The sequence below is a fragment of the Poeciliopsis prolifica genome, unplaced genomic scaffold, assembly GCF_027474105.1.
Source record: "Poeciliopsis prolifica strain line A6 unplaced genomic scaffold, Auburn_PproV2 SCAFFOLD072, whole genome shotgun sequence".
Classification (NCBI taxonomy): domain Eukaryota; kingdom Metazoa; phylum Chordata; class Actinopteri; order Cyprinodontiformes; family Poeciliidae; genus Poeciliopsis; species Poeciliopsis prolifica.
The window spans coordinates 1,509,814-1,760,774 of NW_026562447.1; the positions used below are offsets into that span (position 1 = coordinate 1,509,814).

Sequence of the window (250,961 nt, forward strand, 5' to 3'; positions counted from 1 at the left end):
ACAAGTCTGAACTGGAAGTGGTTGGCACCATCTTGGTAAGCAAGTGCATGGGATGCAGAGTTGAAATGAAAATATACGGGCACTCTTGACCAATGTGTGAGACTGACACATTCAAAGATACATGAACAAAATGGCTGCTTCCGGGATCAAACCGTATGAGACGAAGAAGAAAAACAAGTCAGACGACATGAACAAGCTGCCTCTGAAACACTGCGGAGGAGCTTCACAGCCTGAAATCCATGGACTCAGACAATCAATATTTAAATGGACTTGGAAAAAACTCGTGTGTGAATAACAAGGTTCTGCTGACTGGCAGATTAAGTACATCTAGTATCTTACACCCAACTTAACTAGCAAATAAAAGCTACATTAGTTAAGCTAAACTGAAGTGCATGAAAACTCTGCATTGAATTAAAGTTTTGACAACAGCTAAATATGTACTTTTTCAATACATTTGTATTATTGGTATTGCAATAATAAAGCCTTTACAAACCTTTAAAATTCTGTTATTCCAGTTTATACTCACCAATCTGTGGACAGTCGCTGGCTGCCACAGGTGACACATGAAAGCTGTCATACTGGCTGATGGGTTGATTTTTCTCATGGAGAAAAAAATTCAACAACAATGGGGGAGTCTTTCTTTTCATGCTTTTCTTTTTTTACCCCCTCTTGTGGAATAGAAAAGACGAAGAGCACCAGGCGCTTTTGCCACCTACACAAAGTCATCTTTCCTCAATACAACATTTTGAAAAGAATTGCACCACGTTGCACACAACCTATGACCATCAGGCAAAAGCAGGAGAAGGATTACATGGCTGCTTTAACTTTAACACTGATCCATCAAAGCAATGCTTTTTTAAAAGGCAGGAATTATCTTTCTTAAAGAGTGTTTGCCAGATGGAGGCAGACACTTGTACACAGAGCGGTAAATCTGTGCAACTGAATGCATTGATCAGTGAGATTTAAATTCCCAACCTTCTGTTTAGTGTTTATAGGCTGCGTCATCCTCATTTAGACAACCGGGCGACGTTTCAGCTGCATGAAAGGAAGCACAGAGGAGGATAACAATAAATGTTTTATAGCATTTAACAAATGATTCGAGGTACTTTGACACAATGCAGGAGCAAAAATAAAAACAGCCAAATCTCTGCACTGCTTCAAACTGAGTAATAGACGTTACACACAAGCTGCAGAATAAAACAACAAATCACAGGAAGAAGAGGGATCCTCTGTCAACTACTGCGGCCAAAACACATTGAAAACCAGTCATCCAAGAAAAGCAAAACTCGTCTCATCACGCCGTCAGCTTACCTGAAATATTACGATGGAGTATTAGGGCCATGCAAAGAAATAAAAATAAATACAATTATGAGAATTTTACAAGAAGTCCTAAAATTACTGGAATAAAGTGATGACGTCATGAGAATAAAGTCATGAAATCATGGGAATAACTTTGTCCAAAAGTAAAGTTAATACAAAAATAAAGTAATAATGTTACAACTTACCGTAATTCTTAAAATATTATGACATTTTTTTCATAATTTTATTTTTATACATTTTATTAGTGTTGTATAATACTCTCCCAGATGGACTGCTGTCCTCTGCTAAGGTTTCTAAAAAAAATAACACAAAAAGCTTTTTCATGACTTTGTCATTCAAAAATGCATCTTAATATATTGGAAACTATCCATAAATGAGCTCCTCAAGCAGGCCTACCCTTATTGCAATAATTTAATGTTAAAATATTAAAATAATGTACTCCTATGTGTCTTTGCAGCTGAAGTGGAGAATGTGTTGTTTGCATCTCTGCATGAACAGAATACCACCTTTTTTATGTTTCCAAGATTTAAAAAAAACAGAAACCATCACAGTCACCTCTATCATACTTTGGTGAACTCAGCAAGGCGTCCTGCTAATCAAGACTTTTCCAACAAATCGGAGGTGTCACAAAGAGCAGAAGTGATTGTGTCAATTAAACAAAATCTAAATCTTCACGAAGGTTCTTTCTTTCCCCCATGTTCAGTCAAAATCACATGTATAAAAAATTTTTTATAAGATGAATTTCTAAATTAAAATGAATGAAACACTCCTTCAAAACTCGAGTTATCATCTCACTCTGCTGATGATAGAAGAAAATATATAATATGTGAAGAAAACAGTCTATTTTCCAACAAAGCACCTTTAAGGTAAGTTTTCGTAAACTAAAGCTTTAATTGGAGGACAGAGTGAGACATCGTTTAGGAGTCAAACTTTTAATCACAATTTAAATCTTGGCTATCTAACAAGTTGGCAAATGGTCTTTAAAGACATTAGAGGAGAGATTAAAAGCCAATAAGTGGACAAGTGCATTTGAAAAAGAAAATAAATATTAATGAATTCCCGTTTTAAGATATTACGAAGAGGTTTTCCAGCTTTATTCGTGTTACCTAATAGCATTCTCTATAAGTCGTGATGGAAACATGTCTGACTTAAGTTCTGACCTTTTAAGGACCATTACTTTTATATAAGGTGCTTTATCTTAATGTCAGAAATGCATTTTGTAATCACATTTCTTAAATAAAATATCAAAAAGGAATTTGCTGTTTTCAGGCTTTTCTCCAGACGCTCCAGCTTCCTGCCACAGTTTAAAATCATGACTGTAAACATAATAATATAGATACTCTATATATACTCTTAGAAAGACATCAAGCCTTATAAATATATATATTAGTCTTATAATGCTGGATCTCAGAGGTGCTAACAACATTCATTTATTTAGAGTTAACCCCTTTGAGCTTTTTTGAGCTATAAATCAGTCTGCTGCCAAGTTTTTCTAGAGGTTAAATACATAATTAAATTCTTGATTAATATGTTGTTGCTATGTTGTTGTACTGTGTTTTAAGATTTTGTTCAGAGTGCCTTTTCTAACCTTAAACCCTCACCCCAGCAAAGGTCTCTGCACGGCCCTGTTTATGTGAGTTTATTGGTTTGGAAAAAGTCTAACCCATTCAAAAAATAGATCTGTAATTTAATTTAGTTTCATAAAGAGGAATCAGAAGAAATTACGATGTGGATGTTTCACTATAAAGCTTGCATGAGTTGTGACAAGCTATGCATCTGAAATGACTGAAAAAACAAATCTGAACAACAGCCAACACCCATAATCGTGCTCCGTGTGCCCCAATCCTGCACAAACACACCCGTCGATTCCCAATTCTCTCACATGGAGGAGAGCAGATGCTGTGACCTTTTGCTGTTGGTCCCATCAGAGTGAAAAACAGAGCTGAGTGGAGGGAACGTCAGGCTGCAAATGGGCCTTTGGATTCTCATTGGGATTCAGGGAGCCAAACCCTTGTTTCTTTCTCTATATGTGAGCCCAAAACAAACGCACAGACCCGCTTCTCTGCGCCTCTCTCTGCATATTGATGCCATTATCCACAGCGCCATCTTGTGGGTATTTCAAACTCTCTCTCTCTGTCTAAATTGTTTTTTTTTTGGTCATTTTGGTCACTCTGCATCTTATATCTCCTTCTAAAACATCATATGTATTAGGAGACAGATGAAGATTTTAGTGTTTTTAGAGCAACACACCCTCACCGTCCTTCCCGCAGATCCACACACACACACACACACACACGCACACACACACACACACACACACACCCATCCAGCTCATGTAGATTAAAAACCCAATCCAATCCGATGTGTGCGTGCTCTGGCATGAAAACCGCTTCCCTGGGGTGTGAAAGTGGTGCAAACCCTCCGCCTGTGTTCTGATGCTGCCATCTGGATCACAGTGGGAAGCACCGGCTTTAAAAAACAGCTCCAGTAGACTCTTCTCATCAGCCGTTTGCACCTTTTATCCAGAAGGGATCAAGGCAAAGGATTTCAGCCAAACCATGTCCTGTTAATTAAGATTCGGAATTTTTTATTTTTTTTTTGCAACACTGCTAAATCCACTTTTCTTTCATATTCAGACACATTTGCAACCTTTCTCTGTTCATCTCAGGTTCTGTAGGTTCATTTCATAATGCACTCAGGTTCATGAATTTATTCTCTCAAGAGAGAAAATCACGTTGGTGGTTAACGTCGGTTCAGCAGTTTCTGTCCCTAAACATTAAAATAAAAACATAAATTACAATAAATAACTCTAAAGCTACAGAACTATCATACTTAAGTAATTTAGCATTATTTATCGAATGTTTATGTTCTGACGAAGTAAAAAAAATATTTTATTTGTCTCTTTAAGTCAAATCACTCGTTTCACTGGCACATTATTTCACTTATAACGAAAAGTTTCTCGATGACTTTTGACATAAATGTCTGATATTTGCACATGAAGGCAAGGAGCAATGCTGTTATCAATTTAAGGAATTATTGACTTAAACCATTTTCATACATTTTGCTGAAAAATAGCTCGTAAGTTAGTTTTGTCTTATAGAATACTAAGTTATTTGCGCAAGAAATTAGGTTAAAACAACGCTTGGCAAGAGTTCTGTTTTTACAGTGTAGAAATTCCTTTTTTACAAATATTTATCAATAATCAAGTGTGAATAGGCAATTAATAAGACCCAATATATTTGTAGCCAATGTATTATTTTCAGAAAAGACGCTAAAAACAAATTTCCAACTAATATAAACTAAGATGGATTACCATCAGTCCAAATGTATTTTTGAATCTGTAATGCTTTTCATTTCATCACAGTCCTGCACAGGTTTGCCACAGACCTCTTCTCATGCTTATTCCAGATGTATTGACCAGCTGGACTCTGTCAGTTTGCCATGGAGACAAGCAATCAGGAGGGCGATGGAGCACCGGTGACCTCAGATGTCAACTTTCTCCAGAAGTATGCAGCCGCAGAATACTGATAACGGCTCTGCAGCTCCATGATGGAGCCCAAAAAATCTGCACTCCACCTTCAGGTGTCCTCAAGATGGAAAGGACAGCGAGAAGTCCAGGAATAAGTTGGGGGTTTTTCTACATAAATGTTTGTTACCTGCACAGGAGAGCAAGAAACTGCTTAGCAGAACAATGCAATTCAGAAATAAAATGTAAATGGCGTAAACATTTTAAAATGGCATTGATTTTTCTTTTTTTTTTTGGTTTATGTCAAATAACTTCAGTTTGTTTATTTCCAACCTAAAGTAGGATTGTTAAAATTTAAGACTTTCATTTAAGTTGTTTGTAATTTCTTTTTTTTCTCAACAAATCTAAAAAAAGTTTGAAATAGAACAAAATGTAAATTATACTTCGCCTATCAAGTGTCATTCTCTGTAGAAGCCACTTCACACTGCAAAAACACAAAAATAATAAATCATTTTGTTTTTTCTCTAATGCAAATATCTTAGCACACTTGAAATAAGAGAAAATAAGATTACAAGTAACTTCTCAGAAAGATATATTAGCTAATTTAAGTCAATAAGTTAGTATTGATGAAGTACTAGTTCCACTAATGACAATCTTTCTTTATATATATATACTCTAATGGAACTAGTAATTTTTCATCAATATTAGGAAATTATTAACTTAAAATATGCTCCTGTATCTTTTGGAAAGATTTCTTATAAATTAGTTTTGTCTTATTTCAAGTGTACTAAGATACTTTCTCAAGACAAAATTTTGTTTCTGCAGTGTATAGATGAACATTTGTAACCATTCTAGCTGAAAACATCACTTTTCAAGTTTAAAGTTTTATAGTGGAGGAAACTAAAACTGTGAACTCCCTGATGAACAGGCTTCCTTCTCTGGGTTTGTTTGGCAGGAGGTCATGAATGTTGGGTTGACCCACCATCAATGGGAGCAGGAGTCAACTGAGATTCACAAAAGTCACAACAAAACATGTTAAATAATAAAAGAGGGAAGTTGCAGCTTCTCCCAGTATAAAGTAACTATTTCTTTGCTTTTGTGGCCTGTCTAATTTTAACTTTTATTCTTGTATTATTGCTACATGGCTATAGTCAAATATTTAAGTTTTTGCCTTTCATGTATTATATTTTTTCATCTACATAATAAAAGTTTTAACAAGTTTGCAAGCCAACACACCAGCACTAAAAAATGCCAAAAACGAATCAATGAAAATTGAACATTGTTTTTTTTTTTTTTACTTTGCATGTAGGTAAAGCATGATATCACTCAACGTTGAGACATGTTATACCACACAAACCAGATGTACATTTAGGTATTTAAAATGCAAAATGGCTAAACTGGAACAATTATGCGTAGTTCTGGCCGCTAGGTGGCGACAGAGCGACAGCAACATTAAATTGCATCTACAGGTGTTAGTGGGATAATTAAAGCAGTTTGGCTTGGTGGAAAACAACTTAATAAAAACTAGACAAGAACTGGCTGTATAAATTTAAATTGATTCTTAATTTTAATTCTAATTCATGCTTACAACTTCACTTAAAAGTGTTAGGTTCGCGTTCAAAAACAGTTACTGCAGTTTCACAAGGAAAAATATCAAAACATATGAAGTGGTGTTTGATTCAAAGACATCACTCGTTTCTTTTAAATTATATTTTTTTGTTTGTTTTATTAATCAATCTGTGTAAACATACAAAAATTACTCAAGAACAAAAGCAGAAAATTAATTGTTGACTGTCCCGTTTTTGCTGCTAATATACAAACTTCTGCAGATTCACCAAAGGATTAAACAACATGCTGTTGCTGGGGGGAAATCTGCATTCCTCTTTGTGACATTTAATGACAAGGTCCACCAGAAAAAAATTGAATCAGTCATCATTAAAGCTGAGAGAAAAGCTCAGCAGCGTTGTCAACATTTACCGGTTCCTTTGGTGGCTCTTTCGGGCCCTAAAAAACCCAAAACATGTGTGTTATTATCAGAGTCATAGACGTATCTAAAGCATTAAACGTTTTCGTCCTCTACCTGTGTTTGTTTCTTTGTTGGTGGTGCAACACCTTTGGAAATGCTCTTCACATCCCTCTGCACCTCCGTAAATATCTGGTTTAGGTTTTCCACCTTCTCATTTTTCATTGCGTTGATCTGTCCAAACACAACAGCAGCAGGTGTAAACGCCACACTGAACTGGATATATTTAAGATATATGAGGGGACGGATAATGCATGTGCATAATTTAAGGGGGGGAGGGTAAAATCTCACATTTTTTAGCGATGTTGTGACAGGTTTTGCTTTGTTCTTCATCTTCAGATGCCTGTTTGCTACTTGGAAGACACTCTTCTGTTTTTTTCCTTTCTGCTTATTCTTCGCCATGTTACCTGAAGGAAATGGAAAAACAGCAACAGAGAAATATTTAAGACCAAACAGACTATTTCAGAACAAAACTAGTCTCAGTGTGGATAACACATCCTAAAAATTTATTCTCACAGTTTATGTTGTATACACTTGTTTAAAATATGAAAATAGCACATTTAGGTATCTAGATATCATATTATGGCTGATTTCTTGTATTGTTAATTAAGCTATTAGCTTGTTGCTTTAAAACACTAAAATAGGTGTTTAGGTTCTTTCATGGAGTTTTAATAGTTTATAAATGCGATTCTAAAACAATAAACCTTTCACGCAATGTGCTCTTTAGCTAAAATCAAACTCGTTGTTGTCAGCTGTTCACTTTCCACGTTGTAAACAAGTAAACAAATGCGTCGTCACAACGTACATTTTAGCCAAACAGGCTAACAGCCATAGAGAAGCTAAAGGAGCCAAAACTGAAAATCAGAAAATAGAAACACAAAATAAAACTTTACATACCTTTTTCATATGAGGAGCAATGTTTCGGAATTCATGTGCCACAAACGTGCCCTGCCGGTTACGTCACTTGCGTGCGACGACGCGATAAAATGACTGGTACTGTGAAACCCGTCAATGCGGGTGCCATCTTGGTCAGGTGGGTTAAATGGAAGCTTTAATCTAACTTTCATTATATTATATTATATTATATTATATTATATTATATTATATTATATTATATTATATTATATTATATTATATTATATTATATTATATTATATTATGCAATATTAGGCAACAGCAACTCCCGACCCCACGAGGGACAACGGTGAACAAATAATGGATGGATGGATATTATAGCAAACAATATATATTATATTACATGACATGACATTATATTATATCAGAAAAGTGTAAAACACCTTTAGGTTGTAAAACAGTAATGCAAACTTTTAATATCTCAGAGCTCTGTTTCCTTGTAGCTAAGTATGGTCAAATAATCTAGTGTCTGTACATACAAATGCATCCAAAAAGACTTACAGCAGTTGAAAAAAAAAGGAATAAAATCCACTCCATCATTTTAAGATTGCTATTTATAACAACTATTAAAGCAATACTTTGTGTTGGTTTACTACATTAAAAACCCTGTGAAATACATACAATTTTGCTGTTTTGGTCTACTAAAACTCTTGCAGTTCTGCTTTACACCACCAGATGGTGCCATTATACAAATAATTAACCCTTCCCTCCAGTTTGCACGATCTTCACGCAGCACGGCGATGAAACCTCATTATGTCATGCTGCACTGAGCAGTAGTTGCCACTGGGCTGCAAATAATAATCTACAAGGTCTGTGGAAATTCTCAATGAGACTGAATTAATAATTATCTGAAATTATTTCATTGAGATGTCACATTTATTATGTACTTAGTGTTATAAATATATAGAGGTAAAGATGCATGTTTTGATGAGCTCGTGTAATAAATTGTGACTTTATTATTAACTGAAGGTATTAACAGGCTGGGATTGATTATAGATTGCCACAAAAAAATAAGCCATAAACAATCTTCTTCCTTTATAGCATAATTTTTATTTTAGCTTTTGTAATTTGACAATTGCTGGTATAATTGACGTCCGATTTCACCTTGTGCCGCCACCCTGTTCTGCGTCACGTCATTGCGTAAGACTCAGCAAAATCCGTTAGATGAAAACCAAAAGCGCATCAATCTGCATATTTCTCCAGCCTGAATGAGGAATTTGGAGCCTTGGATTGATACGGAGAGTCAATTCAACGCGTCAAACTCCTCCCGCGGTCACTGTACTCGGACATCATGTGGTCACCACCAGCCTGGCAGACGCGCCGCGCACAGGCTATATAAGCTCGGCAGCTGTCAGGTGGAGGACACTGGCAGCTCTGCACTGCATTGCTCTGTTCTGCGCTGGGAGATTACACAGACTCTGCAGAAAAACACATTAGCAATGTCTCACGCTTGGGGATACGGAGCGGATACCGGTGAGGCGCTGTTTGGATGATGCACTTATTAAATTAATATTAGAACCAGTCATAGGAACGGGAAGGGTGCTGAATAAATTAAAGCATAATGCGCATCCTCTGATCTCTGCAGAGATTTTTGTGTCAACAGAATATGACTAATGCGTCTTGGGGAATTTTACGCACAGATTCCTTCCTCAAAATGCATTTTATGCACACAAAGCCTCCTAAAATTAACCTAATTAATTTTGTTTACTATGCGCATGACATCCAGGACCCGACAAATGGGCTGACAGCTTCCCAATCGCGAACGGACCCCGCCAGTCTCCCATCGACATCGTTCCGGGTGAAGCATCGTACGACCCGGCGCTGAAGCCGCTCGTCCTGAAGTACGACCCGTCCACCTGCCTGGAGATCCTCAACAACGGCCATTCCTTCCAAGTGACCTTCCTAGACGACATCGACAGCTCAAGTTAGTGTGTGAATACTGCGTGGATTCTTAAGGGCTATAAATATTCCCCCAGTTAAGATTTCCACGTTCCAGGCTAATTCATGTTAATTTAACTCAACAAAATAATCTTAAGACAAGCAGGTGCAATTTGCATCCAGTTATATAGAAATATATCAAATCAATCCGATGCAAAATGGTCATATTGGCTGCAGATTACGCTGTGCTGTAAGTTTAAGCAAACGGATTTATAATTATTTGTACGTTGATTTTAGACTTTGACCTGAAATGACAAAAAACATTTAGACTTTAATCAAACTACTTTACTACCACCTAGATTATTTATTTTTGTAAAACTAATATTAAAATCGTAATTTGTAAGCCAAACTAAAATCAATTCTGTAAATTAAAATAACATGTCAGAAATTAAGAAAAACTTCAAGTATCACACTTACTCATAACCTTTCTTTCTCTATCTGTATATAGTTGGTATTTATATTTTACTTTCTGTTTATTGTCTTTGAAGCTTCCTGGCCGTAGAGCTTCTCTTACAAATAAGTGAAACAGAAATTATACATTGGAGTTACATGGTTAAGATTAAGAACAAATGATTTCATGATTTTCAGGAGTTCCACCAATTTTGAACAGATTTGACTGGCTAGTTTACAATCCCATAAATATATTTTAAATTAAACCTTGTTGCTTCCATTGAATTGTAAATGAAAAGAAAAGTACAAAAGCATGCAGATCCTGGAAAAGAAAGCCCCTGGTAACCGTTTCCCATGGCAACTTTTAAGCTAGCAGCGAGGTCAATTGTGAAAAAGTTGGGGGTTGGTGGTTTTTCTGCAAGAGGAACACAATCTATGGCTGCTTTGTTTTCTTGGTTTGCAATTTTTCTGAATTAATCTACACATTTAATTGAGATTAGAGTGTAATTTCTGTGTCGTTAACTTGGATTGCTCATCTTCTTCATACTTCTTCCACATGAAGCCTCCATTTGTCTGCAGGATGTGATTATGCATCATATGCACCCTGTGGAAAACATGAAAAATGTCGACTACCTCTATTTGTTTCTTTAACAAAGAGTCACTGCTAAATGTTTTGACCATCTTGATTATTTCCACTGCTTTGTGGTCAGTAAATAGATTATGCAACTTGAGTTGACTCTTAAACAACAGGAACTGAGTCTGTTTCATCAAGAAGGAAGTTTGTATCTCGTCTTATTTAGGTTGTTCTTTATAATCTTTGTTTAAGGATGTATTTCCTTTGCAGTGTGCAACATTCAAACCCTCACTGTGGCTGACTCATGCTGAGTGTAGGCTGAGTTGACGGAGGAGTATTTCCTTTTTTGTCCTCTCTGCAGCTCTGAAAGACGGACCCGTCATATTTAACCACAGACTGAAGCAGTTTCATTTTCACTGGGGGGCTTCGGACGACCATGGGTCTGAACATACTGTGGCCGGGACCAAATACCCAGCTGAAGTAAGAATGCTCTGATATAAAAACATCACATTATGACAGATAAAAGTCAGAATATAAAGGGTGCAGTTCAGGATTCTGTCAAAAACATACCTGGAGAGTTGCTTTGATTCTTTCATGCATGTTTGCAAAATCCTGTAAAGGTGCAGCACATAACTTTTATTTAAAAATAAATGTCACCATGTTGTGACAATATAATGTGTGACAGATAATCTGTGAAAAGATGGAGCTCCTCCACTTCTGTTCCCAACCAAAACCAACCAATCAGAGGCAGGAGGCGGGTCTTATCGCTGTCCATTCTCCTCATGTACTTGCTTCTGCGTGTGCTAATGGCAGAGAAACAGCTGACTGTTCAGGAAAGCATGTTAGCATTCACAATAAGCTATAGTAAAGAGCAGTGATCCAGTAAAGTGATCCGGTGTGTTTAGGAAAGGACTGTTCGTAGTATTTAGATAGAAATGCTCTGTTTTCCAAGACAACTAATGAGATTAACTGTCATTTCCATAAACTCTGGTGCACAGAAACAGCTTAACAGTCGTTATTTAATGTTCTTAAATAAAAACATTGTTGTACTAATTGACTTCCAGCTCCATCTGGTGCACTGGAACACTAAATATGCAAACTTTGGTGAAGCCGCCAGTCAACCTGATGGGCTTGCTGTAGTTGGAGTCTTCCTACAGGTAAACATTAACGGTTGGAGTCATTCAGTGTAACTTCGACACCTCAGAAAAATATACACTGGTATGCTATTATTTTCTGTCTTTCAGATTGGGGAAGAAAATCCTAATCTCCAGAAACTTATTGATGCATTTGACTCAATCAAGACCAAAGTATGTATCTGTAGAACCACTCTTGTTCATCTTCTGAATCAATTAATTCATGAACTTTTTTGTCATGTACGTCAGGGCACCCAATGTTCCTTCGCTGACTTCAACCCTGAGACGTTGCTGCCCGGTTCCCTAGACTACTGGACGTACGAGGGCTCTCTCACCACACCTCCTCTGCTGGAAAGCGTCACTTGGATCGTCTGCAAAGAGCCAATCAGCGTCAGCTCTGAGCAGGTATTTCTAATTAAAGAGCCCATTCTTCCCTGGCTCTGTGAGCAAACCTTCTCCTTTTGTCTGTTGTCCGAATCAAGGGCCTAATTGTTGGAGTTGCTGGCATTCCTGAACCTAAAAGAACAAAACTCTTGTAGGGGGAAGAAATGCAATACAGCGCGTCCCATTTTAGTCTCAAATGAGAAAGATGTGGCACTGCCAAGAGTTCAAATGAGAGTTCACACCGGCGTTACGGCTCACCACAATGTGCGAGTGAATGTGTGGAGAGTCAGCAGGAAATAGTCAACCCACACATGAAAGTCTGAAACTGAAGGGACTTTGATGTATTTAGGGCATGATTCTGCAGCTTTTTCAGTAAATATAATTTGTGTTTATCCAAAAACACCAAACACAGCAGACATTTGACTCAGATTAGTTTGTAGCTCAAGTCTCTTAGCCATGTGAAAACTAACACTGCATGCACAAGTTGCATTTCCTGGAGTAAAGACGCAAAAGGTGCAGCCTAACCTTTCGACTCAGTGCCCTTTCAGACTTGGCCCAACGTTTACAAGCTATCACCTGATTACAAGGGATTGAAACTATCACCTAAATTATTCGCTCAAAGCTGTTTAAAAAAAAAAAAAAAAATTACTTGCTATGTGTGCTCCATCATGTAGCGGAAGCTTTGTGAAAGAGTGTGTAAATTATTCACTCATTATCCATCGTTAATGGAAAATCCGGCAAATAGGTCATCTGACACAATCATGTTGCAACTGTTTTGTTAGATTATTGCTGCTGGGTCAGATTAAATTTAAAAAAGCATTTCTTTTGATTACTTTGGAAAGTTAACTTAAGGTTCTAATGTATTTTTTATTACAAACTCAATTATATACTAATTAGGGGTGGAGGAAGCTAGGGAGCTAGCAGCTATCCTGGATTTAGCAGGTTAGCTGTTAGCTATTGATTTAAAGTATTTTTGATTACAAAAATCAATGGAAAATGTAACATTTATGTGCTAATCAGTGGCTTATGAAGCATATGTTGTCTGATAAATCAATGTTATTTTTGTTTATTTTTATTTTTTGGTCCATTTTATGAATAATTTAAAAGGTTTGAGATTTACATGCTCAAGATTTAAGATCAGCTAAACTGAACATGACATAAAAAAAATCAAAGAAAACATATGATTATTTTAAGCTTTTCCTTTTGCTCAAAAAACATTATGTAACTGCTGCAAATGACCTTTTTAGGTTTTTTTACTGCAGATTTGATGAGCTATCAGTCCTCTAATTTGGGAAAGTAGATTTGCAGCTGATTTAAATGACAGTAATCTGCTGCAGTGAACTGTGTGCATTGTCTCTGGGATTAAATCAGTGTTGTGAGTAAATCACAGGTCTTCTTCTCCTGTTTCACAGATGGCCAAGTTTCGCGGCCTCCTCTTCTCTGGTGAGGGCGAGGCTGAATGCTGCATGGTGGACAACTACCGCCCTCCGCAGCCACTCAAAGGTCGCACCGTCCGTGCTTCCTTCGAGTAATTCCCATCCCCCTCTGCTGCCCCCTTACCTTCCTTCCCCCTTTCAGAAATACCTTTCTTTGCTGCAAACCATAGGAAGAAGACATATCTCTCTCCGTCCAGCTCTAAAACTTAAACTCTTACATTTTATTTCTGGATCCAAGAAGCACAGCCTGTTAAAGTTTATTTTGAAAGGGGCAGCATTATGTATTTTCAGGACACATGGTGCCATAAAATGCTGCCAAGAAAAGAAATTTGACTTTGCAATTTAGCACCTTGGAATTTGGCCTCCGTCTCTTTAAGAAGCGCCTGCTTTTTGGAAAGTCCGCCTTCAGGAAGTCATCGCAACACAGTTTTTTCCATTAAGCCTAAATTGCAACATTTTTACCAGCATTTCACAGAGAAATAGTTTGAATTATGAACTCAGCAAAACACGCATTTGCTAATTTCTGCTGACGTTAGTCTCTGGTCAGTTCCCCCAAGCGTTTCTGCACCCAAAATGGCTGCCTTTGGAGATAAAATACTTTTCAAATATGCATGAAATAATCAAACTAACGCTCCAGTTATGTTTTTGATGAGGGATTAGCATTATAACACGATGTAAAGCTCGAAAGTTTTACACAACGCTGCCTCTTTAACGTCAAACTTGTCGTGTTGGCTTAAACATTTTCACCAGAGTGGTGCTCTGCAGAAATCACAGGCTGCATAGCTCCAGTTAATGGGGGAGTATAACACCATATCGCCATGTGTGAGTTACAAGGTGCCAAAATTGGACACACAGACATGAGGACACTCCTGCTGCCAATCTAGCTGTAATCTCTGACTGCCTGCCAGCCTCTGCAACGCAGCAGCTTACTGAACCGCTGCAGCTGCCTCCACTGCAAGTGATTGACTTAGAAAATTCCCCTCTGGCTCACACTCCAACACACATACGCACACGCGTGCAGTCCCATGCAGACATGCAGCCTGACGGCATTGACCTCTTTATTGATTCAAATTGTACATAAGGGCTGACAGCTCCATGACAATAGCTTGTAACTTTTATTTTTACAGTCTATTTTCTTTATTTTTATGATGAATTGACTTTTAAATCCTGACAGCTCTTTTAATAATTCTTAAATAATGCATTGTGACAAAAATCACCTTCTTTTTTTGCTGAAATCCTGATAATGATAGCAATGAGGAGCAAACTGACACAGTTGAGTATAGATGCACTGTAGCCCTGTGGCCATACAGCATAGCAGCTAGCATTAAACGCCAATGAAGAAACAGGAAACATGAGAGGAATCTGCCAAAACAGAAGAACTTCCTGTCAGTTCTTAACCGGACAATGATTAACAAAACGCCCTTCAGGACGTCTGGGTGTAGCATTTCTTACTCCAGTGAGATTTGAATGAAACGTGTAATAGAAATGTGAATCAGTAATGCGGCTGTTCCAGGTGTGTCAAATTATATTTTGGGTGTAGACATTTAATAGTTGAATAAATACATTTTATGATTAATTTGTGTCCACTTTCTTTTTTTGCGTCCATGCTTGTTTTGTGCTTTATTTTTGAATAGTTTACAGTAATATATTGGTGAAATGTATTTATCAAAATTCAGATTTTGCACATTTTTATGCTTCCATTTGAGTTTATACTTCTTTAAAAAAAACTTCTTGTTATTTTTTATTTTTTTGAAGGTAAGCAGGAATCTAAGGTAACAAGTCAAGCAACTAAAGTTAAACTCCAGCAAGTTCGCACAGCTGGTTACAGCTAAACAGCTGCGTATACCTTTGTATACGGTGTAAAATGGCAGATGGAAAAGAGAAGTGTTCAGTTCTTTACCATTCAGAAACCTCATTCTACATTCTTGTCAGTTGTGGAGGAGGCTCCACTCCTGCTTTTCAAAGTTGTGTAAGTGCACATCTGTTTGCCCTCCTTTTCACCGGCAAGCAATTTATTTGAATTTAAAATGACGAGCGGCCCTAAATCGTTTCATTCTGAAAGGAGAACTGATCAGATTAACATCTCATCTAAAATTCTAAGAGGGATTTTATGCAAACAAAATGGAATGGACATGTTTTGTATTTATCCAAACCTGTTCAAGGAAGCATAATTGGTCACATTTAAAGTCATCTAAATGACGAAATTCTTGCATGAAATCCAGTTAGTCACTTTAATCAATAATATTGTCTATTTACTGCAATGTATTCGCTTTGTGTGTTTAAGAAAACCAGGATCACTCATATACACAATTTGCCTTGCAAACACAGACAGAATCACTCTAGTCATTAGAATCAAGTTTCTCGTTTGAATGATTTTTGTAACTCATTAAATGAATTCCTGCTCTTGAGTTTAATACCCAGCAATATAGGGTCTAAAAAGTGAATGTTTTGTCTATTATACTGGTGGAGTAGAGTTAGCACTGATCAGACATTGATAGTTAAAATGCAGCGTGAACTGCTGGTTTTTGGTAACATCTCCATGTCAGTTTCCTGCAGATATCAATTAGCAGTTACACTTCACATTCTGTGGAAATGTGAGCAGACAACTTCTCTCTTCTTTCTTTTTATGGCACTTTTTGTGTCTCTTTACAGAAAAAGCTGGCCTTACTCGACCGAGTTCAAAGCAGAGCTGCACAGTGACACAAATAAAACGTGTCATCCTGAAAGGTCAATATAAATAACTAGTATCGAGTGGTGACGCCTCAATCTCATTAACACAGTTGAGTCGATACAGAGCTCTATAAAAACATAAAAGGAGAGAGGAACATTTGCTTGGGGCCAGATGTCATTAGTGGTGGTGCAATGCACAAAGTTCAATAAACGCCAACAATGAGATGAGACATTCAGCGACCCTTACCTCACTGACTTTTAGTGAAAAGCATTTAAACCGGTCAAGCGAATCAAATGTCCTGCTACAAATGTGTTTGTTAGGTTTTTTTTCCTGCTCTGTTTTGTTTTTAATGCTAGACTTCATAACAATGATGAGGGTAGAGGTGACATTTGCTCACATTTTGTCACGCTACAACAACTAAACGTACAGCTCTGGAAAAACCATTGAAAACTTCATGATTATTCCACCAAATATTGACTTCTGAACTCTTCCTGAGTTAAAACATTAGTGTTGTTTCTAAATGAATGGTTTCTTGTTTTCGTTGCATTATTTGAGGTCTGAAAGAACTGCATCTTTTCTTGTTATTTTGACCATTTCTCAGTTTCTGCAAGCACAAAATTTTTGTTTGTAATTCTGAAATGGTTTTTAACGTGTTTCACAATTACAATTCTGAAAAACCAAAGTCAATACATTTTTTGCAAATACAGCTGATCTTAGTTTGACTGAAATTAACTTTAGTGTGGTTTAAATGTACATGTGAACGCCACAGATCGGTTTATTTTTAGTTTATTAGTTAAACTTATCTGTATTTTACACTGTTGTTGACTAGCAAAGGCGTTCAAAGCCATTAAATCCTCCAAAATAAATGTTGTATTAAACAGAATATGAATACCTTGTTTTTCTCTTTTAGACATGAGTATAAGTATAACTGTTACCTTTTGGTTTTGTAATATTTCTTAACCCATATTCATTAAGGCCCTCCCATAATCTTGCTAAAATGTCTTTACTGATCCAACATTTTACTTAGAACATGCTCATCTGAAATCATCCCCGTATTATTTAAGAAAATAGCAGAAAATCAGAATAAATATACTACAATTTTGTTTAAAAACCATGAGAGATTATGGTACCACAATAAACATTTATTTTATTTAAGCCTTTATACACAATAATAAATCAAAATGGTGCTGCAAAAGGGTAAATGATTTCTTTTCCTTTCAGGTTTTAACAGAATTACAGTTACCTTTTTGTTTTCACTGCTGCAGCTTTTGAAACAATCTCACTGATGCATCTGATATGAAATGAGAGACACGTTCATTTCATTTCTGCTTCATCTGCTTCATTTCATCTGCTTCATTTCAGCAGAAAAACATTTCGAAGCATTCGGTCGCCACAAGTTCAAAGAGAGTCCAGGAAACTTTCCACGCGTCACAAAGCGTTAGTCAAATCGAAAAAAGAATGGCACCGGTGTAAATATTTCAGTGGCAAATTTCCTGTGTTGTTTCCTTCTTTCAATCTTTATCACAACTTACTGTGAACTTGAACTTCTAAAGATGTGTCACTTCAACAAGCTTTAAAATATCTTGCTTCAATTCTGACAGCAGTTGGATTTTTCTTCTACAACGTGTCTGAATCAGGAACTGAAAGCTTTAGGATTCTTCATCTTTTCCTCTGGATTCTTCATCTTTTCCTCTGGCAATATAATGCATGAAGGAAAATCTGATTTAAACAGAAACTTCACTTTTTAAGAGATACACAAGCAGACATTTTTCTACAGAAGACCATGAAGGAGTATTGTAGTATTTTAGTGTTTTTTTTTTTAAGTTAAGAAGACAAAGATAGAATGTTTCATTTCTGAATTTATCTGAATTCATCAGATTTTCGTTTTTCTGCATCCTTTTTAAAAGACCCAAGAATCAAATTTTAAAGTGTTCACATCATCCATTATTATCCCTTGGACTCTTTTAATCCCTCCAAGAAAAAGTAACACCAACAGAGGTGAAGATCAACCCCAAAACTAAAGCAATATACTTATTTAAAACCATTTTAAATACATGGACCAAACAGGAAGCTCCCATTTGTGACATGAGAGAGTAGAAATGAAAAGATATAATTTTTCATTTGTGCCTCAGACAAGTTTTACTTGCTTTCTGCATGATTGTGATCAGAGTTTCTGTCATTTTCTGCCTTCTGATTGTTTAGGGAACAGCAGGGAGGTTACCCAGGGCGGCAGTAATTTAGGAGCGGCTACCGAAAAGCAGAATAAAACAATGCAGGGTTTTTTGAAGTATTTCACAAATGAAATATTGAGAAACTCAAGTCAAAGTTTCTCAATTCAGTCTAGGTCTGAAGGTTGCAAATAAAGGCCAAATGTGTGGAGTTTAACGATAAAAATGTCTGTGACTTTTAAATTTAGTATTAGTATTTTTTTGTTCTAAAAGTGACTATTTAAACCAACAGCTGTGTTTTTAGACTGCGGAAGAAAGCCGGAGCACCTGCAGAAAACACATTCAGGCATGTGGAGCGCTTGCAAACTTCTTGCAGAAAATACTCAACTCTGAGTATAAAAGTGACTCAACCTCGTGACCTTTGTACTCGTTCTCTTTTGCAGTAAATCATGTCTTGAAGAAAATGCAACTGAAGTGACACTGCATCATTTCCTTTTCTGTTTCTCCTTTTTATTCATTTCTGTCACTGTAAATGGTTGCAGATAGAGATGCAGAAACCCCAAACTGATAGTGACAGGTGAACGCAGCGCAGCTCCAAGTTTAACAGGATCATGGGAAAATTCCTGCAGGGTCAGAGTCAGGACCGCAGCTCTGCAGCAACCTACAGCGCTGTGAATCTGCAAGCTCAGCGGCTGTTTCTCTACTCATCAGCTCCCTGTCAGACTGCAGACAGCGACTCTACGCTCAGTAATCTATATTATTACTGAGTAATCTCAGTAATAATTTGTATTTTATTTACAAAATAAATTTCAATACGGCCAAAGTGGTTGCCAAAATTTTACCGTATTAAAATTCTGAGATATTTTCAACCTCAATGGCATTTTTTGGTGAAATAATTATATATATATATATTTTTTTTCAGTAATGCTTTGGTAGGTTTGATGCTCCTTTTTTGGATGATAGTTTGAACAGAGTTCAGGAAGATATTCAAAGTATAAATACTATTACAAAACTTCTCAAAGTATCCATCAATTATATCAACTAAACCACAAGCCCAATAAATCTTTACAAACCGTTTCTGTCTTCTTATTATAACCCATTATGCAAATATTACAGTGTATTCCTCCCCCAGGTTAAATAAAGAAACAATAAACAATACATGAAGTGACTCAGGAACAACTCTGGGGAACTGATCCAGGAAAGGAGTTTTTTCTGCTGCTCAAGGTCAACTGAGCAGATCAGAGGTCACATTATTCATTCACAAAGTTCAAATTAAAGCCACAGTCCTGCAGAAAGTGGAAAGAACAGGATTTAACCCCTTACTTTTAAAAATATTACATTCAAACTGACACACTGAGATGACTACTAAACAGTTACGATTAACTGTTTTCTTGAACAAATTACATTTTAGAGTTGATTTTAAAGCATTATAAATGAAACATTAATCGATGTTTGGATGTATAATGATAGTGCTTAAAAATTGTTGGCTGTGTGTTTGTATTTTTTTGTGAATTCATGACGTAATAAACTCCGAACAGAGACAAACATTAGGAGTAAAAATTACTGTCACGCTCTTTTCTTTCTTCCTGCTCTTCATTTTAAGCTCCAGGTCAGAATCTAAACTTGATATTCAGTTTGCCAACAAATCATTTTGATTCTTGTTTATATCTTCTGACCTAACGTGTTTGAGTTTGCACAGACAAACACTGATAAATGCGGGCTGGGTGAGCTTCGCTCAGTCTGGTTGTAACATTATCTGGGTCACCTACACCGAACCTCACCCCTCCTCCTCCAACTCCGACAGCCATCTTCATAAAACCTACAACATCCAATCCAATAAAGCTGCTTTACTATCAATTCATGTTCTCATTTCTCTATTTGATTGATCCTTTTTCAATTAACTTACATAGTTTTCTCACAGATCCAAACTCTTACCAGATATTTGATATGTTTTTCTTTATTTCTTCCTGTTTTTCTATTTTCTAATTACTTTCCTCCTCCACTTTCTTTCTTTCTTTCTGCTTCTTCATGTAATCAAATTAATAGAAGAATGGGCCGTGTTTCTGTTCGCAGTCCTGTCCGCTCTCAGTGGTATGCTGGTTAGCGTTACCCAGAGGAGTTGGGTTTCCTGTTGGGGCGACAGCAGGTCACGCCTCTCGCGTTACAACCTGTTAGCCAGAGCTTTGACCGACGGTCCAAACAGAATGTGGTCAGAACCACTTAATGTTTTTTTTAGTTCTGTGGTTCACAAAAAACACAACCTCTGGCTAGAAACACTGGGAAAACTCAATGCTGCAAAATATATAAAGAAACATCAACTTTTTGAATCATTTTTAGTCAGTATTCAATAATCATTACATCCATCTCACGCAGTGGGGTCACAGATTTCAAGTTCTAATTATTTTTATAATTTTTTCTAATTAGAATCACAAAAACAATTTTATTTTTGAAATTTTTACTTGCTAATTAAACAAATTGAGCATATAATATTTTAATGAAATACACAACGCAGTCAGATGTCTGTAGCTATCTGTAGATTGAAAATAAAAATGGTAAACAATGTGCTAAATTTTTCAGCTTTTTCTACATTTTTTGCAGTTTTTTTAGCTACAAAAACAGTCAGTGGCTCATTCTCATTTTTTTTTCAGGTTTATTAAATGCCCTTATGCAAGCCTCCATTTTAATAAAAACCACTACCTGTTTCTGGCCCTGGCCACTAATAAATTAAATTAATGTTGACATTATTAAATTAAAATACCTTGTGTTGCAAACTGCATTTTTCATTTTTACATTTTGATGTGATTTTTAACAGCTAAAATTGGTTTTAAATGCTGATTTGCATCAACTAACCAATTTCAGCCTGGTCCTGAATTGTGATCAAGGGCCGCCCAAAAATGTTCCAGAGGCCACAAATGGCCCCCGTACCGCGCTTTGAACACCCATAAATGCTGCCTCATAACTTCTGATTTTAAATCGCTATTAGTTCTGTGGAATAAAATGTTATTATCAGATTATATATTATCACTTTATTACCAGTTAATAAAATTTTTTCATCACAATCGCCTCTTCTGCTTACAGGAAAACATGAAATATTTTATTTTATTCCCAGTTCTTCCACAATTTTTCATTTTTTGCTTCCTGAATTAATCATATAATGAAGGTCAGAAACAATATTTAGATATATTTTATTTAAAAAAGAGAAATTGAATAACAGAATAACATTTACGAGCCCTTTACATTTGGCGCCGTTTAGAGGAAGTACCCTCCAACAGTCAGATCAAGTGTTTGATAGCTGTAAGTTTAAATAACCTCAGTAAGGAAATGAGCGACGGTGCAAAGAGTGATGAGCAGATAAAGTGCAACAGCCTCAAGAAGACAAGAAAAACAGCAGCAACATTCGCTCCGTTTTGTCGAAACTGTGGCTGTGAACTCATGGAGCACAAAACGTTTGTTTACAGGAGGATGAAAGTCAAGTCAGGATGAATGACAATATCTAGTTACATTTACTCTGTTAGATCTAGTGGAGTAACTTTTTGGAAAAAATTTAATTTTAGGAATATTTTCACTACGCCGGTTTTTTTACTTCAGTAATTCTAATATTAAACTTTAAGCTCAAATGTGCCAAACATTTTTGAGATTTCATTGCGTCATTCGAAGTTACAAGACGAGGCTTTTGAGGAAGTTGGGTGGTTTTCAGACATGTGGGTAAAGTGGGTTTGAGATGAAGTTCTTGTTAAATGAAATTTGAACTGATTCCCACAGGCTGTACTGATGGCTAAAGGGGAAATGTGCAATTTTATTTCCACTTGTTACACAAAAAATGCTAAAAATCTTCACATGCAAACTCAGAATGAAAATGAAAGTTTTTGAAATTTTGCATTTGCAAGATTGAACCCATTCCTTTCTCTTCTAGAAGGCATTGTTGTCCAGTAACGCTGCCATTTTTAGGAGAACAGCTGTCCAGATTTGATTTGCTGATGGATTTACTGAGTCACAGCAGAACATTCTGGGACAACCAAGCAATTTGTCATTTCCTCTGTGTGGTAGTGAGTGTTAATGTTTCACCTGTCTGTCCACAGTAGAGCCTAAAAAAAGTTAATAAGTAAAAACGAAACTTTTTTACAGGCCAAATTTGACAGGTTATCGGAATGAAAACATTCACAGATGAGGCGCTGTAAATTTCAAAGCAATAAGCTCAGACAGATACAACGCATCCAGAATTACCATTCATATATTCCTTTGTCTTTATTGTTTTCTTCTTCTCATGCAGTTTTCATGTATTTATTTACCATGTAGAAGCTGAACCTGTGGAAAAGTCAGCAGTATTCTTAGCTCATAACCAGGAAGGTTAAACTGGGCAGTGGAACATAATTCATCCTGTGTCATCAAGCGACACTCAGTTATGTAAACACTGTCGGTGTGATTACAGCTTGTTACTTTCCTCTGTTCACACATTTGAAGCACGCATCAGAACCACAATGAAAAAGAAACAGAGCTTTAATCATCTTGCAGATAGATCTTAAAATTCAGTGGAATTATAAATAAACTGATATTAATCCTCCTGAACTCAAAAACACAGTTGATGTAGATTTAGATCTGGTATTTGTGGAAACGTGGCGACAATAAACAGATATTTTCAGGAAACATTTGATCCTTTCAGTAGTTTGCTACAGGCAAAATACATGCTGGAGAATAGAAATGTGTGGTGGACAACTAACAATGCAGATCACCTTATTTTATTTCTTCAGCAGGTCATGGAAGCTGGTCAGAGTTGAAAAAGTTCACCAAAGAGGGCGGAGTCAAGATGGATTGTGTGGCGTGGTCAAGCGAGGGGATGAGTGGCTGGGATTCATAAGTGGTGTGGTCAGCTAACTTAGCACTCTGTCGCTATATTTACACCTTTTAAGAAATATAGAAGATATTTTATGACTTATTGATGAAAATTCAGCTGCAGTACTCACCTTTCAACCCATAGAGGGCAGCACTGAGATGGTTTTAGGTTTTCATGAACACAAACAATAGCGCTCTTGAAGCCCAATTTATACCGCATATCTGCAAATAAGTAGGTTTTTTATGAATGCTGAAGTTTGTGGTTTTTGTCATTGTTTTTGTCAGATTAAAATAGAGCCAATAGTTTGTTCTGTTGGTGCTTGGAATACAGATTTCTTTCCACACTTCCCACAGATCCCATTCAGTCAGATGTATAGCTCAAAGATTTAGAAACTTGATGCTCACAAGAGTTTTAGAGACCTTTTGTCTCCATGAATTCACCTTGAAGACACGGCTTTCCCATCTCCCAGGGAATGTTGAACATAATCGAGTTTGTAGGAAAGAAACAAATACCAAACTATGACCGGAGGATGGAGACTGGGAGTGAAAAAATGCCAGGAAACTGAGTTATGCAAGAGTCAATCTGTGCGCTTTGATGGCCTGCTCTGATCTGTTTGCTGATAATACTGATTATAGTTAATTATCAGGAAGCTGTTTGGGCTGCATGTTGTTTCCCATTATGGCTCCACATGTGAGAACCTGCCATCAGTCTGCTTTACTGACCTGGATTCATTATTTTCTCTCTATTTAATTTTAGACGCCATACTGAGTTCCTGAAGGACATTTCAAAGATAAGCCAAACTTTACAGATACATTTTACTGGAGACTAATTGACTAATGACTTTTCTCTGAGCCGTGTCACTGATTTGACACCAAACATCATCTTCATTTGCTTCAAAGACAGATGTAGGTTGTATATGTTGGTAAACCAAACAGAAAGTACTTAACTCGTTTGAAGTTAAAACAGAAAGAGTAAGAGGCCAGACATTCACCGTCATCCTGCTGGTACATGGCAGAAGTAACAAGCAGGACAGGTTTACTTGTCCTGCTTGTTCACAATTTACATTTTACACATTTTTGAGCTCCAGGATGTTTCGTCAGCTGGTTTTACTGCTGTATGCGCTACACAGTGACTGCTGGAAGTGTTAGTGGTGGACTGACCATCCAGAAACCACTTTTCAAAGATTAACGTTTGTATAGTTGCGCATCTGTTTGCAGCCATTTTCCCATGAGAGTTTAAATGTTGAATTTGGGGGCGTGGCCAGCAGCAGACTATCTGGAGTTAAAGAGACAAGCTGGAAGGAGTTGGAAATAGGCAGAACTGAGCAGAATAAAGTCTCATCATCTAGGAATGAGTTTGAACATAAAAGATAATTTAAATGTAGCCCACAGACCTGCTCAACTTCAAACTTTTTGAACACAAATCATGTTTGTGTTAAAATATAGGCAAATTTTTTTATAATTTACCTTCAATGAAACAGACTTTTGTGACTTTTTAAAGAAGCTGTTGTTTCTTTACATTTTCTGACCTTCTTGCAATTTTCTTTTTAATTTTTAACCTAAGTATACAGCAAAATTTGCTCTTCAATAACAATATTTCAGGAAAAGAAAAAGAAATCTACTGAAATCTAAAATAATTAAAATATGTCAGTTTTCTTATTGTCAGTAATTATGCATGCACTTTCAGTAAATAAGGGTCAACTTGTCAACATGCAGCCGACGAGCTTAAAGGGTGTTTGGCAAGCTAGTATTTTGGGTCACAACAAAGCTTTGCAGATTTGCTGAGTTCATGCTGGATTTTTTTTATTCTGCTGAGGCCAGCAAGATTTAAAGGAATGAAAGAATGAACAAAGGTCCGTACTAATCAAAAATGTAATAGGATTTAATTGTGTTAATTCAATGCTGATTAAAGGATTTGCTATAGATTACGTCCAAAACAAAACCTCCTTCAGTTCTGGGCATTTTAAAGCCGCTGCAGTCGGTCGGAGCTGCTGCCTCCTGGATATCTGTCCCTGAAAGACAGATCTCATTATCTTAATATCGCTCGCCACGGCTGTAATCCAAAGGGTCAGAGTAAACACACTGACAAGCTATCAGATTGCAACTTAACTGATTGGTAAAAATATCTGCAGCAGACACAGTCGTTGAGATCTTAATTTTTTCCTCTAAATAACGATTTAACCCAAACAGATTTGCACGTTTTAATCAGTTAACAATCCCTACTAAATCATGTTTGTGTTAAATGTGTGAATACAGTTTGTAGCTCATGCAATACTGAGTTTTAACTGTAATGAAAGTGGATATGCCAGGTGGGAGATCAGTCTGTAATTGGTGCATGTGAACTCTTGAGAAATGTAAACATCTGGGGGACTTTTATTTGTATTTCTTTCGTGTTGTGTGCGAGACACATTCCTGGGTGATATTTTCTTTAATTAAACTGTGCATGACATCAAGTTATTGCAAAGGTTGTTTTTTTTAATTGGTTTCTTAATTTTATTCTTTAAATTGTTCAAAGTGGGATTTAAACAGTGGTTAGTGGTTGAAGCGTGTACTGAAACAAATACATGTACTTTGGTGACATTCTGGTAACAATAACTGCATTTCCAATTTAAATGTGGACAGAACTTCATCAACATTTTTTTTAAAATACTTGAATTGGTGTTTTGACTCCGACATCCAAAAACACAAGAGCTGAGATGGGTGGAGTCGGTGTTTGAACCAACAACAGATCAGTTTCAGAACAAATCCTTTCTGATATGCATGTCTCTGATTTTAAATAACAATGGTTAATTGTTTGAACGTCTCGCTAGAAATGTAGTTTGACTCATCCAATGATAAATAAGTTCAGTTCAGTTTATTATACAGAAACTTCTAGACTTTCTAAAATTAATCCTGACTTAGTGACTGACAGGGGAAAATTAACAGCACCTCTATAATAGCTCTTTATGTGTTCAGTGAAAGCAAAACATTAAAATATCTCTTCCCTTGTTCTTTTTTTTCATGGATTCAGATTTCATAACTTGTCTTAAAACCTGCCGCAAAATAGTTTCTCACATGCATTATACAATACTTCATGCATTCATGTCAGACAGCTTTCTTATTCTCACGCTCACAGAAAGCAGTCAATGCTGCACCAGAATGAGTAACTGGCAGACGTGGTAAAGCACTAAACTACGTGAAGAAAAGATAGACATTTATGTAACTGATGAGGTCACCGCAGCAGTAAAAGTTTAGTATTTGATCCAAAACAGGAAGCCACACTTTGTGGAAAGAAAGCACTGCAAAGGAGGAAATCAACTCTAATTTTTGATACTATAACATAAAGTCTTATACAAGGGATGCAGTTTGACTTTTTTTTTAATTTCTCTAATTAACCTCTAGTTAAATAAATTTCATGACTTGGTTTTCAGAGATTACTTTAATGCAATTTGGAATAAGGTTGCAAAGTAACAAAATATGTAAAAAGTGGTGTGAAAACTAGTTTTTGATGTCAAATATATTTGATTAATCAAGTTCTCTTAAATTGTGCTTACAAAAATCACACAAGTTAGTAGTTAAATTAACAGAAATTTTTTTTTTGAGGCAACAAGTTTACAAAATTTTTATTAAAGTTTACTTTTCAAAACAATATTTTTAATTAGGTAGGGATAGATTTAAAGTGTTGAAAAAGCTTAGAGAGTTTAAGTTAAGACTAAAGTTAAGCACAAAATTTCATTATTTTCTTCTGTCTTGAGTCGCCAAAGATATCTCTCAAAGAAATCTTCCCAGGAATCTGAAATCAGTCCAATAACCTGGAGGGGGAATGGAAAAAGCTGAATCCAACAGCTGCTGGTTGGGTTCAGTGTCCACACATCAGATGCCAATTCTCCTTAAAAGACAACGTAGGACAACACAGGCTCAAAAAGTGAGGCACGAATCTGTGTTGTCGGTAATCTGTCTATAAAAAGCCAGGAACGCCTGCAGCAACACTTCCATCTGTTTACGATATCTGTTATCTGGAAGCAGGATATGAAAATTGTGTTCAAGAGTTTCCCCCTTTCATACAAGATCCAAGCATCTTTTCACTCGTGTGCATAAAACTTTCAGTTTTATGCACACGAGTGAAAAGATGCTTTCTTTGTCAAGCTGAGACTAAAAATATTCTGTGCGTTTGGATGGAGAAAATGTCATAAAACTTTAATTATGGAGACATTGAACCAAACATTGCCTCCTAAATGGATCCAAACTGGTAAACAGACCAGAATAGTAACTGTCCATGTCTGGATCTTATACTCTGCTGCATCTGGAAACTAAAAAAAAAAAAAAAAAAAAAAAAAAAGGGTATTTGGCATTAATCCCAGCTTGAATCAAGTCGGGCCTTCATTTAGATGCACATGAACCCTGCAGCTCTCTCTCTCAGAGCTGGACAGGGTAGTATGGTTTCTCTTTATTCTTTCATTCTGGCCCTTTGTGGCTCATTTATGTTTACTGAATAGCAAAAGGAACTTTACTCTCCGTTTTAACATTGTGCCAGTCAGCAGTGACCCTACAGGGCCAAAAGATTTCACACCCAGAGCCTTCAGGACTCCAGGAATGCAGAAACCAGCGGGGCTCTGAATGAGGTGATTTTTCAGAACTATCACAATTTTTATATTTTGCACAACTGCAATGGAAATACATTTTGTTATCAATCAGATGTTACTTCTGGCAGAAATGACAAAGAAGACGGCATGTTTTTTAATGACATATTGTGAGGAGAAACAAATTCACGTGATTTTAACTGTTTCAAATTTAAATATTCATCCCAAATGAAATTAATAATAAGTTTTCTTTGAAACTTATTATTTAAATTTAATTCAATTAAATATGGTTTTTCTATTACAGTTCTTATTTAAATTTGATGGAAATTTTTATTTTATTTTTTTACATTAGAGGAATATCAACAGTTTTGTGCCTGTTTGTAATGGAAACAAAGCTAATTAAATAAAAATATAAAACATGAAATAAGTTTTACACAAATATTCCCCCATTCAAGACAGTTTTTAATATTTTCCTCCTTCAGCTGCGATCACAGCATGAAATCTGTGTGGAAAAACCTCAATCAGTTTCATCTGCATGATGTCGTTTTCCTCCATTCTTCCAAGTTCTGTCAGCTGTCAAGCATAGCAAAAAATCAATCAGATTAAGCTCCGGGCTTTGACTGGACCATGTCTGCTAAACATATCATCTAGTCTGATAGCAAAAAGGGTTGATTTTGGTCTTATCAGATCACTTCACCATGGACTCTCACCAAAGTCTAGTCGAGCCATGGTGATAGTTTTGTTCAACAGCGTCTTTCTCATCACCACTAGAATGGGAGGTTTTGCTCTTATCAGAGAGCCGAGTGTTTCGGCTCCTGAGTGTTTTAATTTAATTTCACTGTAGCCTCATACTGGAGCTTAATGTGGAAAATCTGAATGTTTTGCATGTGAACGAATCCTTTTGAATTCCGTGTTTTCCAGGAAACTTTATATTTGCCTAATTTTATGTGATTTGATTACGACAGCAGGCTTTCTTACTTTACCATATCATTTATATCAAATTATTAGTTTTTATTTAACACAAAAACAAATTAACACTGCGAAGAAATCTACTGAACAGAATTTATATAATTGTGGCAGTATGCCCTGGAGGTTTTGAACGCACCACACAAGTGCTGGCATTTAATTGGTTGTGGCGCTGTTTGTATATAAGGGGCCCTCCCTCACCTGGTCAACATGTGTTTCCGGTTTAGACCTCTGTTGCTGTGCAGCGCCAATAGCACACTCAGGTGTGCACGTTGATCGCTCCTTCTTCTGGTAAGAGGCCGCTCCTATACTTGCTGTTTGTTAGCCTAGCCTTCGCTTAGCTTTAACTGTACACCTAGGTGGCCTGTGTAAATTGCCTGATCCTCCTCCCAGCCAGAGGCACTACACATAGAGCTTGTGGTAAGTGAAAAGCTCATTACCTGCATGCTTTTAGATTTGAGGTTTAACACTTATGTTTGCTATAGACGCTGCTGTTTGTCCTTGGCCGGCTGTTTGCCTGTTGCCCTGTGGTTCCTGGTTGATGTCAGCTGTTATTTTGGTTGTCCGTCGGCAGTCCATTTGTCGCTCTGGTTGCTGGCTCTCTGCCAGCCGTCGTGGTCAGCGTGAACCTGACTCCTGCCCTTTGTCCAGCTTGGCTGGTTCGGACTGGCGACCAGCTTGGACGGACTCTGCTGCCGCTCTTGAGTGGCGTCTGTGGCGTGGCATCCCAGGACGAATTCTTAATTGACAATTGCTGCTGATTGTTGACTGAACGACAATTATGAAATGACTCATGTAATTTGAATGTCTTTTATCTTGACAGGAAAGGCCAGTTCGTGGTGTTGGTGGTGGACTTTCCGGGTGGTGGTACTCTTTTGATTTGCTGCACAATTTTCTTTAGTTTTGTTGTTTTGTTTGCTGTGTTTCTTTTATTTAGGTCACTACCCTGAACTGCACTGCCACCCTTGACTTGAGCCGTCACTGTTATTTATTTAATGTGAATGGTTTTAACTTGGTGTATTTTATTGATTAGCATGAACTGATGTAATAAATAAAATTATTGAAATTAGTGAGATTGTCTCAAGCCTCATATGTAGCGGCCTGTGTGCCTTGAAGATAACTTTTTGGGGATAAATTATTACAATTTTGTCTTAAAAATAGTTCTATTGAACCACAACGGTCCCACCACATAATTATGATATTTTTAAACTTGAACCAGATGCTGCTTTGTTTTTACTGAAGAAATGAACAGTTCCTCAGATTCTGACTGTCATGTCTCCCTCTCAATTTTCACATAATGGTATGATCCTATATCCTCACATGTGATTGGCTACAAGGCTGCCAATTAAAAAGTTCTGCAGTGAGTGGGGTGGAGCCCTTGAGAGTGAGAGTTGAGCAGCAAAAAGGAATTTGCTCTCATCAGGTTGCATATTTTGAAATGTTTTTTTGACTGTTTTCCTTTCTCAGCCCTTTTACAAAAATATGTAACTTCTTAATGTTTAACTGAACCCATTACTTCTTCCATTTGTAAACTGCAATCTGTCCTCAGTTGTTTAAACAGTTTGAATAATGTTTTTTCTTCTTCTCCCAATATACTGCTTAGTTTTTATCAACTTTTTCAGGGTTACTCATCCATGAGAGAAATATTTGTTCAGGTGTTGCAAAAAAATTGCAAGGAGACCACAAGAACACTCAAGAGTCTAGTTAGCAATCCCAAGAGCAACTCTCTAAGGTTTCCTCAGCCCTTATTTTCAAGTCTGACGAACCTACACTTTTCACTTCTACTCTGTTTTCCTAAGTATATGTGAAAACTTACTTGTCAGATTTTAACAAATTTTAATTTGGCCTCATATGCTCATCACTAACAAATTAAAACGATGTGTTGGTAAATATTATTTGCACAGTCACAATTTGCTTTTCATATTATTTTTTTCCTTTTTTTGTTACTCAAAGTTTAAATGTGGTGGATTTTTTTTACATTAAAGATTAAAGAGACTTTATGTGATCAGTGTTGTAATTATAGTATTTTAAGCTCAAGGATATTTTCTGGAAAGATTTAAAGATTAAAAAAGTGAACTTAGGAATGGAGAAGTGAATTTATGGTAAAAACACTGAAATGCTGTTCAGCCTGAAAGCGCTTTTAATCTGTCTGATCACTCGAGATATCTAGTTTACATACAAATTGGGATTATGTGATATCTTATATAATGTAATCCCTGAAAGAAAAACATAGAAAATCAAATCTAGGCCCTGGAGAATTTGTTGAAATGCCTTTTAGCCGACAGAATCTGAATCAAAATACCTCTTTATTAGAGATGACACTCAGACATCTTACTCCAGATAGATTAGTATTAATATACTGATATATTTTAGATTTTAGCGATAATGTCCTAAATCTAAAAACCAATTAGACACCACAGATTTGCATTTTTTCTTCCAACACCAAAGATGTTAGATTACATAAAGAAGCAGCGTCCCCAATCCAAGAGTATCATCAGGACTCGGGTATTTTTGGACACTGCCAGCCCGAGAGGCATATTGAGTCATGGAAGAGGGTGGATGAGGTCAGAGTGATTTGTTTTTCTAAGAACAAGCTGTATGATTTTTTTTTTTTCCCCTATTGTACAATCATCTCCATCTCAAAATGCACTCGGTCTTGGCTCTGTGCTCCACACAACATGCCCTCAGGAAAACTAACAGCGTGATGTGTTTGAGCAGCAATTAGCTGGTAGCTTTTAAAAATGCTGTAGCTGAGTTAGCAAACAGAGACACATGCATCACTAGAGCATAAACATCATTAACCACCAATCTCTATAAATGCTTTTGCAAGCTTCTTATGCAAGGCATCACATTTTGTCACCTATAATTTTGCATGGAAACGTAAAACAAAATGCCAGTGAAAGTGTTTGGTTGTTCTGCTCTGCCCAGAAACAACTCCAACCTTGTGGTTGATTATATTTGTACAAGCGCCGGTTCATTAGCATGACGTGGAAAACCTGATGAACCAATTATGTCTCATGAGAAATTAAGCACTTCCTTCAAAACAACAGCATGTCTGATGGCTTCATTTGTTGAACTAAAGAAAAAAATCCCTTATTTTACCTCTAAAGCTGAGGTGCAATTTCAGATGTGACTCATTTAAATTGGTCTCAACTGCAACAAACTACTGTATTCATCCCAAGCTGTTTATTTGCTAAATCAACAACTATTTTAACTTGAAATAAAAACGCTTATGTCCATTTAGGTCAGGGGTGCTCAAACTTTTTGAGACCAAGATCTACTCTTTCTCTCACCAGCCGGCTGAGATCTACCTCATGGCATGAAGACATACAAATTATAAATTAAACCCTATTGACTAATTTTCTATAAATATACATCAGTTATATCAGAAATGATAAAGTGATAGAAAACCTAATGCAGTTTCTTCGTCAGTGAGATTCTGACACTGGGAGCAGGTTACTGGTTTCTCAGTCAGAAGCTGGTTGCAAACCTGAGGCCAGCAGGTGTCAGTCGGTTATGGTATATAAAAAATTTGGTTTGATGACGTCAATATGCGAAACTGCAGACTGATGGGAGGAACCAAAGAGCTCTGCAGAGGTAAAGGCAAATCTTCTGAATTTGGGATATAATTAATGTAATTTGACATAATTATTGTGGTAGAAGCAGTGGCGGAGCTACTTTTTTTTCAAGGGGTGGCCAAAGAGTGAGCAAGGCTTTATCAGAGGGGTCCATATACAAAAGGACCGTTCCATGGAACGAAAGGAAAAAATATTTGTTTCCTTTCATTCAAAATTAATTAATATAACGAGTTAGGTTATAATTCAAAGCTTTCATATGACATAGCCTACTTACATTTCAGTCATTATAAAACTTAATGGTTTTTCACATATTCTTACCACAAATTTCAAGCAAGAGCTGGGAGATATAAAACATTAGAGGGCAGCATGTGCACTAAAAAATGTTAAAAGAATCTGTCTAAAACACGATCTATCAGCACTAGCATGGCTAATATAATAAACGAGGCACTATGCAGTGGTGCACAACCTTTTTTTTCTTTTTAGAAATGTATGAGAAGTGCCGCCTCTCATTAGGAAGGTAACAGCGGTTACGGCTGAGCAGTAAAATGTAAATACCTGCAAAACTCCTGGAAGGTGTAACTCTAAAGCCGCGGATGTGTTTTGGATCAAGCAGGACCCACAGTTTAACCAATGAACAGCGTCGGGCATCGGGCTGCCTTCAGGGACAGTCGGAAATTAAAGTTTTCCTGGCAAATCTTTGCTGATCTCATAAGTATTATATTTTAAAATTACCATTTCCAGTGGGGTGGCAGTAGGGGTGGCAAGGGCTCTGTTGGGGGTGGTAAGTGCCACCCCGGTCACCCCTCTGGCTCCGCCACTGAGCCATTTGTTTGTTAAAACTTGATCAAATATATGTGTCCTATTTGATGTTGGTTGCAACGTTTATTGCAAACGAACGAGGTAATTAGTCCAAGTTTGTCATTTATTGAACGTTCAGAAACTCCAGCGGCTGTGATGAACCACAGCGAAGGGAAACAAAGTAGAATAACCCGAACAGGTGATCAACTCAGAAGCTCTCGCACCTTTTTACTCTCTTTCTCTCTTTATCGTTAAGCACACCTGTTGCCGTGGCAACCGGCTGCGCCCCGCAAGCCGAGCAAAGATTACGTTAAAAACATTCAGTCCGTTACGATATCAGGTTTTCAGGCTTTATTATTATTTAATGAAGCTACAAACGTTTTGGATCTTAGTGAATATTTTTGATAAGGCCGTCAGAAGAGGAAGTGCTGCTCTCAGCGTCCTGGAGGTCTTCAGTTTGTCACCTGCTGCAGAGATCGACTCAAAACCTCCCCGCGATCGACCGGTAGATCGCGATTGATGTATTGAGCACCCCTGGTCTAGGACCATGTCTTAGTGATAGTTTCTTGACAATCAATAAAAATAAAATTAAAAAAAGAAGACAAAAAGATAAGCAAAAAAGGTAAAACCACCGTAGTATATAAAGAGTGAGAAAGCTCCAAATAAGCACAAATAACTCAGACCCATGGGAACCGCAACGCATGTATTTACGCAGTGCGCCAACCGAGCACTCACCCATCAAGCCGCTCGAACTCCTAAAGTACCTCAAAGTCGATCTTCCGTGTTTAACTTTAAAACTCCAGCTGTCACTCTGGATAAAGAGGGTGCTTTGGACAATTCCGCCTGCAGGTCTTGAACTCAGACCCATCGGAACCGCAACGCATGTCTTTACGCAGTGCGCCAACCGAGCACTCACCCATCAAGCCGCTCGAACTCCTAAAAGTACCTCAAAGTCGGTCTTCCGTGTTTAACTTTAAAACTCCAGCTGTCACTCTGGATAAAGAGGGTGCTTTGGACAATTCCGCCTGCAGGTCTTGAACTCAGACCCATCGGAACCGCAACGCATGTCTTTACGCAGTGCGCCAACCGAGCACTCACCCATCAAGCCGCTCGAACTCCTAAAGTTCCTCAACGTCGGTCTTCCGTGTTTAACTTTAAAACTCCAGCTGTCACTCTGGATAAAGAGGGTGCTTCAGACCATTCCGCCTGAAGGTCTTGAACTCAGACCCATCGAAACCGCAACGCATGTCTTTACGCAGTGCGCCAACTGAGCACTCACCCATCAAACCGCTCGAACTCCTAAAAGTACCTCAAAGTCGATCTTCCGTGTTTAACTTCAAAACTCCAGCTGTCACTCTGGATAAAGAGGGTGCTTCCGTCCGTTCCGCACCCGGGTCTTGAACTCAGACCCATCGGAACCGCAACACATGTCTTTACGCAGTGCGCCAACCGAGCACTCACACATCAAGCCGCTCGAACTCCTAAAAGTACCTCAAAGTCGGTCTTCCGTGTTTAACTTTAAAACTCCAGCTGTCACTCTGGATAAAGAGGGTGCTTCAGACCATTCCGCCTGAAGGTCTTGAACTCAGACCCATCGGAACCACAACGCATGTCTTTACGCAGTGCGCCAACCGAGCACTCACCAATCAAACTGCTCGAACTCCTAAAAGTACCTCAAAGTCGGTCTTCCGTGTTTAACTTCAAAACTCCATCTATCACTCTGGATAAAGAGGGTGCTTCGGACCATTCCGCCTGCAGGTCTTGAACTCAGACCCATCGGAACCGCAACGCATGTCTTTACGCAGTGCACCAACCGAGCACTCACCCATCAAGCCGCTCGAACTCCTAAAAGTACCTCAAAGTCGATCTTCCGTGTTTAACTTCAAAACTCCAGCTATCACTCTGGATAAAGGGGATGCTTGGGACCGTTCCTCACCCGGGTCTTGAACTCAGACCCATCGGAACCGCAACGCATGTCTTTACGCAGTGCACCAACCGAGCACTCACCCATCAAGCCGCTCGAACTCCTAAAAGTACCTCAAAGTCGATCTTCCGTGTTTAACTTCAAAACTCCAGCTATCTGGATAAAGAGGGTACTTCGGACCGTTCCTCACCCGGGTCTTGAACTCAGACCCATCGGAACCGCAACGCATGTCTTTACTCAGTGCGCCAACCGAACACTCACCCATCAAGCTGCTCGAACTCCTAAAAGTACCTCAAAGTCGGTCTTCCGTGTTTAACTTCAAAACTCCAGCTGTCACTCTGGATAAAGAGGGTGCTTCGGACCATTCCGCCTGCAGGTCTTGAACTCAGACCCATCAGAACCGCAACGCATGTCTTTACGCAGTGCGCCAACCGAGCACTCACCCATCAAGCCGCTCGAACTCCTAAAAGTACCTCAAAGTCGGTCTTCCGTGTTTAACTTTAAAACTCCAGCTGTCACTCTGGATAAAGAGGGTGCTTTGGACAATTCCGCCTGCAGGTCTTGAACTCAGACCCATTGGAACCGCAACGCATGTCTTTACGCAGTGCGCCAACCGAGCACTCACCCATCAAGCCGCTCGAACTCCTAAAAGTTCCTCAAAGTCGGTCTTCCGTGTTTAACTTTAAAACTCCAGCTGTCACTCTGGATAAAGAGGGTGCTTCAGACCATTCCGCCTGAAGGTCTTGAACTCAGACCCATCGAAACCGCAACGCATGTCTTTACGCAGTGCACCAACCGAGCACTCACCCATCAAACCGCTCGAACTCCTAAAAGTACCTCAAAGTCGATCTTCCGTGTTTAACTTCAAAACTCCAGCTGTCACTCTGGATAAAGGGTTGCTTGGGACCGTTCCTCACCCGGGTCTTGAACTCAGACCCATCGGAACCGCAACGCATGTCTTTACGCAGTGCACCAACCGAGCACTCACCCATCAAGCCGCTCGAACTCCTAAAAGTACCTCAAAGTCGATCTTCCGTGTTTAACTTCAAAACTCCAGCTGTCATTCTGGATAAAGAGGGTGCTTCCGTCCGTTCCGCACCCGGGTCTTGAAGTCAGACCCATCGGAACCGCAACACATGTCTTTACGCAGTGCGCCAACCGAGCACTCACACATCAAGCCGCTCGAACTCCTAAAAGTACCTCAAAGTCGGTCTTCCGTGTTTAACTTTAAAACTCCAGCTGTCACTCTGGATAAAGAGGGTGCTTCAGACCATTCCGCCTGAAGGTCTTGAACTCAGACCCATCGGAACCACAACGCATGTCTTTACGCAGTGCGCCAACCGAGCACTCACCAATCAAACTGCTCGAACTCCTAAAAGTACCTCAAAGTCGGTCTTCCGTGTTTAACTTCAAAACTCCATCTATCACTCTGGATAAAGAGGGTGCTTCGGACCATTCCGCCTGCAGGTCTTGAACTCAGACCCATCGGAACCGCAACGCATGTCTTTACGCAGTGCACCAACCGAGCACTCACCCATCAAGCCGCTCGAACTCCTAAAAGTACCTCAAAGTCGATCTTCCGTGTTTAACTTCAAAACTCCAGCTGTCACTCTGGATAAAGAGGGTGCTTCCGTCCGTTCAGCACCCGGGTCTTGAAGTCAGACCCATCGGAACCGCAACACATGTCTTTACGCAGTGCGCCAACCGAGCACTCACACATCAAGCCGCTCGAACTCCTAAAAGTACCTCAAAGTCGGTCTTCCGTGTTTAACTTTAAAACTCCAGCTGTCACTCTGGATAAAGAGGGTGCTTCAGACCATTCCGCCTGAAGGTCTTGAACTCAGACCCATCGGAACCACAACGCATGTCTTTACGCAGTGCGCCAACCGAGCACTCACCAATCAAACTGCTCGAACTCCTAAAAGTACCTCAAAGTCGGTCTTCCGTGTTTAACTTCAAAACTCCATCTATCACTCTGGATAAAGAGGGTGCTTCGGACCATTCCGCCTGCAGGTCTTGAACTCAGACCCATCGGAACCGCAACGCATGTCTTTACGCAGTGCACCAACCGAGCACTCACCCATCAAGCCGCTCGAACTCCTAAAAGTACCTCAAAGTCGATCTTCCGTGTTTAACTTCAAAACTCCAGCTATCACTCTGGATAAAGGGGATGCTAGAGACCGTTCCTCACCCGGGTCTTGAACTCAGACCCATCGGAACCGCAACGCATGTCTTTACGCAGTGCACCAACCGAGCACTCACCCATCAAGCCGCTCGAACTCCTAAAAGTACCTCAAAGTCGATCTTCCGTGTTTAACTTCAAAACTCCAGCTATCTGGATAAAGAGGGTACTTCGGACCGTTCCTCACCCGGGTCTTGAACTCAGACCCATCGGAACCGCAACGCATGTCTTTACTCAGTGCGCCAACCGAACACTCACCCATCAAGCTGCTCGAACTCCTAAAAGTACCTCAAAGTGGTCTTCCGTGTTTAACTTCAAAACTCCAGCTGTCACTCTGGATAAAGAGGGTGCTTCGGACCATTCCGCCTGCAGGTCTTGACTCAGACCCATCAGAACCGCAACGCATGTCTTTACGCAGTGCGCCAACCGAGCACTCACCCATCAAGCCGCTCGAACTCCTAAAAGTACCTCAAAGTCGGTCTTCCGTGTTTAACTTTAAAACTCCAGCTGTCACTCTGGATAAAGAGGGTGCTTTGGACAATTCCGCCTGCAGGTCTTGAACTCAGACCCATTGGAACCGCAACGCATGTCTTTACGCAGTGCGCCAACCGAGCACTCACCATCAAGCCGCTCGAACTCCTAAAAGTTCCTCAAAGTCGGTCTTCCGTGTTTAACTTTAAAACTCCAGCTGTCACTCTGGATAAAGAAGGTGCTTCAGACCATTCCGCCTGAAGGTCTTGAACTCAGACCCATCGAAACCGCAACGCATGTCTTTACGCAGTGCACCAACCGAGCACTCACCCATCAAACCGCTCGAACTCCTAAAAGTACCTCAAAGTCGATCTTCCGTGTTTAACTTCAAAACTCCAGCTGTCACTCTGGATAAAGAGGGTGCTTCCGTCCGTTCCGCACCCGGGTCTTGAAGTCAGACCCATCGGAACCGCAACACATGTCTTTACGCAGTGCGCCAACCGAGCACTCACACATCAAGCGGCTCGAACTCCTAAAAGTACCTCAAAGTCGGTCTTCCGTGTTTAACTTTAAAACTCCAGCTGTCACTCTGGATAAAGAGGGTGCTTCAGACCATTCCGCCTGAAGGTCTTGAACTCAGACCCATCGGAACCACAACGCATGTCTTTACGCAGTGCGCCAACCGAGCACTCACCAATCAAACTGCTCGAACTCCTAAAAGTACCTCAAAGTCGGTCTTCCGTGTTTAACTTCAAAACTCCATCTATCACTCTGGATAAAGAGGGTGCTTCGGACCATTCCGCCTGCAGGTCTTGAACTCAGACCCATCGGAACCGTAACGCATGTCTTTACGCAGTGCACCAACCGAGCACTCACCCATCAAGCCGCTCGAACTCCTAAAAGTACCTCAAAGTCGATCTTCCGTGTTTAACTTCAAAACTCCAGCTATCACTCTGGATAAAGGGGGTGCTTGGGACCGTTCCTCACCCGGGTCTTGAACTCAGACCCATCGGAACCGCAACGCATGTCTTTACGCAGTGCACCAACCGAGCACTCACCCATCAAGCCGCTCGAACTCCTAAAAGTACCTCAAAGTCGATCTTCCGTGTTTAACTTCAAAACTCCAGCTGTCACTCTGGATAAAGAGGGTGCTTCCGTCCGTTCCGCACCCGGGTCTTGAAGTCAGACCCATCGGAACCGCAACACATGTCTTTACGCAGTGCGCCAACCGAGCACTCACACATCAAGCCGCTCGAACTCCTAAAAGTACCTCAAAGTCGGTCTTCCGTGTTTAACTTTAAAACTCCAGCTGTCACTCTGGATAAAGAGGGTGCTTCAGACCATTCCGCCTGAAGGTCTTGAACTCAGACCCATCGGAACCACAACGCATGTCTTTACGCAGTGCGCCAACCGAGCACTCACCAATCAAACTGCTCGAACTCCTAAAAGTACCTCAAAGTCGGTCTTCCGTGTTTAACTTCAAAACTCCATCTATCACTCTGGATAAAGAGGGTGCTTCGGACCATTCCGCCTGCAGGTCTTGAACTCAGACCCATCGGAACCGCAACGCATGTCTTTACGCAGTGCACCAACCGAGCACTCACCCATCAAGCCGCTCGAACTCCTAAAAGTACCTCAAAGTCGATCTTCCGTGTTTAACTTCAAAACTCCAGCTATTACTCTGGATAAAGGGGATGCTTGGGACCGTTCCTCACCCGGTCTTGAACTCAGACCCATCGGAACCGCAACGCATGTCTTTACGCAGTGCACCAACCGAGCACTCACCCATCAAGCCGCTCGAACTCCTAAAAGTACCTCAAAGTCGATCTTCCGTGTTTAACTTCAAAACTCCAGCTGTCACTCTGGATAAAGAGGGTGCTTCCGTCCGTTCCGCACCCGGGTCTTGAAGTCAGACCCATCGGAACCGCCACATGTCTTTACGCAGTGCGCCAACCGAGCACTCACACATCAAGCCGCTCGAACTCCTAAAAGTACCTCAAAGTCGGTCTTCCGTGTTTAACTTTAAAACTCCAGCTGTCACTCTGGATAAAGAGGGTGCTTCAGACCATTCCGCCTGAAGGTCTTGAACTCAGACCCATCGGAACCACAACGCATGTCTTTACGCAGTGCGCCAACCGAGCACTCACCAATCAAACTGCTCGAACTCCTAAAAGTACCTCAAAGTCGATCTTCCGTGTTTAACTTCAAAACTCCAGCTATCACTCTGGATAAAGAGGGGGCTTCGGACCATTCCGCCTGCAGGTCTTGAACTCAGACCCATCGGAACCGCAACGCATGTCTTTACGCAGTGCACCAACCGAGCACTCACCCATCAAGCCGCTCGAACTCCTAAAAGTACCTCAAAGTCGATCTTCCGTGTTTAACTTCAAAACTCCAGCTATCACTCTGGATAAAGGGGGTGCTTGGGACCGTTCCTCACCCGGGTCTTGAAGTCAGACCCATCGGAACCGCAACACATGTCTTTACGCAGTGCGCCAACCGAGCACTCACACATCAAGCGGCTCGAACTCCTAAAAGTACTCAAAGTCGGTCTTCCGTGTTTAACTTTAAAACTCCAGCTGTCACTCTGGATAAAGGGTGCTTCAGACCATTCCGCCTGAAGGTCTTGAACTCAGACCCATCGGAACCACAACGCATGTCTTTACGCAGTGCGCCAACCGAGCACTCACCAATCAAACTGCTCGAACTCCTAAAAGTACCTCAAAGTCGGTTCCGTGTTTAACTTCAAAACTCCATCTATCACTCTGGATAAAGAGGGTGCTTCGGACCATTCCGCCTGCAGGTCTTGAACTCAGACCCATCGGAACCGTAACGCATGTCTTTACGCAGTGCACCAACCGAGCACTCACCCATCAAGCTCGAACTCCTAAAAGTACCTCAAAGTCGATCTTCCGTGTTTAACTTCAAAACTCCAGCTATCACTCTGGATAAAGGGGGTGCTTGGGACCGTTCCTCACCCGGGTCTTGAACTCAGACCCATCGGAACCGCAACGCATGTCTTTACGCAGTGCACCAACCGAGCACTCACCCATCAAGCCGCTCGAACTCCTAAAAGTACCTCAAAGTCGATCTTCCGTGTTTAACTTCAAAACTCCAGCTCAGAGGGCCTCAGGCCTCAGTCCCTCAGAGGGCCTCTCAGGGCCTGAGAGTCCCTCAGAGGGCCTCTCAGGGCCTGAGAGTCCCTCAGAGGGCCTCTCAGGGCCTGAGAGTCCCTCAGAGGGCCTCTCAGGGCCTGAGAGTCCCTCAGAGGGCCTCTCAGGGCCTGAGAGTCCCTCAGAGGGCCTCTCAGGGCCTGAGAGTCCCTCAGAGGGCCTCTCAGGGCCTGAGAGTCCCTCAGAGGGCCTCTCAGGGCCTGAGAGTCCCTCAGAGGGCCTCTCAGGGCCTGAGAGTCCCTCAGAGGGCCTCTCAGGGCCTGAGAGTCCCTCAGAGGGCCTCTCAGGGCCTGAGAGTCCCTCAGAGGGCCTCTCAGGGCCTGAGAGTCCCTCAGAGGGCCTCTCAGGGCCTGAGAGTCCCTCAGAGGGCCTCTCAGGCCTGAGAGTCCCTCAGAGGGCCTCTCAGGGCCTGAGAGTCCCTCAGAGGGCCTCTCAGGGCCTGAGAGTCCCTCAGAGGGCCTCTCAGGGCCTGAGAGTCCCTCAGAGGGCCTCTCAGGGCCTGAGAGTCCCTCAGAGGGCCTCTCAGGGCCTGAGAGTCCCTCAGAGGGCCTCTCAGGGCCTGAGAGTCCCTCAGAGGGCCTCTCAGGGCCTGAGAGTCCCTCAGAGGGCCTCTCAGGGCCTGAGAGTCCCTCAGAGGGCCTCTCAGGGCCTGAGAGTCCCTCAGAGGGCCTCTCAGGGCCTGAGAGTCCCTCAGAGGGCCTCTCAGGGCCTGAGAGTCCCTCAGAGGGCCTCTCAGGGCCTGAGAGTCCCTCAGAGGGCCTCAGGGCCTGAGAGTCCCTCAGAGGGCCTCTCAGGGCCTGAGAGTCCCTCAGAGGGCCTCTCAGGGCCTGAGAGTCCCTCAGAGGGCCTCTCAGGGCCTGAGAGTCCCTCAGAGGGCCTCTCAGGGCCTGAGAGTCCTCAGAGGGCCTCTCAGGCCCTGAGAGTCCCTCAGAGGGCCTCTCAGGGCCTGAGAGTCCCTCAGAGGGCCTCTCAGGGCCTGAGAGTCCCTCAGAGGGCCTCTCAGGGCCTGAGAGTCCCTCAGAGGGCCTCTCAGGGCCTGAGAGTCCCTCAGAGGGCCTCTCAGGGCCTGAGAGTCCCTCAGAGGGCCTCTCAGGGCCTGAGAGTCCCTCAGAGGGCCTCTCAGGGCCTGAGAGTCCCTCAGAGGGCCTCTCAGGGCCTGAGAGTCCCTCAGAGGGCCTCTCAGGGCCTGAGAGTCCCTCAGAGGGCCTCTCAGGGCCTGAGAGTCCCTCAGAGGGCCTCTCAGGGCCTGAGAGTCCTCAGAGGGCCTCTCAGGGCCTGAGAGTCCCTCAGAGGGCCTCTCAGGGCCTGAGAGTCCCTCAGAGGGCCTCTCAGGGCCTGAGAGTCCCTCAGAGGGCCTCTCAGGGCCTGAGAGTCCCTCAGAGGGCCTCAGGGCCTGAGAGTCCCTCAGAGGGCCTCTCAGGGCCTGAGAGTCCCTCAGAGGGCCTCTCAGGGCCTGAGAGTCCCTCAGAGGGCCTCTCAGGGCCTGAGAGTCCCTCAGAGGGCCTCTCAGGGCCTGAGAGTCCTCAGAGGGCCTCTCAGGGCCTGAGAGTCCCTCAGAGGGCCTCTCAGGGCCTGAGAGTCCCTCAGAGGGCCTCTCAGGGCCTGAGAGTCCCTCAGAGGGCCTCTCAGCCTGAGAGTCCCTCAGAGGGCCTCTCAGGGCCTGAGAGTCCCTCAGAGGGCCTCAGGGCCTGAGAGTCCCTCAGAGGGCCTCTCAGGCCTGAGAGTCCCTCAGAGGGCCTCTCAGGGCCTGAGAGTCCCTCAGAGGGCCTCTCAGGGCCTGAGAGTCCCTCAGAGGGCCTCTCAGGGCCTGAGAGTCCCTCAGAGGGCCTCTCAGGGCCTGAGAGTCCCTCAGAGGGCCTCTCAGGGCCTGAGAGTCCTCAGAGGGCCTCTCAGGGCCTGAGAGTCCCTCAGAGGGCCTCTCAGGGCCTGAGAGTCCCTCAGAGGGCCTCTCAGGGCCTGAGAGTCCCTCAGAGGGCCTCTCAGGGCCTGAGAGTCCCTCAGAGTTGTTTTTTTTTGGTTGCTCTTATGGACTGCGTAAACTGAGCACCTTTCCATTCGAAGTTCTACAAGTACCAAGGACCATCGGAACAGTTAGTCTTCCATGTTAAACTTTAAAAGTCCAGCTGTCTCTCTGGATAAGGAGTGTGCTTCAGACAGTTCCGCACACGTGTCTTGAACTCTCACTTTAGACCCAGTGAGAGTTTAACGTTGTCCATTGTTGCTCCCATGGACTGAGAACTTTAACTTCCTTCTCTTTCCAACATTTACAATAGTACATTCTGGATGCAGTGTATGGTGCAGACCATTCCATAAGCAGATCTTGAACTCCCTCCACTTTCCACCTCTCTGAGTAAAGCCTCCCTAACATGTGCGGAATAAAGCACATGTTAGAGAGTTGGCTCCCTCACTGACACTCTGCATACAGACTATGCTTCGCAGTGTTCCGCCTGCAGGTCTTGAACAGACCCACCGGAACCGCAACGCATGTCTTTACGCAGTGCGCCAGCCGAGCACTGACACATCAAGCCGCTCGAACTCCTAAAAGTACCTCAAAGTCGGTCTTCCGTGTTTAACTTCAAAACTCCAGCTGTCACTCTGGATAAAGAGGGTGCTTCCGTCCGTTCCGCACCCGGGTCTTGAAGTCAGACCCATCGGAACCGCAACACATGTCTTTACGCAGCGCCAACCGAGCACTCACACATCAAGCCGCTCGAACTCCTAAAAGTACCTCAAAGTCGGTCTTCCGTGTTTAACTTTAAAACTCCAGCTGTCACTCTGGATAAAGAGGGTGCTTCAGACCATTCCGCCTGAAGGTCTTGAACTCAGACCCATCGGAACCACAACGCATATCTTTACGCAGTGCGCCAACCGAGCACTCACCAATCAAACTGCTCGAACCTAAAGTACCTCAAAGTCGGTCTTCCGTGTTTAACTTCAAAACTCCAGCTATCACTCTGGATAAAGAGGGTGCTTCCGACCATTCCGCCTGCAGGTCTTGAACTCAGACCCATCGGAACCGCAACGCATGTCTTTACGCAGTGCACCAACCGAGCACTCACCCATCAAGCCGCCTCGAACTCCTAAAAGTACCTCAAAGTCGATCTTCCGTGTTTAACTTCAAAACTCCAGCTATCACTCTGGATAAATGGGGTGCTTGGGACCGTTCCTCACCCGGGTCTTGAACTCAGACCATCGGAACCGCAACGCATGTCTTTACGCAGTGCACCAACCGAGCACTCACCCATCAAGCCGCTCGAACTCCTAAAAGTACCTCAAAGTCGATCTTCCGTGTTTAACTTCAAAACTCCAGCTATCTGGATAAAGAGGGTACTTCGGACCGTTCCTCACCCGGGTCTTGAACTCAGACCCATCGGAACCGCAACGCATGTCTTTACGCACTGCACCAACCGAGCACTCACCCATCAAGCCGCTCGAACTCCTAAAAGTACCTCAAAGTCGATCTTCCGTGTTTAACTTCACAACTCCAGCTGTCACTCTGGATAAAGAGGGTGCTTGGGACCGTTCCTCACCCGGGTCTTGAACTCAGACCCATCGGTACCGCAACGCATGTCTTTACGCAGTGCACCAACCGAGCACTCACCCATCAAGCCGCTCGAACTCCTAAAAGTACCTCAAAGTCGATCTTTCGTGTTTAACTTCAAAACTCCAGCTATCTGGATAAAGAGGGTACTTCGGACCGTTCCTCACCCGGGTCTTGAACTCAGACCCATCGGAACCGCAACGCATGTCTTTACGCACTGCGCCAACCGAGCACTCACCCATCAAGCTGCTCGAACTCCTAAAAGTACCTCAAAGTCGGTCTTCCGTGTTTAACTTCAAAACTCCAGCTGTCACTCTGGATAAAGAGGGTGCTTGGGACCGTTCCTCACCCGGGTCTTGAACTCAGACCCATCGGAACCACAACGCATGTCTTTACGCAGTGCACCAACCGAGCACTCACCCATCAAGCCGCTCGAACTCCTAAAAGTACCTCAAAGTCGATCTTCCGTGTTTAACTTCAAAACTCCAGCTATTACTCTGGATAAATGGGGTGCTTGGGACCGTTCCTCACCCGGGTCTTGAACTCAGACCCATCGGAACCGCAACGCATGTCTTTACGCAGTGCACCAACCGAGCACTCACCCATCAAGCCGCTCGAACTCCTAAAAGTACCTCAAAGTCGATCTTCCGTGTTTAACTTCAAAACTCCAGCTATCTGGATAAAGAGGGTACTTCGGACCGTTCCTCACCCGGGTCTTGAACTCAGACCCATCGGAACCGCAACGCATGTCTTTACGCACTGCGCCAACCGAGCACTCACCCATCAAGCTGCTCGAACTCCTAAAAGTACCTCAAAGTCGGTCTTCCGTGTTTAAATTCAAAACTCCAGCTGTCACTCTGGATAAAGAGGGTGCTTGGGACCGTTCCTCACCCGGGTCTTGAACTCAGACCCATCGGAACCGCAACGCATGTCTTTACGCAGTGCACCAACCGAGCACTCACCCATCAAGCCGCTCGAACTCCTAAAAGTACCTCAAAGTCGATCTTCCGTGTTTAACTTCAAAACTCCAGCTATCTGGATAAAGAGGGTACTTCGGACCGTTCCTCACCCGGGTCTTGAACTCAGACCCATCGGAACCGCAACGCATGTCTTTACGCAGTGCGCCAACCGAGCACTCACCCATCAAGCTGCTCGAACTCCTAAAAGTACCTCAAAGTCGATCTTCCGTGTTTAACTTCAAAACTCCAGCTATTACTCTGGATAAATGGGGTGCTTGGGACCGTTCCTCACCCGGGTCTTGAACTCAGACCCATCGGAACCGCAACGCATGTCTTTACGCAGTGCACCAACCGAGCACTCACCCATCAAGCCGCTCGAACTCCTAAAAGTACCTCAAAGTCGATCTTCCGTGTTTAACTTCAAAAACTCCAGCTATTACTCTGGATAAATGGGGTGCTTGGGACCGTTCCTCACCCGGGTCTTGAACTCAGACCCATCGGAACCGCAACGCATGTCTTTACGCAGTGCACCAACCGAGCACTCACCCATCAAGCCGCTCGAACTCCTAAAAGTACCTCAAAGTCGATCTTCCGTGTTTAACTTCAAAACTCCAGCTATCTGGATAAAGAGGGTACTTCGGACCGTTCCTCACCCGGGTCTTGAACTCAGACCCATCGGAACCGCAACGCATGTCTTTACGCACTGCGCCAACCGAGCACTCACCCATCAAGCTGCTCGAACTCCTAAAAGTACCTCAAAGTCGGTCTTCCGTGTTTAACTTCAAAACTCTGTCACTCTGGATAAAGAGGGTGCTTGGGACCGTTCCTCACCCGGGTCTTGAACTCAGACCCATCGGAACCGCAACGCATGTCTTTACGCAGTGCACCAACCGAGCACTCACCCATCAAGCCGCTCGAACTCCTAAAAGTACCTCAAAGTCGATCTTCCGTGTTTAACTTCAAAACTCCAGCTATCTGGATAAAGAGGGTACTTCGGACCGTTCCTCACCCGGGTCTTGAACTCAGACCCATCGGAACCGCAACGCATGTCTTTACGCAGTGCGCCAACCGAGCACTCACCCATCAAGCTGCTCGAACTCCTAAAAGTACCTCAAAGTCGGTCTTCCGTGTTTAACTTCAAAACTCCAGCTGTCACTCTGGATAAAGAGGGTGCTTGGGACCGTTCCTCACCCGGGTCTTGAACTCAGACCCATCGGAACCGCAACGCATGTCTTTACGCAGTGCACCAACCGAGCACTCACCCATCAAGCCGCTCGAACTCCTAAAAGTACCTCAAAGTCGATCTTCCGTGTTTAACTTCAAAACTCCAGCTATCTGGATAAAGAGGGTACTTCGGACCGTTCCTCACCCGGGTCTTGAACTCAGACCAATCGGAACCGCAATGCATGTCTTTACGCAGTGCACCAACCGAGCACTCACCCATCAAGCCGCTCGAACTCCTAAAAGTACCTCAAAGTCGATCTTCCGTGTTTAACTTCAAAACTCCAGCTATCACTCTAGATAAAGAGGGTGCTTCGGACCGTTCCTCACCCGGGTCTTGAACTCAGACCCATCGGAACCGCAACGCATGTATTTACGCAGTGCGCCAACCGAGCACTCACCCATCAAGCAGCTCGAACTCCTAAAAGTACCTCAAAGTCGGTCTTCCGTGTTTAACTTTAAAACTCCAGCTGTCACTCTGGATAAAGAGGGTGCTTTGGACAATTCCGCCTGCAGGTCTTGAATTCAGACCCATCGGAACCGCAACGCATGTATTTACGCAGTGCGCCAACCGAGCACTCACCCATCAAGCCGCTCGAACTCCTAAAAGTACCTCAAAGTCGGTCTTCCGTGTTTTACTTTAAAACTCCAGGTGTCACTCTGCATAAAGAGGGTGCTTTGGACAATTCCGCCTGCAGGTCTTGAACTCAGACCCATCGGAACCGCAACGCATGTCTTTACGCAGTGCGCCAACCGAGCACTCACACATCAAGCCGCTCGAACTCCTAAAAGTACCTCAAAGTCGATCTTCCGTGTTTAACTTCAAAACTCCAGCTGTCACTCTGGATAAAAAGGGTGCTTCCGTCCGTTCCGCACCCGGGTCTTGAAGTCAGACCCATCGGAACCGCAACACATGTCTTTACGCAGTGCGCCAACCGAGCACTCACACATCAAGCCGCTCGAAACTCCTAAAAGTACCTCAAAGTCGGTCTTCCGTGTTTAACTTTAAAACTCCAGCTGTCACTCTGGATAAAGAGGGTGCTTCAGACCATTCCGCCTGAAGGTCTTGAACTCAGACCCATCGGAACCACAACGCATGTCTTTACGCAGTGCGCCAACCGAGCACTCACCAATCAAACTGCTCGAACTCCTAAAAGTACCTCAAAGTCGGTCTTCCATGTTTAACTTCAAAACTCCATCTATCACTCTGGATAAAGAGGGTGCTTCGGACCATTCCGCCTGCAGGTCTTGAACTCAGACCCATCGGAACCGCAACGCATGTCTTTACGCAGTGCACCAACCGAGCACTCACCCATCAAGCCGCTCGAACTCCTAAAAGTACCTCAAAGTCGATCTTCCGTGTTTAACTTCAAAACTCCAGCTATCACTCTGGATAAAGGGGGTGCTTGGGACCGTTCCTCACCCGGGTCTTGAACTCAGACCCATCGGAACCGCAACGCATGTCTTTACGCAGTGCACCAACCGAGCACTCACCCATCAAGCCGCTCGAACTCCTAAAAGTACCTCAAAGTCGATCTTCCGTGATTAACTTCAAAACTCCAGCTATCTGGATAAAGAGGGTACTTCGGACCGTTCCTCACCCGGGTCTTGAACTCAGACCCATCGGAACCGCAACGCATGTCTTTACGCAGTGCGCCACCGAGCACTCACCCATCAAGCTGCTCGAACTCCTAAAAGTACCTCAAAGTCGGTCTTCCGTGTTTAACTTCAAAACTCCAGCTGTCACTCTGGATAAAGAGGGTGCTTCGGACCATTCCGCCTGCAGGTCTTGAACTCAGACCCATCGGAACCGCAACGCATGTCTTTACGCAGTGCACCAACCGAGCACTCACCCATCAAGCCGCTCGAACTCCTAAAAGTACCTCAAAGTCGATCTTCCGTGTTTAACTTCAAAACTCCAGCTATCACTCTAGATAAAGAGGGTGCTTCGGACCGTTCCTCACCCGGGTCTTGAACTCAGACCCATCGGAACCGCAACGCATGTCTTTACGCAGTGCGCCAACCGAGCACTCACCCATCAAGCAGCTCGAACTCCTAAAAGTACCTCAAAGTCGGTCTTCCGTGTTTGAGTCCCTCAGAGGGCCTCTCAGGGCCTGAGAGTCCCTCAGAGGGCCTCTCAGGGCCTGAGAGTCCCTCAGAGGGCCTCTCAGGGCGAGAGAGTCCCTCAGAGGGCCTCTCAGGGCCTGAGAGTCCCTCAGGCCCTGAGAGGCACTCTGAGTGACTCTCCTGAGAGGCACTCTGAGTGACTCTCCTGAGAGGCACTCTGAGTGACTCTCCTGAGAGGCACTCTGAGTGACTCTCCTGAGAGGCACTCTGAGTGACTCTCCTGAGAGGCACTCTGAGTGACTCTCCTGAGAGGCACTCTGAGTGACTCTCCTGAGAGGCACTCTGAGTGACTCTCCTGAGAGGCACTCTGAGTGACTCTCCTGAGAGGCACTCTGAGTGACTCTCCTGAGAGGCACTCTGAGTGACTCTCCTGAGAGGCACTCTGAGTGACTCTCCTGAGAGGCACTCTGAGTGACTCTCCTGAGAGGCACTCTGAGTGACTCTCCTGAGAGGCACTCTGAGTGACTCTCCTGAGAGGCACTCTGAGTGACTCTCCTGAGAGGCACTCTGAGTGACTCTCCTGAGAGGCACTCTGAGTGACTCTCCTGAGAGGCACTCTGAGTGACTCTCCTGAGAGGCACTCTGAGTGACTCTCCTGAGAGGCACTCTGAGTGACTCTCCTGAGAGGCACTCTGAGTGACTCTCCTGAGAGGCACTCTGAGTGACTCTCCTGAGAGGCACTCTGAGTGACTCTCCTGAGAGGCACTCTGAGTGACTCTCCTGAGAGGCACTCTGAGTGACTCTCCTGAGAGGCACTCTGAGTGACTCTCCTGAGAGGCACTCTGAGTGACTCTCCTGAGAGGCACTCTGAGTGACTCTCCTGAGAGGCACTCTGAGTGACTCCCCTGTCGTGGTCCCTGGGAAAGGAGGGCGAGTGCATTTCCCTCCTTTAGAGGGAGGAATCAATTCCCCTATCCTAGCCGGCCAGTGCCTCCACCGAGGGCTCCTCGTTTCTATGGTCCCCAGCCCCGTTCTTATGCCTCAGTTGTGCGTGGTAATTATCCATGCAGGGGCAGGAGAGGTTTTTCTCCTTCAAATAGAGAGACTGATGTTAGGCGGGAACCTGCTGACCCTCAATTTGGGGCTTTGGTGCGCAAACTACATACAATCATAAAAACGGTTCATCATCTTCAAAATGTGACCCCTGAACCCGATAAGCCGGAACCACGCATGATTTCTGGAATGGTTGAGACCCTAGCTGGAATGATTAAACCAGCTTTACCGACCCGTCAAACCATGGATTTGATCGTAGGAAATGCTAAAAATTGGGGTCAGGTGACTTACGAGATCTTAATACAGCACTATGAGGAAACCTTGGAACACTTTTGGATGACTTACCGGCTCTTTTGGTCCCACAGTGGAAGGAGGCTTTTGAGGTGGCAGTTCGATGGGCAAAAAGGAATTTGTCCAGAATAAAACGGGATGAAATAGATCATGCTGAGGCCTTAATCTTGGCGAGAGTAGGCCCAACGGAACCTACCCGCCAGGAGCGCACACGCCAGACCACCACGGCAATCCAGACGAGTGGTTCAGGCCGTGAAAAGAGGACACGTGAGGTGGGGACCTCGATGACTCGACCCTCACAACAACGGATGGTCAATTTTGAATCGGAAAGGCCCTCCGTAGGTCCCACACAGCGGCAAGGAAGGTCCATTGCCACCATGACTGGTGATCAACATGACATGATGGTTGAGGAAGAAAGGGCAGGACCTTCGAGACCACTTGAACGCAGATCACCTAGACGACAAAGGTCACAGATTCCTTCTGTTCAGGAGAACCGAGAAAGGGATCAAGATAGTGATGAAATATCCCAAGATGGGAGGTTTTCACCTGCTAGCCCAGAGTATCCAGAACTACAGGTCCTGTTTGATGAGATGCAGCAGGAGGAGGAGGAAAGAGAGGAGGAACAAGAGTATCTTAGAGAGCACTCGGTGCAGCATCAGGTTGAAACAGATGGGGAGGTCTTTGAGGACTCCCGTGAATTGTTCTCTGCACCGGATCCTCCTCGATATACAGTCACAAAACATCCCCACACTCAACGCAAATGCATCGAGTGGAATCTAGTGGTGAGGAAGAAATGGTTGATCATGGGTGACTCAAATCTGTGCAAAATTCCATCCTTTTTCTGCAGAGACTTACAAGTTGATAGTTATCCAGGGGCCCATTTTCGACACGCACAGGCTCTGATTGAGAAATCCACTCCTGTGCAGGGCCTGGTGGTGGAAAAAATAATCCTGTCGTTTGGGATTAACAGTCGAGCAAATAAGTCCAGAGAAACTACAGTAAAAAACCTGCAAGGGGCTCTTAGAGCCGCAAAAAGAAAGTTCCCATATTCTCAAATCTGGATTCCATTAGTGAATTACTCACCTGAACTCCCAGAGGATGAAAAGGAGAAACTGCAGATTCTAAATGAGCACATAAGGAGGAACATGCCGTTCATTCCACCCTTGCCTTGCGACCAGTTTGAGACTGAAATAGATGATATACATTGGACAGATGACACAGGGAGGAGGATGTTTGGCCACTGGTTGAAGATGTTAAACTCCATGTCCCCCTGAACCTGCAACCAGAGGGGGTGGAGGGAAGTTTCTCCTTCCACACAAAGGAGGTGGTAGTTTTAGCAAAAAACTGTACATTATCCAAAACACAACATGATTTGCTAAGCAGAGGCTTATCATTTATTCCAACTCTGGACATAGGAAGAGGACAAAAGACGCAACTTGAATTTGATTTACAAACCTATCATCGGAAAATTAAATTGGCAGCCTATTATAGGAATTCAGGAAATAGGAGATTGATACCTTTTTCAGGACCGTCCATTTGGGTACCTCCAATGGATTTATTACCAGAGGAAGTAAAAACTCTAATTGAGGAAGACAAGAACATTCTTAAGAAAAATTATAGACCAAAACAAGAAAGACAAAACCTTACACAATTAGAGGTTAAAGCCCTTAGGGAATTACAAAGCATGAAACATATTGTAATAAAGCCAGCTGATAAGGGCTCGGCCATTGTTATTATGAGTAGGGAACAATATAAATTTGAAGTTGAACGACAATTGAATGATGTTAAATATTACAAAAAATTGGACCACCCATTGTTCAGAGAAACAATTCCAATGGTGATTGAAATTGTAAACAAACTAAAAAAGGAGAAATATATAAACGAAAAACAAAGACAGTATCTAATAGGAAATAAGGAACCTAGGGAACGAAGGTTCTACATATTACCCAAAATTCACAAAAATGAAAATGAATGGACGGTTCCGTTTGAGATTCCCCCCGGGAGACCAATTGTGTCAGATTGCTCTAGTGAAACATACTTCACAGCGGAGTATCTCGACTTCTTTTTAAATCCCTTGGCTACTAAACATCCTTCCTATGTTTTGAGGTACTTTTAGGAGTTCGAGCGGCTTGATGGGTGAGTGCTCGGTTGGCGCACTGCGTAAAGACATGAGTTGTGGTTCCGATGGGTCTGAGTTCAAGACCTGCAGGCGGAACACTGCGAAGCATAGTCTGTATGCAGAGTGTCAGTGAGGGAGCCAACTCTGTAACATGTGCTTTATTCAGCACATGTCAGGGAGGCTTTACTCAGAGAGGTGGAAAGTGGAGGGAGTTCAAGATCTGCTTATGGAATGATCTGCACCATACACTGCATCCAGAATGTACTAATGTACATGTTGGAAAGAGCAGGAAGTTAAAGTTCTCAGTCCATGAGAGCAACAATGGACAACGTTAGACTCTCACTGGGTCTAAAGCAGTGCTTCTCAAATAGTGGGGCGGGCCCCCTCTGGGGGGCGCGTTGCGATACTTGGGGGGGCGTGTGATCCTGGGGAACAGGCTTTTTTTTTGGCCGTACTAGTAGAAAGTGTAATTGCGCACAGTAGGCGGCAGTGGCGATCTCATTGTTACTTCTGTCACGTTTGCGACAGTGCAACATTTTACGACTTACAAGACAACAGGTTTGCCTTGGTTAGCAGTGTTAAGTCAACAAAAAGCTCCGACTGCGTTCTGTCTATGGCCTCCGTTATTCAACAACCCCCAACTTGAAAATGTTTTTCACAGGGATAAAAAGAAAAGCAGAGAGAGACAAAGATAATGAGACAACAGAAAGTCAACCGAAAGTTAAGAAGAGGAAATACGACGAAGCGTATTTAGCGCTTGGCTTCACTGTGACTACAGTTGGAGAAGAGGAAAGACCGCTGTGTTTGCTGTGTCTAAAAATGCTCGCAGCGGACAGCATGAAGCCAAATAAATGAGCGCGTCACTTAAATACGTTACATCCCAATCACGCCGATAAGCCGCTAGAGTTTTTTCAGCGAAAACGTGCTGAATATTGCCAACAGTCATCCCGCTTTGTGAAGGCTACTTCAGTAAACCATCGAGCGCTGCTAGCATCATATAAGGTGGCGTACCAAATTACGCAGTGCAAAAAGCCCCACACCATAGCAGAGGAGCTGATACTGCCTGCAGCAGTAGACATGGATTTATTTATTTTTAATTTCAGGCATTGATGCACTTAAAATCTTTTCTGTTGCAGACTTAAAATACGATTTAATAAAGTTATTCTTTGTAAGTTAGACCATATGTCTTTCTTTTTTTCTTTAATGTTAATGAAAAAATGTTATGCAGAGATGGATAGTCACGGTGGGGAGTGGGGGGCGCGAATAGTTTTCTTCTTGCTAGGGGGGGCGTAACGGAAAATAATTGAGAAGCACTGGTCTAAAGTGAGAGTTCAAGACACGTGTGCGGAACTGTCCGAAGCACACTCTTTATCCAGAGAGACAGCTGGAGTTTTAAAGTTTAACATGGAAGACTAACTGTTCCGATGGTCCTTGGGGTACTTGTAGAACTTCGAATGGAAAGGTGCTCAGTTTACGCAGTCCATAAGAGCAACCAAAAAAAAACAACTCTGAGTGACTCTCAGGCCCTGAGAGGCGCTCTGAGTGACTCTCAGGCCCTGAGAGGCGCTCTGAGTGACTCTCAGGCCCTGAGAGGCGCTCTGAGTGACTCTCAGGCCCTGAGAGGCGCTCAGAGTGATTCTCAGGCCCTGAGAGGCGCTCTGAGTGACATAAATATATATGTATATATATTATATATATATATATATATATATAGAGAGAGAGAGAGAGAGAGAGAGAGAGAGAAATAGAGAGAGCAAGAGTACATAAATGGATAGAGTGATATCAATATAAAGATATATATAGATATCTATCTATCTGATATTCTGTGCTCAACAGTGTGTGTGTATATATATATATATATATATATATATATATATATATATATATGTGTGTAAGTAAATATATATATACATGGATTTTTTTTTACAATTTGTATAGGTTTAAAATTCTAAAAGGCTGTTTTTGTTCCACGTTGTTTACATATTTTATTCCAATTCTCCCTTTAATTAATAATTGCTTTGAATTAGAAATAAAAATATTACATTGGATGACCATGAGCACTGACGTGGCTGATTGTGGGAGAAGCCGGAGCATCCGGAGAGAACCCACACCTACACGGGGAGACATTCCCCCCTGCAGCTCTTGCTTTTTAATATTAAAATTTCCAATTAACAAAAGCAGTCGCTATTTTTCAGTGGATGATCATGAGCACTGATGTGGCTCATCGTGGGGGAAGCCGGAGCACCCGGAGAGAACCCACACCTACACGGGGAGACATTCCCCCGTGCAGTTCTTGCTTTTTAATATTAAAATTTCCAATTCACAAAAACAGTCGCTGTTTTTACAATTACCGCCAATCAGTAAACCCACATGTTTGCCCCAACCCCCTTTTAAATGTAAAATTTTGTTGATAAGTTGATCTATTCTGGATAGTCTTTACATCTATCTTTGAATTTGCGCAGACATGATGGAGTTAGCGCCTTCTTGATTCTCCTCCACAGAGAAATCTTTTTCCTTGGGGTCTCTTTTTGTTCGTGGATGTTGTTTTTCTCAGCTGCCTCTTCTGCTGCTTCAATCTCTAATTCCTCAGTTGATGTTGGGATATCAGCTTCAATTAATGGTCTATCTGTCTGGGGTGGGGAGGTTCTCTGGTTTTCCTCACTCTCCCCTTCTGTGGACCCTGCAGCAACCACACCAGTTACGCTCTCTGTAACTTTGCCATCACTGTTTTCTTCAGAAACATCAACTTTCATGAAGGTCTGAAGCTCACGGGCTGCCTTTCTTCCTGCCTTTCGTTTGATTTTACGTCGCACGTACTATGATAGTTTTCTCCTTTCTTCCTGGTCCCCAGTTGGTTTGGTTGTGGGGACCGTGTCTTCCTCAGTGATCTCCTGTACTGTGTCTCTACCTGTTTCAATCATATCAACGCAAGTACTGATGTTGGCTTCCTGATCCCCAAGTGTTTCTAATGGAGGAACTGCTTGATCTTCAGTGTTTTCTAGAAAAACTTCAAATTTCTTGGGGGTCTGACGCTCCCGGGCTGCCTTTCTTTTTATTTTCCGTTGAGCGTTCTTTGATAATTTTCTCCGTTCTTGCTTGTCTCCAGTTGGTTGGGTTGTTTGGACTGTTTCTTCTGCAGTTATTTCTTGTACTGCATCTCTCTCCGTTTCAATAATATGAATGCTAGTTTTAATTTTGGCTTCCTGATCCTCAACTGTTTTTGGGCGTTCTTGTGCATTTGTTTGTGTTTGAACAGAAATCATGGAATACTTTCTTCGTCTTTCCTCTGATAGTATTTTCCTTGTCCGTTCTTCCTTTTGTTTAAGTTCCACATTTAGTTTCTCATTTAAGTCAAACATTTCATCCAGCAGTTTTATTAAGTACTTTTGTACTTCATAATGTTCTATTTCAAGGTCCCTGAACTTGGCAAGACATGCACACTTTTCTTGATTTGTCAGCTTTTCAGAAGAGTTGGGCATATGCTGAATTTCATTTAAACAGTCTCCTTGTCTGTCTAAAGAAATCACCGTATTGTCAGTAGAGCTTTCCTCTTTCAAGGTAGCTGCCTCGTCCAGTTCTTGTGCCGGCATTAAAACATTTTGGGATTCAATGTTCCGAGCAAGAAAGCTTACATCAACACAAGGCTCTGAGTTGGGGAGGATTTTCCAAAAGGACTTCTTTCCGCTACTGGGCAAAGCTGCCTGTTGTTCCCTTTTTTGGTCCACTTCCTTCTGTGACTTTGAGACGTTTTTCTTTTCGGCGACCTGTTGTGTCGTTGAAATCACAGGTTCAGCTTCGGAAATCTCCTTCTTTGAGGAATCTACCAGCTCACCTTCTTCTTCCGGCAGAGAACTGTCCTGCTTTGCGACATTTTCAGCGGCAGACTTAAAGGACTGTTCATTTTCAACCAGTGAAGCGTCTTGCTGTTCGATGTTTTCAGCAGAAAGTGCAAGCTCCTTGGCTCCGTGCAGCTCCCACCAGACAGCAAATGACACCTTCTTCTTCCTGCGCTTGAGTGGCTTGGGTGGCTGTAATTCCCTTTCCACAATGTTGCCGGATGCAACCTCTTCGATTCTGGGCTGGTCGGACTGCATTGTATCTTTTGCTATTTTCAATTCTCTAGGAACTCGGTAAAAATTCAAGTTAAGTTTGATGTCAATTTCCAAACAACGTTGAAAATCTCACTGTGAACTGCTAACTAAACTCTCACGACAAACGTATCAACAACGGCTGCTAACAGGTTGTGACGCCAGTAGATCGATGTGAGGAGTTTTATAATCGCTGGTGATGTCAGAATTCTGCCTTTGGAGTCACATTGTGATGTCATAGTTTCAGAAAGCGTCAGTACGCTCTTAGACTGTCACTGGTTGCCATTGTTACCAGTGACTTGTGGTCAGGTGAGGCAGGTGAGGGAGAGCGTCACCTTTCATAATGGAAAAATATAATGATAAAATAATTTATATTGCTATTTTCACCCTGTGGCTTGTTCATCCACTACGACAATGACTGGTTTCGCCCTTACCATTTTGGTAAGGGCGAATATATATATATATGTAACCCATGTTATTTTAGCGAACATGAGTTATCGCCTGTAATACAACATATTGCCAATAGGTGGCAGTAAATGGCTTCAAAGTAGTCTAAAGCTACAGTGATATGCTACAGAATATGAGCGAGAGTAATTAGAAGAAGAAGAAGCAAAAAAACGGTTGTGGTCACTTTTTTTTTTTTTTTCAAAACTTTATTTATGCTTTATCGTGAGGTACAATGCGAAGGCAGTACAATAGTTACACAGTTAACAATGTACCTTTAAGCTACCAACCTAATAGGGCTAGAACAAACCCAAACATACCCAAATATATACAGACATGAAATACATTAAGTGGATCAAGTCAGAGTAAATGGAAACAGATACATTAATAATAAAATAAAAAAAAAAAAAAACAAACAAACAAACAAACAAAAAACAAACAAACAAAAAACAAACACTGGTGCCAGGGGATACTACAGTCAGTATATCAGTCAAACTAGAGAAGGAAAACAGAAGAAAAAGAGACATAGGTAAAAATGATAAACATCAGCTACATACGTACCACCTCATCATTCAGGGACATTAGGGAAATTAATCTTTGTAAGGGTTCTTAACAGGGGGCTCCAAAAATCTCGTAGAATAGAAGTATTCAAATTAGAGATGTACAAAAGAAGATCGTCCGCATATAAAGAGACCTTGGTTTCTATACCATACCTCTCAATACCTTTAATATGTGTATTACATCTAAGCGCAATTGCGAGGGGTTCAATTGCCAAAGTAAATAGTAAAGGGCTCAGAGCAGCCTTGGTGCGTGGAGCGGCTGAGCCGAAAGTAGCCAGATTGAGTATTATTTGTCCTAATGGATGCATATGGGTCAGCATAGAGTAGCTTAATCCAAGACAGAAAGTTCTTCCCAAAGCCAAATTTCTTAATAGAGTAAAATAAATATGGCCACTCAACTCTGTCAAAGGCCTTTTCAGCATCTAAAGATATCACAACTTCTTGAGTGCTGATAGAGGGTGGGTTGTAAATTACATTAAAGAGCCGTCTTACGTTGGAAAAGGAATTCCTATCCTGTACAAAGCCGGTCTGATCCATCCCAACCACAGAGGGAAGAATCGCTTCTAGTCTTAATGCTATTGTTTTTGCCAGTATTTTAAAGTCAACATTAAGTAAACTTATTGGACGATAAGAAGAACATTGTAGAGGATCTTTGCCCTTTTTAGCAATCAGAGTAATAACCGCCTGATTAAGGGTCTGAGGTAGATGCCCAGAGGATAACGATTCATTGTACACTTCTGAAAGTAGTGGAGAAAGCTTGTCCCAAAATATTTATAAAACTCACAAGGGTACCCATCGGGGCCTGGACATTTACCCCCTGCAGGGCCTTAACAGCCTTAGTGAGTTCAGAGATGACAATAGGCCTCTCAAGATTATCAGCTACATCCTGATCAATGGTAGGAATTTCCAAGTTGTTAAAAAAGTTGTCAAAATCGGTTACAGAAGGAGAACATTCTGAGGAGTATAATGACCTATAAAATCCTTGAAGGTCAGATTAATTTCCATTGTGTTAGTCGTGACGCCCTGGGTAGTTTGAATCTGAGAGATGTGGCGAGAGGCTGACACTCGTCGAGTTTGGTGAGCCAGGAGTTTATCAGCCTTATCTCCGTGTTCGTAAAACTGGGCACCAGATCGAAGTAGCAGCTCAGTAGTGTGTTGTGTCATGACACATCAAGCTGAGCTTGCAACATAAGGCGATCCTTGTACAAAGCGGGAGAAGGTGATACTGCATATAAGTTATCAATTTGAGAAATGTGACGTGTCAGAGTAGTAATCCTCTCTCTGCGCAACTTGTTTTCATACTTTACATAGCAGATAATTTCCCCTCTGATGAAGGCTTTAAGCGTTTCCCAGAGTAGTGAAGCCGACACTTCAGGACCTCTATTATTTTCCACAAAAAAATCTATTTGTCGCGCTACAAAGGATACAAACTTCTCAATTGATAACAAACGGGTGTTTAACTTCCACGGTGGCCGTTCAATGGGGTGAGAACCAAATCTAATATTTATAGAAACTGGGGCATGATCTGACAGAACAATAGCATCATACTTGCACCCAGTGAGAGAGGACAGCAATCTTATCAATCAAGAAAAAATCAATCCGTGTGAAGGTATGGTGGATGGAAAAAAACGAGTAAACCCTCTGGGAAGGGTGAAGAAAGCGCCAGGCATCATAAACATTAAATTCGGACATAAGGGAATTAATCATTTTGGATGAGCGCGAAGGTATGGTTATGTTTGTGGACGAGCGATCCAACTGAGGATCAAGCCAGCAGTTAAAATCACCTCCCAATATTAAGTGATAAGTGATAAGGTCTGGAAGTGACTGAAAAACATGTTTAAAAAAGTACTCATTGTCATAGTTGGGGGCATATATATTGGCCAATGCCACTGGGATATTGCAAATGGTGCCAGTGATAATAACGTATCTACCAGAAGAATCAGATATGGTTTGAGAGTGTACAAAAGGGACCGATTTACTGATAAGAATAGCTACTCTGGATTTATTGTTAAAGGAGGAATGATAAATTTGACTAATCCAGCTGCGCCTCAGCTTCAAGTGGTCCACGTTCTTAAGATGTGTCTCCTGAAGGAAAGCTATTTGTGCCCCCAGTCGTTGCATATGATGTAGTACCTTACTACGCTTTACAGGATTGTTGAGCCCCTGCAGTTAAAACTGGTGAAGCGGATCTCACGTCCTGCCGCTGTAGCTGGTGTCAAGTGAGGATCAGCCATAGGTCAGAGTGAAACAAAAAAAGTAAGCAAAGATCATCCTGGTCACCTGAAAAAAAAGAGAACGTACACAAACAAAAAGAACAAAGTAACATACACAGACCCAAAACCTGAAACCCTCCATAACCCCCCCCATTCGCCGAAGCCTCCCCCCAAACGGGATGCGCGAAACCCCACAGAAAAAATACAACAAACATCTAGCCCACTAGAGACTAAAAGAGGAAAGTAGTCTTAACTGCTGACATACTCTCCTGGGAATGTGATGTAAATATAATATGTAAAGAATGCACCATTTATAGAACAGTTGGTTTAGAAAAACATGAAATATGTTATAAAACATGAAGAACTAATGTGCAATCGGACACCCAAAGCCCCATTGGCTTGTGGTAGTAAGAACCAAAAGAGAAAATAGAATACAATAAAATAAAAAATAAATTTCCAAATTAGGAATTACATCCACAGTGTATTCACGGAGGTCTTAAAAGGAACTGTTGAGATCAATACTGTATTAACTAGTAATTGTATTGTACAGAATATTACATTTCTCAAACAAAATGTTAACCCATCACTGGGCAGCAGAACCTCCCGAATTAAACTGTTGTCGGATCAACCACATTTTTAATGTTTTTCTCAACAAAGTCTGCAGCAAGTGCTGGGTCTTCGAACTTGTGAGTTTGCCCATCGGGAAGAGAGATCCGTAGTGCTGCGGGGAAAAGAAGCCCGAACTTGACTCCAGGGCAAGAGTGTAGTTCCTTCTTCACCTTTGCAAATGATGCGCGTTTTTTAGCAACCGAGTTGGAATAATCGGGGAAAATGAACACACGCTTTCCTCCATGGAATAAGGGAGACGACTCACGGGCCTTTCGTAGAATCTCATTCCGTTCTTGAAACAAGGCGACACGGACAACGAACGGGCGCGGTGGCTCCCCCTCCGCTGGCTTGGCCCGCAAAGTGCGATGAGCCCGGTCAAGGCCAGGCTTAGCATCAAGGCCGAGCAGATCCTGAAGTAACGTTGACACAAACTTCGTTGGCTGTTGTCCTTCGGATCCCTCTGGTACACCCACAAGACGGATATTATTTAATCTGGAGCGGCCCTCCAAGTCTTCACATTTCTTGGACAGCGTGTCCACCAATATATTCAAAGAATTAACCGAGGCCTCTAGGGTGGTTAGCCTCCCGTCCTGATCGTTAGCAGCCCGCTCCAAGTCATGTATAGCAGACCCAAACGAGGCAATTTTCGCTTCTAGCGGTGTCACGGCGGCTGAGATCTCCCTCTTAACGACACTCGAAACAATGTTCTCAAACCTGCTGATGAGATCAGTGCGTGAGTCGTTCAGCATCTCCTGCATCTTGGTTAGCAGAATGCTATTAGCATCTGGTCCAGCAGGAGCCTCGGGGTCAGCCTTGCGAGTAGTCTTGTCGGTTTTTCCCATGTTTAGCTGCGATATTTACAGGCTGCACTTCAAATATATATCTTCATCCACTATTAATCCAGTTTGTTCAGGAAAAAATGTGTAAGGAGGTGCAAAAATGTACATTAAATCACATATCCCATCAGAGCACCCGCGAAACACGTCCTACATAGTCGGTGCTTCCGGTCTTCCCCTCAGTATTATATTTTTTAACATATCTCGTTGTGGTCACTTTATTGATAAAAATCTGTTTTCTTTTGAATATTTTTCAAGAATTAGTTTCATCTGTGTTTAATTTTTGATTCCTGTATCGGGATCCGGGAGAAGTTGTTTTGTAAAGATTTAATTTCTTTCTTTTTCTTGCTGCGAACCTCCGGTTGTTGTTTTTTTGTGTTGGGAAACAAACATGAAGAATCCACAAGATCGGATTCACATTGTGTCCACTACGATGCCAAAGAAGGACCTTCTTCTGTTCCACTAGATCGGTGGGATTGCACATATTCACACTACCCGGGTAGCTACAACATAACATTCAGATCTGAAAACTGAACTGAAACAAAGGAAAAGGAACCCTTGAACTTGACTGATTTGACTTAGGACTCCCAGAGGAAAACATTGACTATTTTGTTCTGTTGGTGTTATTGCCAAAAATGTGTAATAAATATGTGTTTTGTTCAACCCTTTGTTTCACTTGCTCCTCCTGAGATGAATCATGCATGGGCACACATGAACATCAACCCATTCCTTCCTCATACTCACATACTTTTGCTCAGCCAGATTTATTGTAAATTTCACACACTATTTTAACACTACAAAGACCACAGGCCAGGCATTTTCAACAATGAACACTGAACTTTTTCATGCAAACAAACTCTGTTTTTACTAAATGAACAAACAATAATAGAACAATTTACAATACATTTTTCCTTTAATTATGTGCATTACATGTGTTATTTAATGGGACTTTTGGCATTCCTTGTATTGAACAATCCTGTTCAGATCTGACTTGTACTCCGTTGTTGTCACTCGAAGCAATTCTTTGACATGGATGTCGGTCAGAACAGACCGATGCTTCGATTTCACATGTTTCAGGGTAGAAAACACAGACTTGCTGACATATGTTGACCCAAACATTGACAGTATCTTAAGTGCAGCTCGTTTGACATCGGGATATTTTTCCATTGGCATGTTTCCAGAACTCAATGGTCCCTTCCTTTAACCGTCTATGGCATTGTGTTCCCCTCAGGCAACAAACCACTATTTTGGCCCACACACTGCCCCTTTAAATTTTTTTAAGTAAAACATCACATTAAAAGTGATGATATGTCTGTGACCAATGAAATTTGAGCTGGGCGTGGCTTTGACCTTTGTCTTGGGGTGAAACAATCCTTTTTTTGGACCCCAGCTGACTTGGACACACCGCTAGCAGAAGGTAAGATAAATTTCACCTTTTTACATGTTTAAATTTAAATAATTTTGTATAAATAATATGTGCGATGTGCATGAATAAGTGAAAAAGCATATTTCATTGAGTAAAGACACCTTTAGTCTTCATTTTTTACTAAAATGGCAGTTTTTCATTCGTTGCCTCAGGGCAACATTGTGCAGTTAGACCACTTTTGTGTGAACTATAACATGCTCATGGATGGAGATGTGTAGGGATGTGTAGTTATCAACATAATCAATTTTTTCCTGTACTATCTACTGTTACTCACAGGAAATGGATGCACAAAGATTTTATGGGCGTAAGGAACATGATCAAGCGGTTAGGCTCATTCCTTCTGACAGTGAGGACAGTGAGCTAGAGGAGAGTGACAGTGAGGAAGAGTTGACTCCAAAATCAGGTTTGAGGGAGAGTTAGGAGATTAGGGTTCAGTCAGTAGAGTAGCATACTGTATGGAATGAGCATGTGTGTGCGTTTGTACATCAGTGAGTGAAGAGAGGTATATATGACCTATTCTTTTATGCTTACTGGTTTCTTTTGAAAACAGATGACCTGCCTGATGACAATGAGTTTATGGATGAAGAGGAAAATGAAGATGATGAAGTATCACAGGAAGCTGTTCCACGGTTACCCCATTGGAGAACACCCCACAGTGCCAATATCACTGATTACCCAGAATGGCAGGCCAGTCTTCCAAAATCATCCATCCATTATCTGGTCACCCTTCTCCCTATCTGGGTCGGGAGGTGCTGGTGCCCATCTCCAGCTGCGTTTCAGGCGAGAGGTGGGGTGTTAGAATAATTATGTTTTGTTATCATTCTTACATTGGTAGCTATAATAGATTTAATATTCACATCCCTGAGAAAAGCTCTCATACTTGTTAGACTTTGGAGCTGCAGCTGTGTACAGACCTTGAAGCTGCAGCCACTTGTATCTTCGGGATACTCCTATCTGCCTCCCTCCACATTCCTTTTCTACTATCTACTTTGTAATAAAAGAGAAAGCCCTAACAAAGGGTCTTCAGAGCGCTCGGTGAACGGCTGGAAGCAGCGGTTTGCTGGGTTCTCTCCTTTTGCAAAAGCTTTCATAAAATTCACTTGCGTTGTCTGTTTGTTCTTTTATCTAGATTCACAAATACCTATCATTTTGGTGCCGTGACCCGGATCTCTAAGAGCCGTCACTGACAGGCAGAAAGGACACGCTGAAAACCGTGCACGGCCAGAGTCAATAGGACCTGGAAAGAAAGACCCGGGAATTGAATTCTTCGCCAGGCCAGCGACCTAGGTCCGACTTTGTCTGCCGGTGGCGGGTTGACGAGATCCGACCGAACAGAACGGGCCGACAGAAAGCGTAAGTGAAACAATTGATATTGCAGTTGATGTTTATCAGCTAAATTCTAGGTTGGAGTCCTTGTCAAATAGAATCTTGATTAAATTACCATAAATTCTAGGTTGGAGTCCTTGTCAAATAATATTTTGACTAAAGTACCATAAATTCTAGGTTGGAGTCCTTGTCAAATAGTATTTTGACTAAAGTACTATAAATTCTAGGTTGGAGAGTCCTTGTCAAATAATATCTTGACTAAAGTACCAAAGGTTTAAAGGCCCAGTTGATGCCTATCAGCTAAAAAGGTTGGAGTCCATGTCAAATAACATTCTGACTAAAGTCCCAGAGGGTGTAGAATCCCTGTTGTCTCAACTAAAATCTACGAGAGAGGTGTTTTTAGAGCCCCTCTTTTAATGAGGACTTCCCATAAGGAAGGATCCTGGCTCACAGCCAGGGGAAATAAAATATGACACAAAAACGGGAGAAACGCGATGACCAGACATTTGTTTTTCTACCGTCTGCTGACGAAGGCTCGAAGCACTGATAGGAAATTGTTAGTTGCTGCGATTTTTATTGCTGTGTCATTGTTAGTTGCTGCGATTTTTATTGCTGTGTCATTGTTTGTTGCTGCGATCGTTATTGCTGTGTCATTGCTGCCGTGCTGTGTGTGTGTGTGTGTATGTGTGTGTGCATACGAGAGCGAGTGGTGCTCATCTCTCTCTGTGAGTAAAACTTTCTGTCCTCGGAATTAGAATCCTAAGTGAAGAACCGGACTGAGGCTAGTCTCAGTCTAGAAGCCTGTTCTTCAGGGGACACTAAGCGCTGACCTCCAGCACTTACTTGAGAGAGAGCACAAAATATCAAGTCATTTCTAAAGCTAAATTGCAGAGTACTTAAATAATGGGAAATAAAAATTCTTGTAATTCCTCACTTGTTGAGGATCCCACAGGGGATGAAAAGTACATGCTGTCCAGATTTCCTGGTAGCACAGTACACATGTCAAAATGGAAGAAGAAATATAAGATAGATGGGAAATTAAAAATTGAACAATGGCAAACTTTAGTGGGAATATTAGAAAAAGCATATCTGAAAAACAAGGAAGGAGGAGAGAAAGAAAGGAGGAAGAACTAAAATGTGCTAAGCAATGGTTAGATGCAACTAAAGAAAGGAGAGAACAAATTAGAAAAAACAAAGACAAAGGGAGTAAATGTGAGGAAGCCACTACTTTGTTTGTAAAGCCGGAAGATAACGAGCCCATACTAGGTGCAATGCAGGCCCCTCCTCCGCGCACACAGGCAGCGCTCCCCTTGGCTCCTCCAACTCTCACTCCTGCAAAATCACCACCAGGTGAGCTGACCACAGATCCACTGTCGGTTCTCACTCCAAATACACTTTATCCATCCCTTCCTGTCTACTCACCGTAGCTATATGAGAAGGAAGGCGCAGGTCCCAGTAATCAGGGACATTCATATAATCTCAGGCAGTAAAAACAGCCAAAAGTTTTGAACAGTTTTGACGGTACAGAACAATATCCAATGATCCAGGTCCCAAACCCAAATCCTAGAGATGGACAGTCACCACACATTTATGTTTTTAGACCCTGGACTTTAGAAGAGGCCAGGAAGGCTGTGGAAGGAATAACACATGTTGCAGAGAACCCCGATAAGTGGATAGAAGACATGGCTGGATTAATTCACCCATACAGACTAAATGGGGTAGATGTAGGAGAAGCAGCCATGTCCTCATTAGGGAAAAATTGGGCAAAAGTAAGGGGAAATTATACAGAGAAAGCAACAGATGACAACAATTTTTTTCCCCTTTCTTTTCAATGTATTGATTACTTGGTAGAACAATTACAAAGAAAATGACACCAACTTTGGTGCTGTGATCCTTTGGCTGTATGTTTGGGGGGTCAGCGATCAGAGTTTTGGTACCGACCTGGACATTATCCAGCCTCATATCTCACTTAGGCTTAAAATGAGAAGAGGGCTGCTCACTGACTTCACACCTCAGCATTAGGATCAACAAACTTAAAGTAATTCATTGATCTCTGATGTTTTCTCAGACTAAGTTAACTTAAACTTAAATTAACTTACATTCTACATTAAACTAACATGGCAAAGGATAAAAGAGACTATGGGTTTAACATGTTTCATTTTTATATGTGTTCGAATAAGTAAATGACTCATAACTTTTAAATAAAATGTTGGGTAATAAGTGGCTAAAATTATATAATCTAAAGAGCAGCCCAAGAGATATAGATATGAAATATATATCTATATATATAGATATATATTTAAAATAAAAAACAACAAAAAGAAAGACAAACTCTAATTGACTCCTATTTGCTTCTTTCTTTTTCCTCTGTCTGAGCCTCGCTGAGGTGCGTCTGACCTCTGACCTCAACTCAAACCTGTCTTACCATGGCAGAGATGATGTCCCTCCCCCCTCACCAGCTAATGACAGTGATAAAGAAGACAAAGAAGAGACTGCTGATCCTAATTTTCTGACACCAGGAACTGTCATTGAGCAAACTACTACATGGAGTCCTGCTGGACATTTGGTCTGAAACTACATTCCTGTGTTTGGGTGCAACTGAACTCTTACAACCTCCGCTGGTCTACTCCCTGACATCAGCCTGGAGAAGGAAGGATAATGTGCTTCAGAGACAACAAACTGAACTGTTTGACCCTTGTTTCATTTGTGGACAGCATGGACATTGAGTGAGGGACAGTCTGGGCAACTCAAAGATCCAATACAGAACCAGTTGACAGAAAACTGCAGAGAGAGAGGAGGAGAGGACCACGCTGCAGCGACGCCAGCAGCAGGAGGAGGAGGGAGAAGTGAGCTCATCCAAGATAAGTGTTATACACATACACAACTGTTATACACTGCTACTGCAATGAAGACTTGCTTGCTTTATAACCCTGTTCACATATTATCTAGCCAGAAAATAAAGTCTTAACAGCTTTTGATGATAGACACATTCTCTCAGTTTGTCCCTTTTAACTCTGAGTCCTGAACAGCAGGGCCACTGCTAAGGATCCTCTTAGGGTCCATGAGCCACAGATTGGGAAACCGTGAAGGGAAAACTGCAATCGCTAAAAGATCAGCAAAGAACTAATGGAAATTATGCCACTAAATTACACCAGCTAAAAATGATCAAAGATTCTAAGCTAATAATTATTTACAAAAGTTTTCTTTTTCTTTTTTTTTTAGGACTATCTTGATAATACATGCTAGAGTGGATTTAAAATCAAATATCTCTGAATGTTAAAATAAATAAATAAGAAATAAATGAAATAATATTCATTTGAACAGTTATGAATCTACATTTTATTGAAATTGGTGAAGTGTTTCAGCAGCAGGAAATTCAGTTGTGGCTGGTTTCCAACACGTCTGAGATAGCTCTTAAAATGTATACATTACTTAAAAGAAGATTCTGACAACTAAAGATAAATATTAACACATTGAAATGTTGTTGACAAATAAAAAAAATTCTTGAAGCTTCAGAAAATTGTATAACCATTTGAGCAAAGGAAAACAATGAAAGCAGACTATAATTTTGTGGCTGAAATCTGATTCATTTTCATGTTTCTGTTTGTCACATTACGTTGATGGAAATGAGTGTGATTATGGGAACAAACAGATTGCAAGAGTAACTGATCAAATTATCATTTAAATCATAAAAATTACATTGTCAACTGGTCTGAAATGCAAGGTTAAATTAAATTGTTATATTTTATCTAACTAGTTACTCCAAATTGATGTTTTTGAATAAACATAATGTTTTCTAGATAATGCTTAAAACCTTTAATCCAAGGTTGATTGATTGATGATCATTAAATTCATAAAGGAATATTGAATTAGAGGATTTGATTTTGGCTTAATTTCAGAATGGTAATTTTCATGTAAAAGGGTAATAACATTGTTCTGCAGCAGAGCCAACTCTGGGTTGTGCCTTCTGTCAGGAGTAAAACAAAAGTGCTTCATCTTGATGAATTTGATAACATCCATATGTACGATCTTTAACAAAATGCCTCTTTGCTAACAGCTATCCTTCAAGCAATATAACTGTTAGCTAAAACTAGCAGGGTGCAAAATGAATGATGAGGAAATTTTTCAAGTCAATAACAAACCAGTTCTCCCAAAGACTTTATCTAAAGCAGCCACAATTGTGGCACATGGGCGATGCCATGTGTCAACAGGGGGAATAGTGGGGATTATACTACAGTATTTCACAACATATGGACTAAATTCTTATCTAAAAATTTTTGTTCTGCATACTTTGTGTTAGACACAATCCACAAGGGAACACAAGGCCAAAAAGAGGAACTTTCCCAAAACCTTCTTATCCATTTCAAACAATGCAAACAAATATTGTTTGGTAATTATTGATGCTTTTTCTAAATGGGTTGAAATAGTTCTAGCAAAGCATCCAGATGCTTTGACAGTAGCTAAAGCTTATGTAAAACTATTATTCCAATACCACAAACCATTTATACTGAAAATTAGATTAAAGAAAATGTATGGAACACCGTGGTTAAAATGTTTAGATTTGGTAAAGTTGTACATGAGAATTACACCCACACAAGAAGGATTAACACCATTTGAAATAATTCATAGAAGACCATACAGATTACCAATATTTTCTCCAGATTTGCAACATGCAGATGAGGAGAAACTGGCAGATTACATGATCAGGACTCTGAAACAGACGGAGGTGTCAAATGCAAATTTACTGCCCTCTGACTCTCCTCTCCCGCAGGAAACCACTCCCACCAAGCCAGGAGACTGGGTGTTTATCAAAGTCATAAAGAGGAAGAGCTGGGCCAGCCCACGGTGGGAGGGACTATTCTAAGTGCTGATAACAACTCCAACTGCTGTAAAGATTGCTGAACGACCCAGCTGGATTCATCTCAGTCGCTGTAAGTTGCAGAGAGTGTTGGAAGCCTAGGTGGGAGCAGGTGGGAGTCCACCTTCACAGGGGTTTGGCTTTTAGGGTCACTCGTCTCAACGGTGGTGAAGAAATCATCAATCCCCTGTTCTATAGAGTCCTAGGTAACTTCTGACATCTCTGTAATCTGAGCAGCAATGGGATTCTCACAGGCCAGGTGGAATCTCTGCTGCGCTGTGACTGCAGCATGTTTTTTGTTCTGGAGTGGAAGCTGCCTCAGCCTCCACAAGATAAGGAGAGAAGCACAAACACTCTTCCCCCAGTCTCATCCACATGACTACAGCACTAACCTGTGGTGGCAACTAATGAACAGGACTGCTCATGAGGTGAACGAGGTGAACTGCTGTGTGTGCACAGCTGCCCTACGCCACACACAACTCAGGCCTTCGACCAGGTAACATCACTGATGACAAACAGATGTGTCTCTATGGCCTGAGCACACACCCACGGTACAGCATCCCCATACCAAAGGGATGCAGATGGTGCAAAAAGGACTATTCTTTTTCACTTCGGACAGGAGCTGCCGCTAAAGGACTTTTTGGAGCTATGAACTGTTCACTTGCTGCTGATGTTCTTCCATTTCCACAAACTGTGATGAAAATACCAGAGACCATTTCCTTGGCAGGAGCCAAACCAGGATCTCTCAGGAGCTGCATTTACAACAATGGACCTACAACACTAGGAATGCTCCCATGGAACCTGTGTAACACAGTTTACACCTTCTGCGAAACAACACCGGAATACATCGACTGCATCGCCTGCAGAGGTCAGGAGCCAACCCCAGAACACAGCATCTGGAACGACAATCCAAACTGTCACAATTTGCTTCAGGAAAGGAGGTTCGACGTTCGACATCACTCAGCAGACGAGAGGACGACAGGAGAAAGCTCGTTGCAGCGCCATAGTGCCAGGAGACTATGGTTCACGGGTGATGGCTGACTGGTACTTCCTGTGTGGAGATGGAGCTTACATGTTTTTGAAAACTGTGTTGTGTTGGCTTTTCTCACAACCTCTCAAGGAAGCGTCTGCAAGATCATAGGTTCAACATGAGATGAAAGAGGAACTGTTGGAACTATTCATGATGCCCTGCATGATTTGGAAGAGCTTAAGAACTATGTGGACAGTGCAACTCAGGGCTCACAAACTTTTGACTTTCTTTCTTGGCTGACCTCCAGACTCTGGTGGCAGCTTTTGGTTAACATTGGAACACCCATCTTGACTGGACTGATCCTATTCTGTCTGTTCACAACCTGCATCATTTCATGTTTTCAAAGCATGCTGTTAAAGACATTTAACACTGCTCTGCTCAGCTATCAGTTGGTCAGGGTAATCTCTGACACAGATGAGGACTACATGTTGCTCCAGAAGAAAGAAGATGACTGGAAAACAAGTACATATGATGATGTCTTGTAAATTAATAAACAGATTCAATCATTTGCTTGATGACTCCTACACTGAAAATGTGAAAACAAATGGTGTTAGTGATGATAACTGCGCTTGATTTTCTGCTGTTTGTTAGTTTCTGGGTTGTTGTTTTTTTCTGTGTTCTCATTCTTACATTCAACATTATTATTTTATTAACAAAACATTATATGCATTTGGTTTTTAATGTTTCTTTTATATTTCTTTTTTCTATCCTTCTTATATATTATGTATTCTACAACTCTTGTATAACATGTGTCATCCATTCTTTTTCTTTTTATACTATTTTTTGCATAGTTATTACGTAAGAATTATAAACACGGGGGAATGTTAGAATAATTATGTTTTGTTATCATTCTTACATTGGTAGCTATAATAGATTTAATATTCACATCCCTGAGAAAAGCTCTCATACTTGTTAGACTTTGGAGCTGCAGCTGTGTACAGACCTTGAAGCTGCAGCCACTTGTATCTTCGGGATACTCCTATCTGCCTCCCTCCACATTCCTTTTCTACTATCTACTTTGTATAAAAGAGAAAGCCCTAACAAAGGGTCTTCAGAGCGCTCGGTGAACGGCTGGAAGCAGCGGTTTGCTGGGTTCTCTCCTTTTGCAAAAGCTTTCATAAAATTCACTTGCGTTGTCTGTTTGTTCTTTTATCTAGATTCACAAATACCTATCATGGGGTACACCCTGGACAGGTCACCAGTCTGTCGCAGGGCAACACAGAGACAACAAGACAAACAACCATGCACACACACACTCACACCTAGTTGAATTTGGAAAGACCAATTAACCTGACAGTCATGTTTTTGGACTGTGGGAGGAAGCCGGAGAACCCGGAGAGAACCCACGCATGCACAGGGAGAACATGCAAACTTCGATCAGAAAGACCCCAGGCCAGGATCGAACCCAGGACCTTCTTGCTGCAAGGCAACACTGCTACCAACTGTGCCACTGTGCAATCCCTTCCAAAAAATAAGATCATATCATTTCCCCCTACAAATACTTCAAGATGTTTTTTTCTTCTGAAGACATTGGAATAGTTGTAGAGCAGTCAAATTTATATGCAATTCAGTGTGACACCTGAACCTTGCTAAAAAAGAACTGGAACAATTTATGGGTATAGCAGTATACATGTCATTGTTTGGATTGCACAGTGGCACAGTTGGTAGCACTGTTGCCTTGCAGCAAGAAGGTCCTGGGTTCGATTCCCGGCCCGGGGTCTTTCTGCACGGAATTTGCATGTTCTCCCTGTGCATGCGTGGGTTCTCTCCGGGTACTCCAGCTTCCTTCCACAGTCCAAAAACATGACTGTCAGGTTAATTGGTCTTTCCAAATTCTCCTTAGGTGTGTGTGTGCATGGTTGTTTGTCCTGTTTGTCTCTCTGTGTTGCCCTGCGACAGACTGGCGACCTGTCCAGGTGACCCCGCCTCTTGCCCGGAACGTAGCTGGAGATGGGCACCAGCACCTCCCGACCCCGTTAGGGAGAAGGGTGCTCAGAAAATGGATGGATGGATGTGTGGATTACCAGGCACCTGCATGCAGCTTATCTCTAATGCACTAATTGATAAACCATTTGTGGCTGTTTGTTGAAAGGAAACTTGTTGAAATTGTTGTTGTTGATTTCTGCATCCATCATTGAATCTTTCACATCTATGCCACGGGTTCTGTCTTTTAATGGCATGATATCAAGGAGTTCGTCTTTGATCGAACAATCGTTTGACAGACCGTACAAATATTGCCAACTGAGCCTTGTCTTGTATGTCACAACTCTCATCCAATGCAACACTAAAATACTCACAAGCGTGAAGATCAGAGTGCAAGTGTGACTGAATAGCCATGTTAATGTCTGATATTCTGTGCTCAACAGTGTGGCGGGACAGTTGGACGTCTGATACCATTCGTTTTAGTTTATCGTTTTCAGGAGACAAGATTTCAACAACGTCACAGAGGCATTTTTTAATGAACTCTCCCCTTCATTGTATGGCTTTTTGGACCGTGCAATGTTCCAAGCCAGTTCATATGATGCAAGCGTTACAGTCTGAGTGCTTTGTAAATTTTTGGGAAAACTTTGCCTGCTTTTCTATCTGATTTTTCAAGGTAACCAACTTGTGCTTGCGAAGTTCAGTCCCTTTTGGAAAAGCTGAAGTGGTGCTGAAGGTTTAAAGCCTTAAAATGCAACAAGGACACCTGACATATAAGGCAGAATGGCTTTCCACTACGTTCAACAAAAAATATAAATCATCCCCTCCGTCAAAAACGTCCTGTGTTCATCTTCATATTTTCGTTTTCCTGTGCATTTTTTCCCTACCATTTTGAGCGCGAAAGGTTTACTCAAATGATTTTACTCTTACTGAAAAACTGCGCACATGCGCATTTGACGAAAATACCGTGTTGAACTCAAGCGAAGCGAAACTTGGATATCATAACGCCTTCACAGTATGTATCAAATGTTACTGGATGTTACGCTACTTAGAGATTTAGATTATGATTTCCCGTTGTCCGCGAATGCACCAGGATGGATGAGAGAGCGAGGGGACGGGTGAGTGAAAGTGAGGGGTGAGCGGAGGTTTGTGTGAGAGCAGAACGACTGGAAAGAGTAAGGCTGCAAGAGAAGCAAGGACTGTTTTTTGTTTGTGTTGTTTTGGCGTGGTTACCACCAACAGTAATGGCGTGCTGCTGTTGTCAAGAGAGCTTCGTTCAAACAACTTTTCAGCATTATGGAGAAGGAGGATACAGCGGCAACGCGATAAAAACACCGGGAAGAGTTTGTTGTGGTCTGTTGCCAAACAACATGGCGCCGAGCGACGTAAACGTCACACGCAGTGGCGTCAGATCCAAAGCTCTGTACATGACAGTTCATTTGACTACTTCTCGTCATTATTGCACGTCTGGCAAAATGCGACTATATGAACGTAAGAGCCGCATGGCTCTTACGTTCACACACACACACACACACACACACACACACACACACACACACACACACACACACACACACACACATATATATATATATATATATATATATATATATATATATATATATATATATATATATATATATATATATATATACATATATATACATATATAGAGAGAGAGAGAAAGAGAGAAATAGAGAGAGCAAGAGTACATAAATGGATAGAGTGATATCAATATAAAGATATATATAGATATCTATCTGATATTCTGTGCTCAACAGTGTTTGTATATATATACATGGATTTTTTTTTTACAATTTGTATAGGTTTAAAATTCTAAAAGGCTGTTTTTGTTCCACGTTGTTTACATTTTATTTTATTCCAAATCTCCCTTTAATTAATAAGTGTGGTTGTCTTAACTTCTTCTTCGAATTAGAAATAAAAATATTACATTGGATGACCATGAGCACTGACGTGGCTAATTGTGGGAGAAGCCGGAGCATCCGGAGAGAACCCACACTACACGGGAGACATTCCCCCCGTGTAGTTCTTGCTTTTTAATATTAAAATTTCCAATTCACAAAAACAGTCGCTATTTTTCAGTGGATGATCATGAGCACTGATGTGGCTCATCGTGGGGGAAGCCGGAGCACCCGGAGAGAACCCACACCCACACGGGGAGACATTCCCCCGTGCAGTTCTTGCTTTTTAATATTAAAATTTCCAATTCACAAAAACAGTCGCTGTTTTTACAATTACCGCCAATCAGTAAACCCACATGTTTGCCCCAACCCCCTTTTAATGTAAAATTTTGTTGATAACTTGATCTATTCTGGATAGTCTTTACATCTATCTTTGAATTTGCGCAGACATGATGGAGTTAGCGCCTTCTTGATTCTCCTCCACAGAGAAATCTTTTTCCTTGGGGTCTCTTTTTGTTCGTGGATGTTGTTTTTCTCAGCTGCCTCTTCTGCTGCTTCAATCTCTAATTCCTCAGTTGATGTTGGGATATCAGCTTCATTTAATGGTCTATCTGTCTGGGGTGGGGAGGTTCTCTGGTTTTCCTCACTCTCCCCTTTTGTGGACCCTGCAGCAACCACACCAGTTACGCTCTCTGTAACTTTGCCATCACTGTTTTCTTCAGAAACGTCAACTTTCTTGAAGGTCTGAAGCTCACGGGCTGCCTTTCTTCCTGCCTTTCGTTTGATTTTACGTCTCCGTTTTCTCCGTTCTTCCTGGTCCCCAGTTGGTTGGGTTGTGGGGACCGTTTCTAAAGGAGCAATTGGATCTTTAGTGTTGTTTTCAGAAACTTCAATTTTTTTGAGGGTCTGACGCTCCCGGGCTGCCTTTCTTGCTGCCTTTCTTTTGATTTTCCGTTGAGCGTTCTTTGATGGTTTGCTCTCTTCTTCCTTGTCTCCAGTTGGTTGGGTTGTGGGGACCGTTTCTTCCACAGTGATCTCCTGTACTGCTTCCTGATCCTCAACTGTTTTTGGGCGTTCTTGTGCATCTGTTTGTGTTTGAACAGTAACCATGGAAAACTTTCTTCGTCTTTCCTCTGATAGTATTTTCTGTGTCAGTTCTTCCTGTTGTGTCAGTTTCGCATTTAGTTTTTGATTCAAGTCAAACATTTCATCCAGCAGTTTCATTAAGTACTTTTGTACTTCATTATGCTCCATTTCAAAGTCCTTGAACTTGGCTAGACACCCACACTTTTGTTGACTTGTTGGCTTTTCAGAAGCGTTGGGCATATTCTCAATTGTCTCCTGCACTCCAGCGATGGACTGTTCTTCACTGGCCAGTGAATCGTTCTTCTGTTCATCATTTTCTGCAGAACTCTCTTTGTCAACAGGGACGTGTTCCTCTGACCAGGATTTAAATGGAACCTGGTTCTTCTCTTTGGACTCGCTCTCGGGTGGCTGACTGTCCCCGTTTTGGTCCACTGTCTCCAGTGCTTTGGCAATCGTTTCATTTTCAACCAGTGAAGCGTCTTGCTGTTCGATGTTTTCAGCAGAAAGTGCAAGCTCCTTGGCTCCGTGCAGCTCCCACCAGACAGCAAATGACACCTTCTTCTTCCTGCGCTTGAGTGGCTTGGGTGGCTGTAATTCCCTTTCCACAATGTTGCCGGATGCAACCTCTTCGATTCTGGGCTGGTCAGACTGCATCATATCTTTTGCTATTTTCAATTCTCTCGAAATTCGGTAAAGATTCAAGTTAAGTTTGATGATCCAAATGAAATGTGCACCAAACAACGTTGAAAATCTCACTGTAAACTCTCACGACAAACGTATCAACAACGGCTGCTAACAGGTTGTGACGCCAGTAGATCGATGTGAGGAGTTTTATAATCGCTGGTGATGTCAGAATTCTGCCTTTGGAGTCACATTGTGACGTCATAGTTTCAGAAAGTGTCAGTACGCTCTTAGACTGTCACTGGTTGCCATAGTTACCAGTGACTTGTGGTCAGGTGAGGCAGGTGAGGGAGAGCGTCACCTTTCATAATGGAAAAATATAATGATAAAATAATTTATATTGCTATTTTCACCCTGTGGCTTATACTGTTATATATATATATGTATATATATATATATATATATATATATATATATATATATATATATATATATATATATATATATATATATATATATATATATATATATATATATATATATATATATTAGGTTAACCAATTTTGGTTATTTTTTCTTCAAGGAAGGCGTGAAAAGAAAATGATCAAAAATATCATATGTAGACGAAGTGCTGTTGTCCGGAGACCTATCTCTTTCGTCTTCTGTACCAGGCAATAACTTGTCCCACAATTTTTTCATTCCAGTAGTGACGATGTACCCAAGGCCAAAACCGAGGGGAAAACATAAGCCGAGTAAAATTTCTGCCATACTGGAAATCCTTCCGAAAAAACAGTGGTAAGGTCCGAAGAGTTGGTTGGATATAAACTGGTGTTTTGAAACAGAAGCATTCATAACCGGAGGTGTTCTTTGATCTAGAATCACATGTCATAGATGATGAGGTCATAGTTCTGGGGAATGTTTTGTTTCTGCTCATTGCTATGGAAACGATCAGATCAGTTCTGCATGACCCAAACTATTAACCCTTTGCAACAGCATCACTCATTCATTTGAGGTGCCATGATGTTGTGGACATTCAATTAATGAGTCACCTCAAAGTTCTTTGATGGTTGTAAAACAGCTATGATTCTGGGGAAGAAAGTGTAGGAAATGTTTTATGGGTTGCTTTTAGCCCGAAACTATATGGGGCAAACCTTGGGGCAACCCGAGTCACTAAAACCAACCTGGTTCAGTAACAAGTGCAAGTTGTAATTAGTGATAAACAAGGCCTGTCGCGATAAACAATAAATCAATGAAGCAAGTTATGAAAACCTTGTTGATCAGAAAGCAGACACATGGAAGTCTGCTTAAGCAGAGATTATAGCCAGTCTGAAGTTTGAACAAATTTGGAGTTTGAACAATTTGTTTAAGCCATGCAGGGATTTTACAGCACACGACTGCAATGATTGCTAAAATCAAGAAATGGTAGCACATTTTGTTGGATCACAAACTATCCCAGAAGTTTTTGTGATAAATAATAACAATATTGTTGTTTTGAGACAGCAATGCAAAGACACATTCTGAAATGTCAATTGAAATTTAAAGTCTAATGAACATTTAACTGTGGAACTGGAAGATATTTCAAATATCCAAAACAACAGAAACATTAAACAAATGGTTTTATGAAGTCTCTGTAAAGACAATTAACCTTCAAGAAAAGACCTTGTTGAGACCAAAACCTGAAGACTTTTGTCGTCCAGTTTTGATAGAAAGAGAGAGAGAAAAGAAAAAACAGATAAATCATGGAAATGATTGAGCCTCTTTTCATTTGCAATTCATTGACTTATTTAATGGTAAATCTGGATGGAGGTGTTCAGAAACCAGGCTAGTCTTTCTCGACACCAGCTTAAACAGAGTTTACTTCAGTTCTGGACAGGGTAATTGCAGGTGTAACCCACATAAAGTGAAGAAATAGAGATTGGGTTGGGGGGTGGTCTGCCTGGCCAATGGGAAGTTTGGTTTCCATGAATGTTTAGACCAATCAGAGAGTGGAATGCCACAGAGGCTCCACCTTCTTTCCCGTGTTGGCAGCGTTGATTGTGAGCGGGAGATCTGACCCTGATGAGACAGCTGAGACAGAATCATTTTGTTATTGTTTCCTGGAAATTTTGGACACTGCTTTTCGGACCGTTTTCTTTTATTTGACATTACAACAAACTGCTGTGCAGGAAAATTCTCCTCATATGAATGATGTTGAGTGAGACCTGAATTGGGATTTAATTTGATTGATTTATTGTTTAAAAAGATTAGAGTGCAGATTACCAGGCTGCACCAAATAGATTTAAAATTGATGTTTAGCACTTGGCCAAGTATTGTTGTTTTTATTTTATGTATTTTATTGTGTGTAATTTTATTTTCTTAATTGTGTGTCTTGTCCAATTGTGAGTTTATGGTTTATGTTACTAAAGCTAATTGTGTTTGTGTGTTATTTAAACACCCATCGTGCTCCGACAGCCGAACCTGTTGGCCCATCTATCGAAACATATTGGACCCTTCTTTACTGTGTTACACCAGCAGATTTAAGAATGGACGACAATGTGGAGATACCAGTGGAGATATAATAAATCTCTACAAAGGCAAGAATTTCGATGGAAAAATCTGGTAAGATTTTTTCACACCTGCCCAGAAATGCCACTATGATGGAAATCCTTCTGCAGGTTGGAGAAAATGTAGAAATCAAGACGCAAACCATCATTACGTCTTCTGGGACTTCCCAATTATAAAAGATGACTGGAAATAAATAAAAGATATTTTTCATGATGTAGATGCCTGATTCACTTTGGGACCAAAACTAAAATATTTGTTACATTTTCAGCTTCTGTTCCCTTTCTCTCTGCTCTGAGTCAAACCAACCAAACCCTTTGATCAACCTGTTCCCCTCCTCACCTGCGGGGGCGCTGCACCAAGAATCACTGAAGGAAACAACACAAAAACCTCTGAAGAAGAACAACTTCCTTCTTCACCAAATGGAAACAAAAGTGAAATAACGTCAGATTTTAGCGCTTGGAGGGCTTCTCTTATGTCTTTGGTAAAAAACCAGGAGTCATTTCTCCGTCTAGCTGGACCAAAAAATAACTTTAGTGCAAAGCTCAAACAAGTCTTTGCATTCTCAGGCCGTCCTAAGTTTACCAAACCAGATAATTACAATTTGATTAAGTAAACTCAGACCTTAGCATTTAAATACATTTTGAATATCCATGAATAAAACCACTCAGTGAGGCATTTTATCAGAAGTCATGCTGTCCAGCGTTCTGCATTAAAACTAAATACACAGCTGTAAATGTCAAATCCTGTGAGTTGCTTCCCATTTGCTAAACTGTTGGAGGAAGATCACAAATCATTCAAGTCGATTATGTTATGTTTAGCAAACCTTATAAACCCGTTTACGGCCAGAGATAGACCTGGGAACGTCTGGAAGACAAACGTTTGTCCCACTGTGGGAAACAAGATCATTATAGTCATTACAGTTAACTAAAGCTAACAAAAACTGAAATTGAAACAGCATTTTAATTGGAAACTAAAGCTAACTGAAACTAACTTGTGCATTTATAAAACTAATTAAATTATACAAACAGCTTTCGTTTTCTTGCATCTCTTCATTAGCCTTTCAAATTGATTTGAAAATCATCAATTCGATAATACCCTAATTTTTGATGTTCCATAGAAAACAAGATGAAAAATCTGAATGATGGATGCAAGGAAATGGTAATAAAATAAAACAATTATTCCAGGAAAACATTTTTATCTTATTTCTGAAGGGTCCTGCAGAGTTTCTGGCCGACTGGGATCAGATCAGGTTGTCCTTTATTACTTTCCATCCTCCCTAGAAACCACTTAGAGTTTCAGCACTGTAAAATTAAAAGGATTTATAAATCATTTCTCTCTAATATCCATAAAGAAAAATATAAAAATCATGCTTGCAATACGATGATTAAAAATACACCAAGACAAGTATGAGTTTTCTGTACATGATGCATGTTATATGCCTCATCCTGTAACAAATTTCATGCAGAAATCGGAGGCGTCTGTTTTGCTCCACTCTCTAAGGTCTCCTCTGACTGCTTGAAAAGTCTATAAATAGATCGGTTCGCCTGTTTCCTGCAGGACACTGCAGAGCCGCAGGGAGTGTCTGCTCACCTTCAAAGGGAAACCCAACCTAGATTCACCATTTGTCCCACTTTCATCCTGAAGGGCCGCTTTGAATCCGCTTATCACATTGATGTTAAAAGGACACAGTGGATCCCATTCGTCTGGTCCAGTTTGGAGTAACAAGGTGACACTGAGCTGATGTCCTTTCACTCTTTCATCACGATGAAATGGTGAGGATCAATCTGTGGAGGGCGAAAATCCTGAAGGTCCTGCAGCTTTTAGTTCAGACCAGAGGCATCAAATTCGTTTTCATTTTGGGAAAAATGGAGATCATAAAGTTCATCAAAGGGTAACTTGATGAAACCAGAGTTTGGTTGTAACAAGTTCCGTTTACTTCAGTAAATGTAGGGAGTATTTTCACTATACCATAGTTTTTACTTTCACTCTTATTTGAGTAACATTTCTGGATTTTCTACCCACTGAATAAAAAACAAACATGTTTTAAGAGAAAATTTAAGCAAAGGTAAACACCTGCAGCTTTTCTTAAAGTGTCATAAGTTTTCTATTGAAAGTAAAAATTTTCTTTTGCCTGATTTTGTTATTTTTTGTTACTTAAATGAATTACCGTCATTATGGTGTTTAAAATGCCAAAATTTCAACATAACTTTATATTTTGGTCCATCTCATGATGTAATTTTTAAATATTAAATGACTGATAATTTGACCATTTACTTGGCACTTGAGTAACTTTTTACCAAATACTTTTTTATTTTTAATTTCTTGGACGGATACTTTGAATAAAAATATGTTGAAGTAGTGCTACTTCTACTTGAATGCAATGTTTGGGTATTCTACTCACCTCTAGATAAAACACAGTAAACTGTTAAAATATTAATAAGCATCTCTTTCTAGGTTCAATAATATCATTGTTCATCTGTTCACATTGATCAGTCCCTCCAGAATTTTGGAATAGTTTTTGTGATTTTTTGCAATCAAAATCATTTGGTGAGGCTAATTTAGAAATAATCAACCATCAAATTAAACATCATTGTCTCCAAAAAAGAAGAAAAATTTAACATTTAAGAGTAAAACTTTGCAGTTTTCTTCAAACCCAAACTTTAATTGCACTAGTCTTAAATAAAATTATTTAAATTATGATCAGAACGCCACTCTGGACTTTAGTTGACTGTGGGGGTAAAAAGCTGTCAACAGCCAACAACATCAGGTGAAATCAGCTTTCTGCTCTCTGTCTAACGACTCTGCAGTGAATATTGATCAGCTCCTGTATCCCTGAAACCACAATGCACATTAAAACTAGCTAGCTTTACTGCACTACATTTAAACCTGGATGCTCTTACTATTTTAACATATAATTATATAAATTGAGTTTTAATTGAAGAATTAAAGCAGCTGCTATCCTGCAGCTTTTATTTGCATTTCTTCTCCAACACGCTCGAGTCAAGCGGCTGAATTTCCTAATCAGTGCATCATTCAGCTCTGTAGACGCCTGGAGCGGCCCTTTTATTGATTCATGTTGGAGAAGGAATGCATCTAAAAGAGAGTACCTGTTTATGATTGGACCTGGCTATTCTTGATTTAAAACTGAAAATGTAACTTTTACAAAAATATGTTCTTTTTTCTCATGTCAGACTGATAATCTGTGAAAAAGATCAGTCAGAAGAAATGTAACACTTCCAGTCGAAAACAACCAAGGCAGGTGTTAGCGCTGTCAATCACTTGTGTATGCCTTTCTGATGTGCTAGTGGAGGAGAAACAACTCACTGTTCCAGGAAAACTGTTTATCCACTGTAATTGATGGGTATGCTAACTAGCGTTAGCACTCTATGGTGTAACAGTGGTAGCACAGCAGAGAGAAGAGGACAAGGGTGAACACAAGAGTGATTGACAGCACTAAGACTCGCCTCCTGGCTCTGATTTTTATTTGATGAAATATTTGCTGTCTAACTGTCTGTGAATGTTTATTTTGATTGTGATTCTTACTTGGATTTCTGTGTTGCAGCTCTGGCTGTAAGTTCAGGGTCGTTGTTCTGGTGGAAGATAAAACTCCACTTCAGTTTCAAGTGTTTTGTGGCCTTCAACGGGTTTTATTCCAGGATTACCCTGTATTTAGTTTCATCCATCTTCACATCAGCTGCTGCCAGCTGCTCTGTCCCTGCTAAAGATAAGCATCGTCCAGCGTGTTGATGACGCTGTCAGGACGCTGCACTGCAAAAACACAAAACCTGACCAACTATTTTTGTTGGTCCCACTTTCATCCTGGGACCAAGATATTAATATTTCTATTAATATCTTAACACAAGTATTTTAATTCTTTAACATTGATAAAAAAAAACATTAGTTCCACTCATATCTTGTTATAAGTTACCTGCCAGGATTTTGCGATTTATTTGTAATTTTTTGCAATTAAAATCACAGATTTTGTGGCGTTAATTTTGAAATATTTGTAAGGAATTTTGAAGTATTTTTACTTATGTATGATAGTATTAAATGTGACTTTTTATTACTTGCCATATCAATCACAAACTATGGTTTGTGATTCACTTGACATCACGTGAAGGGGAAAAAAAGTGGGAATTAGGATCAATCGGTCCAAAACTCAAGATTTTGGACCATTTTTGCACAGAATTATATATTGGCAAAAAAAATTTGAGGGATTTGTTGATTTTGTGTGAAACGCAAAAAAATTAGAAATTGCTGAATGTTATTTGGCGTCTGGAGTCTAGAGTGTCTCATAAAACCACAGAGTGGACACATTCGGCCCCTGGACCTCATGTTTGACACGTGATTTAGATTCTGTTCATTTGAAGAAAACCACTTTCTTAACCCTGACAGTTCAACTTTATTTATTGTATGTTTTCCAGATTTTTTTTTAATCAAATATTGAACAATGTTCTGTTATTTTTGAGAAGTAAAATAAAAAAGCATCAAATATTGAAAAGTAAATAAAAACAGAATTCAAAGTGATTTAAAATAAGTGTAGAGCACTTCAGAACAAGATACAAACTTAATGTCAAAATAAAAAAGTTAAGGCAAATTATGTTTATATTCTCCTTTGACAAGTTATATAGATATTTTTTTTTCAATTCTCAAAAGACTTAGAAACTTTTAAGCAACCTCCAAGTTTGATTTCCCCTGAGAAAATAAAAATGATGAGAAAAAACTGCATGTTTGAGCAATCAAAGGGAAGTGGAGCGGCTAAACGTTGCAACATGTTTCGGTCGGCAGCGCCATGGAGAGATGGAGAACTCTGTCATCTGCTGTACAACAAGGCCGCTTTTTTAAAAAAGGGACTGTAATTACGGATGTATGGAGAGATTGTATCAGCAAAGCCAGACAGTTTAAGCAAATGAATAGCAGCGTTCATGTGTTATGTAACCACTCAAAGAAGTGAGGGAGGCGGTGGAGGGGGGAAAAAAGAAACAAAAACATTAGAAAAGATGTCTGTCTGTCTGTCTCCACTGGAGGTGGTGACAAGAGATGTGGACACTTGGAGATGCTTATCATCCCCCAGAGCTTCAGATAATTTCAGGTTTTGTAGATGAGAGTCCAGACTGCTGGCCGCCTGTGTGAGTGTGTCTGGGTTGGTAGAAAGAAAGTGACCTTGGACAGATAATGTTGTAATGTAAACATTTGGGTGGTTCCTGTTCCAGCTTTGCTTCTGATCTGTTTAAGAAACATTGATACAAACTTATCTCACTTTCTTCTTTCTTTTTTTTTTTAAAGCTGCTCTAAAAATATTTCTGTTTGCATAAAATCAAAGAATATCTCTTCCTTTTTTGTCAAAGGAATTTTTTTAAGTCTTGAAAAAATTTTAACTTTTGGTTACCTTTGTCTTTTTTTCTAGTGTTCGTGATCTAATGTCTTAGGATTGTTGGTTTATTGTGGATTCTTACCTCAAAATACATTTTATACTTTAAAAATAGAGCATTAGCAGCTATTCCATTATTTACATTTTAGCTATTGTAGACAGGACATAAACTTCCACACCACCAGGGGGCCCCCAAGAGCACCAAGCTAGCACAATAAAATATATTTATATGTTTAAAATAACTCTGAATAATTCAAAATAAGTTTTATTAAAACAATTTCTATATGTTTTTATAGTTGTTACACAAATAATGGTTAATGTCTTCCTTCTATTGGCTGCTACTTCTGCAGAGGAAATATATGAATGGCTGCGTTTTACTTTTAAAAACTTCTTAACTTGTTTACTGTACAATTTGTGTTTACAAAAAACACAAAATTTTTTTAATCTAAATACTTACTTTAATGATACTTTATCACACGGCATTTAAATAACTGCATTTCAATTTTTTTTTTAAAGTTTGCTACTCCTGTAAGATTAAAGACAACAGCCATAACAACACTGAAATAATGCTAATCATGCTAACGACAGTAGATATGTTATACACATTGATAAAGTATCTAGAGTTAGCACGTTGATATGGAAGGCCCAAAATGAAAATCGGCTTAGGGCCCCGAAAAGGTTTTGCCCGGCCCTGATGAAAACCAGAATTTGCCTTTACAGGTGTATCCTTCCCTTTTTCATTTTACTGTGTATTCTTTTTAACAGCAGGTTTATTTTTAGCCCATCAGATCATTACAGCCATTGTGAATTCATCGCCATCAGCACAAGCTATTCTCCTCCAATTGTCATTTGTTTATTTATTCCCCTTTCGCTTCCTACATACAAATAATAACTGCATCCTCTGGGTCTCCATCTGTCATAGCAATATTAATACTCCCAAAATGGCTGACAAATTGTTCACATTGTTCATGCAGTGCATCCTCCTGCCTCACTATTGTGTTTGGGTTTCGGGAAGCTGCTACTGTGGCGCCGGTAAGGGGTTAGGTCAACTGTTTCGTTCGTCCAGTGACACAAAAACAGCAAACACAAACGGGAAGTTGGCAAGGAAATAATAAACAAGTTGGATATGGAATGAGATTAATAAATACTGGAAAATCTGATTGTTGTAGAAGATCTCGTTTTTAAGGAAACTATTGGAGGCCAAAGGTTACATAATCGCAGGATTGTTGGTTTTAGTTGTTGACAAAATCCAAAAAAGCTGATTTACATGCATTTCCTGGGGCGGCCACTCAATTACAACCAATTAGTACAAAATGTAATATTCCCTATCAGATTTCTTCTCTTTCTTCTTCCACAGATGCACTTGAAACACAAAACACACACACAATTTTGCTGACTGATCTTACAGACAGAAAAGGGAAGAAAATGTTTGCTTGCGCACAATCAGCTGATGAACAGCGCAGTCAGTGTTTCCTTCTCTAATGACCTTCTCTCTGCAGTGTAAGCCCTCTGTCTGCAGCTCATGAATGAGCCATTCATGGTGTTTTTTGGAGATCTTTTTGAAGAGGCCTGATGAATAATAAAGGCTTCATGCAAATTGCTGGCCGTGAGGAGAGCGGAGAATTTGTGCCAAGGACGTGATTTACCCAAATAGCAACCTGTTAATCTGCCTGAAGAGTCGCGTCTCAGGGCCAACGGTGTGAAAGAGAAAAATACTTCCGCTGGTGGTTTGAAGCAGTCTGTGGTCGTCTGCTGCCATCTGCTGGACATAATGGTGTAATATTGCTAGAGTTTGCTTTTATACCTTAAATTTAAAAAAATTCTAGTCACTTTAATATGACATTAAACTCATCTTTTACTTTTACAAATTAATTTATAGTCTGAATGGATTTCAAAAGATTTTATGTGGAATATATATGAAGGCATAAATTTGACGACAAATTTAGTTAAAATCTTAAATCATTTCAATGTATTTTATTTGGATTTTATGTGAAGACCAGCACAAGTCTGAGCAAGTGTTTCTATACACCCAGACATGTTGAGAAGACAATTTACTCTTTCCTTTTTGACGCAATGGTAGTTTGTGACTTTTTGGAGAGGCTAATAAACATTTCCTGTACAAGTGCATTCCAAGAAATTGTTTATTTTATTTATTTATTTATTTATTCATTTCATTCATTTATATTTTAAAATGTGCATGTCACATGTTGACATGAACAAAAATTTTAATGAAAAGGAGTCGTTTCAAAATAAATATTATATAGTCCACCCCTAAAAGTTCACTCAAAGCAACTAAACATCAACTAACTATCCATGGTGATACATCTTTAAACACAAAAAAGGCACTGTGTATATAAACATAATAATAACAAACCAGAATTTAATAATTAGATCATTAGCAAGGCTCTGAAGAACTGATCTACACAAGAAGGAGGTAATTTAGCTATTTCATTCCAGAGTTTTGTACCTGTGGCACATCTAAAAACTGCAGGACAGTGGCACTAGAGGACTGGAGTTTGACACCCCGAACTTAGACCATCAGGTTATCCCAGACCTGCTTACTTTGTGTTAGCAGGACCAGAATTAAATTATGTTGCATTTAGTTTCTCATGCTATTTAACTCTGGAACCAACTGCCTGCGACTCTAAAACGTGAAGAAACTTTTGGCTCCTTTAAATCAAGACTAAAAATGCAAACATGTTCTGATGATAAAAAATTTATGAACCATAATTATTTACCCAACCACTTCAAACTACTGAGAAATGAAAATGATGGCAGTTAGCCCCCCATTACATACCATAATAATCTATGGACAGGGATTTATTTTGCTAATATTATAATCCATTTACATAAAAATTAAACAAAAAAGATATTCTTAACGTTTACATAATGAAATTAAATTTTTAAAGTTAAGATTTTTGGGCTTATATCGTCTCCTTTTACGCTCTCTTTTTAATTTTTAACATTATTTTTCCCTAAAAAGTTAAAATGTTTTTGTTTTATCTGCAAGCAGGTTGTGCAGGTATCAACCAGACCAATCAGAAAGGGCGACACCAATTTTAGAGTTTGACCAATCAGCTGTGTCTAACACTGACCAGCTCGCATCTGATTGGTCAGAACGCCTGTCCGTTGGGCATAAGGGTCTCGTCACAGTCGTGCCTTACATTTTAATTGAGAAACGCTGAGGGCGCTGTCGAAGAACTGGTCAGGTTTTTGTTACATTTTTATCTGCCTGCTGAGCGGAAGCAACATGCAAGCTCTTAGGTGAGGCTGCTGTTCTGTGTAATCGCTTACTCTTTACGTTGTTTGTTTAAAGTGTTGCCTATCTAAAGCTGTATGTAAACTTCTAGCCAAACAAACAACTTCAGTTGGTAAGCTAAGTGCTATTAGCGTCTCGTTTGTAGCATTTAAACTTGACAGCGAGCTGTCGTGGTTGTGTTTAGTGGTTGTGTTTAGCGGTAGTTTAGTCATGTTCTCACCCATTGCGTTGATTGAGACATCGGCTGAGATTTCATAACTTCCCCAGAAACCTCTTCGGGGCTGCCTGGTCCTCTGACGTCAGGCTGGATGGGCAAACTGCGGTGATCACAGGCGCTAACACCGGTATAGGCAAAGAGACAGCCATCGATCTGGCTAAAAGAGGTAATTTATTGGGTTGACATTGGGTACTTTAAATTGTCCTGACATCACAACAATCGGAAATAATTTCGTCAAGATATGAAGGTTTAGTAGTGCAGTCATCTAAAGACTCTTAAAAACCTGCCATTCTTGGAACTTTATAAATTATGGCTGCAACTACTGATTGTTTTAGTAATCGATCATTCTACCGGATTATTCCGACGATTAATCGAAATTAAAAAACTGTCACATTCTACAGATTTTTCAGTTCACCACTTCAGCCTTTTTAATACAATGGGATAAATGCAAATAAACACTTTAATTTGTTTAAAAATAAAATAAACGTTTATTTTATTGTTTTATAAAGCAATAACATTGTATTCCTTTAGTGAATTTGAACTAGGTAACTTAAGTTTTGGAAAAACGTATTTACAGACAATGTTTAACTTACTTCCACTTATCAATTAATCGATTACTAAACTAGTCAAGTCATGCTAACAAATTTATCATTTCAACCCTAAATTTTGGAGTTTTTTTAAGCTACTTTGCAATTTGTCTAAATTGATACTTTTTAATTATACATGTTTTGAATCATTGGCTTTTCTGGAGAACCTGGAAGATTAAAAAAGTGCTAAAAAGTTCACTACCTGATTAGAATATGAATTAAAGCTGCTGTTTAGTTGAGCTATTGGAATTGCATGGGGAATGCTAAACTATTTTAGCTTGTGCCTCTGCAGGAAAAGGGATTGAAAAACCTTAAAGTGTGGTTTTACAGATTTACCCCAATTCTAACTGCTTCTGCAGTTGAATGCAATCAGCAGCTTTGATCTCACTGACATTTAGAATCATAAATGTTCAAGTTGTTTCAGAAGAAATGAAATGGTGGTTGACATTTGCCAGTTAAATAACCAAATCCCAAGTCAGCCATGTGTTTTAATCATCTGCTTTCTGTTAAATAACAGCTGATGATCTGTTATTTGTACAGATCATCATTTGTAGATGCAGATGCTCATTTGTACACCAGTTTTAGCATCTGTGCTTTTTGAGTAGACTGAAAGAAATAATCCCGGTCATCTCATTAGGTTTTTGCCGGCTGTCTTCAAGATTCAGAATGAACATCCTCTTGCACCTTAAACAGAAATTGAAAATGTACTTTTTATGGTCTAAATTAGTTGTATGTTTTGATTTCTGCATTTGAGGCTTAATCTAAAGTCAAAGGTTGCATAGTTGCAGGAGCATTTAGACAACCTAAGGTCCAAACTGACCAAGATAATAAAACAACTTGGTCCTGGGGAGAAACCTTCATACTTTTGGTCACAAGAGGGCGCTCTATTAATTTCTTAAGAGTTTCTTTGTGCAGTTTTGCATTAATACAGATGTTACGTGGCTTTATTTTTTTGAGTGTGTGAAGTGATCGGACATTTTAATCCCTTGCTGTTCTTTGCATTTTTTCTCTCTCCCTTAAAGTATGTCAAACTGCAGTTTTCAATAATTTTTTTTATCTATTTAGGAGCCAGAGTGATCTTGGCGTGTCGGGACATGGAGAAAGCCCAGACGGCGTTGACGGAAGTCATCCAAAGCTCCGGCAACGACAATGTCGTCTGCATGAAACTGGATTTATCAGACACCAAATCGATCAGAGAGTTTGCAACAAACGTCCAGCAAAGTGAACTGACTTTCATGAGGAATAGATATAAATTTACCTAAATGCTTCAAGAGTTTAAAACCTTTTTTTTATTATTTTCTTTACTCTGCAGATGAGCAGAAGCTCAACCTCCTCATCAACAATGCGGGTGTGATGGTTTGTCCATTTGGGAAAACAGCCGATGGCTTTGAGATGCAGATTGGAGTCAATCACTTTGGTAAATAAAACCAATCACAAACAAACTTGGTGTGTAGTAACATGACACACATTTGTGATAATTGTTGCACTGGATTATGTCACAGCATTTATAATTATGCTGTGACATAATTCAAATGTCACAGCATTTTTGTTTCTTAAAATAGAAGTTTGTTACTGATTGTTCTAGATTATTTCTGTTAAACATTTGAATTTAAGTTGAAATGTTTGCCCTTTTCTTTCTTTAGGTCACTTCCTGCTGACTTACTTGTTGTTGGACCTGATTAAAAGGTCGGCCCCGGCCAGAATTGTAAACGTATCCTCCATGGCTCATTCCTGGGGCTCCATCAACCTGGAGGACATAAACAGCGAGAAAAGCTACAACAAGAGCAAAGCTTATGCTCAGAGCAAGCTCGCTAACGTGCTCTTCACCCGCTCACTGGCCAAAAGACTGGAAGGTCTGTCACAACCTCATTGTTGAAGTTATTATACGGTTCATTTAAAGTTGTTGTTGTTGGAAATTTCCATGTTTGGAGTTTTATTTTATTTCCCAGGAATATAATGGCTTGTAAAAGAATTAGAAGTTGGTGAGAATAAAAACAGGCTCCAGCAAATTTAGAGATACTGATTATGCTAAATTCACACTTTTTTTGTTTTGTTTGAACTTCCATTTGGAACTCAACTGCTTCTAAAAAAACAACAAAAACATCCCAAATGCTTAATAAAAATGTATTTGCTGATAAATTACGGTTTCATGGTGTCTGGAAAACGAGCAGTTTTCAAAAAGTTCCTGAGAAGTCTCACATTGCCATTAACTAGCAACCCCAGTGGAACTCAAATTCACATAAAAATTTTAAAGCTTTTAAACCTTGTTGATCATTAAACTCTGAAGACATTTCAGCTGCTGATGTGTTGGATGCGGTTTGTTCTCGTTCAGGCACTGGGGTGACCGCCTACTCCCTCCACCCTGGCGTCGTTCAGACGGACCTTTGGCGCCACCTGAGCGCCCCCGAGAGGTTCTTCATGAAGATCGCCAAACCGTTCACTAAAGACTCGGTGGAAGGAGCTCAGACGACGATCTACTGCGCTGTGGAGCCATCTTTAGAAAAGGAGAGCGGCGGATATTACAGGTAAGTCCAGTTCAAAGGTAGCAGCTAATGACTGGTGGGAATCATCTCCACAAATGACCCATTTGTGTGATGAAATGTGGATATAAAGTAGTTCATCTCAACCTCTGGTTGTTTGCAGTGGCTGCGCTGCTGCTAACTGCTCTGCTGCAGGAAAAGATGACGAGTTGGCACAGAAGCTGTGGGAGCTGAGCTGCAAAATGCTGTCCTTGTCGTGGGATTAAAGCCTTTCATCCCGTTTTTTACAAACTCATTCCTTAACACCTTCATAGAAACTACATGTTGCAGACAGAAATTGCCCTGCTGTTTTTACATGTTTGTGTTAATGCAAGGTTTTAACTTTTTTTGTAATAAATCCACCTATAAAGTAATGTTACATGGTCTTATTGACTAAAATGGAAAATTTGCTCCCATCTGTTTACATGTTGCACAGTAAACCTGGATCCAGGTTTGAAAACTTTATCATAGGAGTGCCTGCTGATAACTGGATTAGTTTGGTTCTGGTGGGTTTATCCAGGACCCATTATGTAGAATTTTCTACCGTCATTTTTGTGCACTTTTATAAATTAAAGATTTGAATTTAAAAACATAAAACTTTGTGTTTGAGTCACATTTTAATATTTAGCTTTATTTTTACCTGCTAGAGGGATACATATGCATCAACATCATTGGTTAAGATTTAAAGTTTTCACTGGAAGAATTTACACTCCAACTGAAATAATCCCATGGGATTATTAATATTCAAGGATTATTGACTTAAAACAAGCTAATTTATCTGAAGTTTGGAATAGAAACTTGACCTTTGTTTTGTTTTTTTGTAGTAATGCACACTAAATAAATAAAACTTGGAAATGTCTTATGTGCAAAAAAAAAAAAAAAACCTGGAGGCCAGGCTAAGGATTGCAGAACGGAAACAGATTTTATTGTCCCACAAAGGGGAAATTCAGGTGTAAATGTTTGGTGTTGATCTTGTATATATATTTTATTAAAAGGAAATGCAGGTAAAGCCCAGGACAGCTGAGTCCAAAACTGAATTATTTGGACAAAAGGACAGCGGACATATTCAGCAACCACAAAACAGGAGAAATGAGGTCAATAATTTAACTGAATCGGCTTTTATTTTATTTTTCTGCTTGGAACCAGTAGCAGAAACATGTGAACCTAAAGGTGTTGAAATTTCATACATTTCCATGTGCATTCTTTTATTCATGTTCAGTCATTTTTCAATTACTTGCATCAAACTTATGTATATATTTTTGTATAAATTTATATTGCTTATATTACTAATATAATACATTATAGATGAAGCAGCTTGTCAATTAATAAGCAATCTCCCTTTTGGTGACCATTAAAATATATTCTAAAATTGTATTATAGATGACTTTTGCATCTTTTACTTACTATTTATGGAAGTATACATAAGTCTATATATTTCAAGTGATTGGATCAAAAATAAGTTTTTACAGCTGAACTTTTTCTATAAAAATAAATGTTAAAACAGCCATTTTTGGAAAACAAGGTATTGAGCAGGTTTTAGTAAAACAGCCTCTCAATTGTATAACATGTGGATTAAACTTTGTCTAATCATTTGCAGGATCTCATAAATGTGTTCACTGGAGTCCCTCATCTCCATGGCCACATTTACAGTCAGTCATTAATGTTTCATAACCAAAAGTAGCTGCTATAAGAGCGAGCCGTGATAACATCTCCGCAGGATGGATGCTGCAGCCCATTGAGGCGTCACTAAACCGCTCTCAGCGCTTAAACAGAGTTAAAACAGGCTGCTGTTTAAATCCAGCCAGAATGCTTCGGAGTGATAAAAACATGATTTAGGATTTAATTTTTTTACTTTTAGGAGCTTTTTAGGATGGAAGCAGCAGAGGATGAAGTTGCTGTGGTGGGAATCGGCTGCAACTTTCCAGGAGGTAAAGATCATTTTAGAGCTTCTTTAAAGTTGGTTTGCTCTTTTAGTAATTTTTTCAGTTTATTAAACATATCAAAACAGTTAACCATGAACATAAAATAATGTTATTTCATGATAATGGAATTACATATTAATATAACCATGTTATTCCTATATTTATAAGTTGAAACTAAGTAATTTTGAGCAAAATATTTAACTTACAAAGTAAATATTTAGCTAGAAATCTAAATATTTTGTTTGCAAACTAAATATTTAACTTGAAAATTAAATGTCTAATGAGAAAATAAATATTTTGTATGAAACAACATATTTAGTCAGAACATGAAATAATATTTTATGTTAGTGAATAATAAACAAATCACTTTTCTTAAGATTTTATTTACATTAATCCCAGAGTCACTAGACATTTGGTCTATATTAACAATTAATATTTAAAATGATCTATTTTTGTTATTCTTTTTGTCCTCTTTTATTTATTTCAACATAGATTAAATATCTGTATCATTACTCAACATATAAACAAAATGAAAAATTATGCAAGTTTTTGTTGTATTTTTTTTTAAGAAAAATATTTTTTGTGTATCTTGAGATTGAAGTATTTGTCCACACTTCTTTGTGAAATAACACATTTTTTGAGTCCTTTCATAGATTTTTATGGTGTTTTAGGTCCGTACTTTAACTGGGCCATTAAAATGTTTTGATTGAAACAACTCCATTGTAGTTCTGGCTGCTTTTTCAGAGTTTTTTCCAGTTAGAAAATTAACCGTTAAGTCAGTTTATAGTCGCTTAACAGATTAAGCGACTATAAACTGGCAGATTCAGCTTTAAAGTAATCATTTGATTTTACAAATATGTTTCCTGTGATTTGAAGAAATAAATCCAACAATATTTTCTCTCCACATATTGTGTTTTTTACCAAAAGGAGAAGGTCTTGATAATTTCTGGAAGGTTCTGGTGGAGGGGAGGAACTGTTCTGTCTCAATCCCCAGAGAGAGGTTCGACGTTGGGAGTTGGTTTGACCCAGACGACACCAAACCCGGAAAAGCCCGCACAGCCAAGGCCGCTCTCATTGACGGGTACGAACCTCATCGAAAAAGTTCTCTACTTCTGTTTGTTCTTTATTCAGTGTCACATTTTATGGGGTTTAATTTGAGTAAAGTTACACTGTAAAAAAATAATTTCGCCCGCCATAAAAAAGTAATACTTTCACCATGTTATTCCTAATTAGGTAAAACTATTTAAGTAATTTTGAGCTAAATATTTAGCTTAAGTAAATATTTATCTAGAAATCGAAATATTTCATTTGCAAACTAAATATTTAACTTGAAAATTAAATGTCTAATTAGAAAATAAATATTTTGTATGAAACAACAAAGTCAGAAAAATAAAAAAATACTAAATTTGGAGCTAATAAACATTTAATTTGAAACCTAAATATTTAGTTTGCAAACTAAGTTTTCACAAGCTAAATATTAAGTTTGTAAATTAAATATTTAGGTTGCAAACTTGTATTTACTGACATGGCAGTTTGAATATTTAGGTTGTGAATATAAACATTTAGTTTTGAATTCTGATATTTATAAACTTAAGAATAACATGGTGAAAACATGATTTTGAAAAATTGACATCCATATTTTTCTTTTCTCTATGATCAAATTATTCCTAATTATAATAGCAATCATAACAATCTTAAAATTTTAACTTGTACTGTTTAGGTCCAAATTATATGTTAAAGAATTATAATTGAATTTGTTTCTACATTTTAGATGTTTTTTTTTTTTTTTTCTCCAGGTTCAATGAATTTGACCACAAGTTTTTTGGCATCAGTGACAGTGAGGTGGAGCAAATGGATCCTCAGCAGAAACAGCTCCTTCATTGTGTCTACAGAGCTCTGGAAAACGCTGGAGTTCCTATGGAAAGAGCCAGTGGGACCAGGACAGGAGTGTTTATTGGTAACAGAAAAACATATGATTCTTGGATTCATTTTAAATATAAACTACTATGCTTCTCTCAACAGGTTAGGATAGGTTTATGTACTGTACAAAACATTTGCATAAATTTGTTTTGCAGTAAATCACCTGAGATAATGAGATTCTAATTTGAAAAGTACCAAAAAAACATTAATTTATTGTGAAAACAAAGCACCTGAGTGTTTTTTTTTTTCAAGTACTTGGGGTGTTGTTAGAATCACAGAAATGTGCATAGCATTAGTTTTGAATAATTGTCCCCCATTATAAACTATTCAGACAACCAGATGCTGAGATCATTCTTTTTCTTCTTCTATGGTAGGAATGATGAACAGAGACTACGAGACTAATGCTGCACACATGCACCCAACTATGATCAACCATTGGACTGGAACGGGACTCGCCATGAGCATCGCAGCCAACAGAGTCTCCTACATCTTTAACTTCACTGGCCCGTCACTCTCCATAGACTGCGCCTGCTCCTCCTCACTTGTGGCTCTTCATCTCGCCTGCCAGGCCATTAAACAAGGTCTGTCCTGCAACATTGGTGCACCTGCCAAATCGGCAGGCAGCTTTATTATCGATGCTATTTATGAGATTTATCTTATCCAGGCGATTGTGAAATGGCTGTTTGCGGAGGTGTTAACTGCATCATTGAGCCAAGACTGTTTGTGGCGCTCAGCAAGGCCAAGATGATTTCACCTGAAGGGACGAGCAAGCCATTCTCCAGCAGAGCAGATGGTTATGGGAGAGGAGAGGGATGTGGTGTGGTTCTCCTGAAGCCACTGAAAAAGGTGAAGATTTGCAGCATGATTAAAGAAACTGTTTCTATTTTACCAATGTCCAATAATATTAAGTTCTGATTTATATGTTTAAGGTTTTGGGTACTTTTATAAATGCACTCAATGTTCCTAACCTTTGACAATTAATTAATTATAGAGAATGAAATCTGCAACCTACCTAACTACATTAACTTTAGTCCACTGGATGAGCTAACATACAAATTTTGTTGGTTTAAAAATTACAGCTAGCAATTTTCCTAATCCCACAAATATTTGACCTTATAAAACATTTACACAATGTTCTTTTCCTCATTTATCATTTCATTCTGGTCCTGTTTTCTATTTGTAGGCTCTTCAAGATCATGACCACATCTGGGGAATCATCAGTAAAACTGCAGTCAACCAAGATGGACACTCCGTCAGTCCAATTACTAAACCCTCCATGACTCAACAAGAGGATCTGCTGCGCAGAATCTACTCAGACACTGACATTGCAAATGTCCAGTACATTGAGGCCCATGGGACTGGAACCCCAGTGGGAGACCCGACAGAGGCAGGAAGCATCTCCAACGTCATCGCCAAAGCCAAACCTTCCGGGTCAGAGACTCTGTTGATCGGCTCGGTGAAGAGCAACATTGGACACACGGAGTCAGCAGCAGGAGTGGCCGGACTAATTAAGGTTCTGCTGATGATGAAGCATGAAACTATCGTCCCATCTATTTTCTACTCTGATGAAACATCCAGTGTTGATACCAAAGACCTGAATATTAAAATTCCTATGAATATTGAGAAATGGGAATCTACCCCACTGAGAGTTGCAGGGGTGAACAACTTTGGTTTTGGGGGAACGAATGCACATGCCATTGTCAAACAGCACATGCAGACAAACTTAAAAAAACATAGCAGTGAGAAGCAGGTGAAATACTTTGTCCTGTCAGCAAATTCACAGAAATCTCTGAATATGATGATAGAAGACACCATCAAACAGTTGGAGGATGATATCACAGTCGATCTTGGTTCTGTTTTGTACACATCAGCCTGCAGGAGGAGTCACCAAAAGCATAAATACAGAAAGGCCATTGCAGTTTCCTCTGTAGGCGATCTTAAGGAGAAGCTCACAGCCAGTGCAGGCAAAAACGTCAGCTTGGCTCGCTCAGATCCAAGATTAGTGTTTGTCTTCTGTGGAAATGGTGTCACTTACCACGGCATGTGCAAGCAGCTGTTGAAAAACCAGCCTGTATTCAGAGAAAAAATCAAAGAAATCACATGCATTTTCCAAAGGATGAGCTCCCTAAACATCCTGAACACACTTGAGAGTGAGGTTGAAAGGAATGACTTCAACAGCCCAGATGTTGTCCAGCCTCTCCTCTTTGCCATTCAGGTTGGGATTGCCACCCTTCTCAGGCACTGGGGTGTCAAACCGGATGCTGTGCTCGGACATTCGGTTGGTGAAGTCGCTGCTGCTCACTGCTCTGGTCTCTTGTCTCTCGAAGACGCTGTGAAAGTCATATTCTTCCGCAGCATCCTTCAAACAAAAATTGCTGGTGGTAAAATGCTTGTGGTCAGCAACATGGCTGTGTCAGATGTGGCTTTGATCCTCCCTAAATATTCAGGAAGACTTGCCATTGCAGCCTTCAACAGCCCACAGTCCTGCACTGTCTCGGGAGAAACAGATGCAATTGAGAGCTTCCTAAAAGAGTTAAGCAACTCATCAGACAATCAGAATCTCTTCCTTCGTCTGCTCGATGTCCCTGTTGCTTACCACTGCCACATGATGGATCCAATTCTCCAGGAAATTAGGGACACCATTGGCACCTTGCATAAGAACGAGCTGGACACTGAGCTCTTCTCAACAGTTACAGGAAGGGAAGCCGAGATCAGCGATTTCAGCACCGGTGAATACTGGGCGAGGAACATCCGTGAGCCCGTTGCTTTTGAGCAAGCTTTGAGGTCAGCAGCTAAAGGGAAGAAAGGTGTAGTGCTTGTAGAGATAGGGCCAAGAAGAGCATTGCAAAGAAACATTATGGAAACTCTTGGAGACAATGTAGCAGTTGTTGCCTCAGTGGAACCCAAGAAAGATTATGAATCAGTCATCTCAGTTGTTTCCAAGTTGTTTGAACTGGGCATTCAGGTAGATTGGACTATCTTCTACAAAGGCTATGAGACGACACCACTGGTTTTCCCAAAGTACCAATTTGACTGCTCTGATAGAGATGTGGTCATAGGAGCTGCCCAGAACAGTAAAGCAAGTTTTCATTCTGTTCTCTGCCAGACTGGAAGTGAAAGCAACATTTTCAGCTGTAATTTAACATCTGACTCAACCTTCTACTTGAAGGAGCACAGGCACAATGATATACCCATCATCCCCGGCGCCTTCTACGCCGAGTTGGGTCTAGCATCGGTAATGGCCACCACTAAACCAAAAGTGCCCTTGAGCTCGCTGCACCTCAGCGTCAAGTTCCACAGCCCATTTATTTTGACACAGAACTCTGCTGAAATTAAGGTCCAAATAGAGCAAAAAGGAGAAGAAACTGGCTTCAACGTGTTTTCTTCTTCTACAGTGTACGCTTCAGGCACAGTGGTTACAAAGGGAGACAGGCAGATTGAGGAACAAACCATTTCGGTAAGCTCCATCTCCAAAAGATGCACCTCAGTTATGAGTTTTCAGGATTTTTATGGATATCTTTCTCAAGGTGGCTTCCAGTATGGTGATGTCTTCCAGAATAAAGCAAATGTGAACTATGGTGAGGATCTAAAGGAGGCCTTTGCAGCTGTTTCAGTTCCAGAAGAGCTCCGACCACATTTGCATGACTACTGCATTCATCCTGTCGTGTTGGATTACTTAATGCAGCTTCTCCCTATCACTGTTGAGCATATATTTACAGGCAGGATGGGGTTTCCTGCCAAAATAGGGAGCCTAGCTGTATTTGAACCTTTGCAGAATGAGATGATTATCTACCTGAGAGCAACCGATGTGAGTGTCAATCACGTTGAGGTTTGTGGCTGCTTTGCAGATAAGGAAGGCAGAGTGTTGGTTGAGGTGAAGCACGTGATAATCCAGTACCTTGGAAGTCGTCATGTGGTCGAAGAGTACTTCTACCATAATGACTTCAGCACTGTCCCTGAAAGCTCCACTTCCTCAAAGCCTCCAAAGGCTTTGGTGTTCTCAGATCATTTAGGCATTTCAAAAGCTCTACAACCGCATTTAGATCAAGAATCTAGATTTGTTTCCTTCACACATGCAAAGGACATTTTAAGCAATGGATTCCCATCTCTTCTTTCAAACCTCAGCATTGCGAATATTAAGAAAAACTTTGATGAAGTGTTATTTTTGTGGGGCAAAGAAGATCTTACATCACAATCACCTGATGCTGTCTTGGATAATCTTGCAAGTTGCTGTGAGATTTTCCGACAAATTGTCCAGGAGCTGAAGAGGATTCAGTTCCCCAAAGCCATCAGAGCAGTGACCTATCGCTCATCTGACATCACCGTGGATCACATAAGTCCAGGTTTTGCTCTGGCTGGAATGGTCAGGTCTTTTGCAGCAGAGATCCCTGATCTTTCGTTTCAACTGATTGACATAGGCTCCATTTTTACTGAGGACATTAAAGCTCTCTCTCAACTCCTGAGCTCACATTCTTGTGAAAAGTACCCAGAATTAGTCATAAAAGATGGGCTGATCTTAAAACCGTCAATCGTCCGAACCCCACTGGACGTCACTGACCATACAGAAAGTAGGTACACCTCCACAACTTCTAAACTTTGCAACTTTCAGACGGCTGACGCACATACGGTGACTCAACTGAATGCCATTCCTCGAAACGAGGAAACAGATCCAATCAATGGCACATCCGTTGAAATTCGACCAAGTAAAATATGTGTTCATTCATCTGATTACTTTCCAATCAGTGCCTCACATCTAAACTTTGGTCAGACACTCTACTGGAACAAGCACTCATCTCAGAAGCATGAGCTAATCGCGCTTGACTTTAGCGGTACTGTCACTGCAGTTGGAAAAGATGTCAGAAAACTCAAAGTTGGGGACCAGGTTGCCTCTTGTTATCCAGTTGTGGCGGCTAGTAAAGTTCATGTACCAGAGGACGTATGCTACAGCATCAAGAGGTTCCCACATTTTCAAGAAACACCTTGTGTTTCCTACTTTGTGTTGGCTTGGGAGATGCTTCATCGAGTCTTGCCTAAACCCAAACAGAATTTGGGGATCATTTGCCCCAACCCTGATTCAGCTCTTGTGAAAGTCCTTGTACGTACTTTTCATAAATCTGGTTGGATTGTAATTGTAAGCACACAGTGTAATGGATCTTTTGTAGATCTCAAACAATTGGATACATTTGTCATCCTCCCACCATTCGATGAGTCTCTCTTTGTGAAAACTTGCAATCTCCCAGGGGCTCGGCACGTCGTAGTGCTCTGTGAATCTCAAATGCAAACCCTGCTTGTTCAGGACTTGTGCCAAAACATAAAGGAAAGTGTTCATGTGCAAACACTTCAGATGAAAACTGTTTTGCAGAAGGGTTATCTGAGAACACACACACCTCACATTTATCACTGGCTGAAGTCGCTGAACTTCAGCAGGAAGTTTGTTATCAAAAACTTCACTTATCAGAATGTGAAATCTCAAGATAATGGTGTAAAACCACAGATATTATCATCATACTTCAGTTCAAAGAAACTGGCTGTGATTGCTTTGGAAAAAGATGACAAGACTGCACTGACTGAGATGCAGCTGCTGCCAGTGAAAAAGCAGTTGTTCAGAAAGAGAGCGGTGTACCTTGTGACAGGCGGTCTCTCTGGCCTGGGTTTTGAAACAGTAAAGTTCATCTCACAAAGAGGAGGGGGGTACATCGTGATTCTCTCCAGGAGCAAGCCCACAGCAGAGGTGCAGCAAGAAATTCTCAATATTCAGCAGCAATGTCAAAACACCATCACCAGCATGGTGTGTGACATTTCTGTCTCTGAGCATGTGCACAAGGTCATCTGTGAAATCCAGCAGAAGTTTAGGGGTTTCCCAATCAAAGGGGTGTTTCACAGTGCGGTAGTCCTGCATGACGGTCTCATTGAGACCCTTAACAGAGACCTTTATGAGAAGGTTTTTTAAACCCAAAGTCAATGGGGTGTTAAATTTACACCATGCTACAAAGCACTGCCATCTGGACTACTTTGTGTGTTTCTCCTCCATCTCAGCGTTCCTTGGAAATGCATCCCAAACAAACTACGCAGCAGCCAACTCTTTTCTTGACTTGTTCTGCCATTTCAGGCGCAAACTCGGGCTGTCTGGGCAGTCCATCAACTGGGGGGCTCTGAACCTCGGTCTGCTCCTAAACAAGGAACACTTCCATCGCTTTCTGGAAGCAAAGGGGATGATGCTGATGGATGTTTCAGAAGTTCATCAAAGCCTGGAGCAATGCCTCATCCTGAATCGACCCCAGCAGGCTGTCTGCAAGTTTCACTTCAGGAACATCAGACGCACATCCTCTCTCAAAATAAAGCCTTGATCTCACGTCTTTTAGCTATTGTCAATGAGGCTTTTCAAAAATCCAAAGAGGAAGAGACTAAAACCGAACAAAGTGACTCTATCTCACCAAAGGAATATGTTTTCTCTCTGCTCAGCGAGACGATAGCCATTGATAAGAGTGAGCTGAGTGATGACTCCCTTCTGACTTCCTTAGGCATGGACTCCATGCAGGCAATGACTCTGCAGAATATGATGTTTCAGGAGAGAGGAGTTAATGTGCCTCTAGTGAAGCTGTTGGATCCCAACGCCACAATATCGACAGTGGTAACCATACTGAGTGAAGTAAATGTCAACGAAAAGTCTCCCATAGCAAGACGACGATGATTTAACAAGATTAAAAAATGAAACAAAATAATCAGCTACGTGTGTCGATGGCTCATGATTATACTGTGATCAGCTTTTTGTACAAATTCTTATAAAAAATCTCCATGTTTTTAGTGCATTTTAGATGAAGTATAGTGTAGGCAAATATTCATATCACACATTTTGGAGAGCTACTTTTACAAGTTTTTACTATTGTTTTTTTTTTCTCCTTTTGTGAAAGCTAACTATTGTTCTTCATGGTTGTTTAGAAATTAGATTTTGTAACTCAGTGATTCAGTTCCTCATCTCTGTTATTGGGTTTATTTTGATCTAGTCATGATGCATGTTTTTCTAATCTTTTATTCTTCGAAAAGATTATTTTAAGTGACTTTTTTTTTTTACATCTGGTCTAGTAGTAACCTGAAATTGTACTCAGCTTTCCAAAAATGTGTTTAATCAAAGTTCATTGGTGATTTATCAAGGGGTAAACTACTTTTTCAAATTGACACAATATTTTTTTAAAACTTTTTAGTTCATGTTAATTTATGTCAATTTTATTGAAAATGTGAAAAAGTCAAAATCGAACCTAAAAAAATATAATTGTCACTAACAATATTTTTAAAATATTACAAAATCTCTGTATATTATTACCTTTTTGTGCTGTTTTATTCAATTTCAACAAATTCAAAGCCCAGAAATCTGTCCATTTTTTTCTACTTATCTTGTATTAACCAGGTCCACAGGTCATAATCCTTTCTTATCACAAACTGATGACTGGCTTTATGGTGATGGTGGGAAACGATTATGAAATAATCTACCACGTCACCGAAAAAGTATGTTTCCTACTAATTTATTACGTGCGGAAAACGAACATTGGCCTTGATTAACACCGCTAAATAAAATTATGTAAAGATCAATATTTCATTATCTTGTTACAATAATTTTGCAAGAAGGTAAAAATACATAAAAAATGATGAACAAAAGAAATAAATATTTATTCAAGTAGATTAAGAGCTTGAAAATGCCAGAATACTGATAAACATTGTTAATTTTGTCATTTTCAGGATTGTCAAACTGATAATATTTATGGCATACAAATATTTTAATAAAAAGTCCTCAATGGCAAGATTTATTATTTTACATCATTTCAGTCTTTCCACACTCACTCAGAGAAAAGCAGCAGTTAGAAAGCTTTATTGATCCGAAGTTCTTTGGCTCTCGGACACCAGCAGAAGCCGTGCATGCTGAGAATCGCCACGAGTGAGTGAAACTCAGGGAGGTCTTCCACAAAAAAAGAGCGTGCCGGGCCGAGGCCTGACGAGGGCCTGCAGGCTCATCGAACCTCGTCAGGTGCGGCTGTTGGTTGAGGCCAGCAGGCTGATGGGGTCTGATGACCAGCTGCCATTTCTGTTATTGGATTTATTTTGATCTAGGCATGATGCATGTTTTTCTAATCTTTTAATCTTCAAAAAGATTATTTTAAGTGATTTTTTTTTACATCTGGTCTAGTAGTAACCTGAAATTGTACTCAGCTTTCCAAAAATGTGTTTAATCAAAGTTCATTGGTGATTTATCAAGGGGTAAACTACTTTTTCAAATCGAGACAATATTTTTTAAAACTTTTTTTAGTTCATGATAATTTATGTAAATTTTTAATGAAAATGTAAAAAAAGTTCAAATCAAACCTAAAAAATATAATTGTCACTAACAATATTTTAAAAATTTACAAAATCTCTGTATATTAGTACCTTCTGTACTATTTTATTAAATTTCAACAAATGCAAAGCCCAGAAATCTGTCAATAGATATCAAATTATTTTTCTACTTGTCTTGTATTAACCAGGTCACAGGTCATAGACCTTCTTATCACAGAGTGACGACTGGATTTATGGTGATGGTGGGAAACGACTATAAAATAACTACTACGTCACGTAAAAAGTATGTTTCCTACTAATTTATTACAGCAGGAAATGAATGATGCATGATGCATGTGTTTTTCTAATATTTTATACTTCTTCATGACATCAAAAAAATTATTTTAAGTGATTTTTTTTTACATCTAGTCTTGTCGTAACCTGAAATTGTACTCAGCTTTCCAAAAATGTGTTTATAATTTATCAAGGGGTAAACTACTTTTTCAAATTGAGACAATATTTTTTATGTTTGAATTTTTTAAAATCTTTTTTTAGTTCATGTTAATAATTTATGTCAATCAATTTTTAGTAAATATGGAAGATGTCAGAATCATACCTAAAAAATATAATTGTCGCCAACAATATTAGTCTTGTATTAAACCAGGGCCACAGGTCATGGTCATTTCTTATCACAGACTGATGATTGGTTTTACGGTGATGGTGGGAAAAGATTATAAAATAATCTGTCATTTCCCATAACAAGTATTTTTCAACTGGTTTATTACATGTGGGAAACGAACATTGGCCTTGATTAACACCACTAAATAAAACTACTGAAGATCAATATTTCATTATCTTGTTACAATAATTCTGCAAGAAACGAAAATACTTAAAAAATGATGAACAAAAGAAATAAATATTTATTCAAGTAGATTAAGAGCTTTAAAATGCCAATATTGGGCTTTTACGGAATGTCGTGTCCTGCTCAAAATTTCCTGAAAGAGGTTTTATGGAGCTTCGTACCAGGAGGCTGTTAACACCGTTGTAAACTGCATGAGTGGGAATAAAAATACTTGTTATATAACATAGTAGGAGTGCAACCAGTAAACCTTTTGTAGATGCAATGGCAAGAACCCCCAACTTGATGACTTTATGTTTTTCTGTTTGTTATGAGCAGAGCACTTTGCAATGCTTTGCTGCTAAAATGTGCTATACAAATAAAATTTGATTTGATGTGATTTGATTTCTGACATCGATCATTTTGTCATTTCAGGACTGTCAGACTGACAACAAGAATATTTATGACATACAAAATTTTAATAAAAAGTTCTCAATGGCAAGATATTTTATTATTTTACATCATTACATACATGATAACAGATTTGAGCAATGTTCATCTGGCAATAAAAGAAATCACCAACTGTTTGTGGATTAAAATAAACCTCAAAATCCCTAAAAATACTAACCTAGTATTAGCACAGTTGTTCAAGCTAGCATTTTCGAGACACAGAGAACAGTTTAAAGCACCAACAATCTATTCCCATGAAGCTTATAGGATTGTTCATAATCAAATCTCTGCTGTCATTGCTGGACACATGAACAAGGGTTGTGGTGAAACTGTTTGTGTTTTAGCAAGGTTCCACAGTGATAGTTACAAAATATTTGAGTTTCTTCTCTGTTTTTCGTTAAAGAATAAGTTTTGCACTGAACTACATGCTGTTCTGCACAAAACTGACCAGAGTGGTAAGTGTGGTGTTAGGATCCAGAATTGTAACCAAAGGCACATTTATTTCTGTCTCCTGGTAGATTTTGTTCTGCAGAGTCATGGCCAGCATTGAGTCAATGCCCAATGCTGACAAACAGGAGTCATCATCAATTTTTCCCACGTCTATATTGAGCATTTCACTGACTATTGTCCTCATCGTCTCATAGGCTGTAAAGAAACACTGAACTTTCGGGGGTTTGTGTATTTCATCTTGGATTGCTGTTTCCACTAAAGTCGCCATTCGCTCCCTGAGAGATGGATTTTGGGAAAGGACATGCAAGCTGAGGTTCTTGAAGTTGAATTTGCAAATTACTTGCTGCGGTCTGTTCATAAACAGACACCTTTGAAGTGTCTGATGAACTTCATGTACACCCATTGTCATCATCCCCTTGGACTCCAAGAACTTTTGAAAGTGGCCTTTGTTGAGCAATAGACCAAGATTCAAGGGACCCCAGTTGATGGACTGTCCAGCAAGCCCAAGATTTCTCCGGTAATGACAGAATGTGTCAAGAAAAGCATTGGCTGCTGCATAATTACACTGTGAGGCATTTCCAATGAATGATGAGATCGAGGAGTAGCATACAAAGTAGTTTAATTTGTTGTGAAGAGTTGCAAAATGGAGATTCAGAGTACCACTGACTTTGGGTTTAAGCACCTTTCTGAACAGCGACTCATCGAGGGATTCAATGAGGGAATCATGCAGCACGGCAGCACTATGAAAGACTCCTTTGATTGGACAAGATGGAAACGCTACCCCAATCTTGGTGATGGTATCCACCACCTGCTTTGACTCTGAAACATCACACTGGATGTTTAGGACAGAAACCCCATTTCTCTTCTGAAGGAGATCCAACTGAAAGCGGATTTCATCAGATGGGACACTTCTTGACAAGATTGCAATGCAACCTCCACCGTTGTGTGCAATAAATTTAACAGTCTCCAGCCCCAAACCAGACAAGCCTCCAGTTACAATATAAACACATCTCTGTTCAAAGAGTGGTGCGGCTTTTGTAGGCAAACAGCTGTGAGTACATTTAAGCCAATCCAATCCTTTATCAAGAACAACCTGCTGCACTGTTGCTGTTGTGAAAGAGGACTCAATTCTAGGCTCTTTCAAATGAAGGATCTCCTCCCTATGCGGCAGACAAGCTGGATCGAGGCTTAGTGACAGAAGCCAGTTAGAAATATTTCTTTTTTGTGCCTCTAGATTTGCTTTCTGGAGAACATAAGCCACATCAAGGTGGTGCACATGAATATTTTTATCATTCAATGTAGTGCTGCTTGTGGCCACTGAGAGTGACATGTGACTGCTGAAGACAAAGATGACATGCTTCACAGTGTCACTATTGCCAAACAATCCCTCAAATGATTGACTAAATGGCGGTAGAAAAAGCAAAGCATCAAAATTTGTCAATTCCTTGGTAAGACTAGCTTGACAGGAAACGTTCCAGCCTGATTTGTTTGCTGTGAGGGCAAGAACTTGTATGAGAACAGCAGCTGAGTCTGGGGAGATGATTGCCAATTTTTTGCGCCTTCCTCTAACTTCACACAGCAACCTCTGCAAAATCTCCCATGCAAGGATGAAGAAGGACACACATGGTGTTTCTCGAAAAAAGGGAAATGCTTTTGTGTCATAGCACACAGCTTCAGAAATCAAGATCTTCGAAGCTGCAGGAACTGGATAGCACGAAGCAATTTGGTCCCCCGGTTTTAGAGTTTTGACGTCTTTGCCGACACTTGAAACAATACCACTAAAATCTAAACCCAGAAGATCATGATTCTCTGTCACTTGCTTGTTCCAGTAAAATGTCCTGCCAAAATTGAAATGGGAAGTGCTGACCGGAAAGTAGTCGGACGAATGTATGCAGACATTAGTCAGCTGAATTTCAACTAAGCTTTCTGAAACTGGACTCATATCAGAGTTATTTTTAGAGGCTTGACACAAATTGGCTATTCCATAGGGATTGGTAGTCTGTAGGACAAAGTCTCTTGACTGGCCAATTGTTTTTACCTCTTCACATAAATCACTGTCTTTAATTGGAGTTTGTGCTATCCTCGTTGTCAATGCCTGACCTTTGCTGATCCTTATATCTTGTTGTTGGTTGGTTTTAATTACACAAGCTAATGTTTGAATGTCTTCACTTGTCACAGAAGCCAGATCAATATGCTGGAAATGAATGTCTGCAATCTCAGCTGAGCAGGATCTCATCATACCAGAAAGCACAAAACCAGGACTCACATGGTCCACAATTAGTTCTGTTGATCTGTAAGTTATGACTTTGATGGCACACAAACATTTGCTCTCTTTGACAGCCAAAACAATGTGACGAAATATCTCACAACAAGTCACTAAGCTCTCCAGAATAATTTCAGAGGACAAGTGAGTCAGGTTCTCCACACCCCAAATGAAGAGAACTTTCTCCAGATTCTCATTGCTGGTCAACGAATGAATCACTAGGCTTTTTACTTCATCTGCACTTAACTTCTTTCTGATCCCTACAATGACTGAATCAGTGCATATGTAAGGTCTTAAACCTTTAGCAATGCCCATGTGATCTTCAAAGATGATGGCTTTTATTTTAGAGCCATCCACATCTCTCTCTTCTGCTAATGCAACTGTTTCACTATGAAAAAACAAAGACTTGGTAACATCTGATCTTTGGAGCAAAAAGGAAATTCTTACACCCTTAAATTCCACCAATACCTTCCCATCTTTGGTAGAAAAGCAACCACACACCTCAAGAAAATCTTGAGTCTCTTGAGTTGTCCGAAGATACATGACCATTGTCTCCTGCAGGGGTTCTGAAATAGCAATACTGGCAATCTGTGATGGGAATCCCTGCTTGAATCCTTGTTGTCCCATTGCTACCACTGCAGCCATTTGAATGAAATAATCCAGTAGCACAGGGTGAATGAAATGGTTATGGACTTTTCAGAATGTCCTCTGGAACTTGGAAAGCAGTCACGGCTTCCTTGAATTTGTTGCCAAGATGCACATTGTTTAGATGCCTAAAAAGTGGGCCATACTCAAATCCAGCCTGAGAGAGAAGTGAATACATTTCTTGCTGTGTCAGAATGATTTTGCACCTTTGGTAGATCATATCAAGACAAATGGTTGCTTCCTCTAGCAGTGGTTGCTGTTCCTGACCTTTATGCCTGCATGTGCCTGAGGCATGAACTGCAGCAGGTGACTGTATTTTAAACAAGGCTTTCCCTTCTGATTGTTCCAGTATCATCTTCAGCTTCTTAGAGTTTGAATTGAGAGTAAGCACACTCTCAAATTCTATACTGAGAAAGACTAGAGAGGCAGGCTTCTTTGGCTTCAGGTTGGGCATCACCAAGGCATAAGCTAAGTCAACATAAAATGCCCCTGGCACAATGGCAATGCCATTGTTTTTATGATCCCAGAGATAGGGTGCTGTCTTCAAAGACAGTTCAAATGTGTATTCTTTCTTGTCCCTTTTAATTTGGGACTCAAGTCCATCGCAAAAAACACCAGATGGTTCATTATCTCCCCTTAAGGCTTCAAAATTCACTTCATTCTTTGTGTTGTCAAACTGGTAAACTGGAGGAGTACAGGGTGATATCTCACAGCCCCTGAAGAGCTCCTTCCAGTCTACATTAATGCCAAATTCAAACAGTCTGGCCAGAGTTGAGGAAATGGTGTCACAGTCTTTGTTTGGGTGGACTGATGGGAGAACTTTGGCTTCATTGCCAAGAGTTTCACAGATGTACCTTTGGAGAGCCATTCGAGGTCCAATCTCTACAAAGACCACATTTCCTTTTGCCGGTTTCTCTCTGAAAACAGCACAAAGAGCTTTCTTGAATAAAACAGGCTCCCGGATGTTCTTTGCCCAGTATGTGCCAGAAGTGAAATCCCCATCTGAAAGTCTCTCTCCAGTAACTGTGGAAAACAGGTGACACTCTATGCTTTTAGTATTCAAAAAGCCTATGCTGCTCTCAATGTCATCTAGAATTGGATCCATCATGTGGCTATGGTAAGCAGCAGGGACATCTAAGATACAGAGGAAGATATTTGCATCTGCAATTTAATCTTCAGCATATCATGGAGAGCATCCACTGAACCTGCATCACCTGACAAAGTGCAGGACTGAGGGCTGTTGAAAGCAGCAACACAGATCTTGCCACCAAAGACTGTGAGAACTTCAACAATTTTTTCTACTGCCACATTGTCGATGACAAGCATCTTTCCTCCTGTGACTCTACTCTGAAGAGTACTGCGGTGGTGCAACACTTTCACCGCATCACAAAGAGACAAAAGACCAGAGCAGTGAGCCGCAGCGACCTCTCCAATAGAGTGGCCAAGCATGGCAGAGGGCTTAACACCCCACTGCTTCAGCAGGGTGGCAATCCCAACTTGTACTGCAAAAAGAAGAGGCTGGATAACATCTGGCCTGCTAATATCGACGTCATCACATTCACTCTCAAGGAGTTTACTGATGTTGATGGGAGAGTACGTCTGAAAGGCAATTTCAACTTTTTGGACTGTCTCTTTGAAAGCAAGAACCTGCCTCATGAGCTGTCTGCACATACCCCTGTAGCAAACCCCATTTCCACAAAACACAAAGACAACCTGGATGTCAGACTGAACCGACTGAAACTCCGTCTTTTGTGCCGATTTGAGCTGTTGTTGTAGATCTGAGAGGGAAGATGTCAAAAAGGCTTTCCGATATTTGTGTTTGAAATGACTCCTCCCACAAGCAGAGGTGTATGAAAGTGTCTGAAAGTCAAGTGTGTCACTGCTGCACAGTCTTTGGTGGGTGTCTGCAATGGTCATTATGAGTGATTTCTCAGAAGCAGCTGACAACACAAAGAGTTTTTGCCAAGCTTTTGTGGGAAATACTTGACGAATGTGTTCTCTTAAAATTACATGCGCGTTTGTTCCCCCAAACCCAAAACTGTTGACCCCAGCTAGCCTTCCAAGTGGTTGATTTGCCTCCCATCTTTCTAATTTGTCTGGTATTTTTAAATTCAGGGTTTGTGTATCTACACTTGAGTTGTCTCTGAAATAGAAAACTGAGGGAACAATAGTTTGGCGCTTCATCATTAGGAGTACCTTGATCAGGCCAGCCACTCCAGCTGCAGATTCGGTGTGTCCGATGTTGCCCTTCACCGAGCCAACCCATAGTGTCTCTGAGTCTGGAGGTCTTGCTTTGACAATGACGTTTGAGATGCTAGCTGCTTCTGTTGGGTCTCCAACTGGAGTCCCAGTCCCATGAGCTTCGATGTACTGGACATTTTTGAAATCAGCGTTGGAGTACATTGTCCTGAGTAGCTCCTCTTGTTGCGTCACTGAAGGTTTGGTGAGAGGAGTCACCGAATGTCCGTCTTGGTTGACGGCAGTCTTGCAAATCACACCCCATATTTTATTGCTCTCCTTCAAGGCCTTTAAATAGAAAAGAAAAAGAAAATAATACTGATAAATATTGTTAGATAATCTATGTTAACTACCATGAATTTAAATCTGTCCTTTTAGTTCTATGAGTTCTTCAAGAAAAGAAACAATTAGATGGTCTTCAAGTTTGCAAAATAACAAACAACATAAATCTTTCTAAATCAGACGTGTCCAAAATTTTTGCAACCTGGGCCAGAATCCCTCTAATTGCTCAGGGAGCCATATTGTTTTGGCTCCCCGAGAAAGGCTAAGTGTTTCCTAGCTTTTTGGATCATTTTTTTACCCAAATGATTTGGTCTAGAAAATCTTTTAGTCTATTTCTGACAACAAAAAGAAAAATGTTCCTCAAAAATCCTTCCATCAACCAAATATAATAGAATAAAAATGCTCCAGTCATTTTTCTTAGTACAAAGTTGCTTGATCGCTATTTAGTAGAAAATTACAATTATAGGAAAACATTTACCATTAAAAGAGTTGAATCTCTCACTGAAATTCTCATTCTAAAAAATCAGAAGAGTTTCCTCTGGAGAGCCAAATTCATAGCATTCTTGAACTGCAGTCTGGGGCCCCTCAGAATTGTTCCCCTCAGAATTGTTCCACAAAAGGCCCCTGTGCCACATTTTGGACACCCCTGTTTTAGATGAAACCTCAAACCTTTTTTAGAGGTTTCAGGAGCAAAACGCCACAGCCTTCTCCTCTTCCGTAGCCGTCTGCGCTGGTGGAGAAAGGCTTGCTGGTTCCTTCAGTGAAATCATCCTGGCTTTGCTGAGAGCAACAAACACTCTTGGCTCAATGATGCAGTTAACTCCTCCACACAGCGCCATCTCACAGTCACCTAGAGCAAAGTTGCATACATTAGGATACAATTTTTAATAAATATAAAGTACTTTGTCTCTTTTTTGTCCCAGACCTTCTTTGAAGTGGTCTTGATCGCGAGACATATGAACATATTGAATATCTCTGAACTGTTTACATCAAACTTTGGCTTCTTTTCTAATATTTTTGCTCAATATGTAATAATTTTGTGCTAGTGAAGTCAGTTATCTCTTGGCTATGAATAATTCGTATAGAAAGGCTGCAGAAAATATTAACATTTAATCTAAAACGGAAACTTTTTGACGTATTTATTTTTTACTAATATAGTCATATTTAGCTAACAAGAGGCATTCCTAAATATGTCTAGATTTGCTACTCATCACACAAGAACAGTGGCGTAAATTTCATAGGTTATTTTGGCTTATATTTGACTAAATATTTTGAGATTTGAGACTTAATATAAACAATAAATGTCTACAAAGCACAGTGAGGCGTATTAGTGTTGTCATGCCTAATACGACAGCACTAAAGGAAATAAATTTCCAACAAAAACAAAACAAAAAAATTCAGATTAATCTCAGGTATTTTCTAGAAAAAACTCAGAAATTTCTGAGCTTGAGAAGTAGAACATTTTCTAAAGAAAAAAAAAACAAATTCTGAGATAAATCTTAGAAATTTTCTAGAAAAAAAATAGATATTTCTGAGTTCTTAAAGTTAAAAAAAATGCAAGAAAAAACGCCAACTTTTCAAACTCAGGAAATTTCCAAAAGTCGAAAATGTATTACTCTTGTAAATCAAAAATGTCCAATTTACATTCCTAGCAAATTTTTCCTTTTCAAACTCAGAAATTGTCTTTTTTTTTCTAGCAAATTTGTGAGACTAATCTTAAATTCTTTTAGTTTTTGGCCCTAAAATTTTACAAATAGTTTGATTTATTAAATATAATATAATATAATATAATATAATATAATATAATATAATATAATATAATATAATATAATATAATATAATATAATATAATATAATATATAATATAATATAATATAATAAGGAACTGTGATGGATTTGTTTTGCTCTGGGCAACTGTACATGGAAAGACTGTTGCTTGTTACCAGTGAAATTCATTATGCCAGGAACCACAGTGCCACCTAGCGGTGAATGGAGAAAGTGGCTGCTCGGAAAGATTTCAATCCCAGTTCGTCTTATAAAGTGAGGTATCCAAAAATTATACTCAAGTAAATAAAGTAGTTCTATTTCAACATAATTTTACTCAAGTAAAAGTAAAAAGTAATCCTTCAAGAAATTACTCCAGTAAGAGTAAAAAGTATTTGACACAAAGTCTACTGAAGTACTGAATAACTGATCAAATTGTTAATCATTTAATGTGTAAAGATTACATAATCAGACAGACCAAAATATAACTTTAGATGGAAATTTTGGTAGTTAGTGATTAAATGACAATAATTCATATAAGTAACAAAAATAAACTCAGGCCAAAGAAAAATGGTTCAAAATCACTTTCTTTCAACAAAAAAAATTAGGAAACTTTAATAAATCTGAAAATGTGTGTCTTTGTCTGGTGAATATTTGGTTAAAACATTTTTGTTTTTCATTCAGTGGATAGAAAATCCAGAAATTTTACTCAAGTAAGAGTAGAAATACTTAATGATAAAATTACTCAAGTAAAAGTAAACAGTTTAGCACTCCTAAAAGAACATTTTTGATAAAATTTTCTTTTTGACTCTCCTCACCCTTTTATAAATGCAGGATTTGGTGAACTACTAAATGTACCTATTACTACCAAACTGTTTATATGCATACAGTTTTATATTAATTTACTACAAGTTTTATTTATGTTTGTCCTTTTAAATCCATACAAAAAAAGGCTGTATCTTCAGAAAATCATATTAAAGAACATAACATGTAAGGGAAGATTGTTTTTGAATGCTTCTGCAGACTAATGAGGTAAATTAGAAATGCCTACCTTGCTTTATGGCCTGACAGGCGAGATGCAGAGCCACCAGAGAAGAAGAACAGGCGCTGTCGATAACGAGAGAAGGACCAGTGAGGTTAAAGGTGAAGGAAATCCTGTTGGCTGCGATGCTCACGGCCGTCCCGGTGCAGTTGTAATGTGTTATTGTCTCCGGCTTGTTATCCCTGATCATCTCATAGTCTCTGTTCATTAAACCTGCAGCATTGAAGCAGAACAGGTTAGAAAAATGCTTCCTCACGAGTTGGTGGGTTTAAAATGAGATGAGTTACCGATGTAAACACCGGTTCTGGTTCCGCTGAGGCTCTCCATAGGTATTCCTGCATCCTCCAAGGCTCTGTAGCTGCACTGCAGCAGCAGCTTCTGCTGAGGATCCATGAAGTCCACTTCTACTTCAGGAATCCCAAAAAACGAGGGATCAAACTCATTAAACCTACAGCAAAATCAAAACAGATCTGTCACGACTCAGAGTCACAGAGTTAGGTAGTCCCCAGTAACATTTATTGGAGTAACTTTTCAGGAAAAATTTACTTTTTAAGGACTTTTTATTTTATACTTAGGGCTGGACAAGATGACTGAAAAACGTATAAGTGCCTCATCAGTTAATATTTGACAACAATCCATTATTTTTGTTTAAATATGTGAAACATTACATTTGAAAATTTGCAAGAAAAACAGAAATTTTTAGATCTCAGAAATTTTCTATTAAAAAACATGGAAATCTCTAAGTTTGAACAGCGAAAAAAAAAGTATTGAGAACAATCTCAGAAATTCTCTAGAAAAATAAAGTTTAAAATTTGCAAGGAAAAAAACAGAATCAGAAAGTGGTGGAGTAACCTCCTGTCATATTGTTCTTGAAAAATTTCTGAGATTAATAGAAAATTTTCTGAGTTTTTGTTGCTAATTTTTGACTTTTGAAATTCAGAAATTTCTGTTTTTCAATAATATTTCAGATATCAATTTCAAAACTTTAGACTTTTTTCTTGCAGTTTTTGGACTTTTGAAACTGACATTTCCACTTTTTTTCTAGAAATTTTCTGAAATTGATTTCAAATCTCAATTTCTGTTTCTGAGTTTTTATTGCAAATTTTCCCCTTTCAAAACTAAATATTTTTGGAAAATTTCTGAGATTGATCTCAAAATTTCTGCATTGTTTTCTTGGTAATTTTTAACATTTCAAACTCATAAATTTCCATTTTTTTCTGAAAAAATTCTGAGGTTAATCTCACATTTTCTGAGTTCTTTTTTGTCTCGGAAATTTTCACCTTTTTTTTCTACAATTACCGTAATACACGGTGAAACAATTATTTATTGGTAGCAGTGTAAAAAGAGCAAAACACTAAATATAAGATACAGTTTTCAGGTGACAATAAATCTGAAAATGATGTAATTGACTGGATTTGAGCCCCATTTTGGTCTGTTACCCATAAATAAAGAGAAATATTTTTTCTCCACTTATCAAACCTGATGATTCTCCTCACCCTTTTATAAATGCAGCTTTTGCTGTTTGGCTCTTTCCGGGTTTGGTGACGTCAGCGTCGTGCCAGAAATTGTTGTCGAACCTTTCAGCGGGAATGTCCGACACGCAATTCCTTCCCTCCTGCAGAACTTTCCAGAAATTATCCAGACCCTCGCCTAATGCAGAGTAGAAGACAAAAAATTACCTTTAACAACTAATGTGACCGACAGCAGCCAATGAAAATGTTTCACCTCCAGGGAAATTACATCCCATCCCGATAACAGCGACGTCCTCATCGGCGTCCGCCATCTTTATTTAGGAAGTTGATTGAACGTCTTTAAGCTTTGTCATGGTAAAACTAAAGGAGACTTCTGCAGCTTTTCTTTAACCTGCTGCCGGCTTATAAATGCTGAGACAGTCAGTGGAGAGACAACAGGGGGTTTGTTCGAGTGGTTTTGTTTTTTCTCGGAACCAAATCTCTTAATTGCAGGTTAAAATGATCCATTGGTAACCATTAATTATCCCTGACAAAGGAGCAATCTGTGCATTTCAGTTAATCCGTTTCAGTAGGCGTCCTTTGTTTTTGTTTTTATGAATGCATTTTATAAGTTTATGATCAACTAGTGGATTTTATTTTTGTCTCTATTTGTATTTACAATCTCTGTACTTTTCCTGCTTTGTTCACTGTAATCATTTTTATGAAATGTAAGCTCAAATTTAGCCTAAATTTTAAAATTGCTAATATTTTTTTAAAGAATTGCTTTTATTTTTAGTATTTTACATGTTTTATTTACATAAAACGTGTTCGTTTTATAATGTTAAGACCTTTGGACTTCATTTTTTAAATATATTTTTAAGACATGACGTATAGCAAAACATATTGCTCAAGGTTTTATTTTCAGAAGCGCTTATATGATTTTTGTCTTTCTGTGAATGAATCTCCCTTAATTTTCCCACTGGGGGACAATAAAGTGTATTTGTACTCTATTCTATTACAGAATGTGTATTTTTCCCTAACATATGTTTGGTATTTTAACTGTACTCACTGCTCAAAATGAAGTAATAATCACTTTTTCTTTGTTTTATGTAACTGTTGCACTAAAATTACATACTATTTTGACTCCTGAATCACAGAAATTACTCCCAACATTTGTTTCCTGAGAGAAATCTTTATTGGAGCTCCAAGAAGGCCGTCGTCTAAAGTAACAGAAGCACCCAATCCGTCTTTTCAGACTCTTTACAGAACATTTACATAAACTGGCCAACACTTAGTTTTTTCTCAAGTGTGGATAAGAGGATCCATCATGATTTTCTCTGACAGAAAAGAAAATGAAAACAATAATAATAATAATGATAATACAGACCTTTGGGCACTTAAATAACTTAGAAACATCATAATATGTAGGAGAAAACATAAAATACAGAAACCCTTCAGCTGTGAGTTTGACAATGTCTGATTTTAACTGGGTTGCGCAGATTCATCATACTGTGGTGATTTAAAAATGTCTGCTGAAGCTCAAACATTTCATCCAGCTTTCACACATTGTCAAAAGAAGGAATAAAAACAACTGAAAGGCTTTCAAAAGGCCAGTCCTGCTTGCACAGCATTTTATTTACAGAGTCTTTGAATATCTCAGTGGTCCAGAGATTTTCCTTCAAGCACCGTCTGGATCTCTTTGGCGTCCAGCGTTTCGTACGTCAGCAGAGCGTCCGCCAGCTTCTTGTGCTCCTTGCTGTAGGTCTTCAGGATGTTCTTCGCTCGGTCATAGGATTCCTGCAGAGAAACAGATGAAGGAACGATAGAAACTGACGCAGAACTGGGTAAAAAGGTCAACTTCTGGAACATAGAGCGCCTAACCTTTAGTAGAACTCTGACTTCATGCTCGATGGCAGCCTGCGTCTCGGGACTCTGCTTGGTGATGTCTTTGTAGGTCATGACCCCGAGCTGCACAGAAACTTGCATCTTTAAAATCACATTTTGTCACTTTAAATCCAAATAAGCTGCTGCTGTTGGCTCATTATGCTGTTTTTAGACGTGTTTCAATGACAAATGGTTCCTATGAGTTACCTTGTCACTCATGCCGAACCGGGTCACCATCAGTTTTGCGATTTGTGTTGCTCCATCAAAATCACTGGAGGCTCCTAAAAACAGACCGATTATTAACTAAACGTTTTAAATTAACATCCTGTCACATCTCAGCAGCATTTTATCAAGCAGCTGGTACCTGTGGTGACGTTTTCGTCTCCGAAGATGAGCTCCTCTGCGACGCGGCCGCCCATGCTGACGTCCATTTGGGCCAGCAGCTGGGCCCGCGTCTCGCTCCAGCGGTCGTTCTCAGGGAGCATGGACACCTGGAGGACGAACAAAAACACAATTCAGCTTTTGTGCAGCTACAACAAGCAATCCTGGAGTTTAAGACTTATAAACAAACAAACATGGCCAAGAGTCGGTCCTCTGGGCATTATGGTGGCCTTGTTGATGGGCATCGCGTCTTTGGTGTAATAGGCGACGATGGCGTGTCCGGACTCATGGTACGCTGTGATGGTCTTGTTCTTTTTGTCTATTTCAACGCTACGCCTCTCAGGACCTGAAAGGAAAGAGACGAGGCGAATCAGGTTATCTGCAGGTTTCATAAAGTCAAATTTAAGACTTTTAATGCCATCATGAATAAAACTATAAATTCTGCTGTTCAGCTTAGGAAACCTTTTTTTTTTCCCAGAATGCACCCAGCCTCGTATGGATCAGCAACAGAAATGAACCAGTGGCAAAGAAAAAAACGCTGTCGAGCCAATTGGTGATAAATTTGCACCCAGAACAGACATTAGAAAAAGCTAGCTGGCTAGCTAGCTATATTAGCAGCTAGTTAGCGGTAGTGTCAAGATAAGTTTATTTTTTTAACACATTTTCAGCAACATGCTTCACATCATAAAAACATGAGACACCAATTAAGAAATACGTAATAAACATCACATTTTGTGAGATTCCATCATCAAAATCATTAATAAACATCAAATATGTTGATCAAAAGTAACTTTAAACAGGTGGCGTTTTAGTCTAGATTTAAAGGAACTCAGTGTCTTGGTTGAACGTTTGTTCCAGATTTGTGGTGCATAGAAGCTGAATGCTGCTTCTCCGTGTTTGGTTCTGATTCTGGGGATGCAGAGCAGACCAGAACCAGAAAGAACGACAGAAGATCTTTAATGTATTGTGATGCTAAACTAACAAGAGTATTTCAAAGAATGAATACAAACATGTTTTAACCAACATTTCTTCAGACAAAGACCTGCAGTTTTTATTAAAGTTTCATAAGTTGCATGTTGAAAGAAACTGATTTGGAAAAAATTTCTTTTGCCTGATTTTTTTATTGTTTGTATGAATTATTGTCATTTTCATCCTTAAAATACCGAAATTTCAAATTAACTTTATATTTTGGTCCGTCTGATTATGCAATGTTTAAATATTAAATGATTAATAATTTGATCAGTTACTTGAGTAGACTTCTTACCAAATACTTTTTTACTCTTACTTGAGTAATTTCTTGGTGGCTACGCTTTACTTTTACTTGAGTAACAATATGTTGTAGTAGTGCTACTCTTGCTTGAGTATACGTTTTGAATATTCTGCCGTCTTTTTTTCACGTTTTTATTAATTATTGTGTTTATTTTTCATACCTGCACATGTTTCTGTGATAAAGAGCTGATCTGAGCTCGCTCACCCATGAGGATCTTGTCCTTGGCGAACTCCAGGTCCTTCATGGTGACCATCTCCTTCCCGTCCACGGCGGCCTTCAGGGCGGACTGGTTCACCAGGTTCTCCAGTTCTGCTCCAGAGAAGCCCACTGTGCCTCGGGCGATGATCTCGGCGTCGATGGCTGACCAAAAACAAAATGACTTTTCAAGATATCAGACTTTCTGACTGCGGGATCCTGCGTGGCTCACTGGCTTGGAGCACTGATGACTATGAGCAGATATCCCTGAAATGAACCTACCGGGGTCCACTTTGATCTTGGAGAGGTACCAGTTGAGGATCTCCTTGCGACCTTTGACATCGGGGCGGGGAACGGTCACCTGCATGTCGAACCTGCCGGGTCTCACCAGAGCACTGAAAGCAGAAACAATTATCAGTTACCTAAAACAAACTAAAAACTGTTAAAACAAACAAAAGTTTTACATAAATATCCAATAAAAACATAGAAAACCTGCAAAAATTAAGTTTATTTTTATCTTTAAAAATGTTTTATTTCAATATTTACATATACTTTTAAAGTTATTAAGTCATTTAGGAGAGAGTCTATAGAGACAAATGTTCTTGAGTAGATTTGAAGTTCAGTCACACTCTTTCAACTTTTCAATTGACATAAAAGCTTTCAATCTTATTTTCTAAGCTGCTTCAAACCACCATAACTATTTCTAAATAAAAAGAAAAATGTTAAATTAACTTAACTTTGTTCTGCTGGTGGTTCGAGTCTCCACCATGAATTTTAAATATCCTACAGCCTTGTTTATTTTCCTTGCTGGATATTCTGAGTGATTAGTTTTTGCTGCATTTATGTGTTGAAACCATTCCACTATAAAAAGAAAAGCTAATTCTAGACAACAATTAACTCAAAGTGGGAACATACTTATCCAGAGCTTCAGCGAAGTTTGTAGCACCGATGACGATGACGCCTTCATTGGGTTTGAACCTGGAAAACATCAAAATAGTGTTTGTTGTGATATGAAACGCTTATCGCGATAAGTTTTTCAGCTGTACTGTCCAGCCCCAAAATAAAGTCAATAAACCAAGACAGTGTTGGTTGAAAATGTATGTTTTTCCAAATATCCAGCTGTGTGTGGACTGGGCCAGACGCTGGTGATGAAGCTCACCCGTCCATTTCAGCCAGCAGCTGGTTGATGGTTTGTCTGGAGTAGGGATGCATCGGAGACTCAATCCTCTTCCCTCCCACGCTGTCCAACTCGTCGATGAAGATGACGCACGGAGCGTTTGCTTTTGCCTCTTCTGCAAACCACAAAAGGAAAACTTGTTTTTAACTCAGCTTCCTCTCCGCTGCGGTTTTCACCGGTTCTGGAAACGTACTGAAGAGGTTCCTGATGCGACTGGCTCCGACGCCCACAAACATCTCATCAAACTCCGACCCGGAGGCGTAGTAGAAAGGGACGTCTGCTTCCCCAGCTACGGCTCGTGCTAGAAGGGTCTTCCCTGTGCCGGGCGGCCCAACAAGGAGAATCCCTGCACAGAGAGTCAACAGTCAGGCTATTTTTTTTTCACACCAGCAGATATAATCAAAATAAAAAACAACTGGTACCTTTAGGCAGCTTTCCACCCAACACAGTGAACTTCTGTGGGTTTTTGAGGAAGTCGACAACGTCTTGCAGCTCGTTCTTCGCCTCCTCCACACCTTTGACATGCTCAAATGTTACGTTCTTCATCTGGATTGGGTCGACCGCCGAGTCGAGACCCGAAGTGGTGCGAAACCTCACTGTGGAAAAACCCAGAAAACAAGAAACCTCTCTAAAAAACGCAAACAAACTGGTTTTACGAAGCAAAAATGTAGCTTTCTGCTTACTATGGTACAAAGGTAAATATGATAATCCAAACTTATCCTGTCAGTTTTTCATTTAGCTCCTTTTCTGTTATGAAACTACAGACAGCTGCTCTAGAAATGCACATATTGGGAAAAAGAAGCATGCACCAAAATTACCAAACTCTACTTGCACACTGTAGCTTGTTTTACACAAATATCAACTTAAATATGTCTAAAAATTTATTTTGTGATGCTGCGTGATATATAAGAACTTCTGACTGTTGTTAATGGTACGTCTGTTCTCTTATTTGCTCTCTTCTCCGAGTACAAAGTGATGTAACATGAGCAGAAAGCGTCGCTGGTCTCTCTGCCTTCTTAATATTAGAAAATATTAAAAAATTACTGCTTATTAGAGATTATTCTTGAATTCAGGATTCATAAAAATATTTCAGGACATAGCAAACAAAAAAGGGTTTTATTTTAATTTTCTTCTGAGAGCTATAGGCCCCCCTACACCTTCCCTAGAACCACCACTGATACTTTGTGTTGGTCTACGTAAATTCCTAAAAAACATTTAAATTAGTGGTTGTAACGTGTGATAAAGCGATGTAAGTGAAAATAAATACCACCCAGTGTTATTTTAATGAATGTATAAATAAACTGTGTGCATGTAGAGCTGGGGTTTTATTTGTATAGATAAGAAAGAATAAAAACCGAAACAAACCGGCGTCAGAAAAGGAGCCTTTACCGGAGAGAAAAGGGGTTCTAGAGAGGCCGTAAATGCCGATGAGGAGGAGGACCAGCAGGACCAGCCTGGTTCTCCTCAATGAGTCTGTAAAAAGAAAACAGCAGCAGCTCTTACTGCCTTCTCTCAATTCAACAACAAGCTTTAAGTTTGACCAAATACTCCACACACCTTGAGTTCTCTGAGTTAGAGATTGGGACCTCATGAACCCCTCGGTGAAGCCAGTCTTGAAAGCCTCCTGCTGGTTTTCAGGAAGGTTTTTGAGTTTCACCACTTGGTCCAGAGAGTGGGCCTCCGCTCCTTTCTCCCTCTGCAGCAAACCCTAAAAAAGGAGCCAAAGGCAGCAGATTTAATCAATCTGGCAGTTATCTAATCATAAACTACAACAAATTAGGACTGCATATAATGATTATTCTAGCTTTCTTACAATCCTACAGATTTTTATTTAACCACTGTATTAGAAGACAAAAACTAACAATTTAATAATTTTTTTCAAAACAAAAAAATAGACATTTTATTGCCTGAAATAAAATAAAGCATTCTTTTAGTGAATTTGAACCGGTTGAAGATAAAACTAAACAACTTCAGAAGTTTTGGTTGCAACATATAAAAAGACATCTCATCTTAAATGCAAACCATGTATATATTCTGTACAGATTTGGCTCAGTTATTGAAAATAATTGGCTCAAAAAGTTAAATGAAAGTTAAAATTAAGGCAAATTTCCAATGTTGGTTTTGATTTAAAAAAAATAATTTGATTAATTTATTGTTGCATAGGTAAAGTAGAAAGAATTCACAGTGATATATTTTTATGTTTTTTAATTGAGAGAACATGGAGAAATTGCTCATTTTGGCCCCTGAGGACTTTCAACTTTGGGATTTTGGCCATAGGTGGAAAAAGTTTAGACCCCACTGCTGTAACAAACTCGCCTTCATGAAAGCTGGTGTGTAGGCATCGGATTCTACTGGACCATCATAACCCGACTCCACTCGTCTGGTCTTTGCTCTGAGAGTTTTGAACCCTCGGGTGTGAAGCCACACTACGAGGAAAAAACAGAAATGCTAAAATGTGAATCCATTTATGGGCCTCTGAGTAGAGGTTAAATGTAAATGTCTTACCAGGCAGCAGCTGGAGGTCAGCACAAGCATCCCGAAGAGGGCTGTGGTACCGACGGTAGAATAACGGAGAGCCCTGACCCAATAGTCTTTTTTGAGAAAACCCTGTGTAAAAACAAAATGTTTCAGAGGTTGTTTCTTGTAAAATAAAATTAAAAAGCAGCAGATTAACAGGTTGATCTTCTCACCATATTTGTTCTGAAAGAAGCTGTCTGCAGAAACATGACTAGTCTTCCATATTGAGGTAACAGTGGGAGGTTCTTCAGGACTCAGTGGGGGCAGTAACCTGCTGACCAGCTCATTCAGCTGACTGTCCTGGACGTCGGAGAGGCCCAGATCCCTCAGGCTGACACTTGGCTGGCAGCAAACAACAACAGCGGTGAGATGAAGAGACACAAAAACATGGGCCTGGTTTATATAGATTAGGATTGAAATGGACAATTCAAATAAACTCTGATCACTAAGTATCTTTAATATGCTTCAAAATGAATTAAAAATTATAATTTTGGCAAATTATCCAAAAAGTGTTACTCATATTGTAGATTTCCTGAGCAGATTCAACAACTTAACGCATTTATTTCTGTTCATTTAAATTATCATCGCTCACAACTAATAGAAAATATAGCGGCTGGACAAAATCAAGGATCATTAGATCCTTGATTCTAAATTTACAAGGTAATGAGGAATAATTTATTCATCTGTTTAGCTTGATATTTGAAGAGATTTTGATTGTTTTTTTAAATTCTCTTTTGTTTTGCCTTCTTTTGCAGGGCAATTCTGTCCATGAATGTGCTTCTAATTGCTTTTATTTGCACAAAATTAAGAAACCGAGCAAATATTGCTAGCAGTTGTATGTCTATTTTTGTCTCTCCTCTCTCTTTTATCTGGATTTTCATCACTCTTTGATCTTTTGGGGAATGTCATCTTTGTCTAGTGCGAGCATCTGCTGCTGAGAAACTGTCCAACTGGCTAAATATTACAGCAAATGTTCCTGTAACAGAAACATTAATAACTTGTATTGAGTACTTTTTGAAATGCAGCCAATATCTTGACTTAAAACGATCAAGATGCACCTGCATATCAACCTACATCTACTTTTAATCCCACTTACTTTATTAAATCTTTACTTATTTGAAGTACTCCTCTCACCTCTTTCAGGTTTGTCTTGTGCTCCTGTCTGAAGTCTGTGTGCAAAGAATGGACTGAAGCTGAAGCTGAGCTCTTCAGCGAGTGGAGGGCGTTGAAGACCTGGCTGAGAGGAACCACCATCTGTGAGAGCATAAAGACAGAAGGGTAAATAACACGCTTTCCCCAGATGATGATCCACGGTGACCTGCTTAACCTTGATGCTATTTACAGCCACAAATCGATCATAATAGTTAATATGTAATAATAAACTGGAAGTAGGTCCAGCTATCACGGCAGTAGGTCAGGATTATGTCAGTTTCAGTCACATGCTTCTTAAGTACCGAGACTGTCCCTACCGACACGTTTAAACTAATTGAGGTAATAGCTATAATATAGATAAGAATTAACAGATGTTAACAGTCCAAATTATACAAAAGCATCGGCTCATGTGGACGAAATGTAGCGTTTACAAGCTAAACCCTTAGCATTAGCCGAGTCGAGTTGTCATTGACTTGAACAAAAGTCACAACTAAAACAAGCGTCAACATAGGCATTTACTGCTTATGAATGACTGTAATGATTTTAATACAAAATGAAGTGACAAACTGAAACTTTTGTCCGATACATGCAGACAAACTAATAAAATACTCAACCTGCTTCTCTGTCTGTCCGCTTACATACCTGCTGTGGCTGAAATGACGTCGACAGAGAAAACATTTTTCTCCTGTAAGTATTTGCTAGAATCTGTCTTCGGTGAGTTACAATGTGAGAGCACAACCTCAATAAAACGTTAACAATCAAGTCCTGCTCGCAGAGGTGTCCTTTTAGCTTCCCCCGTTACACAACTCTCGATAGTTACACAACTTTTCTTTTAGCTAACGTCGGGAAATGGATTCTCCCCCCGGCATCTGATGGACTACAAAATGACGCAGATCGGTTAATTAAAACTACCAGGAATGAGTGGCGTCCTTGCCTCGCCTGTTTAAAAATGACTAGTAATGAGGATATGTGATCAATGCTTTCGTTCTTAAATATCAATATAAAATCTTTAAAGCAGAGCCCCCCTCACACACACACACACACACACACACACACACACACACACACACACACACATACACACACACACACACACACATATACACACACACACACATATATATATATATATATATATAATTAGATGTGATCTTACATTAAATTACACATTGCAGATTTTTGTTTTGCAAATGATTTTATACAGGCAGTTTTTTTAGTACCTATACACGTCACAGGACCCCGTGACAGGCAGGGAATTCAAAAATTCAAAACAAACTCCGCTGTTGTTCTGTCATGGTAGTGTTTACGTTGGACTCGCTGCCGAATTTTAAGTGAAATTATTTAAAATGGAGGTAGAAGAAAAGCAAAAAGTTGGTTCAACTGTAAAATCGGTGGAAATACCGAGGCCTCCTTCAATCGATGATTTCACCGTTCTGAAGCCCATCAGCCGTGGCGCCTTTGGAAAGGTCTATCTCGCTCGGAAGAAGAGCAATGCTCGCTTATACGCTATTAAGGTGAGTCGATACACTTTTAGTAAAATTTGTTTACATTTATTTGCTAGTTCTTTGTATGAAAATTGGGGATAATATTATCTTTTGTCGCTCCAGGTGATGAAGAAGGCAGACATGGTGGATAAAAACATGGCGAGTCAGATGAAGGCAGAGAGAGACGCCCTCGCTCTGAGCAAAAGTCCCTTCATTGTTCACTTGTTTTACTCCCTCCAGACTGCAGCCAAGATCTATCTGGTAATGCTGAGTGAAAGAGTTCAAAATAATTTTTATTTAAAACATTTCTAGTGAGTTCAGTTCATTTTTATTAACCTTGGACAAATTGCTTTCATTATTTAGTTATTATAGTGCTAAATTTACATCTTCCATTGATCCAGCCATTGTCTATTGGATAATCAGGCATATATAATGGTCTCACACACTGTTCTGTGAAACCAGAACATTTTATTTACTAAGCCAAAGCCATAAAGAATACAATATGTTGCCAAAAATATTCACACATTTTATTTTAAATGACTAAATTATCATTGTCTAATCACTTCAGTGGATAAAGATGTATAATATACCTTGGTGTACAGCCCATTTGTGCAAACATTTGTGAAATAAGGTGTCACTCTATTGCACATTCATGCAATAATTTCCTTCCTACTAAACATTCCACTGTCAGTTATTAGTCATATCCTAACAAAGAGTATATCTTATTAATCAAAGGTGATGGAGTACCTCATCGGTGGGGACGTGAAGTCTCTACTCCATATTTATGGATATTTTGAGGAGGACATGGCTGTGAAGTACATCTCTGAGGTTGCGTTGGCTTTGGACTACCTTCACCGCCACGGCATAATCCACAGGTAACAGGCTGCGCCACAAGACGTTGTTGTTTCATCACAGCAAGTGATCAGTGCTCATTATGTGATCTGATGCGTTCAGGGACCTGAAACCAGACAATATGCTCATATCCAACGAAGGCCACATCAAGCTGACAGACTTTGGGCTCTCGAAGGTCAAGCTCGACAGAGGTAAACAAGGGTGAATTCCCATTAGACCTGTTTAGTTTGCTTTAATTGAACTGTAGTGTGCTTGCCTTGAAAATCCAGTTTATTTGTGGGAGTGTGAGTGCATTATTGAACTCTGGTCCAGCTAAAAACCTCGGTCTCTGTTCGGTTGAAGTGAACTCAGGTGCGGTTTGAATGTATATGTACCATAGACCGTTCCAACAGGAATGCCAATGCCCTTTGCAGAGTATAGCAAAGGGCATTCTGGGTAAATATTTACTTAGTACTATGTGTGTAAAACAGAGCTGAGTCTTATGGACATCCTCATGACTCCGTCTTTGGCAAAACCGAAAAACGACTTCTTCCGCACTCCGGGTCAAGTTCTCTCTTTGATTAGCTCCCTGGGATTGGTAAGTATTGTCTAAATGATTAATCAGAAAAGGCGACCGGGATGAATGTGGACTCTAAATCCTCTCTGAGTGTTTTTGGGATCTGCAGAACACGTTGGCAACAGAAGGGAAGCGGCACTGCAGCGCCTCGGTTGTGTCCAGCCCGATGTCCTGCAGCAAAGTGAAGCAGAAGAACAACTCGCTTGGTTCGCCTGTGATGAACAATTCAGAACAGCTGTTTTCTCCAGCTGACTATTTTTGTAAAATGAGTATGTAATTAACTCTAACTTCATTTAAAAGTTTAAACATGGTCCACATATTTCCAAAAGGGCTGGGGTCACAACCCTGTTTTATTTGTTGTCTATTGTTTATTTCTAATATTGTGTATATAATAAGCTTAAGTGATGAGAAATATGCAGAATGTAATTTTTTTAATCCGATTAGTGGTCAGAATAATTAATTACTAAAATATTTGTTAGCTGCAGCCATAAAACATTAAAATAAGTGCAGTTAATATGACTTTTCTTCCCATGGTGTACGTTAACTCCTGCAGGGCCTAAAACCAGAGTTTTCAGTTCTCATAAACTGGCAAAAAACTTGACTCCCAATTTGCTGAGGAGCAGAAAGTGGTTTGAGACGATGAGCGCCGAAAGCACCACCGACACCGAGGCCGGCGTCAGTCCTATGTGGGAGTGCGAGGTCAGTGATGCCGCAATGGCAGGAGCTCCGATTTTGTTTGTTGCTAAAAATTAAATAGTTACAGTTTCTTCTTTATTTAGAAAAGAAACAGAATATGGTGTATTAGGACCATCAGAAATAGAAAAAAAGTAAATTTAATAGAAAAACATATTTTGACGTCAATCTGAGAAATCTACTAGTAAAAAAAACAAGACATTTCTGAGTTTGATAAGTAAAAAATATTGATCTCAGAAATTTTCTAGAAAAAAATAGAAATATCTGGCTTGAAATGTCAAAAATATTCTAGAAAAAAATGTAAAAATTTGAGAAATTGAAAGTTGGAAATTTGCTAGAATAAACTCAGGTACAAACAGATATTTCTGACAAATTAAGTCAAATGTTCTATAAAAATGCAGAAGCTTTTCAGAAAAAAGTAAAGTCAGAAATCTATCAGAAAACTAAAATTTTGAGACTGTCAAAAATTTTGTAGAAACTTGTAAATGTCTGAGTTTTAAAAGTGTAAAATATTCTGCATTGTCAATAATAATAAGAAAAAATCAGGCAAAATAAATAAATAGAATGACCAGAATTTTAGACTTTTGGTGGGAATTTACTCTTTTTTTTCTATCTACAATGGACCTAATATGTTGACATAGGCAGCAGCTTCGATTTTGTTTGGTGCCAAATTAAATGGCCAAATTCATTTTCTTCTTTCTGTAGAAAGAAAACCAGCAGTGGTCAAGAGGATGTGGAGTTTCTGCTAAAGATTCCCATGATTTGCCCAAAAAGTCCATTTCTCCCAGCAGGAAACCTCAAGTGTCGTCTGCAGTTCGGCGCCATCTTGAATCAGAGCGAGAAAACTGCCAGCCAACAGTTCCCTTCTCTGTAAAGAGGACATTTTCAGATATGAACCGAAGTCCAGAGCTCCTGGAGACCAAACCCAAGAAGACAAACGCAGATTACAAGAGATTCTTTGAGATTCCCGAGACCACTGTGAGTCACACTGGTCTGACTGGGACGTTCTCCACCATCCAGATTGGCGACTTCTTAACCTGCACTACAGAAAAGATGGCGACGGACCACCGCAATCCGATGCGCTCCAGCCCAATCCCTGTCGCCAAAAGTCTTTTCAGTGAGCTGGAAGAGCCGATAGAGCACGTTTTTGAAGACAGGACTAAGGAGGCGTCCCAGTGCAGCTTCACGTCCCCGCTGCCGGGGAACGTGGACGTCTGCCGGAGCCTGAGTCTGGACTCTGACGGCTCCATCCATGAGACGTCTCTCACCGACGATTGTAACGCTTCTTTCCAGCCAATCAAACCAGCAGAAAGCAGGAACTCCGTCGATTCACCAGAGGAGCGCGAGCGGAGCTCCGAGTCGCCTCAACGGACTGTCCCCGTTACCATAGAAACGGCCAAACTAATTGTGTCCGACCTGAAAGGCGAATCCCTCCATAGCCGAATCCATGACATGTCCTGCAGCTTCTCGCAGTCTCCGGCCTTCCTAAAGCCGCGGAACGTCGTGGCTTTCCGCAGCTACTGCAGCTCCATCAACCGCTCCAACACGTCCGGGGTTTCCAGGCTCAGCGTGGGCTCCGTGGAGGCCATGGACGTGTCCGCCGCCGTTTCCTGTCACTCTGCCCGCGGCACGGCAACGCCTGTGCAGCGGAGGCGAAGCTCCAACGGTTCCGTTAACCAGGTCAGTGATCAGGAGTGGAAGTTGGAGAATGTTAAAAAAAATTCTTTTTTTAAAAAAATACAAAGTGTAATTTAAAAAAAAAATCCAAAACAAGTTATTTTATTAATTGCATTCTTGATTTTTAAATTAATCTTAAGTTTTGTCTTCATTTATTTGTTTGATATTTTTTATTTTTTTACCTAGATTTTATTTTCATTTTGAATTTTTTTTTTAAAGTTAAACCTATTTTACTTTTTAAATTCTTTTTGCGTTAATATTTTTGATATCAGAATTTATTTTTTTCTTCTATGTTTATATTCCTGCTTTTGTTTTTATTTAATTCTCATCTTGGTTTAATTTTTTGATTTAATGCTTTAATGTTGGTTTTTAGAATTATGTTGTCTTTTTATGTATTTTGTCTAGATTAGATTTTTTTTTTATCCTGTCATTTCATTTTAACTTTTGGTGGGTTTTATTATATTCAAAATTTTTATTTCAGTTAGATTTCTTTTTAAGAATTACATTTTTAAAATAATTTAAAAAAATCAAAACCACCAATTCAAAACAAAATGAGAATATGCGTATATATAAAATAAATATTTTTTCTTTGTTTTTTTGTTGTTGTTTTTTTTCAGCACGTTTTGAAAGGTTTGCTTGACTTTACTGAGTTTATGAACCATTTTTAACTTATCTTCTTTTTTTCTCACATTAGACTCCTCAGCCCATGTCGACCTCACACACCCCTTTCCGGACTCCAAAGAGCGTCCGAAGGGGCGCGCTGCCTCTGGAGGGCGCTCCAATTTTGGGAACTCCGGATTATTTGGCTCCGGAGCTTCTTCTTGGAAAACCTCACGGTAAAAGAAGGAAAAACTCTAAAACTAAACAAATTCTCCTGTCCAATGTGATGTATTGTAGTCGCCTGCTGATTGTCACTGTAGCGCTTGTGACAGGCGTTCTGTTTTAGTTTCAGGAGGTGCTCTATTTGGTAAGTTTATAGCAACGTTGTTTCTTGCAGCTTGCATGTTGCCCCTGCCAGGCTGCCAAGACTGTTTTAGGATATTAACTGATTTTACCCCCAATTTTCTTGTTCCCTCTGTTTCTGGATCTGGGAACAAACTGGGTTTAATTATTGATTGAGACTGAAGTTTTGGATTGGAAGGATGAAAGTGGGTTGTCTGGTCAGTTAACATGTTAACAGCAGAGGAATCTGGAGGCTTTTAACTGGACAAACTGGTTGCTGTTTCTGAAAAGCTGCTTGGGTCAAATGTTGAAACTCATGAAGAAGTTGCAAAACGGTAAACTCAGTTTCAGAGTCGAGATTATTCACATGAACAATTCAGAATTAATGTGATTTATTTTTAATTTTCACTGTTATGCCAATGTTGTTGTTTTTTTTTAACCCGATGGACATTTACAGTTGAAACCAGATATTTGCTGAGTAAAAAGACAAAAACACATTTTTTTTCTTGAAGTTTGAAGTTAAATCGAACTAAACTTTTTTTTGTTTCAGCTTAAGTACAGTTACAATTATTTGCTAAACATGAGAACATATTTTAATTCAAGGAAAGTTGAAGAAAAAAAGTTATTGCCACATTTCCTGGCTTTTACCAAATAAATAATTTTGTTAATTCTAAGCTAAAACAAGAAAGTTTAGTCTGATTTTTTTTTTCAGAGAAAAAAATGTGTGTGTCTTCTGCGTGTGTAAATATCAGATTTCAGCCACATTTGCATGTTAAAGTGAATAATTAATGTGCAGTAGTATTAAGGTGAACCTCTAACATAGTCCTTCCTGCTTCAGCCACTGCTGCCCAATCAGGTCACACTAACAGGAATCACAGGGGAAGATGTTAGCACGTTAGCATCTCGCTGAATCCTCATTACTTCCTGTTTGTTTCTGGCCAGACTACATGGTGGACTGGTGGGCGCTCGGCGTGTGTCTGTTCGAGTTCCTCACTGGAGTACCGCCCTTCAACGACGAAACTCCACAGCTGGTTTTCCAGAATATTCTCAACAGAGGTCAGTTCAAGTTTGACGGCGTGTTTGAGTTATTGTAAATAGGAAGAAAAAATTAGGAGGAAATTAACACTAAGAAAACTGAGAAATTTTGAGATTAATCTCAGAAAAGTTTTAGAAAAAAGATGGGAATTTCAAAGTTTGAAAAGTCAAATACTCTAGAAAAAAACAGAGAAAGTTTGAGATTAATTTTTAAAAAATTACTAAAAAAGAAAAAGTCAGAATATTTTTAGATTAACCAAAAAAATGACTCAAAAAAACTTTTGAGATTAAATTCTAAAAGTAAAAAATTCCAGAAATAAACTCAAATTTTTAGGTTTAAGAGTACACTAGAAAATTTAACTAAAAACAAATTGAGATTAATCTCAGAACATTGACATTTCTGAATTTGTAGAATCAAAAAACTTGCAAGCAAAATACTCATAAATCTTGAAAAGTGTAAAAATAAATTGCTAGACCAATATTTATACTGTTCTAGTTTAGCAGCTTGCTTACTTCCAGTTTAACTTGTACATTTTTAGACATCCCTTGGCCTGAAGGAGAGGAGGAACTTCCTGTAAACTCCAGGAATGCCATTGAGATCCTGCTCACCATGGACGTGACGAAACGCGCCGGCTTGAAGGGTAAAAATTACATTCTGCAGGGAAATTGTAGGAAGTCAGAAAGTTTGCCTATTATACCTTCAGTAGGTCATTGCTTTGATTTATTTTTTTCTTTTCTCCAGCCTTGAATTTAAAATACTTCATTAATTATGTGGAAATTGACTAAAGATGTGACGTGTCTCAGTTAAAGTCAAAATTTTCTAACTTTTTGTATTTGGAATCAGGATTCAGCTATTTAAAATTTAAGATGTAATTTTGGCAGAACACAAATAATGTCAGGAATAATAAGAAACTCTGTTTTATGGTGTATTATTCAAATTAGGAAAAAATGAAAGTTTTGTTTCATTTGGGCTTTATTTTAATGGTGGAAACTATAGATATTAAGACCAGGCTAATATGCTAAAGCCGCCTGATTCTTCTGTCGTCTTGTTCGCAGAACTGAAGCGCCACCCCCTGTTCGACGGCCTGGACTGGGACAACCTGCAGAATCAGCCGATGCCGTTCATTCCGCAGCCGGAAGACGAAACCGACACTTCGTACTTCGAGGCGAGAAACAACGCTCAGCACATCGCCGTGTCTGGCTTCAGTCTGTAGCCGCGAGGCTTTGTTTGGTTTTATTTCTGTTAAATCGCACGGATTTAAAAGTGAGAGTATTAAATGGTTCTGATTGGTTCTCTGTTCACTGGTTCTTTTGAAAGAAACTTTTACACATGTGCAATCACTGCTGCTGTATACTGTTGATGGGAAAGTGTTTTAAAACTTTATTAACTAAGAAATCTTAAATAATCTTCTTTGCTTGGTAACTTTATCATCTGCAGGTTTTGGTGTTTAGTTTCTGTTTTCTCCTCTGCCTCTACGTTTTTCTGTATAAAGGTCATGACCTGCGGACCCTAAAACCGTTTAGGAGTGCAACAATACTGAAGAAAAACTTATTAATATATTCAGAAATATTTTAATGTGCCAATTTATGTTTTCTTTGTCTGATTGTTTTAAGATATATGTGGCGTTTTGAATAAAAAAAAACAGAAATTTCCTTCTTTTTATGTGTTTTGATCTGTTTCTTTGTTCCCTGTACCCTTGTATCTTTTTTAAAGGGACAATGCAAATAAAATGTGTTTGCTACATGATACGCCTTGTACATTTTTCTAACCTTTTCAATAAACTCTAAATACTTTATATGCTGCACTTGTTTCAAGTGTTTCAGAAAACGTTCTCTTTTCTTTCAATGGGAACCAGAAACAAAGTCTTTTACTAAATAAGAGTTAAAACAAGAAGCTAATTTAGAGCTGCTAATATAAAAATGGAAAATTTGTTCATTTTACACATAAGTATTCATGCTGCAGTACAGCTGCTTGTACAGGAAGTTAGAAAACTAACATTAACTGTCATATTCTGTACAAAAGGAGAACTTAAAAAAACAAAATAAAATTACATGAATAAAGTCACAATATTACTGATTTATTTTGGTAATAATGTAACTTTTGTTAAAATTTGACTTATTTTCACATAAATGTATTCTTGATTTAAATTTTTTTTAATATTATTCTTGAATGGCTTTATTCTCATGTCTTTTGTTGTAATATTATAACTTTATTCTCAATATTTTGTTATTCTAATGGCTTTTTTCTCATAATACTGACTTTATTGTTGTATGAGTTTATTCTCATAATTTTGTTGTAATTTTTCAGTTTGCCTCAATACAGCATCATAAATTCTATACAGGATTGACTAATAGCGATATATTCAACTGCATTCACTTTTATCTGTTGGTTTGATATATTCAACTGCATTAGTTGAATATATCAAACTAACAGATAAAAGTGATGGCTGATAAAGCCTTTTGAATAAATACACTAACAGCTTGCTGTACTCTGAAGCCTGAAAGCTAAAAGTGAATCAAAAGGAGCTTTAAAAGATTCAAATTCACTGAATCAACGTTTCTTATTTTTTATCACATCCAAATGATGGGAGAATCATAGTATAATAGGCTTTCCTACCATACAGGACATTTTGGGTGAAAATTTGAGTATTTATCAGGTCAATTCAAGTATAAAAACATTTTTAAAAATGACTAATTGTTATTTTATTAAAATAAACTGCAGACACTCAAGATATTTGGTCAAAACTTTAATTCAAGCTGCGTTTATCACATGCACACACCACTCTGCATGGGCAGAAAGGGTGAAAAAGCCTGTAGTACATTTTAATAGAAAGACAAACCATTTTATTATTATTAAAACCGGTTTTCTCTGAAAAGATCAGCTTTAATTAGCACGCCAATCTTTGTAAATATTACATATTAATCTGCAATTAAAATATTGCATTTATGTCTGAACTGTACAGCTACTGTATATAATTTGTACAGAAGTCACTGCTTTGCAAACAGGAGATCAAAATTATGCATGAAATAAAACAGAAATAATGTTTTTTGTTGGATTTTTTTGTTGTTAAATAATTAGCAGTTTGAGTGAAATATTCTCATGTTAAGCTGTAATTTGGTCCAAATGTGGAAGAACTGAACATAATGCCCTCGACATTTTGATGACGAAGCACTTTTTCCTAGAGAATTAAAGTGAAAACTTGGACCAACCTGACATAAAGCACATCCTGATATGAAGCAATCTACAACAAAATTATTCAATTTTTATGTCTGAAACTCATTAAAAGCAATAAATATTACCAGGAAAGACTCACATCTCAACACAGTTTTACATTCATTATATGTTTTCTACAGTTTTAATCACATTTTAATATAGCAGCATCTCCTGGGCAGCTAAGAAAATTGTGGAAAATTTGTGCAACGGAGCCAAAGTTAGGGAAATAATCGAGAAGCTACAACATTTCACAACCGTTCTTATGAATCAGAAGCATTCGTGTTTCGCCTAAACTCCAGACTCTTCTCTTTCTTTGCTCCAAGGTTTCTTCTTCGAAGTGCAAAAGCAAATTACTTTAATTAGGACGAAAGAAGCTGCAGTCCAACAGTGTAGGGATTCATTGTGGTCTTGCCGTAAACTGCATCAGTTGATTCGTCTGTTTACATAAAACAAAACAGTAAATATATCAAACTAGATATTTCCAGGAGGAAAAATAACATTTACATTTTTTTAAATGAAGATATATTACCTTCTTCTTCTCTGGAAGTACAGACGGATGAGCCACTGAACCACAAACGGCCAGATAACGGCGAAGGCCAGACTGGTTGGTGAAATGTCAAAAGGCCACCATGATGGATTCTAGGTGAAAGACATGCTTTTTTTATAAAAACGAAAAATAAATAAAGAAACAAAAACAGCAATATGTGGAAGAGACTTGCTACCCGATTCCTCTTGTTGCCTGGAGGCGATCCGTAGGCAGGCAGAGTCACTGATCTAGCCTGAAAACGCAACAAAAACAGACAAACAACTTTTAATTTCACATTCGTCCATCCGTCCGTCTGTCTGTCCATTCGTCCTGATCTGACCAGGTTGGCGGTTAGAGCCTCCACGGTTCTGATCCTCTCCAGAACGGTCTGGATGTCTTCCTGAACCCGGGCCAGCGCCACCACGATCTGCTCATCCAGGCTGGCTCTGGGCGGTACCGGTCCGGCCGGTTCCGGTCCGTCCCCACTGCAGTGCAGCTGGGATCCCGGACCGAGGGACCCGTAGCCTTGGAAACAGAAAACCGTCGTCGTTAGCGACAAAAGGACATAGGAACCAAACTTTCATTTTGAAAACAAAGTTTGAAAAGTAAATGGAGATGAAGTTCCATCTTGACATTTCATTTTGTTACATTTCTATCTGTCTTAGCATTTTCCCAAAATGTTTTGAATGGATGGATGGAGAGATGGATGAACAGTTGGATGTATTTAAATCCCCTCCCAGAGTCTGGTCCCGGTTCTACTGGGCCCTCTAAGCTCTGTCTAACTGGACTTCTAACTGTACCTGAATGTCCTGCTGGTCCGTCCTCTCCCCGTCCCCATCTGTCCAGCCTCAGAGTCGCTGCTCCTCCCGCCTCCTTCTCTTCCCCTCTGCGCCTCGCGGACCGATTCTGATCTTCCTCCAGGAAGTGACTGTCCTCTTCCTCCAAGTCGTCCAGAGAGCGGTTCTGCTCAGAGTTCTGCAGGAAACGGAAACCTTCAGTGAGTACCCCAGGAACTCTGACCCAGAGTCTGGTTCTGGAGTTTGGACTCGCCTCTTCCTGGCCGAACTGGTCCACAGAGTCACAGTACACTTCGCTGTCAGAGTCGCTGGTCACCTGGCTGGTTCTGGTGTCTGGAACATGGAGGATTAGGGTTAAACAGAACCAGGCCAGGTTGATCAGGCCTTTATTGATAGACACAAACTGATCAAATCTATTGATTTATTAATGGATGGACAGAGGGACGGATTAATGGAGGGATGGATGAATTGAGGCTGATTGATGGATGGCGTGTCCAACATGGCGGACATTTTGGCTCCTCCTACCTGCGTGGTGTCCGTTGATCAGAGGCTCCCTGGCGGAGGCGTCGTGCTCGTCGTCGGCTCTCTGATGGCTGCCATTGGTCAGGTGGGAGCCGCCGTTGGACAGCTTCCCATTCTGGAGCGACGCTTTGTGTCTCCTGGTGGAACTCTTCTTCTTGGGTTGAGTTGCTACAGGAAAAAAAACACAGTGGGCCAACAGGAAATACTCTTCATCTAAAAAAAAAAAAAAGAAAAGAAATCTGTGTTACCCTTTCTGATCTCCCTTGTGTCTTCATCCTCCTCTTCCTCTTCCTGCTCCACTTCTTCATTTTGTCTGAGCCTGGCAGGCCGGGTCTCCAGAGAGCCGTTCATCTCCATGTTTCTGATTATGCTTTTCGCGACACTTTTTGATTCCATCGAGTTCAGCATTGTTCCAAATCCTAAACAGAAAAATGGATTTCATCAAACTCAACCCAGAAATCTGAATATCTGATAGCAAAATCAGTGAGTAGGGCCTCAGGAGGCAGGAGGAAAAATGAGAAAAACAATGCAAAAATAAGTTTTTTTTAATTAATAAAACTTTAATACATTTTTTCAAATCACATTGAATCTATTTTTTACCATTCTTATAAAACATCAGTTTTAAATTGAATTACAGCCAAGTTCATAAAAAAAGTATTTTTCTGCTGAACAATTTTGAAAAACACAAAAACAAACCCTTTTTCCAAAAGATGTGTTAGGCAAAAACAACAAAAACAAAAAATACTTTTGGAAAAAAATAATTTAGGCCGTAATTTTGGAAAGGTGACAAGACAACTGTTTCAAAAAGTGGGGGCCTCCTGTCCTTCAGGGGGCGCTAAGATGCAAAAACCTTAAGAACTCAGGTCCAACTAAAATCAGAAGCTAAATTTATGCTAAATGAATGTTAAACAATGAATAAAAAATTAGGTTTCTTTACATATTTTGTAAAATATCCAAAGAAAATCATTAGCCAGAAGCTAATTCTATTTAGGGCTCCAAAGTAGGAAAAGCTCTGAGAACCTCTGTGCTAATCTATGCTTCAATATAAAACAGTGTTGCTATCAAACACTAAAAGCATACGAGCTAAAGCAGCACACAGATTCTACTCCACATCATGTACAGTCGCATACTTGCCTTCCAGTTGCCTAGCAAACTTGGTTAAGCGGGCTGAGCAGATCAGAGGCAAATTGTAAACAGTTAAGTTTCGTTTACTCGTTTCTGACTCCAGTAAGAAAAGAAGAGAAAAAAAGAACGCACCTGTGCTCAGGTCCGATATCTGCGTGATTTTTTTCTTCTCGTCAATCAGCTCATAGAACGGTCCGAGGATGCGAAGCAGCTCCTCCACCTCGTCTGTCATCGGCATTCCCTCCAGGATCTGTGGGTTGAAGCCAAATTACCGTTTGTTACAAAACCAGAAAAAAATTAACTGCATGTATGTCAAGATTTAAAGATTTATTTTGGAGCCAAGAAAGCATTTGGAGTTTCTCTTAAAATGTAGAAAGAGACGAATCTTCAGGATCACAACCATGAATTTTTTATACGGAGTTTGAAGAACCGTATTAGAAAAGGTAGATGGAAATGATAAAATTCAAAATAACTTCCTCTATGCTCTCTCGATGGGTTTTGACTTTTACAAACAAAAGGAGTTGATGGAAACACATTTGTTGAAAAAGGTAGCAAATATTTTCATCCACTGGTGGATTTGTGTCTTACTAAAGGCAGGAAACCCATCAAAAAACAAAAAGAGAGGGGGACTCTTCATTTTTTCTGAGATGTATTTCCTTAAAAGTGAATTACAGATGGACTAGGCTCACAACAGAGTGCTTTTAAATCTTTCCCTTGGGTACTGTTTTGCTAGGTCTCCAAAAGTCACCTCAAATGCTATTTTAAGTTCCTCCTCCTTACTTGACAGATCACTATTTCAATCTTAACTTTCCTAACTCAGACTGAAGCTAGCTGCTAACTGGACATATAAAAAATAACTGCCATGAAGAGTTTTTAAAACACGATGTATACCAACCAAGTTTTACAGTAATGTAAATTTGAAAGTTAAGGAAACCAACCAGCTTCATTTGGTCGACGTAGGCTGCCATCGCTTCTTCTTCAGACATTTCTCCAAGAGAATTCCACGCATCCCTGTTCCACAAATGTGAACGGGTAAAAAAAACTGATCAAATGATCCAATGTTGGATTAAATAGCTTTCAAACATCATCAGTTTTGCAAATAATTGTTATTCAGAGTTAAAGTCAGAATTTTTCCATGATTCTTTCCATAAAATAATTATCAAAGATTAAGAAACAGAAAGTTGCCTTAATACCCACACTGCTCTTAAAAATTCTTCTACATCTTAAAGGTGGATATTTCAAAATTTGAACAGAAATATTAATTAAAAATGAATATTCTTTGCCAAAGTTACGCTTGTTCTCTGCTTTTTAAACAGACCAAGTTTACTTAAGGTCAGTGTGTTCCCTGTAATCTGTGGGTCAAAGGTTGAGTAACTATGATTTACAACATTTTTAAGCAAATAGAGAAAACATCAACTGCAAAAACACAAAATCTTTGTACGCTTTTATTGGTCTAGTTTCTAGTGGAAATATCTTAGCACAGGATTTCCCAAACTTTTCCATAAAGTGGCTGCCACAAAAAGCATTAACCTCAGGAGGAAACATAAACACTCATTATGTTCATGTTCACTATTCAGTAATTATTACATTCATTTAGCATTAATTCTGCTTCGTGCTTCCTGATTTTACATGATTTAAATGAGTTTTGTGGAGGAAATGCATATTAAAATATTATGTCTATTACCAGATGATGCATGTTTTCAGCACAATCCCCTACTGTGACAAGAAAATACGTACTTTTTATATTAAACAACATCAAATTTTGTTTTATTTCCACAGTTCTTATGTTATTTTTAGCAGAAGGGTCCTGCAGGGCTGCCTCCTTTCATCTTCTTGAAATGGAAATGAAACTTTTCCATTTCTTGATTTCTTTGTTAGTTTGAGGAGTTTCATTAATTTGACTGGCAGAAATGATCATCAAAAATAACAATTATTTTAATTGTATTATATTTATTCTTTAAAGCTTGACTGAAGAACAGATAAATTTATAGTATTGATTTTTTTCCCCATTTTCCCTCTGACTTTTGCAGCCTCCACTTTTAAAAACAAACGTGTTTAAACACTTTTAAAATAAGACAAAACTAACTTACAAGTACCGGTAACTTTACAATACAACAGGAGCTTTTCTAAGTCGATAAATCCTTAATATTGAAGTAAAAGTATTACTTCACTAATAACATGGAAAGATTTCTTGTTATAAGTAAAATAATCTGCCAAAATTAAGAAATTTTTCATTTAAAACAAGCTTCTAAGTTACTTTTAACATAGTTTTATCTTATTTCAGCTGTAAGATATTTGCAACAGAAACTAGACAAAAAATGTTGGTAAGATTTTGTATTTTTGCAGTGTGCTGCTTTGTGGGTCAAAGGTCGCATTCCACACAGAGTCCAGAGAGCGCAGCTCGAGAAGGATCTCCAACTAGAGTCGTGTTTCACATGAAGAGCTAAAATAAAAGTTTTTATTTTAGTACCGGTAAAATAAAAACAAAGAAAAATCTACAAACCATTTTGCTTTGCCAACCGCGTCCCAGAAGCTGGGTCGGGGAATATTACACGGCCCGATAGTGGCCTGTTTATAGTAACTGTAGAACTTTAGCATCATGTCGTTTGACGGCTGAAAGGGACCTGAAAAACAAAACAACAAGTTTATGTAAACTGTGTTTCTAATGGATGGTAATGTGAACAGAGCTGGAATGGAGGCAGTAAAGGAGAGGCTGATCTGTGCTGCAGGTCTGGTGGCAAAGTGGATTAGTTAAATCACTCAAGCTGCTGCGGCGGCTCACCTGACACCAGGTTGGACTTAGAATCTGATTCAGGAAACTGCTTTTAAGGACGTAATCGAGACAAAATGGGATATGACACAATAAGTAGATTCAGAAAGGGCAAAATCATCTGTTTTCCAAGCTTTTCCCACTGATATATATATATATTTTTTTTATTTCTTATCAGGCTGTGTTTTACTACAATAAATCTGCTAATCAGAGAATCCTGCAGGTCAGTGACGTCCAAACTCTGACATTTTCAAGTTAGGGAACTCGAGAGCAACACGTGTCATTTATTTATAGTATGGACGCACGATATATCGACACTAAAATCAGTATCGGAAGACATTAGTCAATTTTTCAGCATATTGTATTGATCTGATAAATAAAACTGGACCAATATTAAAAAAGACCAAAATTGACTGAAACCTAAAATTATACTCAATAAAATAGAAACAAAACTATATTTATTGTTTTTACAACGATTTATGAATTCACAAACAATGATTTTAAAGAATCTTTCCTCAGATTAAAACATCTCAAAAGTTTTTTATTTGATGCTCTTAATTAACTGAAAAAAAAATCAGACTTGTGGTTTGCAAATAGAAAACTGCAAAGTGTGGCATGCATTTTTATTCAAATCCCTTTACTCCACTACCCCTAAATAAAATCTAGAAGAAATAAGACAAAACTAATTTATACAAAGCTATTCAGCAAGAAATTTGAGTTTGTTTTACATCACTAATTCCTAAATGTGAATAAAAAACGTTTTTTTTTTTTTTTCTGATGGCAGAGTTTGATTATATGTAGTCTGAACTCACATTTTTGTAAAGCTTCTTGCAGTGTTGTAAATTACTAAATAAACAAACTTAATTGCATAGGTTTTTATTTGATAAATAAATAAACAGCAAGAAATGTGAGAAATAGCCCTTTATTTCAGCCTGACCAGCTCTAACTTAAAGTCCTTCTGAACTGGTCAAACTGGCAGCGGAAGTCGCTGGTGGTCTTTACTCACCGTTCGGGGGTAAACTCTTGATAACTTTCACCGCGGCTTCGAACCTTTTCTGGGTCAGACGTTTCTGCTCCTCCGCGCTGACACTCTCCACCTCCATGTTGGTGTCAGTCGGTGACAGCTAGCAGGGAAACCTGCCTTGCAAAAAGTAACAAACACAAAACAAACACAGATCTGTGAGTTAGCTGCCTCTGTTTTGACTGATAGTAAGAGGATTCGGCCAGCTGAGTATGTAGGACACAGCAGCTCTTCTGCGGCGCAGCGTCAGTTGCGCCACTTCTTGACGCTAAATTCTGAAATGGCGTGAAATCGTCAAAAGTAAAAACTCTTAAAAGACAACACGCACCTTTCAACTTAATGTTTATCCAGCAGTCAGAACGCAACTTGTCCTTAGCCCTGAGATAGACGCCATGAACAGCAGATAAAGCTAAGCCGGAGTGCATCATGGGAGCTGCAGTTTTCTTCCAACGGTAAGTCCTACAAACGCCATAACGCTCAGGTTTCGTCCGAAAACGAACTCCTAAAAAGGTAGTTTAAAGGTTTCAGGGAACGGACTTTACTTGTTTGATGTAATTTTAAAAAAATGGTTCAGAATTTTTTTAAAAGCATTTTTTCCCCGTGTAAATGTCACTATTGCTAACGCAACTAGTTTGGAACTACACATCCCAGCATGCTCTGCAACGCATCCCATTTTCCCAGATCGAACCGTGATAGGTGACCTCGAAAGAAAAGTTAGAATTCTCACTCTGTCAGTTTTAGAAGTTTTTTAAGTTTTAGAAACTTAAAATGTAATAATTTGACGAGCAAAATACTGACACTGATGTAAAAAAAGTAATCAAACTTTATATGTACAATGTATATCTTTGAAATATATTGACTTATCTTCAGATGTCTTTATATTTCATTTTATTAATGTTTTGTTTTATTCTTTACAACACAGAACTGTGTTGTAAAGTAATAAAATGAATAATAGTAACTTTTATTTTATTATATGATTATAATCAATAACATTTTATTATTGTTATTACTATTATGTTATAATAATAACATTAATAACAGTAATGCCAGGCTCAACCCACGGATTTTCCAACTGAGTCTTATTACTTTTAGTTGCCTGTACATAATGTGCATGTGTATTTAAGATGAAGAAAAAAACATTATGACTATTTTAATTATGATTGCAGTGCTTGATTTCGAAAGTTGTGTAACTCTATTTATTTGCTGAATTTGTAATTTGTTGCCTCTATGATTATATATATAGGGTAGAGTATCACAAAATCATTGAGAAGTGAAAAACGTTTGTTTATGTTGTCTTTTTTATTTACATTTCTGAATAGGCACCTAATTTACACAGCCGTACTGTATTATGGCTGCAGGGGGCGCCCTTTCTTCGTCTCAGTTTCTTTCACTACACACTAAATGTAGAATAAAAACGTATTAACCAAGTTATGAAATTTGGAGGAGAAGGCTATATTTCATTATATTAGTCCTGCAATTGGAGACCATGAAAACACTTCACCCTCCACGGGTATTTTTTCTTCTTCTTTTTATTGGCCAATAATAGTCAATAGCCACATCTGAGTGACACCTCTTTCTCAACACAGACGATCTTCGAATTGAGTTTACGCCAAATCGGGGCCAGGAATCCCACAATACCAGGCGGAGGAGAAAAAGGAGGAAGAGGAGGAGGGTTTCTTTTCTTTTTTTTCCCCGAGTCAGAGCTGTGGGCTGGTGGCTGTTTCAATCAGAGGGAAGGCAGAGAGAGGGAAGGGAGGCTCTGCAGGGAGAGATGTAAGATGGCAGAGCTACAAATGTTGTTGGACGAAGAGATTCCGGCCGGGAAGAGAGCGCTGGTGGAGAGTTACCAAAACCTGACGAGAGTAGCCGACTACTGCGAAAATAATTATGTCCAGGTGAGAAAGTTTATTTTTTATTCTCGGTTATATTAGCAGGCCGACACTTTTATCCCGTTCTCTCCGCGGTTTGTGAGGTTGTTGGGACAGGAAATGCGGATACAGAAACTACTCTCGGGAGCAAATTCAGCTCGAAAAGCTCCCAGTTTTAACACTTGGTGCATCTAAAGGTGGTGCATTTGTGACCGTCGGACGTTTTAGTTTTTGTGATTTTGATCAAATGTTCTCCGTTTAAACATAGGGTGTGTCTACTTTTTTTAAAAAGTAATTAAACTGGGTTGGTTAAAAACTGCTCCCACTCTCACCACTGATAATAACGAGGACCATTTGATTTTACAGCAAACGCTTGTCTTGTTTTCAAATATATACTTCCACCGGACATGTTGAAGGGATATTATATTTTTTTTGCCTGGTATTTGTGGTTATATTTATTTTAGTTCTCAGCCTGCCAGTCAGCTCTTTGTAGGGTCGTTAAACACACCATTTAATACCACAAAAACAGTTAAAGTCTCCATAGGGAGCCCATTGCAGTTGTGGTATGACAATGTCTACAATATTCGACCTGTAAGCACCATGTTTGAACGTGGCTTTTTACTGTTTCTGCATTATTTTAATGCGTGCTTAAAGCTACTGGTCAGACCTTTCAGTAAAATTAGTCAAACCTGCTTTGTTACATATGCAACAATATATCAAAGCTGGTTTTTCTAATTGCTTTATTGGAAATGGTTCCTTTAATCAAAAACATCCCAACGAACAAGATTCCACTAGAAAATGATGGTGTGACATCACAGAAGGCAACTAAAGACTTTATTTCAAAATACTTGTTTTGTAGATTATTATTGTTTTGCTCAGTGTTTATAATTAAATTTTTATCAAATTGACACTTAAGATATTTTACTTGTACTCTGTATAGGCGTTTACCGTACTAAGTCAGGGCTCTTCCCCCACTTGTTGCTGTTCACTCCATAATGTTGTGTTTTCAATGCACATTTCTTTACAATCTACGCAAATATTCACCCAGTTGTGTCTTGGTGTTGTATTGGTATTTTCTTTCCAAACAGGAACCCAACATATCAGCTACAGAGGGTGTGTCCTTTCCAGTGGTACTCCCCAAGGACTCCCTGTAATTTAGTTTCCGTCCTTGTCCTGGGATTGTGTGTTTTTCTTTCTGTCGTTTTCTCTTTTTTCTTTTCTTTATTTTTTTGCATATGGTGCCCAATCCATTCCTTCCCAGACAACAACCGAAACAGTTTTGTTTTCTCATGAGCCCAATGTGGGAGATTTCCTTGTTGTGGAATCACTGTATGTGAGTGAAACATGAAACCAAGACGTTGCAATCTGAATTTCCCACAATTATGACACAACTCTGGCAAAACTGAGTCTGTTTTGACTCTTTGTTGGGAGTGTTGGTAACTGTCATGCTTAATGTTTAACAGGAAGTGTTATCTTGTACTTTGTGCTGCTCAAATAATCTGTTGATTTCCCACATGTTGTGTTAACAGTTTCTTTCTGGACCATGTTACTTAAAGTTCAATGTTTTAAATTACTTATCAGATCTGCAAAACTCTAAAAGGCTTTTGTAGTTCTTCTTTGCATGTTTAATTGTTTTTAAAAGAGTGAAGTCTCATGTTCAAGAATGATCTTCTTTAAGTAAACATACAAAATTACGAAGTGTAAAACAACGTAAGTCATAAAAATCAATCTAATCATCTTGACAAAATGGAATAAAATACATGAAAATACCAATAAAACATTTAGAGAGGGAACAGTCATGTAATTATGCTTTCTCTATTGATCTTGGAACATGTTTAGTCCAATTAAACTGCACAGTTTTAGGTATGGAGCATTGTTGCAGAAAAAGAGAAAAAGCCTTTGTTTCTGAGTTTTGCATGTCTGTTTACCTAAAATACACAAATGCAATATTACAATATGTTCATCTTATGCATCAAAATTGTTGCAATAAAAGAAAAAATCTCTAAATTGTGCAAATTTGATCAGAACATGGGGGAAAATATTAAATAATTGTTTAAACCCTCCCATAGCTCTTTTTTGTTTATTTTTGTTGTTTTTGTTTTTATAAAATAATGTCAATTTCTCATATATATATTTTTATACATTTTTTTAAATCAAACCATTTTCTGGTTTATGCTAAATGTCACTTTGATTTCAGATTACATTGAATTTCAGATTTTTGGAAGTTGTGATGAGGGATCTGTGATGCTGTGAGATTTTGTTTCCCTTTCATGGCATCATAAACTTTTGTCATAAACGAACATTTAAAAAAAAGTCTTATAATTCATAACAGAAACCTTTTGAATAGTGATCCAAAAGTTACGGTTAAAAAGTTCAGTGGACATAAATTCTCCTCCTTTCCTTTCGAAAACCTTTGGCGTGAGTGATTTTTGTTTAAACAGGAAACAAAACACTGCCAATGTTTAAAGTGTGGTGAGGTTTGATTGCTTTGACAGCAACAGGGGGAAGTAAGAAATTATAAAATGCTATGAAGCTGTCATCATAAACCTGTACATATCTGTAAATAATTGACTTGTTTTGTGATAGTTTATTTTAGAGTTGGTCAGAGGCTGTTATTTATTTTTTGTTTTATTTTTGTTTCAGTAAAAGTCACTACTTTGATGCAGCTATGGTTTTGGTCCATTAATAGAGACCCTGATCTCCCCTGGCAGCCACAGTCAGAGCTGAAAAATGTGCCAGAAAATCATTGTAGCTAAGTGCAGAACAGCAAGTGGGGGATTGAGTTGCCGCTGATGTAAAATTAGCTACAACTTTTCATGCAAAAAAAACCTCAATCTGAGTGCCGACGCTCAAAAAGAAGCAGGATTTGAAGCGTTTTGTGTGTCAGAATGAGCCGTCTCTCTTCTGACTCTACACTCTGCAGATCTACATGTCTCGTCTCGTCAAGCGCTCCTCCCTCCTGCGTTCCCATCCCTTCTTCTCTCGCTCTGCGTTCCTGTCACGGAGGCTGTGCTTGAGCTGCAGCATTCATGAGGCTTTTACACCTGACAGTCCGGTAGATTCGGTTCGATCAGAAACCAAAAACCATCTAAACCATTGAGAAACCTGTTCAATCCCTCACCCACGGTGTCCGGATCCTTAAGTCTGAAATTCATGCATCAAAAATTAAAGCCGTAAAATGTCTTAAAAACATTAAAAATAAAATTAACATGGGCTTTAAGTGGTGAATCACAGATCTTAAATTTAATCTTGGCAAGGCTATTTGATCATATATTCTTTTTTTTGTCTCTGTATTATAAGTTAAGACTTGGTTCTAAAAATATTGACTTCATTATCCTGTTATTATGACTGTATTATTATTTATTTTGACTTTATTCTCTCAATATTACGACTTTATTCTCAAATTATTACAATTTCTCGTATTATTTTTACTTTTTCTCATACAAATTCTAATACTATGACTTTACTATCATAATATGAATTTAGTCTAAAAATATTCACTTTATTTCAAATATTATTACAACTTCTCATATTCTTGTACATCTTATAACATTCTAACTTTATTCTCGTATTTTTATGACTTTTCTTGTAGTTTTATTTATTTTTGTTTGTTTTTTTCTTAGTGTGGCCCCGATAGTCCGTCATACTGTTAGGCAAAAGGTTGAGTCACAAGCAGACGTCTTCATTGATCTGTGGCTCACTTCTAACATACCCTTGCTATTATTCCAGCACACTTTTTTTGCATCTCTAATGAGTAAGTTCAAATTCATCGCTAGTTGGCTGGATGAAGTATGTTTCTATAGAAATGTCTTCAATTCCATTCACATTGGTCTTAAAAAGTGTTAAAAATCAGTTGTGGGATCCCTCTTTTGTCTTTGGTAAAAGACCCCCAGTCATTTCCCCCACTAGCCCTCGACTCTTGGGTTATTTTTGGTTATATTTACCCAGAATGCCCTGTGTTTTAGTCCGCTTCCTGATTTTGGAGCCATCTCCGGTCCGATTGTCATCTACATTTGCATAGTTCACTTTTTAGACCAGAGTTTGGATTTTTTGGATAGATTACGGATTCCCATCTCCCCAAACAAACCAAACTTTCTAGAGATAAACGGACTTGAGTTTGATTAAAGCAAACTAATTGGTGTGAACAACTTTCTCACTGAATCTAGGGGTCAGACTGCATGTGATAGACGTATGACACACAGACTGGGCAGAGTGATGTTTCCTGTTTGGTTCTCTGGAAATGCCTTCAGTATTTGTCAGGAAGTGGGGTATTAATAGACAGACACGCGACTTTAAGACACTTGGGCATGAATTTTCTGATCAGGGTTTTATCAAAAATAGTTTCCTGTTTTGTCAGACGTTTGTGTGTCATGTTTTTGGAGAGTTTGTGGTTTAACCTCTGTGACAAAGACGAACAGACTGCATGCAAAGTGGCCACCTGGCTGTGTTGGTAGGACAAACCGAGGACTTGTGCTCATATTCAAAACATTTTTAATGAATTACAGTGAAACCATTTTAACCAGCTTCTTGACGCCATGTTTCTACCTCTTGCCATCTATCCCTCCTTTTGTCCTTCCTTTGAGTCCTACATCCCTTACCCCCTTCTTTCCATCCTTGTGCTTCAATCCTTTTCTTTCTTTCCTTCAATACTTGCTTATTTTACACCTTAGTTGTTTTTTAATTCCAGCTCTAAGATCTCAGCAGTTTGTCTGATGTGGTTTCAGTGTTTTGCAGACGGTAGATGGTAAGGTAGGAAAGGGGAAATGGAAGTGTGATGTGGACACCAGAAGGTCATAAGTCTGACTTTGCTGAAGCAGCAGAATGCTCATGAGGTTTCTGTTTTTACACATTATATCATTGGTGAAATCTTATTTATTTTTTAATAATATTTACTTGCAGAGGTTTATTCTTGTTTGGGATGGTTAAAACAAGTTTAAATTCACTCTCTAGTTTCTCTGCTTTACAGAAGTGCTCAAATTACAGCTAATATCTGGTTATTGTCCATCTCTCGTTATAGAGGCTCGACTATCGTGGCTGGTTTGGTAAAGTTCACTTATGTGCTTAGTTTCCTTTACTAACATCACTTTTAGTCCAGACGTTTTCAGTACGACCATCCCTGACGCTTGATGTTTGCCTGCTTTACCAAAACGAACTGGTTTTGGTGCTCATTTGGGATAACTGCTCTAAAATCCTACTGCCACCATGTGTCATAGTTTTTACTGTATGTCTGAAATCCTCATTTTGACTTTTCTAAGCTTACAGTGAAACCCCACCTGTTAAGTTTCTGTGGAACGTGTCTCGCAGTTATTCGTAGAACGTTTTATGGAGCGGCGAAACCTGAAACTGCTGCTGCGTAGTTACTCTGCAGGTTGTTGCTAGGTAACCAAAGGATGAGAGTTGCTTGGTAACCAATGAGTGAGGGAGTTAGTTGACATCACCAATTTTGCTTAGCTAGCTGTGAGAGGTTGAACAGCTAGTCTATCCTCTGCTGACAACTCCCAGAATGCTGTGCGGGTTTTAGATTGGAGTTAAGTGAAATGATTGAATCAAATAAATTATCTATTGATATGTGTCTATTGTGATATAAGTTGTTGATTTATTGATATTGGATTCAAAATCAAACAAACTATCTTGATCCCAAAGGAAATGTAAGTGATAAAACCAAAGCAACTATTGTTTGGTGCGGTGGTTTTCTAGCTACAGGCTAATTTACAAACCCAGTCCTTGGTTGGAAATTTCAAAGACAGTAAAATAGTTTCAAAGTGCTGGTCTGATTTATCGGCTGTTTGGTTCTGGTTTCCCAGTATAATTAATGCTGTTTTTTTGGTTGTTTGAGCGTGACTGATGTACATTTCTTTTTTGTTTTTCTGCTCGTTTTGTTTACCATTAGCTTTTTTGTCCTTTCTCCATCTCTTTTTGCAATGTGGACTGTTTTTATTGCGCCCTGCGGCTCTCAGCCGACTATTCAGACCCATCCGTCCTTTCAGCCAACCAGAGTAAGTTTGGTCCAAGCTGAATTGTGACCTAAATGGTTCAGTGTTAATCAGCAGAGAGAAAATCCTTAATAAAATGCACAGTTCTGTTTAATGGCTGCTTCCTTTCTCAGTAGTTGTTGAACCAATTACTGAGTCATTTGGTTGGGGTTAATGAGCTTGCTCCATATCCAAACGTCCCCTTTGTGTCCTTGTTGACACATTTTAAATGGCGTCAGGTTGAGCTGGACCTTATGGCCTTTCTCTGAGCCACCATCTGCCTTGCTAAGGCGAGTCCGAGAACAGACTCTTGAGTTAGCGTGTCACATTCAGGACAAGGTTGAACTGAAGTCGTTTTATCTTCAGAGTAACTTTTCTCTACCTCACCCCCTCAGGTAGATTGTGTGGGTGTCCACATTCCCACAGTGTGAGGTAGGGATGATGTGTGGCTTTTATTTCTCTGCTTCAGGGAGCGTTGGTCCAGGGACAGCACTGGTCCGCTTAAATGTTCAGGGAAAACATGCAAAGTAGCATAGAAATTATGTTAAAATAAAATAGAAACAGTAGATGTCAAATAAAATTGGATACACTTAAAGCTTAGCTGTCATGCCATACTTGAAAATACATTTTTAAAGCAAAGTAGTTATACTGTTGTACTGGTAACAGCTGTGATGATCATAGCTGCTATAATTAACATGTTTTCCATTTTGCAACAAAATTTTGAATAATGCACATTATCCAAATTTCTGAAACTGAATTACATTTATGAATTTATAAAAATCTAAAAAGTATATTTAAATAAGCTGAATGGTATCAACTCTCACTCTTTGGTTACCTAGCAACAGCCTCTTGGGTAACTTGCGCATCAGCGGTTTCAGGTTTCTCCACTGTTCCTCATAACTGCTTAAAAGCTTATCGCGTTTTAAGTGTTTCATATCAGTTAATAACGATAATTATTGATTTAAGTGTCTGAAATACTTAAAACACTACCATGGCATTATTGTTTATTTTGAAGCAGTTATGAGGCACAATGGCAGAACCTTAAACTGCTGCTGCGCCACTTACTCAACAGGTTGTTGCTAGGTAACCATACAACGAGAGAGTTGCTCGGTAACCAAAGAATGAGAGAGATGAGACTTTTCTCTGCCTACATCCCCCAAATGCTGTACGATTCTGGATCAGAGTTCAGTGAATATTCGATGAATTGAATATTCTATTAGATATATTGATCACATGTTTATTCTATTGTGCATTATTGATTGTCCAGACATTCCCTGGTAGTTCACCCTTCAGTTTTGTAGCAGTAGATGATCACTAACTGGCTTGTCCAACACTTAGCCAGCTCCTAAACACGTCCGTCTTGTAATCTCATTACATGGTTTCACCTCACAGCCTGGCGGACGGGGGAATATTTGACATCCATGTTGATAAAGCGGCTCTCTGCTCACTTATCCCCACACCACCCGCCATTGCAGTCGGGATTGATGGCTCATGTGGCGCTCCGCGACCTTTCAGCCTTACATCTCTTCTTCTGTCCGTAATCTCTGCAGAAGGATTCCTCAACAGCGCTGGGAAGTTTTTATTTGATCAACATGTTGCAGAATTCCGGACATTCCTGGATTTTTTTTGTCTTCCTGAGCGCAGTTCCCTTTGGAGAAATAGGAGCGCGTGAACGTGTTCAACATCTGTGCAAAGCCAGGCCCAGATCAACAGCCGAAATGTGAAGTTTTTTTTATTGTGAAATGTTCTGACATGTTTGACCGTTCTGGGCAGATTCATGGATTATTTTTCTCATATTTTGTCACATTAAATCAACAAAGCTCTCTGTATTTTGTTGAGATTTTATGTGATGGACATTAAAGTAGTTCGTCATTGTGAACTGGAAGGAAAAATAGGATTTTTCAATTGTTTATACATTTTTTAAAAAGTGTTTGCTTATTCAACCCTCCAGAGTCTGATTTTTATTTATTTTTGTCTATTTTCTTATTTATTTTTTTCCGCTGAAAAGCTTACTCTAAACCTCAATTTTCAAGCATAGGCACATATTTTCAATTGGATTCAGTTCTGGACTTTGACTGGGACAGATCCAGGCCTCGTGAGTCTGGCACGTTTTTAAGGTTTTTAATTTGCAAAAAATAAAGAATAAAGCTCAGATATATATTGAGTTTTATTGTAGCATAATAAAATGTGGAGAATACTAATGTATATGTAGGTTTTTGTTTGAGTGTTTTCATATTTCTTGGCCCTTGAACTCGTCCTCAGGGAAATCGTCTTCAGTCTCCGTCCAACAGGTCGGTCCTGACTGGAAAGCATTGTCTTTATAAACATGGCTGCACATCTGTGGCAGTTATCTCGCCAAACTGGATTGATGACAGCCGGCAATGGCTGCCGCTCCCTTTCATTTCGCTGAACTTCATTGGCCAATGGATTTTTGAGAAACCTTTCATTCTCCCACGCTGGATTTTACTGCTAGCTCTTTTTGTGCAATGGTTTGGTTGTCTCGCTTTAGCTCCCAGCTACATGCTTCCTGTGAATTGCATTCCTCTACACACTTCCACTGCTTCCTGGATAGCATAGAGCCTCTCTTGCTCTGTCATTACCCGGCTCTGAAATATGAGACAAAATGCCGCAGGAGCACCGAGAATGAGCTCACCTCATTCTCCGTCTCTCTTGTGTTGCTTTTGGCTCTGATCAACACACACTTTGTTTTATTTTTCTTTGCAGATGTCTCATTCTGCGCTCTGACTCATTTGCTTCACTCCTGACATCGTCCTGTCGAGATGCAAAGCTGTTTAGTCAGGGGATTTGTGCACAGAGTGGCGAATAGGCAACGAGGAAGCAATCAAGACCTGCTTCACATCTCCGAAACCAGATTAGAGCAGGAATACAAAAATGCATGTCTGCCTCTGTTTTATTTGGGTTGCAGCTTCAGATTTACTACAGAACCTTAGATATCGTCTTCCAGGGTTTCACTCAGAATGGGGCAAACTTTCACTTCACTGGATTTGGAGTGTTTTTAATAATCTGGTAGACTGGGTTTGATTTGGGACAAAAATTGCAACATTTGTTGCATTTTCAGCTGCTGTGGTTTGCTTTCACACGGCAATGTGTCAAATGAACTAAACCAGGGGTGTCAAACTCCAGTCCTCAAGGACCGGTATCCTGCAACTTTTAGATGCGACTCTGCTGCACCACACCTGAACAGAATAATTAGGTCATTAAGGCTCTGGAGAACTTATCTAGACAAGAAGCAGGTAATTAAACCATTTCATTCCAGTGTTTTGTATCTGTGGCACATCTAAAAACTGCAGGACACCAGCATTTTAGGACTGGAGTTTGACACCTCTAAACTAAACCCTTTGAAAAACCTGTTCCCCTTCTCGCCTGTGGTGGCGCTGCACCAGGAACTACAAAAGGAAGTGACACAAAAACCTCTGGAGACGATATGAAGCGCAACTTTCTTCTTCACAAAAAATGGAGAAGCGTCAGATTTTACCAGTTGGAGGAATTGGAGAAAGACCACGACCCATTTCTGCTGCTGGCACTAGATTTGAATGTTTGTTTTGGTTGTATTTACCCAGAATGCTCTGCACTATAGTCCACTTTCTGCTTTTGTAGCAGTCGCTAGTCCGCTTAGCGTTCAAAGCGCTCCAGAGTTCACTTCAGCCAAACGGAGACTGAGGTTTTCAGGTGGACCAGTTTGCTTTTTGTTTTCAGTTTGATTACACATTAACACCTCCCCAAATGAAGGTGTGAAATTGATTTTTCTTAAAGAAATGCATGGCATAATAAATATGTGCCAGTTCAAACCACAATCACAATAAAAGAAGGCACAGTTAAACCCCAAAAGCCATTTCAAATAGATGTGGAAGTCTTGGGTTTTTTTGCAATTTTTCTAAGCAAATCTCATACGCATTCACAGTCACCGATTGTCATATAAAGCTGTAACACTTAGAAAATCAAATAAACATGACAGATTTTTATTATTTCTGCTTGAAGACTTTATATGTTTAATCCCTTTCCGATTGTTTTTGTAATATAAAAAAATCTGTAATCTGGATTGAAGCAAATAAACATGATCTCAGTGAACCGTTCAGGAAATCTGCTCCTGTCACCGGCCCAGATATTCCCACCATGTAGCTTTGTCTTGTCTTAATCTGTTCCTATCCAGATGTTATAGCATCCAGTAGATTATGTGATTTTGACATGATGAGGAATCTCCTCTCCTTTCTAAAGTTGTTATTGCTCAGCACGTCCACCAAAAGGACGCAGTCAGCTCTCCAATCTACGGATTGATTCTGGGTTGGTGGCTGAATCATTAACGACTCCAGTTGATTTTTTTCTTTTTCTCGTGACCAAATGTTTCTTTTCTTCCCGTTCTGCCTCCTAACCACTACCACTACTAGCACTAGTTATCTGCTCCTCAGCCACTGCCGGAACCGCCCACTCCCTGCTTCAGCAGCCTGTTATGAAAGCCCAGTGTTCCCCCTCCAGGCATGGCTTTTTGGACTGAGTGAGCAGCAGAGGACCAGCTACAAAGCGATCAAACGTCACCGCTAAGTTGGAGCCTGGCTTTTAGCTTTCGTCCAGTTCAAAGAAAGATGTCTCAAAATTCTCACCACGCACTACCCTGTTGTCGCTTTAATTTTAGATAGTGGAAATACTTGACATGCTTGAAATGACACCTCACACCATGTTGTTTCTTTTGTGTTTTTGCCAGATTTGACCTCTGAAGTTTATTTTGTAAGCTAGCTCATCATCCGTTAGCTTATTTGTTACTGAATGCTATGTTGGCTTCTTGCTAATATAAATGTTTCACACACTTTTCTTGAATTCCTTAAAAATCTTTTTTGGGTTTTTAAACACGTAGCAGCTAAATTGTCAGCATGTCCAGCAAGCTAATTAATGTAGCTGCGAGCATAAGAAACTGGCATCATTTCCAGGGTGATATTTTGGTCTTTCACTAAATGATGAGCCACTTGGATGACATTTAGGTAGAAGTGAACCACTTTAAGCTGTTGTCGAATATTTTTTTGTCGACAGCTAGCATGTTTATTTAGAATGCTGCTAGCATACTTTTATCTTGTGCTAAATTGCTGTTTTACAGAAATAATGAAACTTTCAGAATAATATTTTTTATTTTTTGAAGCGGCATTCAGCTTCTATGCATCACACATCTAGGACAAACATTCGGAGAACTGTAAAATAGCCAAAACACTGACTTCCTATTCTAAATCCCCACCTGTTTAGAGTTACTTTTGTACCGTCATAAATGAAACACTGGAGATAAAATTAAAAATACGGGGCTGCAAATGACAGGGTGGCGTTGGGTCAAATGTCAGATCCATGCCATATTTGGTGCAATTGCACTCTGGAACTGATGGAGGCGCTATCATCTTTTTTTTTTGAAGTCCTTAATTTAGGTCATTGTTGAAATATTTTAAATGTGAAGCACAAAATGTTTACAATTTACTGTTAAAAATCTGGTAAATAATTTTTAGTTTTGATACTGCTAGCGTACCTTTCTTGTATGCTAACCTGGCCTTTTACTTAAGAATTAACATTTTAGTGTGAAATGTCTTTTTTCTTTCTCTCTTTTTATAATACAATTCAAATTGAAAGATACTTTATTGTTTCCAAAGGGAAATTACATATATTTGTTTCTATTTTGTTCTGTATATTATTTTTGCTCTATTCTGTGAGCTGTTTTAAGATGCTGCTAGTTTACATTTACTCTGTTTGGCCTCATGTTAAATAGTTTGCACTTCAAAAGAAGATCATCCTATAATTAACATCTTTGAGTTTGAAAATTTTCCAGATGTCAATTTGAAGCAGATGTGTTTTTTGTTTGTTTGTTTTGTTGGAAACATGATAGATGGAGAATCTGATTCCTAGCCATGCTGAACTTTTATTGCTTTGTTTAATCATGTAAAATGCCTTCAAAAGAAGAGTGGCATGTGTGGAATGCGAGCCTGAGAGAAAGCTGCATGCCTTATCTGAACTGCTGACCTCATGTGGCTGCAAAACCACACACAAACTCCAAGATGAGATGTTGTAATAACATTAGGAGTAAATTGGTTTATTTTCTCTCTCTTTAACCAGTGCTTTGTCATGTTTTTGTGTCAGGCCCAGGACAAGAGGAAAGCCCTGGAGGAGACCAAAGCCTACACCACCCAGTCCCTGGCCAGCGTGGCCTACCAGATCAATGCCTTAGCCAACAACGTCCTGCAGCTGCTGGACATCCAGGCCTCGCAGCTGCGCCGCATGGAGTCGTCCATCAACCACATCTCTCAGGTCAGAAAACGTGCTGCAGGCCAAACAGCTGGGCATTTGGGTTTTACCACTTCTCACACAGACGATGCTGTTTTTAAAATGGCCGTCTGAACAAGACACGGTTCCTCTTACTGCTGTCGTTTCTAATCGAGGTCTGTCTGGTGTTGTAATTACCTTAACAGGAAATGGTGGTTTGCTTCTTTTTCTGGCACTGATTTTAACATTCTACAGCTCTAAAAGATATTCATTTACGATAATCAGGCGTTTAGTGTGTAGCTGTAGAGTTATATGAAATGACTGAACTGTAGTCCATTCACTAAAACTGCCTGAATTTGAAGATTTAGTTTTTTTTAGAATATCTTTCCTGGTTCATTCAATCAGATTATCAAGCAATTTATGATGACCCAATTAGAGATATTAATATCCATTGAATTGAATATTGAAAAAAGAAATCTAGATTTGGTACCAATCCGTAAGGGTGGATCTATTCAGTCTAATTCTACGCTTCATCATTTATGTTATATTATTTTCAGAAGTTCTAATTGCAATTTTGAAAACATTTAAAAGGAGGTTTATTGTTGAAAACTATTGTTTTTGTCATTTTGTTTGGCTGACTGAACAGTTTAGTTATTTTTTGTTTTTGACCAAACTTGGCATATTTAAATGAGCTGTAATGGTGCTAAGTTATCAAATAAGTTAGTAATTCACTACATTTATGTTTGCTTTTTTAAAAAGGTAACTTTTTAAGTCAGTTCAGCCCTGTTTTTTGTTTTTTGTATTGGCTGAGACTAAACCTCCGATATCTGAAAAAGTGAATTGGTGCATCACCACACACATTGATCAGAAATTTCTGATTCATTTTAATTGAACTGTATTTCTTTTGTCTTGAAAATCTGGTGCATTTGGGGAGGTGTGAATGCTAAGCTATCTGAAAACCCCCCAACAGTAAGAAGGGGACGTCAGCACAGAGCATTCTGGGTAAATGAAACCAAAACAAACGCTAGCAGGAGAAATGTCTTGGTTTTTTGTTGTTTTTGTTCTTTCAAGGCTAAAGAGAAATCTTATAAAGAGAAATCTTATAACCATTAAAATCTGCTCCATTTTTGTTTACATTTTGCGAAGACGAACGTTGCGCTCAGTGTCTTCTTCTGTTGTTTTGTTCAGTAGTTCTCGGTACAGCGCCACCACAGGTGAGGAGGAGAACAGATTTTTCAAAAGGTTTTGTTGGTTTGACTGCAGCAGGTAAAAATGTAACAAATGTTGCCATTTTGGATCAAGGTCACCATAAGGTCATTTTCTGCTAACATGACATGACAGCTGCTTGATCCACATTGGGGTAGAGACGGTTTTAACAGGAGAACTCCCAGCTTAGTTTACATTCTTGGACTTTTGTCTCCACTGGCTGACATGAATGGGGAATTCCTTTGCTATATTTAAACCTAGTCTTGTGTCCTTTATGGTTCTCGTAAAGCGTTAAATATAAACACATAGTATCTCACCGGGATCAGCTGAAGGTTTTCTCATTTTTAACAGCTAGTATCTCTCAGTAGCTGGAGTGAAAACTTGTTCTTTCTCCACCTTGTTTCAATTTGTTTGTTTCTGGATGAGCCCAGTCTGAGTTCTCCGTTTGTTTCAAATGTGGCGGCCAGGCTGTGAGATTTACAGGATGTGGGGCTGCTACGACTCTGAAGTGGATCATGATTTAGTTTCCTTTTTACTGCTCATGGAAATTAAATTAGCGGAAAGCCAGGGTTGCAGTTCCTGAAGCTCTTAGTTTTTGTGTAATCTGCTGAATTAAAAATAAATGACCAGAACTAGAATTTACCATTGCATTTTTCTGTCAAACATGACAAATGTTTTGCAGAAAACCATTGCAGATTTTTTTTGTAATTCATATCTAAGATGTTCTAAAACACTTTAGCTCATTGCTATTGGCTAGTATTTTCAAAGCAGCCAATTCAGCCAATCATTTCATTTGCACCACAAGCAAAGGTGTCAATTATTCATTCATTTTTCTATCAGTCTAATTATGAGTCCATTTCTCCATTTATATATCCTCCTATTTGTTGTTCATCCATAGGCCATCGTGATGAACAGATTTTGATTTATCTGATATCATATTTGGAAAGCTAATACACGTTTACACCCACAGTTGCAGTGTAAAGCATGCTTGCATACGCCTGCAAACACATCATCATCAGCCTGCCTGCACGGTTTGAGGTGTTAGTTTTGTTGCCACCTTCCCTCCTGTTGTTGCCCCTCAGAGTCTCTGCAGCTCTGAGGCAGGAAGTGATGCGAGCTGCGTGGCTCGGCCAGTGGGGTTTCCACCTTGCTCTGCGTGTGAAGTGGCTGCTAAGAGGCTGCGAACAGGGAGCTCTTTGTCGCGCTCTGGATGGAGAGGGAAGACGGGATGTTTGGTGTTTGAACAGCGGTTTCCCCATTTCCTGCTGCCTCTCTCACCTCATTTGTGTTCAGAAAAAGTCAAACCCACAGACGTGCTGCCATCCATGACCGTCTGTTGGTGATCAAATAATGAGCTGCTGAGATTCAGCTAGTCAAAAACAAAACTATTTAAGCTTTGGTCGAGTTTAATCTTTTGTTTATTTTACTCCAAAGTGTCAGTATGAGGCTTTTTGACCCAAACTGTCGCTTACTGGAAATTAGATTTCATGGTACAGAAACAGACAAGAACCACCAAAACCAAAGCTGATCGTAAACTCCAGGCTACAATCCCAGTGATTTGTAACTGAGTAGGAAGACTTTTAAAATTTCTGAAATGTAGATATTTTGCATTAAAAGACAACAGAAGTTTTATAATGTATAAAAAATAGAAATGGGGCAGAAAAACAGATTCAGCTTCCTTGTGTCTTTGTTCCTTCTATCCTTCTTCTTTTCTCATTTTTCCTCCATTTGCTCCTTTTCTTCCCCTTGTTTATTCCTTTCTCGTGCATTTTATTTTTCCCTTCTTTCTTTACTTTCTTCCTCGAGTCCTTCCTTCATATTTTCCTCCTTTACTTTTTTTCATCCTTCTGTCCTTTTTTCTTGTCTTTCCTTTATTTGTTCATTCGTTCTTTCTTTTCTTCTTTCCTAACGTCCTTGCTTCCTTTACTGTCTCACATTCTTGTTTATTTTTTGTTACTTCTTTTCTTCCTTCTTTCCTTACTGCCTTCCTCAATCAGTTTAGATTTTAAAATGTGGGAGTTTTTATAGTTTTGTTTTGTTTTCACACAGAATTTGCATCCCAAAAAGAAACATCCTTGAAAATAAATTTTTCACCCTGAATATTTACAAGCAAAAGACAAAAGTTTATTAATCAGGTTTAATTGTTTGAAATGTTAAAAGTGAAAAGCGAACCAATACTTTCTGGCTGCTTCATCCAGAACAACACAAGGTTTTCATCAGCGCCGATCCATTTGGGACGCTGTAAATCTCTGCCGGTTGCATTTGGATCTGGCCGACGTTCGTATTGAACTCTCTGACCGGAGCGATGGAACAACAGGATGAATGCAGAAAACAGCTGACACACGCACACACACCTCTGCTGGTTTGTTCCCACCGCCATGAGGTTTCCAGTCTGCTGTTTGTTTCTGCAGCATTGTGACAGAAACACGCATGCAGCAGAGCGGCTCATTAAAGCTGCGCCTGTTTGCTGCAGCGATGACCCCTGACCTTCTCTTGAGGAAAAAATGGCGGCTGCCCGAACAGGATGTGGAGCGTTGCGGCGTTTTTAGAGTGTGTGTATTGCTCCCTGTGTTTCCTGCCGATTCCCCGACTTTTGGACTCTCTCTCTTCCTGTAGTTCGTCTTTCTTGCATCCGCTTATGAAAGTAACGCGTCGCTGTGATCCGATATTTTCGGCATGTATTGGAAGAAGCTGGGAAAACTGGAAACTGTAAAAAAATCTCTTCTTCTAAACCAAAATGACAGGATTGTTGGCTGTAACTTGATATACTTACCTGTTCATCCAACAACAATGTATTTGTAAACAATATAATTAAATTAAATATCCACTGACATCAGTGTTTACATGTAGAAATAGAGAACTCTGAATGTCACTGGAGTTTTGTCCTGAAAAACATTTCATAAGCCCAAAACCAGCAAATGACTCTCAGAACCTGAGAGATTGATGTCTTTAGTAGGTGAGAGTTTCTCAGTCATGTCATGTGTGTGTGTGTTTCTGCTGCTTACCAGCACACACACACTCACACTCTCCATCTGTCCAATATGACTAAAGGTTACAAACGACTGACTCATCACCCAGTTGGTCTGAGTCTACTCAGTCATTATTTCCTCCTCCTCATCATCATTACCAGCACATTCCTCACTACTTAGCAAACCTAACACTAAGTAGTGTGTTTCTTACCCAACACCAATCAGTTTCTTGGTGAAACTCTGTTTGGGTTATTCAAACTCAGATGTTTGGCTGCTCAGATTTGAGTTTTTATTTTTGTTTTTGTTTGGCTCTAGGCCTGAGATTGATTGAATGTTACATCAGAGTTCGTACGCAGATTTTTAGGACAGGAGGCTTCGTTGGCCGAAGCCCAAAGTGAGATTGGGAAAAGTCAGCCAAGGTGTCTCCATGTGTGCTGCGTAAGCAAACAAAACCCTGACCTTGGCAGGTTTACTCGCTCTCAAAGTTCGTGCCTGTCTGCCGTGTTTGGAGCAGAGATCATCTCTCCACAGTTTCACCCCTCCAGCATGCTCAGTGTAGCACAAAAAACTGTGTGACGTTACAGATGAGAGCTTCAGATGACGCCTTAGCTGCCTTAGTCAACCAGACTATTTTAGCGACCATCTGGGCCAAGTACAGAAACGAAAGTCTAAAGTCTAGAGATCGTGAGAAGCTGAGGACAGGTGTGATTTAAAGTTTTTATGGTTCAAATCTGAGATGATTTACTGGCTGGTTTGTCCTCAAGGTTTCCGTAAAGTATTTTAAATCTGCTGGAACCTGCAAGGTAGTCAAAGAGCTTGGTTTGACAAAACTTACAATACAGTCCCTATTAAATATTTCACACATTTTTATACTTCAATTTGGGTCTGAAATGCTTTTTTAAAAAGTCCAAGAGCTTGTTCGTTTGGCAAAAATTTGAGTTTTTTTGGTGACTGGAAAACGAGCAGTTTCAAAACCTCCCAATTGTCAAGTTACATTTTGCTGTTACCTAGCAACCACAGCGTAGCTCCAGCACATTTGGGCAGCTGGTTTTATTGTAGCAAGCACTTCAAAAACACAAAACCTTATCAAGTGATTTTGGTCTAGTTTCTAGTGCAAATATCTTACAAACTTACTTGTTTGAAGTAAATAACTCCTGCCAATGGAACAAGTACATTTCCATCAATAATAAGGAAATATTTATTTAAAACAAGCCTCTATATTTTACTGAAAAATGACTTTGAAATAAAATTTGTCTTATTTCAAGTTTCATAAGATTTTGCTCTAGAAACTAGACCCAAAATACTTAGTAAGATTTTGTCTTTTTGCAGGGATTTTTGTTGGTTGTGCAGGATGCTCCACTTCTGCTTTTCAAAGATGTATGACTGTATAGTTACACATCTGTTTGTAGGGATTTTCATGTGTGAGTGTAAACGTTGAGCTGGGGGTGTGTGGCCAGCAGCAGTTTACTGGGTTTGGTTGAAGTGAACTCTGGTGTGGTTTGAATGCAATGGGAACACCAAGTGGACCAGAAACAGCTCCAAAGCAAGATTCTGGGTAAATTCAAGCAAAACAAACATGCATGTCTAACGCTATTAGAAAAAATGAGTCATCCTCTTTTTCTAAAGACAAAAGAGAAATCCTTCAACCTCTCCATTTTTGTGTACATTTCTTGAAGAAGGAAGTTGCGCTCCGTGTCTTCTTTGATGTTTTCTTAAGTGGTTCTTGGTGCAGCGCCACCACAGGCAAGCAGGGGAACTGGCTTTTCAATTAGTGTGGTTTGTCTCTCTTACATTTATGTATAAATATACATTTTCACTGCTGAAAATATAAAACTTTCACTTAGGTTTGTCCAAAGTGAATGCTAAGACATTTGAGACACTCTCAATCTATTCCAGCTGAGTTTGAGCTTTGAAAACCCTTTTTTTTTTTCCACTAAACAATTTTGCGCTGCTTTGTGTTGGTGCAGCACATAAAATGCATTGAAGTTTGTGGTTTGTAATATGACTAAATGTGGGAAAGTAGGAGTAATATCAATAGTTTTATCATTAGCTATATTTACCAGAAGCTTTTTGAGGAAGATATTTTCTCCTCTGACCTCTGACCCCTCCCACTGGTTTTGTTTTCAGTATTATTATTGGCCATCCCTCCGGCCTTCAGGCCTTTTAAGCGTCTTTGCTGATATATTTAAGCCCGTCCGCGTGAGCCGTCCAGAACAAAACGATGTGATACGTTTCGGTTTGGGTTTTGTTTCTCAGAAGAGTGAACACCCATGTAACAGTTTCTGACAGGAAGCAGGAAACCTAAATATAGTTTGTGTTTCTGTCCATTCATAGATCATCATTCAGAGTCAGAATGGCCTCAATCTGTAGGAGTTTCACCTTTAAATCTTGCTTTATGTCAGATTTTCTTTGCATAGATTTAATTTTAGGATGAGCATTACAGTGGGTAATTTCATTTCTCTTTTACAATGTTTTAATTTCCCTTTGGGATCAGTAATGTATTTTTCAATTTAATTTAAATTAAGAAGGCATTTCAGTCACTTAAAATGAATTTTCCACTTCAAAACATTTAATGTTGCTGAACAAACCTTATACGTGTTTGAACATTTTTACAGTGCTCTAAAACTGAAGTCATGTGTGAAATTATCTCAAGATGTTATTTTAATTCTTAGAATTTATTTAATTTCTAGAAATGTATGTAAATTTTGGAAATTTATTTTAAATTTAATTCTGGAATTATTTATTTGTTCATATTTTAATTCGCACTATTTATTGATTTTTATCTATTTTACTTATGAATATTATTTATGTTAATGTATTTATTCTGGATATTTTATTTTGTTTAATTTATCCATTGTTTCTTTTAATTCTTATTAGTTTATCCATTTTATTTAATTATGGGTTCATATCTCTATAAAGTGACTTGTTTTAATTCTGCTGCTTTCAAATAATTATTTGATTCCCCAAAAGGGAGTGAAAATGTGGGCTGCATTCACAATACTTATTATAAGTGAAATAATCTGCCAGTTCAAGCCAATATTTAGGAATTATGGACTTAAAACAAGCTCTTATGTCTTGCAAACATCATTTTTGCAGGTTAATTTTGTTGTATTTCAAAAGTATAAAGATATTTGCACTTGAAACGATACCAAAATACATAGTAAGATTTTGTGTTTCTGCAGTTAACGGGGTTCCTAATCATGAAGAGTTTGGAAAAGTTGTAATTTTCCAAAATGACCTTTTGAATCCTCTCCAGACATATTGCAGTACGTCACCTTCTTGGATCCTTTGATGTTGACGCTTCAATTTTAAAAATAGCCACCAGTTTGTTAGATTTGAAGCAGCCAGATTTCCTTAAACATGATGGAAACAGTCTGGTTCATGTAACCACTAACAACACAACAATCATCCACTGCGCTGACTCGCTCATATCCCAAACTGATGAAGACCAGAGATCTTCTTCATCTTTTCTCATGACTAAAGATGAATTGTACCATTTAAAGGTGTGGTAAACTTCTGCTGGGCAAGGAATCGGATTCAGAAGTTTGAACTTTAAAACTGGAAAGTCTGGATCTGATGAGTTAAAAAAAGAAAAGAAAAAAACCCACCACAGCCAGAATGTTCTGGAAAACTGGCAACCATTCTCGAACATGTGTGTGTCATTCATTGACATCACATGTGAATAATCTGGCTTTAAAGGTTCTGCTTCTTTCCCATCTGAGAGAACGGTGGTTCTTTTCGGAGCTGCAGCTGTTTTCTGTGCATGCAGGAAGGAGGTGAGCCGCCTTTTCACTTCCCTCATTCTGCCAGCTGGACTGATGTTTGTCCTGCTGATCAAACCAGATGTCTTCTCGCTTTAGATATAGTCTTTCTGTTTGTTGTGTTTTTAGAAAGAGTTCCCTTGTTTCTGCAAAAACTGAGTTCCTGTTTACAGTTGCTTTTGATTAATAATAACTGGAACATTTATCCACATATTTTATGTTTATATGCTTGATGATTTTAATTGGCATTTAACAAAATGTAAAGTTTATTGCTTGTTTCATAGTTTGTGACTGCATAAAGATTTTATAATGTAAAAAAAGAAAAAAAGCCAAGTCTTTTTATTTGGTTATTTATTTCTTTTAGTGTTTGGGTTGCTTTTTTAGAAGCAGTTGAGACCCAAATGGAGGTACAATAACATTCAAAATGTGAATTTTACACAATAGATCCTTTTTAAAATATAATTTTCTACTGATTTTATATAACATTAAGCATTTCTGAGACCCTGAATGTCAGATTTTATTATCTAGAAGCCATTGTCATTGAAATTCTCACACTGATTGGGTAAATGTAAATTTAATAGAAAAGAAGCAGCCTGCGGGATGTAGAAATTGATTTAATAGGGGGATTTTTGTTCTGTTTTCCTGTTTATTTTTGGCTCAGTTGTTTCCCACCTTCTGATAAAATGTCTCTCAGTATTTAAATGTTTCCCAATTGAATTTGGTGACAATGTCTGTCATTCATTCTCTGTTGTTTTCCTTGGTCTGAACGGATGGAAAAGGAGGAATATTTCTCATGTTTTATTCAAACTGTCTATGGGAACAATTACACAGGACCTTCTCTGCCTGTTGTGAAATATTAATTGTTCAGGTTGGTTTTTCCTGCGGATTTCTGCTTGACATCTTCCTTTATATATAGTTATTCCTTAATCTGGTTATAGTCACGCAAGACTTGAAATCCAACATAAATCACGTTGTTGTGGGCCTAATTTCAGCGAACCAGAGCAACCCTAATGATTCATGTCTGCATGTCAAACTTCAGGGCAGTCTGGAGGAAAAGAGTTGGAGTTCAGTCGATATCCAGATCTTTGTATGAAAGGAATCCTCTGTTGTAGCTGGAGTTGTTTTTCTGGTTGGTCTTTGAAACTAAAGGGCAAATTTTTCCTACATTAGTCCTGATCAGTTGTTTTGTTTGAAATTCCCACTTTGGCTCTACAACTTGTTATAAACTTAATGTGACTCATGTCTGGACTGATGAAACGTTACCTATACGTAGTTCTTTCGTGAACTTTGTAGCCGACAGCCATCTTGGCAGTCTGTTGCTAGAACTAGCTCTCAAGGCAACTTTTCCACATCGTCTGACACATTTTCCTTCTCTGTCTCGTACGAGTCATGTATCTTCCTCTTGCAGATTGGTCAAGAGGGCCAATATATTTTCTCTTTGTTGGTCTTGAGTCCATTGGTCAGCTATGCATTGCGCTGCGCTTCCCCACTAAGATGGCGCGTTTTACTTTCAGACTTGCGGGAACTACATATTGATCCAAAAAAGTCCCTTTTCTATTGGTAAAACTCCAACTGATCCAGTACTGGACCAGAAAATTTGACTGAGCTTTCCAGTCGCTACAATAACATATCATGGTGAACAGAGTTGAAGGCTGGTAAAATAATATTGTTGTCAGGCTCTGCTGTCATTATTTTGGGAGGGACATTACCCTTGTACTTTTTCAAAAAGCAGTTTTTACAGTCCCAAATTAATGCTACGCTACATTAAATGGATGCAAGTCAACTGGTTGGACTGCTCGGAAAACAGACGCTCACTGAATTGAGATTCTGATGGAAAAAACATTTAAATAAACCCTCTTCTTCACATCACCGCTCTACTTCCTCTGCTGTTTCCAGACGGTGGACATACACAAGGAGAAGGTCGCCAGGCGGGAGATCGGGATCCTCACCACCAACAAAAACACAGCGAGGACTCATAAGATCATCGCTCCGGCCAACTTGGAGCGGCCCGTCAGGTACATCAGGAAGCCGATTGACTACAATGTCCTGGACGATGTTGGCCACGGGGTGAAGGTGAGCGCTTTCAAGGTTTTCCTTAACTTTACAAACATCTGGGACTCTTGAAAATGTAAGATATCTGTTGGTTCAGCTCTACCACTTCCTTTCTGTTTTTTTTTTTTTTTCAGCTTTTGCTGTCTTGTAAAACATAAATGTCTCGGATCATCCAAAAAATTTCCAAAATCAGACAAAGACTAAAGTCAACCTGGCCTAATGTGAGAAAGTGAGAAATTATGCTTCTTATTCAACACAAGATAGACACACTTGGATGTAAAGTGACGCTTTGCAGAAATGTAGAGAAGAAGAAAGTTCAGATACTGACTGTAAAATGTAGTGGTGTAAAAGTTTTTTAAAAAACAAAAACTGCTGGAATTTCGCTTGGGTTGCTAGGTAACGGGCTAGACTCAGCTTGGGTTGCTAGGTAACGGGCTACACTCAGCTTGGGTTGCTAGGTAACGGGCTACACTCAGCTTAGGTTGCTAGGTAACAAAATGTGTTTTTAGCGATTTGTAGGTTCAAAACGGCTCATTTTCCTGAATCCAAATAAAACAGTTTTTAGAAGCAGTTGAGATCCAAATGGAAATACAAAAAACATACAAAATTATATTTTTGGATAATGCATCCAAGACTTATTAGGCCCGAGCAGCTAAGCGCTGCGAAGGCCTATTGTTTTCCTACTGTTTCTTATTATTATTCTGCCCCCCTAAAGAGGGCCTTTTTGGGGGCTTTATCATATTCAAAAACTCACCAAACTTGGCGGACGCGTAAAGGGAGTTTCAAAATTTTGTATTTTAAGGTCATCGCAAAAATCCCATAAGAAATGGCTCAATAGCGCCACCTACAAATTTTCAAAGGACCCTTTGCTATTCACTTACTTTATCCTAGAGACATGAAATTTGGTACACTTGTAGAGCTCCCCAAGATGCTCAAAATTTACAATTAATGTCATAGTGCAAGTATCACAGGAAGTCGGCCATTTTGGATTGAAGGTCCAATTTTGAGGCCATTTTTGCCGTTTACAGCCTTCGTATTTGTTCGAACTCCTCCTAGGGATTTCGATTGATCGGCTTCAAACTGGGTCAGTCTGTTCAGAAGGCATGTCCCATCTAAAGTTATCAAAACGGTGAGTTTTTGAGTATGCTGAAGGGGGGTTAGCAGGGGTCAAAGTTCACCTACTCGCCATAAAAACATAAACTGCTATATCTCCTACACAGAAATTCACAGAGGCACCAAAGTTTCTGTGATTTATCATTATCGGGTGTCCTACAATACCTAATGGTCGAATGATGACATCACTTAGGCCACGCCCCCTGAGAACAGGAAGTGTAATGTTTTACTGTGAACGGTCGCTATCTGACCCCTTTGACCTCATCAACATGAAACTGTGCCAAGACACAGAAGACATGTTGGTGTATTGAGGATTCCAACCCCGACCAGCTTTGATGGAGCAGGTGGGCGTGGCGGCGTGGCGAAGTGACCTGTAACGCCATCGCCATACGTTTGGCTCTCAATTCCACATTTTCAGGCCCAGCTGCTCCAAACTCACAAGGATGGATCTTCATCCACTCCCCGACAGGAATCCATCACAATATTTGGTGGGCGTGGCCTAATTTCTTTATAGCGCCCCCTAGAAAATTTTAAATGATCAGCCCCAAGCCATGCTTTTACCTACAATTACGAAACTTTGTACACATTTGTATCATGTCAGGACTTAAAAGAAAGTCTCTTGGAGCCATGGTCTAAACCCCACAGGAAGTCGGCCATTTTGGATTGAAGTTCAGATTTTGACCCCATTTTTGCCGTTTACAGCCTTCCTATTTGATCGAACTCCTCCTAGGGATTTCGATTGATCGGCTTCAAACTCGGTCAGTCTGCTCATAAGGCATGTCCCATCTAAAGTTATCTAAACGGTGAGTTTTTGAGAATGCTGAAGGGGGTTAGCAGGGGTCAAAGTTCACCTACTCGCCGTAAAAAATAAACTGCTATATCTCCTACACAGAAACTCACAGAGGCACCAAAGTTTCTGTGATTGATCATCATCGGGTGTCCTACAATACCCTATGGTCGAATGATGACATCACTTAGGCCACGCCCCCTGAGAAAAGGAAGTGTCATGTTTTACTTTGAACGGTCGCTATCTGACCCCTTTGACCACATCAACATGAAACTGTGCCCAGACACAGAAGACATGTTGGTGTGTTGAGGATTCCAACCGACCAGCTTCGATGGAGCAGGTGGGCGTGGCGGCGTGGCGAAGTGACCTGTAACGCCATCGCCATACGTTTGGCTCTCAATTCCACATTTTTGGGCGCAGCTGCTCCAAACTCACAAGGATGGATCTTCATCCACTCCCCGACAGGAATCCATCACAATATTTGTAGGGTGTGGCCTAATTTCTCTATAGCGCCCCCTAGAAAATTTTAAATGATCAGCCCCAAGCCATGCTTTAACCTACAATTACGAAACTTTGTACACATGTGTACCATGTCAGGACTTACAAAAAGTCTCTTGGAGCCATGGTCTAAACCCCAGAGGAAGTCGGCCATTTTAGATTGAAGTTCAGATTTTGATCCCATTTTTGGCGTTATAAACCATTTCAGTAATTCGCCACTTGGGGTCAGTATTGCTCCACAAATGAAACAGCAGATAAACAGGATGAAGAACAATATCAGTATTTCGCCAGTAGGTGTCAGTGTTCCTCCACCAATGACAAACAGATCCACGGGCGGATGGGCGCGAAAACTTTGTGAGAGCGTTGCCATGAAATTTCTAAAAGGATAGAAATGTCTCAGATAATTTTTGTTGAATTAAATCATGCAGTAAATGTAGCGTTTTCTTACTTCTTCCAAACCATTTCAGTAATTCGCCACTCTGAGTAAGTATTACTCCAACAATGAAATAGAGTGCTTTAGAAACACAGCTGAAAATGATGAAAAATGACGATCTGCAGTACTTCGCCTGTGCATATGTTCGACTGTAAATGACACGTGGATCTTCCGACTGACGCCAAATTGGATACGTATGACCTTTGTTGACCTCGAAAGAGAAAAACAGCATTGAAATATATTTTGACTCCACTGCGCGACCTACATTAATCCGCCAGCTATATTTCTTCACTAAACCAATGAATCTGCACCACATTTTTTTGCATCGTCAAGGAGCGCCGCAGAACGCATCGATGCGTACCGCCTGGTGGACGGGCGTGGAAACTGCGGAACAACTTCTGTGTTGGAACGTGGGAAGCGTTGATGGAAACTCAGCAACAGCTTCTGCAATGCGGCCGGAGGTGCTGAAAACTGCGTGAGAGCTTCTGTGGTGGCTGGCGTGAGGCGGCGGTTGCTCGTACCCCGCGGTGGACAATAGGCCGGAGCGGCGCTTGGCTGCGAGGGCCGTTCGAGGCTGCTTGCAGCTTTAATTTTTTTAATTTTTAAATAAAAAAAATAAATCTTAATGCGAAACAAAAAAGAGAAGAAACAAGGAGGAAAAACATCTCTTACCACTATTTCCAATTTTTTATGTTATTTTTTTTTACCTAATTCACACTCCTCTCTCTTTCTTGCACTTCCTCTTTCATCTTCACAAAGCCCCCCCAAACCGCCTGGCACCTGAGGAAAAGGTTTGGATGTGGGTTGGTGGGAACCAAACGGGGGTGGAGATGAACCGTAAAGAGATTACATCAGCAGCTTTCAGTAAACCGATCTGTTCTCAGAGCTTTGTGAAAGAGGCAATAGAGTCGAATTTGCAAGATTTTTCTGAGCACTTAGATCCTCGTAATCTTGTTGTAGAATGATTTAGATATCAGTCAGCTTTGTCCAAGAGGTCATCAAGAAGCTTTTAGATGCAGTAAACCTCTCTCACTGTCGGGGCCAGAAATTTGTCCCAGCGTAGTGACATAATTCCCGACGTCTCCCTGCGTCTGTCCCGTCTCTGGAGTGTCTTCTGTCCCACCAGTCAGACAATCGATGGCAGCCATCAAATGGATTTGATTATCAGCCAGTTCTGAAGTTAATTAATTCAGAAAACTTCTCATCTTTTTATTTTGCTCTCATAATGGGAAGATTCTTGTAGCATGAACTGGATTTTCTCATGTTCTCAGGTTGTAGAAATGCTAGATTTTATCCGCCAGAGTGGGGAGACATAAAAACCAATCCATGTTGCTGCTGTGGTCTTCATGGCTAAACTTCTTCTAATCTGTTTACGTCACCGTCCAAAGAGCCAATCAATACCTCATATCAATACTCTGTATTAGTTTATGTGGGCTTTTCAGTGGCAACATGCTTTTCTTACTGACCAGAATCAATGATGTGGTGGGGGGACTTTAAAAATCAAAATATCCACCAGAGGGTGGATTTTGGCCTAAAAGTTTATTTGTCCAACACAAAATCCTTCAATCACATTCAGAAATAAAACAGATTGAACCAATTATTCTGATGATTAATCGCATAAAAATTTTCACATTCTACAGATTTTTCATTTAAGCCTTTGTTATAAAATATTAAACATGCATTAAATATTTGAAAATGAATGTCTTTGCATAATAAAATGAACATTGTATTGCCTAAAATCAAACAGCATTTGATTAGTGTGCTTTTTTTGTTTGTTTTAAATGTAAAATACATATATTTTTTATGTAGTTTTAACTTAGTTATATCTTTGACTTTGTTGTTCTTGCTACTATAACATCCCCAATACACACTTTAATCCATTCATTTTACAGCAGCTGAACCACTTCAGTCGGGCCGTTGTGTAAATCCAGGGACATCTGACATCTACTTTTAAAACTCTGACGTCATCCCAGCTGGATTCCTGAATGTCTCGCTGACGAGATTGAACATAATCTGACGGGAGGCATAAATGTCATTATGTCACCAACAGAGCTCCTTACAGATGAGCACTACTCCTGATCTGATACCTCAAACTAGGGCTCAAACGATTAATCGAATTAATCGTGATAACTTTAGTAAATCGAATAATTAAGTGGAGTTATAGGTGTAAAAAAAGTAGCAGTTTTACCTTCACCTGGTTCAAATGTTGCAAAAAAAAAAATCTCATATCGGACCTTTTGCTGTCCACTTCTTAATGAGTAAATGGAAAAAATAAACAGATTAATGTTGTTAGAAGTATTTTTTATATAGATTCTTCCTTTGCTGCAAATGTTCACAAAAGGAAAGCTGAAAGATAACATATATTTTAGTGTCATGAAGTGTTAATTGGTTAATTATGACTCTTAAAATGCAACTTTTAGTGCAATTTTGCATTAAAAGTGTCATTATTTCCAAATGACACTTTATGATAATGGTGGTTAAAATTTATGAAGACTCCTTCATGTTCATAAGAGCATTATTGCATATTTATGACAGTATTATGCACCCCACTTCAAATTTAAAGTACCTTATTCAAAAAAGGAATTAAATTATTATTTTATTTGCATTCTTTAATGCATTTTGTATAAAAAGCTTAGTGGTTAAAGTAGAACATCTGCAGAATGCTCCTGTTTCTTTTATCCAATTGTCAGAATAATTAGTTATGAAATTAATTGTTCGTTGCAGCCCTAAAACATACGGCTGAATGTGCAAACAGTTGGATTTTTTAAACATTTTTCTTGTTTCTTCTCTGAAAGTGACACTCACAGCAGGAAGTCTTGGGTCTCAGATCCTTTATCTTGATGCCCTGTTGGCAGATACCGTAGAAATGAGCTGGATTGTTTCTCTTTCTTTCAGCAGCATTTAAGCGTTTGGTTTCCTTTTACAATAATAAAGTCCAAACTACATTATTTAGAGACACACCAACTCTCCCGTAGCTCTGCTTGATTGCAGCTTTTATCCAAACTCAACATGCCCAAGTACTCACAAACCTGATAATGATCACCGAAACGTTTCCACACTGATTCAGCAGAACAGATGCAGTGTTTCCCATTCAGATGAGGCGTCACGGTTTGGCATTTCCACCATGACCTAGATAGTAAATTGAATCTGTTTGCGAGTTGATGGGATAGATTTAGCTGAATGTGAAATCTGAGTTAAATCAGCTGAGTTAAATGGCTTTATATTTCTGAAAAGAGCCTGATGATGCCACAGTTTTGCTCTGAGTTGGGTCTCTTTATCGCACAGCATCCTGCAGAGGCCACCAGGGAAGCTGCATTATAGATGAGCCACTCGACTCTGTAGCTTAACTGCAGCGTTGGCTCGCCTCGATACCAGGATGTAAACTAAAGCTGCCAAAACTGTGACAATCAAACATTATTTCTGGTCTAAACTTGGAAATAGAGAATATAGAAACACACTGATTCTCATGTTTCATTTTTTAGTTTTAGATGTAGATATTTTTTAGGCCATTAGTTTTATTTTATTTTATGTTGTGATCTTGTGACAAATTGTTCGACTGTAAAATTGATCTATTGACAGTGGCATCAATTATTACTTCCAAAAACTGAGCTGTTATGTAATGTCTGAATTTCTTGTGCTTATGTGGAAACTGTTCACACAGAAGTCTGATTGCCGATGAATTTAATATTTATCATGAACAACCTGTCAGGTACAAAGTTTCCGTAAGGCTGACGTCACATGAAAACTATGTATCGGTGTTAAAAGTGGCTAACTTTGAATCTTTCCGCTCTGCAAAACTTCCTCACCAAAATCTTGCACTTATTAGAACCAATTAAATTTTTGTTTACAGACCAACAAAGCGTTTAATTATTTTCATATCTGATCGTCTGCTCACAGGTAAAGTCAGGTTAGCTGAAAACCTTCTGGTTCTTCTTGTACAACCTCTTGATTAGATTTGATCTTGATTTATTTGGAGTTTGACTTTAAGGACTTGGAATGGTTCTGGGTTATTGGACCCACTGTGTTTTCCCCTGGTTGCATAGCATGTAACTGCTGACCCTCCCTAGTGTTGCAAAATGTTGACTCAGTGTAAATAACAAGAAATTACATGAATATGTTGACATGCCCTCTTTCTGTCTCTCTGTTTTTGCTTATATTTTCTCCTTCCATGCTAAGTGGCTAAAAGCCAAGGTAAGTGTAGTCTGTTGTTTAGTCCTCTATTTGTTCCCTTTCCTATCAGATCCCTATAAGTGTGAAGTAATGTTGTTGTTTCCCATGTTAACCAACTTGTAGTCCTTCCTGCGGAAAACCAAAACCATCCCATAGTGCCCACCTTGTCTCTTTACCAACCGTGTTGTAAATTAGCTGTAATTTAGGACTTTCCCACCATAGCTGTTTCAGTGTTACACTTATACTGGTGCTATAAAGTCAAAGCAAACAGTAGATTTGGTCCAAATTGGTCCAGTTTGCTATGTGTTAATTGATTGTTGGTCTCTGTAAACCCACCTCCAGTCCATGCTTTAAAAATCATGACTTGTTTCCTGTACATGGCTGACATTTATGGACAATTGATGCTAATTAGCCACATACCTTTTTCGCTGTGGATGGCCACATAAACATGGTGGCCATCCACATGGTTTAATTTTGCGATTAGCTTTTGCTAAAGACTGTGTCGCTATAGAGTTTGGTTTTAGCTTCTGCTAAACACTGTTGCTGTAGTACAATATTTTAGCACTAGCTTCTGCTGAATGTAGAGCCTTAGCATTTCGGCTGCTAAGAAAGCGTGAGTATTAGTTTACCACTGCAACTGCTATGGTGGGAGAAAAAACAAACAAACAAAAAACGTCTAGATCCTGAAAACGTCCTCAAAAGTTTTGTAGTGGAGGTAAATCTTCCAGGCTTCTCTGACAGCTCAGATACATGTCAAAAATGCGATAATTTCTTACGTTTTTCAATGTAAATCCAGATTACATGCTTAATTCAGGTACTCTGTTTCAGGGATTATGAAACTCGCCAAACAATACCAACAGAAATACGCCGTCTGAGCAGCCTGCAACATTTAATTCCAGTCGCAAAAGTAATAATCATCCAGTTTTGTCAGAAGAAGTTTTGTAAAATGAAGCAACTGTTTTGTTTTTCTTCCACCACAGCAACATGGAAACAATCAGGCAGTCAGAGCAGGAACGCTGTCCAGGACCAATCCGCCAACACAGAAGCCGCCCAGTCCGCCGATGTCGGGGCGAGGCACACTTGGGTAAGACGCCCCGTCGAGTTTCCCCAGAGTTGGGCTGATCCTTTAATTGCAAAACTGTTAACGAGGATAAATAGGAGAGACTGTAGCATTTTTGTTTTTTTGTTGTTGTTGGCACCTTATCCCTCTATCTGAAAAATTATCTACATTTTTCAGGCTACTAATTTATGTGAATCTTGTTTTTTGTGGGGTGAAATCATAATACAAAAAATAGTGATTTTTTTTTATATAAAAATAATTGGCTTCATATGTTTGATTGTATTGTGAGTCATAATTATACATAAACTCTTCACTAATATTTGGAAAAAAGTCCAACAGCATTTGTTTGTAGGCATCAGCAAACTGATTTTATATAGCACAAGACATATTAAACATTATATTCAGTAGTTAATCAAAAAATACTTAACCACTTTTGAACAAATATTTATCTAAATATTTGTGGAAATGTATACATATGAGACCACAATTCCTATTTTTCTAAATTATTGAAGTTGTAATTTGTATTTTTAGCAAAATCAATATAAATAAAATTTCTAAATTAAAAGTTTATATGTAAAAGTTTAATATTTATTTGGTGTTTTTTTATGTATTTTTAAACATAAAACTTTTCTGGGTGCTGCAGACGCAACACGCCGTACAAAACGCTGGAGCCAGTGAAGCCGCCTACGGTCCCTAACGACTACATGACCAGTCCGGCCCGACTGGGCAGCCAGCACGGCCAGCAGAACAGCCCCGGACGCACGGCGTCGCTCAACCAGAGGCAACGCACGCACAGGTACCTGAGACTGATGACAGTCTTGATATGTCACACTGAGTTGTTCCTATTACTATCTACAGCCTATGAGCCAGCCTACGGGGCTAAATTGGTGCTGTCAAGTTTGCTTAAAAAAATAATAATAATAATTTGATGCTTGAAAACAAATATTTGTAATAGAAAAAACTGAAAAAAAAACTCATATAAAATTGAAACTGAAATCATTTTGGAAACTGAAAACTATTTCAGAAATAATTTTGAATCTGAAATAGTTTTACATCAGAAAAAAATATCTAAAAATAATAATTCTGAAACTGGGAAATAAATTTGAAGTTCCTCATAAAAAATAGTTAAATTTGAAGTTGAAAAAAATTTAACTGGAAAATTTTTTTAAAATAATTTTGAAGATGAAAATACTTCGAAATAAAAAAAAAATTTAAACTTATGTTTAAAAAAAGAATCTAAAAAATCTGAAATATTTTTTAAAATAATTGTGAAGTTGAAAAAGTTTTAAAACAAAAGAAAAACATGCACAGTTTTTAAAAAATCAGAAAAATTATTTGGAAGCTAAAAGTTTGCATACTGCGGTCATATTTGCACATTTTGACCACAACTTGTAAAAACCATGCAAAAAACTAATTTTTAGCTCAAAACTCATGATTTTTTGTATTTTACTTGCCAATTTTAACTATTTAAATGTTAAACTTAATAAATAAAACTCTAAAATATTCCAAAACGTATAAAACAACAAATCTCAAGTGTGATCCGAACCTTTAAACTGTTCAGAAAAAATGCTGCCAGGATTTCACTGCTGTGTGAAAAAAAAATCTCCATGTCTGAAAGTTTTAATCTCTTCCTTTGCCTCAGCAGCTTAGTACGTGTTCACACCTCATTCTCTTTTTTCTGCTGCAATGTATTTGTCTGACGAGGCTTGAAGTGGCTCTAACCACGGTCAGAATCTGTGATATTAATATCTGTAAAAGCCTCAGATATGAAGGGCGATTTGATATGAGGGGAAAAGCTAATGCTGCATGCAGAGCAGTGAACGCTGCGGCTGCGCTTTCATTAAATTTGACTTACGAGTGAACGAATCGGTCTCATTAGCTAAAAAGCCGTTTATGCTGACTGAGATGGTAAAAAATATCCCATGACTTCCTTCTCTTTCTTCTCCTGACTTCATATTTTTGGACGAAGAACAAAACAAATGTGCAGAACTTGTCTACTCAGCGTTATTGTTGCTAAAGTGTGGCCTGAAGCTGCTGTAGCTTCTGTTTAAAAGCCTAATGCAGTCTAGCCGCTGCTAATATGACCACCATGCTAGCATGATTCGATTATGCTGGCCTGAAATCCGTTGGGCTTATTCAGCTCATCAGTCTCAGTCAGACTCAACCGAATTTAAGCTCCTATTGGACCTTAATGTGCAGCGCAGAAGCCATTATGGTGTCTGATACTATTGCTGTTGGAGAACAGAGTTGTTGTGGAAGGAAAATGGCTACCAGTGGTTTGGTTTAGACGGCTCCACTCATCTGTAGGTTTCTGCTTTCTGGAGCGTAGAAACAAAATGTTCATGATGAGGAACTGAATGACCACCATGGATACAACAACACTGATTCTGATGAAGGATCCGTCCGTCTAACCAACTGTCCATCCATCCATCAATACGTTTATTTGTTGAAAATGTCACCATGTTGTGATAGTTTGTTTTGAAACAGATACTCTGCCTTCTCCCAGTGCTAAATAGAAACAACCAATCAAAGCCAGGAGGCGGGACTTAGTGCTACCAATCACAATAACTTCCTGTCCCTGTTGCTGTCATGAGTGCTCAGACTAGTTAGCTTAGCTACCGATGATGGTAGATAAATGGTTTTCCTTTAACAGCAAGTTCTTTGTCTGCCTTTAGCGTATTTATCAGTGAGTACATGAGTTTGATTAATAGCTGTGAATTCTGGGAATTTGAGAATGGAAAAACATGTAATTTTGAGTTTTTAGTGATTTAATAACTTTCCAGGTTTTGAGAATCTGCTGACTTGGCGCTTTGCTCTCACTGCCGCTAGCCTGATTTTTAGAGGCGGTGACCCTTTTGTTTAGAGCTGGGGGTGGGAGGTTGATTGATGCGAGTCGGACAGGAGGGAGGGGAGCGTTGATGGGGGGCAGGAGGGGATAAAGAGATGGAGCAGCGTTCGCTTCAGTGGGACGGAAAGAATCGTAAGAGTCCAGGGAGACTCATAAGGAATCTCTGCAAAGAGTCGAGCTGCGGTCACCGGGGTGAGAGGCAGCAAGGGTCAACCGAAGTGCAGGGATGAAATGGAAATGTTTGGATGTTGGGTTGAAGTTCAAAAAATAAATAAATAAATCTGGGATCAAGGCCAGGCTGAAAGAGAGAGTGAGATAGCAGGAGGGGATTTAGCTTGCCAGACTGCTGATCTAAAAGCCCCGAGGTGAAAGGCAGCCTGTAACAGAGCTGACACACATTCTCCAATCAGATGTCCTATATTTTATCAAGGCCAGCGCTTACTGTACATCTAACCCTGCTGCAATCCCGTACTACAACAATAAAGATGCCAAACTTCTGTTCTAAATGCAAGAAATATCCTGTTTGTGAATGTTTTTAGGGCATTTATTACTTAAAGTTAAATTAGTAAATGTAGCCTGATGATAAATTGTCCCAGTGATTATTGCGATAAATTATATTGTTTTTCTGAGACAATTTTTAAGTAATATATTTATGACACCATAGAAGTTCTCCCTTTTCAAAGGCCAATAAACCTTAATTTTGTAAAGAAAATTCAAATGTGGAACCGGAAGAGATTTTAAATATTTTAAGTAAAACACGACTAAAAACGACAAATAAAATGGATTATGAAGTCTAAAGAAAATTGATCACTCATTTTAATTTGACACAATCAACTGATTGCTTATTGCAACATTATTTAACATTTTTGTTATTCTCTACTTGTGCAAAACTTCCTGAATAAACAGTGGAATTAACTTGGATTTTAATGTTTTTCAGTGGAAGCAGCGGGGGAAGCGGCAGCAGGGAGAACAGTGGCAGCAGCATTCCCATCGCTGTGCCAACGCCCTCCATTCCCAACTCTGGACCAGGTGAGCAACACCTGACCCCTCAGGTCACCGTCTCTCTCTCTCTCTCTCTCTCTCCCCACTACAGAGTAACCTGAAAGGAATAAACAAACACCCTCGATTCATCAGCATTCAGTGTTTTTATCCACTTTGGTGGTTTTTAAATGCATAATGTTGATTTTTAGCCTATAAAAACGTTATTTAGGACTTTATTCAGCACAAAGCTTGTTGGGGATTATTAAGACCATTGTTTTCTCGGTGCAGCTGCTTCCTTGTCCCACTAGGTAAATAGGCCAAGCTGTGAGAGGCCTATTTAGCTAAGATGTTGTTCAGATGTTGGTTCTGGTGCCGCTCAACTTTCTTTTTGACAGTACTGCCTTAGTCCGGCTTGGTGTTACTTTTTGGTGCTGTGGGCAGGAAATGAAACCGGCATATTTCTAAAGAAGCTGTTCCTTCAGGAAAGTTTAGTGGAGGGAAAAAAAACTGTGGTAGAGAAAGCTGGACGAACAGAGATGTCCGCAAGCTAATCCCATTTGAGAACTAAACGTAACAAACAAGAATATGTCGGTTACGTTGCTACTGAACCAGAGAACACTGCAAAAACAAAAAATAATCTTAGTACACATAATAATCTGCCAGTAAAACTAGCCCTTCCAATAAATATTAAGGAAATATTGACTTACAACAAGCTCTTGTATCTTTCTGAAAAGTTACTTATAAACTAATTTTGTTTTATTTGAACTGTAAAAAGGCATTAAGAATATACTTGGTAACATTTTGTTTTTGCAGTGAAAACAGTTCTGACTCTGTGGTCCTCGAAGTTTTCCATTAATAGATTGGATTATTTTAATAATATTTAAAATTTCCCTGGATTTTGTTCTTTCAATGGTTGGATGCAATTTCAGATATTCTGAGCATCTTTTTTGTTATCTATAACTTATTATCAAAATTATCAGAGAATTTTTCAAATGTTTTCTATCTTAGTGAGTTTTCAGTGATTTTTATGGAAATCGATTTATTATGGAGATCAACCTGCAGTATATTTACACCATGACCTTGACGAAGGCTGGTCTTCTGCAGATGAGGCAGTATTTTTTTCAGGCTTGTGCTGCAGCTTCTGAATTCACGCCGCGCTCTACACCGCGAGCCGGTTGCCGTGGAAACGATCCGTCAGCCTCTGAAGGCTTCCCAGCGGATCTGATGTTACGTAACGGGAGGTGCAGAGGTTCCTCTCTCTCTCTCTCCGTTCCCACTTCCAGTAACGCTAATCCCTCTTTCAGTCCCGTTCGTGCCGGCTCCTCCGGGAGCCCCGCCGCCTCCTCCTCCTCCTCCTCCTCCCCCTGGCGTTCCTCCACCTCCTCCTCCCATGGGTGGGATGGCCCCGCCTCCTCCTTCACCTCCTCCTCCTCCTTATGGAGCCATAGGTGAGACTAAATCGGCTCCAGAACTTCCTCCGTCGTTGGTGGTGGATCAAGGCTGCGCCTGTCTTCTGGCTGTTTTTCCTGCAAGCAAAGCAAATCGTCTGTAATTAAATAAAAACTTTAATTTGGTGCAGGGAAGGTTGGTGATATCAGCCAATCATATTCATACTTGTCTCCTTTAAGAATCACATTCACTTTTCATATGAAGCATCTCTCCTGTGGTGACGGGGATTTTCATCCCTTTATGGTTTCTGTCATGCTTTCCAAAAGTTGCAAAAATTTAATTTTATTTGACAAATAAAGGAGTGACAAATGAATATATTTTATAGGTCAAATAGACAAATGCATGTAACAATGCAATGTGGTGACGTTTAATGGTGAAGTTCAAGGAAGAAGGTAAAGTGCAGCAAACATCCCACATGGCATAAATAAAAAAGAATTACGAGAATCAACTAATGCAAAAATAAAGTCGAAATATTACAAGAATAAAACTGCAATGATATGAGAACTGCTACTAATATTAATAGTCATACTTATACGAGAATAGTCTCACGAAAATAGTCGCACTGATGTGAGAATAAATTCAGTTTCTTTTAAAAGGAATCGCTGACTAAACAACAAAAGGTTGAGTTTAGTTTGGAACTGGAAGTATTGTGATTTTAACTAACCATTCATTCTTGCCTCCTTTAAGAATCGCATTCACTTTTCACATGAAGCGTCTCTCCTGTGGTGACGGTGATTTTAAATTCACAGTGCTTTGCAAAACATAAATTCAACGGGGTTCAATGTTGGGGTTTTATGTCACAAATCAAAGCAATGTGGTGTGAAAATAAAGTTCAGCAAACATCTCCACAGCGAGGCACGGTGGTGGCAGCGTCATGCCAGCATGAAGGGAACCAGTAGACCTCTTAACCCTAACTGGAGCTAACTAGCTCACAGTGATGTCACAGGAATATTGACTCCAGATCTGAGTGCGGTTGGGTTTGAATGTGGGATTTTGTTGCAGCTCTTTGTCTGATACATAAACCAAACAAAATCTGAATTCTGCGGCGAGATGATCACTTGCAGGTTTTCTCTTCTGAATATCGTCGCTCTCTTCCAGCTGTAATTACCTCCGCTGCTGACAGCGCGGAGACGTTTGTTTGTGTTCCTCCGAAGATTAACTTCCTCTGGTCCCGCCCATTTCCAGTTTGAGAGTTTGTTCTCCTGAGAGATGGAATATTGTGTAGAAGTATGAAACAGGAAATGTTTGAGATGCTTTTTGCTCTACCAAACACACCCAGACTGGAATGCAAAGTTATTTTTATGACTGGTTCGATCTTTTGTGCTGCTCCTCTGCTTATTTCTCACTTCATCTCTGCTTCCAAGACCCATTTAATGATCAGTTTCTTTACTTTTGCATATGTAATATTGTTTATTTATATTGTTCATAAGGCTGGACAATAAACACACGATCAGTATAAACAGATGATGCATTTGATATAGTATTCAATATGTAGAATATTCACTAAACTCGAAACTAGAACCGCACAGCATTCTGGGAGATGTAGGCAGAGGGAATGCTACAGCTTCTCAACCTCTCCCTGCACAATATGCTAATTTACCCATATGCTAATAAGTGCTTTCAAAGAGGGTATTTTTTATTTCTTTTTTTCTTTTTGTATGTCATTTTAATTGTAAGAATAATATAAGATGTAAAGAGATTCACAAGAAATAAAAAGTAAAAGTATGTGCCCCTGTACTGCAGTCCAGAGCATTAAATTAGTGTTTGGTACATAGTCTTGAACACTCCGATAATTTCATAAAAGATTATAAAAATAAAGTTTTATTTTTCCGTGAGTCCACCAGAGGGCACATTGACGCTAGCTACACAATTTCTTCCAACACAGCATTCTAAGAATAATCCGGAAGTATTTCTTCAGCACAGATGAGCAAACAGAACAGTAGCTCTCTCACTCTTTGGTTACCAAGCAACTCACTTGTTCTTTGGTTACCTAGCAACCGCTTGTTGCTAGGTAACTTGTTGCTAGGTAACTTGTTGCGCAGCAGCAGTTCAAGGTTCCGGCCTCATAACTGCTCAGCATTAAACGAATGGTGCGGAGTGAAAACTGGATAAAACAGGAAATGGAGTCACGAATTTGACTGCATTTCAGATATTTATAACAAGAACCTAATCAATAATTATTGACTGATATGAAATGCTTATATTGTGATACTTCAGCCATATTGTCCAGCCCTAATTGCTCCCCTCATCTTCCTGTTCTGTCTGGGTGTTTTAATCAAACGCGGGGCTCTAATCGGTTATTAAAAGCTCTCCATAACCTTTGGGTGTTGATTATTTTTCTCTGTTTTTTTTCCTTCCTCTTCCTAATTTCCTCTTCCTCCTCCTTGGTTCCTTCCTGTCCTTTCTCCCATTTTCTGGGTGTGTCTAGTGGTGGCCTCCGGGCCCGGACTGGGCCCCGCTCCAGTGTCCCAGTTTGGAACCATCTCGCGGCAGATTTCGCGGCACAACCCCTCCAACTCCTCTGTCTCTATGGTTTCGGCCACGGGCACCTACCGCCGGGCACCTTCGGTCACGTCGCAGTTCTCCCTGCAGCAGCAGCAGCTTCAGCTACAGCAGCAGCAACTGCAGCAGCAGCCTCATATTAACGGAGGCACTCCTGGCTACGGTCAAAACTCAAGTAAGGCCCTTCTGTCTCCATCTTTAACCCTAAACCCTGAGCTGACACAGAAGCATGAGAGGTCACGATCTTTCGAAACACACAGTCACCTACTAAAGAAAAGTAACCTCTAATATCCACAAATTTAAAGAAAGAGCACTACTCTTCTCATATTTTCTTGCTTGGTTTTCATTTAAACATATTGGAAATCCTTTCAACTTTACCTCCAATCAGTATTTTTCATAATAAATGGGGCTGAAATGATTAATTGTGATTAATCATGATTAATTGATTAATTAAATCAACTAATTTAATTATCATTAACTGAAATATGTTGATTTAAAAGGCAAATCAGAACAGTAATTAAGCTACAACTTTACAAAAATATATACATTTTGCATTTAAGATGGGAAAATAACTATTATAGCTTCACTTGGTTCAAATTCTGTATTTCAAATCTATAAAGCACCTTTTGCTCCATAATTATTAATAAAAACATAAACAGATCAGCCCTACACTATGTTGACATTAGGTTTAACCGAAAGGCCTGGACTGAGTTGATATAAGTACTTTAAACAAAGCTATTTTGGGGAAAATGTTATCTACAAAAGGAATTATTTGTTTATTTGCATAGTGTAAAGTCACTTATAATGTAATATCAGATATGGTATAAATGATAGATTCACTTTTGGGATCATGGATTCTAGTCATTAATATGAAGTGAAACAGAATTAAAATTATAGTTTGCATTTAGTTTTTACTGAATTATTAAACCTAACACTGATCTCCCGATTTTTTTCCTCCGGTATTTAAATGTGTTTTCTTGCTGTCGCCCTTTATGTCAACATATATTGTCCAGCCAGACTTTTGCTTTAGGGTAAATGTGGAGAAACGGCGCTCCCTTGTGGTGAATAGTAACAGTCACCTTTTGTTTTTAAACAATCTGACCAAATTCTAACATAATCCGCAGTTTATCCACCGACCCCAGTGATCCCTGAAATCTCATCACAGTCTGAACTTTTCAACTGTTGCTGAATGTGATCCAGAGATTAAAACAAAACAAATAAATAAATCAGAAGAGAAAATGTGAACTCTTTTAGCGCCGCTTTTCTGGTGTGTTTTCTGAGTAGCGTGTTGAACTCGATGACTGACGGGCTCCTGTCTCTGTTTTTCGCCTCTCTTCACCTTCCTGTCCTCTCTCTGCTGGCTTTCAGTGTCTGTCGCTCCTCCTCCTCCCCCCATGCCCCAGCTGACTCCACAGATACCTCTCACTGGCTTTGTGGCCAGGATGCAGGAGAGCAGTAAGTGAAGAGGCTACTCTCGGTTACTTCCTACTTATTTCAGCTTTTTTCCGCATGCAAAGTGCATTTTATATGACTCTGATGCCTCATCATCATTGTGTCTTTGCAGCAGACTTGGAAAGTTCTGTCCTCTTTTTAAAAACACAGTTGTTAGATGCATGCATCGCTTTTCTAGCGTTTCTGTAGTTTTGAATAATAAAGATGTATGGCAGCTAAGGATGACCTGTCACCCTCTACAAGTTTAAAACGTAGATTTATTTTTTCTCTTAAATGAATGTTAAAATTTTGTTTGTTCAAACTCACGACAGCTTTAAAAATCAGCCATCATGTTTGAAATTTCCCATCCTCAACTTTGTAGTAATTTTTGGTTCAGAAGAGCCATTAATGTGGAAGTTAATGAGCTCGAGTGTTTGTATTTTAAAATGGAACCAAATGCACTTTTTAGACTGTTTCTCTGTAACCGTTCTGATGGTCGCCGCCACCATCTTTGATTCTACACCAACGGCTAAAACTTCACTAAAAGGTCTAAAATATTGGAAGTCATTTTAATTTAGTAAAACATTAATCTTAAGTCGATTAAAAGAAAATGGTAAACACAATTTAGTTGAAGCATAGCCTGGATTCTTTGGAATGTTTCAGAAGTAAATAAAACAACATATGTGCATGTCTGAGAACATTTCCAGGAGAAATGTTCTCAGAATATTAAGTGGCTTGTATTAATGTCTTGGAGCCTGCTCACCGGATATGAACACCTCTCCCTCTGCATGTTGGTGCATTCCTGAATGATTCTGCATGATCCCTCTGCTGCCCTCCTCTGCTGCCCTCCTCATCCTGTTTTATGACTATAAATCAGGTTTTCATTGCTAACTTCTGACTGTCCAACAGTAGCAGACACCCCAACTCCACCACCGCCCCCGCCGCCGGATGACCTCCCCATGTTTGACGACTCCCCGCCGCCACCGCCTCCTCCAGTGGATTACGAGGACGAAGAAGCCACCGTCCTGAAGTTTGACGACCCGTACGCCGACGGAGACCCGCAGTGGGCCCCCAAGAACTACATAGAGAAAGGTTGGCTTCAGGATTCCTCTGTTGACATCTGATCTGCAGCTTAGCGTCAGAGATTTGTATGATTGGGATTTGAGTTTGTAATTTCATTTAAAGGTTTTCTAGGTCTAGAAATGGACGAGTTTCATCCATTCATGCATCATTCATGCTTGTCCATCCAAGCATTCGTTCATCCAGTCATCCTACCATTTTGTCCTTGCAGCCATTCATTCTTCTTTTAATTCTTTCATTAAATGAAAGTCCATCAGTCCAGCTTCCATTCATTCATTCATTCATCTCTCTGTTACTCCATGTATCAGGTTATGTCATTTTCATAGAGAGCATATTTAACCCCTGACAGCTACATAAATATTAGCCTTTTTTTCTCGCTCTCTGCTTTTTCTAGCAACTGATACCACCACTAATGTAACGGGATTCAAAAAACACGCAAACATTTCCCACACAAAGAACAGAATTCAGTCCTGTGCAGTTTTGTCATTTTGCAACAATTACTAAGTGATTGATGTAGCATGTTAGCTACTGCTGCTATTAGCTAAGCTACACTCTGGTGGTTGATTAGCTAGTTTAAACATTTGCTCTACTGATGATCTGTTTGAGTCGGTTTGTTGTGACTTTTTTTAATTTATTATTTTCAATCGAACTGAAACACTGAATTCTGCAGCACATCTACATGTGGAGGTTGTCATAGTCAAGCTAGCATAACTGACCGACTTCCCTCTGTTTTATTTTTATTTTTATTTTTTAATTAACCTGCAGTGGTGGCCATCTACGACTACACCCAGGACAAAGAGGACGAGCTGACGTTCATGGAGGGCGCCATCATCTACGTGGTGAAGAAGAACGACGACGGCTGGTTCGAGGGCGTCTGCAACGGCGTCACCGGCCTGTTCCCTGGCAATTACGTGGAAAGCATCATGCACTACGCCGAGTGAAGCCACCTGGCAGTAACGAGTCCTATTTATTCAGTCATATCCTAACCCGGTGACAGACTGATAGCTGCAGCAGCAGATGCATAGAAATAACCATATGATCCTGATTTTATTATTTTTTTTTAAAAGAATGACAGAATGTTTTCTCTCTTACTGAATGCAAATAATATAAGTGATATCTATTTAGATGGTGTGATGGGGATTGGTGGGTGGCATTTCTACATTTCTCCTGAACAAAGATGATCTAATTAAAGACTTTTAAGATGAGCAAAGGAAAGGAAAGCACCTTCAGGCAAAGTTTCGGTTCAGAACATGGGCTTGTTTTTTCACAGAAATCTGTGAAAACGTCAGAGTTGGTTGCTGTTCCTTTGAGCCCAGACAGGAAAACAAACAAGACGGCTTGATTTCAAAACACTGTAAATGATATTTTAAAGAATCAAAGCATGAAAATCTGATGTAATCTTTTAAGTTTTTTGCCACTTCGCTTCAATTATGTTGTAAATGTTTCTTTTTTTAATTTGATTGTCGAAATCACTGAAGTTTTTACTCTGAAGCCAATTTACAAACTTTTCCATGGGATTTTTCCTTTTTTTTGTACTTAATCTTAAAATAAAGAAATTGAGTTTTTGTTTTTATGAATTTGAATCTTTTTATGAAGACGTTAAGCTCATTCGATATGAGACTGAAGCATCAAGTTTTCACTCAAACTAGTAGCTGATTGGGCTAAAGTCCATTTTTATGTGTAATTATTGTCATTTCAGTAGCAAAAACCTCACTATTCGTCATTTAACAATTGAAAATTCAAACCCAAGCAGTTTATTTTACATATACTTTTTAGATCATGTGCAACACTGTGAGCCAGAGATTTGTCGTCTTTTAAAAGTATTAAAGTATCTCTGCTTTATGGTATTTGCTGGAAACTTTAGGACAAAAACAGCAAACTAATTTAGCTTTTTTTACACCTACTTTTGATTTGGGGTGTCCAAAGTGTGGCCGGGGGGCCGTTTGCAGCCCTTTGAATTATTCTGTGTGGCCCTTGTCCACTATTAAAGAAGACAAGAACCGTACAAACTATTGATGGTGATGCACTTAAATCAAAGTGAAATCAAAAATAAATTCTGCAAATGAATCTTAAAATTAAAAACTTATGGAACTATTCATCTTTTAATGACCTTTTTTGCTTTCATTTTAATTTAACAGCACAAACACTTCAAAGTATAATTATGCCAAATAAAAAATGCAACTCCTAATATTTTTCATTAAGATTTTGTGAAATTAGTTTTTTGCAATAGAAATGATTAATCATGACTTAATTTAAATCAATTAATTTAGTAATTGATTAATTGTGAACTGGAATACATAATTCAAGATCATTTGCTGAGAGCCAAAACTATAAAAATAAAAGCATTTTGCATTTAGGAATAAAATCTATTCTCCAGAACTCACATGGCATCATTTTAGCTTCGCTGGGTTCAAATTATGGCAAAAATCCAGTTAATTGGTTAATCAAAATATTTGTAAACAGATTAGCCAACATATTATTAATGAGTCAAAGCAGAAAGGGCTGAGTTAATAAAAGTATATTTTAAATTGTAGATGAAAAATGTGCTACAACTGATCAAGCATTCATTAAAGGAATGCTAATATTTTGGCAATATTAAGTTATTCACTGGCATCTCAATGAATTTCTTAGTTTATATATTTTTAAAAAGGATTAAGTGGCTAAATGAAAAGCCTGCAGAATGTGCTAATTATTTTATCCCGATTAATTGTCAGAATATTCAAGTACTAAAACGATTGTTAGTTGAAGCCCTAATTCTTCTTAAATAAGATCCGAGTGGAGATAAAATGCTTCTTATGTTTCTTTCTGCATTTGCTTCAAAGCTGCATATTTTCTCACAGGATACCGGCTTCTTTCCCGTTTTGGAATAAAATGTAGCAGTCAAACTGTCCTCCATCTCGAATCAGCCTCCCGTTGCAGCTGGATTCAGGCTGATCAGCGGCGGCCCCATCCGACACTGCAGTGAGACAATTCAGACTCAATAATCCAGGCCGAACTACTAATAGCTCCAGCAACGACCGCAGGTCTCCGCTCAATAAAACCCATCAGGCGTCACTCAGGAATCATCTTGTCGGCTTTCGGATTGTCGCAGCCTTCTTTTTATTTTCCAAATTTATGAGTCCAAGTACTGAATCTGCTCATTTGTAGATATATGTTGATTGAGAAATTAATGTACAGTCTTTTATAATAAACGATTATTACATACAAGTTTGTTTCTGTGTGATTATTTGGGGGTGGGAGGAGAAAGCAGAAGCTGTAAATATAAACGTTAGAACTTCAGCATTAAGAGGGAGTTTTTTTTTTTTTCAATCAGACGAAATAAAAAACGAACCCGAAACGTAAGCAGTTGGTTTATTGAGACACTGTCGTTGTGGTAAGGCCTTTTGTTGTTACAGGACACTTAAGAAAAGTTCAGTGTAAAACGCACACACAGTTTGGCCTTTGAGGTTTGGACGGATCCGAAGACGTCACATCCAGACAGACAATGACGGCGATTTCATCACGTTTTGGAATTACAGACTTTTTCCCCCCAACATCCTCCGCGGCTCAAACGGCCCGCTTCCCCGTTTTGAGGCTGTTGGTTACAGTACAAGACGAAGGTTTAAGTCTGAGGTGCAGTTTTCCTCTGAAATCACCTCCATAAATCGTAACTTGCCCTCTCCACCACAGATAAAGCGACTTTTAATTTAATATATATATATTTTTTTACAACAAATCGCTCCAATCCAACCTTCCTCAATGTTTCTGTCCCACATGGCAGCAGGGCAAGTTTGTTCTGCATTTAGCTGCCTGAAAAGAGAGATGGACGCCCCGCGGCAGCGTCACTTTTCCCGGCTGAGGACGATCTCCGTGAGCCGGATCAGGGCGTCCCTCTCCGGAGACGGCCGAAGCCGGCTGATGTGTCGGATGGCTTCCTCGCAGTATCGCTGCGCCAAGTAAGTAGTCTGCTGCACGCCGTCACTCTGGAACAGGAAAGAAACCTCATAATTGCTGTAAGTTAACGATAAATGACGTTTATTCATCATTATTGACGTTTAATTGATTGCAGCAATTTCTGAACGAGAAGTTGATGTTGCTTTAAGGTGAAACTAAAGGACCTTGTTGTTAAAATTTAAACCAGACCCGCATAAAGTGCGTTTTCCATCCCCCACCAGACTGGACCATTTCGTTCCAATATGCCCAGCAGCCATCTTTGTTTTCGAATTAACGGCTCTGTTTGAGGATTACCAGTGCCCCCTGCTGGGTGGCAGTCAAATTACAACACAAAAAGACGAAGCGGACTTTAGTTGATTGATTGGAATTTATTTTAATCTAATTAATTATAACTAATTTATTTGCATCCTTATTCAGCCTAAAACTTTTACTTTTGTTTTTCTTCTACAGGTCAGAAAAGTGCAAATATTTACTTCAGAAAATGTGTTGTAATTAAAAAAAAAAACTTTTTGAAATTTTTTTTAGGATTAAAATATTAAGATGATTTTGTAAAAAGAAGATGCATAGGTTTTTCATTTTGTGGGATGTAAATTGATGTAAAATATATATTTTTGTGAAAGTACAGAGTCCAACTTAAGAAAAACAGAACTAAAATGCAAATGATACTTTTAAGGTCATTTGTGGTGGGAATTAAGTGAAAATATAGCAGTAAAAAATTAATCTATCCATTTATCTTGTGATGAGTCATCAAAGTATCAACATATGAAACAATCAAAATTGTAAAAAAATAAAACGATCTGTATTAAATCAGCTGTAAATCACCAAAAATCAGGGTGGAATTGGTTGGAAAACTACTTTTAATGAAGGGCTTAGTAAAGGAAGTTTATTTCTTTAAGGTGAACTTCAGTGATTTCTTTAAATACTTTCCAAACTTTTCGCCGTCCTACCTGGAGGACGAACTGCCAGGCCTGATCTACGTCTCCTTTGGAGCTGAAGCGTCGCATGATCATGGCGTGAAGCTCTGGAAACTAGAAACAATTTTGTTTTTTTTTAATTAAAGAATGTCCATTCTGATTCGCTGGCTGCTCTTTAAATGGAAACTGCTTTCTGCTACCTCACCTGCTGACATGCGAACAGAACCGGCCCGGTTGCCAGACCCAGTTTCAGGTCGGCGGCTGCTGGTTTCCCCAGCTGCTCGGCGCCCGACGTGAAGTCCAACACATCGTCCACCAGCTGCGAAAACCACACATCAGAACCCGACTTTTTCAAGTTTAACCCTTAAAACATGGACTGTCGATTACCTGAAAGGCGATGCCGACATTCTTCCCGTACTGGTACGCTATTTCATGAGCTTCCGGGTCAGAGTTCACCAGAATGGAAACCTTGAGATGAACAGAAAAACAGATTTCCCTCAGACTCTGAATCAATATGATCAGGTTACAACAGGAAACGAGATTAGATGTCATAGCTACGCAGATGATGCTCAGATCTACATTAAGATGTCACTCTGAACAAATCAGTGGTGAACAGAAACAAAACTGAAGTTATTTTCTTTGGACCTGAAGAGGAAATTTCTAGAATGAGTGCAGAGTGCAATCAATCCGGTCCGAAATCTGAGTCTGAACCTTCAGAGCCACATAAAGATGGCTAAAAAGTTGGCCTTCTATCGCCTGAAGAACATTTCTATCGCTAAAAAATTAACATAGCAGAAACTCATCCATGTGTTTATCTTCAGTCGCATTGATCACTGTGTTTCTTTAAACCATAAAGTCGCACAAATTGGAATTGCGAAATTAAATCAACTCTATAGAAACACACCAATTTCAATAAAAGGTTTCAGCACTTTTTTCGCATCACATGAGTTGCGAGATCCACATCCGGATGTTAGTACTTGTGGAAACGCAGAATATAACAACAGGAAGTGGTAGGAGAATGATGGTTTGTTTCTGTTTTTAGACTTTAAAATGCTGTTCATTTATAACTCACTGAACGGTTTAGCATCACAATATACTGAAGATCTGCTGTTGTTGTATCAACCTTCCAGACCTCTAAAGTCTGGACAAATCAAACCCACCTGTGTAAAGTTCCTGCTGATTCTTAATGACTGGAATACTGACCAACATTTTTGATGTGAATTGATGATGATACATAATATTGGCTACTAGTTTTCATGCTCTTTGAACTGTCTTGTTGCTGCAACGTGCTGTACAAATAAACTTGATTCATCGATTGATTTATTGAACGTACATACTGCTTTACAGCTGTGTGCCATCAGACTCGCCGTCTTCTTGTAGGTTTTCTCCAGGTAGTGTTTGAATCGCTCGTCCTCATTCTCCTTGGAGCCGAGCTGCATAAACTCGCCTGGAAGGAAAACAAGCAAACAAACAAAACAGGAAGTGAGCCGAAACCATCAAAACGACGAAGATGTGGAGCATTTTGGACGTACCTCGCACCAGATCCTCGATGACCTGGGAGACGACCTTCACCACGGCGCTGTTCCCGATGCGAGCCAGCGCCATGGTGGCCGCCGAGAGGATGAAATCTCCGGCTAAGATGGCCTGGAAGGGACAAAAAGCTGAGTTCAGGTCTTCATTCCTGAAAGCAAGTAAGGATGCAAAGAAAAGGAGAAAAGAAAGAAACAAACGAGGAAGGAAGAAGAAAATGATGGGAGAAAGAAAAGAATAAATGGAGGAAGGAAACAGAAGAAAGAAGTAAAGAAAGAACAGGACCATTTAATGGAAGGAAGGTAAGAAGAAGGGAGAAAATAAAGAAACAAGCCAGGAAAGGACAGAAGTGAACAAAAAAGGAAAAAATGAAGGGACTGAAGGATGGAAGCAAATAAAGGGAGATAGGAAAGAAAAGAGAGGAAGAATAAAAAAATTAGAGGATGTAAACAAGGAATGAAAGGAGATAAAGGAAGAAAGGGAGAAAGTAATAAAAGGAAGGCAACAAGAAAGAAGAAAGGAAACAAGTGAGGGAGTAAAGGAGGAAAGGGAGCAAGAAATAAAAGTCAAGTTTCCTGATTTTGCAGGAAATCAAACCTTTCTTTCCCCCCACACGTCGTTGATCGACTTCTTCCCTCTTCGCTCGTCGGATCCGTCAATCACGTCGTCGTGGACCAGGCTGGCGGTGTGAATCATTTCAGAAATCATCGCTATCGTCCTTTGACCCGGGAGCAGATCCCTGCAGGAAGCAGAGGAGAGAAAATAAAATAAAATCACACTTTTATGCTTCATAAATTGATTTATTACAAGGTAAAGTACAACCCGAGACTTCCCACTAAGCTTCAATGGACGTTTTTAAGCTGCACAGCAAAACAAAGCTCAGGAAATAATATTTAAAGACATCGAGATTTAAAAAATGCTTTTAATGCAGGATTGCGTGTCTGTGTATCGTTACCCGGCTCTGTTGCTGTGGATGTTCATGGCCCGCGCCATCAGGATGACGATGATCGGTCGGATCGCTTTGCCCCGACAGTCAAAATAGTAATTGCAGAGGGACTTTAGCTCCGTTTTAGCCATGAACAGTTCCTGTGAGACACAACAAGAAACGTTACGGTTCCATTAGATACAATAAGACTCTGAAAAATAAACACAAAATACTTTATTTGTCCCCAAAACAAACTAAATGTCATAAATCATTCAAGTATCTTCAAAAACTCATCATGGACAGAAAGAATAGGAAGTATCTCATCACTATTTATTATTCCATTATTTTCTCTAAAGTAGATGCTACACTCATCTGCTCACCTTTTTAATGTCGTCATATAAACTCGTCAAGTCTTTCTGCGCTAAAGTAAAAGGGTCCCTCAGTTTTGCGTCGCTGTGCGACGTCCTGCAGCCGCAAGACTGTAATGTTCGATACAGCGAACTAGAGCGGCGTCTGTGAAGAGAAAAACGCACCTACTTCACAAACGTAAACAAAACAAAGAAGAAGAAGAAGCGATGCTTTCAGCGGCACAACTCACCTGAGTAAAGAGGGATTCAGGTTAAGAGCTTTGGAGTGGATTTGTGCAGGAAACAGTGGCCTCATCTGAAAGACAACAAACATAGTAGAAACATGATTTATATGGCAATTATAAATAACAGTTGCATCTTAAACTCTGTGATGTCTGTTGAATCTCAGAATATTAATGGAAAGTTTAGTGGAAGGATAACTCGATTAAATTTTTTTTAAATTGGTGCCTGGTAATCTAATCTTATGAGAAATCTTAATTAAAATTTTGGTAAATACTGACAGAAAAGATCTTCTTAAAATATAACTGTGTAACGGCTCTATAAGATCTAAATATTTTTTAAACTAAATTACTGAAATAAAATTTAAGGTTTTATTCTAATTTGTTGGGGTTTATATTATAAAAAATTAAACAGTAGATGTTTGAAAGTTACGTGAAGAAAGAAAATGTGGTAGAATTTTTTATTTTTGTATTTAAATTATCATAACGACATTTCCTGGGATTTTATTAAACATGAGTCACAACAATGCAAATTAACACTTGGAATATATAACTCTGGATGTGTAATGAGTATAAATAAAACACAGATTCACTTCTTGAATGAATCAGAAATTAAACAGATTATTTTAGCAAACAAAATGTGATAAAATCCTTAAGGAAACAGCGGTAACTTGAGGATCGGAACCACCGCTGAAGGAGGTCCGGGCTGCCTCAATGACCTTCCCGGGTTCCATAGCACTTCCTGTCAGGTTCAAACTCACCTCCGTCCTCGGTGTGGAGCTCCAGGACGACCTAGCCGGAGGGGATGCTGAGGAGTACGCGGACTGCCCGCTAAAACACCGTAGCGTTTCGGTTAAACCGGAGATCGTACAGCCCCCATTCAACCTCCGGCAGCACATCCACCAGGACCCCGCCATGTTGCTTTCCCAGCGTGTGTAGGAGGGGGGAACCGGTTATAAGATACGGCGGAAACGGAACACAGCGAGCGGGGCGTCGGTAGCGCTCCCTTTCAAAATAAGAGTGGGGATATAGTGAGTTATCGTACTAAAGATAAAGTAGTATCTATAAAATATTAGTTGTTCTCAGAAAAACTTAAGTATGATGACTATTTTAGGTAAATAAATGAACGCAGTAAAACGTGTTTTTACGGCAGTACTTCCAGGAAATATACCAGTGTTTGGGATCCAACTAGTTGCTGTGCGGCTAGCCGCTAAAGTTAGCATCAGTGTTCATTCATCCTTTGGCTCTTCCAAGCATTGTTTCTCAATAACGTTTAGAAACAATTATTTTTAATTAAGTTTTTTCACAAACTTGGATACAATAACAAATGCAGATTTCAATAGTTTTAATTGAATAATTGCATGCTTTGAAGATACTTGAATAATATAAATTATTGCAATATTTAATTTCCTTTTGGGATGAAAATGCAAATATTACAATAGTAAATTACCCCCTCCGCCTTCCATCCTCCTAGAAATTAGAGTCAAATAAACCAATGAATAACAGAAAATAAAAATACAAAAATGTTATACTTTTCTCTGTTCACATTCTTTATCTTCAGTTGGCTTTTATTGGATTTATATGTAATTAACCTCAGTGTATTATTGTAAAGTGGAAGAAAAATGTTGGATGGTACAGGATTTTCTATATCTGTAAGCCACAAATCTGAAAAGTATGGCATATGCCTTGTATCAACACTTTCAATAACATTTTGGTGTCTTTTTCTATATGGTTTGTTCAATAAAAAATTAGAAAATTTAAATTTCAAACCTAACAAAATCGTTGGATATTTGTAGAAAACAAATCTATAAATGATCATCTTATTTGAGAAGTAAAATTTGCTTCTCAGAAGAAGCAGGCCAATGTTAATTGCAGTTAAAATTAAGATGAATGCAAAAAGCATTGACAATAAATGGGAATCTATTTTTTGTGTCTAATATTTTTTAAGAAGACATTATTTATCTAAAACGTATCTGGCAAAAATCCTTTAGAGAACCTGAAATGGCCGTCCGTCCATACTTTGGCCCCCCTACGTTTATTTGATCATTTATGATCACATATAAAATGTGGGTATGAAATGTGAATAAAGTTGAATTTAGGCCTCACTGTGTGTGCTGGACAAAATTAAACTTTTTGAGATTTAATTTCTGATACTTTTGGAGGATTTGTGGCATTTTCAAGTCATAATATGAGTTTTTCAGTTTTTTTGACTTTTTGTGTGCAGCTGTGATTCAGTTTTTTATTGTGGCGACTTCCACAAACAGTTTTTGGATAATAAAAGAGTAAGATGTTCTTTTTTCTCTTGTTAGTTGACTTGTCACTGCCTCCACCCATCTAAAAAACTGAAATATTATTTGGCAGTTCTGTTTTTGCAAAACAGCTCACATTCAGTCAGACTAAAGATTCTCAATTAATTTTTATGGCTGTTTACAGCCCAAAACTGCTAAAATAAGCTTCTTAAACATTAGATCACCTGACGCCATTTTTTATTTCTTATTTTTTTAATAATCATATTTCATCACACTTTGTGTGAGAGAATGATTTTTCAGGAAGATGAACCTGTTCTCCAAAATCAGCCACGCTGCAGCGCCTTCATCGTCTTTACCTCTGGCTACCACCAGGTGGTGCTGCTGCACTGCGTCCCCTCATCTCCATTTGTTACACAAGACTGTAGAAGAGGCGGACCAAGCAGCAAGACTTTCTCTGTGGGCTGAAAGGTTAAGGGTCAGCCGTTTCTCATGATGAATAAATTAGAATAGCACTGAAAAAATAATGTATTTTAGCAATTCGGTTCACAAAATGTGAAACTTGTGTTAATTAATTACGCTGTGTGACATTTATTTTAATTAATTTGATGGTTGAGGCTTACAATTAATAAAAAAAACATAAATCTGATGTTTTTAATCAGCTGTGAAAACCAAAATTACCAACATTATTAAAAGCAAGACAGAAATATATTAAGTCAGTGCCCCCATTTTTATGCTGCTTTATTCCATATTTATCTTGTGAAAACACATTTTGGCTTTAATTTTGCACATTTAAAATTGTATTTTATGTTTTAGAGTTACTAAGAACCGAAAAAACACACTTTTTTCCACACATTTTCTCTCTGCATTTTATGTAAAAACACAGTGGAAAATGCTTCTTTGTTATCAAATTTTAATTTAATAAAGCTTTTAACAGTGATCGATTACATGCAGTGAAATGTCAACACACAAAAACACACTTGGGCCAAAACTCTGTAACAATAAAACCTCTGAACCTCTGACCGAAGGAACATCTTTCTGCAGTATTTACAGTCAATGCAGATATATACACATTTCTTTACATACAAGTATCTGTAAAGCTTTATTATTACATTATCCTCTGTTAACACAAACTTTCAACCTTTATGGATTCATTTCAAATGATTATTTTAAAAATAAGGTTCAGGAAAGGTAAAGTCACCGGATACAGAAATGAAACCGTATTGATCTCATCAACTGATTAATTGACAAGTTTTCTCTTGAATAAAAAGGGATGAGCATCTTTCCAAACTATAAAGGGCAACATTTTTCATGATAGACCAACTTATCTAAATTAATTTGAACATTTTGTGTCAGCTGTCTTAAATACTGACTGAATAAGCATAAATTGCAGGTTTCTCACATTATTGAACTTATTTATGAAATATAACAAAACAGGAACTTTTTAAGTTCCTGTTTTGTTATATTTGTTATAATCGGCATGTATTTCAAAACAGAACTGCATAAAGTGCATTTAATCATAAAACCTGCTTTAAGATTCCACAAAGGACTCTGTTTGGACCGTTTCTCTTCCCTGATGGCCGCCATGTTTAATTCTGTATCAATGGCTCTCCTTACCAATGGCGCCCCTGCTGGATGGCGGCCAAACTGCAACACTAACTGAACAAGACATTATTAGTGAATCTGTTAGACCTAGTTTTAATCTAATTGACAATTAATGAATTGTTTGTATCCTTAGTATTAATCATCTGGAGTAAAATTATTTATTTTGTATTTTTGTCCTCTGGAGCTACTGATCAGTACGCTTCCTCATGGCTGACATCAGTTCTGACATGAAGTCTCCACCACCACCTCCACCACCTCCACCACCGCCTTGCAGCGTCGGTGTTGTCCTCTTCGGAGGAGCTGGAGGCAACTTCCTCGACTGTCCTGCAGGTCGCGGAGCGGAAACAGGAGCAGGAGGAGGTGGAGGCGGAGGAGGAGGGGGAGGTGCACCTGATGATACGAATACTGGATCAGGTGGAGGTGGAGGTAGAAACTCTGGATCTGGAGGCGGTGGAGGAAGAGATTTGTTGATGTTTCTACCAAAATTACCCGCGGGAGCCGGAGGAGGAGGAAGAGAGCTGTAGCCAGTAGGAGGAGGAGGAGGAGGAAGGAAGTCTGGAGGATCTTCTGATGAGTTGTCCATGGGTGGAGGCGGCGGCGGAGGAGGGAGGCCGTCCATGGAAAGTGGAGGTGGGGGCAAGTTGCTGGGTGGAGGCTTGGAGGACAGTAACGGCGGTGGAGGAGGAAGGACGGGGTCGGGAGGAGGAGGAGGGAGAATCTCGTTCAGAGGGGGAGGAGCAGGGAGATTACCGATGCCCTGAAAAAAACAGAATGAATTAATGGAAGATTTTCAACAGGGAGACATATCTAAATCTGTAGCATGAAACTTTAATAAATATATTCATTTACATATTTATTAACATTGTCACCTTGTTGTTTGGTGTGAGGGAAAAAAGCAAGCCGCTCCACCTTCTCCCAGGCCAGAAACAACCAATCAGAGCCAAGAGGCGGGACTTAGCGTTGACAATCACTCTCTCTAGTAAATGTTGTGAATCTGCAGGCTGGTCAGCATAGCCACCAGTTTCCTATAACGTTGATTTGTTTCTCCGTCATCAGCACATTCAGCAGCGATGGCATGAGAATGATTGGCAGCACTAAAACCCTCCTCCTGGCTCTGAGTGGCACATTTCTTCAGACATAGCAGCTCAGGGAGAAAGTGGAGGAGATTGATCTTTTCACAGATTATCTGCCTCATATTAATCTGTTGTGACATGGTGACAGTTTTGACAAATATTTAAAAAATATATATATTTTTACATCCTGCAGCTTTAAAGTGGCAGTACTATTTGTTTTTAGAAACAAGTAACTAAGGTAGAAAGGAAGGAAAGAAACAGTAATAAGAAGAAAGGAAGGAAACAAAGATAGGAATAAATACACGAAGAAAGGAAGGAAACAACAAAGGAAGGAAGGACAGAATGAGCAAAGGAAGGACACAAAAATAAGGAGAAAGGACACAAAGATTGGAAGAAATGAAGGGAGGAAGGAAGGAAGGAAGGAAGGGAGGAAGAAAGGCAGATAGAAGGAATGTTGCACAAAAAATAAGAAGATAGGAAGCACACAAAGATAGAAATGAAGGGCACAAAAGAAGGAAGTAATGAAGGAAGGATGTTAAAACTTCCTGACTGTGTGAGTTTGTGAAACCGTCATAGTTTCTTCTTCAGGTGATTTGCTTACCTGGTGCGCCGGTCCAGGCTGCGATTTGGGGGCGTGGCCGTTGGCCTGAGTTTCTGCTTTGGCTGCAGGAAACAGAAACATGAATCAACAGAGTGAAGTGACATCACGGCTAAATAAAGGAGCGTCCTGCGAGCCGCCGTACCTCTGATGGTTGGTGACGGCGTTGAAGGGCTGGAGCTGGATGGAGTGCTGCGGTTTGTCCACATGGCGGCGCTGACAGCAGCCTTCCTCTCTGCCGTTTTGAAGTTTTCATGCAGAGACGCTCCGTACTGGAAAAGAGACGAATCGCTGCCATAAAACACTTGAGTTTTATTGAAATATGTTTTTAAACACAGCGTGGATCAGTTGGTACCTTAGCGATCCGAATCCCGGTCACCCAGAGGTTCATGGTCCAAGCGTCGTCACAGCAGAGATACTTGATGTACTGAGACTCTTTCTGGATCTGAGGATGCTGCAGAAAAAAATGACAATGTATCTGTTACTTATTAAAAAGTTCATTAAATAATTAGTCAATTCTACTTGCCATTCATTAGGCATCAGAAATTTCACCACACAAACATAATTAATTCATAGTTTCTACTTAAAGTTTAAATTCTTAAGTTATATTCATTGTCATTTTGATTTTTTTAAAGTATCACTTTTCTCCCATTGCATACTAGGGCCGTTGTAGATATATGAAAAAAGGAAGTGTAAATTTCAATTGCTGCCAAAAAACTCAAAGTATTAGATTTTTCTCTAAAATTTTTTAGAAAAAACTCAGCAATTCCCAAGTTTCAAAAGTAAAAAAAAAATGACTTGGACATTTTCTGAGCTTGTTTTTACTAGAAATTTTCTAGTAGATCTAACAAGAAATTTTACGTTTTTTTAAGTCAAACATTTTTTCTAGAAAAATATCTGAAATTTTGAGATACATGTGAGAAATTTAGGACATTTCTGAATTTCATTTATTCAAAAACTCAGAAATTCTCAAATTCTTCTTGGAATATATTTGAGATTAATCTCAAAATGTTATATTTTTTGCTAGGATTTTTTTAACTTTTCAGACTGGGGGATTTCTTTGTTTTTTTTCTGGAAACATTATTACATCTCAGCAGAAATGTCATCTTTTTCAAAACAAAATAAAGGAAGATATTTCCTCTAATTTGAGGCCTTGCAATAAATTTGCAAACAAATTTAACTCTTCCTAAAGTGTAAAATCTTAAGTATTTCTTTTTTAACTCGCCCTGTTTTTTGCTTTTTGTTGTTATTCACTGAGTTACTCATTAGCAGTTTCTGAGTAACAACGTTTCATTGAACTTGGCTTAATAAAGTGAGAACTTTGATAGAAATTCAGAGCAGATTCGGGCGTTCCCAAACAAGATCAGAGAAAAAAGTTTCACATCCCTTTTAACTGTTAAAATAATCATCCAATGGCTCACATTTATCCTGTCAGCATGTTTCTGTCTGCATTTCCTTCTCAGTCCTGCTATATTTACTGTCATACAGCTGCTTATTAATTATAATAATAAAATGTAAAAAAAAATACAAGGAAGTGCTCAACAAAATTAACCTTTTTTACAGCTTTCAGATACACTGGATTAGAATGTCTCCTTTCACTTCTTCAAATTAAAGTATTTATTGCATCTCAGCGTCTCCAGCAGCTGCCAGATCTCAGCGTCATGTTTGTTGAGAAGCCACAGCTATCATCCACAGAGATGGACTCACCTTTAGAACGAAGCAGAAGTCCGTCGGGGCCTTGTATCTGTTCTTGACGTCTTTGCCGTAGTAAACGTTTACGTTGTCGAACTGGACGAAGCAGATCAGATCGCGGGACGACTGGAAACAAGATCAACATCTTCACTGAACCAAAACTAAAATAGCCTCCTGCCAAGGGTGTTCACCCCACACCCCACAGATTTTCTGTCAACTTTGACTGTGGGCTTTGACTAGGCCGTTCCAAAGGTTAAATCTTCCTCCTGTGGAGTCATTCTTATGTGTGAATGTGTGTGACCACACAAAGTTTTGGAAGAAGATGTTTCTGTTTTACAGCCATACACTGCAAAAACACTAAATCTTACCGAGTAGCTTCTAGAGCAAATATCTTAGCACATTTGAAATCAAACAAACTGATTTAAAAGTAAAATTTCAGCAAGATTTAGAGGCTTGTTTTAAGTAAATAATTCCTTAATGTTGATGAAAAAGTTCTAGATCTATTTATAATTGACAAATTATAAATGAAACAAGAGAAAATGTCATATTTGAAGTTAAATCCTCATGTCCGGTCGGCCAGTAAAACCAGTAATAAATAGGTTGGTATCGCTTTAAGAAACATCAGAACCACTGAAATATGGTAACATGTGACCAGAACCCTTCACTGATCCATCATGGCTCAGCATCCTCGTTGCTTTACCTTGGTTTTTCCTTTGGGAACGTAATAAATTCCTGAGGCTCGAAGCTGAAAGAGTCGCTGCTTCCATGACTTTTTTCCATCTTCTTTGAGGTGCAGAACGCCTTCCAGGTCGGGCACGATGATTGACGTCCCACAGAAATTCTCCTGCACAACCGAAAACATTATGAAGTAATCTGAGACGACGAAACAGCATCTAGCTCCCAACAGCTGGGAAACCTTTATTTACTTACCTGCACCAGCAATTCTTTGTCTTTGTCTTTCATGTCTTTGAGAGTTTTTTTATCCTTTTTCCAAAGATAAAAGTTCTGAAAGTCACAACAAAAGTTCATTTAAGAATTAAACTCTTTTTTTTTTCAAGCTAATACTGTCACCTGTGGCAGTCCAGAAACCAGTTTTTTCCTTTTTAGCGCTTAAATGTTTCAGTTAAAGTCAAAGAAACTTTAAATATCCAAGATAACCTGAAACAAAACACAGTTTCATGGGATCATTCAGGAAAAACAGTCTGGAAAAGTCATTTTTTTAGCGACTATTTGTGGAAAATGATTCTCGGTTGTTTATTGGTGTTATTTTTTTAGACATGTTTGCCTTTTTAATGTTCTCATTCCAATTCTGTTTAATTTATTGGTTCTACATGACAAACCATTATCAGGTTTGGTGTAAATATTAAAATTTCACCAAAAAACTATACATTTTACTAGTTAATTTATGATTTAACAAGAGGGAAAGCCTTTTTTCTTCTTCAAAAATTAAATTATTCCGGACATTTGATGATAAAATGTATGAAACATTTAAAAGTGAGAAGATATACTATTGATGTGGCAGTAGACCTGTGGCTTATACTCTTCTGTAGGCTGTAGAAAGTTTAACAAACCTTGGCAAGCTTGCATGCTAAATTAGAGATAAAAATTGGCTCACAGCTCCACTTCCTGGACTCTAAACGTTTCCATAAATCACATCTTGACTTTGTGATGTCATTATTAAGCCATTATTTTTGTTAAAACACACAGCCCATGCATTAAAGAAAAAGCATTCCACTTTCCCTTCTTTCTGTTTCTAAAATATTTAGAGTTCATCTGCCGATGGCTGGAAAAACCCCGCAAGAAAAATCTGTTTGGACGCACTTGTCAGAAGGTTAAAAATGTAAATGAACAGAGATGTTCTGTCTTTTTCGTTGGAGTGAATGATGGAGTACTTCGGCGCTGTTCCAGACGGACTATTTGTCTCTGCCAACAGACTGAATCCATTAAACTCTCAGAGATTGTAAATTGTCCCATTATAACAACAAACATGCCAAGATCTCTTTGGCTGTTGCGTCCGATATATTGCAGCCACGACATTAAAGAAAAGGGTCAGCCTGCCTAGAGGAAGGAAATATCATAATTCAACACAGAAAAGTGTCTTTTTTTTCACAGAGCGATTTGCACAATCATCCAAGACTTGTATGACATCATGCTAAGTACAAAGAGCTGAAATCTGGTATTTTCTTTAAAGCAATGACAGGACCAACCTGCGGGTTTTTGAAAACCTCAAATTTATCTTTCCTCTCCTGGAAAAGGACTTTGTTTTCACTGTCCCTTGTCCAGGCAAGGAGAGGCTCCACCAGGTTCTCATGGTCCTCAAATGTCCGTTCTGTCAAAAAATAAAACACACACCGAAGAATCAAAACAACAATTCTTCCAATTAGAGTTTAGTAAGCTTAAGACTCCTCTATTTATATAAACCCATAAAAAATTAATGTTAGCTGGTTGTCTTCTCTGGGTGTTTAGTTGAATGAAACTGCTTGTTTTGCTTCTTTGGACCAAAAACAATCATTTATTGTACAAGATGTTCTATAAACTGAAATGGAAATGAAGAGGTTCGAGAATGGAGCCTTGAGGAACACATTTAGTTTTGTTTTATACCTGTACAAGAAGCCACACAATGCCAATAAAAAACAACCACATTCATTATTTTCTATTGAATATTTGATCTCAACACATAAAATATTCTGTTAAACAGATAACTTAGCTCTTTTTGTGTAATTAGACTTAAACTATTTTACATTTTTACCCTTAACAGTACTCCAAACATGTCTTACAAATTCTTTAAACCAGCAACTTACAATGGTCCAAAATAAGAATAAAATGCTACTTTTTAAAATTGTCATAGAAGGCTTTTAGCGGCTTTAAACGCTAAAAACACATGAACATACTTCCTTTTTCCCCTTCTTGCCCACCCACCGATTTAATCTTTAAAATTTCCATCACAGTTGCCAGTTTTATCACCGTCTTTAATTGCAGGTTACCAGCTGGGGAAAAGCGAGGCATTACATAAAATTGCTGCCACGGTTTCAGGCTACAGTTTGGCTGCTGCGATCTTTAAGTTTAGCTGCAGGGGAACGAACTGTTAAGAGTCGAGATCCCTTTGAACTTCATTTCCCTGGTGCGAATGGCGAGCACATGGCGACGTTTTACAGCAGCAGATTTGTTTGAAGACGTGTTGTTGTTAAGCTCACTGGGTGTTTATTGGGCCCAACTTTATCTCGGTAAAGATTAAAGGTCAGCAGAGATGGTGTAACAATCTCAAGGTTTGCAGACGTTTACAAGTCGTCTACGTTTTATTTTTTTATTTTGAGTTTTGGGTTAGTCAACGATGACAGAAAACACGACTCATCTCCTTGTGCTCATCAGTCACAGCAGCTACAAATTATGTTTCCTTTGCAAAGAAGTCATGGTGGAAATGGGAATCTCTGTCAGACAGCTGGGAATATAAAAGGAGGGCAAAGGTCATCACTTTGACCTTGCAGCTCAATAAATTAGCAAACAAACTTAAAAGGAAGGAAATACACATGCAGCTGAGTGTTTATAAAACAAAAATAATAAAGATTTCAGAAAGGTTTTTATCCACACAAACCCGCACAAATATACGCCACTGAGCTGTTTTGAACATGCCAAACCCATAGGGGGCAGTGTGGCGCAAAGCTAAAATCTACGTCAGCCAATCAAATTGTTAGGAATTAAACATGGCACCTGAAAGTTAATTTATATGAACAGATAAATAAATTAAACACATTTTAATGAGCGTATTTGAATATGAAGTTGATAAAACTCAAGACGATGTCGATTGGGAAATATGTGGATATTCTGATGCATTATTTTTTGCTGGTTGTAAACCGTGGGACCCTAAATCTTTGTTCTTTAAACATAAATACAGAGTTTTATTGGATTTAAAAAAAAAAAATTAAACAGAGTTTTTGTGTGGATGAAAGTCCAAAGCCAATAAAAACGTTTTTGTTCTCCCATCTATGAAGTACGCCCACAAAAAAGCTAATTAGAAGGATTTTTTTAACGACTGCTACATCATAGGGAGCCTGTTAATTTAAAATTAATAGGCCAAAGTTAACATTCAGCTCCTTCAACAAGAGAAGCTTAATTTTAACTCTGTGTGGGAGTGTGAAGTTAAACCCAACCATCATGCTCTCAAAGCGGTTAATACTAGCATATGTCATGAGTCAATCCACTACTGCAAATAGTTCCCCAAAAATTCAATACTGCATTGTGTTCACCTCACGTTGCATTACACGGGGAGTTTCAGGAACTGCTAAAATAAAGCTGCATGCATGATGAACTTAAAGCAACCTGGCTGGATAATATTATAGAAAACAAACCTCAAGTAACTTTATAGCATATATAGGTTTTAAATAATTTCTGAATATTAATAAAAAACGGCTTGTTCCATTGGCAAATTATTTCTCTTATAATTCTTCCCACGTCCCCTATATTGCTGAAATGTTACTTGTAAGTTAATTTTGTCTCGTTTCAAGATATTTGCCCTGGAAACTAGACAAAAATACTTGGTAAAGGTTTGTGTTTTTGTAGCGTAAGCAAGTCAAACTATATTTTACCACTTGCTTTTGCTTGGTGCATACCAGCTCACTAGTTCATTGCTTATTTTAAATGCTTTATCACGAGTTTGGTTTATTTTTGCCACTTCCACCCCTCGTGTCTTTGCATAGACCATGATAGCATTGTGACATCACCTGATGTTGGCCTTTTAGGAACTCACCAAGCTGCAGCTCGTGGTTGGTTTCACACAGACTCCAGTCTACGTTGCAGTCACAGTGAGTCTTCTCAAACAAGTTTTCCAGAACTTCTCTCACGGTTTGCCTCTCATCAACCATCAGAGTCTTGGAGCTGCCATCGTTCATGAGGACCTTCACCACCAGCTGTCGATAACAAAACCAAAAAATTTTAATTATATGTGTGTTTTAGTATTCAATGAAATACTAAAACAAAACATAACAAGGGCAATTGAAGCATTAGGGAAAGTTGCAATGTTTCAAAATCAACGGGTTGCAGCTAAGTCAAAGCTAAGCTTTTGCTAGGCTACAAACAAGCAACACCATGTTTTTTACGGTCAGTATTGAAATTCTACGGTCAACAAAATGTAAAAGCCACAATGGAAATGTTCCTAAAAAAGAAGTTATGCTAAAATGTGAGTTACATTAGCAAGTTTGTTGTATTTTACCTTTTAGTATAAATTCAGTTTTACCATTTGATCATATGCTAAGATGACAGATATGCTAAAATTAAAGTTAAAGCTATCCCATAACTTCAGTTTTAGCATAGCTTCCATTTTAACATAGCTTTTGTTGTAGCATTACGTCTGATGTAGCATTAGCTTCCATTGCACTTTAGCTTCTATTTCAGGATAATTTCCGTTGTAGAATTATTTCTGTCATAGTATTAGCTTTCATGGTAGCATAGCTTTCATTTTAAGATAATTGTTGTTTTAGCATAGCGCCCATTTTAGCATATCCTTTGTTGTAGTATTAGCTTCCACTTTAGCACAGCTTCTGTTTTAGCATGGCTCCCATTTTAGGATAACTCCCACTGTGGCTTTTGTTGTTGCGTTTTGATTGTAGTTGCCAAAGGTAGACAGGTGATTAATACTACTTCTGATTGTTTTTGGTGTTACATCACTCCAAGTCAGCCACCCTGCTGGCACCAGACATGCTGACTAGTCAAAGAAATAATCAGCATCTCTGTGGATTGGTGCAGACGAGCTTACCATGTAGTAAATGTAATTTCCTTACCATGTAGTAAATGTAATTTCCTTGCTGCATATTCAAGGCATGACTAAATATGACAGAAGCATGTTTAATACCTGCTAATATGCATTTACATTTACTTGTTCATTTTGTAGACTAAATGTCTCTGATATAATGTAGATATTAGTTGACTCCCTCAGTAAGACTAAATCCAACCTTTAAGTACATGCAGCTGGTTGACCAGTTTAATAACATGTTATGTACCCAAATGATTGTTTCTGCTTCATAATGTTAGCTTTAATAAAACTGTTGAGAGCATCAGCACTTCAGTTATTCCAGTCAAATGTCTGCATGTAATTTTAGGTCCTCAGACAGAGCGCTGACTGGGATTTATTTTTATCTAGGCCAGAGAATTGACACTTCCTGCCATATGGAAACAAGTCCAGTTCTGGAAGACTGATGACTTTTCATGAAATCAGTCACCTGGCTGTTGTCATACACATATGGGCTTTTGTAGATCTTATCATGGCTAAGACTAATAAGATCCCAGTTTGGTTGGCTTTTTCTATCTCTACCAAAATACAGACTCTCCATGTGGCTGAACAATATGTCCTATAACAGAAACAATCTGAGTTTTATATGTCTAAAACTCAAAAAAGAAGAAACCACAAAGATCTGTGAGAAACTACAAAAAAAATGTGTCTGGATTTCTTATGTTCATGCAAAAATGGCAATGCTAGGTTTTCCTTGCTCAACTGTGTCCAAATTTCAACCAATGGTCTCAAAAGATCACCGTTGGATAAACTGACATTGGCTAGAGTGATGAGTTAGTTTATTAACAAAGTCTGCAATAAACCAGATATAGTTGGAACATCAAGGAATGGGAAGGAGCCAACAAACTTTCCAGCTCTGTTGGTGACCAAAACAAATGACTTTGCTGAAGTCATTTGCAGGGAAACCATTTCCCCACAATGATAAGAAGAATATTTGAACACGTCATCTTTCAAACATGTGAATATTGTATCGTTTGCGCCATCAAGCCTGGTGGCAGCAGCATTGGTTTGCTGAGGGATACATCTGAATTTCTGACCACAGAAACATCTGCTGAAGCCACAGGATATACATCAAAACTGACGTATATATATGTCTATAAAAGTGGACATGCTGAATTTATTGAGTTTCCATGTGGAAGTAGATGAAAAGTAGCCAAAAGTCAGTAGATAACGTTTAAATTATCTCAAGACAGCATTGAAACTATAGTAAATGTTAGGTCAAATACTTAAACTTTACTTTTGTCCAATGCTCAACTTTACATCCAAGACTCTGTTTTGGTGCTTTTGTGCCACTTTGAAGATGATTAAGTGTCCATGTACAGAATGATCCAGAGCAGGATGTTGGCTAGATAAAAATACCCATCTATTAACGTGATTGATGGCTCCTCTGTCAGGCCAGATGGAGAGGAAACTACAACATGCTGTGTTGGAATAGAAGGCATTTTCCATCCTTCATAATCTCTGCATAACTTAATGCAGCTCAGTCAGATCAGAGCAGAATATGTGGAGTTGAAGTTTACATGTCTTACCTTCTTCACTTTTGCTTCCTTTAGCTTCTCCAAGGCAAGCTTGATTTTATCTGCCTTCATCTGAGCTTCGATTTCTTCCTAAACAGGAAAAACAGCAAGTAGAGGAACTGAGTTAGTAGATGTTTTTCTGATTTAATCAACACTTGATATACAGTTGAGGGAAGACATTCTCCCTTTGTTCGCTCTTCCCTTTTTTGACCTACAAACACCACTATATTACAAATCAGGTTTATTGGCTCATATTCTGGTACAGGGTTTATGACGCAGCCACATCTTAGATTCATTGTTCAGCTGTTGTTAGAGTAAGATCAGACAGATTGCTGCTCAAAGTAGGTTTAGAGTAAACAAAGATGGCACAGCATACAAGAAAAGCATACCACAAAATACTCAAGACTACAAAGTAAAATTATCTTCCCTGAGCCACTATTCCTATATGAAGAAATGCAATCAGAGCCACCAGGAGGGTCTGAGAGTTGTCAATAATCCTTGTGAATGCGCTGCTAAATATGCCAATGGCAGAGAAGCACTTACCGTTACAGAAAAAACGTTTACTTACTGTCATCATGAGAAATGCTAACTAGCAATATGTAAAAAAAAAGAAGAAATTTTTACAAAATTTGCAAACTGCAGCTTTAAGGTTTGGCTTTCTTATCAGAAAGGTAAGTATGTTTAGATATTTAGGGTTTTTTCTTCCAGTATTGGAGCAGTCTTCACATTGATAGTAACATCAACGCTGTATGTTTAGAGCTTATAAAGCTAACCTGTGCACATCTCGTCTACTAGTGACGCAGAATTTTGCCACAGCCGGTGTTTTGACCACAGTAAGACGAGGTCAGGAGCTCTGTTAAAACAATAAGCTCCCGTCTACCTTACCTACCCAGACCATCCAAATACTGACACTATTCTGCTCCCTGATCCTGTTACAGTTTTCGCATGGTTGTATGCATTTGATCTGTTCCAGACAGACCCTCAACTGTTTTTCCTCACGCGTCTCTCCGACTCCGACAGATGGATTCAGTTATCTGTGACCTCATTGTCCGACTGCTGTAAGACCCGAACCACTCTTTGAGTTTCACAGAGACAGAAAGAAAAAAAATAAAGAAGTCATCTGAAACTTACATAAAGGGAACAGCCTTGTCAGAGGTGGGATGAATATGTTATATTTTTTGTCCGTGTGATGACTAGACTTTTTACCAAATGCTTTTTTACTCTTAGTTCAGTCATTTCTGGATACTTTTTACTTTTTACTTGAGTGCAATTTTTGGGAGCTCCACCCACATCTGGTGATAAGTGAACTGAAAAAATAATTTTACCACATTGGTGTTTCGCCTTGTAGAGTCTACCTAAGAGTAAACTCCTCCAAATGTTCCCTTCATTCAAACTCTCTAGAGTGAGGACCCGTACCATTGTGGGTTTTGATGACTGCGGAGGGGGAGGCGGCAGGGGCGAGGTGGTGGAAGAAGACGGGGTGGTGACGCTGCTGCTTCTGTTATTTCCTGGAGACGGCGGTGATGTAATGGAGGAGGCAGGCTGGACGCTCAGGCCTTTGGGCGGAGGCGGCAGCTCTGAGTTAGACGATGGTGGCTCGTTCAGGCCTTGTATTTCTGCTTCCAGTTTCTTTTCTGTCGCGCTGAGGTCGGCCACCAGGTCGGCCATCAGGGCGTCCAAGTCATTGTCCTCCAGGTCATGTACGGACGCTGGTGGAGCAGAATCGAATCATCAAGACGTAATTCAAATGTTTTATGGTCCTTTCATGTCCCCTTAAACTGAGGCTCTTATTGGGTTTCAGGAACATTGGAAAGGGGAAGTTTGCTTCACTTTTTACCACTTTTTATCTTCCTTCTTCAAAGAAAAAATCCCACAGAAGACTGCTGATGCACAGTGTCTTCATGCATTATTTTACTTTCACATGCTCTGTTTAGTTTTAGTTCCACTCCTGAAGTAAAACTAAATACTAAATAAAACTAAATAGCCTCAAAAAATCCAATTCTGAATCAGGACTAATGCAATACCAAGTATTAGTAGTCATCATCGACATTAATTAAATATGTATATCACTGATTTAAAAATTTGGCTCCAACATAAAAACTTGGAAATATTAAAAACATGATTTGGAAGATTAAATGTTTTCTGATTTTTTTAGTGTCACCATAAACTGTTTTCTGCAACGTAAACAGTAAAATTACTCATAAGTACGAAGTACACTATTGTAAATTTAAATTAATTTTACCTTTTTAGCAGCAAATATCAACTTCAAGAAAAGTTTCAGGCCTTTAAGAGGCATATTTTATCTTCCTTCAACGTTACACATCCTTCTTAAAGCAACTTAAAATTGTTTCCCATTTCTAAAATTAAATTAGTCTAAATGTGAAATCTTTTTTTAAAAACTGACTTCAATTTCATCCCGTTATTCTGTGGATCTCTGCAAACACAAATCGAACAATTGAGGCTTTTATTATAACAAGTTTTGTGCAAAAAAGTGATATAAACGTATGCTTAGACCTGTTACAGTAATCAATAAATCAATTGATCACATGATTTATCAATCGTTTCTCTTTTTTCTCTCTTTCTACCAAAATCTGGATGAGAAAAGTCTCCAGTTTGGTGTTTTGGTCTCAACTCGACCTTTTTTATTTTGTGAAAAACTTCAAAGTTCATTTTATTTGTTGTTTACTTAGATTTGGATTTAAAATGTCTTCCAGTAATAGAATTTAAAGTTTACTAATTTTTGATGTGTTTGTGCATTTTTATTTTTCCATTATTACCAGTAAGTTGCTTAAAAATGATCTCAAAACAGCAATAATATGGTTTATTTATCGCAATAACTTCTGGAACAATTTATTGTCCAGCAAAATTTGCTATTGTTCAAATATTGCATCAATTTTCCATTTTACTGATGATGTAAAATGGACTGTGTCCTATTTTTACGTAACTTTAGAAGTTATTGTGTAAGTGACTTTCTGTTAGAGAGAGTCTGACAAAAGCAAAAAAGGAAAGTCACCGTTCAGGCCAGTAAAGCCGACAGAGAAGTTGACTTCCTTCCCAGTGCTGGGGAGCGGTTTAGGAGCTTCGATTTCCTGTCCGAGACTCTGCAAACAGAAATAAAAAACTTATGAGAATGTGATTATTTCTGTACAGGGAACTACAATTTCTCATACGTTTGTGCTGATAAAGTTATAAATTATTATTATGCACTGCAAAAATATGAAATTTCGCCAAGTATTTTTGGTCCAGTTTGTAAAGCAAATATCTTAATACACTTGAAATGAGGCAGAACTAACTTACAAATGACTTTTCAACAAGATATATGAGCATTCCTTAATATCAATGAAATAGAACAGCTCCACTGGCAGATTATTTAACTTATAACAAGACATTTTTCCCATGTTACAAGTTAAATAATCTGACAATGGAACTAACACTGTTTCATAAATTTTAAGGACTTATTTACTTAAAACAATCTCTCGAAAAGCTACTTATATGTTAGTTTTGCCTTATTTCAAGTGCAATAAGATATTTGCACTACAAACTAAGATGCAATACTGCTGAATGAAAAATAAGAAAAATAAAGTGGATCGAAAATACAGCCTTGAGGAACCCCACAGCTGACTCTCAAAATTTTGCAACACACTGAGTTTCCCACAGTAAAAACATATGCAAAATGAATTAATCTCTTCTAATAAATTATAATTATGTACAGATACATTTGTGCTAAAAACCTTTAGCTTAAAGTTTTTACAGTAAGAAAGAAATCTAATAATTAATTGATGATTTTGAAATCAATCAAATGAGTGGAAAACTAACTTCTACTCCCACATTTGGAAAGGAAACGTATCTTAGAGTAAAGTTTATCTTTGATTTGACATTAAACACAGTAAATCAGAAACCTTGACACTCTTACTTCACACTTTTCTTTTTCTACTTTATTCTCTCATCTCAAAAAATAACAAATTCTAAAAGACATAAAAAAACTGGCACATAAATCCAAGTGGAGATTTAAATAAAAGGAAAGTATTGCTAAAGTTTTTCACCTGAGTGAGGAGGTCCATCTCCCCCAGCAGGTCGCTAAACATAGCGTCAATGTCATCCATCTGAAATAAACAACAAAAAGCTCTAAGAGTAGAGATTTGATTTGCTTTTACATAAACTAACAAACAGAAATATTCATTTTAGTGTAAAATAATGCAATCAAGAACAAGAAAACACATAAAACATCAAACAATTAAAACTCAGATGATCTAATCACAAGAAATAAAACCGGTTTCCGTCCCAGTTTCTGATGTTTGAAAGAAATAAACATGTAATACAAAACAACTATAACGCATGAAGGAAGATGAAAAATATTTAATTATTGCTCATGTTGGCACTGTAGCACAGCTAGCTTATACTGAAAATGAGAAAAGTGGCAATTTAAAATGAAGTAATATAAAGGTTTGTGAGGAAGTTTGGAAACACAATTACAATCTATTCTTTGCATGTTGTTTTTGTTTACACACAAGCTAGCATCAGCACTGCAGCACAGCTAGCTGTACACAGAAGTTAGAAAACTTTAGCTTTAAAGTCACCATTCCATTATTTCAAAGGTAATTTGTCATTGTTGGATTGTTTCTCATATGCAAGAAGAAAAGAAACATTAAAATAACACAGATGTGACTGAGTGGTGCCAGTTTACACTCTGCGCTTACCACCGCATATATCTGCATGTTTTCAAATCTTTACATATGTAGCTGAAATGAGGAGACAGATATTTATAAAAACGCCCAACTTTGATTAAGAGATTTAAAATTGTCCACCATCAGCATACATATGACATAAGGAGATCATACAGATATGGAAAATAAAGTGGATCAAGAATTCAGCCTTGAGGAACCCCACATGTGATTGTTGTTCACACAGATTTATAACTCAAAACTCACTTATTTGCAACACAAAGTAAAAACATTTGTACAAATGAAACAATCTTTCCTGAAAAATTACAAATGATCTGCAATTAATTTAGATTTAACTGGTTTAGATCTGATTTTTAACTAGATTATTTTATTTTTTTAATAGTTTATAGAGAATTCTTTTGTCAATGATTGTATTTCTGACCGATGTTTGATATAGTTGGCTTTATCTTCTTACAACATGAGCAAACCATAAATCATTGACTCATAACATGTGAAAAGAGAGTTTGATAAAACAGAAACTAAATGTAGGAAGCGGTGAATAATGAAAGCATCCAGAAACCAAACTAATTTATACTTCTTCCCATTTTACTCACAGGCTACCATTAGCCCTAATGCTAAGCTAGTAGTGACTGGAGCTTTGAAAAAGCAGCTTTAAAATTACAAGGAGCGTCAAAACTTTGGTAAACTATTATTGATTATGGATCTGGTTTTGTCCAATACTTGGGGATTTTTGTTAACATCTGTGGAATGACAATGAAGTTTAAGCCTTTTGAAAAGTAATGACAATGTTGTTTAGGTTTTTCCACTTTGGAGTCAAAATTGGTCCAGGAAAATGGGACATTTGTTGTGTTTCTGATTTTCTGATATAGTTAAAGTCAGATTCACATCCTAGAGCTTTTAAATTTGCAATTTCAAATCTGGATGAAGATTTGGTGAATTTGCAGCATAGAAAAATCTAATTTTTAGTTCAATATTGGCAAAAACGCTTGTGGAATATCAGTTTTGTTCTTGTTTTGCAATGAAATATAAACATCCACAATCTTATGCCAGAAATGACCTACAAATATAACAATTACTACTTTCTTTGCAGACGATTAAATGTAATAATGACAAAGAAATGTAAAATGGGATCTTGGAGATTAAAGTTTAGATTTAATGTTCATGCAACTCAAACACTTTCCTTTACAATGTGTGCAGAAATATGTCCCCTGAAGCTGCACAGTCTCCGTCTTCTTAATTGGAGAAAGACTGCGTGCATAACTTCAGGCATCAGATATTTGTCAAAACTTGCAAGATCTTGTTGTACGTGTCGAACTGGTGAGTCCTATTTTGCATTTTTGTAAAACTGAAAGCGGTGCAGAGTATTCATACGTCTTGAGGCAACGTTTGATTTGCACCACTCTTCACACAAACACCGCTAAGTTCAAATACTGGCTATATTAAAACATTCAGTTTGGTTCCATTTATGTAATACCAAACGAGAGATTATAAAATGCATGGTTTTAATTTTAGTTGGGGCAGAGTTAAACACACAAGCTGCTAAAAAATAAGATTAAAAACCCTTTCAGATTATAAAAAAATCCATTTGAGCTCTACATTATCAAAATTAATTATTTAAGGTTAAAGCAAAATAGTCCAAGAAGCTGGTAAAGTGGCTGGTTTTTTTTTAAACAGCCACTTTAGCTGTTTTTTTTTTAAACATCTCCATAAGACTTAGTGTAATTATGTTGCATTAGCGGCCAGCAGCATGTATTTTTGCTGCCTCACTCCTCAAAGTGAACATTATGATAATCCTGAATTTGGAGTCAAAACGGAGTGCTGAATTTGTTTTTCTTACACTGGAAAATAAGAAGTAAATTGTGGATGTTTTCTTTGTTTTCAGTGTGGCACTAATGGTAGACTTCCAGTATAGCTCACCTCTCATTTTCATTCATTTGGAGGCTTATTGATGTTGAATTTATGAATTTTCCACTTAAAATAAGAATGAATTAAAAGCCCACAGAGAGAAAAAGGTTTGATTTTTCTGTTCTTCCTTTGATTGCATGGGCTTGTTTTTGGTTGATATTTCTTTCTACCCCAAGTCTATTAATACATTTATCTTTATTTTAATAAATTTAAATATTTATATAGTATATGATACAACTCTTGCCATGGTTTCTTAAAACCAAAAAAGCTGTTACAAAAAGAAACTTTAAGGAGCGTTCCCTAAAAGTGTTCATATTACTGTGCAGATTCAAGCAAAATCTTGCAAACATTCACATTTATAAAAGATTACAACTTTTTATCTTTTGATAATTAAGGAATGATCCTTAAAGGGGACCTATTATGCAAAATTCACATTATGCACATTTTTGCACTTCCATTTTGGTTCCAACTGCTTCTAAAAACAGACCAATCACTTTTAAAAAACAAACACCCTGCTGGTGTTTGGCAATAAATGAATGATTTTTGGTGTCTGGAAAATGAGTGATTACAGAATATAATGTCACAAATCAGGCCTTTACCTAGAAACCAGAGCTGAATAAAAGGTGAATGGTTGTATAACTGTGCATCTGTTCACAACTACTCTCTTGAGTTGGGGGGCGTGGCCAGCAGCAGCTCGTTTGCATTTAAAGTGACAGGAGGCTTTAAAACAGCTCATTCTGAAAGGAGATCAGAACAAATCTAAATTTAAGAGAGATTTCTACAAAAAATGCATGTTTTGTGTAGGCCATTTGTTTAGTCCTGACCTGCTCATAGAAACATAACAGGTCGCCTTAAAAGGTGGTTTCAGCAGCCATATGGTTTCCTAAAGCTTTCCTTTTTAATCCTATAAAGATCTTGACTTGGCATTGGAGGAAATAAAAAGCCAGTTAAAGAGGAATATTAAATTTTTCTTTTTGAAACTTCAGTTTTGGAAAAGTAAAAACTAGCAGCTACCAACTTAAACGTCTTGGTTTCATCTCCGCTCAATTTTCATTCCATACTGATGAAATCAAATGTTGAACCACAAAATTCAAGTGATGTGCATTTTGGAGCATTGAGGAGGGCACGCAGTCTGGAGAGGAAGTGGTAGAAGGGTTAACTTCCTGTCTTTCTGCAAACTGAAATCATCTCGGAAATGGTGTCAGCAGCCACCTGCAAACTCAATTTGTACTGCCTTTCTCATTTTCGATGTGCCTCTAGGGGAGGAGATGTTTGTGCTAAACCATTAAAAATGACTAATTTTCTTTAATTATACCAAAAGCTCTACAGCTCTTTTATATTCTTCTCCTGGCATCACATTTTATTTTCCATAATGAAACCAGCTCACATGAGGAAAGGTTTACTCTGTCAGTCAGACGGCTCCCAAATGTTAATTTCTGAGGCCCGATGCCTTAAACAGACGACTCCCAGCTTGCGGAGAAGTGAAAAGAAGAGCGATTGCATTTGGACGGATTGTGAAACATCTGCTGATGAAGGCAAAAGCGGACCTGATCCTTAAGACACTTCCTTCTTAGATAAGGGTGAACTTGAGTCACAAGCAGAATTGTAAAAAATTACATTAATGGAAACACTGCAAATAACTCAAAACCAAGTATTTGTGTTTAGTTTCTAGAGCAAATGAGACAAAACTAACATACAGCAAGATATATGAGCTTATTTTGAGTAAATAATTCCTCAATATTGGTGAAAAACTACTATTTTCATTGGCAGATTGTTTAACTTACGGAAAAATGTGTTTATAAGAGAAATAATCTGTCAATGGAACTAGAAATTTTTAATCAATATTAAGGAATTATTCACTTAAAATAAGCTTATATATAAGTTTTATTAATATTTATTAGCAGATATGATTTCAAATGTAACACTTGATTCAAAACAAACTCAAATAAAAGTTCAGGTACCCTAAAAATCTTTTTTTTTTAAAAAAAGGAAAAGTTACAGACAAATTGCACTAAAATTACAGCAATGTGAGTAAATTAAATTAAAGTTACAACTTTATACTTGCACCTTTTTTGAGTGACCCAGTAAAGCTAAGCTAGCAACATTCATAAATAAATGCTACGTATAAAAATATATGTTGCAGTTTCTTTCAAAAACAGTGATTAATATGGTTGGATTATTGTTGGATTATTTTAGACTCAAGTTTACTGGTGTGGCGTCGATTAAGTGGCTGTAGGTGTTTTAGGTAACGACCTAAACATTTCTCATTTAACTGAGATGAAAACGGCCGGCTGCCATCTCTGAGGTGAGATGGAGAGAACAACGACAGTTCTCACTTCCTCTTAAACACCCTCTGAAACTCTTCATATTGTTAGCCTCATGGTCAGATTGTAACGTTTAATTAAAATGCAGAACTGAATATTAACTCTCTACAGAACCGTCCAACAAAACGTCATGTTTGCACCGTTTTCTCCACGAATGCTTTCAAATTCAAATACAGACGCCGAAAAAGTAACGACCGCTTTGACTTGGATGTGATGTTTATATTTCGGAGATGCATTTACAGAGATTTAACGTAGAGAAATTAGAGTAAAAGACGTCGCCTGAGGGGATGAGAAGCCATGACTCATAACCGACGTGACCCAAAACATAATTTCTCCTCTTCATTTCGTCGGCGTGTTTTGTTAAAACCCAAAATCCCGGCTGCACATGAGTCACAGAGAAACGCAGTGACTAAAACGGACCCTGATGCCACCTAAAAGAACTTTACTTCGTCTTTCCAAAGCGGCTTCACATCCACATTTAAAAGGTTTCTCTTATTTTAGCAGCAAACTGAAATCACTCGGCGCTTTCAAAACAAACCCGATGGTTTTATGGAGTTATTGTGTAAGCGCAGCAAGTTTCAGGCTACACCCAGTCAGAAATAAACACATGAACTTACATCCCTTTTTATCACTTTAGATTTTGATGTTTAACTACTTTATGTAAACAAAACCACCAGATTTACCTCTATTAAGTTAAACAAACTCAATATTTTATCATTGTTTTGGTGAAAAAGTGGAACCTGTAATATTTTCAGTTTTAAAAGCTGGTTTTTCTATTAAATATCCTTGTTTAGTAAAAGAAAAAGAGAAAATCATTCATATAAAGTGACTAACAATCAGAATATTTCTGGTTTAAGTAAAGAGGAGATCAGCTGTAGGTGTTTACCGTTACCTGAAGGTACAACTCTCAAATAAACAGATGTAACTCACCTCTTCAGTTGTAATAATCCTCAATTCACCAGTTTGTTTCAAAATAAAATCCACATGGACATTAGATCCACCCTGAAATCTCGCTCAGCTAAGAAAAAAGCCTAAGGTGACGGCCACATGCAGGCAGATCTGGGTGTGCTGATGCGGCTTGCATTTGGGCTCTCTGACTGTTTCTTCCTGCTCAACGCGGAAGTTCAGGTCCAGACCTGCCACTGCATTCCTGCAGAGAGATAAAACTTTCACAATCCTGGACCGACTCGCCTCTCCCCGGTTCACCGTCGCTCCTCATCGCCTCCACTGAACCGCTTCAGGAGTTCAGAGTTTGCTTTGGCGGGAGAGGAGATGCAGGGAAACGCTGGAGGAGATGATGGAAGTTTCTGAGAGAAAACAAAGGCGAATCAGCCGTTAATAATTCACCATAACAGAAACTGATTTACAGCAAGTCGTCAGTCTGAGCTGCCACCAACTAAAAGTCATGAAATTACAGAAACTGAAACTGAGAAAACATTGTGAGTGAGTGAGGTTACCCAATACATCTCTTATTTTATAAATTACTGATTTTTGCAAAAATGTAGTGTATAATTATGAAGTACACTGTAAAACTTGATAAGTTGATTGATCTCAAACGATTTGTGGAAATTGATTTTCCTTCCCAAACACCATTAACGTCTTAACAGAGACCCTGTTTCCAAACCCACAGCCAGTAGTACAACATATAAAAGGAAACATCAACGTTTAGAGTGTTTTTATTCTCTATTCAGTACTTATTAGATTCATTTAGCATAAATGTTGCTTCAGATTGTCTGATTTTAGTTGGCCGTGGCGGATAAGTTTATTATCAGCTAATATATTATGAATTTATTACCATACAGTTCAATTTTTCACTGCATGATGCATAAAAATAACCAAACTTTTCACATTCATAATGTTGCAAAGGCTCAGGCACGACATTGTGATCTGCAGCAGAAAACAGCAATGGTCAAAAACACAAGTGTTTTTTTCTTTACTGGCAATCAGGTCAGAACATCTTAGCAGAACGTTGTGGTGCAACAGCGTCTGTTATCTTCAGGGGAACCAGAAAGATTCAAACCATCATGCTATGAATATCTTCCGTTATCTCTTCATGCAGACACTGGATTCCCACTTCTGTGGCCAACAAACAAGATTTTATTTCTGTTTTTATCACGTCCAAGACGTTTATGCAAAGATATTCACTAAAGGACAAATTTTCCCCCGACGCTAACTGTATTTTTAAAGTAAATACTTGATTCTCTGGGTTTTGTAACTATTTTAAGGTTGCTTAAGCTGCATTTTCCTCCGGTCTGATGAGGAAAGCAGACCGCCCCCATTCTGTGGTGGAAATCTGTCACGATTTCCGACATGATTGAGTATTTTTGGAAATACCCAACAAAAATAAATAAATGAAAATCATATGTACAAGCGTGGACCTAACAGGAGAAGCGAGCAGCACAGACGTTCGCGTGGCAGTTGCTACAGCGCAGGGAAGCGGAGCACCAATGGAGGGAAATGAATGACCTCAAATGCCTCCAAGAACCTTTCATGACAGGTGATAAATTAGACAAACACCCCGGGTGCAGGCGTTTGTCCTGACCGCGCTCATTTCCTCACTGAGGTTGACAAACAAATGGACACCAAAGGCAGACGTCCAAAACGCGAAGGAGAGAATTTCCCAAATAAGTCCACAGATTAATGGCTGTGGAGCTCAGCAGCTGGGACCGAGGCGATTTGTTTCTGTTGTTGAGTCTTTGTAACCTCATTTCTGGCAAACAGGGTGGTCCGATGGCGTTGGTTCTGATAAATCTGGTTCTGTTAAATCTGCAAACCAGCAGTTTTCCAGCTCCTAATTTAAAGCTCGCTCTTGTTAAGTCCTTCAAACTGAGTTTACTATTGTCTTCAAATGAGTGTAGCCAGACTGATTGCTCTGAAAGAATGTGGTTGGTTGGTGTTTGGTCTATCAGCATTTGGGTCAAAGGTCATGTGGGCCAAAGGTGGATTATTTAGCAGTGATGCGTGGTGAGGCACTGACTTAATCATAATCATGCATACAAATACAGACCCCTGCATGCTATTGTTTACAGGAAATTTTCCGCACGCGGACAACGCTGGAGGGCAAAAAGACGATTCCCTAAAGCCGCGCCGCCGCCGCCACCGCCACCGCCGGCGTAGAATAACTCTGTTAACTTAATCAACAGCAAAGGAAAAACCGTTAAAGTACAAATCAAAACCATAGCTTTCTCGCTCCCTGCATTGGCCTGGCTACACACAGACTTTTTGTCATAGCAACTGACAACAACGCCCCTAAATAAAAACACTGAAATATTTCCCACACAAAGAGCAGAACGTTCAGTCTGTGTGGTTTCAGGCTTCATGTTTATTTTGCGAATATTAATAGGTGATCGCCGCAGTACGAGGAGAAATCTATAAATATATCGCTGCACTTGACTTTACTGTATGGCTTTGTCTGTTACTGTGGCTTCTTCTGCAGTTTTGGAGTCACAATGTCTGGGATCATGAGCGCCCCCTGCCATGAGGCAAGAGAACTGCTCAAAAAAGTAAGACTTTTTTTTGTTTTAACTTGACTAAATGGACATGGGACATAAATACTTTTGCAAGGTAATATTCTCAGAACTGCTGTCTCTTCTCATTTTGCTCTGTCTTCTTTCTTTTTTTACATTTGTGACCTTCGAAGCTGCAGAAAACTCCCATAACGTTGCGCTGTGTGTTGAGGCAGCTGCTGGATCCTCCCACTAACTCTGACCTGGTGAACATAAACACCCCAACTGTGTTTACATAGAAAAGGTCAGGAGAGGTCAACCTTTTATTGGAGAAGTACATGGCAGAAGAATGTGAAACCCATCCAACTGGTTTTTGGGTCGTCTCTGAGTGAGTTTATCTGAGTCGGCTGTTCAGAGGTGTTCAAATGTTGGTGTAGGATTGCATCAAGATTAAAGGTCAAAGGAAGTACAAACAAATTAATGCAATAATTGACTTCCTCTCTATTGTTTTGTTGTCTCATCTAAATGTCAGAACTATTGAAACCACTATTTCAACCACTGTGGAAGCACCTTCCATAGTGGAAGGTGTATGTTGTGCTTTAGGCTATGCTACAAATCCCAATCAGATTCATACCCAGAATTTGATTAGGCCACCTTGAAACCATTCATTGTGTGCTTCCTGATATAAAACCCAAGAACAATTGAGTCCAGAAACTAATGGGCAGGCATTATGCTGCAGGATCTTCTTTCTGAAGAACCGGTTGTGCCGCCATTACAGAGATCGACAGTCTGAAATAAAACCATCAATAAAGTTCCTCTTTTGTCTTAATTTTCCAAAAACTTTGCATCTTTATAACCTTCTTCAGACTGATGGATGTCAATAACTCTCTTCTTATATTGGTGTGAATTTCTTTAGATCTCAAGGCTTAAAGCTGCAGTATGTGATGTTTATGATAAATGTGGGATTTTTTACATATTCAATAAAACTATCACTGTGGTTTAGACAGATAATCTGTGAAAAAATAAATCTCCTCCTTGGGCTGGTATTGCTATCTGAAGACTAAAAACAACCAATCAGACCAGGAGGAGGGTCTTGGTGCTGTCAATCAACCTCTTGTACTCACTGCTAAATGTGCGAATGGTTTAAGAAGTTGAAAACATGAAAAAAAAATTAAAAAATGTTTTAAAATAAACTTGGAAATGTTGATTCTTTTCTAGCATATTTTCAGTTTTTCAAACCCACATTTTCTTCTTTTTTTCTGTAAAAAAAGGCTCATGTCCTTGGTTGCAGAGAGCCAGATGTTAAACAAAATTTAAATTTAATGGAGTAGTTTTTTTTTTTTTTTTTTGGTGTTCAGCTGGTTTTCATGCCTGTTTTGGCTGGAGAGGATGAAGGGTTAAAATGCGGCGGGGGGGAAACCTGATGCTAATTAAATCTCCGGAATGCCACTCAGGGTCTGAGTGGCTCATGTTCCAATTCCTGTTAGTCTGAGCGAACCCTGGAGCTGAAAGCTGCACCATGGTTTTGTTTGGAATGGGGATTTCATCTGGAAAGCTGTAAATATCTGTTTTTTATTGCTAAATGCAAAATGGTCTTACTTTTTCTGGCGGTGCTGCTCTCCTTGCACAGCGTTGCGCCCGCTGTGGGGGATTCCTGCCGGGGGTCGCACTGCTCTGGCGGGGGAACTGGCGATCCAAGGCCGTGCACAGGGGCGCACTGTCCCGGGAGCAGATCCTCCAGGCTCCCCCGGCAGTTCAACCCGGCGCCGCAGTGGAGAACCGGACACGCAGCGGCCACCGCGCACCATGCGCACCCGAGCCCTCAGAGAGCGCCTCTGGAGACCGACCCGCACGGCGGATGCTCCGACCCGGGCTGCACCAGGATCCGGCTCCAGCAGCCCCGGAACGAGTCCAGAGACTGCAGGGGGATCGAGTGCCGGCTGCCGCTGAGGATCCGGCCCAAAGTCCGCGGGGGTTCCTGCGTGGGAGAGGGATGCTCGGCCGCGGCGGAGGCGGACATGTCCTCGGTCTACCTGTCCGACAGAGCCGCGCAGTTTCTGGGAGACTATCCGGAGTTTGGACATGCAGCCTCGGAGCTCGGCGGGGCTCCGCTGGGAGTCCAGCTCACATGTGACATAAAGCCAGGTCTGGTTCCGTCACAACCCGGTTATTTAGATTAAAAACCCTCAGAACAGTTTCTATACCTAAAGAGGCGTGGATGCTGTCAACTGACCGAAAGAGACAAACACATTTTTATTTTATTTTTTATAATTACAACAAATGTTTATCATTTTCCAGCTAAATAATGTGTTTGCAGTTCAGGCCTGGGCAGCTTAAAGGTCAGCTTAAAGGTCAGTTTAGTCAAATGGTCTCAGTAGTCATAAATGTTGCGTTTTAAAAGCTTTGATTGTCCAAATCTGTTGTTTTCCACCAAAACTAGAGATGGTAAAAGATTTGTACGAGAAAAACAAACAAAAATAACCCCAAAATGTACTATTGTAATATTTCATATTTAGAACCCGACTTCATCAATATTTGTCATGAATTGTTATCTTCAGGTTTATTATCTTTCCTCCAGATTGGATGTGATTTATTTACATCAAAGAATAACAACATGAAAGTTTATAAAACCGAGCCAGATTAAGATCTGCTTTCATCTGGATAAACAGACTCTTCCTCCAGTTTATTCCTAATCCTATATTTATCTTTATGTGATGTTTGGTATACCATGGTTTACTTTCAGTAACACACTTTGTCCTGTTATCATATCATAAAAGTAACTTCTTGTTGGTCATTAAGAAAAGGGATAATGACAGAGCAACAATAGCCGAGCTGGAAAAATACCTCAGAGTCAATTAGCTGGAAAATGTCGACTGTGATATTTGATCATGTAGGAAGCTTTCAGTGCACTTTGTTTGGCTGAGTGCACATGCAATATATTGTTAAAATTATCAAACAAAACAGAAACTTTGAGATCAGATGTTGAAATTTCCTAGTCAAAACATGAAACTTTCTGAGCTCTGAATGTCAAACTCAGACAATTTCCAAAATTAAAAAAACTAAAACTAAGACCTGCACTTCTGAGACTCAGAAATGTTCTTTTTTTTTTAGAAAGGTGCTGAGATTCATCTCAAAATTGCAGTTTTTATAGCAAATATTTAACCTTTGAAACTCAGAAATTTCCATATTTTTTGTGAAAAATGTTGACTTTTCAAACTCTGACACTTCCTTGTGTTTTCTAGAAAATTATCTGCTTTTCAGACTCAAAGAATCCCACTTTTTTCTAGAAAACTTCTGAGATCAATCTAAAAAGTCCTGAGTTTTTTGGTGGAAATTTACTCTTCTATTTTCTTTGTCCATCTCTAATGGCCCTGTTGTAAATGTGACCTCAGGGGAGAATGAAGTCCCTTCAGAAGACGCTCTCATCCTGCACCTCCAGTTGGCGAAGGGGCAGGAGAAGCTGGTTGAAGCCCTCCGAGCCCAGCAGGTGGTAATCCGCGATCTGCAGCAGAAGCTCGTCGACCAGCAGGAGGCGCTGCTGCTGCAGCAGCAGGACGTCCTGCAGCAGCAGCGACAAATGTACGAGCAGATGGATGCGGTGAAAAACCAGTTCGGCCAGCTGCTGGAGACGGTCAAGCAGGCCTCCTTCCAGGGCCTGCAGGGGGAGCTGCACAGCTACTTCGAGAGTCACTTGGCGGGACTGCAGAGCCAGGCCCGCAGCCATCTGCAAAAATCCTACGCCGTGCATAAAATGGACATTGACTCCAAAGTGATGGATGTGGTGGGAGAGACTCATTTCCCGCAGCCTCTGCGTGTCTGCCGATCGCCCTGCGGATCAGAGGAGTTCTGTGATTTTCAGAGGGATCCACCGCAGTGTGAGAAATGCACCATGTGTCCGCCGGGCTTCTTCCTCATTGCGCAGTGCTCACAAACTGCAGACAGAATGTGCCAGGTATGATTCATAATAGCTTGCAAAACTACTCCAAACACTTCAATCCAAGCCATATTTTGTCCCGTTGGAAAAACAGGCTACACTAGATGCATTTTCATTAAAAATGTGCGCAAAACTTTGTCAATATTCTGCTAATGTCAGAAAAACTATTTTCCAATTGTGACATGTCCATTAAATAAGGAACACAATTAAAATCATACATCAATAAGTTTGTTTGTTGAAGTGATAAGTCACTAAAAACATGCACTGCCATCATCCTCCTACCACTTCCTGTTGTGTTCTTCATGGTTTCTGCCAGTAGTAACATCCGGTTGTTGATCATGTGACTCCTGTGTTTTCATTGCAGTTTTGCAAATTAAACCAATTTTGACTCGGCCAAAAAAACCCTCCTCATTCTAATGCTAAAAAATGTCAAAAAAGGAGACATTTTTTCGGGGTGTGTGTGGTTGTGGTGGGAGGGTTCCCTTAAGTGAATTTATTTTTTTAAATGTTAAATTGTGTCAATGGAAACACAGCTAATGAAACGCAGTGGTGACGGTATCATTCCAAGGGATTGAAAACTTTACAGTATCATAAAACCATTTTAAGATACATTGCAGCTTTTGGTTGTAACAAGACAAGATAGGAAAAAGGCAAAGAGTAACAGCTTTACAAGGCATTGATTGTACCTTCAGTATATTCACTGAATGTTATGCATAATGAATTAAATCCACTGAATATCCTTGAAGCAGATGCCAAAAATCCAATTTGCTTGACAAGAACAAACTGCTCCAAGGAAATACTTTAAAAGTATAATTGTATGGATTGCAGGACAGAGACGAATGTCTTGAACTACCACAGATTTGCGGAGAGCGAGTGAAGTGTCTCAATACTCCTGGTCAGTTCATGACGTCTTTGTTTCATTTTATATTCTCCAGCATATTTATAGCCTTGCCAGAGCTAATCTGACGTCTCCTTTTGTGCAGGTGGTTTCAAGTGTTTGGGGGTTTCGGAGAGAGAAGCAGGGACGGGTCTTTGTGGTCATGAATACTTCTACAACCAGGAGCTCCAGGAGTGCCAAGCCTGCACAGATTGCGATGGGGAGCCTTTGGTCACCCCCTGCACAGCCATCAGCGACGCAGTCTGCGGCCAGATTTCAGAGAACCAACTCTCCCAGATCTGGATGGCAAAGGTGACACTATCTCCTGCAGGTACCTCTAGCTCCCACATCTTTCCTGGTCTGCAGCTCAACATCCGAGGAAAAGAGAGCAGCAGTCTTCTGTCCAACGAGGCTGGAAGAGTGACATTCCTCCAGCATGGTCTGGTGTGGCTGGATCATAACTTTGCTATAAAGCACAGCTGCAGAAACTTCCTCCAGGTCGGGATGAGACTCAACAAGAGCCAGGAGGAAGAAGATCAGGACCTTAGTGGCATCCGCATTGAGCAACCGGATGGGAAGTATTTCCAGGGGGTGAGCGTCAGTACTGGCTTGGAGGTTGAACCTAACCACGTCTTCACTCTGTTGCTGAAGAGTCCCAACCAGCACTGCAATCAGAGCAAAGACCTTCAAGTTTTTGATGTTCCCACCCCGTCTCTGAGTCTCCTCTGGTTGTCTCATGATACCGGTGCTGTTGCTATGATGGCCCAGATATCCCTGTTGGCGCACTACCAAACCAGCTACCGCCCGACTTTCCGTATCACGACAGTGTCCGACCCCTACATGGTCAGCCTCACTCACGACAGCCGTGGGGTGCGCTTCACGGAGAGCGGAGTAGTGAAGTTTGTCATTCAGCAGGCGCTTTACTCCATGGGTCACACCTGTGTTCGCGAAGGTTTCTCCCTGATCGCCTACACCACCCGGAACACCACTGGACTGAAGACGATGCAAGCCTTCAAGACGGGTGTGAACTACAGGGATACTTCCATCACGCTCTCTGGCGCAGTGACGGTGGAGAGCAAAGACATCCTCACTTTTGAGATCACGTCTCCATCGCAGTGCAACATCCGGTACTTTGGGGACAGCACCGGGATCAGTATCTTGAGTCTGATCTGGATTCCCTCGGCTGTGTCATCGGCCTTGACCGCCACAGTTTCACGGACAGGACTTCCCTCTGGAGCCGTCAGGAATAAACCACTGTTGTTTCAGCAGATCAGCCCGGATACGCCGCAGGTCCATCTGACTCACTCCGGGGACTCAAATGCCAGAAGGAACTTTGTCTTTTGTGAGAAAGGTACAGCAAACATCGCCCTCAACCTCAAACTGATCCACTCATGTAATATAGTCAAACTGACTCTGCAGAGGGTCGGAGGTCAGCAGGCCGGTCCTGTGGCTCAGCAGGTGTCCGGATCAATGCCTGAAGGCAGTGAGTGGACTAGCATCGGGCTGAGAGCCTCTTTTCAGGTCCAGAATGGCACAGCTGTTTACGTTACTCTGGACTGTATCAGAGGACGTGTAAACCAAATAACACAAGAGGGTGGCACCAATATTTCAATTCTCTGGGTTGCTCTGTGATCCAGGAGGACGGATTTCTACCATTTTCAAAAAATCTTTTTGTGAAAACTCAAAGACTATTTGGTGCTATGCAGTAGTGCTGGAAGATATGGATGAGCAACTTACCACAAGATAATCAGTTCATATCAGTCAATATTGATAATCATTGATTAGTTTTTTGTTTAAGTATCTGAAACGCTGCCAAACTGACGCCGTCACTTTATCCACAGTTTTCACACAGCGCTGTTGTCTTTTTGTTTAAGTGGCGGAAATTTGAACTGCTGCTGCACAAGTGACTCAGCAGGTTGTTGCTAGGTAACCACAGAGGGAGTGCGTTGCTAGGTAACCACAGAGGGAGTGCGTTGCTAGGTAACCACAGAGTGAGTGCGTTGCTAGGTAACCACAGAGCCAGTGCGTTAGTTGATTTCACTGACGTAGCTTAGCTCGCTGTGAGAGTCTGAGGAGCTAGCTAAGCCGGGAGATGTCTGCCTACATCTCCCAGAATGCTACGCGGTTCTGGGTCGGACGTCAGTGAGTATTTTACGTATTGACTATTCAATCAAACGTCTTATCTATTGATATTGATCATGTGTCTTTAGCGATACCGTCGTTGATTTATTGTCCACCATCCCTTTTTACTAAAGTATGAATATTGACTGAATTTTTTGCTTTAAATTAATGGTTTTCCACTTGTTCAAGCATTTTTATTTTGGATGTTTGTTCTTCTGAAATCCTTCAGCTGGTTGAAAAGTGACCAATTTAAAATCTGAATGTCTTCATATCTGTCAGACTGTGCGCATACAGTGGTGCTCAAATATATGTCTGTATGTAGACAATCATTCATAGGCTTTATTTTATAATGATGCATTTATAAGTCAATTTTATATATTTTTTTTATTGCAGAATATTATATTTAATGTATCTTTTGTATGTATGACCTTAAGGATAAATTACACAAGGGCTTCAGTTCTACTCTATAGTTGGTTTAAAATGTTCATTCTAGTCAATATTAATACAATCAGTGTTTAGATGCCATGCACCTTTATTTACACAGAATAAGTTCTTGTCGCTGTTAAATGTTTGGTCACCTAAAGTTTGGTCACCTAAAGTGAATAGAAACAGCATTCTTACAGATTTCTTGTTTTTCTTCAATTACTGTGTTTATATTGTGAAGAACTGCCTGGACTGCAATAGGATTTAGCTAATTATTTAAGTGCCATTTATTAGGGTTTTGTATGTAATATGTTTTGAATCACTTGTTGTTTAATACTGATGTAAAATGTTGTAGGTAGGTAAGTAAGAATGTTAGCTTCTACGGTAGCAGCATATTAATAAAGACTTATTGTTGGACCTATAACTATAAAGTGACTGTCTTATGGCTAACTTTTTTTTAAACATTTCTTCTTTGTGATAAAAAAAATAAGTGGTTGAAGATGAGCAGAGCAGAATGTTTAAAACAAAATTGTCATGCTAAGTTTGGTTAGCCTCTTATTTACCATCTTTTAAACTGTTAAAAACTGAAACCATTCTTATGTTGCTGAGAGAAGTTTGTTGACAAAGACTTTCAGTAAAACAACAAAGGGCTTATGCAGCGTTTACAAGACTTTAATGTTTTGCATCACAATAAAAATGTAAAGTTTGTTGTCAAACATGCAGCTATAGCTTCTGTATCAGTTATATTTATGCACATATAGCATTATGTTTAATGCACACATCTGTTATTGTTTTGGAGAAAGAAAAGTTTCTCAGTAAAAAGCTGTTCACCCTTCATGTTCCTTATTGCTTCTCTGTGTGTTTTGTCCAAACTGTTAGAGACATAATGAAGTGTTGGGGAGACTTGGCAGCAGCTCTCACCTCACTTTCTGTTTTAAATGCGTTTTCATTCAACACCAAATTATCTGCACTATTTTGTCATAAACCAATTTCCATCCATGTCTGTAAAATAGTTTTCCTGCCGGATTTAATCTATGTACATTTATGAGATGAAACACCTTTTATAGTAAAGCCCAAACATATGGAGGATAAACTTTATCACTGGTGCTGTAGGTAACTTTCTGGAACTGATGTGACCCTTTTTCTGACCTCAGGATGAAAGTCACTGGACACCTTGCAGGAAAGTAACCTGTAAATTTAGGGAGATATGTACTAGTATGTACCGAAAACATTACAGGTTTTCTGAAAATACCAGGAAAATTGCTAATTAATTTAGGAAGTGCCACATTACAAGTCATTTTATAACACCAACTGATGTTTGGAAATTACACAATAAAGTACCCAATAACCTGCATGTTCAATTTTGCGACAGTAACCTGTGAATTTAAAGTTATTAGAAAGTACCTAATGATTTTTGTCATTATATATAATCTTGTAGCATAAGCTACGTTTGCATTGATTATTTAAATACAGAAACTGAAATTACAAAAATAAATTCACTGAATGAAAAAACTCAGGTTTTCTAATAAATAAAAAAGCGCCATGTTGAGGCAGTTTTTCAGCCATATTGAAATTGGTTGATTTCATAAAAGTGCTATGAAAACGTTTTTTGCATCACGAGTGTTGTGATCATTAACTGGAAGTTACTACTGGTAGAAACGACAAAGAACACAGTTGGAGGATGATATTTTTAAATGACTTATCCTGTGAATAAACTTATTCACATGTGATTTTAGTTGTGTTTCTTATTTTATGGAAACACTGCAACTGCAATGTTTCATTTTTTGACGTTAGGGGAATATCTAAAAGGTTTTGCGTACATTTGTAATAGAAATACAGCTGCAGCCCAATTTCTAAAAGTGGCCGGTTCATTCCAGTAAAGTACCCGGTTAGATAATGGAAAGTTTCGAGAAATTATCTTGTAAATTCCTTGAAATTCCTCTCTAAGTTCTGGGGGACATATGAGCAGCATTAAGTAGCAAGAACAACACCATCATTTTTAAGGGATCAAAATTGCAAAGTTGTAGGTTGAATCTTAAACATACTGAACCGATTCACTGTAATTAGCAGCTAAAGTGCCAGAATTACTCACAAATCACCTTGAAAATCATACTGGATAATTTACACGGACTCCCTGATAGCCGGGTCTAATTATTCTCCCGTCTGCTCGCTGCAGAAAAGCTGTTTTTGGACTTCAACATAACAAATATCCTCAGAGGCAATGACACAGCGAGCAAACAAAGAAATTAAGGTTCTGGTTTCTAGACACAAATGACTGTTTCTGTCGGCGGCGGGATTGAAACCAGGTGTTCTGGGGGGAGGATCGCTCCAGATGTCGGGTGTTGCAGATCAAATGATGGCCTCACATGTTACAGAGATCACAGAAAAAGAAGAGACCAAGGAGAGAGAGTAGGTGCGACTCTGAAACGTTACCCTGCAGCCTGCAATTCACTGGGTATTCTGATTTAACTGCATATCGTTTATATTTCAAGGGAGACCCGTCAGGGTTTAATTGAGGGTGGATTTTTATACAGTCTGCAGAAAAAAAGCTAATTTCTCACTGTGCAAAAATGACTGAACTAATAACAGAGAGGGTTTGTTAAGAGGGAAAGTCATGTTTGTTTTATCTGCTGTGATTTAATTTAATTTGATTACACTGCAAAATAGTCTAAATAGTCTAGTTTATATCTCTAGGGGAACATCTACAAAAACTAGACTATTTTTAGACTATTTTTAGTCTAGTTTATATAGTGCAAATATAAACAAATATCTAAGTAAACTTCAAATAACTTCAACTTTTTAGAAAGATATATTTGCTTGTTTTAAGTCAGTAATTACTTAATATTGATTAAAAAGTACTACTTCCATTGGCAGATTATTTCCCTTTTAATAAGGCATTTTATAAATGTTATAAATTAAATGGTTTTCCAGTGTAACTGATACATTTTAATCAATATTATGGATATTATTTACTCTTAACAAGCTCCTACTTCTGTCTGCAAAGTTACTTATTAGTTTAGTTTTTTTCCAAGTGTAGTAAGATATTTTCACAAGATACTAAACTAGAAATACTTGGTGGTTTTTGTGTTTTTGCAGTGAATGAACCAGATATGAAACCTGAATGGATTGCATATCTGGGAATTTCCTCCCAGACGATTTGAGCCAGGCCATATGTGTGCCTGCTGTGCGTTTGTTGGCTTTCTCAGGGTTTTTTTGTGTGTTTGGCGTTGACTCAGTCAATGTCGTGCAAACACAGCAGGAACCTCAGTGTTTCAGCAGCTAAAAGCACAACACACATCCTCTCTATACGAGTGTCAGAAAAAGTTCTTCAGGATCATTTGTTCATTTTTTCCCGGAATAAAAAACAATATGGTGTCACTTTAACGAACACACCAGTCTGGAGGATTTGTGGTGAAGGAGGCCCCAGAGCGCTGCAGAGTCGACTGAAAAAGGACGAAGCAGGAGGCGGGCTAGCTTTAATCAGAATCGGATGTTTCTCTCAGAGCCAAAGTCTCTTTTGTCTGGAGGAAAAATGTTTAGAGCATGTGGTGATTTTAGATGCTGCAGGCATCACAGCTCTGCAGAAAAACAAGAGAGAAGGAAATTACTGGCATGTTTCATAAAGAGGTTTATGTTCTTTTTAATTGAAATGTTTATTTAATCAATTAGACTGAATATGGAAATGTATTTTAATGGAAACATTTGGATTAAACTTGGTTACCTGTCCATGCCGCCCCCTTCTGGTGAAGATGTGTAAACACTTTTAATTTTGCTTCCTTTATTCAAAGCCAGTATTAAAATTGAATCAATACACAAACATAAGTCTAATCTTATCTTATAACTTAATTAAATATAAATATATATTTTCACAATCTTTGCTTTTGTCTCTAATACATGTTCTGATCAATGCAGTGTTCTGAGTATTGGGACGAAATGAAGAGAAAATAAAAATAATCAATTATGAAAATAAATTCATAAAATTACAATGAAATCATACTAGAATAAAGTCAAAATAGTATAAGACAAAATCACAATAATGTGAAAATAAAGTAATACCATTACAAGAATAAAGTGAAAATAATAAGAGAACAATTGGAATATCAAAATAGACATAAAATTACAATAATTTTTAAAAATAAAATAAGAATAAAGACAAAATAAGGTAAAAAATAAAGTAATACAATTATGACAGTCATAAAACTACAAAAATAAAGTCTAAATAATACCAGAAAAAAATCATAATAATACGAGAACAAAGTTGCAATAATATCAGAATGAAGTCAGAATATTTGGAGAGTAAAGTTATGATATTTTTGTACATTTTGACATTCTTTAAACATTACAATGTGGCTCTAATTCTCCTTCTCCCTTCTTGACCTCAATCGTTTCTGTCAAGGTCGATCCAAAGCTCCTGAGCCAACAGCACCAACCGCCTGAACGTGGAAATAAACATCAGACACATATCTATATGTATGAGGTCTGAACATTTAAACGCCTGCTGCTGAATAAATGCTGGAGCGAATCCCTGTGGTGTATTTTTAACTCTCTAACATGTCGACTCTTCTGAGGTCTGAGAGGTTAATTGCTTTTCTCTGGCAGGTGATCCAAAAAATGTCAGAGGCTGGGATGTGGATCCGTAACAAAGTGCCTGCAGGTTTTGTCACATAAGTAAATATTAAATGCTGATTATCAGTAAGGAAGTTAAAAGAAATCAAAACTTAGTGGCTCTGTGTGGAAAAAGTGAGAAAGACAGAAAAGATCAGTCTGGAAAGTGATTTCTAAAGCTTTGGGATTGTTAAATATCTAAAGAAAAGGTCACAAAAGACCTCACAACATCTGAACAACTACAGGTCTCACTTGCCTTGGTTGAGGTCAAAGGTCATGCCTCTGTTTCTCAGTTTTTCCAGAACAAGCCTCCATGATTCCCAAGACTTTTAGAAAAAACATTCTGTGGACTTTAAAGCATGGTGGTGGCAGTGTGATGGTGTGGGGAAAACATGCTGTGAAACATTTTCATTTTTAGCATTTTGATTTAAACTTATTTTTGTCCAAACTCACTAAAACGAATCTACAGCAATAAAAGTATTTGGTAAAACGTACTGATCAAATGATCAATCATTTAATATTTGAAAATTACATCATGAGATGAACCAAAATATATAAAAGTTGGTATTTCAAGGACAAAAATGACAATAGTTTATATAAGTAACAAAAAATAAAAATAAGAAAATGTCCAAATCAGTTTCTTTCAATAAAAAAAACTTATGAAACTTTAGCAAAACCTGCAGGTGTTTGTCTGTGTCTGGTGAGTTTTTCAATTAGTGGGTAGAAAATCCAGAAATGTATTCAAGAAAGAAATACTTAAAAATAAAAATATTCAAGTGAAAGTAAAAAGTACTCCTAAAAGTTTTTTTTTTCCAGAAAAGTTACTCAAGTTAATGCAGTTAATACCAAACTCTGAGTATGAGGAAATAAACAGCAGATATTCACAAGTGTTGTCTTGTTATATTTATTTCTTCTTCTTTCTTAGAATAACATGTAGTTTAGGACATGTTTGCAGAGTACATATTTAGAGTTGACCTCTTCTTTGAGGACAACAGTAGGGTTTGTATTTGTCCTCATGAAACAATGGAAAGAAAAACGCTGAACCTAAACAAGAAAGCAGGGTCTGTTTGTGTCCTTCTGGGTTAATCTACCGTTTGAGGCACAGAAACAGAGTAACATCAGGTCGCCGAGACACATTAAGAGGAAAGCGCGGAGATATACTGCTGACCAGAGGGCGAAGCAGAAGGAGAAAGATAGAAAAGGTCAGAGCAGAGTAAAGCTTTTAAAAAGACATGCTGAAGGACTACATTTATATATATTTATATAAGACACTGAAAGCAGCGACAGTTTCCAAGCAGAAAGAGGGAAGAGAGAGAAAGGCAGATCAAGCACGGAGAGGAAAACGATGCGAAGCGAGGTCGGCATGCTTGCAGCACAGAGAGACTTTACAGGAAGCCCAAGACACAAAGATTACATGTAAAGGCTAGAGCGACAGTGCACTAATCTACAAGCTAAGCTATATATATAAATATTGGAATATGTAGGACACTTAGGCTAATTACAGGAGCTATACATACAGTTTACATATATGCACATGGATATATAGGAGACTGCACAAGCTGGAGAGGCAGGGAATCGCATGCACATGCAAGAGGCGCGAGTGTAGCAGCAGCGAGAGCAGCAAGAGGAACGAGCAGAGACGGGAGCGAGTCACAAGTCACCTTCACACTCAAGTCAGAGCCCAAATAAAACCCGTGTTGGTCCCGGGTTGAGTCCAAAGTCAAACAGTGCAAGTCCTGAGTCAGAAATAGCAATCTGAAGCAAGTTTTAAGTCAAGTGCAAAATTAAAGGGGCAGTAGCTTGTTTTCCAGGCACAAAGTGCCATTTTATAGCACAAGTGACTAAGATACCTACAGTCAATTTAATGCTTTAAAACTGGGCCTCTGTCTCTTTAAGAAGCTCCTGTTCTTTTTGAAGCTCCGCCTACAGGAAGTCATCACAATATCCTTTCTCTATGAAGTCTTAAAGGGGAAGTAGTTTTTGTTATAAAAAATTATATTTATATGTACAGACAACGGTTAGTTTTTCTTTATCTTAAATGAAAAATATATTCATATTGTAAAGTTTTGGCTTAATTACTGCTCTATGTGTTGTTCTTGCAGAAAAATGGTATTTTATTGAGTCTTTATACTCCAATTAGCGATTAATCAATTGTCAAATAAGTTGATTATTTTGGTAATCGATTAATCATGATTCATCAGATTAATTGCAATTAATCTGATGAATCACAGATAATTGTATTAATTACGTTTACCTATGATTAATTGCATTAATGATTCGATTAATCTGATTGGATTGGGTCTAATTCTATTAATCACTCTTGATTAATCGTTTCAGCCCTAAATTAAATTCAGTCAATAGTCAACATTTTTGTTAAAGTCTGAATTTTTCACCATTTCATGAGGAAGTCATTCGATTTGTGACTTGAGTTCAGGTCATGTGACCAGAATCCGCAACCCTGTGAAAAGTGTCTGGCTTTTCCGGCTCACCGCAGTGAGGTCAGCTGGCATGAATCTGATGTTGTCTCTGTCACAGTGTGCACAACAGATCCACTTAGGGAAAAAGTGGCAACATAAGCTTTTCATCTACAAAATCAAATTAAAACAGACCCTTAATTCCTTTCACATTCAGACCAAAGAGCTCCAGTTACATTATGTCCGAGAATTTTTTTTTTAACAATAAATCATAAACAACCATAAGACACTGCACGTTATTTAGGTCGCATACTCTAAAGTGCACAACCTCCTGTTTTTTTCTGGAGGCCAACTAGACGATACTGAAAAATCTCTACTAAGGCAACACAGTCACAAACACGCTAAGGTACACGTCGGCACATACAGTCGAGTTTCACTTGTGCACAGAAAAACATGGAGCTTCAGAGTCAAAAAGTGGCTTTGCATATTCATTTAAAACCCTAACGCCAGAGTTTCACACCTACCAATGAAGAACGTGGAGGTGAAATCTGTCTGTTCTTTTAAAAGCCAGTCCCTGAAACAAGTTGTCGTTGAAACAGCTAGAAGAGTCACACACACACAAACACACACACAGTGAAAAGTAAAGCCTTTTGGGGCGACGAGATGAAAATACAGGGCATCTATATCAGATATAGAGAAAATATGAACAATTTTACCTCACAAATAGTCTCTGGTTATACGTCTTATATACATAATATGTATACACAAAGATATGCACTTAGGACATCTTGTAGTTGTATTTACAGTCTATGTTTCAAAGTGATAGTGTTGAGCAAATTGTGCTTTTCTACCTCGGTCTAATGAAAATGCTACAAAACTTCTGCTTTTTAAAAGAAAACCAGAGTTTCAACAGCTAACCCTGCCTACAATAAGCTTTTATACAGATGATTATTATTATTATTATTATTATTATTATTATTATTATTATTATTATCTAAGTTATCATGTGGAAACTTGATTATCTTCCGTTAACGTGCGCTGATACTTCACTACTTCTTTGCAAGATTTTGCGGATATGTAGCTTGGACCCTTAAATATTGCTTGTGAATGAAAACAGAAGCAATCTCAGTTGCTGCTTGAGTTGCTCTCCACAATAATTTAGTGCAAGTGATGTCTAGTGTTAAAGTATCCAAATCTGACCAAAACAGTAATATTATTATTATTGCCCTGCCTTTAAGATAATTCTGCTTAAAGCTTTGTTCTTAAGTGCTAAACATAAGGAAGAGATGCTAAAATGAACATTTGGCCTTTTTCAGCTGAAGTTAAAATAATTTAGTTTTGATTTTATACACAAGCAGGTCCATAGAAACAGTGGTAAATTATTTATTTTGTCCACTTTACTTTACTTTTTTTTTCTACAGTTTTACCCAAAGATTACGCAAAATTTGCTATTCTGACAGGCCTACTGACATTTCACATTTCTGATTTTCATCTATTTTTTATTATTGAATTTATAATTGAATCTGTTTTTGCGGGACTAATTAAGATCATCTGCACACATTTGTAAAAGTCAGTGGGAAAATTTATTATGACGCTGGTGGAGCTAAACCTAAACACAATCAACAGACTTTCAGAAAAAGAGTTAAGCTGTATAAATGAATACATTAAAATACATTAAAGTGTCTTTAATTTCCTTACAATTTAAACTATTAAACTCTGATTAAAGTCATACTACAGTTATCAATTGGAACTACCCTGAACCTTTTAACAATATGGAAACACTGGTTGGTTGGTTGTTTGGTTTGTTGGTTGGTTTGTTGGTTTATTGGTTGGTTGGTTGGTTGATTAGTTTATTGGTTAGTTTGTTGGTTTATTGGTTGGTTGATTAGTTTAATGGTTGGTTTGTTGGTTTACTGGTTGGTTGATTGGATGGTCGGTCAGTCCCACCAGATCCAGTTTGAAAAGTACCAAGAAGCTACCAGTATTAAATTGGTAATCTTTCCAGTGCCTTGGCCTTTAACTTGTAGTTTTAAGCCCAACATCATGATCACTGAAATTCAACAACATTTTGTTTTTTTTTAGGCCAGCATTCCTAATTAGGTGCAGTATCTTTATTTTTATGTTGCTTGCACTAAAACTGAGATTTTATGATGGACCTCCTGCACAAAACATTGTTTTGGTTTAAAGAAACTATTTTTGGTGAATTTTGGAAAATAACAATAAAACAGTCTACTTTGCACAGAGTGAACAATACTCTAAGAATTAACAATGTGCTAAACATAAAAATGACTGCTGTAGCCATTTTAGTTGCAGTAGTAAATGATCTGGGGACATGGGTGCATTTTCCTCAATTTTTTTTTTTTTTTTTACCTTCTTTTGACCATATTTGTTGCCACTTTATACCCATATCAACCATTTGCTCACATGTATTCAATCAGTGCTTTTACTTTAACTCGTCATTGAATATTTTTGGTCTATTCTGGATATAAGAAATCAAATATAAATTTAAAACTCATTAATAATTTTTGTTGTGCACTATTTTCTGTATATTATATTTTGGACTTCGATTGACTTTGACTCTCTGATTAATATTTAGCTTTTTTTTAGAATATTAGAGATATGATGATTTTCAAAACCTATAACTATAATTGGCCTCCTGCTGGTAGATATTAATTATTGCAGTCATATTTTGTGGTTTGTATAAATGTACTTTAGTCACTAAAACAAAAGGAACTGATAGTTTTATAGTCGGTAAAGGAGTCGATGACTCTTCAATAAGCAAAACTACTAAATTACAAAGGGGAAAAACAATCTTTGTCCTTTTGGCTCCATTGAGGAACAATAAAAAAAGAAGTGTTTCCAACTTTAGTGGAATTTGCTGAGAAAATCACCCAAAACATTTGCTTAAGGGTAATTCATGTTGACATTAGCGGCACCTGCTGGCCTTGTTTGGGTAATTCGGCAGTTTTGTGTTTTCAACTTGTCTAGCAGAGGAAAACAAAGTGATATTCAGAACAATGTATAATTTAAATGTTGCATTTTAGTTGAAACAGCTTCATGGACTGGACTCTACCCCCTGCTGTACAGGCAGTTAATTAAGCTGAGGTAAAGATTAGTGCTTTCTTTGTTTAAAATTTTAAATGTTACTATAGAACACAACAACATTTGGCACTTAACAACAAACTCTGTGAATGAGAAATGATCCAAAAATCTCAGATCTCCCTCATCGACTTATTGCACAAGCATTTCATAGCACAAAAATACATATAAAGTCACACTGATGACACTAATCTTGCGGCGACTACACCATAAGAAAGGCGGACAGAAGCACTTTTACATAGCGCTGGACCGAGTCAGTCCACAGAAAAAGCTGCAGTACATAATATATTAATACATCTTTTTTCTTCTTAAATATACTCTTAAATATTAGACTTTACAGGAGAAAAGAGAAATGAGAATGGTTACCGGTACATTCATGACAAACATTTCATCCATCAACGAGGGAAAGTACAGGAGGATTTGGCGAGAGGAGTCTTAAAGATCGTGGCCGAGTCGCTCGATTTCCTCGATGAGGAAGTCGATGTCCTCGAAGGTAGCAGCAGGGTTGGAGATTACCATGCGGAAGAAGTTCACCTTGTCGCCTTGTGGCTGGTAGCTGACCATGGTGGTGCCGTACTCCATCATCCTGGCTTTGATGACTGGAGCCACCTGGAATCACGCAAGATTTAAGAAAAATTACCAATATGCACACACTATATCAGTAGGAGAACTTGAGTAACAATCGATTAAAAATTCACATTCTCGCAATCACATTTCGAAAAATGCACAAAAACAGAAGACGACTGAGGAAACCAGCAAAACATTAAATCTTTTCAAATGCTATAGTCACAAAATGCTAACTGCAAAACCTTACCAAGTATTTTTATCTAGTTTCTAGTGCAAACAACTTATTACACTTAAATTAAGACAAAATTAACTTGCGAGTAATTTAAGCAAGCTATAGGAGCTTATTTTAACAAAATAATTCCTTAATGTTGATGAAAAAGTTCTAGTTCTATTGGCCGTTTATTTCACTTATAATAACACATTTTTCCTGTGTTATAAGTTAATTTATCTGCAAATGGAACATTAAAGAATTATTTATTTAAAACAAGCCCCTACATCTTGGTAGAAACTTACTTCTAATTTAGTTTGTCTAATTTTAAGTTTACTAAGATGTTTACAGAAACTTGACCAAAATTACTTGGTAATATTTTGTGTTTTTGTTTCATTTATCATGGTTGTAAAGTGACTCTAAACAGGTGGGGCTTTTAGTCTAGATTTGAAGGAGCTCAGTGTTTCAGCTGTTTTGCAGTTTTCTGGAAGTTTGTTTCCAGATTTGTGGTGCGTAGAAGCTGAATGGTGGTATCGCATCCTCGGCTACAAGTAAGGGAAACTTACTCCACTACACAAACATAAAAGTAGTAGCAAACTGATTCAGGGGAAAACTGGCAGATAAGATCGTATTTTCTAATTCTTCTTCATCCCATTTTCTAGTGCCGCCCTGGGCAACCGCCCATATGAAAAACCGCCACTGTATGCAGGTTTTTAAATGATTAGGAAAGTGTTTCATTGTCTCAAGTCAAAAATGTCTGGAGATTCTCTGTTTTTGTATTTAGGAAAGGACTGAAAGAAGCCATTTTTTCCCAAACATTAATTTAAAAGCTCTTTGTTCAGTTCCTGAGGAATTTGTGCCTCAACCAGGTGAGCAAACGGCGTAATTTATGAGATTTTGAGGACAGATGCACAGAAACGCAACAAAAAAAAAGAGTTTCAAAATGTTCAACTTTCATCTTTCTCTGTCATTCGTCGCTCCCACAATGCACTGCTGTGAACTGCTTTCTTTAATGTTCAGAAATGTTTTCAGTGAACATTTACAGAAACGGTCGAGACATTTTCATATGAAGACAACTCAAAAGAAAGCGGTGAACACATATTTAGACAAAAGAAAATAATAAAAAGGAAACAAAGCGTCTCGGTGGAAAGCGTCTACAATCATCTGATAACGGTGTTGGATTTTTTTGGGAGTCATGTCTGTTTTTCCTGCTTATTTTAGTCCGACAATGAAGGTCATATAGATAAATCCTGACCTGTTTTAAGAAACATAACATCCTGTCAGCCAAAGGTTTGTTTAAATCATTAAAGACGAAGATGAAAAACTCCTCTGGTTCAGGTTTTCTCCTTACAGGCCTCATCATTTAAAGCTATGTCATCCCTCCAGTCGCAAAGTCTGTGGAAAAGAGCAAAGCTGGCGACTGACGCACGTCTGGTTTGATCTCAGCAGAACATTAGGAGAGGAAACAGCTGCATGTGCAAGGAAACAACCTCACCTCCATTTAAAGGCTATCACAGTTTATTCCTCATGCAGACCACAAAGTGTTTTCTAATGTTGGGTCTTAGCAGTCGCTAATTACCAGGTGATTGTGTTTGAGGACGTGAGTGACAGGCTTGTTGGGTTTGGAAGGTGTGCTGGGCAGATATGGCTGCCTGGCCTCTTATCTCAGCTCACCCACCTTGTGAAGGCGCTTCTTCTTCTCCTCTTTGTCCTCCAGGAAGCGGACCCCCGGTGGGAGGTACCAGAAGCAGACGTTGGTGTGCTGAGGCTGAGGAGGAACAACAGGAATTAACCCAAACATAAACGCTTCTTCTGGGTGATAATGACCAACTTTTACCATCCAGATCGGCTTTTATCGAACCATTTTTTAAAGTGATAATGAAAAGCTTTTACATAAATTACCTGCAGTAAATGATTGTCAACAACTTTAATAATCAATTAATCGTTAACAGTATGCAAATAAAGCCAAAACTGTTCAAAAAATAAATATATAATTGCACATCTGCTTGCTGCTATTTTCACGTGTGAGTGTAAACGTTGACATTGGGGTGTGGCCAGCAGCTTGTTTGGACTGAAAGTGACACGAGGCCCTAAAACAACTCAAATAAAATTAATTCTCATTATTTAAGAATGATTTTTGTGCTAAAAATTTCAATAAAGATATTTTGTATTGCCCAGAAATGTATCTTAATCTGTCCAAAGAACCACAACGGGTCATTTTTAAAGCAGCTTCGGCATAAATCAAGTATTTTGTTTAGTGGATCTTCCCTCAGAGCTCCGAACTGCTGTTTTTGTGGCCGCTGACTGCCTTCGAGTGGAAAAGCATTCATTACCTGCAGCCGAACCAACCAAGCAGACCAGCCTCGTTTACACACCTGGGCCGGTCCGGTTCGTTGTACTTTCAGCTTCAGACTGATCTAATGGCTCACTGGGGGGTCGGAGTCAAACCAACACCTGGGTCATTGCCCAAAGGACGAGGCTTTTCCGGATCACACTCCGATGCTTTTAGTCTCTCTCCGGCCTCAGCAGGGAAACAAAAGGCCTTTAAACGCTACAGAGCCGCCATTATGAAAGACTGTAGGTGTCCAACACGCCGCTCCTCAACTCAAAGCCTCCACATATGTTGGTGTCATAGCTTCGCTTCCAGGCAGCAGGCTATTCATATGCATATCAGCAATTACAGGCTCTTATGCTAGCCATTAACCATAATAGCAGCACATTATACCGCAGGCTAGAAGTAACAATGGCTCCCATCCAACACAAAGCTGGAGCCAATCAAGTCACCAGTAATGACTGAAAGGTAAAATGGAGCCTGACGGACCAGAGGCTGGAGGTTTTCCTCACCTTCCCATCGAACACCATCTGGTATCCTTCTCTGTCTTTGATTTTGTTGTACAGATACTCCGACAGCTCCAAGCATTTGTCAATCTGGGCTTCGAAGCCGATGGTTCCCTGTTGGGGAGAAGATTTGGAGGTTCAACAAAACGTTTGGTCGCATCAGCATTTTTCACTTTCCACACACAAACTTCAAACATTATTTTTTGGGGGGTGTTTTTATGTGAAAACTAAAAATAGAGCATGATGAGGAGTGGAATCAACAACACGCATAACATTCACCATTTCTATAATAAAAAACCCTAAAAAGGGAGGCGAAAAGCTTTACTGCAGCTGTGTCTACCCCTTTACTTTGATACCCATGAATAAAAAGCAGTAAAATCAGTTTGAAGATCATAGTTGTGGTTTATATATTTACAGCTCTGGAAAAAATTAAGAGCGTACTGCACTTTATTCCACCAAATACTGATTTCTAAGTTAATATTGTTAATATTGTCGTTTCTAAATGAATATGTAATATTTTTACAAGTTATTATTTTAACTTATAAAATCATAACATAATTATTTTAATTATTATTAATAATAGTTACAATAATTTTTGTTTAATTTAAACTGTAATTAGATATTTGTATCAGAAACTAAACCAAAATTACTTGGTAAGTTTTTGTGTTTTTGCAGTGGAAAAACTGTCAGTGTTAAAATATTTTTATCTATTTATTAACAGTTAAAGTGTCATTTTTGCAGTGTGCAGTGTACCTTCGCTCTCCACATCAGCCAGAGTTTAAAGATGTCCACATGGCGTCCACACTGCAGCGCTTTGTCCCCGGTGTCGTAGGAAAGGTCGTAATGTTTGTCCTGCTGGAAGAGGTAGCAGGCGTGCATCTGGTTGCAGCTCTGCATCAAACCCTGCAAAGTCAAACCCAACAGGTTGTTCAGCATCACCTCCAGGAACAGGAACAGGAAATGAAAGAGACTCTGGAGGGGAGACCTCCTCTCTGACGAGCAGGGCGGAGCACTGCAGAGGGACGGACATCATTTTGTGAGGGTTCCAGGTCACAGAGTTGGCCCTGCGGTCGGTAAAACAGGCAGTTGGGCATCGTAAACTCTCAGAGGATTTAATATGTTGGTGAAATAAATAAAAAGACAGACGGTGACCTCTCAACGCCGTCCAGTTTCCACCGGTGTCTCCGGGACATGAGCAGACTCCCTCCCCATGCTCCCTGTTGAGAACACAACTCATCGGTCATTTGGCAATAAAATCAACCAAAAAAATAAATAAATAGTAATAATAAATCAAATATGTGTTTTTTGGGGAATAATTTTCAAATTAACAACCTCACAGATGTTGATAAACCAGAACTGGGAACAACAGTTTAAACTTTTTGTGGGTTAAATTCACATTTTGTATTTTTTTTTATTTTACTTTTGTCTCAATTTATTTTAAAAACAACTAGTCAGCCATTTTATAGCATTAAATCATGTTGGATTACGTTCAACGGGCTGTTACATAGCAACCCCAAAGTGAAGCTTCTGCTGCTGTTTTGTTTTCCATTGACCAGGTTAGGATACAAACATGTTCATTTTATTTTTAAATCATTCTTAGAGAGAAGAGAGTCTGTTCTGAGCTCCTGTCAGAATGAGCTATTTTAGGGCGTCTTGTCACTTTAAATCCAAGTAAAATGCTTCTGGCCACGCCCCCCAACTCAACGTTTACACTCGCATGTGAAAATGGCTACAAACAGATGTGCAAATGTATAACGATACGTCTTTGAAAAGCAGAAGTGGAGCCTCCTGCACAACCAGCAACAATGAAGCAAGGGGTTTCTAGTCAACAACAAAACTCTTGTCTTTTCCAGCAGCCATTGTACAGGACATACAGTGGTAAAACCAGCTGGCCAAATGTGCTGGAACTCTGCTAGAGTTGCTAGCTAACAGACTTGGTTGAGGTTGCTAGAGAACTGTGCAGTGGCCATTGATAATGAATTAATCACCAAATGTTTTTTGGTGTTTTCCAGACATCAAAAAACATTAACTGATTGCTAGGAAATGGCTGAGTGTCGTTTTGCCAAATGGAAACGTAAAAATGTGCAAAATGTGAATTTGGGATAAAAGGTCCTATTTAGCAGAACTATAAACACCCAGGAACTCTGACTTAAAACACATATGGCCTCCACTGGCTAATACATCAAGCATCAAGAAAGTTAAAACTCAAAGATAATTGGGTGTTTTCTAGTTCCAAGAGTCTAAATACAGATGAAGGTTGGAATGGATGAAGCATGAAAATGTCTGAAACACCAGCAGGTCTGAAAATTCACCAATTTAAATGAAATTCATCAATTCTGCAAAGAGCTGTGGTCAAATATCCAACCAAAATTGTGACAGAAGCTTGTTATATGGACACAAAAATCTGTGAAGTTTCCCTATGGAGTATTAAGGGACATTCACCCAAACGAAATATAAAACCAAATGAAGCTTTCTCCCATTTTTAAACATTGTTCAAGTTGTCTGATGCAAAATCACTTTAAAACGAAGCGTCCAGAGGCAAATATTAAACACCTTTCCAATCAATCCTACATTTAATATTTTAAATGCCGAACCATTGATTGTAAAACTTGTTTACAATTTCTCTGATTGTTTTCCTCATTCTTGGACTTTGTTCTAAACATTCCCATCGTTCTGGAAGATAAATTACATCCCAAGAAGCTGCTAAGAGGAAAATATTGATTTATAAGCATCATAAAAGCTCACGCTAAAACACCCATAATTCACAGCTCCATGATTCCCAAAGAATACGTTTATTTTTTTATGGTTGCTCGCAACATGATAGACAAGGCCATTTGTGTCTCCTAATAGAGGCGTCCCCTGTCAGGACTGCTTCACCTCCATTAGCAGATAGAGTTCCTCGCAGTGATGGCGAAGTCAGGGGGAGGAGATGATTTACTGCCTCTGCTCCAGTTTTTCTAATCTCCAGTGTTAGAGAGGAAATGGCTTGCTGCCTATCTGGGTCAACCGCAAGCAGACGGACATAATAGATTTGTCTGACTTTTACTGAAATCACCTCCAGAGACACACTCTGCGTCACAGATGTAAAGAAGCAAGCAGCTAGAAATAATCTCTAAATATGTTTTTACTAATTCTTAAATGCTTCAAAAATGCTTTTTATTGCCCTTGTTATATTTGAAATAATCAGCTGGGTTACAGTGAGGTACTCCAGCTGATTCGCACTGCAGCCTAAAGTGACCCAAATATGTTTTTTTGCCTGAATGCGACCTGGATCTGTTATTTTTATGACAACCTGACCAACACAGATAATTGGTTATTTGTTTTTTTTGTTTTGTTTTGTTTTTTAGAAATGTGACCCTGTGTTACTTTAGGAGTATTTTCACTAAGCAGTACTTTACTTGAGTAACTTTATTGTAAAAATTCTGTATTTTCTACCCACTGAATGAAAGAAATTCAGCAGAAACACACCTGCTGTTTTTGTTAGTTTTGTAAGTTTGTTATTGAAAGAAAGTAATTTGGAAAACAAAATATTTTGCCTAATTTTGTTTTCTTGCACAGCCACTTTTCACTTTTACTAAAGTAAAAAATATGTTGATGTAATGCTACTCTAACTTCAGTAAAATGTTGGGGTACTTTGTCCGCCTTTGCATATTTGGAAATGTGGCAAAAAGAATAATTTAATTTCACAAAAATCGGATTTGTGTCACTTCAGGCTGCAATGTGAATGAAGCCTTAGGTAACACAACCAGATGAAGAATCCGTCTGTTCAACTCACATCCACGTGAAACCAGATGTTGTACTTTTTGCAGATGTCAGAGATGGCGATGAGCGGGTCAAAGGCGCCGTACACGGTCGTCCCAGCTGTCGCGCTCACAAAGAACGGTACAAACCCCTGTGGCGGAAAGGACAGACAACGTTACCCGTTGTAACACGAGTCCAAATTCCTCTCATGATCATCATCAGGGCTGTTTAAGTGCAACAAATCCCATAAAACCAATGCAGTATGAAGCAGGAGCCATCTTTCTGTGGAGGGGATGTGAATCTGGTACCTTGTGTTTCGCCTCCAGTATTCTCCTCTCCAGGTCGGCAGGGATCAGTTTGCCGCTGCAGAGAAGAAAAACGCATTTGGGTCTAAAAACCGGGTAAAGCAGATGGATTACATGTGCAAAAACACAAATTTTACACTTAATTTTATCTATAATTCTATTTAAATGTTTTAAAATTTGTCTAATTTTAATTTGTTTGATGTGTTTTTCTTATAGTATGTTGTTTTTAACTTACTTGTATAAGCAATTTATATTGTCTTTGGCTGCTTTATTAAGTTTTTACAGACTTTTTTTCCTACGTCACTGATGTTTCTCAGGGTTTCTATAGGTATTATATAAAATGAACCTTTTTCAAGCTTTAAAACAAGTTAAAATGTTATTCCCTCATCAAAAACATAACTGGAGTCTTATGGCAATCAATCAGCTGTTCAAAACGCCTGAGGGAATCAAGTCCCGCCAAGTTTCTGCTTCCAAGAGCAACCCTGTCCCCATTCAGTTCCTTCAGACTAGCCAGCAGCAATTAGCAAACACCTGGTGGAACTGCTGAGCCCATTAAGGGAGCTATTTCTCAGTGAAAATCCTGGGGAAATCGTTGTTAAAGGGTTAATAGAGGAGCTATGTTGTGATCACTTCCTGAAGGCAGAGTTTCCGAAAAAGCAGGAGCTTCTTAAAGAGACAGAGGCCCAATTTCAAGCCATTAAATTGCTAAGATAAATTTGATATATAGAGCATTTTTACAACAACTGAAGGTAATATAGTTACTTGATTATGTTATACGGGGCACTATGTGGCTGGAAAACACATTATACTTCCCTTTAAAGATTTTTAAAACCTTTATAAGACCATTATGAATGAAATTTGAGACCTTTATCATAATGGGAATAAATATATAGCAGCTAAAATACAACTTTTACGTACTTTTGAAGTGTTTTATTCAATCGTTGGCCATTGCAACGATTGAATAAAACACTTATATCTGGACTGCAGTTGCCCACCCTCCCAAAACATGAGTTTAAGTCTAGCTGTTTGGTTCTGGTAGTTTGATTTAGTTTCACACAATAGACCTCGCCAATCTAGACTTTTAGTAGCTAGCTAGCAAGGGTATATTGGCAGCTAGTTACCAGTAGCCTCAACTGCCTCAAGTTACAGAAGTGGTAAACTCACACTTTTGCCTGACAGAAATGTCCTGCAGGTTCCCTATGAGAATATACAAAATTAAATGATCCTTTCATGATAAAATCTATGTGGGAAAAAACTAAACCGACACACCACCGAGACATGGTGGAGGCAGCAGCATGCTAAGGGAAGGTTTTTCTCCGACAACAGTAGAGAAGCTAATAGGAGTTTGAAACAAACTGAAGTGTACTTGCAAGGTAGTTTTGTCTGATTTTGAGTGTACCAAGAAATTTACATCAGAAATTAGACAGAAATATGTGATAAAAAATTTTTTTGTAGTGTTTGTTGTTATTTGAGAGATTTGAACTGTTTATTAAATCTCTAATAAATATTGTAGGAAACAATCTTTGAAAATGGCAGTGAAACTAAAGATAAGGAAGCTCTGATTGAATGCATTTTACCATTCGTCTGCTTTGATGCAGATCACGCTTTCAGTCCCAATGCCAAGCGCCGCCGCTCCCTTTTTGATGGAAAAATGGCTCTGTGAGATGACAGAAACACAGCAGAAGCACCCGGATCACAGGAGGCAGAATAAATCTGTGAAAACACACTCGTGATGACATATTTGTGTGTCATTTAATGGCTGTCGCGCTCACAGCATCGTTCAAAACGCCCTTTAAAGATGAAGGAGGTGTCGTATAAAGTGACAGATGCTCTCCGCAGCTTGTGACCTTCTGTTTGCTCAACATAATGTTGGCTTAAGGCTGGAGGTGTAAGGGTGCTGCGCATTTTCTTTGTAAGAAAGCTGCAGCGAAGATGAGAACTGGGCTGGAAAATCTGACATTTGGTTTAAACTTTGAAGGAACAGTGCGTCCGTCTGAGTCCTTACGTGTTCGGATGTGAAGGCCACCAGTTTGGGGACGGACGACATTCCTTTCTCCTTCACTTCAGGGAACATCTTGAAGCGGGCCAGCAGCATGGCGTACATGTTGGAAATAGCACCCCCTGGGGGACATATGGGGCAAATTCACTCTGAGACAAAGAAAAAATCTGTTTTTTTCCATTAAAGGATGCTTAAATTATTTGTTTTTTATTAGAAAGTAAGCAATATTTGAAGATAATGCACTCCAATTATTTCAATTTATGACAATACCAAAAAATTTCCAAAAAGTAAGAGCCCACTGCACTGAACCCCATTGAAAACCTTGTTATTTTTCCACCAAATATTGATTTCTGAACTGAATTAAAACATTAGTATTGTTTTTTCTAAATAAATATAAACTTGTTTTCCTTGCATTATTTGAGATCTGAAAGCAATGCATCTTTTTCATTATTTTGACCATTTCTCATTTTGTGCTATATTTTTGCTTGGAATTTCGGAGACATGATGTCTGTAGTTCGTAGAATAAAATAAAATTTTTAATTTTACTCAAACATATACCCATAAAAAGTAAAATAGGAAAAACTGATCTTTAATTTTTTCAGAGCTGTAGCTGGTTTTGTAAAAAATTCACATCAAAACCAATTATACATTCTGGAAGAGCTGAAGCTAAGGTTCAAATCATGCCAGCGACACATATGACAAATAAAAAATTAAGTGAAAAAAGTGCTCTGAAATTTTGTTGACATTATTTTGAACAAGGGTTGCAACTTGTAATTATTTTAGTGATTGATTATTCTGACAATCAATTAATCAGAATAAGAAAATTGGCACATTGCATATTTTTTATGTAAGCCTTTGTGTAGAAAATTAGAAGTGCATTAAAATGCAAATCCTCATAATTCTATTTCTTTTTGAAATAAGAAATTAAACATTTTACTGTCTAAAATGTAAGATGCAATTCATTTAGTGCTTAATAGGGATTTTACTTATTTATTTTTACATAATTTGAAGCAAGTGAAGCTACAACGAGGCCACTTGAGGAGTTCTGGTAAAGAATATTTACATATCCTGATTTTTTGCCTTAAATGTAAAATGTACTTATTGTTCAGTTTTGGCATAATTACTACTATGAGAATGTTGCTTTGTCAGCAAATGTGTGGAGTCTGTATGTTCTAGTTACCAATTAATTGTTCTCTAAATTAGTTGAAGATTATTTTAATAATCGGATGTGATTAATCTGAGATTGAAGTCAGAAGCTGAAGTTGAAAAAGACATAATTTTGAAACTAAAGTAAGATTTTTATTTAGTTTTTTTTATGGTTATGTGCATCAATTATGTTCAAGTTGCTAAAAAAAAATACCAAGAGAAATCAGGCTGTTTTATAAAATTGTTTTTAGATTTTCAAATCCCACCCCAGGAGTAACAGTGGCCCCCTTCTGGCCCCTATGCAAAGCTTTCTGGATGCACCCCTGGTCTTTGAATGAAAAAGGAAAATCTCCTGTTTAGAGAACAATTTGAGCAAATTGAGTCTCTCTATCTGTAACAGTCATCAAACTTCATCATGTGTCACCAGAAGTGAGAGGGTGAGGAGGGGGTTGTGGGTGAGAATAATAAAAAACAATTTCATGCTAATTGCCCTTGAAACTGGTTCCCCTTATATCATCAAAATGCAAATTGACACATTACGACACAAACAGCAGGGTCTGTTTCACATTTTAAAAAAAGGCATACCGGGTGAGAAAATGCCGTCTCCTCGCCCGTCCGACCAGCCAATGATCTCCCTCATCTTCTTCAAGGTGACGTACTCCAGCAGCACAAACACAGGCGCCACCTCATAGGTGAACCTGCATTACACAAGACGCGTCACCAAGGTTAAAAAAAAAAAAAATCTGGTGCAATTATGACTCATCACCAAGAGAAATAACAAAGATTTCTCATTTTAGCTGGAATTTTGCAACATGTAGGAAACATTTAAAGAAAAGGGGAAATTTGGCTCTTAGATTTAGATTTGTAAAATAAAAATATGCATGTGTGGTTTACGAATCACACACATTGATATATTAAAAAATGTTTTCTCACAACTGTAACAAAACACAAGAGAGTCTAAGAACTTGGGAGTCTTTTAAACTTAAACGTATGTCATTCTTATTTTTATTCTGCTTTTTTGTTTTGCTTTCGTTTGAACTTTTTGCCATACGACTTTTTTCTGTACTGCACTGTCATAATAGACATGTTGCAATGTGACATCACGCACACAAGGCAACCCTACATGTTGAAAGAGCCATTTTGGATTAAAAATAAAACAAAAAACAAATCTGTCTAGAGCTGCAAAAAATTTTAAGCCTTATATAAGTTTTATAATTGCCTTTATTATAAATGACTAAGTGTATAGATAATTTGTAGTAATTATTTATTATCATAATAATGACAATTGTTCTAAGTGTCATTCTAAATATATACTGACAAAAATCACTAATCAATTGATAGAAACACAGACTTTGTTACTAAATATTTGTGACTATGGCAGGATTGTGTTTAATGTGAATTCACTGGACAGTTTCTCAACATTAACTTTAATCTTGTGGCAGCAACTAATGCAGCGCCTTCCCTGGAAATGTCTTTCCACACGATTGCGTCATGTTTGTCCTTCCAGAAACCATATCAAAACAACAAATACATTTCCCACTGCCATCTTTTCCCATTTTCAAACATTTTTGAAAAAGCTCTTGAGAGCCACCAGGGCGGCGCTAAACAGCCGCGGGTTGCCGACCCCTATGCGAGGCGATAAAGACTGTTTGGTTGTAGCTGTCAAGTTGTCAACATAATTCGCTAAATCTTAATTGTACACATGATATATAAAATAAAAAGAGATACAGTGCTTTGCTACTAATTGTAAACTCTAAGACAATTAAGAAAAGATTTAATTACGAAAAATGGCGGGAGAAGGAAGTAGGTCAGCTAACTAGCTTAACTTTGACAACCTTAACATGTAGATGTGCTGCGGAGTTAGAATCACTTAAAAAAATAATATAAAATAATAAAAATAATACAGCTCTCTGACAGATCACCAGTATAGAAGAGGCTTAACTTAGCTAATCCAGCTAATCAGCCACAGCTGCAATAGCTTAGCTAATAGCAGTGTTAGCTAATTTACCACAATCACTTATTAATAAGCACAAAATAAACAACAAGGCTAAAGATATAATATCGCAACAGACTGAATATTTTGTTTTTGAAATGGTTTGGTGTTTACATTAGTGGTTGTTGTCAGTTAGTTGTTTGGCCAACGGGTCTGTGACGAGCATAGCGGAGCATAGCCGACACAGAGAGTGAGAAAAAAAAAGAATACCAGTGGTGTTGAATTATTCTTCAGCTGTTTTTATGCGTTATTTTTCCTTTGCCTGGGCGCACAGCGCTCAAGAAACAATACCTACAACTCAGGTTTCATTTTGTCAACGGAATTATTCTATCGCGGCTATCCGGCATTGTGCGCATGCGCAGGACTTCCGGACGTAAACAAACATTTAGAACGTATTTGATTGTAGAGATGAAAAAAAGCCTTTGTGGAAAACTCTGGCATGTTATGAGATGTGAATGGTCCGTTTTGAAATAAATACACAATATTTATTGTTTTAGCAATAAGTGGGGCAACCCGTCGCACCCAGAGCCAAAGAGTTTATCATCCCCAAAACACACATCCACAATTAGGTCCTGATTGGCTCTCAATTTAATTTCAGAGCTAATTTTCTTCCCTTGAATCCCCGAGAGGACGAGAGGTGAACGGGGAGGGGTAACAGGGTGAGTGGGTAAATAAAAAGCCGCTATCTGCCCCTGCAGACGCAGAGCAGGAAATGGAAATTCATTGTCATCGCTTGGGTTATCGGCGCGCAGCATCGCGCTGAGGCAGGCCGCATACTCACATGTTGGTGTTGGCCGTGGATGTGAGCCAATCGGCTGCCAGCCCGACCATGTCTAATCCTGTGGAGAGCTGATTGAAGTACCTGGGGTGCGCTGCAAAAGAAAGAGGGAGGAGGAGGAAAGAGAGAGAGAGGAATGCAATTTAAAAGGCTTTTGTTTGGAAAACTGCATCAGAACTGTCATTTCAGAAATGCTTTAATTACAGAGCGGGAATGAAGATGCAGCGAGGCTTTCTGAATAATCCGCGGAAACGATGAAAACATTCACAGGCGCAGAGGCTGGCGCTGGGATTTATTAAAGGGTAAACACCCCAAATCTGCACCACTGCTTCATCATCAAGCTTTTTATTCATGGATTCATTTCACACTTAAAACATATACCATTAGAACCACAACAGAGCCCCTAAAATAAGCAGTAAATCGGTTATTGTGTGATCAAAACAGGCTGTATCCTTTATTTAAGGCTGCTGAAAGGTTTCTGATCCTGCTCCTGTAAACGTCACTCAGCAGAGAATAATGGACTTGGCCTATGAAGCCTGATTATTAGCCTATTATCTGCCGCCTGCTGAACCAGATTTACTGCGCCGCCGCATTTATCGGTCTGGTGGCCATGCAGCAGCAGCAGCAGCAGCAGTATGAGGAGGAGGAGGAGGAGGAAGAGGAGGAGGAAGAGCAGCAGGAGGACATTTAAAACCAAAGGAGGACAGCTTCCATGTTGACTCTCTTTCCTCTCTCATTTTTATTTTTAAAAGACAGAACATTTATTCTGCGTTTTCTGGGCAGATTTTTTGGTTCATTTATCAAATTTTTTCTCTCTCTCATACATTTATATATATTAATATTGTTTATTATCAATAATTATTTACATATATATTCTAATTCATGTCTTTTTCTATTATTAATTTATTCTAAGTGTAGCAATTCATTTGTGCAACTTTACAAATTTCTTGCACTTTTAGTGACTTATTTTTTATGTTATTTTTTGCTTTAACATACAAATGCATATTTCAAAACCGACTGATTTTCTTACACATTGCTCCATTTCGTCATTTTGTTTGCATCTTAAGTCAAATTCTCACTTTAAAACGCTTCAATCTGACTGCAGGCCTCCATCCAAACCAATCACCTTCAATCATTTGAGACAAAGCGGAACCATCCGCGCTTCCATTTCATTTTCAACGTGTAAAACGGTAAATATCCAAACACACAGGTGCGTAAAAGCGCTCACCTGTTTTGATGGCGTATTTGAGAGTTGCGCGGCAGCTGATCAAGATGTCATCCAGCGTGGCCGGCTCGTCCTGCAGCTCCCAGTTGTTGAGCTGCAGCAGCTCGTTGGGATAATGAAAATCGATCACTTTCGTTTCCCGGTCGAACGACTCGACTATGTAGGCCATTAAAATATCCACGACCTCCTGCAGGAAGGTCATCGTTTTGGTGTCTCCGTCCATGGCAGGCAGCAGGTCTGAGGCCAAAAGAAAGGATAGAAAATCACATAAACATGTGAGGGATTTCTAAACACGACGAAGGAGGAAAATAAAATAAAAAATCATATCATTTCATAATAAATTATTCATGTGGAAAATTTGACGCGTGGTTAGATTTTTTTAAAGATGTAAATATTTGTGTTTTCTTAAGATTTTTAGACTTCATGAGGAGAGAAAGGTGAAGGTGACCTCTGAGGAAAATAAATAAATAAAAACTAAACGTATTTTTCAGACTGTTCACATCATTTATTTATTTGTTAACAGTGTATTTTAACTAAATATGACAGAAAACATTCGCCTACAATAAATAGGCCTGAGGAGAAGTTTTATTTTCATTATCTGCTGTAATGAAGAAGGAAAACACAGCAAAAGGCCTTAATCTGGAGCATTTGGTTGATTGAGAATTGAGAATATTCTCACAAATACGTGAGTCAAATGAAACACTTGCAGTCGCATTAAGTGGCGCAGTTTTTGCGCTGTTTACCTGTTGAGTAGAGGTCTGAGAAGCCCACATCGGTGCTTTTGGTGCAGGTGCAGGATTTGTTGCAGCCGCAGCTTCCCGCAGCGGTCTGCGGCGGCTGCTTGGCGGCGGGCTCGGCGGGTTTCTCCCCTTCTCCGACATTTAGCAGCGCTTTGGGGGAATAAAAGAAATCCCAAAATGACTCAATAAACTCCCTCCCCTCCAAAAACCCCCACTACATTACTGACATATTAACACCAGAATCGCAAACGTACCACATAACTTTGATCCAATTCCTCCGGATAATTTCTGGGCAGCTGCTTGGCACCAAGCCCTGGCTGGAAAACATAAAAATATTCACATGTCGAATTATTTTTCTAACTTTTATAAGAAGATACACATAAATATGCTAGATTAGATTTAAAAAATGGAAGGCCAGAGACAAAAAAATAAAAATAAAAATAAAAAAGAAGAAGAGGAAATCATCCAGGAATAAGAAGCCACTCACGGGTGCTGGGGCTTTGACTCCCGGTGTTGGCCCCCGCATTTTCCCCGCCGAGGGTCCAGAAGCCGTGTGATGCCATTTGTCGCCGGTTATTGGGAGGTGCGGGAGGCGCGGGGAGCAGGCGCAGAGCCCATCCACACGCAGCTGATCGCGGCCGCTGCGGCGCTGGATGTGACCGGAGAGCCGCGGCGCATCCGACTCACCGCTCCGTGCGGCGTGGGAGCGAGCGCGTCAAAAACACGAAACACAAAGAGCGTCCACAGGTGCGGGATGCATGGAGCAGCGTGTGCGCATAAAAGTCCGCAAAAAAAAAAGGAAAAAAGAAAGAAAGAGAAAAAACAGCGGCGCGTCTGATGTGCGCGCAGGGATTAAAACAGAAAACAAACCAAAAACACAAAGGAAGTTCTGAATGAAACGTTGCACCTTTTCAAACAAAGAAGAAGAAAATCAAGTGTTGATGTGGAAGGAACCAAACACAGATGTCTGTAAATACTCAAACACCCGCAGCCGCGCAGAAAAATTCACGTCAGCAAAGAAATTCCTACGTGATTCACTCCAGGGTCATGACGAGTCGCGTTGCGTGGCGCGTCGTGACTCCGTCCACCCCCAACATTTCGTTCCCCTGGAGCGCACAACTTACCCTGCGCACAGCCGCAGAATGCCAACTAATCCATCCGCAAGGCGATTGCGGAGTTTTTTCTTTTGACGACCGGCTGCTCTAATTGGCCGCGTCCAGAGGAGAAACCTGCAGGGCGGGGAGGAGAGCAGAGAAGCTCCGCTCCAAAAGGCAAAACGGTTCAAAATGTCCAGCATTTCTCACCATGTGTTTCACTCCAAGAGCTGCGCTCATCACTGCGGCTATTGAGCCAAAATATCTGACATTTGACTATTATTGCTTCTTTTTGGTACCTTCATAAAAATGTAAATAATCTACAAATATAGTTGAAGTGCAAATAGTTTTAGATGAACAAGTCTTTAAATAATCCCTTTATGGATTTACGCTCCACTTCAGTTTGTTTCTGGTGACTGAAATTAGAAACAATGACATTTCTCCACATTTTCTACTCAGTGAATCTTCTCATTGGTCAGTTTTACTCCTTCCTGTTGTTTAAAACTCTCATTAAAACCTGAATTCATCAGGAATTGTACATTAAAATAATCCAAATAGCCATTTATGTCTCAAATTATAAACATAAATGAAGTTGTAGTAAATACTAACTACTAGTATAGCAATAATTTTGAAAAGCAGCATCTTGTAAACAAGAGTAAAACAGAAGCTGAACCATTTATTAAGGTAGCAGCAGCTACAGAAAGCTAACAGAGTAATAGTTT

At 39.1% G+C, this 250,961-nt stretch overlaps 13 protein-coding genes across 25 annotated transcripts; 6 read left to right on the top strand and 7 right to left on the bottom strand.

Moving 5' to 3' along the window:
* Positions 1–6,201: 6,201 nt before the first annotated feature.
* rbis (ribosomal biogenesis factor) lies at positions 6,202–7,778 on the bottom strand. The gene is made up of 4 exons (XM_055020951.1): positions 7,707–7,778; positions 7,101–7,216; positions 6,867–6,983; positions 6,202–6,790 (listed from the first exon to the last, which is right to left on the bottom strand). The coding sequence occupies exons 2-4, from the start codon at positions 7,209–7,211 to the stop codon at positions 6,722–6,724; spliced, it is 297 nt and encodes a 98-aa protein (XP_054876926.1). The 5' UTR covers positions 7,212–7,216; positions 7,707–7,778; the 3' UTR covers positions 6,202–6,721.
* A 1,131-nt stretch (positions 7,779–8,909) lies between these two features.
* Positions 8,910–15,155, top strand: LOC129352113 (carbonic anhydrase 1-like). Its single transcript, XM_055020969.1, has 7 exons — positions 8,910–9,197; positions 9,451–9,648; positions 10,988–11,106; positions 11,691–11,783; positions 11,871–11,933; positions 12,009–12,164; positions 13,556–15,155. The coding sequence occupies exons 1-7, from the start codon at positions 8,933–8,935 to the stop codon at positions 13,673–13,675; spliced, it is 1,014 nt and encodes a 337-aa protein (XP_054876944.1). The 5' UTR covers positions 8,910–8,932; the 3' UTR covers positions 13,676–15,155.
* Positions 15,156–86,158: 71,003 nt separating this feature from the next.
* On the top strand, positions 86,159–90,177 carry rdh12l (retinol dehydrogenase 12, like). The gene is made up of 7 exons (XM_055020994.1): positions 86,159–86,268; positions 86,531–86,646; positions 88,133–88,288; positions 88,380–88,484; positions 88,711–88,920; positions 89,400–89,592; positions 89,711–90,177. The coding sequence occupies exons 1-7, from the start codon at positions 86,255–86,257 to the stop codon at positions 89,811–89,813; spliced, it is 897 nt and encodes a 298-aa protein (XP_054876969.1). The 5' UTR covers positions 86,159–86,254; the 3' UTR covers positions 89,814–90,177.
* A 1,140-nt stretch (positions 90,178–91,317) lies between these two features.
* LOC129352080 (uncharacterized) lies at positions 91,318–100,119 on the top strand. Its single transcript, XM_055020917.1, is given in 8 exon segments — positions 91,318–91,514; positions 92,436–92,589; positions 93,305–93,465; positions 93,803–94,009; positions 94,093–94,274; positions 94,612–99,372; positions 99,374–99,737; positions 99,740–100,119. Coding segments are annotated over 8 exon segments (6,267 nt in total). The 5' UTR covers positions 91,318–91,456.
* A 3,322-nt stretch (positions 100,120–103,441) lies between these two features.
* On the bottom strand, positions 103,442–113,487 carry LOC129352081 (mycoketide-CoA synthase-like). The gene is given in 11 exon segments (XM_055020918.1): positions 103,442–103,584; positions 104,131–104,350; positions 105,737–106,430; positions 106,432–107,548; positions 107,551–108,904; positions 109,568–109,659; positions 109,662–109,748; positions 111,714–111,917; positions 111,992–112,152; positions 113,201–113,354; positions 113,430–113,487. Coding segments are annotated over 11 exon segments (4,284 nt in total).
* Positions 113,488–114,333: 846 nt separating this feature from the next.
* On the bottom strand, positions 114,334–124,052 carry LOC129352086 (ATP-dependent zinc metalloprotease YME1L1-like). 3 transcript variants are annotated; one of them, XM_055020928.1, is made up of 18 exons: positions 123,963–124,052; positions 121,714–121,833; positions 120,753–120,921; positions 120,568–120,669; positions 120,379–120,488; positions 119,620–119,770; positions 119,428–119,535; positions 118,485–118,658; positions 118,256–118,408; positions 118,045–118,177; positions 117,801–117,863; positions 117,168–117,280; positions 116,895–117,050; positions 115,615–115,766; positions 115,404–115,530; positions 115,247–115,320; positions 115,037–115,123; positions 114,334–114,952 (listed from the first exon to the last, which is right to left on the bottom strand). In XM_055020928.1, exons 2-18 carry the CDS (start codon positions 121,831–121,833, stop codon positions 114,812–114,814), a joined length of 2,133 nt encoding a protein of 710 aa, XP_054876903.1. In that variant the 5' UTR covers positions 123,963–124,052; the 3' UTR covers positions 114,334–114,811. The 3 variants fall into 3 exon arrangements, with proteins under 3 accessions (XP_054876903.1, XP_054876902.1, XP_054876901.1); XM_055020927.1 differs by lacking the exon at positions 123,963–124,052 and adding an exon at positions 122,374–122,597 and having other exon boundaries at positions 119,452–119,535; XM_055020926.1 differs by lacking the exon at positions 123,963–124,052 and adding an exon at positions 122,374–122,597.
* Positions 122,978–130,719, top strand: mastl (microtubule associated serine/threonine kinase-like). The gene is made up of 12 exons (XM_055020925.1): positions 122,978–123,245; positions 123,339–123,476; positions 123,951–124,090; positions 124,170–124,258; positions 124,538–124,644; positions 124,733–124,892; positions 125,177–125,322; positions 126,022–126,996; positions 127,688–127,829; positions 128,878–128,991; positions 129,510–129,611; positions 130,027–130,719. The coding sequence occupies exons 1-12, from the start codon at positions 123,078–123,080 to the stop codon at positions 130,182–130,184; spliced, it is 2,439 nt and encodes an 812-aa protein (XP_054876900.1). The 5' UTR covers positions 122,978–123,077; the 3' UTR covers positions 130,185–130,719.
* Positions 130,720–131,702: 983 nt separating this feature from the next.
* On the bottom strand, positions 131,703–139,459 carry acbd5a (acyl-CoA binding domain containing 5a). Of its 2 annotated transcripts, XM_055020991.1 has the most exons (14): positions 139,274–139,459; positions 138,931–139,061; positions 137,658–137,778; positions 136,093–136,165; positions 135,287–135,404; positions 135,164–135,196; positions 134,278–134,448; positions 134,033–134,197; positions 133,761–133,840; positions 133,511–133,685; positions 133,051–133,235; positions 132,907–132,963; positions 132,714–132,823; positions 131,703–132,620 (listed from the first exon to the last, which is right to left on the bottom strand). In XM_055020991.1, exons 2-14 carry the CDS (start codon positions 139,025–139,027, stop codon positions 132,608–132,610), a joined length of 1,398 nt encoding a protein of 465 aa, XP_054876966.1. In that variant the 5' UTR covers positions 139,028–139,061; positions 139,274–139,459; the 3' UTR covers positions 131,703–132,607. The 2 variants fall into 2 exon arrangements, with proteins under 2 accessions (XP_054876966.1, XP_054876967.1); XM_055020992.1 differs by lacking the exon at positions 135,164–135,196 and having other exon boundaries at positions 139,274–139,450.
* A 1,122-nt stretch (positions 139,460–140,581) lies between these two features.
* On the top strand, positions 140,582–182,951 carry abi1a (abl-interactor 1a). Of its 10 annotated transcripts, XM_055020895.1 has the most exons (12): positions 140,582–140,840; positions 152,912–153,079; positions 162,867–163,043; positions 170,030–170,044; positions 171,004–171,107; positions 171,727–171,879; positions 174,869–174,960; positions 176,217–176,360; positions 178,790–179,038; positions 180,232–180,318; positions 181,204–181,386; positions 182,140–182,951. In XM_055020895.1, the coding sequence occupies exons 1-12, from the start codon at positions 140,724–140,726 to the stop codon at positions 182,313–182,315; spliced, it is 1,665 nt and encodes a 554-aa protein (XP_054876870.1). In that variant the 5' UTR covers positions 140,582–140,723; the 3' UTR covers positions 182,316–182,951. The 10 variants fall into 10 exon arrangements, with proteins under 10 accessions (XP_054876870.1, XP_054876873.1, XP_054876863.1 ...); XM_055020898.1 differs by lacking the exon at positions 176,217–176,360 and having other exon boundaries at positions 140,583–140,840; XM_055020888.1 differs by lacking the exon at positions 180,232–180,318 and having other exon boundaries at positions 140,626–140,840.
* A 1,757-nt stretch (positions 182,952–184,708) lies between these two features.
* On the bottom strand, positions 184,709–190,198 carry pdss1 (prenyl (decaprenyl) diphosphate synthase, subunit 1). Its single transcript, XM_055020899.1, has 11 exons — positions 190,024–190,198; positions 189,275–189,339; positions 189,057–189,189; positions 188,707–188,837; positions 188,349–188,490; positions 187,754–187,865; positions 187,559–187,668; positions 186,609–186,689; positions 186,427–186,540; positions 186,255–186,335; positions 184,709–185,336 (listed from the first exon to the last, which is right to left on the bottom strand). Exons 1-11 carry the CDS (start codon positions 190,177–190,179, stop codon positions 185,196–185,198), a joined length of 1,266 nt encoding a protein of 421 aa, XP_054876874.1. The 5' UTR covers positions 190,180–190,198; the 3' UTR covers positions 184,709–185,195.
* A 2,034-nt stretch (positions 190,199–192,232) lies between these two features.
* Positions 192,233–213,832, bottom strand: apbb1ip (amyloid beta (A4) precursor protein-binding, family B, member 1 interacting protein). Its single transcript, XM_055020952.1, has 14 exons — positions 213,617–213,832; positions 207,819–207,878; positions 206,789–206,876; positions 205,192–205,484; positions 203,788–203,865; positions 201,221–201,380; positions 198,684–198,805; positions 197,407–197,481; positions 197,177–197,320; positions 196,492–196,602; positions 195,140–195,238; positions 194,930–195,056; positions 194,788–194,849; positions 192,233–193,870 (listed from the first exon to the last, which is right to left on the bottom strand). Exons 2-14 carry the CDS (start codon positions 207,876–207,878, stop codon positions 193,298–193,300), a joined length of 1,992 nt encoding a protein of 663 aa, XP_054876927.1. The 5' UTR covers positions 213,617–213,832; the 3' UTR covers positions 192,233–193,297.
* A 3,811-nt stretch (positions 213,833–217,643) lies between these two features.
* Positions 217,644–223,643, top strand: nell3 (NELL (neural EGFL like) family member 3). The gene is made up of 4 exons (XM_055020953.1): positions 217,644–218,277; positions 219,525–220,084; positions 220,895–220,961; positions 221,050–223,643. Exons 1-4 carry the CDS (start codon positions 217,722–217,724, stop codon positions 222,573–222,575), a joined length of 2,709 nt encoding a protein of 902 aa, XP_054876928.1. The 5' UTR covers positions 217,644–217,721; the 3' UTR covers positions 222,576–223,643.
* A 5,337-nt stretch (positions 223,644–228,980) lies between these two features.
* gad2 (glutamate decarboxylase 2) lies at positions 228,981–250,269 on the bottom strand. The gene is made up of 16 exons (XM_055020921.1): positions 249,633–250,269; positions 249,400–249,462; positions 249,149–249,295; positions 248,409–248,642; positions 247,184–247,274; positions 244,995–245,107; positions 243,270–243,385; positions 242,842–242,921; positions 241,268–241,322; positions 240,994–241,110; positions 238,371–238,435; positions 238,204–238,282; positions 237,972–238,121; positions 237,225–237,332; positions 236,059–236,148; positions 228,981–234,214 (listed from the first exon to the last, which is right to left on the bottom strand). The coding sequence occupies exons 1-16, from the start codon at positions 249,706–249,708 to the stop codon at positions 234,041–234,043; spliced, it is 1,758 nt and encodes a 585-aa protein (XP_054876896.1). The 5' UTR covers positions 249,709–250,269; the 3' UTR covers positions 228,981–234,040.
* Positions 250,270–250,961: the final 692 nt, after the last annotated feature.

Excerpts from the sequence above, each read along its gene's own strand:
- acbd5a (XM_055020991.1), bottom strand. The coding sequence starts at position 139,027 with ATGGAGGTGGAGAGTGTCAGCGCGGAGGAGCAGAAACGTCTGACCCAG. Across the intron at positions 137,779-138,930 it reads CAAGAGTTTACCCCCGAACG|GTCCCTTTCAGCCGTCAAAC; the intron begins GTGAGTAAAGAC and ends TTTGTTTTTCAG. Across the intron at positions 132,964-133,050 it reads AGGCTCTAACCGCCAACCTG|GCTAGATCAGTGACTCTGCC; the intron begins GTCAGATCAGGA and ends TTGCGTTTTCAG.
- nell3 (XM_055020953.1), top strand. The coding sequence starts at position 217,722 with ATGGTCTTACTTTTTCTGGCGGTGCTGCTCTCCTTGCACAGCGTTGCG. Across the intron at positions 220,085-220,894 it reads CTGCAGACAGAATGTGCCAG|GACAGAGACGAATGTCTTGA; the intron begins GTATGATTCATA and ends TATGGATTGCAG. Across the intron at positions 220,962-221,049 it reads GAAGTGTCTCAATACTCCTG|GTGGTTTCAAGTGTTTGGGG; the intron begins GTCAGTTCATGA and ends CCTTTTGTGCAG.
- apbb1ip (XM_055020952.1), bottom strand. The coding sequence starts at position 207,878 with ATGGATGACATTGACGCTATGTTTAGCGACCTGCTGGGGGAGATGGAC. Across the intron at positions 196,603-197,176 it reads TTCCCAAAGGAAAAACCAAG|TCGTCCCGCGATCTGATCTG; the intron begins GTAAAGCAACGA and ends TCTTGTTTCCAG. Across the intron at positions 194,850-194,929 it reads GCCGTCACCAACCATCAGAG|CCAAAGCAGAAACTCAGGCC; the intron begins GTACGGCGGCTC and ends TGTTTCCTGCAG.
- LOC129352113 (XM_055020969.1), top strand. The coding sequence starts at position 8,933 with ATGAGGAATTTGGAGCCTTGGATTGATACGGAGAGTCAATTCAACGCG. Across the intron at positions 9,649-10,987 it reads AGACGACATCGACAGCTCAA|CTCTGAAAGACGGACCCGTC; the intron begins GTTAGTGTGTGA and ends TCCTCTCTGCAG. Across the intron at positions 12,165-13,555 it reads TCAGCGTCAGCTCTGAGCAG|ATGGCCAAGTTTCGCGGCCT; the intron begins GTATTTCTAATT and ends CCTGTTTCACAG.
- pdss1 (XM_055020899.1), bottom strand. The coding sequence starts at position 190,179 with ATGGCGGGGTCCTGGTGGATGTGCTGCCGGAGGTTGAATGGGGGCTGT. Across the intron at positions 188,491-188,706 it reads ATCCACAGCAACAGAGCCGG|GGATCTGCTCCCGGGTCAAA; the intron begins GTAACGATACAC and ends TGCTTCCTGCAG. Across the intron at positions 186,541-186,608 it reads ATGTCGGCATCGCCTTTCAG|CTGGTGGACGATGTGTTGGA; the intron begins GTAATCGACAGT and ends TGGTTTTCGCAG.
- rbis (XM_055020951.1), bottom strand. The coding sequence starts at position 7,211 with ATGGCGAAGAATAAGCAGAAAGGAAAAAAACAGAAGAGTGTCTTCCAA. Across the intron at positions 6,984-7,100 it reads TCACAACATCGCTAAAAAAT|ATCAACGCAATGAAAAATGA; the intron begins GTGAGATTTTAC and ends GTGTTTGGACAG. Across the intron at positions 6,791-6,866 it reads CAACAAAGAAACAAACACAG|GGCCCGAAAGAGCCACCAAA; the intron begins GTAGAGGACGAA and ends TGGGTTTTTTAG.
- mastl (XM_055020925.1), top strand. The coding sequence starts at position 123,078 with ATGGAGGTAGAAGAAAAGCAAAAAGTTGGTTCAACTGTAAAATCGGTG. Across the intron at positions 123,246-123,338 it reads CTCGCTTATACGCTATTAAG|GTGATGAAGAAGGCAGACAT; the intron begins GTGAGTCGATAC and ends TTGTCGCTCCAG. Across the intron at positions 123,477-123,950 it reads CTGCAGCCAAGATCTATCTG|GTGATGGAGTACCTCATCGG; the intron begins GTAATGCTGAGT and ends TATTAATCAAAG.
- abi1a (XM_055020895.1), top strand. The coding sequence starts at position 140,724 with ATGGCAGAGCTACAAATGTTGTTGGACGAAGAGATTCCGGCCGGGAAG. Across the intron at positions 180,319-181,203 it reads GGCCAGGATGCAGGAGAGCA|TAGCAGACACCCCAACTCCA; the intron begins GTAAGTGAAGAG and ends ACTGTCCAACAG. Across the intron at positions 181,387-182,139 it reads CAAGAACTACATAGAGAAAG|TGGTGGCCATCTACGACTAC; the intron begins GTTGGCTTCAGG and ends ATTAACCTGCAG.
- rdh12l (XM_055020994.1), top strand. Across the intron at positions 88,289-88,379 it reads TGCAACAAACGTCCAGCAAA|ATGAGCAGAAGCTCAACCTC; the intron begins GTGAACTGACTT and ends TTTACTCTGCAG. Across the intron at positions 89,593-89,710 it reads GAGAGCGGCGGATATTACAG|TGGCTGCGCTGCTGCTAACT; the intron begins GTAAGTCCAGTT and ends GGTTGTTTGCAG.
- gad2 (XM_055020921.1), bottom strand. The coding sequence starts at position 249,708 with ATGGCATCACACGGCTTCTGGACCCTCGGCGGGGAAAATGCGGGGGCC. Across the intron at positions 248,643-249,148 it reads CTCAGACCTCTACTCAACAG|ACCTGCTGCCTGCCATGGAC; the intron begins GTAAACAGCGCA and ends TTTTGGCCTCAG. Across the intron at positions 237,333-237,971 it reads GGCTGATGTGGAGAGCGAAG|GGAACCATCGGCTTCGAAGC; the intron begins GTACACTGCACA and ends TCTCCCCAACAG.
- LOC129352086 (XM_055020926.1), bottom strand. The coding sequence starts at position 122,409 with ATGTTTTCTCTGTCGACGTCATTTCAGCCACAGCAG. Across the intron at positions 120,670-120,752 it reads CTTCTTTCAGAACAAATATG|GGTTTTCTCAAAAAAGACTA; the intron begins GTGAGAAGATCA and ends GTTTTTACACAG. Across the intron at positions 115,124-115,246 it reads GGTTCGGCATGAGTGACAAG|CTCGGGGTCATGACCTACAA; the intron begins GTAACTCATAGG and ends GTTTCTGTGCAG.